This window comes from Micropterus salmoides, unplaced genomic scaffold (genome assembly GCF_014851395.1).
Source record: "Micropterus salmoides isolate LMB-PRFRI ecotype aquatic unplaced genomic scaffold, ASM1485139v1 Ms_hic_scaffold_1, whole genome shotgun sequence".
In the NCBI taxonomy this organism is placed as follows: Eukaryota; Metazoa; Chordata; class Actinopteri; order Centrarchiformes; family Centrarchidae; genus Micropterus; species Micropterus salmoides.
In genome coordinates this window covers 41594893-41821937 of record NW_024040040.1, presented here as the reverse complement: position 1 = coordinate 41821937, position 227045 = coordinate 41594893, and the positions used below count along the sequence as shown (strand labels likewise).

Below are 227045 nucleotides of genomic sequence, written 5' to 3'. Positions count from 1 at the left end.
CCGCCCTGCAATTCATTTTTCTTTCACAAAGGCTACAATATTCAGTTTTTATTGATTTTAGAGTTTTAGAGTAAAGCTGATTGCACTGTGATCATTTTGCAAGATGTGATATTGATATATTTGATCAACTCTATCAATGTAAAAAAATTCTTTACCTACAGGAGAGCCTTCCATCCCTGAACAAGCTGTGAACAACAGACTTCTTGCCAGAAAAGGTCGGTTTAGATAACCAAATGTGAAGCGATGAAAGCGTGTGGTTTGTACTGAGTTACATGATTGGTACACCCCAGAGAATATTTCTTTTTATATGTACTTAAAGATTTAGTCATTTGACATGGATATTTCACTCCTATTCAGACAATGTTTAGTATTTTGTACCTAAAAAGCACACTATCTATTGTTACTATTTCCTATGTTAATGTGTGATTATTTGTAAAACAGCATTCAGCAGATGAGTATTTTCTTTGCGTTCTTCTGTTGTTGGTAAATATACAGTTCTGTATCCCGTCCAGATACTTTGTTCTGCACAGTACTTTCTGCATTGTGTTTTGACAGTAACATTGAATACACTTATAATTAAGGTAAGGTTTATACATGTAATTTAATTTATTATTATTATTATTGTTATTTTAAATGAATTTCTGAAAATAACATTTCTTGTAAAGTGCATTAAGTATGACAAATGTTTAAATAAAGAATTTGAAATTTTATAATTACTCTGTCTGTCTGGGTTAAATCATTAGTACGTGTGTAGGTTTAAAAAATAATGCATGCATGAATGAATAAAAAAATAATATAAATAATCTACAAAAAATGCGATTACAGTAGTGTAACTGTAGTTTTTTTTTTACAGTAACAGTAACTGTACAGTAACTGAATTACATAAAATAAAAGTGAAAAACGGTTATAGTATTGTAAAACAGTTATAGTACTGTAAATCTGAATTACTGTGACTACTGTGACAGTAACTTACTGGCAACACTGTTGCCAGTAAAAACCCTTTGAAATGTGTAACAGTGTACATTGGGTAAATCCTGTTGTGTTAATAAATGCTTCTGGCCAACTGAAGGATTTTGACAAAAACAAAAGAAAAAAGAAATGTGAAGCCACTTCAAAAACTCAATATGTAAAATTCAAACCCCTAAAATTCTCTTAATCAATACTGTATATGTGACATTGGGATCCTCCATGTTAGCTACAGCCCTGCACAACACCTTTAAAAGCAACTCTATCCAACGTGTGTTTTTGTAGGTTTTTTTATATATTTGTGTTGTATATTTGTATAAACACAAGGCCATGACTCAGTTTTGCATTTTCATAACACTGTGGGACTCAGAGACTTGTGCTATCACAAGATTTGTCCTTTTTGCACTTTAATTTATCATTAAGGAGGATTATTGTAAAAACCATTTAGACAATAATTTATAAGAGAATAAGAAACCCACAGGAGCATTTATTAATGAATTACCATCAACCTGGAAGCCCAAAACGTGGCTTCTAACCTACCTATAAAGAATTAGTAAATTTCTGAGTAACCATTAATAAAGCTATTACTTCTTTTTAACAAACCATTTACAAAGGGTACGTTTAGAAAGTGATAACATCTTTTTAAAAACAGAACGATCAAAATCTGTTTCTTCTGAATGCTTGATCCTACATTTCCCATAATGCAATTCTAGAGCTTTTGTCAAAACCTTCCTGATAAATGACCACGTCGTTCAAACTCCATTATTTTTAAGTTAAAAATAAATACTCTCCAAGCCCAAGCTGAGATAACCCTGATGACATCACTATGACATCATCAGGGTTATTTTTATCAGACTTGACAAAGCTCCTCCAGAGCCACAGAAGACTTTACACAGCTGTTTTCACAGGCGGATAGTTTCCCCCCATGATGTATAACCTGACCTTTACAGCATGTGTAAAATCAGGGAATTGCCCCTTCAATCTGTTGTTTGCACCACGTAGTCTATTCCCCATCTCTTGAAATGATATCCACCTGTGCACCAGAGACCTACCACCCTCCACATGCACTGATAAACAAACGTTATTAATGCTATTTCAGCCTCAGTGGACCATAGAATAACAACAAGGGAGATAAAGTGGTTTTCTGGTCCGTTGCCAGCAGTCATGTCTCTAAGTGTTCGTCCCTCTTCACCTTCGCTGTCACTTTAATGGAGATGAGGCTCACACAGCCCTGAATGACCCCACCTGAGAGACAAGTGTATGACGGCATATGGACAGGAGGAAAACCACAGTAAGTGCAGGCTGTCATCTGTTGATGCTGCTCATAATTAGTGTGTAATCTCCCAGCCGACATGATACTCTCAATGTGGGTCAGAGCTTCTGTCCTGATGTTTACAATAATGTATGTGTACAACTGACACCACAGCACAGGTGTCTAAGCCACTTTGCACAATCACAGTCACTTTCCAGCACTTGACAGGACGTTCTCAGGTTACTCTATATGTGAAGACTGCATGGCCACTTGAAATCTGATGACACAGAGCCTGCATGGAAGCTTGGTTACTTTACATAGACAAGATGAATAATTCCTCAGCTATAATCAATATGTTTATGTTAACGATGGCTCACATGACTTTGTATGTAAAGGGTATCTCTCACTTTGACAACCTCAAAGAGAATAATCAGTCAACTCTGCAGTTCCACTGGAGCTTTTTGTAACAGCTTCCAGCTCATTGTTTTGGATTTCGGGCTTGTAGCTTTACTTTACCTCTCGTAGCATTGTTTTTGGCTGCAGCAGGCATATTTTTTTCACCAAAAAGGACTAAAAAACAACTGTATACTACCAGCCGCGTACCAAACAGCATATAAAGCTAGCAACTAGCTGGTGAACACAGTGGAGCATTTAGCAACTGAAGAGCCAGAGTTTTCACTCAGGAGTTGGTGGCGACCAAAACAGAGCTAGAAGTAGAGTGAGTATTGGACTCATCAGGTGGCCTGAAACAGGATTTCAAATAAATGCTAATGTTGCTTCGTGTCTGCTAGATGTGTATGTAGTCAAGTGTTTGCCAACAAGTTTACAACAACAGGTCACATCAACCTAAAAGGTGTTATATCAGTTTAGTGTCCACAGCTTGTTTCAGAGCTAAGTGTCCTTCGGGAGGCTCTTATTAATGGCTTATAACTGATCTGTAAAGTACTGGTAAATGCATTAATGAAGTCATTAGTTACCACACTTTATAAAGCATGACTTATTAGAAAGTGGTACCACAATGCAACCAATCTCTGAGTTTGTTGATCTCTGAAGGCTGGTTATATATTAAGAACATTCACTTTAATGAAACCCTGAAGTAAGAGGCAACAACAATCAGAATGAATGGTTGCCGTCTGCATGTTAGACTGAGCACAGCACTTAAGAGCTTACTGGGGACACAGATAATCGCTCTTAGAAAAATCACAGCTGCAGGGCACAAACATTTCCTCAACATTCCCTCAACCTTGTTGGTAAAGGGAGTGGTGAGTGCCAAAGGGATAAAGAAAGATCCACACATGGTGGACCAACACTACCATAAAACATGAGATTAAACACTGGACAATTCACTTCTTAATCATTGACATCAAACATTGCTGGCCTCTGACATTTCTCACTCCAAGGGAACTGAGTGGCACGGCCCTTGGGCGACGCATTTCTGTGGATGAATAATTAAAATAAGTATGATATTAACTTTGATAAGACTCAGATGATCTTTTTCACTGCCTTCAAATACATCTGGTGTGCTGTCATACTGCGGGGTCCTTGAATGTTTTATGAACGTGGGTGTAGTTCAGTAAGTAACTGGAACCATATAATCCTCTCCCTCTCTCTGCTTGGGCCTCTTTCACGTTGTTTCCTCAAGATGTGGAGACTTCGAGGTTCCACCCCACATAAACAATGACATGGTGAGGCGTGTACAGGGACTCAGTTTAGCACAGGAATGGAAGATTCCAGACGTCTCACAAAGCAAAGCAGTGTGTGTGCGTGCGTGTGTTTTGAGCTTTAGTACCTGGATACATATTAAAGGACAGAAACAATAAAAGATTTTTAAAGGAAAAGAAACATTAAAATAGTGAATGTAGAATTTACTTATGTAGAAACAAAATAATTACTTGGCCTGTGGTGCCACCTTGTGGATTAGGTCTAAAATGGCTAGAACCTATATTCATGTAACCTTTATTTGTTTGATTGTCATGTAGAAAGATTATGCAACATATATTCTGTGTATTTTATTCAGTAGTATATACCTAATATGAACGGTCAAAACGGTTAAAATTCAACATTTAATGTCATCACCATAATGTTGTATGAGACACCCTCATACAGGCATTTTATGTTTGACATTAAAAAAGGAGGAGAAGAGGACTAGCTGCATGCCTTTTTCCTGCTGCTTAGGGTTCCACTGATTTCCCTTTTCCATTCTATGTTATTTTCTATTTGATTGCGGAGCTTGATCAAACAGTGGCTGACTGCTCTGTTTTTACTTTATAGTTAGACAAAGAACATGGTGTTTCTGAATCCAGCCATCTTTACTGTAGAATAAAAGGTCAGAAAAGGTGTAACCCAGATTTTGAATATAATATTTAAGTCGTACAATGAAAAGCACAGGCTTAAATAACTAAATGAATGACGGCTTGATTTCATTTAGGTGCTTCAGATCCAAGGTCCTGCATGCTGGCTCACTGTCATGACTTACTTGAACAGGTGAATAGATCAGAGCCATCATCAGTGTTAACACCTGTGCTTTTCCTGCTATGACCAATAAAAACGTCTGCCGTAAGAAAGGCCCATTCGATGAGTGGAATTTGCCACAGAACAAGTGAAACCGATCAAGTCAACAATCCAAGGTGACCACCTGAGCTTAAGGTTGTTCACTGTCTCGCAGCACACAAGCAAACTCCAACATGCTCACTTTGACAGCGCAACTGACTGAAAAGACATTGAGATGCCAGCCATCGTTGATCGAATGTCAGGAAATCTTTCTATCAGTGAGAGTTATTAAAATGATTGAAACGGTTAAGGTCACATCTTGTCATTCCTCTGCAAAATCAGGACAGATTTTAATAAGGCTGAGATGATGAGATTTGAGCCCTGGGGATACATGAAATGTCTGGGATTTATCTTGTGGGAGATACGATCAACTCTTTACAAAAAGGCAATTCTGGCGAAGGAGTCAGGCAGAGCAGATTTCATAGGAGAAATTAGTATTGGGGATTCAGTGATGTCTGAGGGTTGACGTGAGGTTCGTATTAAATCTGCTTGTGCTCTCTTTTGTTCTCTTAAATTCCATAATCACAAGACTCTGGAGGAACAAAGAGGATCTGACTCCTCATCCTTTATTCCTCGACTACTGAACTGAAGGACAATACTTAGATTTCTGAGCTGTTGCTGCTTTGAAAATGAAATTTCAAACAAAGTGAATATATGCTTATATTAAAAATTATTATTTTTTCACTGATGAATCAAACAGATAAACACTAGGTATAGGTGATGATGGATTTGTCCAAATCACAGAAAAGAACACACCACAATCACCTTGAAACAGAAAGTAACACCACAACAATAACATTAAATGTACCATGTACCTTGTACATCTAAAGAATGTAGGCTAGCTGTATTACTATTGACATTTCAGTTTTGTGATCTTTAAAATCTGCATGTGCATATTCTACCAGCAAAGAAAAACAACTACAAAAAAAAAAAAATAGAAAAATGAAAAATAAGGAGTGATAAAATTAGAAACCGGGTCTAAGTCAAATTATGAAATAATAAGTAAAATTTAGAAGATAGAAAATCATATGGCCAAGTGAAAATCCCTAAGTCATCCTTAATTATTATTTTTTTTTAACAATGGGGCTTTGTATAATTATGAGATAATAATTTTTTTGCCAGAATTACAAGATAGTAAGTCAAAATATGTCAAAATTATGAGATGATAACTTGTAATTTTAAGTGTGTAAATGAAAACTGTTAGATAATAACACGTAAGTTCGAGTGATAAGATGAAAAAGATGGTGAGTCAAACAATGTGCCTTGTTGTGATTAGACCTGCTCTTTTATGAAAAGCGCTATAAGATAACTGTTGCTGTGATTTGGCGCTATATAAATAAAATTGAATTGAATTGATTTTAACCTACATGTACCATTTTGTCATTCATAAACTTGATTTATTATTTCCAAATAAATTGCCTACAGAAATACAATTTTAATATATACAATTGTGTTTGACGAATCTGCCGGTCCATCACCGTGTGCCTGTGCCTGTGCCGTAGCGAAAGTGCTGGCGCGTGTCGGAAGCAGCGTTTACTCGCGGCCAGAGATTTCATCATTCTCCGCTCGCATTTCGGCGGTCCATGCTTCGTAGCGCAGCATCAGCACTGCTGAGGTCCAGCACTGAGGTTTCCCTCTTCTCTCCGGTGTTCGCGGTCCGGTTTGTTCGGCAGTCGCTCCGCTACTCGCCCAGAAAGAGGCCGTTTTCAACGTCGGTCTGCTTGTGTAAGAAGAAGAAGAAAAGCCTGTGGCTGCAGCTGGCGGAAGGACAAACCATGGACGGCAACGTTGAAGAAATCCTCGCCCCTTTGAGGCTTGCAGTCAAAGAGCAGGTACCACATAGTATGTCACAGTCTCAGCTGATATGGAGCAAGTCGACTTGTTTTGGATTAGATGTGTTTCTGTTGCTTCAGACTCGGGCACAGCTCGCGAGGCTAACCGGCTAACATGACCGGCTGCTCACGAAGCTGTCAATAAAAGAGGACAGCCATTGCTTGTTAGCTAGCTGCTAACGCTAGCTGGCAGGCATGTCTGCGCCCTTTGCCACGTTTCATTGTGCTGCAGCAGCAGACATTTGTGAGCAGGGTGGGGTTAAGAGAAGAAGCCAAGTTAATCCAGCTAACAAAAAAAACATTGGTGTTGTAAACGCGCCCAGACTTGAGTTGAGTCGAAGTTGTAGCTGACCCTGGGGTTTTATTGAACATCTCTCTGTTTTAGGGGGAACTTGTGCGTCAGATGAAGCAGGATGGGGCTCCGGATGTGGATGTCACTAAAGCTGTGGCTGAACTGAAAGCGAGGAAGAGAACTCTGGAAGCCAAGGTGAGTGAAGTGTATCTGTGGATTTAAATGCATCTGATGTGTGTTTGGTGACTCAGAAACCTGACAAATCCTCTGCACCCTCTTGCAGTGTTAGCGTTTAGTCACATCCACCCACGTCATCTTAAATAATCCCAAGATGCGGTTTTTATTTAGCTAGTAAATGAACCATTGAGCCTCGATTTTGTTATATAAGACTCTTTCAAGAGATTATAGTATTTCAATGCTGAGATATTCCAAACTTCATCATGGTCATCCAACTCTGCTCAGTTTGTAACTTCACAGCATTGTGGTCAGTAAATATAACTCTCATTGCAGGAACTGTCATTACAACCCAAAGATGACATTGTTGACAGAACCAAGATGGAGGACACCCTCAAGAGGCGATTCTTTTACGACCAGGCCTTTGCCATCTATGGAGGTAAGACTGAAACAGCAAATGTTAAGAAAATAAATGTTTGGGTTGGTGCATGAATCACCGCGCACACAGTCTTTAAGCGCTCTGTTACCATGCAGTAATGCTCCCCAGGTGTGAGCGGCCTGTACGACTTCGGCCCTGTGGGCTGTGCCCTGAAGAACAACATCCTACAGACCTGGAGGCAGCACTTCATCCAGGAGGAGCAGATCCTAGAGATCGACTGCACCATGCTGACCCCCGAGCCCGTCCTCAAGTAAGTGCCCTGTAATGTTTTTCTCTGCTGATTTAAGTTTTTCTTTTTGTCACCATAAGATTTGTAAGGAATATCTTGTCTTCTGTGGGCATTTTTAAACAGTTTTTGTTAATTGTTTACGTGTATTTAATCGATGGTAATTAAAGAAGCTGCTGAAGAAAGTGCCTGGTGGTTCCTAGAGTCGGCTCCGAAGTGCTGAACTGTGGGTTTTTGTTAACAGGCACATATTGATTCTGCAATTCTATGCATGGAAGCTGCCACTATAGCAGCCTTCCATAGCCCGGTTGCAGATACATTGTTTTGATGGAATAAAAACATTAATAACACTTCCTTTTAACGCCTCTTGACAGATGAGATGTTTTGTTTCCTTTTTTTATTACTTAGGACATCAGGACATGTGGACAAATTTGCTGACTACATGGTGAAAGATGTAAAGAACGGTGAATGCTTTAGGGCTGACCACCTCCTCAAAGGTAAGCCTTTTGTACATCTGCCCGTTTGTCTTTGAGGATATTTAGAGACTCGCCTTCCACTGCTGTGTAAACTAAAGATTAGTCATCCTAAAAGCACCTCCAGCAGAGGCCTTCACAAGTTTTTCATCTGTATTATTCATGGGATTCTGCAGAGGAAATGGAGTACACAGTCCAAACTTGTGTTGTCAGTGGCTGCTGCTGCTGGTTGGCCCGGCTCTGAGTATCACTGTTGTGCCTGAGGGAGAATGGAAGTGGCTGGACCAGCAGAAATCACACAGGGCTTTCACAGCAATACAAGCTGCTGGGATGACAGAGGCTGGGGCTGTGCCAGAAAGCTGGGGGGTAATTTGAGCTATAAGGAGAACATGTCAGTTCCTGAAAGACTTGGAGACTAATTGGCTCAGATGCCAATAAAGAAAAATGCCATAATGAAACTTGAAATGTTAAGTCACAACTGAATGTCAAGTAAAATGAGATACCAAGTGACATCTCACGCCTTCTCTAAAACAGTGTGTATGTCATCATGCTGCTTTTGTTTAGAATATTTTCTCTGCAGGTAGAATAAAATGAAATGTCAAAAATTGATAATGTTTTCTCTTTTATTTGACTCTTTGGTCCATCCCGTATTATCACAGCTGTTTTTGTGTTCTTGCAGCCCATCTCCAGAAGCTTATGTCTGATAAGAAGTGTGCAGCTGAAAAAAAGGCTGAGATGGAGGAAGTCATCACTCAGGTCAGTGTTAATTGGGACAGAAACATCTATGGAGGAAGTTTTTAGAAAAGCTGTTACTGACAGGGTTTTAAACGTTTCACTTAGCTTGTTTTTTCTCCTATAATATTTTCAGATGGACAATTACACCCAGCAGGAGCTGACCGATCTCTTTGTGAAATACAACGTCAAATCCCCCACCACAGGAAACGACCTCACACCTCCCATCTCCTTCAACCTTATGTTTCAGACGTCCATTGGCCCAGGGGGGAACATGCCAGGGTAAAATGAAACGTAACACTGAGGAGCCCCATTTATTTATTTATTTTTGACAAATTTGTATCGTTGTTTCATTGCTTTAATCAATCATTTTTCAGCTATCTGAGGCCTGAAACAGCTCAGGGAATCTTCCTCAACTTCAAGCGTCTATTGGAGTTTAACCAGGGAAAACTGCCCTTTGCTGCTGCTCAGATCGGAAACTCCTTCAGGAACGAGATCTCTCCTCGCTCTGGACTCATTCGTGTTAGGTGAGAGATTCCCATTGTGTGTCGAGGATTTGGCGTCTGTACTTGTAGAGGTGTGGCTCCTGACTTTAAACACATTTCCACGCAGGGAGTTCACCATGGCTGAGATTGAGCACTTTGTGGACCCAAAGGAGAAGGTCCATCCTAAATTCTCCAATGTAGCTGACCTGGAGATCATGTTGTACTCCTCCAAGGCCCAGACCAGCGGCCAGTCTGCACATGTCATGAAGCTGGGGGACGCTGTGGAGCAGGTGGGAATCACTACAACAACTTTGATATTTGAACTAAGTCGATTTCATTATGTTTAGCTACAGGAAAAGGGCTGGGTCATTTTGACACTAACATATTTACCAAATTCTTTGCTATCTATACATCAGTACAGTAGTAAAATCTTAAAGACGACTGTGCAGTTTCATTATGAGTAATGTGGATATGTAACCAAGCTCAATCATTTCATTTTGCACAGTAACATAAGCTCAGAAAATTGTTTCTTAACAGTAATTTTGCTTTTGAGAGCAGAAAATTGCACATTTTATACAATATCATGACTTTCAAAAACTGATCTTCCCAGTTGATTCTTACCTTCTGTCTCATTTAGGGAGTGATCAATAACTCCGTCCTGGGATATTTCATCGGGAGGATCTACCTCTACCTTACTAAAGTTGGTGTCGCCAAAGACAAGCTGCGTTTCCGACAGCACATGGACAACGAGATGGCTCACTACGCCTGTGACTGCTGGGACGCTGAAACCAAAACCTCCTATGTATGTTCATTTCTGTTTTTTCCCCTCGCGGCTTATCGAGTAGTCCACATGCTGTTGCTCAAAGTAAATTTATAACCCTTGCAGGGCTGGATCGAAATTGTGGGGTGTGCTGACCGGTCTTGCTACGATCTAAAATGCCACGCACGAGCCACTAAGGTCCCCCTGGTTGCGGAAAAGCCTCTAAAAGAACCCATATCCTTTAAACTGTAGCACCACTCGCTGCAAAAGAAAAATAAAACTCTTTGTTCCATCAAACAACAAAGAAAAGGTTAAGCTCCCAGATGAGTTCCTCAGTTGTTCTCCTTAACTTATCCACACAAAGTTGTAAATGTTGTCCAGTTTGAGCCCAATAAAGGAGCCATTGGGAAGGCCTACAAGAAGGATGCTAAGATTGCCATGGAGTATCTGTCTGTGTGTGACGAATGCTTCATAACAGAACAGGAGCAGCTGCTGAATGAGGCCGGGTGAGCACTGTTAACCCGGTTGTACAGTATGGATGACTGATGAAAGGTTTCCAGCACAGTTGGTGTCTTTATTAATGTATTTTACTCTACAGAGAGTTCACCATCGAGACAGAAGGCAAGTCGTTCAAACTCACAAAGGACATGGTCAGTGTGAAGCGATTCCAGAAGACTCTGCATGGTGAGATTCGCTCATGAGAGATGTGATTTATTTATTTTTATTGTTTCATGTTTCTTTGTTTGCAAATCATAAATAAATCATGACATATGAAGATGACGTGGGGTATTAGGAGTAGAGGTTGCGTTAGATGGAACAGGGTCGAAGAATTCCGTCATCTACTATTACCCGTCTTTTCATTTTTATTTGTTAATGATACTGAGACGGGGCTTTTCCTGCATATAGAATTACGTGGCGGCCTCCTCCTGTCACATTTCGTCCCACCTTCAGCTCCTAACAAGTCTGTCTTCATGGTAAACACAATTTTCTAGCAAGCGTTGCACTTTGTTGACTTGTGTCATTTGTAACTGCAGTTGCACATCACGCTGATGTGGAGACGCTATATTGTAATCCACATAGCGCCCCGGGAAAGATGCTGATGGAACCCATTTAAAACCACTTGATCACAATAACTTTTAATGTACAGAACTTAAAGATTTTGCAGTTTTTTAGTGCACAGAGAGAAAAGATAAATGGACACATTTCATGTCATCACATTAAGCAGATGAATGATTTTTACCTCCTTGCTGCCACCTGCTTCCCCTGCAACATTAAATGCTGCTGGCTGACAAACGTCATCAGTATTACTTACTAATCAAAATTATTGGGCTTTCTAAAGAAACCTCAGACACTCAGCTGCTGTGACATTTTGCAAAAACTAGGCTATGTAGTAATATAGCCTGCCAATGTGATGGCTAAAGCTAAACAGCTAATTAATATTCACACTCGCCAACCATTGGACAGGGAGTCTACATGTGGTTATATGAAAATGTGATTCTATTTTACAAAGTTGACGGGGAATATTTGGTTAACAAGTTTCCCGTGTGTCTCTGTCTTCCACAGTGGAGGAAGTTGTTCCCAATGTTATCGAGCCCTCCTTTGGCATTGGTAGGATCATGTACACCATCTTTGAGCACACATTCCATGTCAGAGAAGGTGACGAGCAAAGAACAGTAAGTCTGGATGCCAAAAACGACCATTTTAATGGTTGTTTTAAATTGTTTTCATTCAAGAGCTTGTTTGCTTCATTACTGTAATATAAAAGCTCTTCCATATCAAACATAATGCATTTAATTCCTTATCATTTGAATACATTGAGACATAACTCAGGTGGAGGATTAGCTTTAAAGAACATTGTGTTGAGACATTGTTCAGATTTGAGCAGAATGTGCTTTGTGTTTACTATGTTCCTTTATAGGTTGGGATGCAATTCTGGAGAAATCTAATACCTTGACAGATATGACAAAGACACAGCTAGTAATGTAACTAGCGTCAGCTAAGTTGTGGGTTAGCAAACTGTTGCTACAGTTGCTGACAGTAGCAGAGCAGCACAGCAGCTCCACACATTGATACTCACAACGCCCCTGCTAGCTAACATCACAACAACAGCATGTCTTGGCAAACTACAAAGTAAGCTGAATGTCTGTGGGCAAGTCATGTAACGTTACCTGACACACATCATGGCTGAAATAGTGTTGTGTGGCTCAGTGTGAGACATTTATTTATTTTTTTTCTTTTCTTCACATTTACAGAGCCAGGGCTGTGTATAAACACTAGGTATTTTTAAACGCACACAGAACGGACTTTTTTTGTGTGAAAAGTCATTAATGTCACCACTATATGCTATTGTTTCATTTTGTAGTGTTTGCTGGTTGCCTGTAATGATTTGTGTTTCTTTTTTCTACAGTACTTTAGCTTCCCTGCTACAGTAGCTCCATACAAATGCTCCGTCCTGCCTCTGAGCCAAAACCAGGAATTCATGCCCTTCGTGAGGGAATTATGTAAGTCCCCACATAATGATAACGTACATCTTCCAGGGAAAACAACATGTTCTCTGTTGTTGCTGTCTTTTTGTTTTTAACAGTCTTTTTTTTTTCTCCCTTTTAGCTGAGGCGATGACCAAAAATGGTGTTTCTCACAAGGTGGATGACTCTGCAGGATCCATCGGCAGGCGCTATGCCAGGACGGATGAGATCGGAGTGGCGTTTGGTATCACCATTGACTTCGATACCGTGAACAAGACGCCTCACACAGCCACTCTGAGAGACCGCGACTCAATGAGGCAGATCAGGGCCGAGGTACAGCACATGTTCCCTTGTTGTTGTTTGGTTTGTTTTCGGGTACATCACATACCCTTACCTAAATCGACCATTCCTCAGTAGCACTTCACTGTATGGACTTCACTTTTGCATGTGAAGCAGGCAAATTATATGAATACAGTGTTTCTCTGAGGACAGAGTTGTAGAAGCAGAGGTTAAGTGACTTTTTTTTTTGTGTGCGCTCGCAAAGTGCACCCTGCTTTATATCTGCATATAAAACTCCATTATAACATCATATGTTGCAAACAAATTTTGGTCTCAGAAATTGTTTCAGCAGCTGTGCTGTTGTGTCTATGAGCATGCGATAGTTTGCATCTACTTTGCTAACCTCAACTCCTACATTGTTACAATCATTCTTTCTTTTCCAACTAACCAACCAACTAGGCTCTTCTGTGTCACGTGCATGCTAGTTGTGTGGGTAGAGAGACAGTACAGTACCAGAAATGGTACACAAAACACAACAAATTGACATAACAAATTCATAAAATAGAAAACCTAAACCACCTAACCCAACTAAAATAATTCAGCACTAAACAACAGTAAAAGCAGTAGCAGCAAAATCAATTTGAAGTTGGCATTCTTCAGCTTGAAACTTCACTGTTGGCTGTTGTATTCGGCTAAGGCAGAAAGGACTGTTTATTGTGGTTGCTGTGTTCTCCAGTGTTTGCTTTTCTAAGCGAAAAATGTTGCTGCTGGTGAGCATCAGGAGGTCGGTGAAATGTGTCATGCCTGCGTAGAAGCCTGTCAATCATTTATTTTTCTACCTGTGATTGGCTGTGAGAGTTAAGAAGGGCCGCAGTTGTTGTTTTCTCTTGCTAGCGCGCGCGTGTGTGTGGGGGCCTCAGGACAGAGAGGGTGAAGAACGAGGGATGTGACCTGGTGTTGCCTGCCTGCGGTTGATGGCGTACAATACATCAGTTAAATACTGAATCTCTGTATCAGTATATTAGAAAGGTTGCATGTTTTGGACTATATGGAAAATCATTTCTATATACCCTGGTATGCTGTAATATTGTAACATTGTTGTCATTGATAATGAATCTGCCGCTGCTAACTGAATATAGGAGAAACACTGAATATGGTAAACTGTTGGATGCTTTCGCAATTGCCACTTTAAGCAGTAAAAATCACCATAGATACCTCGCTTTTTTTCTTGTGTATAAAAAAAACAAACTAACTATATAGCTACAAAATCCTTTTGGGCCATAATAAATGAAGCGAACGGTTTACTGTATGCACATGATCTTTCCTCCATCTGTTGTAATGCAAACCCTCCAAAGGAGGGCACAAACAAAAGTGGAGCGGAAACATCAAGGGGATATTATGAGATTGAGCCTAACATCGGGACACATTTCAGCTGTGTTTTTCAGTAGTCCGTTTCTCTCACATCTGATGGCACAGATACACTTTGATTCAAATCAATATATCTGTGTACACATGCCGCATAACGGCTCACATTTCATGCACACAACCACTAGACATGGATGTGAAATGAAGAAGCACTACACAGTGTAGCAGATGTGTTTTCCCCTTAAGGCCCACCCTAGGTGTTGACCTTATTTGTGTGTTTGTTACTTCTCCTTACAGGATAATTCAGTTTGCTCACACATTTTCCCTTCTTGATGGTTATACTGTTGAAAAATGAATGGCATTCTTTCCTAAGGAGCTTGACACTGCTTCAAAAAATAAATGTTTCAGCTGTGAATACACACCATATAACAATCAAGTAAACATTTTCATCTCTCTTCACAGGTCAGCGAGTTGCCTGTCATTGTTCGGGATTTGGCCAACGGCACTTTAAGCTGGGCAGAAGTGGAGAGCAAGTACCCCATCTTTGAAGGACAAGAGACCAGCAAGAAGGACACAATTGAAGAGTAAAACTCACTCGTCTGCCAGTCACTCCATGAAAATCCACAGACTTGCTGCATATGCATCACCAGGAAGAATATTTGCAACTGTATTGTGATAAGCTATGGTGGTGCACCGAGCCCTCCTTGTGTTCTAAACCACTGCAATCACTAAAATGTCACGTATTCATCATATCTAACAGTTGTGGAAAGCTTGCACAGGACTGTTGTTTCTTTGAGCAACTTTTGATCCATGTATGACCATATGTCGATATGTTTTAAAAGGGAGAAATTGTAATCAGGTTGTTGTCAGTGGAAGGAGGCTTCCACCATTCCAGGTTTCAGGCAGATTGAGATATTTAACAATTTCAATAAAAACAGCCAGCACTTAACTGGACCCAGGCATGCTACTGTAATGTTTTCTATCAAGTTGCCAAAGCTTCACAGACTGAGTGATGTGCAGCCACCAATGTCCGGTGGTCCCTGTCACGGTGGTCACTACAATAATGAGACTAACAGGTCACAAACAGAGGGAACCAGCAGACTCCCATCAGCTTAGGCTCAGAAACAAAAAACAAAAAAACATTCCGGTTTCCAGCACCACCAGGAAAATGAGATTGGATTAGGGGCTTTGAAACATAACTGCTGGCATGAATGGTAATTTAAACATTTAAAGGCAAACTGGAGTCAAATCCTAAATTGTTCATTTAGTCATAACATTTGGGGAATGTCTGCAGCTACATCATATATAAGATGGCATAAATGTCCATGTAGGGTTACAGTATAGCAGCCCCTTTTCTGTTCAGTATTTATTCTGAGCACCAGATGGGTCATCATTACTGGGAAGACCTAAGAGGAACCCCCCCTAGCAAGACAGTAGTAGTACTAGCTGGATAGCCCTCTATCAAAATGTGGGAATTCTGCCTTCAACACCATCTAATGAAATAATATGTGCCTTCAAGTGACTCCTTTCTTTCAATTATTTTGGGCTTTTCAAGCCTTTACTACAGGTTCATTGTTTGATTACGAGAGTCAGAATCAAGGGCGTGTGTTTCCTTTAAACACTTTATTCCCTGTATTCTGGTGAATTTTTTCTGCATCAATGTATGGTGGAAATGTCATTTATATATGAGAAATCAAATTCAGCTGACACGTTACTATAATAGAATATAATGCAGTAAGGCTCTCAGGCATTCTGTGTTACTTTCAAATATATATTGTCCAGTAGATCAACACTTCCCTGCTGAGTCCCTCCTCTTTTGTGCCTGAAGAAAAGTGAGGAGTTGAATCCGGAGCAAATTCAGGAGAAGCGCACGGCGGGGAGCTATTTTTTATTTTCGTGTCAAGATGGAACAAGTACCCGCGCCTTTCAGGAGGCTGTGAGGGAACAGGTGAGATATTCTGTCAGGTTCCACAACTTTTGGACATTGTCGAATTTACAGCATGCAGTATCCGTTGAGAACTTAACGGACAAGTGTTGATTGGAAATCTGGTTACATAGCTTCAAAATAATGGTAAAAAGGGGCAAGATCAAGTCAGATCAGGCCCAGAATATCACCCTATTTCAATTTAAACATAAATCCTACAGAATTAAGACTTTGCCACTGAAATCTCCTCCAGGATAAGTAAATGTTTGTAAGCAAATACCTATTTTTCTGGCCTGTTCTTATCCAAAATCTGACCAGCTCTGTCTTGTTCCATAATATGGGAACACAATTTGCGCTGATTTATAAGATGTTTTGGTTGGAAGATTTCATGGAGGTGTAAAAGAAAAAACCAAGTATTCTTAAAATTTAGAATTTTTAAAAGTAAGTGGGCAAGTTGGATTGTTTTGCTAAGACTCAACACACACACACACACACACACACACACACACTATACACAAGCTATAAATCAGTCTTTTTTTCTTTTTTTTTTAAGGTAGTTTTGGCACAATCTGGTTTATGACTGGATCAGAAAGGCAAGCAGTAGTGGTGGATTTTCAGAGGATCAAGATGAGGATCTTGAAGGAAAGACATGACCTACATAAAAAAACAATTGAGTTTAAGAGAGATCATTCTTAAATTTAATGCAGGATGTGAAATATTGTCTGTGAGCCCAATTGCCTTAAGTAACATTTTAAGGAAAGCAAATAGCTAAACAGAGAAACAAGATGCTTAAACTACAAACAGTGGTAAAAAAAAAAAAAATACTTAAAGGAGGAATGCTAACATGAATTGGACTGGATGAAAGCATTTAGAAACAGTTAAAATTCCATACAAAGAGTCCATTAGTGTTACTGGATTTTCAAAAGTAAAGTTCTTTCGGTACATGAGCTTTAATGTAAGAGCGTGTTCCTCCTCCCTCGCAGGCCACACTGCTAGTGGGTGCAAGGGAAAGCAGAGATGTTGCAGAGGAAATGAAACCGCAGCCTGTGCAGGATGTACAGTGGGTACGGAAAGTATTCAGACCCCTTTAAATTTTTCACTCTTTGTTTCATTGCAGCCATTTTCCAAAAATCTAAAAAGTTCATTTTATTTCTCAGTAATGTACACTCAGCACCCCATCTTGACAGAAAAAAACAGAAATGTAGAAATTTTTGCAAATTTATTAAAAAGAAAAACTGAAATATCACATGGTCATAAGTATTCAGACCCTTTGCCGTGACACTCATATTTAACTCAGGTGCTGTCTATTTCTTCTGATCATCCTTGAGATGGTTCTACACCTTCATTTGAGTCCAGCTGTGTTTGATTATACTGATTGGACTTGATTAGGAAAGCCACACACCTGTCTATATAAGACCTTACAGCTCACAGTGCATGTCAGAGCAAATGAGAATCATGAGGTCAAAGGAACTGCCTGAAGAGCTCAGAGACAGAATTGTGGCAAGGCACAGATCTGGCCAAGGAAGAAAAAAAATTTCTGCTGCACTTAAGGTTCCTAAGAGCACAGTGGCCTCCATAATCCTCAAATGGAAGACGTTTGGGACGACCAGAACCCTTCCTAGAGCTGGCCGTCCGGCCAAACTGAGCTATCGGGGGAGAAGAGCCTTGGTGAGAGAGGTAAAGAAGAACCCAAAGGTCACTGTGGCTGAGCTCCAGAGATGCAGTCGGGAGATGGGAGAAAGTTGTAGTAAGTCAACCATCACTGCAGCAATCCACCAGTCGGGGCTTTATGGCAGAGTGGCCCGACGGAAGCCTCTCCTCAGTGCAAGACACATGAAAGCCCGCATGGAGTTTGCTAAAAAACACCTGAAGGACTCCAAGATGGTGATAAATAAGATCCTCTGGTCTGATGAGACCAAGATAGAACTTTTTGGCCTTAATTCTAAGCGGTATGTGTGGAGAAAACCAGGCACTGCTCATCACCTGTCCAATACAGTCTCAACAGTGAAGCATGGTGGTGGCAGCATCATGCTGTGGGGGTGTTTTTCAGCTGCAGGGACAGGACGACTGGTTGCAATCGAGGGAAAGATGAATGCGGCCAAGTACAGGGATATCCTGGACGAAAACCTTTTCCAGAGTGCTCTGGACCTCAGACTGGGCCGAAGGTTTACCTTCCAACAAGACAATGACCCTAAGCACACCGCTAAAATAACGAAAGGAGTGGCTTCAAAACAACTCCGTGGCTGTTCTTGAATGGCCCAGCCAGAGCCCTGACTTAAACCCAATTGAGCATCTCTGGAGAGACCTGAAAATGGCTGTCCACCAACGTTTACCATCCAACCTGACAGAACTGGAGAGGATCTGCAAGGAGGAATGGCAGAGGATACCCAAATCCAGATGTGAAAAACTTGTTGCATCTTTCCCAAAACGACTCATGGCTGTATTAGATCAAAAGGGTGCTTCTACTAAATACTGAGCAAAGGGTCTGAATACTTATGACCATGTGATATTTCAGTTTTTCTTTTTTAATAAATTTGCAAAAATTTCTGTTTTTTTTCTGTCAAGATGGGGTGCTGAGTGTACATTACTGAGAAATAAAATGAACTTTTTTGATTTTTGGAAAATGGCTGCAATGAAACAAAGAGTGGAAAATTGAAAGGGGTCTGAATACTTTCCGTACCCACTGTACAATGAGGAAACAGGTGGTTGAAGTTCAACAAGTAAGAACAGAACGAAGAGTAACGTATGCAGAGGCAGTAAAAATTGGGAATAATGGAAGAAGAAATGAAAGCGTGAGTCAAAGTAACGAAGCAAGCACAGGGCTAGGATTGTTACATAACAATCAAACATTAAGTGACTCGCAACAGACTGACTGGTCCTGTTTCTAGCCTATGTTACCATCTGCTCAAGGCAAGCAAATACTAAAACTGAAAAAAACTAACAAAGGCAGAATCGATGTTCTTGAACATGAAAGACTTCTTGGAGAAAAATTACATGTAGATCTTAGTCAAGGAGATGTAACCTCAGAGGGAAGTCCTCAAATTATACTATAATGTGTATATGTTCTTATGCAAATGGCCAAGGATTAAAAGGATATATCAATACAATACAAAAAAACCCCACAGGTTATATGCATCAAGAAACATTGTTCAAACCAGCTATAGATTTTCTTATTAAAAGATATTCCATCATACTCAAAAATAAAACCAGTGGAAATGGCGGCGGAGGGTGTACTATATTTATCAGACGAGGAGTAAAATATGGACCCCAACCCTAACTAATAGCAGTACTGTCATAATGAATAGTTATCCATTCATTCATCCATTGTCAACCGCTTATCCTGCGTACAGGGTCGCGGGGGGGCTGGAGCCAATCCCAGCTGACATCGGGCGCAAGGCGGGGTACACCCTGGACAGGTCGCCAGTCCATCGCAGGGCCACACATAGACGAACATAATGAATAGTTAGTAAAGTATAAACCAAAGAAGGAAGTCTGAAAATAATACATATAAAACCCAAGCAAACAATTAGAGAAAAAAAACATTAGAATTAATTTTGGAGCATTGGAGAGGGAAAGTAGTTGGGTGTGGAGACTTTAATGCCTACAGTACAGTATGGAGGAACCAAGAAGATTCAAATAGAGAAGTTCTAAAAGAGATAATTTGAAGAAAGCTTCGATCCTAGGAGACATCAGAGCCGAGAGGAAGAGTATTCATGGGTATTCATCTCCTTTCTATCTACCAGGCCCTGCAATGAATTTGTCTCCTTCACTGACAAAATTCAGAAAATTAGACAGGTAGCCATTGCCTCCATATAAGGTACAGAATATGTCTTGTCCCTGCATCCACTTAAAATCAATTCAAACTGCATGACACAATTCAGTTCTATAAACCATAAAAACCTGGTGGACATAATACAACATCTGAATTCCTCCTCCTGTTGCCTTGATATCCTGCCAATGGATCTTCTACAAATTGTCAACACAGTTCCCACTTAAAATTGCCCTTAAAATCAGCAGTCATCAAGTCACAAGAGCAATCTAGACACGTCACTAATGAACTACTATAGACCCAAACCTCATGTTTTAACTAAAATCATTGGAAAAGCTTTTTTTCAACTTCTTGGATCTACTGTTTTGATGTCTTCGAGTCAGGATTTTGACCTCATCGCATCACAGCACAGAGACTGTTCTTGTTAAGGTCTTCAGTGACATCCACTTCAGAATTTCAGTCTTGATTTATTTGATCTTAAGAGCTGCATTCAACACTTTTCAACCACAAGTTATTATTAGACCAACTGGAAAACTGGTCAGGACTGGCACAGTATTAAACTGTTTTGAATCTTAAAGGACAGTGACCACTTTGTGTCTAAGGAGCTGACAAAAATGACCTGTGGAGTTCCTCAAGGCTCCATTGTGGGAGCTCTTCTGTTTAACGTATACTCGCGTCCACTGGCTCAGATTATGGAAAACCTTTGGCTCTCCTTACGACTACATGGTGAAAGATGCCAAGATCAGAGAACGCTATTCACTGATCACCTCCTCAAAGGTGACTTTGCGATACAACATCATTTAGAGGATTAAAGTGGAACTCAAGTAGTCCAGTATCTCCCTGCAGCTTTCCTTTATTTCCTTATAGTAATTATTTGTAAATGTTTATGGACACCTGTGTCATTTTGGGTTTCTGGCACTTTATACTTTGTTAAATTGACAAAATGAGAAATTGCATTTATAGCTGAGTTTGTGCTGAAATAGAAGCAGGTGGGTTCAGGACAGTTTAAAAGGTGCTTAACAGAGAGATTTTACCTAATTGAACCTGGACTCCAGGGGGTCAAAGTTAAGAATAAGAGTGTTGCAAAAAGTGCTTGCAAAAAATAAAAATATTAAGAAGATTCTACTGCTTCTAATGCCCAAAGCCTCATAAATATGTGAAGTTTTAGCTTTGTGTTGTCTATGTCAGGAACTGTATTTGATGGGGAATCGTTATGGTTTACCTGACATTTTCAGACCATATGACAGTTTCAGGCAAAACAAAACAAGCTTCTGCACAGCAAACTAATGTCATAATAAAGACTTGAGTGATTAAAAGTGTTTGTCTAATCAAGATGTCAAGCTAAACACGTAAACAGACTAAATGAGGTGTTTGTTTCCTCACAGCTCACTTAAAAAGCTGATGTCTGATGAGAAATGCCCCGCTGAGAAGTTGACTGAGATGGAGGACGTAATCATTTAGGTGAGCGCTTGACAACCACATGTTCGACAATCAAAACAATAAGAGGAATATGAATTTACGTACCACTAAAAACTTTTTTTTTCTTTTATCTTATGTAAAGAGAGCAAGGGCGATCTGTAGCAGATGTTTGCTTTGGTATATTGGTGCATAAATAAGAATGATATGAAATAAAAGCAAATAAAAAGCAAGTAGCCTACTGTAATCACAACTGTAACATTACACTAACAATGTAATGTCTATTTATGATAATAATAAAGCTCGCCTTTCAAACTACTTCTGTTGTTTATTTATTTCAAAGTGCTTCTAAGTTATACCAGCCTGTCCATCAGGAGCCAGATGTTTCTTGATTAAAACATCACTCAGAATATAAAGACACTGGTACGACCATTTAAACTGCCTCACAGCTGCGGGTCTATCCTCTCACGTTGTTGCTGGACTCTTCTTCTGCGTTGGCTGCAGCGGTCTGTGTGGCTGTTGAACCAGGGGGCTCGGTGAGCTGACTGGCCTGGCTCATTAGCTAATGCCGCGGGCTGTAAAACAACTTCGGCTGTTGTCTTCTAAAGAGAAGACCGGTTGTTGTTACCATAGACATTGTTACAGTTCTAGCGCATTGCATTATGGGAAACAGGACGCGATTTTTCTATGGATTTTCCCTAATCAGTACGCCATCCGGGTATCGTCTAGGCCAAATCAGCACGTACCTTTTTAAAATTTATAAGTTCTTTATTGCTCAAATGCAAGTATAAAGTGCAAACATAGACTAGGGGTTAACATATAAATAAAATAAATTAAAAATAAAGAAAATAATCAGCAGTTCAAGCAATTAAGAAGTTTACATATATCGAGAGTCTTTAAGGCTTTGGGGTTTGAAGAGTGCTGAATAGTTTGTATGTATTGTTGCAAGTGCAGACATCATAAAAACCAAACAGCACATCTTTGTACAGCAGAGAAAAATGGGCAGAAATGTTACAGCTGATATATTGTGCAAAGTCTCTCCAAAAAATAACAGTACAAGGACAGCTCCAAAGTGTGTCCATAAGTGTATGGTTGTTTCACAATGAAGTCCACAGAAAGAGCAGTTAATGTCAATGTCATTTCTTAGTCTTTACAAATAATGTTTTGTTGGGTAGCATCGATGGAGAAGTTTGAAACAGATTTAAGGTCTGTTAAGGTTTATTTCTGATCAAGTATTTTGAGGGTATGGTCCAAAACTTTTTCCACTTGATATTTGAAAAAAATCTTCCCCAGTAATGGATTACATATGGGATGGTGACAAAATCTTTCAGACATAGAGACCTATTCATTCTGTTCCCGACTGAAGGGCTGGAAAAACAACGTATTTTTCCTATCATAGTGTCATTTAATGACAACATACCGGTAGAAAGAACCGGTTCAGTGTTACCCTTAAATAACATCATCACACCTTTGGGAATGGTGTCCATTACAACAGCAAACTCTTTCGGAGTGACAGTTACAGCAAGACAAAAATTCAGAATAGTTCATTAGAAAACCTAATGAGTTGAATAACTGTTTTACAAAAAGAATATTATTGTTAAACCAATTCTGGAAAAATATAGATTTGTTTTTGAATCAGCATGTACTACTAGTATAATAGGCGGTTTCAAATACAGCCCTAGTGCAGTAAAAAATGCAGTAAAAATCTGCCGCGCTTGCGTACACATCTGTGTGTTCAAGGCACCGCCGTTTCCGTTTAAAGATATATGTTTTGCTCATAGACTGTATATAAAAAGTTTTTGCTATGTTTTGTCGGCGCTTAATTCAGCCTAGATCCAGTCGCGACGTCAAGGTCCTCCAGTCGCGCCCTCGCTCACGCCACGCCCCCTTTATATTTCAGCATTATTTTGGCGCCAAAAAGTAACGTACGAAGCTCGGACGTAATTGTTCACGTGGACTGTCGTTTATAAAAGCGTCAGCTTTGTTAAATTAAAACGAGCGTCGACGCCTCCATGTCAAACATCCAGTCCTTGGACTGTGGTAAGTCTCTACTTATTAGACCATTGTTTTAACAACAGTGTTGTAGAATAACTTTATATTGATGTTCACCATAAAATCCAGCTGACTGGTTTTATCTCTAAACTGAATTCCAAAAGGCTAACGTGACCGAGTTGATTGCTAGCTTAAATGTACCATAAAATTGACAAGCTAACGTTACTAACGTAACTAGTTCATGTCAAAGTAGACGTTTACATTGTAATATTGTTGTATTATTTGTAACGTCCATACATACATTTAAATGTCATAGTCCACGTGTGTGGAGTTGGCTAACGTTAAACTAGCTAACTTTAGCTTGATGTACTGTAGGTATCCTGTCTAACAATTCGCGGGCATGCCTACAAGGAGGTAGCAAATTAGTGTTGCATGAATTAATAACTGAGTTCTTAGTAAGTAGTGTTACATTACTGATTTACCTTCACAGCCCTTTCAAATGTGTTTGGCAGTAATGTTAGCTAATTAAATTAAACTTGCTTTGTTGACGCTTGTAAAGTATGATGATCCTGAAATGTAAGTTGCTTTGGATAAAATCATCTACCAAATGAGTAACGATAACTTAAATTGTCTTCTCTCAATACTGTTAAAGAAATATGGCTGTAGGTGGTGGTCTTGACAAACTGTTATAGATATAGTGTGTTTATAGTGTTATTATTCTTTTCAGGATGGGTATTAAATAAACCCTAGGGGCTTATTAATTATTATAGATTGTTTAATATAATGCACACCAAGCAAAGTTAGTAGACCTTATGCAGCAATCAGACCAAACATGAATTTAATCTTCCCAACGCCAAGTAGGGTTGGACAGATGATGCCATTGTCCATCGGTGATGGCTGACAGATGGTTGAGCCGGCATTGTGAATCAAAATCTTTCACATAATGCCACCATGTGAAAGCAGGTTTTAATCACCACGAACATTATTATAAATTTTAAATATGCTTCGCACCTTCCTCAGAATTCTCTTCTCCCTACACTCAGACACCCAAGAGGCCTAAACCTCAGGTAAACACACCTGTGTGGGTTTTTTTATTTTATAAATATGAAGTGCCAAGAGCTCTGGGTGCCAACCGACACGAACAACAGTGGAACCAGATGTGCATGGAATCTAGCTGCTGTGAAGATGAATCAACGTTGTAATTCCAAAAACTAAAGTAAAAAGCTAATTTAATAAAAGCAACTTTACTCCGTGCTCCTCCCGCGAGTAAACGGCATAGTTGTCAGAGCATAATCCAGTCCGACTACGGGTGTTTTATTTGTCCAAAAGCTGCAGCGCTGTTTCGGCTTCTCCCCCAAGTTTAGCAGTTTTCCACCGGCCAGCGGCATTTCAATCCCCGGCTCTGCCTGGCCCTCTCCTGACATCTGGATAATATCAACACTGATATTATTGACGGCTATCGTGACTCAGCGTAATGCACTTTCTCGTGCAAGTTGAAAATTTTCAACTCGGGCAAAGGCCTTTGCGTTGCCGGCAGTGCCCCCTTCGCACCACCCAGCAAGAAATCATAATAAGTATGCTCATTACTGTAAGTGCAGTAAAATATTCGCAAGTAAAAAGCCATAACTTAATCAAACCTGCTAAACTGCAAGATATTTCCTAGTGGAAAATCATTTTAATTTTTAATTTGCCCTTACGCTAGGACACTTGCATCACCCTACTTCATTATATGCATTCATGAGCCATTAAGAGTCAGGTGGTCCCAAAACAGCTGGCGTGCTGGTATCCTCCGGCAGCCATGACTCCATATTAAGGCTGATTAATTGACCCTTCACTAAGCCACACCCCGAACACATGGCTGGCCAATCACAGCACAGTATAGGTTTCGCTTTAACTGAGGTCCGACACTTTCATGGCTGTGCTCCATTGACTCTAATGTAAAACGAGTCGTTTTCAAGCTTTCTTTTTCCAAGATATGGTCAAACACTGTTCCTGGAGAACTTGTTATAATTACAGTTCCTACCCAGAGAGGTTGAAAGGAGAAGAACGATTTATTACCTTACCAAAACTTAAATCAAATCCAGAAAAATGTAGGCTGTGGATTGTTCCAAATGTAAGGTTAGCTAACGTTAGCTAAACTTACTACTGAATGTAACGATAAAGCCCTACTGTTCTGCTTTTAATGACTGTAATGGTGAACAGAGGCCTACTCAGCCGTACAGGAGCAATGTTGATCCTTAATAGTGTTGTCCTCTTAATAGTCAGGTGATATGGTGGTTCACTTTTACTCTGCGATCAGTAGGCTTTAACTTCTGTAATTTGAATTTTTTTTTTCACGTCAGTTGGACAGCCTGAATATAACCTTCAAATGCACAATTTGCTTCTTTTTGAGATCGTTTCTCCAGGGAGTGCAGTAATAAACAGTGGCAATATAGTTGTGTGCTGTACATAGTCTGTCTTCATATATAGATTATATAATTTACTGTTATAGCCTAACTATAATAAATTAAAGGTACTGCTGGTAAATATGTATCAGATTGGTTTAGCATTTTATTCAAAAAGAGAGAACAAATATTTTGATAACAGGGAGGGATGTGGTTCCACTTAACATGGATAATTAGCATAATCATTTGTTGTAATTAAATGAGATTTTTTTTTTTTTGGACAATTGTCATTATAAAATCTTTGAATCTTCTTTGTGTATGCGATAATTCAGTGTTTGGTTGCTTCATTGGAAGAATCAACCTCAATCTAACTAAAGTGGGGCTGTCCAAAGATGAAGTGCACCTCCGTCAGCACATGGAAAACGAGATGGCGCACTACGTATGCGCTGATTTCCAAAATATTCTTTGTAAATATTTTTCTTTTTTATTCACACAATATATATATAAGTTTGGAACTGTGGACGCAAGTCAAGACAAATCTGTTTTCTCCCTCAGGGCTGGCTAGATATAGTCGCCGTTCTGACTGATCCTGCTATGACCTCCAGTGTCACTCCAGAGCCACCAAGGTCCCTCTAGTGAAGCCCCTGGAGGAACCCATATCCTTCTATTCTCCCAGTCCTACAACCAAACTATGGTCTAATTATAGCCCTCTTTTTGAGTATTATATTTAAGAATATATAAATCCCAATGTAATGTGGTGATGTTGTGTTTATTTCTGTAGGGAGTTCAGCTTTCAAACACACGGCAGGACGGTTAAAATGAAAAAAGATGTGGTTGGTGTGAAGAGTTTCCAGAAAATGTTGCATAGTAAGAGAACTCAAAGCTGCAGAGTAGAACAATGAGTTATTCGTGTGGGAAAACAATCGTCTCTATTTTTCCCACAGTGGAGGAAATTGTTCCTCTAATAATCAAGCCCTCCGTTGACATCAGAATCACGTACTCTTCGAGCACTTGTTCCGCCTCCTTCAAAACAACATGAGTGGGGAATTATGTGCTTGTTAATATTGTGCTGTAATTGTTTCACTGTTTTTTAATTGAAGATTAAATCTTGATTATTTCTTGTCTAGTATTTCAGCTCCATACAAATGTTCCTTCACTGGGGAAACGAAACCAGGGGTTTATGCCATTTGTCCACCAGTTATGTAAGTGTGATGCTAACTTTTAGATTTCAATACAGTACTATTTAGTTTAAGCACAGGGGGCAAATAAAGATTTTACATTTTACACAGTAATTTTTTTTTGAAACAGAAAGCTTCTTAGCCTATTATTAGACAGGAAAGAGCTATTTTCATTGATTGGGAGTTTATGATGGTACACAGGCCTAACAATATGATTGAGAGCATTAATTCCTAGGATTGCATCTTTATCTGTAGGTCTGTCAAGACATAACAGATACAGCAGCATCTGGAGATTCAAGCTTGTTTCATACTGTAGATTGGAGGAAAGCTCGGCCAGTCACAAACATGCTGGTGGGCTCACGTGGTCCTCTGTGGCCTCCCTTGAGCAGTGTTACTGTCACTTGAGCAACTGCCTTAACAACTCCCAGTGGATGTGTAGTGCTGATACTGTGAAAGTAGAAAACCTAGATAAAGTCAAGTGTAGAGTTTTATAAATACTGTCTGTTTTGGTTGACCTTTTCAAAAACACCACATACTGTACGGTTTTCTTTTTGTAAACATGTCCTACAATTTCCCAGCTGTATAGATAACGCTGCATCTCCATTGTATTGTCACTAGACGGCACTACATGTTTTCATAGTTCATTGTAGAATTTGAAGCATGGCGGTTTGGCTACCACTCAAAATTGCAACAGGCTTAGACCCTCCCAAAACAGATCTGGCAAGTGGCAACCAGGAATATAGAAAATAGCAACAAGAGAAGAGACAATAACTACACAGCATTTCTTAAATGTCTCAAACAAGGACAAACCCAATGCAGACAAGCATAAATAACATGTACATTTGATGGTAAATCATGCTTTTTTTTCTTTCTTTTTTTTTTGCATAATGCAGTTTGGTGCTAAATGTGATTAAGCCTAAATTCTATTCTGCACATGAACAGACTATATAGCTGCCAGAAGTAGGTTTACCCTCGCCTTCCGAAATCAGTCGTCTGTAAAAGCAAGATAAAAGTCCTTTAATGGACTCCTAATGTTGTTAATGTTAAACTGATTTAGCAGTCCTCATGGCCCGCCCCCTCTGTGTCAGTGGTCAAAGTATAAATACATCATGTCACCTTTAACCGATGGCAGCTCCCTCTCAGGGAGTCAGAGGGACCCGCAGCCCACCCTGCATTCTGTAGATGCACAGCACATGTAAAAGTTTACAATTCTTTCGTGCCTTTATTTTTTTGATGACACTTTAATCTGTTTTTTCCCTCCTCCTTTTGAACAAATCAAAAAGGTGCTGCTATTTATTTTTTTTCTTTCTCCAGGGGCCCACAACTGCTGCGTTCAAGGTCAGTATCACAACAGGTGCTGAGGAGGACAAACTGACATGCATGACCGGGTGGCATTTCAACAGCAGGCATCTCACTCAGGCATTGTGAAGAGGAAACGGGCACAGATTTTAATACAGCTAGAAAAAAAATAAGTGCGGTGTTGTCTGTGGACCTGAAAGACGATTTAAATTTTAGTTTCTGCATTACAAATCAATATGGCATTGTTTTGGGCTGATAACTTTAGTGGAGAGAAATATGTTAAATAGCAGGCAGCTGCACTTTGTTGTCTGTGTCCATCAGTGGAAACTTGCCCTCCACTGTTCATTTAACTTGATAATCACACGCAGATAAGGTTCCTGATTTATGGTGGCTTTTAGGACTTAAAACAATCATTTGACAGAGACAAGTGAGCCACATGACTTTGCATTATTTGCTCTGGCGTCTCAAATGTAAAAGAGAAAACAGCTAATGTTACAGAAGAGGCATCAAAATAAAGCATGCAGTTGTATGTAGATAAAATGTGGCATGTCTACATGAAGAAGTAGCCGAATTATGAAGTGCATTTACTAAAGTACTGTAGTACAATTTTAACCATTACTGCCATTTGATGCTACTCTTCCACTCCACTACTGATCACAGTGGAAATAATGTAATACTACTACTAATAGTACTTTCACTTTTGATAGCCTACTTTAAATTTCACTACTTGCGTAAATATTTGAATGCAGTGTTTTTCCATTAAAGTATTGCTACTTTTTCTTCCACCACTAAAAGCAATACCCCAGTCTAAAAACACATTTAGTAAAAACAACTACCTACCAAAGCCAGTGTAAATGAAATATTAAGTTTTACTATACAGTAGTCTAGGTAGTACAAGTTTGACCAACTACAATGTTCTGCATTAGCATGAATAAAATGACAATTTTGAGTGTAGGACTTTCAGTATTTTTGCGTTGTGTTACTGCTGCTTTTACTTAAGTAAAGAACCTGGAAACTGCTACAGGGTCTAATTTTCAGTATGCATAATCATTTATGACCACATCTCATTACAGCCATCAGATAAATGGTAAATAAATGCAAAATCTCTCTGAGGTACAGTTGAGTAAAAATAGTGTCTCAGAAAGGAAATGTATACTGCATGAATGTAATTTCAGGTAAAACCTGTTGTAGTTGTACAGAAAAATGGTTCACTGGTCTGATGTCTGTTCAGGAGCCTCCAGAGCGCCCCCTGTCTGTCACCATGGGGATCAAAGCTGCTCTTCCCAAATATGAGATCTATTTCTACAACACAGTGCTGTGTCTGGCCATGTTCTGGGCTGCCAGCTGGATCTTTGAGGTGTCCAGTTGTGAGTATGAGAAAGCGCATGCTCACAAAGTATTAAAATATCATGCTTGTGAAGTACTGGTAAGTGTCTGCTAATAAATAAAACTCTGACATGCTATGAGCACCAAATGTGTCTCAATATGTAGCATAAAATACCCGCCCCAAAATACAGTATTTCCTCCTGTTTGAGTAATTGTTGAAAACCATAGTACTACCTGCTCTATAATTACTGACCCTTATAAGAAAATGATATATTAATATATATTTGACCAATTTTATTAAAAAAGATGTCTTCAATAGGAGCAAATGGCCTTTAGGTCTGTGTCACGAACAGGCTGCAGAAGTTGAAACATTTTTAGTGACGGACTAACACTTTGTTGGTTTGGGCTTTTCGTGAAATTTGTTTAACTGATACTGGATTTTTAAGGCCAATAATCGACACCGCAAATGTTTTAGACAAGTGTGTGTGTGTGTGTGGGGGGGGGGATGCTTCAAAGTAGACATGTTAATAGATTATATTTATCCACAAAACGCAAAGTGAGTGAACGGAAGAAAAATCTAAATCAATATTTGGTGTGACCTTATAGCCTTCAAAACGGCATCAATTCCTCCAGGTAGTTTTTAAAGGAGCTTGGCAGGTAGGTTGGCCCAAACATCTTGGAGAACTACCCACTTTAGGCAGTCTCAGTTGCTTCTTTCTCTTCCTCACCCCAGACAGACTTGATGATATCAGGGCTCTGTGGGGGCCATACCATCACTTCCAAGACTCGTTGTTTTTGCTGAAGATAGCTCTTAATGACTTTCACTGTATGTTTGTGGTCGTTGTCATGTTGAACAATAAATTTGGGGCCAATCAGATGCCTCCCTGACTGTTTTTGTCTGCCTTTACTTCTCAGCATTGAAGTGACCATTAATTCTGACCAAATCCCCAACTAGGTCTGCAGAAACTTGCAAGGAACTTTCACCATGCTTCAATGCTGCTTGCAGATGCTTATTCTTGTACTGCTTTCTAGCCCTCTGGCAACAAGCTGCCTTCTGCTGCAGCCAAATATTTCAGATTTTGACTCATCAGTCCAGAGCACCTGCTGCAATTTTTCTGCTCCCCGGTTCCGGTGTTTCTGTGCATAGTTGAGTCGCTTGGGCTTGTTTCCATGTCGGAGGTATGGCTGCCAAGTTCCTTCAAAAACTACTTAGAACTGCTGCTGTTTTAAAAGTAAAGGGTGGTCGCACCAAATATTGATTTGATGTATAGATTTTTCTTCTGTTCACCCACTTTAATTGTTAAATATAATCTATTAACCGGCCAATCCTTCTTACATTGCAGCTTTTTCCAAACCTGATATTTGTGCAACTCTACACCATAATAAATCTCATTTTACTGCTCATCATGATTGTTTAATATATAGGGAGAATTAAGAGGGAAAGAGCGAGTGATTTCAGACAGCTGTAGTTTGCACACAAGAGATCTAATCAGTTAATTAAAAGTAAAACAAAGTAAAAACATCTGAGTGGGATATTTTACAGTTGAAAAATAAACTTGTTTCTGGTGAACAAACTATTTAATGGTGACATTTCTGTAATTTCTTACTATTATATCCGTGCTGATCTCAAACCAGCTGATATTACCCATGCTGACATATTGAGCCGATTCCACTATGCAACAGAAAAATATAGTTCAAAGCAAACTTCGATCAAATTTCTTCCTGATTGTGCCAACTGTAGGCGACTGCAGAAGTAAGGAACTAAAGCAAATTCTATGATGTAAAAGTACTATAAAAAGGCTGCTCAAAAGCAATAATACTTTCACATTTACACACATACTCTAATGCAGATGTTCAAACACAAAACCATGTATAAACTTAAGTCCAAATATTTTATGTTTTTAAAGAGATCCGTGCATTAGTTTACCCAGAAATGAGGCTAGACTGTGAACCCTATGTGGCACAAGTTATAACTTGTAGTGCAGTCACGTACAGATAACACAATGTGCAGTATACATATAGGGGCAGGATCACTGTGTGAGGGTGAAGAGTGGAAGCTATGCAGCCCACGCAGAGGAGATCAGATGTCAGTATTAATACCACATAGAAAGAAAATAGGTCCTGTGTTGGCCCTGCATATCACTTGTAACAAAAGTTTCACATCTGCAATCAAGGACAATAAAAATATAAAAAAGATAATAATAAAATATATCAAGCAGCTGCAGAAAATGTTAATGTATGTGTGCTGATATGAGATATCCTCTCATGCCATATGTTCTATATTATATGCCATACATTTTGTTTCTTGCTGTGTTGCCATTTTTCATCAACTTTCATTATTTATATATTTTTTTCTCTTTCCCTGTTTCCAGCAAGTGCAAACAGAAAGACGTTCAAAACCAGTGTGAAGCCAGGATGGTACTACTTTGGGAGGAGAATGGTGAGAGAACATTCATAGTTTATCAAGACATTTGTCATTGATGTAAAAGAACCCAAAACATTTTAATATGTCTTTTTCTGCTCATTCACCTACAGGACACGGCCGATATGGAGTGGATGATGTGGTTTTCTACCTTCAGAGAGCACATCTTGTTTGCTCTCTCTGGTCATGTGCTGTTCGCTAAGATCTGCTCCATGCTGGCTCCTCAGGTGCTTCTACTGAGTGATTCATTGATTAATAACTACTTGAGCTGCAGCAGGAGGTAAAGGACTCATGGTTTAATGATCTGAGCAAAACATTGAGCCACTATGAAGAGACAAAAGAAACAACCAGTTTTCATCTCTCATTGCATTGTCATGAGGACTTGGTGACATTTGAAAGCCTCTTTGTCACTATTTATTTTTACAACATTGCACAGTGGCTTTTTATATCGTTAGCTAAACAGCAGCTGATGAATGGGACCAGGTGAAGAGAAAAGGTCTGAGGGATGACTGTAGATGAAGAATGAATGAGACAACAAATAGAAATGGAGCTCTATATTTAGCAAGATCACTTATGGCAGCTAGCACAAAAATAGACCATGTGTCAGCAGGGTCCATGAGTGTAGATCTTTGAATATTTGTCGCTTTGAGTAAACTGTACAAATGTTTTTGTGATAATTAATCAGTATGGCAGAGTGAAGGAGTGTTTCTTTGTCATCAGTTGCCTTTAAACAGATGTTATCTGCAGCATTGGAGGGTAATTTATATTTACAACTGTCAGATAACTGTGGTGGAGGGAAAAGGACAATGTTTCCCTATGAAATGTATTAGTAATTAGATGCCACATTTCTCTCCCACAGTACAGGTCCTTGGTGTATATGGTGTATGGGCTGCTGGCTGTGTGGACCAGTATGGGCTGGACCTACATCACCCTTATCCTGTCCCACTGTATACTGCTCTACAGCATCTCCTTAGTGAAAATCCGCTGGCTTTGCTTTGTCACTGGTCTTTGCACCCTCGCTACATTCAAGTGTGAACCCTTCGTGTCCTGGCAGGTAAGCTGTGTGCACTTTGTAAGTTACATTACAAAAGTTATGAAAATTATTGGGCTTGTCTCCTGAAGCAAGACGAAATCTGTCTTCAAAGTGACCAAATTTCGTTAAACTCTTTCATGTTTTATTTTCCTCGTTTCTATCCCATGTAGGCTGGTTTTGTGGAGGGGGACTTTGATCTGCGGCATGTTCTCTTCTATGGAGGCTGTGGGTTTACTATAATGCGCTGTATGAGCTTTGCTCTGGAGAACTGCGAGAAGAAAGATGGAAACTACAACATCCTGGAGCTGATCAAGTACAACTTCTACCTCCCCTTCTTCTATTTCGGGCCCATCATGACCTTTGATAAGTTTTATATTCAAGTAAGTAAAATCAGGTATTTATTCCCAGTCATTCAGCAGCTCAGGCGTGTGGGACTAATGCAGTACTCTTGATGGTCTTGTATTCTTAAAGCAGTAGCTCTTTCCTCTGTTTTGTTTAAATATGTTTAAAGGTCTGAAGAGGTAAAGAAGTAACAGAAAAAGAGAGAGAGAGAAAAAAATGTTAGATTGACATCTGAAAACATAAATATGGTGGGGGGGGGGCAACTGGGAACAAATGTCACAGAGGAGGAATATTGTCTTTGGGGTCTGGAAATCCTCTAACAGTTGGATGTTTTCTCTTGGAAAGCCATCACAGTACACTAAAGAAGACAAAGTCTACTGCTGCGTTCATGCAAATGATAAGCTCTGTAGCCTGATTACATACCATATGTTTGTTTCTGCAAACCGCAAAATCAGAGTGACGTTTGTCTGCTGCCCCATGCAGGTCAACAGGTTAGACCTGACCAGGAAAGAGGGGGAGATGTGGAATATCAGTCTGCACGGCATGACTCACCTGGGAGTCGTCATTGTAGTGGACGTCCTCTTCCATTTCATGTACATCCTCACCATCCCCACAGACATGAAGCTGATGAAGCACCTCTCGGACTGGGCTCTAGGTTTGTGCCATCTCCCCAAAATATCCTACAGTTATTATTTTGAATGAATGCTGTGGGGTGTTAACCAGAGCATTTGACCTGGTTTCTTTATAGAAACTTTTAGCATGAGAAGAGGAGTGTGATAAAATGTGGATAACATATTATGTGCCTGTATGTATTCCATTTTATACTGTATAACAATACATTGACTGTGTAAATAATGTGACTGTATTGTTTACAGTGGGCCTAGCTTACTTTAACCTGGTGTATGACTGGGTAAAAGCAGCTGTTATGTTTGGAGTCATCAACACAGTGGCCAGACTGGACCATCTTGACCCTCCCAAGCCACCAAAATGCATCACTTTGCTCTACGTGTTTGCTGAAACGTGAGTTTACACAGCTTGATCACATTTGGATTATTACAAATCTGTAAAACTAATCCTGTATTGTTGTATTTTCTTCTTTTATAGCCATTTTGACAGAGGGATCAACGAGTGGCTATGCAAGTGAGTGTCTCAGAAAGATCAGTAAATTCAAGTCTTATTAATGTTTACACATTTATAGGTTCTGATGTCTGATTATCTACAGGTATGTGTACAATTACCTGGGTGGAAAACATGAGAATGTGGTGGAGGAGCTGGTTGCTACGCTGTGCACCTTCGGCGTCACCATCCTCTGGCTAGGACCCTGCAAGGTGGTGCTGGTCTGGGCTTTCTTTAACTGTTTTGGCCTCAACTTTGAGCTGTGGGTCGCCAAGCTCTTCTCCATGGAGCCTTTTGCTTCTTTTGAGGTTTGTTAGTGGAAGATGCATTCACATTTCAGTTAGGAAACTGAAAATTTTTATATTAGTTATGTTACATTTTTCACAGATGGCAATGTCAGAAGCAACGTCCAGACGGATCAGAGCCGTCTTCAATACTTTCAACTTCTGGAGCATTGTGTTGTACAACATCCTGGCCTTGAACAGTTTGGACTTTGCCAAGTTAGTCGCCAAACGGCTGCTTCTCAAAGGTGACGTTGTTATTATTTTTTATTTTGCAGAGGGTTTACTTTTTTCTCTTAACAATTAACAGGTAAGTTTTTCTTATCTTCCCAGGCTTCCCTATAACCACCACCATTGTCATGTTTGTGACCTACTGCCTGATTCAAGTGATTAAGGAGAGAGAGAGGAGGCAGGCCCTCATTGATGATCCTGATCCTCTTCCTCCCGCTCCTCCTCCGAACACCATCACCGGCTCAACCAGCGCTGCAGCTGCGCCTGCTGCTGCTCAGCCTGTCACAGATCCCAGCAAGGAAAAAGCTGAGTAGATATTTCATTCTAATAGTGAATGATATAGAATATAGCCAACAGTATTGTCACCAGTCCAGATTGTCTCACGTGAATTGTGAACAAATGTTTGCTATCTGTTAATGTAGAAAACTGTAAATAAATTAACCATCATATAACTGTGTTTATATCTAAAAGGGGAAAAAATTGAGCTTAATGAAAGACACTCAAACGTCTGAAGATAATGAAAATGACAATACAAAATATTCTGTGTAACAACACTCCAGGGATGCCATTTTTCTGAAACCTTTGTCATTAATGCAAAAAATAAATTGCAAAATTTGTTCAAAGCATCAAGTTTTGTGTCTTTATGGTGAGTTTACTTTCTGATAAAGCTGTATGAATTAGAATTATTAATGAATTAGAGAAGTTTTTTTTACAGTCCATGAGTCAGTGCTAAGTCTTTTCATTAGCTGTGTTTCTGTAGCATACATCAGCATAGCAGCTTAATTCCTGTTTGATGCCTACACTGGAAACCCTTTTAACACTGTCCAGACATGGCTGTGGTCCCACCTGTGGGGAATCACTACCTGGACCTGGAAAGTGTGATCAAAATGGCATGACTACTGTATGCCTATAAAAATTGGTTTTGTTTTGAGAATGCCACATAGGTCTAATGAAACAGGCTTTTTACGTTTCATTAATGTAATAAGTGGTAGAAGAATTACTCATAGTACTCAAGTACAAGTTGCCATACTACAGTGTAGAAATACTTTGTTACAAGTAAAAGTTCAAAGGTGTCAGCATTAAAATATACTATCAAAGTAAGTATCAAAAGTAAAAGTAGTCATTATGAAGAATGCCATATTTCGGAATTATTTTATATATTATTCGATTATCATTATTGATGTATTAATGTGTGCATACATTTTAATTTTTCATTTGATTAAGTTCATTCAGTTTAATTTATTAGCTGATGTAACTAAAAATTGTGTTAATGTATTTGCTTTTTTAAACAACATTTTTTGTTAATTAATGAATTAATGTCATTTAATATAATTAATATCAGTTAATAATTTTTATTAATTTGACATTTTTATCTATTTGTGTTATTAAATTAAATTTCCATCCATCCATCGTCAGTCGCTTATCCTGCGTACAGGGTCGCGGGGGGCTGGGGCCAATCCTGAACAACCAATCCTGAACAACCACTCACGCTCACACCTAAGGACAATTTTAGGGTCACCAATTAACCTAGTCCGCATGTCTGACAGTGGGAGGAAGCCGGAGCACCGGGAGAGAACCCACGCAGACACGAACAAAAAGACCAGACTTAGCCTTAAATTCAGAAAAGCCAGAATGAGAATAGTCGATAGGCGATTTTATAATAACTGTTTAAACGATGCAATTTCATCACATCAGATTGTCGAGGAAGGAGTGAAGAATATCAGCTTAATAAACCAGCCGTAAAAAAAAAAAAATTCTTACAGCAAAATCAACCAACGCCAAGATAATTCTTGTGTTGCATAATTGCACTTGTTGAATAAAATAATGTAATCTGAAACACAGGTGATGTGTATGTAGGGAGGAAACCACAAAAAAGTTACAACGTTTTGTTCTGAGATTGTGTGCGTGTAATAATACAATGTGAATATCATGTAAATGTAATAACAAAGAGACACTGTTGACCCCAGGGGGCAGCCTCTTACACAGTCTTCTCCAGATCCCCCCATGACTCAGGATGGACATATTTCCCATTAGGCAATGTGTCAGCTGTCTGAGAGTGGGTGGATGTTCCTGGGGAGTGGGTAGGGGTGGGGTTTGAAGCGTGGATATTGCATTTCATGTTCCAGAATGAAGCCCATAGCTCCACACCGAGCACCCAAGCTATAAATAACCTGCCAGTTGGAGCTCAGTTGAAGGGTCCGGACAGCTGCGGAAGTGGGCAGTCCCAGGGTTCAGCTGGTGTGGGCAGACTGAGTGTGTGTCTGAATCTTCTTTCCAGGCTGGAAACTAAACTTACTCTGCTATAAAGAAGATCCACTTTTGTTTGATTTGAAGGCCCTGAAAGGCTCCTCAAACTCCCCCTTGCCAGCAACAATGGCTCTACCAATAAACCCCATGGACGAACCCAGGATGTACCAGCAGACATTGCTCCAGGACGGCCTGTACGACCTGCTGGAGAATGAGAAGCTGGTCGACTGTGTGCTGAAGATCAAAGACAAGGAGTTCCCCTGCCACCGGCTGGTCCTGTGTGCCTGCAGCTCGTACTTCCGCTCCATCTTCCTGTCTGACCTGGAGGAGAGCAAAAAGAGAGAGATTGTCTTGGAGGATGTGGAGCCAGGGGTCATGGGGTTGATCCTCAAATACCTGTACACCTCCAAAATCAATGTGACAGAGCAGAACGTCCAGGACATCTTCGCAGTGGCTAATGTGTACCAGATCCCTTCAATTTTCACTGTATGTGTGTCTTTCCTACAAAAGCGCCTGAGCCTCAGCAACTGCCTGGCTATCTTCAGGCTCGGCCTGATGCTGGACTGTCCCAGGTTGGCTATCTCTGCTCGAAACTACGCCTGTGAGCGTTTCCAGCTCATCTCCAGAGATGAGGATTTCCTTCAGCTGCTCCCCAGTGAGCTGGCAGCCATTTTAGCAAATGACAAACTGAACGTAGAGACAGAGGAGGAAGTGTTTGAAGCTTTGATGAAATGGGTGTCCCGGGACACGGAAAGCAGAGAGAAAGAGCTGCCAGGTTTGCTGGATTGCGTTCGTTTGCGTCTGGTCAACGAGGATTACCTGAAGGAAAAAGTGGAGAAACACAAACTGATCTCCTCTAATCCTGAGTTGCAGCAGAAACTCCAGCTGGTCTGGGATGCTCACGCTGGGAAAATGCCAGAGGTTAAAAAAAGCAAGAAGGAGGACGGCGGAGCGGAGAAAGCTGGAGAGAATGAGGATGTAGAGGAAGAAGAGGTTCTTCTCCCAGGTATCTTGAATGACAACATGCGATTTGGCATGTTTGTCAGGGACTTGATCCTAATGGTGAATGATACAGGTGCAGTGGCCTACGATCCGACAGGGAACGACTGCTTTGTGGCATCACTGTCCACACAGATTCCCAAAAATCACATCAGCCTGGTCACCAAGGAGAACCAGATCTTTGTGGCAGGAGGATTATTCTTTGATGAACAGAACAAAGAGGACCCACTGTGCTCTTATTTCCTACAGGTAGGAGGGATGTTAGATAAAGTTGTGAGATAAAAGAAGATGACATTTTGCAATAACAGAAACTGATTCAGCTCAGCCTATTTTTAGATACGATATTATTTGGAGCCCTGCAGCTCTTCTGCCATTAAGGAAGTAATAATAAATATTTACGTGACGCAAAACACAATATCAACCCTCTACTGCTAAATGTCGCTCAATATATATTTTAAACATTTTAAAACCCACAGTCCCACCGGTAGGTCAATCAGTAAAAAAATCATGCTGTGCAGCCCAGTTTTGTTTGGATTAATGGCGTTTTTAAAGAAACCAAAGATGTCAGGGTGAATTTTTGGGACTTCTATAAACGTATCTGTTTGATAATATAGTGCGGCCATACAAATCAGTACAGTATTTATACTTCACGTGGTGTAAATGTAACCCATTCACAAATGTTTGACTCCCGTGACCTCAGTATGACCCGGTCAGCGCTGATTGGCTGGGGATGCCTCCCATCCCGTCTCCCCGCTTCCTTTTTGGGCTGGCTGAGGCCGAGAACTCCATCTTTGTGTTGGGAGGGAAGGAACTGAAGGAGCAGGAGCTCATGCTGGACTCAGTTTTGGTCTATGACAGACAGTGAGTATTTGTTAAAGTTCATGATGAATTTAGTGACATTACTTAATGGACTGTTATTCTCAGGACTGACTCCTAATTAATCTGCACCATTCCTGTGTTTTCTCATTTACAGATCTTTTAAATGGGGTGAATCAGAGCCAATCCCTTATCAAGTCTATGGACATGCAACCATATCACATAATGATGTTGTTTATGTGATTGGAGGAAAGGGAGACAACAAGTGAGCATTAAGTGTGACCAAAATATTAATATCCATCTGTGGCCAGTGTGAAGATGCTTTATTCTTCAGTGAAGCAAAAGACAGAAGGAATATATTTTTTCATAATATAGACAAACAACTATGGATTACATTTGTATACCACTTTATTTTATATATAAAGAGACCACTACAGAATGGTTGACCTCATATGTAATATGTTCTCCATCTCTCTTGTGAAAAGGAGCTGTCTAAAGCAGATGTGTGCATATGACGCCAAGAGATTTGAATGGAAAGAGCTTGCACCCATGAAGGTTGCTCGTTCTTTATTTGGAGCCACCGTTCATAATGACAAAATATATGTGGCGGCAGGAGTCACCGACACTGGGCTGACGGACTCTGTGGAGGTCTACGACATCGCTGCCAACAAGTGAGTTCCAAGAAATCCTAGGAAAGGCAGCATAAATGAATGTGGGTTCTACATACAGGCTTGAGGCACGTGCATACAAAATGGTTGCTTGGACCGGTTTGTGTGTGCACTTTGCAGAATGAAGACACAGGATATTGTTGGGTTTACTGGGTTACTGTATTTTACAATTTGTTTCAGTCAATTTAATTGTAGCTTACTTGTTCTTCATAATTTCACATTACTAACTTAATTGTAAAGCACTTTTTTCTTGTGGGAAAAGAGATTAACATGACAACCTTAATTGAAAGGTCAAATGTTACTTGGTGGCTCCAAAGATTTCCGAATCGAGCTACTTGAGCCCTATTGAAGTCTATTGCACTTTTTTGAGCTGTACCCCTGTGTATGTGTGTGTGTGTGTGTGTGTGTGTGTGTGTGTGTATTTACATTTTTCAGGTGGTCAGACTTTGTAGCGTTTCCCCAGGAGCGTAGCTCTCTGAACCTGGTGTCTTTGACTGGCTTCCTCTATGCTGTAGGAGGTTTTGCCATGATGCCTTTAGAGGACAGCGACGAGATCCTTCCCAAAGAGATGAACGACATCTGGAGGTGGGTCATAATATCACACAGTTCCTTTCCTTCACACATTCATACATTGATATGCTCTTGGTACTTTCTATAATTAGGACTAACATCTATAAAGATAAAGTCACCCTTTGTTGCATTGGACGTCATGTTAATAGAAAGTACAACTGGAAGTTTGGTAGGAATCAGATCAACCATTTGCTCTGTTATTTTAATAACATTGTTATTCACAATATATGCAAAACATCCCAGGTTATGTGCTGCTCACCTGCACTGTTGATTACTATTTTTTAGGTTTGATGAGACAGAGAGGAAGTGGAATGGGATCCTCAGAGAGATCCAGTACGCTTCAGGGGCCACTATTCTGGGGACCCGCCTCAACACCCTGCGTCTCACCAAGATGTAAAACCCCCTCCAGTCCCTGCTTGTTAACAGAAATCTGTGCTTGTTAATAACTACTTCATAGTAGTCCAAACTGGGCTCAGAGTCACAGTGACATCTAACACCAGTAGACGTTAAGAGTCAGCTTAGTATGTTTGGTGTTCAGGTTGTTTTATTTTACACTATGCTACAGCAGCTGTAATGATTAACATCATGGACAATCATTTTTTGATTGAAGGCATTTTTTATATATGTGTGTTTCAGTGATTTTAATTGAAATTGTAAAACTGTAAACAATCTGTAGCCAGCTGACATTTGACATTTTTTTTCACAGTATGGAATAAAACTGAAGTATTTCACATCAAAAACTGTCCTGATAATCATGGAAAATGTGTTGGCAAGAAGTTCTGCATTTCCCAACAGATGGCAGCAAAGCCATAATGGAGGTGCCTCTAAGCACGACTGGCACATGACACAGTTAAAAAACAATTTCAGTTTCTCTGGGCAAAAACAAAAACACAACACACATCTCCATTTGCAATAATATATCTATAATGTTTAATATTGAAATGATTTCATTACGCTCTGCTGTGTTACAGACAGTAAACACTAGTCAATAATACAATAAAAGACAGAAAATACAGTCTAATGTTATTAGCACCTCTAGAAACTAATGTCCTTGTACGGTTTTTAGTATTTTAATATAGCTGAACTGGACAACTACTGCCTACACATGGTCTTTGTACACCAGAGTTAACTAAGACATAGTGTTTACATTATAATGTAGAGAATCAGCAAATAACAGTACACATTATGATTTCTTTAACACAACTGCAGTGTGAGTGAGTATGGAAAATGTAGAGGGTATGTGGATTTACATCTTCATCTGAATTAACTGTGGCATTGGTGCCCCTGGTTAATATCACATGTATCTTTGCTCAAAAAGCTGAAACATCACAATTGAACAAATTCATTAGAACAGCTAACCAAACTTTCACATGCAAAATAACCAACAACACTTGTTTTCCAATTTTATGTTGTAGTTTCTATGGAGCCCAGAAACTGACCAATTGTAGTGAAAGACTGATTTAAAAAATACAACTGAATACACATATTGAATATTACTGCCAGTAAAAACATTTAAATAGAGGTAAAAAGGAATTTTACTTTAACCTCAAAACAGTTGGTAAAAACAGCTAAACATTATAATTTACGTTCTTTTTAGAGGACTGTGTGGCTGGCTATCTTAACTGACAACACTGGTGGCTAAACAAACTGAGCACCTGCATTGTTACCTAGCTACTTCATTAAACTACAGCAGCCAGTACATGTAATGTTAATCATCCATATACTCAACTATACCTCTGTCTTGTCACTTTATAAACTTGTGTAATAGTAGCTAAAGCATTAGCTTGAATATTTGATATGTTTCTGAGTTTTATCATCCCACTCTTGCAATTTTTGTTTTTTTATTGTCTGTCTATAAAATTTTGGCAAAAAAATAAATCAAATAAAAATCCCGGCACCAAAGGTGACATCTTCAATCGTCTTGTTTTGTCTGACCAACAGACCAAAATCTATTACCGCAGAATATTTTTACACTCCATTTTAGTAATTAACTAACATTTATTGACATATTCAGTTATATTTTTGACTCATCTAATAACCTTTTGCTTGTTTTGTGGCTCCATAAAAAACAACAAAAAACTGCTCCTCCAATCTTAAAAAAAGAAATACTTTTCCTTAGATTCTTACATACATATAATACTTTCTCTCCAATACCGTCATGGAACTTCAGTAACTGCTACTAAAATAAGACAGCAATATTCCCAACACTTTTCTTGAAGCGGAAGGCCACACAATCAAATCCTTTTTGATACACACTTCGGCTCTAGAAGCTAAACCCAAAACTACAAGTCCCAGTAGAGACACCAACTTGGCAATTGCGTGAGCACTCTTCTCTGTACCAACTGCCATGCTCAATGCTTCATTATGTGAGAAACATTTGCTTTGGGTGCAGTGCAGAATGCACTGTCACTGTGTCTAGGCACCCACTTAATCACTAACAAACCCTCATTTAAGGACAAGGGCAGGTCCACCTTTGCTTAATCTAATACAAGCCTTTGGCTATTAGCCTTAGTAAAGGAGAATTTACTAAGGCTGCCTTGAATATAAGACTCTAAAACAATGTGCAAAATTTCCCTTCTCAGTATGTAGAATCTCAGTTTACTGCCATTAAATTTAAAAATTAATGTTTAAAAATGTCCTTGTTATTTTCTTTTTTTAGGATTTGAGAGATGTCAGTGCATAAATGTTCGTCTTTGACACATTATTAATGTACAGCTTGATTAAGTGTAATTAAATCACTTTGATGAAGTCACAGATGGGTTTTTTCTTGTTTGCAGCTGGATTTAGGGAAGACTTGTTCACCATTAATCCAAGACAAAGGATTAACATTTAAACCATGCTTTCTAGGGTGGATTTAGACTTTCATAGCCTAATAACTCTCTTCACTTCCTCTGAACTCTGTGTCATGAACTATATATGTAATACAGTGGGCAAAGTGTGGTAAAACAGACAATTTAGGATTATCATTTCATAAATTACAGCCCTTCAAAAATTCTGACCCATCTGCCCAGTGTCATTCACCTCGAAAATAATGTTTGATTTACTATACCAGCAAGTGAATAATACCACACAGGTTTGGAGGCTCGCAATAGATTCTAGTATAATATTTCAATCTGATTTCAAGCAGGTACATACAGTAGGATCAATTTTTGTAGGCTCTGAACAAACCGTTCTGATGTCCCTCTGGTATAAAAAAAATATTGTTTCAGAATACTGAACATCTGCCAAGGAGACTGCATTTTTGTAATTTCTTATCTTATACCATGGAAAAATTAAAAATTAAAAACATACACCTGCCATCAGCACATTTCAATTCAAATAACTGCAACTGTATCAGCCTTCAAACCTTGCTAGCTGAACTGGAGTATAAAGTGCTCACAATAATGAATATCTTTGTCATTACTTAATTTGGCAACTGACACCTTCCTTTACACTTTCTTATGGCCTGAAATAATTATAAACATATTAAGACCTTTCAAAAGGAGCAAACTGGTAGTTTCTCGGGTTTTGTTAGTGATAGGAGAACCAACCAAAAACAGCCACAGCTGCACTATGTGCACCCTCAGGAAGGTGTCACAAACACTTGTTAAAAAGTGCACAGTGCCAAACAGGCAGACTGAAACACCAGTTTAGGTGCGCTGACTCCACACCACAGCGAATAAGTTATTCTAGGTAACAAAACACAGGTCAGGCCGCTTCTGCAACTTACCAACCACAAACTCTGATAACATTTGAACAGTTAACTCAAAGAAATTGACTGCAATTTGTAGAGTATATCAATTAAAGTATCAATATCCACACAGTACTTTTAAATATAACGTATGCCTTTGAATTTTGATTTTCCTGGAAATGTTGGAAATATTTTTTTCCAGTACACATATCTGCTACCTATTTTTTACCTTGTATCTGCATACATGTTCCCCATTATGGGCTAGTGTGGCAATCAAATTCAAAGTGCATAAATCAGTAGTATAACCTACTATCTCTTCTCCTTTACCATTAGCTACTACCATCATCCTTAACACAAAAACATTCAAATCCCTCCAAGTAAGGCGAATACACAAACTATAACCACAGTATCTCAGTATTGTCTCTTGGGCTAGAGCTTCTTAAAACAGTAAAGTGTGAAAATATATCTTAGCCATCTTTAATGAATGATAGTGTACTCTTAAGGGAGGCTTTTCTCTTTCTTAAGTGTACGATTACTAACAGAGTGCAGTTAACAAAGATGCCACAAGAGAGCAACAGTCCATGTTTGTGTGCCACGTTGCCTTTAGTCCTCTTTCTGTCAACAACCAGAAGCCCTATCTACCAATGACCTCATCAAACCTTAGATGAGTAGAAGATGCTGGCAGTTACCTCATCAAACTGCTGAAAATGTCTAAACTGAAGCTTGTTTCTGACCCTGGAGTTCAATTGTCCAGTAAGGCTAAATTGGATTTATCAAAGCCAGAATATATTCAACAATTTAACAGCTCTATACTTTTCATTTAAAGGGCAGTTTCAAACTGGACCCTGTACAAAAGCAGCAAATCAAAGTACAAAACATATGTTAGACACACAAGGAAAGTACCATTATCAAATAACATCTGATGTGGCCCTAGCTTTTTAACAATGGCAGTTTATAAGAAATACATGTAAGTAGGGTGAGCGAAGACTTAAGACTACACTAAGGTGCTTAAATTTGCCTATTAAATAAAAACAAAAAAAACAGCTTATTACATTTACAAAAGCTTATCCACAAATTCCAACTTAGTACCAGCCAAGACACACGTGGGGGCACATTCAACTGACTCTCCAAATGTAAACATGAGGAATTAATCACAAGAAGGAAACATACCTTAACAATATTTACAGGTTAATGCTAAACTACAAGTAGGCTATCTATAGATAAAGTGAGCAGGAGTGCATCGATAGTGCACAGAGTCTTTTTGGATTTAATTGATTGAAATGTCAGATTTTAAAGGACTATTCTGACATTTTGGCAAGTATGCTTTGTTGCTCTCTTGCAGAGTTATATGAGAAGGTTGATGCCACTCTCATATCTGTCCATCCAAGATGAGCAGACGCTTAGCGTAGCATAAAGACAAGAAACAAGGTGTCACATTTAGCCTGGCTCTGCCCATAGGTAAAAAGATCTGCCTATGTACAAAAACCTAAGTGTAAAAACAAACAATTGGGATTTACTGAGTGTTAAAACACAAGCTGTTTCCCCATGTCCTGTCTTTCAATAACTGAACAAAAACCAAAGTAGTAAAACCACAAATTGGTGTTTTTACTCTGTTTTTTGTACAATAAAACAAACAAGATTTAACATTTTAATTAGTTAGCTTTAGAGGGGCTGCTAGGTGATTTCTTTTTTAACCTTCAGACAGAGCTCTGTTTCCATCAGCTGCTAGCCGGAGCTTCAGATTTTCTCATCTAACTCTCGGCAAGACAGCAAATGAGTGTATTTCCCTATTCCTTTAAGAGAAGAACTTTTTACTGACAATGATTTGATTATATTCTTTCAGTTCTACTGCCAGTAGGTTCATGACAAAAATGTCAAAAGTGCACGTTGAGCCACACATTTTTGGGCGGTTTTACATACTGCATGTCCCTAACTTTGCTCACCTTCTACAGATCCCTGTTATAAAAAATTGACTATGGATAATAGTGATGTAATCATAAGGAGCCCTTTTAGTGATGCACTAATCACTATCAGTGCTCTTTGAGAGATTTAGGCATTGGGATATAATGTTTATCATTTCACAATATACATCCTGATGAAATGTGCACACTCAATCAGCTACGTAAGCAGGTTTTTGTGAAGATTTTTACACCTACACTCTTAATATTCTGGAAACTAATTACACAGATTGGGTTTAGTTTGGACATGAGGCGGAAGGTAACACTGACATTTGATTTTAAACCTACAAATATACTGTAGGTCAGTACATTAGGTTTTACAAGTAGTACAGAATAGTGCGATATCGTGTCAAAGCCAGATCTACAGGAGAAGGGTGCGCCTGCTTAATGTAAGCAAAAGATGACAGTCAACAAATTACTCCATCTCCTGAATCAGGGAAGCTCAAGCGTTGATTAGTTGAACGTAGATCATTATCTCCCGTCTCTGCTTCACATCTCTCTCACTCACACACACACACACACACACACACACACACACACAGTCACAAACACCACACGCTGCATTGCACGGCCGACTCTCCACGTGTCACAACTTTTCTTACGTCCTTACAAACTGACGTAACAGGTCACAAATTACACGCTATCACAATTATAAAAATGAAGACAATTAGGAGTATATTTTAAATATCACTAGAGGTAAATGTAAGGTGCAGGATCGATTATAAATGCTGTGTAACATTATCTAACTAAAGCGGGTGAGCTAACAGGATTTGGTTATTGGCAATGCCATATACATGTATATGCTCAAAGACAAATCAGCATTTGGTTATTGCTGGGTTGGACCAGAACCACTCGCTACATCTTGGCAGGGAACGATCAAAAATAAAACATTTTTTTTGTCATCTTAGTGTGGTTCTGACTCGATTGATCACCCCAGTACAAGTTAAGATTTAGGATACTCTTCCTCCCACTTTGAAAAAGATGCTACAATCAATGCATTGTGCAAGGCTCTGGAGAGATGTGTGTGGTAGTGGAAAATCCCAAATGAAACCAGAACAGAGTTGTGAAATTCATGAGGAGAAGCGTTGTGACAACATGTCCTACTGGACTCTGAGGTTATCTATTGTATTTAACAGAGTAAAAAATAACTTTTTCTTATTGTGGTAGGTGTATGTGTGTTTTTTATGAGGCCTCCGTGTAGCCTTCAGTCAGTTTTTCTCCTCAGTGTAAATGTCACTGAGGTGCATCACTCTCCCGCCGCAGGAGTCCTCTTAAATGCTCTAAGAAAAACAAAGTAACAAAAGTGCTTTAGATGCTACAGAGATTTGTTAGTTGTTGGAGTTCATCCTACCGGCAGAGAACAGGGGAGGCGGTGGGGGTAAATGAGGGGTGGGAGGCAGCCCCCCCATGGAGTGCAGCAGGGGGAGGGACAGCTGGGTGCCATGGAGGGGGTGTGGGCTAGAGGCAGCAGTGGGTGTGGTCACAGATGTGGCAGGGAGCGCTGCCCCCAGCTGCACCTGACCAGAAGAGTCCACAGCGGGTGAGGCCAGAGGCTGGTCGAGGCCGAGGGGGTTGTTGCCGTCTGTAACCATGGGGTTGCTGACGTGGAAGCATTTCTCCCTGTGAGCCTTGAGCATGTTAGAGAAACGAAAGCGCTGGCCGCACACCTCGCAGGGGTAGGGCTTCTCCCCGGTGTGGGTGCGGCGGTGGCGCTTCATGTTCGGCCGGCTGGTGAAACTCTTCCCACAGATCTCACAGATGTACGGCTTCTCTCCTGCACAAAGAGGAACACAGCTGAAAAACACACCTTCTTGATAACATTTATCATAACATTTTAAGCTGCTATAATCAATATTTTTCTATCAATCTATTCATATGATTACAATGGTAAATTAGGGTTTGGGGTGTTCTTAAAATGGAGCTTTTCAGCATCTTTAGCTCATTGTTTTTTGGTGCACAACTTTATTGTTTGGTTCAGCCTCATTGCTCTTGTAGCATCGTATTCTGACACAGCAGGCAGCTGTTTTCACCAAAAAAGTTCTAAAAACCAACGCTACGATACGCTACCTGCTCAGGACCAAACAGCAGACAGATACAGTTAGCAACTACTTAAATAATGTTTGATTTAATATACCAGCACCCCGTTTAGTTTTTAACTACCACCTGTGCTATGGCACTTGATTTCACACTATTCTGATGCTCTGACAGCTGGTGGCAGTAAGGTTCAAAGTCCTTACATAGAGAGAGAGGGGCTTCTGGGGCGCTTACGCTATGGTGCAACTTGAGCAGTGTGAATGCTGTTGTAGTTTTTACATTGTATGCTTGTTGTATGTTGGTGTGCACTTTTTAAACGAACTAATTGCCTCTAGTAGGATAAATAGAGTTGTTTGAACCTGAACCAAGCAAGTCCCACCACTCGGCAGCCATCTTGGTAACACCTCTGGGCAGTTATTTCAGACTAACAACATCAGGCACCTGTGTGAATGAATCGAGAGAGCCATAACTGCACTATCAATGGTCACCAGGACAAAAAAACTGCATGTATAGAATCACAAATAAAATCTGATAAAAACAGCTGAAAAAGTTTGTTGACTTTGCCTTAAAGGTTTTTCCTCATGTAGTGTACCAACAATGTGGATTTGTGTATTTTATATTAAATAATTTGGAGACTCAAAATTCCTCCTCTCTCTCTCTCTCTCTCTCTCTCTCTCTCTCTCTCTCTCTCTCTCTGAGAGAAGGGGGGGGGGGGGTATCAACTCTCAACAGACGGCTGAAGAGACCCCAAAGGAAGAGGTGAAAGGTTTCTGGGCAGTCTGATCATAAAACTGGCCACCTTTGGCAGCAGCCGTGATAAGCCTCGTTGCCTGACTGTTAAAATGACAAAGAAACACTGACCAGAGATTAGCATTCTCCTGAACAGCCTATCAAAACTCTTCTTAAGAGAGGGCAGGAAACCCTAAACTGCCCCCCACACACGTAACCATGGCAACTGTCCTTCCTCTTTGTTTGATTACCTCACATCAAAGGATATTCTCCTTTCACAGCCAGATGTAAATTTGTGAGGAACTCCAGGACACCAGAAGGACAGTCCTAAATTCCTTAGTGTAAACAGAGTACTGTCTCCTCAAAACTCAAAGCATTACCTTGTTTAATTAAATAATCTTTAAGTTACTCAACTAGGTCTCCCGACTCCATTTTAGTAGTTATGTTACCATGTTGTTGTTATTTGTTGTTGAAAAGAATCTAAACAAGTTAATTTTGCAGTGTTTAATTTTCAGCAAGGATCCCTGATTTTTATTCATTCTATAATAATCTGTAATTCTGTAATCAATGCTTTGTTCACAACACTTTCTGACACTTCCTTTAGAAATGATGATAAAGAAATGTCATCCTATACTCGAGCAATTTTCCAGCTCGAATTTGAGGTTAAATTGACTAAATAACTAAAGCTCCTGAGCAACAAATTGTTTAGGGTGAATCAAAGCTATCCTCATGTAACCCGAGCTCCCCCAAGTGGACAAAATAAGTATTACATGCTATCGTCTGAAATGCTGTTTAATGTATAAATGTCACTCTGTATTTACCGGTCCATAATCTAATGCCATTCGTGTATCTTGCTTATAATCTCTAAGAACGTGTAACAGCCAATATATCCAGAAAGCTAGTTAAGTTCCTCTCATCTGTGATTCTGAAAGGCTAACCTTAAGATCTAACTACTGACAATTGTTTTCCTTTTTATCAAGTGCTTAAAAATAAGAACGGTACAACCGTTTGACAGAAAAGACAGTCTCAGGAAACCAGAAACAAGCCCTCCCTCAGGGGAACAAAGGACTGCCCTCTGGGAACCACGCCCCAACAGACAAAAGCAGTGACCCACGTTGTCTTGTCCTCTCTTGTCCTCTGCTTGTTCCTGGCTCTCCAACGCCCAGCGTGCCCCCCCTCCCGGCAACGCCCTAAGCAGTCCGACCCGGCGGAGCAAAGGCTTGTTCATTTTCAAGCCACACACACGAAGTGCCGCGACCTCAGCTTTCCCTCGTTTCCAGCAACTGTGCGTTTTATTTTCTTTGGTTTTGTTTTGTTAAAAGTTATCAGACCGTTAAGTTACACTAGTTTAATTCAAGAACGACCAAGTTCTTTTTAAGCTTTATCCTTCGAGCTAAATTACACTGCTCCCACTGAGATCGGACCCTGCTACGTGGTCCCGCCAGCAGTAACAAAGGACAACCAAACCTCTGACCCGAGCCAGGGTTGGAAAGGCCCCCCACTGCGAGTTTCTTCAGGGAGCCGACAAAAGACGGACCTCCGGAGCAATTCCCTGGCAGAGAAAGTGACTGGCCGACGGCTTTAAGCTGTCCTAACCGAGAACGCACGGCATTCTGTGATCAGTGATGTCCCATAGTTGTTAATAGATTATCTTTAACTCTTAAAACTCATAGCTTGCATTCATTAGCTGCCCCTATGAGTCAAATACTCCCCACAATAGAAACCCACATTCTCATTGTTTATTTCTTGGATGTATATTTTAACCGCATTTTCATATTCACCTTAATTAGTTAATAAATTCACTGTAATCAAAGGAATTGTGTGATTTAAGATAATTGAGCGATTATTAACTAACTGATCACTGGTGAATAATTGTATAATTATTAAAACCACACTCAGGGAATCCCGAGACCCTGGGCGAACGGAAACTCAGGTGGTGCCCCGCAAAACGAGAGCTTTATGAATGAATATTCTCTGCATATTAAAATTCATAATTTTGTATTCATTCTTATAAATTTATTAAAACATAGTAGTTATGCAACACTCACCAGGTTATACTTCTACTATGCATGTGCATGGTTTCATGACACAGACATCATTTACTGCTCCCTGAGCACCCTGGTATTTTCTAACATAAGTACTGCTTATAATATCTGGCGTATTTTGCACCTCTCTGCCACCACAACATATGAAACCATTGCAAACCTCAACTGTGCACTTACGTGTAACGACACGGTTGGCTTAATATCATTCCTGGCTCGGCTGTTAAAAAGCAGACGATTTGCTTTCTTGCAGGAGGGATGTCCGAGGTACAAACTACGGGGGAGCCAGGGGGAGCTTGGCTCCCCTTGATAAGACATCAGCTCCCCTAAAAGCATGATTTGTGATATTTTGGGGGGTCTCTAAAATATTGACAGCATGTTTCATTGCCATTCATTTCTATATTTCTCTATCATCATGGATCCATGCATACAATCAGGAGCGTCAAACTTCATCCAGCCAGAAAGAACGATCAGCTGGTTTAAAATCACACATTCTTCTGTCAGCAACACTCCTCCTGAACTCCTCCTGAACACTCCTGAAAATCCTCAGAAGTAATGCAAGAAGTGACTCACCAGTGTGTGTCTTCATGTGTTCGTCAAAGTACTGTTTCATGTTGAAGTCCTTTCCGCACCACTGGCACATGAACTGCTTGTGTCCGATGTGGATGCTCATGTGGGAACGCAGCTGGTATTTGTACTGGAAGCGTTCACTGCAGTTCTGAAATGACACACAGTGAATATTTTTTACACAAAAGTCTTAATGATCATAAATAGTCTGATAATTGGCAGTCACAAAAACAGTACTTGATGGCTATTATTCCAGTGCCTTTCAGAAGGAAAATGCCATGCTAAATGAAACTGATCCATAAAAGTAAAAACCCAAATTTCAGCTGTGAGAAACTTTCTGTAAAACACAGATGGATTAAAAATCCAAACTATTCAATGTGAAATATAAACTGCATTATTGGTATTACACATGTTACGTTATGAGACTTTAAATATGAGAATAGGTCCAATTTTGCAGGAAGCCCAACGCTTCAGAAAATCTGATTATAGTGTTTCAAAAATTAAATTGTTGGAAAACACAAGATATATCAAAGTCTTTACTTTAAAGGAATAGTTCGACATTCAGGTAAATATTTGCTTTTGTGTCGAGAGTTAGATGGAAAGATCGATGCCACTATCATGACTGTACTGTAAGTGTGAAGCCAGCAACAGGTAACTTAACTAGGCCCAGGCTAGTTGTTCCCCCCTGTTTCCAGTCTTAAGCTAAGCTAAGCTAACCCTCTCCTGGCTATACATACTGTACAGACATAAGAGTGGTTTCAATCTTCTCATCTAAAACTCTGCTAGAAAGTGGATAAGCCTGTTTCCCAAAATGTCAAACTATTCCTTTAAGCGGTTAAATAATTCTATCAAATATTCCCACACCACATGAATGCAGCAAAACTTGGAATCACATTCAGAAAGGGAGAGGGGCTATTTATTTAAGAGTGTGGTGTTATATAAGAATGATGCCAGAAAGAAAAACTTATAGACCAAACAACAGTTTAACTTCTTATGGGGTTTCATGTGTCTAAAGATGATTTGATAATGATAATGATTTCTCTTTTATCTGTTTGGATCGGCACATCTGGATCCTTGCCTCATCCGCATTCTTTGACCTCGATTTAACATGCATATGTTTTAGAAGCATAGGCCATAAAGAGATGTAAATTACATTCTAGACACCAATAATTTCAGAAATTACAGGTTTTCAACTGGTGGATATCGCAGTCGGAATATAACTCTTCTTGTGAGTGAAATGGAGAGCAGCAGCAGCGTATAAAAGGAGCTCAAACCTCACACTTGAAGGGTTTCTCTCCTGAGTGCTGCAGAGAGTGAACCTTCAGGGACATGCTGCGCTTGAATGACTTCCCGCATGTCTCACAGGTGAACGGCATGTCCTTCGTATGGGCTAAATACACACACACACACACACACACACACACACGTTAATGGTATAACTTTATAGTATTCAATATTGATACCTTAAAATAGCACTTTAAGAACACTTGCTTTTTCATTTGCTAATTATGATGCTGAGGACAATGGATGTGTCTGATCTATTAAATAATATTTTTCCTCTGAAGTTTCCATTTCAAACTCCTTAAGTAGGAAGGATAAATCCAACTCAATGAAATATGGTACAACCCTTCTTTTACAGCTGAGTCACACATGTAGACAGGAAATGAGGTAAGCCCGTCTGGGGAATATGATGCTTATCTACCAAAAAAGTGGAAGAGGAAAGCAACACCCAAAACAAATCCTACTCAACAATCAGTGTGATGTAGAAAAGAAAGCCTAAAGTAACAAATGGGAACAAAGCGACCAACCAGGATTGTTGATTTCACTGCCACTCACCGACCATATGCTTCCTGACGTGAGCCATGGTGTAAAACTTCTTCTCACAGATCTCGCAGGAGAACTTCTTCTCAGCGTAGCCGTGGACGATCTTGTTATGCTCGTGTAACGACCACAGCTTTTTGAAAGCTTTGCCACATGTCACACACTTGGCCAAACAACAAACAAAAACAGAAGAGCGGGGAAGGCAAAATATAGTTATTACTGGAGCTGTTTGGGTATGAGATATTAAGAAGATTATTATCTGGAACAATCTTTACAAATACAATCCAGGTGTGTGAGCCCACACAGATACTTGAGCATGCACTGTACCACCAAAAGCAATTAGAGTCATTAGATTAAAGCAGCAAATGATCTTCAAAACCACAGCAGGAGTCCAGCTGCTCACTGCAGAGTTGTAGAGGTAGTCAGAATTTATTATTACCGACTACTAGTTGACTGAGTTACTGAGTCTGTTTTAATATATTTACATGGTTGCATTTGTGCAAAAATTATAAAAAAGCTGAAAATACTACAATAAAATCAGATTAAGTTTCACTGGCTTTACTGTTGATAATAGATGATGTTGACTGGCATTTTTAACCAAATATCAATTCTGGTATCAAAAGTACTATTCTGCCCCTGATGTTTAATTTAACCATCTTCTGCTGGAAATTATTATTATTATTATTATTATTCCACCTCTCAAAACATAAATTCAATGATTTTCCTCTAGAACATGCAGAGGAAGGGTGTAATGATTTTCTTCAGCCCAGAGAAGTGTCTGCAGAGCTTTGTATCAAGCTGCACACAGCCCCAACTAGCTCCATTGACCAGGGTCTTGGAGCAGCCTGTATGTAGCCTGGAAGGCGACACCGAGAGCAGAAATTAGGGCCAAATAATTTGCTGCTGCTCATGACGCACATGTTGACAGTAAAAGGTGCCCCAGATGAGTGTGTCAGAATTTTTATGAACTCTTTCTTCTAGCTTGAACACGCTTCTTTCATCCTGCTAATAACAGCTGGCCAGTAGCTGGTGCTGGCCAGCCAGGAACATGCTAACGATAGTCAGTCACAATAGCTCCCCAAGCTTCTTCTTCTGTTTTCTCTGTAATGGACTGTTTACTCTTGACCAGCTGGTATTTTGCCCTCAGGATGGTACATAATATAGGAGTTTTACTGAAGAGGGGGAAAAAATCTCCAAGCTAATTATAAGTTTGCTAATTGGCTAACTAGTTTATTTAGCAAGCTTGGTTGCTAACAAGACAACAAGTTTGTACAGTTTATTCAAAAGACATATAACTGTCTGCAAACCATTCCTCCTTTGTGGAGCAGTTTATATTCTGACAGAGGAGGGTTAAATAAAAGTGCATGGTGCAACACAGCTAATAAAATACAATAGTTCCCTCCATTTTGGAAAATCTGGCACAATGGCTTCCTATTGGTCAACAACGCAAATTTTGCATGTCGAATTTCACCCAAGTTGAACTCAACATGAAAAATGTGCCTGGATTTCCTTTGTCCCCACGCTCCACTGATTTATATACTATTGAAATTAACTACTTTTGCTAAAAGTGAGGGGGATGTCTTTCACCATAATCAGGTAATCATACCTGGATGCTCTTCTCACAGTCAGTCTGCTGGTGCAGCAGCAGCTCGCTCTCCAGCAGGAAGCGTTTCCCACAGTTATTGCAGATCTGCATGCGGTTGTGAGTGACGTTCATGTGTTTTTCCAGGTACCAGCGGTTGTTAAAGACACGGGGGCATTTTTTGCACGGGAAATGTTGCTTCTCCTCCAGCCTCACTTTCTGGCCCAGGCCCTCCGCATCCAGCGTCCTCTTCCCGCCCTGCCGCTGATTGGCCAGCGTGCCCTCTGTCAGTGTCTGCCGCATGGATGCAGTTGTACCCACCATGGCAAAGGCTCTGGTGCCCCTGCGAGGTCGATCCATCAAGACCGGCTGCTCCAAGCCTGGAATGTTTAGGGTGTTCTCCTCCTCTTCCTCATCTTCCTCCTCATCGTCCTCCTCACTGCTCTGCCCAAGGATGTCCGTGCTCTTCAGGTCATCGTCATCTTCTTCTCCAACTGTGTCGTCATTATCCGCCTCATTCTCCTCATCGTCTTCTGAATCTCTCTCGTTGTCATGGCAATGACCAAAGATGGTGGCTGTCTCTGTGGCGGTCGCCGATTTGCCTTCGGATCCCTTTGACACATTAAGGGTCTGGTTGTTAAGGTTAACTTCAACAATGATCTGGTCTCTGTTGAAGGAGATGTGGCCATCTGCTGTCTTTGACTCCTCTCCATTGCTCTCAGCTTTGCACAAAGACTGCTTCTGCTGGGAGGCCGTCTTGCCTGCCTCCTCCACTCTAATAGAGAACGGGCTGCTGCCTTCCCTCTTGTACACCCTCCCAAGCTCTGACTCCTGTTTGATCTCCGGGTACAGTTGGCATGGGGGTATCGCTACAGCAGCTGGATCACCGCCACCCAGGCCTTCCTGACTGGCCATATCTGCGCAGGTGGTTCTCAGCGAGTGGCTACTGATGAGGTCGCGACAGGAGGCCGCAATGTCGCTCATCTGAAGCAGGGTAGCGGCGTTGAGCACGTCGCGGACAGTACGGCTGCTCACCAGGAGTTTGGAGGTGTAAATGAAGTTGAGGATTTGCTGCAGGCCCTGTGAGGTCAGTGCATCCAGTGACAGGTCCACCCGCCGCAGCTGTTTGCTTTGGGCAAAAAGAGAGTGGAAGAAAGGGCTGTAGGCCGCCAGCACGCCCTTGTGGGCCGGGAAGGTGCTGTGCTGACGCACCAGAACGATGTCGACGTCACACAGGTCAGGCTGGAAGAGGCGCTGCTCGTTCAGCCTGTCCATCAAACAGGTGAAGTGCAGAGCCACATCCTCTACCAGAGAGAACTCAGCAGAGGGGAAGTCTGTTGTCTTCTCCACTATGAGCTGGAGATGGTGAAAGAAACGTGATGGGAGGGGAAAAGAGAGAAATAGGTTAGGTTGGAAGGGACCTTATTATCACTTAGTGAAATGTTTCGGGGACAAGAAGCCAATTAATTAATTAATATTGATGACAGTTTTTTGTCATAACGAGACATTTTTCTTGTTAAATCTAGATACCATATTATTCAGTTTTTACATCAAACATTTCCTGTTAACAACATGTGACTTTATCTTTACATTCTCGTTTTCTTTCACAAAAAAACAAGGTATTTTGTTATAACAAACTTGTCTCATAATAACTTGATAAGTTGGTATGTTATTATGTCAAGAAACTTCGACAGGGTGTTAAAACAAGAATAAGATGCATGATTTCCTGCCGAGACACTGTAGCCTATTGAGCAATCATATACCAGAATGATCATCATCACCATCATCATCAATAACCACTTATCCGGGGTCGAGTCACGGGGGCAGGGAATCCCAAACTTCCCTTTCCCGAGCCACATTAGCCAGCTCTGACTGGGGGATCCTGAGACATTCCCAAGCCAGTGTAGAGATAAAATATCTCCACCTAGTCCAGGGTCTTCCCCGAGGCCTCCTCCCAGCTGGACATGCCTGGAACACCTCCCTAGGGAGGCGCCCAGCGGGTATCCTTACCAGCTGCCTGAACCGGGCAATCATATACCATGATTGATAAACATTGGATCTAGACCTGTAGCCAGGTGTATCATTACATGTGTATTTGGTGTCGGTGAGTCGGTGACTGGGCTGTGACTCTGGTCAGCAACTGACATTAGGGATGATGGTGCACTTTAATGTGGTTTCAGAATAGCGCCTCTCCCTCCCTCATCAACACCAATGTGCAAACCCCTATCCAAGACCTGCCTACCCCAATAACACATTTAACTAGTAACCCTCTAAACATTGCCTGTGGATGAGAGTATGATTGTACGTCTGTCCGTGTCAGCACTGTGGTAGATTGGTAATCTGTACAGCGTTTACCCACCCTGTTGCACTGGGACAGGCTCCAGTCACCCTGCTCAGGATAAATAGCAAATAAAACCGAACATTGCAGTCTTCTTCTAGCCGATGTAAGTGACAATCTCTCAATCTTCTCATTTTAACACCATATGGAAGTTTCTTGACACGGGGGCCTACCAACTTATCATGTGTAAAAACTGGATAATTTGGTATCTAGAGAAAATATGTCCTAATAACATGAAAAGGATCTTGTAAAAACAGGAAAAGTAACTTGGGGTGAATCAATGTGGAACCTTTTACTCAGATCAATATGTCCTTACCCACAGAGTTGAGAATTCAAAATGGATCATGAATGGGATCATTAAGGCGAAACGGTGTTTGAAGAGGGATCAGAAGTGTAGCCATGGGTCATTAGGTTTTTATGGCATCTTTTTTGTGTATTTTTGGTGTTGCTGTTGAGCTGTGCAAATGTGCATAAAAGCCCATCTAGGGAGGGATGCAAACTATCTGAGGCTATAAATGCTGTGGTATTTGGCACTGGTAAATGCTATGTATTTGTTCCTTTAAAAATAAACATTAAAATAAACAAAAGTTTGACAAAAAAACAATCCTAATGAGTTCTACTTACAAGCCTTTTTAAGGCTTTTAATTACATCTTCATATGTAGATGGAGCTTGAGAAAAAAGCTAAGTTTCTTTCTTTTTGGTTGGTTCATTTGTTTTTTGTCAAAAGAGGCACAAATAGTGTCGAAATAAATTCAAAATTAATGTCATTAAGTTTGTATAATATATTCATTTTTTAGTGTACTGCACAAAGTCACAGACTGCATGTAGGCTGCACGATACGAGTCAGAGGAAAATCAAAAGGTGTAACACTCAGCGCTCTGTGCAAGGTCCTCAACTTCCCAAGGTGGGTTTATTTTAGCACAGGAAGGGCAGGGTTTCGATCCAGACGGGATGTGAGTGGGGACAGAGCAGCAAACAGAGCAAACACACACCCACACACTCAACACGCATGTGTGTGATGTGCAATGACGCACAGAAAAAATACAAATACGCACGCGTGCGGGGACACACACGCATGCACACACATGCACACATACACGCATGCACACACATGCACACACACACGCACACACAGTGTCTGGTCTCTGTGAGGACTGACTGGTCTGAGCATTGGTATTCAGTGCCATCTCCTTCCCATTAGCTGGCTCTTTCAGCACACCCACTCACTAACACTGTCCCCGAGGAACGGAAAATTATGCACAAGACAAAACATGTCGGGAGAAATAATTAGGGAAACCACGCCGAATAAATACTAACCAACCCTCCAAACAATTAGTGGGACTTATCATTCTAGGCATCAATAGGCAGAATAGGACCAGTATTGATAAGAGCCTTGTTTTGGCTAAGATGTTGATGGAGATGATAGAGCTGTGAGCAATAATTACATCTGTACATCTCTTATTTTTACAGTTACAGGTGCAGAACAAGAGAGGGGACACGTACAATAAAGAAAAATGGCAAGAGATTCAATTATTAATTAATTTTGGGACAATAACCATTATGGCATTTATGTAAAGCTCTGTAATAAACGAGTATGAATCACACTACAAAGACTGTTCATTGTTCTTTACATTAAAAACTGTTCTTTGCCTTTCCCTGCTGCCCAACATATTCTCTCTTTAAGATTAATGAAAATTACTTTTCATTGTTAAGGCTGGAAAATGGATTTGCATTTGGGCCCAACCTTGAAGAATTCAATTATGGAGTGTTAGATTTATTCATAGTTTTGAGCTGCTAAATTGGACTCAGAGCCAGAGAGGAGTGGAGATCGGGTTATCTCTCCCTGTGCAAGGCTACAGACATCGCCCAAGGGCAAAATGCTGCAGCCCTAATCAGATCAAGTATAAGTTGCAGACTGGAAGTTATGCTCCTTTAGCGATAACGATCGGCTACTTTTTCTGGGAGTCAAATAGGACAGTGCAGTCAAAGATTCAATTCAACAGGATGAACATCAACTGATTCAAAACAATCCATAGCTTAGGGTCAAAATAAAGGACCCAACAATATTTTTTAAGGTTTTAGGTGTTTACGGTGTTTTTCCATCCCATGTTGTAAGTTGTAGATTTGGTTCATATTTCTTTAAACAAAACAACTGTGTGATCACATTAACCCCTTATTCTTCTACCTCTTCAGGATTACAATGTCAGGGCCATGATTATTTGGTCTGAACATTTTATCCTAGGGATATGAAATGCAAAATAATGATGTTCGCCACATGCACCTGCAAGACAGGACCCAGAAAAGAGTTCCCAAATAATGTTTTTTAATAATATATTTTTTTTGCATGCACACTTTAAAAAAAAAAAAAAAAAAAAAAAAAGAATCATTTACTTTTGAGGAAACAAAAATCAGTTCTGTGCTCTTGCACGATTTCTATCACCCACATAAGCCCATCATGATAATTTGTCCCACACTGTGTTATTCATTTGCCTGGAAACAATTAAGTAAGTTATTTTCAAGTTTCATACAGGTAAACTATGCCTGCTTACTGTTCTGAAAGTAATCAGCTATGCTACTAGCAATCAGATTGGAGACAAAAGAGGCATTTAGAAATTACCTACTTCATTCTCTGATTGGCTGAAATTGTGGAATATTCAAAAATCAAATATATTTCTGTTATTTTGTTTTCTCTACAAGATATAATCACTGTGCTTACTGCTCATAATGTATAATCGTGTGCTCAGACTGAATATTATTATTAGCAGTAGTATCTTTCTACAGTGAAAACATAGGAATACGCCTATTCTAAAAGTTTGCCTGTAGTCTCCTGAATTAAAGAAGGGTTTTAATTATTTTCATCTAGACTGTCGCTTTTTAACTTTTTAATCCAACAGCAACTGGCTGTAGGAACTATGCAGATGATTTGTCTGTCACAATTTGCAACAAAAGACGAAGCCATCTTGTCACATTTCATCACATACTGTAGCCAAACAAACTGCGTTTAAAGACCGCATCCAACTCCCTCCACCTTTGTCTGTCATTATCTCCCTCACCCCTTTACTCTCCAACTCCCCCCTCTCCTTGGAAATGTCAGGGAGAGAGCTTGTTTGCTGTCATTAGAGGGAGTGCCACCTTTAACCAGCCTCTCAGTCAGATGTCTTCCAATACATTATTCATTTCTGGCCTGACCCGTGACAGACACACAGCGGGGGGATTACTGATGCAGCCCAACAAGTGGTGTCATTTAAATGGGCTTCAATCAAAGCTCTGCACACCCTTTCCACACTCATCTGCAAAACAAAACATGTGAGGGGATCCTCTTGCAATGTAGAGGCCTCAGAGGGCCTATTTCACAAGGCAACCCTCGAGGCTGTACGTTAAATGTTATAGAAAAGGACAGTTCTGCTTATAAGTGCAACAGGAAAAACTGTGTATGTCATGTTAACATAGGAAGGTCAAAATCTGTTTAATCACTTGCAGAGAAAACAATCTCACCATGAGGTCCATTTAGTAGGTGTTCTGGAGCTTTTGCTCACATGACATGATTCTCAACGGCAAATGGAGTTTGCACAGATGTCATGCAGGTGTTCAAATTTCAAACTTTTTCTGAACACTTTAAGGTCTTTAAGGTCCACGTTAGCTTAAAAGCTGATTCTTGACCTTCACAACAAAGTCTATTTAGTTGCTGTTCTGGAGCTTTCAATCAACTGACATGGTCTTCAACAGCAGATTTAATAACGGATTCAAATTTAAAGGGATAATGCACTTTTCCACTGCTTTTTTTCCTACCTGAAACTATACTAATTGGCTGGATGAATGTGCTCTAATCAAACGTCAGAATTACCCACTCTGAAAGGTCACAACTGACACAAAACCAAATCAAGCTTTCCATTGTTTAACTGGTCTAATGGGGTTTCACTCAAGTATGTGTCAGACATCACATTTGCCCAACTTTGGAAGGCTGATGCAGTTTGGGAAGATAATCAGGCTTTTAAAAAACATTTCCGTGATCAGCCTGATCGCAATGCTTTAATTAAAACTGAAAGTTTCAAAGTTTCAAACTACTTTACCACTAATCCAGTTTTGATGAAGCTGTGATGGATGATGCACAGGATTACTGTTTGGCCCAAGAGGTGCCTGCATCATTCATGAGAAGAAAACAGAAGTTTTATTTATCATTGCTGTTGAATAGCTGCTGCTTTGGTTATCTTCAGTTATAGTCAGACTCACTGGTGCAAGAAAAGCTTACAATCAAAGCTTGTGATAAAAAAGGGGATTTTGTGAGTAACTAATGAATCCTCCCACAGCTCAGCCATGTCCGGGTCAGTGGTATGCACTTGGCAGAGGCCTTATTCCTGGACCTGAGCCAGACGGAGTCTGCAAATGAAATCCCTCTTTCTAATTTGACTTTCACTGGTGAGAATGCCCTTTCTCGCCCACACCTTTGCACTTGACGGCCCATGTAGATTTACTACTCTGTAAAGTATGCATCTACCTCACTCTGCACCTCAGCTACAGACTGGGGATGTGCCATTTTAAACGCCCCCTTGTCTGTTCACTGTAATGTAGGTGATGCTTATCTGTAGAAATGACTGTGAGGCCAACTGTAGCATCAGTAACCTGAGTGAAACTGAACAATGGCTTAAAATAAAGCTGTTATTTCTCTAAAATGTTTTACTCGTACTATTTTGCACACACCATGTATGTCAGCAGATGTACGAGCAGGAAACTAAACATCTACCTTGACTGTCTTGTTTGCTTGCTGGCCAGTGAACAGACTGAGCCATTAGCGGGGGCCAATGTCAGAGCACAGCAGAGAGTCATGGACACATCAATAGTGCGAGGGATGGCAGGTTGTATTCAGGCAGGAGGGAGACCCGAGGGAAAAGCACTGAGGGGGGTGAAGCTTTCTCTCTGTCTGCCTACAGACTGCTCAGACTGAACTCAGTGTCCTCATACATCACCATCTTTATCTTTTTAAACTGACATATGTTTGATTTGTCGATATAGACGAAATTAATATCACTATATTGTTGTATAATATTAACACCTTTCAAATTATTTGAACAGTTTTGAACAATTTCGAATTACTCGCTGTTTGAATGCAGTGGCTCATATTAATACAAATATCTAAATATAAAAATACCCGGGAAGACGAGCAAAATCATATGTGGAAATTACAAGAGCTAATTCAAGTAAGACTAAAAATATACATCTCAATTTGGGATAATTCAATATTATCATGGAATTTTCTGTGAAATCATACTGTGATTGGATCCTTTTATTGAGTTATTGTTGTCCAAACTATCGATTCTGACTGATCTGTTTTTAGGTTTTTGTGCTATATGTGGAGTTTGGTCTCATAAGACAACACATGTGCAACACATGTAATAGCTTTGAACACCAGTTTGATTGTTTCATAAGATTTTTTATTTACATATAAATTGGAAAATATTCTTATTAATATATGATCATTGTTCACCATTTTGCCAAGCACTAATCCCTATTATTATTGGGAACATTATTATTATTTGACAAAAACATTAACATTCATATGATAACAAGTAAACCATCATCAAGACTTCTGAGCAAACTCCATCCACTAATTAAGGCCACAAGATGTGGCTAAAAGATCAAAAGAAACCAAGTGAGTGGACCTTATGATAAGAGTTTCTGTCAAACTGTTACTTTCAAGGTCAAAAATGAACATTCAAACTCATCGGTTAGTATTGCCTTATTTATTCAAACCTCATTTTGTTTGATAATTACATTGGAAGTGATTATATTTATGACTGATTAATCTGTTTAATCAATTGATGTTTTGAGGTTTTGTCTACCAGATGAATGAAAAATCACAATTTCCCAGCGCACAAATTTGTTTGGCATTGCCATCAGCCCCAAACCTAAAGATATACAATTTTTGCACTTAAATCAATTGACAATAGCTGATTTTATCATTTATTCAGACTAGAACTGAAATGATTAGTTGACCAACAGAAGTCAGTTCAATAACTGCTTAAATATTTAAGGCATTTTGTTCTAGCTTCTCAAATGCGAGGATTTGCTTTTGTTTCTTTGTCTTACATGATAGTAAATTGAATGTCATTGGGTTTTGGACTCAAACCAAAAATGCAGTTTGAGCTTCCCTAATTCAGAGTTATGTTTTATTACGACATCACAAGACCATTACAATAACTGAATTACACTCTCCCTCCAATCTCAATACAAATCCACACTCTATTGCAAAGCAGTTCTCTCAACTCACTCTGACAAGTCTCATTCAGGCCACAAAATGCTCATTAAATGAATTTACAAACAAGTGCAACTTGGTACCAGCCAAATGTCAAACTGCTCATATGCACAGTGACGTTGCTCTACTTGGAAAAGACCATCGGGAACAAAAAGAGATCACCCATCCGTCCAGAGTCATGAAGACAGCAGTCCCATGAGCTCATGTCCCGACCCTCTTGTCACCCAGCGGGGAGGTGGGTGGAGTGTGAGGGTTGTTTAGGGGATCTGCCACTTCCACCCACCGAGCACTTCAACCTACAGTAAAGAGCACACTCAGCATCCCTCTTCACAGCGCGGCCTCCTGCTGAGGGGCCAGGCGCAGCGCTCGAAGTGACTGACACTCCGAGGAAGGAGAGTGGGCACCGTGTCAGGCCTCATCTCACTCACTGGAACAGAGATGGTAGGAGAGCAGCGCCCTCCCCTACACACACACAAATCCCTGAGTCATCATCAGTGCAGAGGAGAGCAAAGCGTGACAGGCCCGAATACAAACTCTCCACAAAGATATCGCCCCGGTTACCACAGCATGTTTAGCCTCACAGTAACATGAGAGTGCTTTTACGTGGCGGGAAATTGATCAGGTCACGCGTAAACACAACTAAACGGAACGGGACAAGGGCATGTCATTTCTGGCCAATCAGACAGCCATTAAAAAGTCATCAGGGTAATGACTGACACTGTGTCCTCTGTGTGCTCACCAGACCTTCCCTGCTGCTGCTGCTGCCATTCGACAGACAGGTTTAGTCCCAGAGAAGCAGAGCCAGAGAAGTGAATTCTGATTCTCTGGGCGAGGATCATGGCGTGGCTTAAACCTCTGGGTGTTATCTGGTCTAGGATACAGGCTGAGCATGACTGGCATGGACAGGAAGCAGTCTGCCAAGTCTGTCTCCCTCCTTTCAGTGCTTGTGTCTAGTCATGGATGGATTACTGAATGGGCTTACTGGGTACAAGACCAGGGGCCCAAGGTCTCAGGGAAGAGTGACTGTCAACATTCCTTGTTCGAGAGACAAATCAAATGACTACAAAGAGTCAAAACGACCACAATGACGCAAACTGACCACAAAGAGATGCAAAAAAAACAAGCACAGTCAAGCCAAACGGCCACAAAGAGACACATAACTACTACAGAGATGAAAAATTTCTACAAAAGACCACGCAGAAACGCAAAACCACTACACTACATAGATGCAAAACAATCACAGAAAGACCACAAAGAGTCACAAAATAACAACAGAGATTCAAAATGCAAACGACCATAAGGAGATGCAAAATGACTACAAAAAGACACATAACCGCTACGGAGAGATGTAAAATTTCTACAAATAGACAAAAAAAAAGACCACACAGAAATGCAAAACCACGACATAGAGACAAAAAAATCACAAATGGACAAAAAAAGACCAAAAAGAGATGCGGAACCACTACGAAGATGCAAAACAATCACAAAGAGATGCAAAATAACCACAAAGAGACACAATGTCTTGCTCCAGTGTAAGAGGGGTGGGGGGACTCTTACATGTCTGTGGGGTCCCCTCTCTCATAATCTGTCCATGTGTCTAGTGGAAGATTTCTATTCTGTCTGCAGTCTGCACTCCCTCCTCTCCTCTCTAAATCCAATCAGCACAGAGACCCAGCACTGACCTTGAGGTAAAAGAAGCATATACAGTAGCAGATGCACGAGCACATCCACCCACCCGTGTGCAACCTTTAACGCCTATGCATGCATCCCTGCATCATAATCATGCATTTCTGCCCACGTCAGTCGACAGAAAGTAACTGAATTTGACGTCAGTGATGGCATGACATATGTTGATGCATGCAGTGAGATGAAAGGGAAAAAAGAGGACCTAAATGTGCCTTGACATTTAGATCCTGTTATCAAGCATGTTGCTCTTGCATAGATGAGCCAGATTGCTAATAGCACAAGTGACAAGGTCTCACTTTTAACAAACCCCGCGGTGATCATTACAGCACTATGATAAAAATGCTAATAAAAATCAATGTGTAATGACTAAAGGGGGGGGGGGGGGGCACAGCGGTGGGTGGCAGCACGCTCACTGCTGAGGTCAAACACGCCATGGTCGCAGACACAGTCACATTAAAGTGGAGTTAAATGCTCACTGGGGCAGCACTGGTTTTTGGATATCAGTGGTATTAAGGCTGATAGCTGCACTTTGTGATATTAGGCTATGAGATTATATATATATATATATATATATATATATATATATCAGAAAGCTTATGGGGAAATCTGAATTTAAAACTGAGGTATATACATATAAAGTGGCTCTCCACTAGGTTTACACATGAAGGTCATGAGAAGAACTATGTTACTGAAATCATAGTGATGCTCATTTGGAGAACACTTGAAAACGCTTTTTTGTGAAGCTTTCTGCTACAGATTTGTAGCAGAAGGGGAGCTTGAAAGACATTCGTTTACCAAGCAGGGGTGATGAATGAATGAAAGATGGTTTTGGCACAGGAATTCCCCTTTAATAGAGAAAATAATCAATTTTATATTATAATAAATGTATGTAAAGTTATTGATGAATATTTGCAAATGTGAAAAGGAGAATAAGTAAAACATTTCATGTAAAATATACAGCAGGACAATTTCAGATAGAGCAAAAGACAAATCCTAAATTACTTTAAAATTTGCTGCTGGTTATTCAGTTCTCTCTTTCCACTACTTTAGCTAATTATTTTGTTCCCCTCAGTCTATTAAAACATTTAACTTTCTTAACCACAGCATTCACTGCTGGCTGCAATTAATAAAGACAATATTATCAGCATTAGCGCTGCTCTAATCCCAGACATCCAATCTCCCCTCCACACGGTAGGCTTTTCCCTCTCCTGATCTGGTAGTTCGGACTTGCCCCAGCCCTGCCCTGGTGGAGCTCCACCAGCTTTCGCCATTAGATTTAAATACATTTCCATCTATATGTTAATGCAGCCACAGGTGACAAGCCAATCTACAACTGATACGCGTTTACCCGAGCATGAAATTGGGATGCACAAACAAAAATACGGACGAGAACAGCATGAGCAGCATCTTGGTAACGTACAGTACATTAAAATTTGACGGCGTGAGCAGGATTGCCCCAGCTGAATGATTTGCAAAAGTCCTTTTACAGGCTTGTCCTTTAAACAAACTGGACAACAGTGTTTTATCAGTGTGGTAAAGCTGGGGAGAGAGAGAGAGAGAGAGAGAGAGAGAGAGAGAGAGAGTGTGTGTGTGTGTGTGTGTGTGAGTGAGTGAGTGAGTGAGTGAGTGAGTGAGTGAGTGAGTGAGTGTGTGTGTGTGTCGCCCAATCAGAAGTGATGTTGAAAGAAGACATCAACTGGCGGTCGTCTGGAGTTGACATGACTCTGACGAGCGGTTGGATAATCAAAGGAGCTGCCTGGAGGCGGGTGCAGGGGTGTGTGTGGGGGGGGGGGCAGTGATGAGGTTAGAGCGTCCGCACTGAAGCTCTGCCAGGAAGTTTGTGTCTGGGCCAGTGAGCTGGGAGAGGAAGCGCTGAGTCAGGAAGCCTGGCCAAGAGAGAGGCCCGTGGTGCTGGCATCTCCTCCTCACACACACGTTACAACGCTTCACACACCAGCGCTATGCTGGAGTCATAAATACACTGTTCCCAGGCCAGCAACATACACGCATGTGCACTATGTGGGCGTACACCCTCGTCTGCTGTGCATTCATCAGTAAACACAGAGATGTGATGCCAAATACCTGTGGCACAATAAAGTACGGAGGGTTGGACAAACAGCAATGTTTCTATTTGTAAAATGCAAACAACAGTATCAAGTTAGTGAAGGGACTAAATCTGATTTGCTCAAATATATGACACCGAGAGTGAAAAATGTACCTTTTGAAGTGATGTATTAGAGACATAAGATCATTCTGATGTGTAGCAGCGAGCAGACATACCCGAGGGCTATTACACGAGATGAGACTGTGATATCTTCATTACCCCCTTTCATAGCATGACACACAGAGAGGAGGCTAACACAAGACTCTAAAGAGCTCCTTATCAGAGGAATCGCTCTGGTGTGGCAAGACTCTTTCTGTGTGTGTGTGTGTGTGTGTGTGTGTGTGTGTGTGTGTGTGGTGTGTGTGTGTGTGTGTGTGTGGAGGCAGTTGATACGTTTGATGAGAAGGTCAGAGAGGACGGAGAGGAAAAAGAGGTAGAGGAGGAGCACCGGCTTTCAGTAGCGGCAATCAAAGGATGAAATGGTGAACATGAGCTTAAAGGAATAGTACGACATTTGGGGAAATATGTTTATTCGCTTTCTGGTGGAGAGTTAGATAAGAAGATTGACACCACTCTTATAACTATACATTAAAGATGAACCACTGCCAGCAGCCGGTTAGCTGAGCTTAGCACAAAGACTGAAAGCAGGAGCAAACAGCTAGCTTGGTTCTGTCCAACAAAATCCACCTACCAGCACCTCAATTAGCCATTTTATGATGGGGTTTTTTTACAACTATTTCCTGGCAGGGAGCAGTAACTTCCTGGAGTCACTGCTTGATGCCTGGCAACATCACAGGCCCACGAAACTGTCCAATTCTGTCCCAAATAAAACAATTGTTGTTTTTACGCTTTGGTTTTTGTATGAATTAAATAAACCGAATGTAAAGTGATTTATTAGTGAGCTTTTGATATGTTGCCACGCAGATTTTGATACCTTCAAAACGAGTCAGGCTAGGTGTTTCCCCGTTTTCCAGTCTTTATGCTAAGCTAACCAGCTGTTGTTTCATATTTAATGCTGTTATGAGAGTGATTATCAATCTTCTTATGAAAAGGCGAAACATTTAAACTGAACAAATAAGTGATTCGTTTGAGGTGAAATTATTTTTAATACTGTGATGGATGAGGAGTATATCATTCAAACTGATCACTGTTTTTGTGACATTTGTACAAGTTGCAGATACGTAGCTAAAAAATGGATAATGATGTCATCCCATTAATCTGTGTGTTTGACTAAATGTGAAACAAATATTTGTCATTATTATCAGATGAAGGATCCCTACTTTCCAGCTTGGTAAATCTCTGACACTTCCTCCTAAGTCTCTCTCTCTGGTCTGATATCAGATGAAAGCTATAAGAACACTTTAGACTGAGCCCTTAAAAAAAAAAAAAACAACCCTCTCTTAATATGTTTTAAACGCCTGACAATGAAAGGCTAATAGAGATCCTCATACCAAGCTGTACAAAAAGAAAAAGCTGTTTGGCTTTTTTGATAATGGAGTTTTTTTTTTAAGTGCCACAGGGTTAAATTATAGTAACTGTTTTCTTCAGATGAAAAGACACCGATGCTGGCTGGCACTGTGGAGAAACAATAAAAATGTGGATTTATTCAAAGACTAAAAACAAACCTTCTTACTTCAAACAAACTAAAAGTGCCACATTAACCAACAAGAGCAAAAGAAACCTTACATACACCCAGCAACTTTCACCTTGCTCTCTGTAGCCTTGTCCACTGTTCTTAATCTCAGGGGAATAAATTAGCAGCACCTACAGTATGGTCTGAGTTTCCAAGGAGAGCGGCCTCCTACCAGGGGCCAAAGATGTCTGCTGGAGTTTGTTGCCGGGGCTCGGGAATGGCTGCACTTGTCACAAGGACTAAAGACAGTTTCCTCACTCAGCACCCAGAGACAGTGAAGCCTCAAAGTCAAGAGTGGGCAGGAATGCCCTGAATAGGCAGTTACGTAAAACTCACAGCACCCTGTGAGGACAGAGAAGGAGCTACTCACGACCTGACAATGCTCGCTGAAATTAAATAGTATCAGACGGCCCAAAGTGTACAGTATAAACATCTAGCGTGCACAGAACATGAGGCAGGCATACATTTTCACAAATCCACAAAATTAAGAGAATAACAAACAATCTTTTTATTTGGATAAGGGCATGAAGACGATGGGCCTCAAAGCACAGACATGTAAAATGCCCCTAACCTGACCACACTGGAGCAAGATCTGCATATCTAAAGACACACAAAGCAACTACAAACGACATTTTGCATCTCTTTTATGGTTGTTTTGTGCCAGCTTGTACTTATTTTGTATGTCTTTACAGTTATATTTTGTCTCTTTGTAATTGTTGTGACTATCTCTAGTAATTTTACATCTCTTTATAGTTCTTTTGTGTCTATTTTTAGGTTGTTTTGCATCTCGTTGTAGTTAATTGGCGTCCATATTTAGTCGTTTTACATCTCTTTATAGTTGTTTTGTGTCTTTTTAGTCACTTTATATCTTGTTGTAGTTGATTGACATCCATATTTAGTCGTTTTCAATCTCTTTACAGTTATTTTGTGTCCATCTTTAATCGTTTGGCATCTCTTTGTAGTTATTTTGCGTCTCTAGTTTGTCGTTTTGCATTTCTGTGTAGTTCTTTTGCATCTATTTTTACTGGTTTTGTGTTTCTTTATGGTTATTTCCCAAACTTTCCAACATGTAATGTTAACAGTCACTTCATAAAGAGCCTCTGGTCCAGGGGCCCGCTGACCCCTTGGGCCACTGTGCCTGGTAGGCCTGCTCAGTAATCCATCCATAAACAAGGGAGTTTATGGGATATAAAGTGAGCTTATTGATAAAAACAAAATTAGCGGGGAGTAATCAGCTTTTGATGTCAACAAAGTAATTGCAGAAATGATCTAGAGCATGTTTACCAAAACAGTCAAAAGAATCTCTGATGACTGGCACATTGCATTCACCAAGCACACTTTGCACTTTGTTTATCACAGCTCACACTCATGTGTGTTCCAAAAAAAAGCAAATAGAAAAAAGGGAAGAAAAACATAGCAATACCAAAAACCTCCCTCTCCCTCTTTGCTCCCACCAGAAGCCACCCAGCGAGTACCAGCGCTAACCCCGCTGACCTGACCCAGATATTAACCCAAGCCTCCAGATGTGAACGCGCCCTGGGATTACTCCACCACTGCATCAAGCTCCACATGCTTTCCTAATGAGGCATCCTAAAATGACCCTGGAGACAGAGCGGACTGTCTGCCTCTATTCCCATAACTCTATCAGTCTCTGTGCAGGAATCAGCTTCATACCTGCTAATGTAAGTGGGAATAAAAACATCATCGACATCGACGTTGGCATGGCCACAGAGGGATACCGGTCAGTAAAAGTGCATCAGTTTGCCAAAAGAAACTGATCTCATGTCAAGGACAAAAGACATGTTCAAATTAAACATTATCCAAATTAAATTTCCATTTAATTGTAGGACACTTCATCCAAAGCTCAGGGGCCATTTCAGCATTACACCTCTGCTTGAGTGTCACCTGCAACAAAGTGAAGTTATTAAGACATGAGGAGTGACATCTACTCCTCTTTCAGACCACACTAAGGAGATTCTCTAATGAATGCATAAATGTCGAAGCCTAACAAACTTGCCCTGCACTGGCTGTTGGAGAAAAGGAGGGGGGCAGTTCAGTTTCCGTCATCCTGTCTACATTTGCACCAGTCTCGACCTGAGCCTTTTGCAGAAGCGCCCTGATATGAAAGAATTTAACTCCTTCTCTGCATCAATGTAGCTATTGTAGCCATCGCATTCTTTCAGCTGCTTCAATTTCCAACTTGTGCCGTGTGGGCAAGTTACAAACTTCACCGCAAAGGACACAAAGCACTAAATGCGCGTGTGACAGCCAGTGGTCCAAGCACATAATGAGGCAGAAGTGCGGTAAGTTTGGTTGGCCTGCTAAGTAGCTCAAATTTGCAAGAGATCAAACAGGGACAAAAAAAATAAACAAAAATGCAGCGCTCCTCTGTAGCCTACCATTTTGATCCAGCGTTTCGAGGCTCGAAGGAGTCCCAGAATAACTCCTTTCGCACCAGTTTTCCCTTCGCCATGAAACTGACCGTTGAATTGTCACATTTCTTCAGTCTTTGCCTTATCCTCAATCTTTTTACCCCCGTGCTGCTGTAGCATTCAGACAGACAAAAATGCAGAGGCTGCTTTTGCAGAAGGAATTGGTGATTGGAGCACGGGGATCATATGGGCTTTTTTGTCAGACGTTTTTAAAGGGACACGGTACTGTTTAACGTGGAGTTGCGAGACAGGCGCATTTCTTTGTATTGGATTTTTTCTTTTTTGTTTTTGGCGTGAGCAGGAGGAGGACTGGGAAGGACAAACAGCCATATGGCGCAAACCTGGGTGCGCTTCCTCTCACTGTGCGCGCCTGCAACCGCGTGACGTCACGTAGGCAGCCAGATGCGGAGGTCAGGAAGTTCATTAATTTTCCCATGTTGAAGAAGTCATTGTAGCTTAATTTACACAATATTATCATTATTATTTATCTTCCTGGAAAGAAGTGCCATATATCAGCCCTATTGACCCACCCAGTGTCTATTCTGTATGTATTAGTTTGTAATTATTAACCTATATGTTTTGTTTGTTTGTTTTTATTACGAATTTGATTAACAACATGTTTTAGGAATATGCACCATAAGAACACAATATAAACTGGAATAATAAAGATATTACAATTTTAGGTAATAATGAAGGCGTCACTTTAAGGTCCCTATAATTTCAGTTCATATTGTGTTTTAGTGCTAGTTGGTTCTAGTTAGGAACCAATGCTTTGGGCTTCCTGTTACTTTACATGTTAAATTGCATTCTCATGCCTGCCTAAAATCACACACACATACTACAAAAGTCCCACAAACACTAAATATTATAATAAATTAAAAAAACACACATTTCCTCTTTGTCAGCATCAATTCATTGTATCCACGTGTGTAGCACAATCATGATGTACTGCTTATTGGCTCTCTACTCCTCCTGCATGGTGGTGGCGTATTGTAAATCCAGATTTGATTTGTACCAGAGGGCCATCCATAAAAGAACAGGCCCGAACCGTATTAACCGCCTGCACTTGCAGATAAAAATTGGACAGGCACTGTGGCAATTCAGTAGGATGTGTATCTCATGAGTGATTTCTTTGGTTTCTTGCATGCAGCTCACAGAAGTGACAGGAGCTCGCACACGAGCACAGCTTCAAGTGTTCGCAAATATCAGCAAGAAGGGAACCAAATTCATTTCAATTAGTTTTGTGTGATAAAAAAAAAATGAATGGGGTCATCTCCACACTTATTTCTTATTCCAATGAGGTGACCTGATCGGGGAGTGAAATGATACTTGTGCATGAATCCGATTCTTATAATTTCATGACATCTTATAGAAAAAGTGGAGTAAAAATATTTGATCAGCGCATTTAAAGAGTCTGACATAAATATAATACATACCCTTACACACCATAGAAAGTATTTACACGTTGCAGTTCTGAAGTGAAAGGTAGATGGCGCCATAATAGAGGTACAAATTCTCCGAGTCCATTTGAGGACATGAGCTGATCTCTGCCTGATGATCTGCTACACATGGTGAGGAACAACCAAAAAAAGACAGGCTTAAGATGTGGTGGTATTTATTGTGTAGACATTCATAACTGTTTGAATACAATCAAAATCAGATTCTATACTTTGACTAGTTTTAACATTCACGATACAGTAATACACCGCATGGAACAAAGACAAATTACAGCTTGAAACTAAATTAAGGCATAACCTCAACCCTTTAACTCCTCACACACATCAGAACTGAGAGAATTAGACACCAAGTGTGTGTATAATTGTACATTTCATTGTATAAAAAACAGAAGTAGAAAAGAATATACAATAATATAAAATATATACAGCTTATTTCTTATTATTTATCGCACATATTTAGTTTTACCTTTAAGCTGATAGAGTGGCCATGTTGTCAGATTCTCTTAGCTGTGTGTGTGTCAGCTTGTAAAGTGGTTTGTTTATTTATTTACATAACATTCATTTCCTCAAAAACGATTTTGTCCGCTTACGTAGGGGAATAAAAGTACAGTATTAAACTAGTGACAAGGTGGAATACAACTTCTTCCCCTTCAGTGGCTGATCTGTGATGATAACAGTTAGTTGTGTTGCGCAGTGTCCAGACTTTGTGGTTTTGTTCTGCTCTCTGCAGGCTTGAGAGCTCAACTGTAGCGGCTGCTGCGACTGTGACTCCTGCGCCTGGAAGAGCTGCGACTCGAGGAGCGGGACGACCTGCAGAAGACAAAGATTACAATTAAATATTTGACTTTTCAGGCATGATTTAATACATACACTTTGTGTATAACACTGAATGGTTAGTATGTCCTGGGTGTTCAACCCCAATCTAACGTTCGGCCACAGGAAGGAAAAGACAGAAGGTTCAAAGCCCTGTCACCCTTGTTGAGGTCTGTCAGGGTTTACCGGGGGAGCAGAGCGTCTTACCGGGATCGGCGGTCTGAGCTCCTGTAGCTGTCACTTCGCCTGTAACCTCGTCTCCTGCTCACGCTCCGACTGGAATAGCTGTCATAAGAGTCTGACCTGCATTAACATACAGCCGGATGACCACAGAGACATTATTTTAGGAATACTTTTGACTCACACAGACGTGCTTAGTAGAGGTTTCTTATACAAGGAAAAGCAAAGTCCATACTAGATGGTAAAGAAAGATTAGTGATTTTATGACAAATACTCTGCAGAGTCTTTCTTCTAGTCTGTCTGCGTGCATGGTGAGAAAGATTGATTGGTTATTCCTGCATCATGCAATTGCCAATATTATAATTAATGATTAAAGACAGGATGGATCTCTTCTAGGGCTGCAACTAACAATTAGCTTACTTTTATGACAAAACTAAGGAAAAACATCAGAGAAGAAAAAGAAGAGCAGCAAATCTTTCAAAATAGTATTTTTTCTGTCAATGGAATAACTGAATATTCAATCCGTCTAATGTCTCCGCACCAGAATCAGCCCTTGCTCCATACTTCACATTACCGCTTATGAAAACTGACAGGCGTATAAATATCCTTTCAAACTCTCAATTAACACTGCTGCAACCCACCTCTGATTGCTAATTTAATTGTGATTAAAAATCAAATTAGATCAGGGTGTTTTAATCTGAAGGTAGTGTTTGCATAATTGTGTTTGTATGTGAGCTTAAGGCTAACTCAGTGACCCCTCACATAACAATTAAACATTCTGCATTAACAGACCTGGATCTCCGACGCCGATTATATGAGCGACTTCTGGAATGACTTCTACTGTATGTCCGACTGATGGGAGGAAAAACACAGTGAGACACACAGGTTTGAAAGACACAAGACCAATCATACATTTGTGATGATAAAATATACAATGGAAAGTCTTTGGGAGGTTGTGTATACAGTTAAGGTTTCTGACTCTTCTTAAGAGTCTACATGGCCACAATACATTATTAAATCTGTGTTTCAGGTTGTACCTGTGACTCCTGTAACTTCTATATGTGCTGCTACGAGAGCGTGACCGTCCTCTTCCGTGTCTCCTTCGACTCCTGCTACGGCTCCTGAAAGAATTTTGATTATTATAAATCACATCTCACCAAAGCTAGAACAAATGCTTCACATCCCACAAGTTTATTACTTTGCAACAATCATCATCTATGTAAAAAAAAGCCCCTCCAACATTTGGAGATTTACCGATGGCGCCCTAACGCTCCTCATTTATTAAGTGTGTTTTTTTATCTCACCTAGAAGAGTAGCTGGAGCTGCGGGATCTACTCCTGGACCTGCTGTAAGAGTGGGACCAGCCTCGGGAGTGGGACCGGTGACTGGAAACAGAGTGTGACTTCCTGGACGCGGACCTGGACTTCTTCGGGGACCGCGTGCGCGACGTCCCCCTCATCTTTCCCACAGAGGGGGAGCTCTCCTCGCTGGAGCTCTCCTGGTTTCTCGGCCTCTGGTTGAGCCGGGCGGTCTTACGAACCTCATCGAACAGAGATCCTGGGCGTACCCGGCTTTTGCTTTTTATCTCCATTCTCACTCCGCGGGCGTTGGGGGTCTGGCTCTCTTGAAGTTGGATACTTTTTGTGGTGACAGGCGGCACGCTCGCGCTCTGTAAAGCTGACATTCCTTTTAAAGGCCTCCATTTGAAACTACTCACAGTGCCAGTGGTTGCTTCATCTTGCAGTCCAGCAGCTGTTGTTGTGGAGGTAACAGAAGGCTGTTCTTTGCTATGAGGTAAAGCGCTGTCTTTACTTATATCTGAAGACTTAGAGGTAGATTTTATGGTTAATTCAGGGGCGTCACAATGAGAATCCTGTGTAACTGGAGGTTCTACAATTTCAATGTCATGCTCAGGGGTGCAAATGTCCATGTCGTCTAATGACTCTTGCTCGTTGATACTGGGTAAATTGGCACCGTTCCGGTTGGATGACTGAAGATGGGGTTCAGCGTGTTTTGGGTTTTTGCTGATACATTCCTTTGGTCTCTGTTGCCCCTTATCATCTTCTCTAGGAGGATTCTTGGTTAAAGAGGTTAAACATTGGTGCTTTTCATTCGTACTGTCCACACCAGGTCTTTCTTTGACAACTCTCCCAGGACTGTGTCTCTCTCGTTTTGATTCGTCGTCTTCTTCCTCCTCTCCGAACTCTAAAGGTGGCTGCCAGTGAAAAGTCTCTTTGAGCTTCTGATGTTTCCTCTTAGATCTCTTTCTTTTGTCCTTACTGTGGTGGGAACCGCTTTTGTTCTCACTTCTTCGCTTGTGTTTGTGCTTCCGTTTGGCCTTTTTCTTGCTCTTGTGCTTCTCCGGCTCTGCTGCCTTCTCAGGACTTTCCTCTGACTGACCACCAGCTGCAGCAGCGGCAACCTCTGCCTCTGACGTCTTCCCGAAAGTCTCATGCTCTGATTCTGAACTTGCCTCCCCTTCCTCTTTTTCGGATATGGCCAATTTCCTGGCTGTTATATTTTCAGAATCGCTTTCTGAATTCCATCCAGTAACTGCAGACAACTTCTTGTCAAGAATTTCACTGGACGGAGCTGCTCGTTTCTGCTTCTTTGACAGGGTAGCGCTGTTGCTTTGGCTCACTTTATCACTGTCACTATCCCATTCAGACCTGCTATGAAAGTTTTCCGCTGGCATTGAGCTGTAATGCTTCGTCTCTTGATCCTGTGAGCTGACTTTCTCTTTTATTTTCTCCAAAAAGTCAGGACTATGCTCACAGCCTGCCCTGTTCTCCGATCCTGACTGAACATCTTGACTACTGGCGAGAGCAATGTACTTATCTAAATCTTTTATCCTCTTTAAAGAGCTGTAATACTCTTTCCATTCCTTGTCCAGTGAATTCTTCTTGTTGCTTGTTTTGTGGGAGTTTTCAGAGCCTGACCTGCTGTAGGACGATGACCTGCTGTTGTACTGATACGGGGATCTGGACCCAGACCTACTGTAACTTCTGCTCCTTGAGCAGCTATATGAACGGCTGTAAGACATGCTTCTGGAGGACCTGCTTTGTGAGCGCCCTGCAGGTTTGTGTCCTTTGTCGCTTTCAGAGTTGCCTGGCGGACACTTTGGTTTAACTGAAGTCTGAGCTTTTTCTGTAACACTATCGGCTGCTTGTCCTGTGAAGGAAATGTTACTGGGAGCCACTTTGGCTTTTATTTCCTGAATGTGGATGTAGGAGGGCTTCCAGGGCTTCTGACCAGGTTTCCAGCGTGAAGGAGGAGGACTGTCGCTCAGCGGGATCACGGAGACGCTTTCAGGAGGCGGGACGGTAGGGAGTCTGGGGACGGGCGTGACTTTGCTCTCTGGGAGCTTCTCGGGCACGTGGATCATTGCGTCCGCTTTGGGCTTGCTAGCCTTTCTCTTTCTTGGGGATCTGGATGAACTCCTCTTTCTAGATGGAGACCTAGATCTGTACCTGGATCTTGATCTCGACCTGGATCTAGACCGGGATCGAGAATATGACTGAGATCTGGATCTAGACAAAGACCGACTTCTAGACCTAGAAAGGCTTCTGGATCTTGAATAAGACCTGGACCTCCCTCTAGATCTGGACTGACTGGATGTGTAGGACCTAGAGTAGGACCGCGAGTCTCTAAAGGACAGCGAGGACCGCCGTCTCCTCCGAGGAGACGAATGATGCTGATTTGAAGAGGAGCAGGATGGAGAACGGGATCTTTTGGACTTTCTTTCTAAAGACACAGACCTTTCTCCCTCTGACAGGCGAGGCTCTTGAGCTTTGTTCTTTGAGCTCTTCTTCTTGCCACGCTTACGTTTTTTGGCCTTCTTCTTGTGTTTGGCTTTCTTCTTCTCTTTCTTCTGTTGGCGGCGCACACTGGACCCCTCAGAGCTGCGGTCTGAGGAGTGTTCTGCAGACCGGGACCACGTAGAGTTGCTTCTGTCGTCCCATCTGCTTGAGGAACGGTCATTCAATCTGTTAAGTCAAAAGATGTATGAAGGAAGAAAAAAAAAAAAACTAATATTCTAAGTTAGAAAGTAAAATATGAAGTCATACTTGTCTCCTTTGGTCCATCTCTCGACGCTCGGCGGCTGATAAACTTTGGTTCTCTTCATCTCTTCTTTCCAGTGTGGTGGAGTTTCACTGCTACCACGCTCTTCCACAGATGCAGAGCGCGATTTCGATCTTGTGGGGGTGTGATATCTCTGCAAAAAAAGTACAAACATACTGATATTTCAAATTACATTAATTAATAATATGTTAAAACTCTTTATAGAGCGTGTTGCGGCTGTGCTTCAAGATTATTTGCCTCAAGGGACCTGTATGCAGGCATGGAGAAAACATAATAAAAAATAGTTTGGGGTAAATCAAACAGATGGAGTTCGATTCTTTACAGCAACTTCCAATCCTTCCAATCCTTTTTGGCTTGTGACAAGAGACGATTTAAGGGAAAGAGACTCGCCACTTAAATAATCCTGAATAGAATTCTATGGGGGAAAGCCTGCAATGCCAAAGATGGAGGTTGTATGCACATGTCCCGCCCCTCCCACATCTAGTAATCTACAAAAGGCATGTCTGAAAAAACAAGCATAATCTTGGGCTCAGAGTTCAACAAAGTGTAATTTGGATTAACAGAATAGAAATGATATTGTCCGCTTGCCAATATTGGCCCTTGGACTTTGTCAAAGTGGATCAGGTAAAACTACGAGCAGACTACTACAGGAACAAGTAATAAATGAACACCAAATCTGAAGAAACAAATCTCTGGTTGAGGTGAGTATACCATTGTTCCTCTGCCTTTGATCTTCCGTCCGGACTTGGAGACTGCTGGTTTCTGGTCAACTGAAAGGGACGTTTCTTCTTTCTCAACTCTGAAAAGATCAAATCTCAAAGTAAACACCTACAGTAATTAGTTAAGTGTACAATGTTTAAGCTAACATGTATTCCCCCCAAAAAACTACCCCAACTTAACACTGACATCTCTGTTTTATCTTCCTGAGATGGCACGTCCCGTCGCAGCAGGAAGCGGTTCTCTGGCACCGGCGGGATTTCCTCTGGTCGGACGACAGGCTTCTCTCTCTTCCCGCTCTGCTCCTTCTCTCCGTCCACTTCGTTCTCTCCCTCCAGCACATCTCTTTCCACAGGACAGTGAGAGCTTCAACAACATGACAAGATGCAAAACAATATTTTGTTATGCAAAGAACCAGCTTCTTTTTAGGCCGACTCTGAATCATGTCAGTGCTTCTATTTAGACCTAGATATACCGATCAGACTTGATCAAAACTGTGGTCATGTACATCAGAGATACATGTGAGTAAATGTATAAGCATGTAAAAATGTGATCATGAACAAAAAAATAATAAAAAGTACCTTGGGTCTGTAAGAGGGACATCATCGTTCTTCTCTTTCTGTGATTCCCTCCTTTTCTTTTTTGACCGTTTACTCTTTGCGTGTCGCTTGTGCTTGTGATGTTTGTGCTTTTCATCTGATTCACTTTCAGATTCCGCTGAAGAGGAGAACTGCGAGGAGTCGTGGGAATTGAGGGACAAGTCGGCAGACGAGTTGGCTCTTTTCCTCTTGCCTTCAACTACTTAAGTAAGAAACATAACAGCATGAGTCATTTCAACAAAGAATACAACAATATGTAACAGTAAACAGTATAAAGTTCAAATGCCAGGAGTCATTTTCAGGGTGCCACTAGGACAACAAAGGCTTTGTTTCTTCTCAGTACGTTGGGAGCCTGGCAGAGTCAGGTGGGCAGCTGCCAAATGAACTCCACCTCGCTGATCCTCATTAAAAAGAAGATCAGGTTACACGCCCCATTCGAATGCCAGTGGGGGAAAACGCTGGCGTCTAAATGCCGACCTCTTACAGAACGAGCACAAAATGTGACCCAGTTCATATCACAAGCAACAAACGTTATTCCTCACAGGAGAAAAAAACAAACGGCATAAGGTTATGTGTAGATCAATGAAATGATTTGCATTTACATGTTTTATCTTTCCTTATATTTAACTATGTTCATTGTTATGCACCAACATACCAAAGCAAACTCCTTGTATGTGCAAATCTACTTGGCAATAAACCTGATTCTGAAAGATGCATAACATCTATTTAAGCTTTTTGTTAAGAACTAAGGGTGGGTTCACACCCATCTCGTTTAGTTCGGACCTGAACTCTCTGGACCACCTCGAATGGGTGGTCTCGGATGTTTGCAATTGTCGACCACGCACTTCACTGGTCCACTTTATATGGCAAAAGCAAGTCTTGGTATGATCTGTGATAAAATCGTCTGATGCAGAGTTCTTCCTCGAAATGCCTGCGTTAAAAATGATTTAATACCCGCTGTCTTACATATGCGCAGCCCTTTAAAGTCTGCTGATATGCGCTCCAGACCAACGCCAACATGAACCTGCATTGCTCCATGATGTATGATATCCAGGTAGAAATGTGGAGCAATTTGTTGTCTTTTAATCCACCGACAGTATGACTAATAATCAAACGATATTTCCACTCATATACACCAGACATTCAACAACTCTTTCTGCACTGGCTGGGTGGCTACATGTCACATCTACAAAGACTTGAACTGGAGGTTTTCATACAGCAGTAGGTCAAAATTCAAAGGATAAGTCTGACGATATTCTATATTTTTTCAACAAATCCCATGAAAAGACCAACAACAACGCACTGATCCTACTGCTTCTGTATGCAAAGCCTCATGTAGCTTACTCCTCTGTGGTATAAAGCTCCATTGTTGTCTAAAAATGATTAAAAACACAAAAATGAGAAACTAACATGCAGTCTCCAACAAATGCACTGTACATTGCATGTGCTCCTATTTAGTAGCGTTTGCAAAAAAACATAACTGTCACTGTTACTAGAAATTACTGAACCTTTTGGAAAAAGTGAACATGTTTATGTCTTCAGTTTGAGTAATGAGCTTGGGGTCGAGTGCCACAGACAGGGTAGGGAAGTCTGCTTTTGGCCTTTTCATCATTTGTTGACAATAAAGTAAAGCGAACCCTAACCTTACTATTGAACTTACCATCATTAGCGGACTTGGTGATAAGTTGCCCGCAGTCTATCACTCTCACATCAGCGTAGGGCCTGCTGGCTGAATCAGTCTTCAGCCCCTCGATCTTCTTTATCACCTCAAAGCCGGAGATGACTAGACCGAAGACGACATGGACTCTGCATAGAAGCAGGAAAGATTGATGCCTGTTACAACTATATGATATGATATGATTTCAGTATCCTCAAAGGCCCTGAAAACGTATTTTTCCTCAATCGCCTTCTCAGCACACTGTTTTCTGCAAACAGTTTTTTTGACATGAGAAATTTCAGAATGTTTTTCCTCTGTGTTCTTTTCACTGGTTTAAAGTGGACAGGCTCAGTCCTGATGAAGCAGATTAGCTGAGTTTTTGACTGTTTAACTCTTTTTTTAAACTTTTATTGTTTCTTATATAATCATGAATACTGAATATTATAAAGAAAGACACGTTTTCAGGGGCTTTAAGAATTCTGAATTTAGTAAAATGCTGAAAACCAAGACAGAGATGAAAGTTCAGCGTTAACTGTAAACACCATTTGAATGCCTTTTGTACGTGCCAAAGTGAAATTTGATTTTACCCATCAAGATGAGGCGCCGTCTTGGTTGTGCTGTTTGTTGAAAAGCAAGCAAAGAAGCCGGGGAAGGTCGGGGAATGGCAGTAGCGGGGTCATGAGAAAAGGAGAAAGAGGAGGAAAAGAATGAGAATAAACAAATAACTTCAACAAAGTGCGGGCGCTAGAGTACCGCGGGAAAAATCTGACTTAAAAATAGATATTTGATTGCAAATCAATTTGGAAAACACTTGTAATTTTGGCTGCTGCATTAAAAACAGCCACAAAAAGGTGATGAAAACAGCAGTGTGTGGGCATTTATATAACTGTATTAGGATCATACAAAGAAAGACTGTACACATTTCCTCCTGTATGTTTCAGAAGTTTTAATTCATGTAGAGCATTTCTATCTTATGGTGACACCTGTTTTAGTGATAAAAAGTCTACAAAGCTCAAATACCTTCAAGCCATTTGTGAATATTGTTCAAACATATCCAAAATAAAGCACTGTACTCAAATGCAAACTACTGAATGATAAATACAGTCAGGAGAGAGAGAGAGAGAAACACAGCCTTGGAGACACATTACCTTGGAGGAGCAGGATGCTAGAGTTTCTGTAAATTTTACACAAAAACGGCAAGAGAAAAAATGTAACACATTTGTAGGTAAAAAAGAATGAATCCATGTTTCTCTGCACTTTGAAATCTAATTGCACACAGAGAGGGGATGTGTTGACGTTCACACTCAATGACAATTTCTACTCTAACAGAAAAAAGGGACAGAAAGCAAAACACATTAAAAAAAAAAAGAAAAAAGCAAACAAATAACGCTAGTGACCCGTCAGTTAAATGGCACAGGTATTAAAAGGTGCAGAGGGATTTGATTTACTTCATGTTACTCACATGAAAAACTGTGAACCGTTGGTGTCTTTCCCACGATTGGCCATCGACAACAGGAAGGCTCTGTCGTGTTTGAGAGTGAAGTTCTCGTCTGTTGAGAGCAGAGAAAGAGCGATCGCAGTGTCAGAGTGTTTTCTCTGATGCATAATGGCGGAAATATTCAGGGAAGAAGAAGAGGACAACAGGTTTAACTGAACTATTTAAATCCATCAAACCCAATCATTGCCTCACCAACCAGTCCTTCCATTCAGCGCGTTCTAAAAAGGTTTTTGTTGTTTTGTTTGTATTAACTACAAATAACACACATTTAATTTTCATTTTGACCAGGTTGGTTTCCATTCATTTGAACATACTAGGGGAGGCAAATATCCATCCAGTGCCTTTCTTCTTATCAAGGTTACGTTATCATTTAGAAAATTCTCCACGAAGGTGAATTCAAAGAGGGTCAAACTGATTTCAGAGATAACTAATGTTCATGAGCTGTCAAATATGAAAAGGCAGAAGAGAAGCCAATCGAGAAGATAACGCATAAACGGTTGTTAAAAAACAAAAAGTGTCTGACAATGATGCAAACACACACAAAAAAAGGTTCAATTAATGAATCACATATCTAAGGCGAGTTTTAAATCTCCTGAAGATTATTTTCATAGCATATTTAACGAACTTAAACTTAGTGAATGCTTTTGAACATTGGTCCACAGTGCGTAAAAGCAATTTAATCGACTAAAATATCCACTGGAATAACCCTTTAAATATTAGACAGAAACATACTACAGTATATCGGAATAGTTGATTGACTACGTACAGACTAAAAGTTACACTGAACCAATTTGTGTACATACTGTATCCATGTTGGATAAGGATAAAGGATAAATACCTTATTTCCACTGTGGTACTCTTCCTATTGCGGCTATAAATACCACACATGTAACATAAAAAGTAATGTGGGGTGTAACATGGGGGCTGTCTGAAGACAAAATCCTGTCACATCCCTTCAGTACAGATTTGTACCTGCACCATTGCAAACATTTGCACAGTTTTCACTGAGAGAGGGCAGTGGTGGGGACAATGTTGACATGGTGTTACTGAGCTGTGTACATCTCTTACCTTCTCATTTTGCAAAAGACCACTCTATAAATAAAAGAATATGTTGAAAATTTTAGGCAGGAAGATTGTAGCGTTCAATAAAGAGAATGCCTACTCTCCATGCTGACTTGACAAACGTCCACTACTGTTATGAAATATAAGAGACAGCAATATACAACGGAAAAGTGAAGGTCAACGGAGTCATTTATTGGAAAAGTTCTGCAGAAATCCATTATTAAGATAATAATAATAATAATAATAATGATGATAGGCACACATGCAACATTATGCTCATGCAAATGTAGCTAAGTTATATTCAGATAAACATTTTATGCTTATTAGATAATTAGATTTTTCCATTACCTTCAAAGTAGCCACCATATATGGACTCTCCACCTCTTCCATTTCCTGCAGAGATTAACAGTAAGCAGCCTTAAAAATGGTTGTTTTATTAGTTGTTTGCAGAACTCATTGATTTTTTTCCAGCTCTCCGTCTGTGTATACGCATTATTTTTTTGTCTGCTCCGTTTACTTATGTTGTTATGTTTGTAAAACACTTTGGTCAGCTCATGTTGTTTTAAATGTGATACAGAAATATATTTGACTTGACTAAAGTAATCAGTCCAAAACGTCTTTATATTAAAATGAAACTAAACATGTGTAAACATTGTACCACATTACAGAAAAAAAGTGCTCATTAGTTAATACATGTTTATAGAACAAATGTTTGAAGTGGCGGCCACATTCAGGAAACAGTATGGTCTCCTGGATGCCTGCCATAAACACCTACAACAAAGCCACAGTATATTGGCACTTTAATGAGATTAATTGTGTCTGCCAATTTTTTTTTGTCATTGTTAGCTTTGAAACCACGCAAAGCATCGCCATTGTATAAATACATCTTCTACCTAAGAGAGCATCTGATTCTTCATAAAACAAACCAAATTAGATGCAGCATCTTTTTCAAAGCAGCGTTTTTTCGCTCTGTTTGGGTTTTATGTGAAAACGGATCCAGCAGTTTGAAAAAGGTGGAATAGCGTGAACACTTGCTGACTAACTTCATTCAGTCAGTTTGATTAAACACACACTCTCAAAGCCAACGAGGTTATTTATACGTCAGACATTACTACCTTCGGTGAAGTCGCCTCCCTGGATCATAAAGTTCTTTACAACCCTGTGAAACGTGGAGCCTTTGTAGCACAGCTTTTTCCCTGTGACTTTGCCAGTTCCCTTTTCACCTGCAATTGAGATGTATGTTAACTGAGCTCTCATCAAACACAAAACATTCAACAGACCTGCTACTATATGAAGAGCCTTTGTGTATACTAGATGCCTTGAGGTGTACAGAAATGTTACTCTTGAACGCTGCCACATGAGGTTTCTTTTAAACAAGGGAATGAAACCCCAGTATGAGAAGGGAGAGTACAATAAACTTAGATGCCTTTGTTCAGACATCCTGTTGGTAATACTCCTGTGCGGGACTCCAGAATTCATTAAGAAATCTTCCACTGGTGTGATACTGGCATGGGACAGAATATTGGCCCAAAGCTATTGCCCCCTGGATTTCCCTTTCCCTAGGGTGAAATGAGATGTGAAGGCCGAGATTTCATTAGATGTGTTGATGTGCTTAAGGGTGCTTTTCGGAGGACAGAGGGCTGGCTGTTCAAATGTGCAGCTTAGGTTGCTAATCTTTTAGTGTTCTGCTTCACTGGCTTCAGCATTGTTCCAAGGCCTTGGTTTCTAATGGTGTGAGCTGATCCCCTCATAAAAGGACACATAAGATAATTTCAGTGTCTTGAGTATACTTTAAGTGTGTGTGTGTGTGTGTGTGTGTGTGTGTGTGTGTGTGTGTGTGTGTGTGTGTGTGTCCAGGAAAAGAAACAGACTAACCAGCCATCTCCCATATCTGCCCTTGCCAGCATCACATTCCTGTCAGTCAGGTGGAGCGAAAAATGAGAGGGAGGATCGATCTGCAGTCTGTTTGCAGATTTGTGGCTATATCAGGACAGACCACCGCTACTACAGTAAAACTGTGTTCTACTCAGTGGGATGAAATATCTTGGGATATAGACCAGGATCCATCCAGTGACTCCATCTGTCACTGGACAATTTATTCTACAGCCATAGCTCCTTTCTTCAAGATTTCAAACGACCAAAGAGGGGTGGGGAGCACGACACAGTGGCTCTTATTTTCAGTTCATTCAGAGGGGGGTATTTCACTTTGATTAGGCCAAAAACGAAAGTGATTTTCACACATCCTTCATGATGGGACAATGTCAGACCTAAATGCAATTCTTAAATATAATGTTTAAATATGCTGTATCAAGTTAAAGCTGCTCTACAGTGCAGCTGTCATGTTAGAAATAAACAGTAGGCAATGTGAGTGTATAGAGTAGATTAACAGTTTTCCACCAGCATTCCTCTTTTACCTAATTTGTAAAGAAGAAAAGTCAAATCACGCAAATCAAACGTCCCCTTTTATGGGAATGTGCACAGAGATTGATGAAGAAAACCTGGGTTAACAAAGAAAGTTAAAAAGCACTGTCGTGATACCCATTATCTCTCATTGGGGTTTTAGGTTTTGTTAAGCCAGCTAACGCAAAGAAAGCCTGTTGAACATACTTTGTAGTACACCCCTCAGCTTCATGTTATGCTGTCAAACAGGTTTCTTTTGTTTTGCTAATTTGGGTTATACAATGCGGTGAATGTTGCAAAAGAATGACATTACAGTAAAACATGTGCTTGACTGAACATTACTCACCAGTGCACAAAGACAGAAAGTTTTTGCATGTCTTGGGACAAATATCCAAAAAAAGTTGAAAGACTATGCGCCCAACTATAAAACACAAAATAGAAAAATATTAGCTCACTTCATCTTGTAGTTATTACAAATTTTAAATGTTTAAAGAGTATATGAAGCATCATCAACATAAACTTGGTGTTAGAAAATACTATACACAATAGGGGAAATAATAATAGCCTTGCATTTAAGGGTTACAAGTAGCCCAAATGTTACTGCACTGCACTTCTGTACATTTTTAATTGGCCTCCAACAATTACAAAATTCCTGTGGTGAAGCTCACACATTAGAGAAACCCTTTCACAGCTCCCAGCATTGTTTTGTCCCTCCCTGTACACATATGAGTCAATTACATGTATTTATCAACAGGCTGCTAAACTTGTCTGTGCCGCCTTTACATTCACATTAATTATTGCAGACAGCTCCTGCTCATAATGCAAATAGCTTTTTTAGAGCTGGACTTCAATTCAACCATTCAGTAGAGACACAAAAACCAGTCTGCCAAGCCAATATACCAGTGGGTGTTGTACTTTCATTTTGTACAGCCAAATAAATATCAGTCAAAAGCCCCAAGGCTACAAAACATACACACATCCATTTATTTATGATGTCACTTCAAAGTAATTGGCTATGAAAGTGAGCTGAGGCTGCTTACATGTCTCACTAATTCCCATAGCTGTTAACTGATTTTAAATTCTCTTACCTGGCTCACGGTTGAGCTCCACATCAAAGTAACACTGAGGGCGGTCTTTCACCCCCATTGTGATCAAAGTCCAGGTGACCTAAAATGTAGAAGATGTGCGAAAAAAGCTGAGCAGGAAAAGTAATAAGGCTGCCTTCTCTTAATTTCAGAAGCAGTAAGCATGCCATTCAGGTTCCTTTTTTATCTGTCAGTGTACACCTACAAAGTATAGCTCACTTAGAGCAGTGTGGTGGAAAACACTGTAGGGTGACAGCGAGGGAGGATAGAAACAGAAAGGGGAGGAGAGACAACGACGGGAGGGGAGTCTACAGGGAAATGGAGTGGCTATCCAAGAGTAAGTAACTCCTGCAACAGTGTAAGCAAACACCCTGCCTCAACTTGTTCAGTGTCAGTGTTCCTCTACTGTTGCACAAAAAGTCAATAAACTGTTGTGAATTACAACAAAATATTGGGCTCTCAGCAGCTCCTGTGCTCAAGTTGCATATAAGACTAACATGCATTTGTTTGCAGGGAAAGAAAGAGCAAGACTGCAAGAAAACAGAGTGTCCAATAATCTAAGTAATGTCTGGATTTATTAAAAGGTTAATCTTCTCACGATTTGCTTGATATAGGCTGCATATTGTTCAGAAAATCCTGATTATGTGTGTTGGAGGAGGGCAACATACAGGGGGGATGGAGAGCAAACTTTTAGGCTACCGGACATAATTTCAGGCCACTGATACGTGGAGAGAGATATTGCTTTGCTCAGTTAAAACATATGTCAATCAGTGGTAATGTAATACGAAAGAGCAACCTGTGATTTCACAGCTAATGACAGAGCACAAATACACAGTAACGTTACAGCTGGATTATTGAGCACAAATCCGACCAATACAAATGTTGTTATTACTACTAGTCTGTGCAGCCTATGAGACCCATCATTTCAGCTCCCACTGCTCAGCTCAAAGTCAGGAATGCATTGTATTCATAGCACTGATATCATATTATAAGCCTTGCCTGTGCTTGATGTCCTGGAAGGCCCTGTCAGATTGTAAAACGTCCCTGCTAAATATAGACAGCGATAATCTCTCAACTGTAAAGTATTCAGCAGGATAAATGAGAGGTAATGTGAGCTACATGTCCTACAAGCCATGCAGACCACAGTAGGTAAAAAGCCTTTATTTTATTAAGATGCAATCAAAATAAAAATGTAATGGACCACAAATAATGCTAATCCAAACAAGGAAATGCCGCTTACAGAGACGACATTAACTATCTGCCAACGCTCACGACTTGTAACAACGTTAGCTAATACAGCACACATTTTACACATGGTTTTGTCTGAAGGTCAAAACATGTGCAAAGCAACAACAGATCACTAAAAGTATTTATGAACCACAGAGCTAATAACAGCTAGCTAGCTAAACGTTAACACAAACGTTAGCGCTTGTCAACTGGTTGAGCTAACAGCTAACTTACCGTTAGACTTCTTTCAGTCGCATTTACTAGCGTCACTCACATTTAACGTATCGATGAATATCACATTACATTATATTCAAAGTTGCAAATGACATAACTAACCTCTGTGTAGTAGCTAGCCAGGTAATAATTAGCTAGTCACTGACGGTCGACAAGCCGCTAACTCCACTTTCTAGTTATGAAGAGGTTGTTGCGACGCGAATAACTCCGACTGGTCCAGATCAGTTTTGTCCCTCCGAGGTCCCGTAGCAGATTTGTTGTGGTTTTTTTGTATCAGGAAGAAGGTTTCAAGTTAGCTCGTTGGCTAATTTTAATGCAAATCCTTGTGTATTTGTTTTAATAGGTTATTCAGGTTCACAGTATTAATCGCGGGTAATAGAAAGTATGAGATTGCACTCGTAAGGTGCATGTGAAGCTCGGGCTAGCTACCTGCTGTTGGTGTATATCATGTCTTTGATACGGTGCTGTAGTCAGCTAACCTAACGTTACAAGTAACAAAGTGCAGCATGAAACCCATGATAGTGAGGTAAGGTGTTACTACACGTTTATAATTGACCGTAGACTGAATTATCGCTATTGTCCAAATGGTTCTTAACTGAAAAAAAATTAATGTCTAACGTTACGCAGTTAATAATAAACACTTAGATGGCAGTCTGTGCGTTATGTACACCTGTTAAAACTCATGCAGGCTTTTTAGTATTAACTTAGTATTTTAAGTATTTAAAGTTTGAGTGTAGTAATTCAAACTTTATAGAAATTTTGGAGGCTGTAGTTTGTGGTGGTGCTGCTGGTTTGTATTGTAAGGTGTTTCTAATATTTAGGCTACCCTCACTGATAAAAATGGGGTAAACAAAATGTAAGACACGCCTCTCACAATAACGCAATGCAACTGAACAAAGTCTCAACTCCTGGCGAAAACAACTTTGGTTTTAAAATATATCCTTCATGATTGTAAGGTGTATTTCAAGGCTGTTCAGTCATATTGTAATAGTTTTAGTGTACCTATAAAAAAAAGACTGGGAACTGAGTGTATTTTGGTTTAATATAGAGCTGAAATGATTTGATATCTAATTGATAAAGTAAATTATTCTGCAGCTATTTTGATAATCAATTAATCATTTGTAATTTTCAGAAGCCAAAAGTACATCCCCAATTGCAAATACTTGTTGCTTCTCTTTGTCTGTTGCGATATTAAACATAAACTCCTTGGTTTATGCACTGTTGATCGAACCACGACATTTGAAGACAACAGTTTAGTCAGTTAGGTGCTTGTGTTCAACATTTTTGGCTATACATTTTATAGACAGATAAACTGATTATTAGAGAAAATGATTGCCAGATAATGAGAATAATGTAGTTGCGGCCCTAACATAGTAATACTGACAGTCTCACTTTTCTGTTGACCCCATGCAGGCAGTGTGTTCTTCATGGACCCAGTGGATCATGTCTCTGATCCTGTTTGCCTTTGTGGTTCGGGTCAGGGATGGACTCCCCCTGTCAGCCTCCACAGACTTTGAACACAACCGAGAGCTCCAGGAGAGGAAGCAGCAGCTCAGGACCATCAGCAAGGCACTGGCCCGTTTCCCTGACAGAGGGACTGTCAAGGGCCAGAAGCTCAACATATAGTAAGGATTCAGCAGGCTGTTTCTGTTGTGCACCCTGTAACTGCAAAAAAAACGACACAATACACAGACAGACAGGATGTTGTCTGTTTGGTCACAGGGGCCTTCATGTCAAGCTGCGTCAGGCTGTTTGTTTACTAAACACCTTTTCTCCTCTCACCTGTTTAGCTTCGTCTCCTCAGAGGGTGTATCCTACATGACCGTGTGCCACTGCAGCCTCCCTGTTGCTAAGGCCTTCTGCTTCCTGGAAGATCTACGCTGGGAGTTCACAGCATGCTTCAATAGCACTGTTGTTGCCTTGGCAGCCCGGCCATATCCATTTTTGGAATTTGGTGAGTGGGAAGCTTAATATTGTTGTCTAGATTTGCTGTTGATATTTTCAGATTGTGTTGAATATGATGTGTTAAATGTCAGGCAAAGCTCCAGGGCTGTGATACTTTAAACCAAAAATAAACACATTGATTTATCCCGATGTTACCCATCTTGCCAACTGACAGACAGCACCATTCAGAAGCTGAAGCAGCAGTACAACCAGAGCGGTGGTCCAGCCCTGGAGGTGACATTGGCAGAGGTCCAGGAGGATCTGAGGATCCATCCACCACAAGTAATTAACTTGGAGGAAGTGGAGCTCACCAACGGCACTGCAAATGGGCACATGGAGCAAGGTCCTGGATCTGGTAAGACCATATGACTTATACAGTACAGCATATACCATACTGTCATTTTTGTTTCTGTGATGCAGACATGAGGAAAAGTTCTCAAAGTTTACTGTGTTTTATTATTTTACACTATTTATATGGTCACTTTCTTTTGTTTAACAGGTCAGAATGTACGACTGGAGCCAGTGACAGCGCCAGGCATCCTCTCTCTGGTCCTAAATATCATGTGTGCATCTTTAAACATAATCCGTGGTGTTCACCTCATAGAGTTCACATTTCAGGTATGTGCCAGAATCACAAATACTTAAAATGAATCTAAAAAACGTCCAGCAAAGTCCAACATGTGGAATGTTATGTTCAATTTCAGCTTGTGTGTTTCATCAAAATATTAGGTATAGTCAAACAAATGTTTAGTTGGGGATTTTATTTGGAAATGGTCATGTGTAAGCTTACATTAGCTGGCTCAACTGTCTGCTGTGCATTAGCATTTTGCTGTGAAAGCAGGGGTTTGATAATGAAACTTCAAAACTGTCACTCTTGTGTGAATTAGAGAATTATAATCAGAAGTAAATGTGGTACTTTTTAAACTTACATTTCAATGACAAGGTTGTTTAATTTGTTGTCCTTTCTCTATACGCAGGATGATTATGAAGGAATATGGAATGTTGTGGCGTTTCTTTTGGCGTTTGTCTGCTGTGTGTTTCAGGTAAATAAATGTGCTTCATGCAGCCTTCCACTGCAAACTGAAACTCGCCCGTGTCAAACTCTTCCATGCCAATAACCTTTCCGGTGTCCACAGTGCCACCTATACCTGTTCCACTCATCTCTGAAGAAACTCAAGTCCTTTGCTCTGTTGAGTGCAATCGTCCTATGCAACCTCTACCTGCTCGGCCTGAGGAACGCGTGGCAGCTGATCTTCCAAATTTCAGTCGCCTCCCTCTCCACCCTCCTCATCCTCACGCGCAAACTCCAAGACAGAGCTGATGACTGTGGGGTCTGAGGAGAAGAGGACAGCTCATTGCGTTGCACCTCTCACAGCTCTTTGTTTCAGTGAAGGTGAGAACAACAGGGAAGCGGATGGCCTGATACACATTTGTTATGAAGATTTGTGTCGTCATGGAAAATTATAATTACAAGCAAATCTTTTCTTGTAAACAGTATGTACTTGCACTTTGTGTACATTGTTTCCTAGACTGTAAAGAGTACACCGTGAAATGCAGTTTTTTCTAGATCCTTGAAACTATCTTGTTAGCCTAAATAATAACACTGCAAACAGATAGTGACAGAAGGGTTTGGGATGTGGTTAAAGGTGATAAATCTCAGAGTTGTTTTCAGTCAGAGTCGCTGACCAAAGTTTTTCATGTAGAAACAATCTTTTTTTTATCAATGCACTAACTGTTGAAGTTGGGCACGCTTGCAATTCTGTCATTAAGATGCACTTCTGTTCAGCTTAGTATTATTTATGCTATCACAGGCAGTTTACAACCCAAGGTGACCGTTTGTGATTGTAACAGATGTTAGATTTAATTGTACTTTTAAACCAGGCACACATGACTGATTAGCAGACAGTTTGGTCGTCCATCCCGCACTGGTAGCAGTGTGATACTTCAATTATCTTGTGTAGTCTGACTTATGATCAGTGACAGTCAAGTAAAGCAGATAATGCCGCTGTTTGTTTTCCATTATTTGCTCAATAGGCTACAGTAAAAACCTAATGCAACGGTGTAAATTTAAAGCTTTTGGTTTATTCATGCCTTACTGTTTGTTTAATTGTGTTGACTTGTATACAGACACACCGGCAAGTGCTCAGCTAGTCTCTGCAAACATTCAGATGTAAGGGCTCTGTTATTTAATGACTTAATGGGAAATTACATTCTATACTGAGGCACAGTTAGTCTAATAATCATGTAAGGCATGGTGTTAAGGCATGTTATTTTACTATTGAAGAATTGAAGAAGAATTGTGTCGCATCAACTCACATTCTAAACCTGTTTTTTTTTTTTTTTTCACAACAAATTTAGATATTTTATTTTGTCTTTTTCTACTGATCTCTGTATTGTCAAAATGTAAACTGCGGGTAAGAATATGAAAGCACTGATTTGATGGGTAAAAATGTTTGACTGCACTATTAGGATTAGATTTGTTTTGTGTTGGTAATGGTAATTTTTCTTGAATGTGTTTCATATCAGGTTCAGCTAAAATTATATTTATATCCTGATGTGTGTTTACTTGGTTTCATTTTTTTCATTCTTTCTTAGGGAGTGGTGTTATAAACCCCAATCTGTAGTTCTCAGATTGTTAGAAAAATAGTCACATAAATCAATTTTCTAAATCATTTTTTTTTTTGTTAATTTTATTAGCACACCAGTTTAGCATCAAGTTTCTTAGACGTTCAATTTTTAATAGCTAAAGAGAGTTGCACTTTATTGAGTGAGGGAAGTAAATTATCAGTTTGTAGTGTTTGTCAAACAAGTATCATTGTGTCCTTAACACCAGACCACTCCCTTGTTGTATCAAGAAAGTTAGAGGAAGTGTTTAAGAAAAACAAAAAGGTTACGTCTGATGTGACAATTAAGAAGTTCCTTTACTGTAATGTACAAATGGTTTGGAAAAGTCTCTCTTAGCTTGTAGTTTACAAAGATTGAGGAAAGTCAGATGTTTTCGCTGGAAGCCTAAACTGGAAGCAGATAACACAGTTGAGCCTCCTAATACATTTTTAATTTGTTCTAAAGTAGGTTGTACTATCCATATATTGTGGTAAATTGCTGAGAAGTAGACTCGCTCAGTGAACAGCCTTTTCGATGCTGTGTTATATGACAAGAGGAGTGAACTCTTGTTCAAATAAGATTTTCTGTGGAAAATCCGAATACCATAAATACGTGAGATTTTGTTATTATTTGTTACACTGCCGGGTATTTTCTGTGCAGGACGTTGGCGATGCTGTAATATTTTTGATACAAATAGGAGGTTTTACTGACTCACCATTTCCACTGTAGCCTACAAGTTGTTGACCAAATGAATTGTAAAATAATGTCGCCACCGATGTTCTAAAGATGTGGAACCAAATAATGTGGAGGATATTTTAACACTTGAAATGGAAATGAAGGAGAATTATGTTGATCATGAAGGTTTAGAACAAACTGTAGAAATACACAATGTCCAATTTGAAACATGTGGCAGCCTTCTCTTAATATAAATAGTTTTCTTTGATCAACATTTGTCTTAAATGTAATCTGAATAAGTAATGGTTTGGAACTCATTCAGATTCAGAAGGACAACCTGTAGTATGTTTAATAGGGCATTTGTATGTAATTAGACTCACATAAGGTTGGTTCAGTGTTTTTTGTGGCTGCAACCTGTTTGTAAAAATAGGAAGTAATGTAACAGTGTAATTCATTGCACCTGCCAAATTACAGGGTGATTACAGGGCTTTATGTGTTTTTTCCATGGTGGTAAAACTGACATTTCATTAATAAATAGTGTCTTTTTTCCCATTTGTTGATTTGTGTGTCTAATAAATCAGCGTTACCTCTATATTCACCAGAGATAAGACAATACCAACACAAAGAATATTTTATTACCTTGATTATTTGTCCCATTTCCTCTTTGTACTGTCAAGCTTATGATACATCCTGATAAGGACAGAATTTGAAACTGACCTGAGTGTAACATGTATATGACTCATACCTCACCTTTTACCCATAAATAGAAAAATTCCCTCACAATTACACAACCATAAACAAATAAAAACAGCAAATTTGGAACATCAGATGTAAATTTATTGATGTATTTTTCCAATCTTACACCAGATGGAGCTCTTTCACAGCGTACTAATCTTCATTTAAGTTTGTAACAGTGTCACCAGAGATTGTCTGATACATTTAAATAGTTGATAAAAATGTATGAATATAACTTTACTTAATATAAATTTACATTACAGGCCAAAAAAATGTTTTGTTTGAAAGTGCCCTGTTGCCAGAGAGAAAAATGTTTTACAGCAGTGGAAGATCTCCACCCAATGATGTATTTGTGATTATTTACTTTGTGAGATAGACTCAAGCCTGACAGGAAAGGTCACACAAGGTGGGTATAAAGTGTAATAGTTTTGTTATGTGGCACATTTTTTAGCAATTGTGGAAATAGTCCAATTATCTCCAGAGAATCGCTGACCCTGGTTTACATAGGTCACGTTGAAGTTTAAACAGTTGGAACAGTGACTTTAACTCAAATTTGTATACCTTATCCACATCCCAAACTCTTAAGTTTTATGTGTTCACCTAAATTTATTTAAAAACACTTCTAAATAACTTTTACGTTCTCACAGTCAGTGAGAGAAGCCTTGGGAAAATGAGTGCAAGCTTTCTCTACAAGCTTCCAGCACTGAAACGTGATAAATTGTTCATATACTGTAGCTAATATTTCAAAACGGCATATTGAAAAGGGAAAATTTTGTTTAACGTGCCTTTCTTTAGGTAAATGACTTGTGCATGAAAAGATTGACTTTCTGAGCTATGAGGCATGATGTCTGATATAGTCAGTAAGGTGACAAGGAGATGTGGCAGTACTCCCTGTCAGGTGCCATTCATGCCTTCTTCAGATTTTCAGGGGCTTAATTAAATCTTTATTCTGTAATAACAGGTTGATAGAACTCCGTTTAAATCAAACCAAATTAAAGCACTTTGTGTCTGTGCCTTTCTTTCATCCAGGGCTTTTGCAGGTGTCTTAGTCATAACGTTTGCTCTAGTCCACATTAAAGCTCCACTGCATGGAGTCCAGTGATAAGAATGTGCTAATATCAGATAATCCAGTTTTAATCCTCCTCACATCAATGGACTAGGTTTTGTACTGAGATATGCATTGGCCTTTCTTGACCTTTGACCATAACCTTGTATATCACTGCGGTTTCCTGATAACGTCACAAATAAGGTTCTTTTTAATATCTGGAGAAGCTGATAAACCCTTCCATAAATATTCAGTGTCTCTGCTGCCACTGTAATTTTTTTGTCACTGTTTACAGACGTTGACATAGTTGTCTCATTAGCTGTAAAGCATTAGTGTTGGTCAGCATCTTCATGCATACAAAAGGAAGGTAATTGGGCCTGGAAACAAATGGTACATGTCCCTCAGAGCTTGTAGTATCATTATAAATCCACAGTGCCGTCAGTGCTGCTACAGTGCATCTAAATTAGACAATCAACTTCAGTCATCCTCATTTGCAGGGATTAACCTCTTATCCTAATAGGCAGAAGCACCTGCTGTTGAGAGGCTGCCCGCAAATCTCTTAACAAACAGAATGGGTGGTCCTTCTGAAATGTTTATGGCTCACATTTCTCTCACTCAGAGACAAATAAATGTTTGCCTTATCAGCTATGAGTAATAATGGAATACACAGCAAACAACTTTCACAGATGATGATTCTGTTTTGATTGTTTTGTAGTAGTGATATAATCTAATGTTTCTTAATAACCATCAAATGTGATGGTTATCACACACACTGGGCTATTGCTTGTCTATGTGCTATTTATCGTCACTGACTGACAGTTGCTGACAGGCATTAAATCTGCATCCACATCAGTCAATCATTCGACAATAGATGGATACATACCTATGTCTATCTGTTCAGCCACTGTGGAGATATCTGTAAATGTAAGGTGAAGAAAATATTTGCCTGCAAATGTGAGGGTGTGGGTTTCAAGGAGTATAATATCAGTATAGCTATAAGCTGGGCGATTTCAACATCTTGACATACAACATGAAACATACATTGAACATCTGACCTGGGGGAAAAACATTGCTGAGAACATAAAACCCTGAAAGGTGTCCTAAATATTATTAAGAGGATATTGATTGATTGATTGATTGAAAAGTAATAAGTATACGGCTAAAATAGGTAGCTGAAAGTAATGGATAAGTGTTTGAAATAGTTAGTGAGAAGATGGATAAAAGCAATGGGTTAATGAAATGGTCAAATAGCTCAAAGTAATGGTTAAAAAAATCGTTATCTAGCTATTGGTTGAAATTGCTAAATTAATAGATAAACAGCTTAAGTATTTATACATAAAAAATAGGTAATCGATAACTGCCACACGATGGCCAACCTAAACACTGACAGTTCACTTGTATGAAGACATTACCGTAATATCCACTTTTATATAATTAATAACATCCAGTTTGAAATCAATTCAAAATAACACATTTGGAACATAAAGGCGCAGTGATTTTATTCAGATTCATCTATGGGCAGTGGGGACACGTCTGATCTGACTAAAATTTTTCGAAACCACCGGTTACCTGAATGTGAATGGAGACAGCAAATGCCCACCAAAAGAATTATTTAGAAAGGTCAAACCTCTTCTCTGAAATTTTAATGTGATGGCAGGAAGTCTTACTCTCCAAGACTGTATGAAATCACTCTGAGCCATGGCAGAATTAATCAAGGTGAGTCACTCTGGCACCCACTCTTGTCCATTTAATCTTTGTCTAATGTTCAATAGCCGTACCACATACTGGCAGCTTTTTCCATTAATTTCAAATGCATCTCTCTTTCCCGGAGTGAAGCTGTCTCTCAATGGAGGTCTTAAATATCCAAAATATGAGAATTATTACTTAGTTCAGTTCAAAAAGTTTCTCCAGCTAGCTGCTAATTGCTGTTAACAGTTTACGGTGGGTTGAGAGAGCAGCCTGAACCAAAATATTGCTGGAGGTGAAGCCAAAACAATTTAAGTTTAAGTTATAAGATGCTAACTAGCTGACAGGAACTGGGTGGGTAGTAGTACATTTGAACAATTGGTAATATAAAAAAAGATTCTAGCAGCTTTAGTCTTTTTATTACCGTGAACATGTATTGATGACTCTTCTGATGAAGGGAACTTAATCCAGAAACCCTTTTAACTCTGTAATCCAGATCGTGTGCTTTCATAACTGTAGCAGAAATAATGGCTAAGCTTTTCCAGCTGTGATGCGTTGATTCCCAGTTTGGTAATCCAGACGTTCAGGCTATACAGCATGCTTATTATGATGTTCAACAATTCATAAACCCAGAGCCTTTGTCTTTCCCTGCTCACTGGCTATACTGAATTGATGCATGGAACCAAAAACCAAAGACAAATCAAATGATAAACTTTACTTACAAGGCTCTCCTGGCTTTCTTGAGCCAACGGTTAACAGTACAACGTAGAGGCATGAGTTTGTTCTGCCTACAAGTGGAGAGTCTGGCATTTGAGTTTTATCCAAAGAGATCCAGTATGTTTGATAAATCTGAGGTTCAAATTTCATTATTGGTCTTGGAAACATCTCAACACAAAGTACATTTAGTAGCTGTTTTTCTGGAGCTTTTGGTCATATTGATTATACTGAGAATGTTGAGTCAGCATTCACATTATTGTTATTAGGATTAATATCTTTCCTTCATATTATTGACTATCAAAACCCCATAAAGTGAACCCATTGTTGGTTTTGATGATGTTGAATTTTTCTTTAAACAGCCTAGTGGTTATTGATGGATTGGGGATTCTATAAATTTCTTTTGTTTCAGTCAGTCAGTGTTAAACATGGATTTAAATATTACATAGACTATACATTTTATAATGCAAAAATTATGTTGAAAATATGATTTTGAATGTCTTCTCTTCTTTGTCAATCTTTGTTATGTATCTAAAGGAAATGACCTTTGCTAAACATTGATTTGCGCAAATATCTTTTCATCCGTTGAGCTGGGCTGTTTCATTTCCGTTCTCATGTTCACAGTCGACCTCAGCATATCGGTAAAGAAAATGCTTACATAATTAAATTGATTTATTACTTTTCTTTTGATCCAAGTACCCCCCCTTTATGAAATTCAGAGAACACAGATACAGACTGAATGGACTCTGCTATCAGTCAGGCAATCAGATAAGATCAAAGTCAGGGTTATTTTCATAAGTCTGTTCAACGTCATCATTTTAGGACTCAATCCAGTTTTTAAACATAGATTTTTTCCATGAAGTTGAATGGAATTTCTTTTTATTTGAAGTCTAGTGGATTCACTAAATGAGTTGTATCAATTATATTAAAGGGATAGTTTGGGATTTTTTAAGTGGGTCTGTGTGAGGCACTTATCCATATCAGTGTACCTGCAGGACATGGCGGTCAGAGTGTCCTCTGTTTGTTGAAACAGAGTTCTACCAGCACTGAAGCTAAACAATTTACTGCCGTCTCCAGCGGCGCAATACACCGATCATACAAGTTGCACTGAAGCGTAGGAATATGGCGGTTCGAGGGCTGAGAAAATGTTGTTCCAAAGGAAATGGCTGTCTGATGGCAAGGTAAGGTGCTGAAAATATTAAACACTTGAACCGATATTGATTTTCTTTTTTTGGTGGCCCTTCTTTGAGGTGGTTAAAATACATTTTGTAGCACATTGCTTATAGCTTCCGTGCCCCACTTCAAAAATCACAAACTATCCCTTTAATTTTGATAAATTAAATTGGGCACATACACTGTAAAAAGCCTCTGCCATACTCGGCATTAGTCTAGTAAATTCACATTTTGTATTGTATTTGTTACATGTATTATCTTAGCTGGAGCTTTGCTGTCACTTGCATTTGACTGTGATGATGTCCATGCAAAACTATGCAATGTCAGATTTTTAAAATTTATATTATATATGTATATACAGTATTAATGTAAAATGTGCAATGAATTTACTCTGGTAATTTCCAACTTAGTATAATAACTGCTTTTCCATTAAATTAGAATTAGTTACAGTATGCTGGAGTCATGTAAAAGACTTTTGCTGTGGGCAATGATATGGTTTTACACATCGAGCTGCAACAACAGTCAAGTCACAATTTATATGTTAAGGCTCAAAAAATGTCACTAATCTAGTTGCTGCTGTTTGTTAAACACCACCAGTTCCCCAAACTCATGCATCAACTCTCCCAGCCAAACCAGCCCAGAACTGAATACAATGCAATCACTTCACCCAGACGAGGCGGCATGCTTTAAATACTACATGAGTCATATTTTCCCTAACTGAATTATGTATTTATGTCAAAAGTGAGATCAAGCATCCTGTCATTGTATAAAGGTGCTAAATCCCCAAGCTTATTTACACCCTGATTAAACATTAATCAGTGTGTGTAGCTTTACAACAGTTTCTTAGTGTGTGTTGGCAATGACAGTTTACCTTACGTACTGAATGTAAGTGCATATGTTACAAGAATGGCTTTCTAACACACTGTGGCATGCATTAATCATGACTGACTGTACCTTTCAAATCAAGATGAAAGAGTGGCACAACAATGCACCATTAAGACCATTTCCTGTTTTAGTTCATTTGGCAGCAGCAGAACAAGCTAAAGCATACTGAAAACATAACACCTTATTTGTAATGGAGTATGGCATTCATTTGGAGTCGTGGTACTGAATTCCCTCTCTTTTAGCTCTGTTGTTGGTTTCTACCAACTCCTGAGGGAAATATCTGGCTGTTTAGCTGCTAAATGCACAATTTTGTTCACCGGCTAGTCGCTAACCTTGTTTGCAGCTGCCTGCTGTGGCTGGAAACAAGTTTGATGAGAGCAGTGAGACTGAACCAAAACAATAAAGCTGAGGGGGCATAAAACCAAAACAATAAGCTGAAAAGACACTGAAACTGAGTTGGCGAAAAACATCTTTAGTTGAGTCACTACCAGTGACCCCTTTCACATTACAAGTAGTTATTTGACCCACTGCTAAAATTATTGATTAGTACAACTTTAATGTCTTCATTCATTATATGACAATTAAAACTAATGTGGTTACAGTAGACATAAGATGTTACAAAATGCCTCAAATTAATTCCTTAGTTTAGTACAAGAGCAAATATCTACACTCCTCAAGACATTGCTCTGCTTTCAGTCATGAGGTTTGGACTCATTAATATAATTTCTTATGTTAAATGTAAGAGGTGAATTCAACGTTTTCTGTCATCCCCAAATTGTTGAGATGTGAAGTTTAGACCAGTTTTTTTTAGAATATATGTTTTTCTCTTTATGTTTAAGTTCTGTATGTATGATGCTATTTCCTTACATTTAACTAAAACAAACTACAGTATATTTCCAAAAATACCCAATTGTGCTAAATACTTTATGTCCATTAAACATAACTCAGTCTGCTGAGCAGAATATATTTTGGGTAGGTTTTTGGTGGATCAGTCCGATGCCATTTTGTTCTTTCATACCAGCAGGCATTGCTTGGCAAGTTGTTATTGGCGTGCAAATGTGTGAGATGTTAATAAAGTTCAAGGTATTTTTTAACATATTTTTCGCTTAAATGCGAATGAAAAATTCATTCCAAGTATGACATCATCCAATTAAATATTTGTGTAGAAGAAAAAATCAAGCTTTTGGCATCATTCATTTATTCAAGCAGTCACCATTGTGGATTACAATAAACCTCTGACATTCGTCAGCATGACTCCCAGCCACAGATCAGATCAGATCAGGTTTGGCAGCCGACTTCCCTTTTAATCAGGTGTCAGGTTCTCAGAGCCGGTGTGAGGATGGTGGGGGTAATCAAAGCAGCCTCTTAGCATTTGGACAGAGCTCACTTGTTTGCTCAATCACTCGCCTTTCAAACTTTGCCTTATTTGTCACATGAATATTTAACCGGTGTCATAAATATTGAAAGATCCTTAAAGGCAAGACACCTGTGTCACATTTTTAAGAGTGGCCGGGAATCTGAAAATAACTTCATACATATTCTCTCTTGTCTGCATCCCACTGTATGGATTCTGAAAGCACGTACCTATAAGACATATTTCTTTAAAGCTATTTGACACGCTCAGTGTATAAATCCAGACAAAAAATTCTTAAATGCATCGTTTGATGGCAGAATATACAACAACAAAGCATACTGGTATATAATCAGCACATTTCAACACATAGGCTTCAGGGTTGATGTATATGTTTTTAATAATTCATACAGCAACCTTCAACCGTGAAAATCCCTCTATTTACAATTATAACAATTCCTATGAATAGTTAATCGCATTATGTTCTGACTTCCACTTTATGGACAGAGCAAATGAAACATTACACCCAAGAGCAACTGATTTGAGAAGGCAGGCATGGTAGTGTGTGTTTGTTAATCTTTTCAAGGCACAGCGTCTTGCATTGGCTCTTCTTCATTGTGCTGAGCACAGCAAGAGGTCCGCCGCGCTCAAATGCAACGAGTGAACCAATGAACCTGATGGACAACATACGGATTAGCTCAAATAGTGGGAATTTCATTATACCACAGCAAACTCAGCGGGTCAGTCATACCTGTCAAATATTGTAACTGAAGTGCAAATGGCACTGGGAGGAACTGGAGCGAGAGTTTCTTTGATTTTTGACTGGTGGAGGATTGATTCAGGTCCTTTACCCAGTGGACCAAGAAGTACTGAGATCATAGTAAAACTAGAAATACCCCAGTGTAAGATACTCTATTACTTGTAAGTCCTGAATTAAAAATTTTACTTAAGCAAAAGTACATAAATAGGAGAAGCAAAATTCTCATTATAATAATACTCATTATGCATAATGGTCCCAAGTAGAGTTCATTTTATTGTATTATTACCTTTGCAGCATTTTTATGTTATGAGGTGGAGCTGATTTTAACAACTTTATATTCTGTTGTGAAGATTAATCACTAACAATGCATCATATTTTATAAACCGATAAAATCAAATCTAATCTGCAAAGTAAAAACTAAAGCTATCAGATAAATATTGGAGAAAAAAGTACATTTTGTCCTCTAAACTGGGCTCTAGTACAGTACTTAAATGATGGTACTGTTAAACTCTTAACTTGGTTTACAGCAATAACACAAAGTAAAAATACCAAATTCCAAACTAAATTCTTTCATTTTGCTTAATTTGATTGCAGAAAAATTTATTTAGTTATCTGAGGTATGGTCATTCTGTGTTAATGGCCCAATCATTAACTTTAGACATAAATTAGAGATTCACATGTAGGCTATCACTACAGAGTTTAACCTACAGATTTGGGTTAGGGTCAACATTTTCTAGGGTCACAGTTTCTGTGTACTGCGATAATGCGTCAGTGTTTTAACATAGTGTTAACAGTTTTAGATGCAAGTACCGTACAGCCGTCATATATATGAAGAATTAGTCAAACGTACAATATGTCCCTCTGAAATGTAGAGTTAAAGTATAAAGTATTACAATACAGGCACAAAGTACATACAAATTTACTTACCATCATTGATATCTGACTAAATTTATGTAAATTATGATAAATTGGTTATACTGGCTTTGTTGAGCTGAAAATTATTTCTAGGTTTTCAGATGCTAATGTCTTTTAAGGGCACTGTGACCTGTAGCAGCACACGATGAAGTGAAAAAGTAATTTACTGGCATAATTCCTTTCTGAATTGTGTTGAGTGTTTGAACCCTTTGAACTGTCTAATACGAACACATTGTTTCCTAAAGAAACTAATGCGCTGCTTTCTGATGATATTACACTTTCATGTCAGCTGGAACATCAAGCTGTCTGCTTGCATATTGAACACACAGACATTAGATCAAGTCATCTTCAAAATTCTAGTTGAGGAGGCATCAACTGTGAAATATGAATATGTAAGACCTGCATGCAGCTTGTTGAATGTTAATTTTTTCTAAATTATTCACTAATAGAGAATAGTATATTTGCATGAACAACTTGAGTCTGAAGCCTAACATCTCTGGGAATAAAACAGAAAAATGAATCAACATTAGGCCATGTAGCAAAGAGCACTTGTGATAATAAGCTTCAATTAGGCAACAATATGTCACATGTAGCAGTTAGTGAGCACATTACAGCTGTTCATGAGCAGAAAGTCTTACTAAGGATGAGATTATTTCATCTTGACAAAAGGTATAGACACTTAAAATAAATAAACAAAAAAAGAGTAAAGCAAAGCACAACATGGAGTTTGATGTAATCTCCATAGAAAATTTAACTTCCACCATCTTGCATATTTCTAAATGATTTATTTCACACAACTTGAGTGGAACAATGTCAAAAATTTTAGGTCAGATTTCCTGCTAAGACAACACTGTACATTCACTGTACAACAAAATGATTATTAATAATATTAATATTAATAATATGCAAAAAACAATTATTTTAAAACTAAGAAGTGGCCTTATGTGTACACAAATGTGAACTAATAAAAATGTATAGTAACATTTGTAGCTTCATAATGGTATTCATCGCACTAACAACAAACCAAACAAATCAACTCTCGAATCTTAAATGTACACAACACAATATCCAGTTTACAAATAAACAAATCTATTTTACACATACTTACAATACTGAATACTTACAGTAAGTGCACATTAGAATCAAAGTTGATACAATATCACTTTTTAATATTATCTGATATGAAACAACCATGCCAGGTTACCAAAACACTGAAAGATAATATTTATGACTGGATTTGTACAAATCTATTTATATTCACCGTTATGAGAGGTACATTGGCTAATTCACACAATTACATTAAACTTTATTGGCAACAGAAGACAGGCACCAAACAATGTGGGATAATGAGTCTTTAAGGAAATAGTTTAACATTTTGGGTTTGCCTTCTTGCAGAGTTAGATTGATACCACAGTTAGCTTAGCTTAGCACAAAGACTGGGAGTAGTGTGTGCCCAGACGTTTTCCAGAGCTATGCTAGCTGTTTCCCCCTACTTAGCTTATGCTAAGCTAAGCTAACCGGCAGCTGAAACTGACAGATTTGAGAGTGTTATCAATTTTCTCATCTAACGCTCCACCAGACAGTGAATTGTATTTCCCAAAATGCAGTGCTTTTCCTTTACTGTTCCTCATCATTAGCACATGTTGTTCTTTAATTTCACATGGTGCTCTATGGCAGTCGGACTCTTTAAATCAGCAGTGCGTTGAGCTGTGATGATGATGATGATGTTTTTTTTTTCCAGGCAAAGCTGGACCTTCTTGATGCTCCGTCTTGCGTGAACATGCGAGTGACTTTCAAGTCTATCCTTGTAAGCTGAAAAGCACAATGATAGCATTGTTGTGACAGGGCCAGTCATCCTTGTTACCTTGCTTTACTTTACATACCGGCTGCAACAGTCGCTCCTGACTTGTCAGGTTCCAACTCCTCCAATGGAGAAGTTTAAACCTGACAAGTCAATGGGGAATATTTTTCAGCCTACAGTCAAAACCAACCAAGAAAGCTTCTCTGGACATGAGGACTGTTTTTAAGTCAAGTGTTAATGCAGTGCCTTTTAATTAGCTGTTATGTCTAACACTGTTTCACAGACTGTGACAAAAACATGCTTGTACAAGAGAATTTTATGTTACTGGTGAGGCTTTAAATCCCACCATTGCAATAACGTGAACAATTACAGTGATACATTACTGATATTGTAGCCACAATACAATCGCTATGGCACAACAATCCATAGCAATGAGTTGTCTTTACACTGTATACTTGTCTGTACAATGTTAAATGACTCCTTCCATGTAAATGTAAACATTCAAGGACTGAAATGCTTTAAGGCATTTCCTGTCTGGAGTTGCTGTGCAGCCTGACAGCCAGCAAAGATTTGATTGCAAGTGTCACTTCAAAACACTGACACCAGGCACTCGTGACAAAACTTGAGTGCCTCAAATAATAAAAAAACTAAATCAATCCAATCACAAGGCTCAGAATCAAACAAAATAAGAGGGATGGCTGTACTGATAAAAGGGAAGGCAAAGGGCAATCAGTCTCTCATGAGAGTGATAGTGCAGAGAAGGGCATTTGTACTCCAAAGCGATCGTTGTAAATCAGCATCATGCTGGTCACCCGGTCTGAAGCCTCATCCATTTGGCATTTATGAAAATAAAGTTTGTTCGTTCTGTCTCCCCACACAATGAGGGAAACACAATGTTTCACATTCTTTTCTAAAATATGCTTTAAAACACATTGTCCATCATAACTCACATTCAGCGCTTAAACACACTCCAGTAATGCATTCTGGTACGTTTCTTTGCCTGTGATGTCGCTGCAAACACTGTAACAAGTGATTTTTAACCAGAGTATAATTGCATCAGATTGCAGGTCTGCTGGTGCAGTTCACATTTGGATGCCCCAACTAACCCTATTAATATGTGACATTTTGCATTGCCCAGTGTCTGAACACACAGGGAACCAAAAAACGATCGACTAAATGATCCATAATGATGTGACTCACAAATTCACCCGTACATGTGCACTGAATCATGAAATACAACCACAGAAGCTAAGCAATGTACTGCTGAAATCATAAAGACAGAGAGTCAATGGTTCTCATTCAAATGTGCAAAAGCTTGTGAAGCAATGCACTTGTACATATCATTTTTATTTATCATTATTTAAGGAGTAAATAGCTGCTTGGAAGCTGATTAAGGTCACACTATTATCTGTTCTGTTCTGTACACTCATCATTTTCTTCTGTCTACGTCACACTCAAGCAACACATCCTCCAGCAGTGCATGTGCAAATGAGGGAGTGTGTAGTTTTTGCTGTAGAGCTTAAATATACTGTGTCTTTACCTCCTAGTGTGTGGAACAAGTGTAATGTACAGAATGTACATCTGCATCACTACTTGTGTCAGTCATATGCTTGACAGGTCGTCGTGATAGGAGGATGAACCCCGGCGTGTTTTCGGGCTGCATCGTGTCAACATGGTGATCTGGGTGCTGAAGTTATTGCTGCTACCAATAGACGGATGTTGGTATTTGGTGTCCGAGCCCATGTATCTCTGCAGGTGCCACCTCCGCCACTTCCTCTTGATCTCTCCTTGGACCTACAACAGATTATAACAGTAACACTTTAATACAGCCTCCTTTTTTATCATGCCCTGGCTCACCCACTCAATTCTTATACTTATTTTACAGTATGCTGTGGCATACCTCATAACATGAAAATACTCCTTGGGAGGTAAACTGGTGAGGGGTCTACTATTATATTCAATCAGGACGTGTGTACAATAACAACACATAGAGCATACAACACTTGCTAAGGTGAAGAGAGGCCTGGTTAGCTTATATAATAGCTATACTGTTACTATAAACTCCCATGCATTACCTTAGGAACAACTTTGGCCCATTAGTTACCATACATATTACAGTATGAGCAACATGAGGTAATGCTCAACCACAAGGAAATATAAGTGAATATATTACAAAACAGGTGGTTCACACCTTTAAATTACTCTTATGATAATAAACTGAAAACAAAAATAAAGTTTTGAATATCCAGGATTTTGTTTGGCGTGCATGTTGGAGCAGTTTTTTGCATGTTCTTCAAAACTTCTCCATGTGGGTTGTGGGAGATTTTCCCAAAGCCCCTTTCTGCCTTTTTACCTCACTCTACGCCTGCAGTCTTGGTACCATATCATAACTGTGAAATCTGTTATACCATAATTGTTTTATAGGTTCCTCAGAATATTACTGTTGTTAACCAACTTCAATTCTATTTCCCAGTACTTTACCCCATAATTATCTAGTATTTACAAAATTACCTCTAAAATTCCTAATTGGTACTCCCTTTTAGTATTGTTTCCTGTGCAGTGGCAGGAAAAAAAGACTATACAGTGTGAACCTGTAAGTACTTTATTGGTACTTTATTCATATATTGAAACTCATATAAAAAGCTCATATAAACTCATATAAAAACTGTGTAGTGCATAACCCGTGATGCAATTTATATTAAGCTAGGTGGCATGGCCACCAACAGAAACTAAAGCTGAAGAGATAAAGGACAGAGAAGAAACATTAAATGTATCCATAGGAAATCTAAAGAATGACAGGTTTCAGGTGTTTGTAATAATAATCCACTCCATTTATATCAATGAAGGTAGGCTAAATAACAGAAACACCTCAATACAGTTCAACAACACCAAGTTGAATCAACATCTCTCTAAAACAGTTTTTTTTAAAAGGACTGATGTATTAGACTGTATTAGTTTTAGCAACAAAATGTGTACCTGATAAATTGGCAACTGTGTGTATTTTTGACATTGTGAATATTGTTAGGTAGAGGTAATGAATACACCCATTTTGGGCTTTTTCTGTCTCCCAGCAGATAACTGTGTTTATCAGTGTTATTTTCATGATCTATCTATAAATAACTGTAATTTCTATCTTTTGTCTTAATCACGTTTCATGTGTTTTGTTGTAGCCTGATATGCGACTAATGTGACAAACAATGAGCATGATTCCAGGACCATATACCATTCTTGAGGTTGCAGTAATTTAAAAACACTTTACACTTAACAAAGGACTCCTGAAAATTGCTCTAGATTAAAATTCAGGTGGTATAGTGTCTAGCCTTGCCATCCATCCCATCACTGTGATTCAATATGGCCCAGCACTGGGAACATAACTAATGTGCCCACAGAGAGCCTCTGCAGACATCACTGAATCGCTCCCTGCCAAAACGGCTGTGCTTTTTACAGCCCCCCCACCTTGCAGGCAGAGAGCAAATAATGTGCTGCAAGGAGGTCCAAGGCAGGGAGAGATGGCTGGAGCAACTGGTGACTCACAATCAGAGCTGCATTCACCTTTTGGGACTGTGTGTGTGAATGGACACAGTGGACTAGCTCTGCGTGGAAATCCTGAGGTTTAAACAACATGTTTATACAAACAGTGATTACAACACTGTGAGAGGCGTACCTACCTCTCCGTTAAGGAAGCAGTAAAGGACTGCGACCACAAAGCCCTAAATAGAAAGAAAAACACAGATAAGAGAGCAATAACATTGTGTATCATGGTGAAACTTCCAGTTAGTCTATTTATATTGTCTTACAACTATTTGTTAATTTAAACACAACACGTGTGGCATTCATGAGACATCTAAATGGATTACACTGAAAAATGCAGAGTGTTCAATGGGCAGTTTATAGTAACAATGAGAGTGAGGGATGAGATGAATGATTGGAAGAAAGTGCTGGAAAGGTTTCCTTGGTTTCCAAGCAGTCTGTGATGCAGCTGTACTGTCTGGCTGCATTTGCCATCATTCCTCATTATGTGATGCACTGAAATAACACCAGGGTTTAAAACGGCAACACTGCTGCTGAATCAGCCAGCAAAGTGCCTGGAGACCTGCCACAGTTTTCTGCGAGGTTTTCTTCAATAGAAACCCTTGCGGGTCAGGGCTGACAAGATGCCAAATCATTACTTTGGAAATCCAATTTAAAAATTCAAGGAAAATGTGTTTTTTGACCTTCTGGGAAACTCTTCCACATCTGCCACCAAATGCAAATTCTTAAAAAATGAAAAATTGGTTGTTTTTTAAATTTTATTTAATTCCCTTTTCCTAAAAAGTTACCTGAAATGACCCCAGAATCAAGTCAAACACTAGCCGTAGCTCAGTCTTCACTTGCTCTGGGATGAATGCAAACACGATAAAATTGATCCCAAAGAGAGGAATCAAAAGCAGCGTTGATTTCGCCAGTCTCCTGAAACGACAAAGCAAAAACAGATTAAAACGTCTCCCTCCAGTGAAAACCAATTTTCAGTCTGTCTCTATATATGCCAATAATGAAATGCAACTCCAGAGTACTTTTCATTTTACATTTCAGCTCAGCAGACCAGAGGTGGAAAAAAAACACCATTGAAAGTGTCAGTGGGAAAATAGCTCATGCATTATGGCAGGCTTATGAGATGTGCTCCATCACAGGAAATATAATGCACAGAGCTCTATATCTCCGTGTAAAAAAAGCTTCCGGGGGAAGACTACTGTGCTCAGTGCCATGAGTTTCTTTTCTGAAGTCGAAAACAGGATTGGTCATCTTTGCATTGCTCTGAGCATAAAAAGTTAAAAGGAGCCACAGAAAAAAAATCCCCTGTTGTACCCACAGGGAAAAAAATATCTTACTCTGAGCTTTCTGAGTTTATGCAAGATAATCTTTGTTTTCCTCTGTAAATGCAGTTTATTTTCACACAATGTGGATCAAATTTATCCTTTGAAGTGGTGAAGATAACGCCCTTATTGGAATTGATAATCTTTCATCTTATCTTAGCTAATGATAATAGAAATTAACTGCATGAAAAAGACATGAAATTACACTCACGAGTATTGGTTAGACTCATTTCTTCCAATATCTGGGCAGTTGATTTTCTGGCGAAGTATTCGTATGATGCAGATGAATAGAATAAAGTTCATCTGAAAAGAATATTCAAGTTTTACATGAGGACAGTAAAGTTATGGTAGTTAATGACACATTAAGCAAATCAATTAAAATACTACATGTTTCCAACATGAAATTCCTAGATGGAAAAAAGCTTGTTCTAAAGTTGCCTCTTCATGTTTTCAGTGTTTTATCTAATGCATGTGGAGTAATGTTTGAGAAACGCATCTCATAACAGAGGGTTGATGCTCAATTTCGCCTTACTCAATTGGACTGTGGGAAAACCAGCATTTCCAAATTGTTGATTTGTGTTGGACGTCTGAACTGGCAATGCATCACACACATCACAATGCAATCACAAACATCACTCGGCTGCTGCAGAGAGGAAGCGACAGAGGGTTCTGACAGTCAGGCTGCTGACCCTGATCCTAATGTGAAAGAGCACAACTAAACCTGCTGTGCCAGGAACTGCTGCCGAGCAAAGGCCAACAAAGTAGGACATCAGCAGAGGAGGAAGTTGTTATCTCAAAACTTACTGTTTTGTACATCCCATTATTTCTTTTGCAGTCACATGATTTAGACAACGCTTGAAATTTGTAGGAGGCAGGAAGTGAAAAGCAGAATGGACGAGATGAAAGCCCGTACTGTGCTAGTTATTGTTCACTCATTGTGTTGTCCCAGTCAAAATGTGTGTGAAATCTGGATTCGCCAGGTTCCTTCTTAAATTAAGGCTAAAAACCTATATTGAGGTCACGCTGACCTTTGACCTTCCAGTCAGAAGTGTCATTTATTCAGTGTCCGACCAACTGTGAAATAAGGTCTTCAGTTCCTGAGTTTTCCTGAGATATCACGTTCAAGAGAACCAAATTGGGATTGGTTCATCATTGTGTCCAAGTTTGTGCAAATTTGAAGAATTTCCCTTAAGGCGTTCTTAATGTATCGCATTCACGAGGATGGGACGTATGGACGGACAACATATCCACGGACAGAAAACATAATGCATCTGGCCATGACTTTCGTTGGCGCAGGGACGAAAAAATGATGTTACGATTATGACCATTGTCATCAAGAAAACAATTGGTAACACACTACGCCATGAAGGACTGAATAATTCATAGGAGAACTGGGTAAAAGTGTTGCTTTCAGATGAGATCTTTGTTGTTATTCTGCCTCTCACTGTTCAAATAAAAATACCATTAAAATCATAGACTGATCATTCCTTTGTCAGTGGGCAAATGTACAAAATCAGCAGGGCTTCAAAAATTTTTTTTCCTCCTGGAATAATGTAATTTATACAGTGGAAACCGCAAGTCATGACGTCTGCCTGGTCAAATTGATCACCATAAGAAGTTCATTAATATAACAGATATTTTTTCCCTTTCTTTATTTCTCATGCAGATCTAATTGACATTTTAAACTTAAATATAAAGTAATAAAACGGACAGCTTCGCTATTTACTGATTTAAACGTGGCCCTCTCACAATCCAAGCCCTGTCTGGATGGTCAGGATGAAAGCATTACACTCCACTTACATAACATATCTGCTGCTGTGAGAGAGGGCGATAATTACGCACTGTAAAAAGTTCCAAAATGCCATAAGAGCAGGAACGGGAGGGCAAAATGACTCACTGAGCCATGTGAGTACAGTACAGGAAGATATCACATGGCACACACACTTGCACACAGTGAACTTGTGCTGGGAAAGTGAGAAAGAAATGGTCGTTACGCACTGTGGCAGTTCCAAAACCTCACACAATAGATTAGAAGAGAGCCTAAGCATATGACAGCTTGCAAAAAATAAACACTGTAAGCACACTACTTGAATACCATATAATCAAATTCTTTAAACAGCATTTGTATAATGATTCTGTCCCAAGACAGACAGCAAGTCTCCTGTGAGAGGAAGGTGGCAGGGTGTTGAGCTGGCTCTTGATGCTGAAGACCTCTAAGAAGTAAGGTTATCAGAGAATGATTAGAGGCCAGGCCGGGGATACCGGTTAGAAGTTTGATGAAGACTCTATTGCAGCTAAGACATACTTTGATGGTGTGCGTTTTTATAGCCATCACGGAATGGGAATGGCTTAAGATTGAATGACGGGAAATTTATGTTGTACTAGACATCGTGAAAGTGGCAGAAACTCTTCCCAGCTGACCAGTAAGTTGAGGGTGCTGTGCTGTTGATGATGGATTCCCTTGAGCCAACAATTAGGGGTATTAGGGCAGGATTTATGTATTGAACATCACGGTAGAAGATGGTGGAACTAGTGTTGGATGGTGCATGGGGGGCTGAGAGACTCGGAGGATTCATCAGGTGAATATATTGGATGTCGAGGAGAGATGAACCGAATAACCAAATACTTTGTCGTCGGAAATGGACAGCGAGATTGAATCCATTCTCAGATGAGGTGAGTAGATGGATTCAGTCAATGTGGTTAGCTAGTAGCTGGTGTGCTCGATGTAATGTTGCTTGGTCTCTGTTCTTGTGCAGAATGCAAGAGTGAAGAAGAGGGGATGGGTTACTAGGGCATTTATAGAAAGGCCGGAAGTGGCATGGCTGAGGTGTGGTCCTGCTCCTGAAACTCTGCTAAATAGCTCCACATTAGGAATTCCCAGACCTTTAAAATAAAGCATCAGTGAAGCAGTACCCTATTGTTGGGCCGAGATGCAGTTGCAGCAAGTAATTTTTCTTCTCACCACTTAACATACTTGACTGCTGCTTCTCCAGACCTGCTTGTTGAACTCATCTTTACCCTGCTTTTCACACCTCTCTGAAAGTGTCTTTATTTCTCACTCATAGTGAGTCAAAGGTCAGCTTCGCTCATAATGTCCTGGAAAAACACTTTTGGCCAATATTCATCACCATAACTCTGGAACAGATCGGGAACTTGTGATGATCGTATTTCACAGTTGGTCGGACACTGACACTTCTGACTCAGAGGTCAAAAGTCATTGTGACCTCAAAACAGGTTTTTAGCCATTACTGAAGAATTAATTTGGGGATTCCAGATTTCACACACATGTTGACTTGGACAAAACAATATCTAGCACATAGTACAGGCTTTCCTCCATCTCATCCATTCTGCTTTTCATTCTGGTTGTCTATAAGAATCAATCTACATCAAGTACATGAGTACCGGTGTAGCCAATTCATCTATAATAATCCTTCATGAATCAGTCACACAATGCAAATTCACTGGAATCATATCTATGTATAGTGATGACTTCCATTAAGCTAAGATATACACTTATTCACCATACATTTTTATTTGTCCTTTCATATATTCACTACATATATATTACATGAGCCTGGACAGACATGGATGTAAACTTGACTGGTTGGCGGATGCGTACAACTGCAGGGCAGTAACTGTAGTTCATACTGGTGGTCTTAGTGGTCTATGTGTGAGCTGTGGTGTAAGCATTACATCTTAGCTTTATTTTATATATTTGGGGTTTGATCAGCGCCATAGAGGGACACATTATAAAAATAAAAATAATAGTAATAATATTAATATGTAAGCTATAGCCATCAGTTATTAGTTTAGCTTTGCACAAAGATTTGAAACTGGGGCAAGCAGCTATCCTGGTTCTATCCAAATGTTCCGACCAATCATAAACTTGTTTTTACACTTTGGTTTCTGTATGGATTAAATAAACGAGATGTAACGTGTTAATTAATGAGCTTTAGAGGTGCTGGTAGGCAGATTGTTTTCTACCTTCAGACAGAGTTAGGTTAGCTGTTACCCCCTATTTCCAGTCCTTGTGCTAAGCTAAGCTAACTGGATAGTTGCTGTACTGTAGATTCATACTTCCTGTAATTTATATAAATGAGAGTGGTATCAATCTTCTAATAACCCACGGCAAAACTTCTTGGCATCTACAGATGGTGACTATCCTCCAAACATGAAATGAGAACTTTGAGGTCAAGCCAACCTCTTATTCGTACCAACCTGTCAGTCGTGTTGACATACAGTAGGAATACTAAAGAGAATATGGAGTTCAAAAGCCTTCACATAAATTACACTGAGAGATAAGTTTGAATAGGAGTGATGATAACTGAAAAAGACATTTTCTTTCTCAGTGGCAATTAGTTTTACTTTGGAAAAGTCTGACTCGAGAGTGTCGACAGCTTGAGGTGCATAAATGTTGATGTAATGAAATTTGAGTGGTGAAAAAGTGCTCGAAGCTTGTAAACTTACCAGGATTGAGGACAAAATAGGGGTTTTAATGATCCACCAGAATACATCAGTGTTCTCGATTATATCCCAGCACCTGGTGAAGCATGAAACAACATTCACGTCCAAGATGTTGCAAATCAAAGCAAATCAGACCTAGATGTTATACTGGACTCTGGTCTTGCAGTCCCTTGGTGTTTTTCTTACCCCACATCATTATAGTAGGCTTTAGCAATGCTCCATGCTGTGATGAAAACTGTTGGACCTCCTGTGGATATAAAGAATACACTGGCATTGTTCACACAGCCTTTAGTTCGTCTTCAGCAGAGACGTAAAAAGGCATAAAAGGAAGACAATCTCACCCCAGCCAATCAGGATGTAAGCCCAGAAGTACTTCCTCTCCGAGAAGAAAGAGACAGCCAACAATGCATGAAGATAAAGGCCTTCTACCAGCAGCCAGAAGAAACTGGCCATTATACAATATTGGAAGAACACAATCACTACTTTGCAGCCAACCTGGTAATGGACACAAGACACAAAAGCATACATTTCACAAACATCTTCTAAGTAGATATACTATATAGGCTAATGAACACGGATTCAGGAACAAGATTACAATAAAGATATTACAGTGCAGTTTCAGTCCCTATAGTAGCAGAAGTGTGGTTGGAAAATGGAAAAATAATGACAAAAAGGAATCCTTGAACACAATTATTAGAACAGAATATATGAACTGAACCTTGTTTCTTTCAGGTGAAAACCCCAAAGCTTACAACTAGGGTAAATAGCTGGCAGGGAAAATGCACAACAGAAAGACACATATAGTAAGGTTAGCAACTGTATTGTGGCGATTGGCACACGCGCCTATGTCACACACATAACACACATACAGCTCAGGGAATATCGATGGCTCACCAGTGAAGGAGCCACAGTCCGTCCTGAGTGACAGGAGCACCGGCTGGACTATGTGAGGTAACTCTACTGTTGTCGGAGAAACACTAACTTTATCTATTATATGGAAGAGGCATCACTTGGTTTTATATTTGTTGGCCAACCTTTGTACTGAAACTGAGAATCTTTTTTTGTTTGCTTTCTGGAATCCAGAAGAGGAGGTTTTTGTTTATATCAGGACTCTTATGGAGATTTGAACTGAGATAAGGACTCATTTATTGGTGGTTGAAGTGTGGGTTTTGTACTGAGTACTGACTGTAAAATAAACTGTGATAAACTTTGTGTTTCTTGTCATCTGTAAGATACTTTGAAAAACCTGGTTGTCTAGTAAGGTGAAGTGATTGTCATATTAGAAATAATGAGACCTTTTTACATGCAAACATGCATATACTGTTTTTGTGTTAATCTAATGAACATTGACTGACAACATTATTTACACAAAATGATGCCTTAAATGAGCTGAATTCACCGCATACATTTCAAAAGTGGCAGAAAAACATGCTTGCCTGCCACAGTGGCAGGCAGTAAAAAAAGGTTAGCCGTCTACTCCAGGTAATACACTCACTATGGATAAGTACCTCACACAACACCACTTCAAAAATCCCTTTAATCTGAATTATTGTAAAGGGAAGCCGTGTTTAGGTTTTCTGTGTGTTGTTATTTTGGGGTGGGGGCTTAAAAAAAGGCAAACATTTTTTAATCAAAGTCTTGACTTTATGACTGCCAGAGAGATTTACCCATATGCTGCACTTATTAATGGCTTATAAGAAATCTATAAAGTATTAGTAAACCATGTAAAACCATTAGTTACCTCAGAACCTGGGTACCATTTAATAATTTACAAATGCAATTTCTGTTCCTTTACCAAACATATATTTTGCGTTGATTGTAGGCAGCCAAGTCATATAAGTAATACAAGTAGATGGCAACATATAAGCGCCAGCTAAAATGCAGATAGCAGATATTTCAGCAAGCGAGGGACAAGAGAGGATCACGGAAACAACCATGCAGGATAACACAATCAGCTGCATTCTGGTTGGCTGACAGCACAACACTTCCATCAGGATGGGTGAGTTCATTCAAAATTCAGTTTGTTCCTGCTGAATGCCAAGCGGCGAGGCTGCCATTGAACTTGTTACACGAAAATAAAAGGTTCATTTTCCTAATGGTGTGGGTGGGTTGAGCTGATGCGCATAGCGTGAAACTCTTTCACAGCCTCCTCATTTCACCGAAAACACACGTTCACTGTGTGGGTCCAAGGCTGATTCCATGAGCCACATACAAGCTGTTTTGGGATGAGTGTCCAACAGATCCTACAGGGAGGGCATCATACAACATGAGAAAAATCAATACTGTACCCATTTTTAAAAATGACCCGGTGAGAGTGAATGCGTTAAGCACTTTAGCTGATGTACCAGATGTGAGACATGGGATGAATTGGGAGGAGGGTGAAAAGGACAGCGTGTGATTAGGAATGGACTGAAGCACATTATGGACAGAGAAATGTGGTAGCAGGGCAGAGAGGTAAAGACAACACAAATGTGATAAAGAAACAGAACTGAGTGGATATGAATAAACACGAACAACTGCAACATATTCATCAACCCACTTACATAAAGCAGAAACAAGGACAAGTCATGATACAACACTGACAACGCCACACCTTCTGTCTGACCAAAATGATGAAGAATGATGAATGAGCAGAAAAGTGTCACATGAAAAATGAACTACAGCGTAAAGCCTGAGCCCCCTGCTGAGGACTCCAACTCTTCAAGGACACATGAGCATCGTTAATCACCAATGAAGACTAAAGAATTGGATGTCAAACTGCTTCTTATTCATAGTTTAGTCCACTGATGTTTGTTCCAAACAGGCCATTAAACTGATTACAGAACCACCCGAACCGTGACACCTTGGTCTGATATATTATGGAAATATATTAGGAAAATGTAGGTAGTTTATTATTGCATTTATTCAGTAAAGCAAAGTGTTGAGCTATATATGTATGTATATATGTATGCCTTACTTTATTATTTCCATTGTATGCTATTTTACTTTTACTCCACTACATTTATTGACAGCTGTAGTTTTCAGAAGATTTTACACACTAAACCTATGATGAGTTTATAAACTATAATGCATTATTATAAATTAAACTATCCAGCAGTATATAAAGTCACAAAAATAGACAACATTAACAAAAGAAATTAACAGTAAATCTTCAGCAATAATAAAACAGTAACAGAGGGCCTTTTTCTACAATCTGAATACTTATATTTAGCTGTTAATACTTAACAGCACTACTATACTATACTTTACTTTTATTGAACTCAAAGTTTTAATACAGGACTTGAGATTATTTGTTATTACTGTTGGATCAGTATTTTTAAAGTATCTAAACAACAAAAAAAGTGTGTGTGTGTGTGCGCGCGTGCTCTGGACATAAAAATGTTTATCTGAATAAATCTGAATAAGTCTGAGATCAAACATATGGTCCATCCATCCATCGTCAACCGCTTATCCTGCATACAGGGTCGCGGGGGGCTGGAGCCAATCCCAGTGTTCATCGGGAGATAGGCGGGGTACACCCTGGACAGGTCGCCAGTCCATCGCAGGGCTTCACATAGACAAACAACCACTCACACTCACATCCACACCTAAGGACAATTTTGGAGACACCAATTAACCTAGCCTGCATGTCTCTGCATGTGGGAGGAAGCCGGAGCACCCGGAGAGAACCCACGTGGACACGGGGAGAACACGCAAACGCCACACATTGATTTGAGCCACCCAAAGTGAGAGGTTGGGGTGATTTCCACTCTCTGACACTGTCACTGGCAGATCATGAGTGCTGCCTGAATCCATCTGGTGTGATGGGGGGCTACAGTAAGGCTTTGGCGGTATTATTACTTTTACGTAATTGAAAGATCTGCATAATCCTTCTGCTACTGATAATAGGATGGTCTGCCGACCCATTCCTCAACCCCTAAAGAAATCAGCTTGTTTGCTTGCTGAGTTTACGTGTTGAATCAAATACACCTGAGCTACTGGTGGAAATGCACACATGACCGATAAATTCATCATCCTGTGTTAGTTTTCCCAGGATACACTTTTTATGGTAACGTTTTGGACAGCTCATTAAAGTAGGTGGCAGTGAAGCTGACAGGGATTTTGAATCCTATATAAATTAATTCTCACTTGGCATGTTGAGGGGAAGAAAATGGACCCAGATGGGGTGTCAGAACCTTTTTGCTAGTTCTAATGCATGCAAATCAGGACAAATTGTTTGCCGGCGCTCCATTTTAAAAAGCCTGGCATCGGCGGCATGTGGGTGAATGATGCCACACAAACAGACACATACACACACACACACACACACACTGTAACAAACACACAGGTACCTTAAATAATGCATTTGTTACATGCTTCCCTACAGCGATCATATTATGGATTAATTTAATGGGTCAGCAAACATCCAACTGTAGAAGAAGCAACAGTAACTGAGCCAACAGCTGTAATGAAAGTAATGCTGAGCGCTGTAGCACCAAACCTGCCTCTATAATGTCTTTTTCAGCCGACGCATGACAGCAGCTGTCTCATGTCAACCCAGTAGTACCATTAACACGATGCAGCCGTGCAGAGAGCTCAGTAATAAATACACTTTGAGGCTCCTCTTGTCATGAAGCCACATCATGTAGCATAAACCTCATGTTCGCAGGCCTAACCGTAGCCTCAGGGGCCTCTGGTCTGTGGTTCAGCAGTATGTGGTGTGGAAAGCTGTCAGGAAGACATCCAAACATTGTGGTTTGCTATACTCCAAGCATAAATGGCCTGTAGTACTGACATTATTTAAGCGCAGCCTTGTTCTGGGGCCTTATTCTTATTATTCTTATTATTATTAATATATATGTTTATTGCAGTTCATATTTGTAGAATTTAATGTCACTATTTTTTTAGAAATGTATATTTTGTTTCTTGAGAGGTATTGGGGCAGATTTGACTGCCAGTTTTGAAAGTGACTTTTGAAATTCACTGCACTCAACCAAGAAATATTCTGGTACCTAACCTACAGTTTTTGTACGGATTAAACAAATGAAATATATGGGCCGTGGGTGTCCCATGTACAAGGCTCAGTCCTTACTGCTTCGAATCCAGCCTGTGGCCCTTTGTTGCATGTTGCCCCATATCTCTCTCCCTCGTTTCCTCTCTTTATCCACTGTCTTATCAAATAAAGGCAAAAATGCCCCAAAATTATCTTTTAAAATTACAAAAACCCCAATAAACTAATGGAATATTACATTTTAATTAGTGAGCTTCAGAAGTGCATGGTACACAGATTTTGTTATCATTGGACATCATCTGGCAAGTTTAAGGGATCCTTATAAGAAATGTTGATTTTGTGATGTTGTACATATACGTTAGAATAATAATTATTATTTTATAGCACCTTACGTACGTATGATGTAGCTTGTCAACAACGCCTTAAAATACAATAAAACAGAGTACAAAATAAAACATTTCTGTATGATTCAATAAAATAGGCAAGGCAACAAACATTAAAGAAGCTTTAAAAGATAATTACAGAGTCACTAAAGGTCATGCAAGGAATGTTTTTTCTGAATTGCTTTTGCATTAACTCCTATCAAGTTTTGTGTTCCCTTGAAAGATTCATTGCATCTCCCCTGATTGGAAGAGTTAGTGTGTTGGTTCAGTCCAGTTATAATATACTGTGTGGCCGGACTGATTTGGGGAAAAAATCTAATTCTAGTTCTCCTTTTTCTGCCAGATATTGCGATTACGATTCGATTTTGCAATTAAAAAAAAAAGATTAGCTAAAGTTCAATATTCACTGTGTATTAGATAAAATATGACATGGAGCATTACGACATGAAACACCATCAAAACTGTGGCACAATTTTCAAAATAAAACACCCTGTGCAGTCTCCCAATCATATATTAACAATAAACACAGTTAAAGCAGACAATAAATTCACAATTTAACTACATAGCCTACTTAACCATGGTAGAAGCACAAAAATCAAGAGAGCATAACAACACTGGCTCAAAGAGAGCTGTTATCGTAGTAGAAGCACAAGAAAGGACAAACTGGGGCAGGCTAAACACTTCCAGTGTGAGTTGACACCAGGTAGAAGACGGACCAAAACCGCAGCACAGTGCCTGTGTCGGTTCAGCTGATGCCATTATCCCACGTCTTCCTCTAGTTTCGTTTGTTGTTGTAAAATGTACACACCCTGTGCCCGCTCTGATTGGTGAGTAGGACCGTAACAGGAGATGCATGGCGCTTGTGATTGGTGAGCAGATCTTTCACACAAGGATTACAACAGAATGAATTTGGAAATGCATGACTGTTTAAAACTGGTCAGAATCACTGTGTAATTAACCTACATTTTTATTCGTCACGATTAGCTAAAGTGTTCTTTTGATTTGAAAAACAATTAATCGTTTAATCTAAAACACTGTCAGTTTAAGCAAATACTCTTTAGATATTATAGAATAGAGAGATGATATCATGCATTACATTATGCATTTATTGCTCATTACTCATTTCAAAAGCCCGAGCTCCAATGGTATGCTGCTGCTCTGCCCAGCTGTACTAGTTGAAGTAATTACAAATATTTGTGGGCAGGCTGTTCTAGTTTTGGTCCATGATAAGAAAAGGCTGCGTCTCCATAAGTGTTGGTATATTCAATGCTGCTGCAGAAGCTAGGAGTAAAGAGGGAGAGACAGTCGACATGAGGTGCTAAATCATTAAGGGCCTTGTAAAGTAGTAATACAATTTTACAATCAATTCTAAAATAGAGATGGAGCCCATGTAAAGATTCAAAAATGGGTGTGATGCGCTCTATTTTACTTAAGACTCTGGCAGCTGGAAAATGAAGCCAATCGGAATATACTGTTCAGATGATTTAAAATTACAAAATCTGATTAACCTGCCAATTGACCCTGGGAAAAAATTTAAGAACATAATTTTAGAAATATGCATTACACAAGCACAACACTTATAGATTTTGGGAACCTCAAGGTCAGATAATAAATTAGGACCTACCTTCAGACCATTATTGTACTTAGTGCTGCTTACTAAACTAACCAAACTAAAGTAAAACATGGTAATCCAGTCTTGCTGATTGGCCTCAAAAGTCCAGTACTGGCCAGGCTCTAATAAACAATTCCCACAAATAATACGAGGGAATATCTACTAATGCAACAGAGCAATAAAACTGAATCGTACAGTAATTCAATTCACAACTCAGCAAGCAATAAAATTCCTCACTTGACGCCATTATTCATGGTCAAAAAGGATATTGATAACTATTAGATTGTCTTGTACTCATGCTTGAAGCTGATATGAACTAACGTGATCAAATGATACTAATGTACACCATGACGTGAATTTGTCCTTGTAATAATAAAAGTGGTGGTTTGACAGAACCACTTAAGTTCCCTCCTTGTCTGTCTGTCAATCCCCAGCACCACAGAAATCTGTCTTTTCACCCCTATTTGAGCCGAGGAGATATCTCATTATGTGGTTTAACGTGGATAACTAGCCCACCATCTCTGCATCGCCTCTATGCTCCCCGAGTGTCATGTTCACCTGCTGATCTTCTCACAGAGTTTGACTTCTCTGTGGTCCATCTGAAATCACCCACAGCAAACAGCAGTGTCTTGGATAATTAACTCACGGAGCCCGAGGAGCAGTTGTCCACCTCCCCGACCTCGTAGAGGACAACATCCTTGATGAACACCGCGATGGCTTTCAGGATAAACGACACAAACAGATGCATGTGAATGTAGTTCCTTGTGCAGTGGAGCTTCCTAGGACGCACAGAAAGAGATACAAGAACACAGATCAAGACAAAGAGACAAGACACACACACAATTCAATAAAGAGGGCCTTCATGCCTATTATCCAATGTCCTTGGAGTTAATAGCTTAAAATGACAGCAAATCACAGACTGACTTAACTCATAATTAAGCTCATTAGTTTCTTTTATCACTGCGTGGGTGGATCTGCTTTAGAGCGCAATGAACACTTTTTATCACCGATAAAGACAAGAGAGGTGGATTTCAAAATGACTAATCAGAAAAATTTCCTAATACTCAAGCATCAATATTTGAATACTTTTTGACTTCTTGATTACATTGTCATACTTGAGAATATTAAATGATTAGTTGATTTGAGACTCCCATTAGTTCCGATGACGTGTTCATGCGGACGACGCTTGTTCCCATTGCAGGGGGAAAAATTCAGCTGTGATGTAGCACGTGCCCAATCGCTATAGTGTCCCCTCAGGGATCATTAAAGTTTCATCTCACCTCATCTCTCAGTCAGCAGAGCTTGTTAACGTTCTGCTACAGTTGTTTATATGCTATCAACCAAATTTTGTTATTTCATAAAATGCTTGTTTTCTTCAGCTGCTACTGAAAAGTAACTGTGAGCATTCCTAGCCAATATTATACAAGTGGAGCATTTTTGTGGCTAAATGAAATCACAGTCTAACTGGTGGGGCACATACTGAGAGAGGAGAAGGCGCAGCAGAACTAAATTACTGAAATACCACATGTGTAATAATTAGTTCTTTTTGTATTATGGGAGCAAATATGAGATATATTCTCCATCACCATGCTGGTGCTGTAAAGACCACAGGCTGTAATTTGTCATACACCAACAGAGATATTTTTTTTTTATTTTGGCTCAAAATCATACTGCAAGTATCTTTTTCTGTTTTTCAGTTAAAACTCTTTGGTTCATGGCAAGAAAGGGAATTCTTCTAGGCTGCACTGCTGAAATTATTTAAATTTTCGTGTTTGGTCATTTACATGATCCATACCTCATGGGATTATTCAGACAAATATTCAGTATACTGTATATAAAGTATAATGTATCAGGAGATATCCAAACAATGAATATTTAAATAAATATAGGCACGCAGTAAATACAAATATACAAATCAAAATCTGCTTATGCACCACATTAATGTCAGTTAACACATCGTATGACTTGTTCAGTTCATGAATAAATAACATACAGTCTGTAATCCACATAAAGCATGAGGCTTTATCTATCAAAAGTTGTTCTATTTTTCTATTTAGAAAAAAGTGTGACTCTCCGCAGCCCACCAACACTCATTAATATCCCTCACTCTAACCACAGCAGCTACTGTACCTTCTCCTCAAAATACCTCGTCATAACTCTCCTTCTGGCTCAAACCTGTTGACTGCCTTGATTTCACAATTTCACACTTTTTTTTTTTTGTGTGTCTTTTTATTTATCATCCTGACCTTGGCCTGCCTTGTGGCACTGGACGCATACGTGCGAACAAAATTCACATTTGAGGACACATTTGCAGGTCTTTACGGAAAAAATGAAAAGTAGCTCTGAGCAAACTCAGTGTTAACAGTGTAGTGGCAGGGACAGACTATAAAGGAGACACATGAAAAAGCAGTAAGAAAAAAGTGTTCCCCTCCTTCTCCTTGCAACATTCTTGAATTGAAACGTTCATACATCTGAGGTAGAGAAATGGCATACAATAAGAAAATAAGCTTTTTTGGAAGAAGTCTACAGTATTGTGTGAGTCAAGCACGTATATATTGTCTATTCGTTGTCCTCTAGGGTAAAGCATTTTCAATTTAAAGCTGTAATCTCAAAACATCAAAACTGTAATTGTCTTTGAGGATCTTATAATCAATCCCTGACTTGTCAAATAGCAAACACATCTGCCTCTTCAGTCCCACCATACTTCAGATCTATAATCTCCAAACCAGTGCAGATCAAAAGATCAAGCTGCTGAAATGGATGAAAGGATCATCAAGTTTGATTGACAGTTTATTTCATCCCGTAAGTGTTTGCATCTTTCTTCTTGTCTTTCATAGGTTAATTTAAGCCCTCCATTTCTGTCCGGTTGTGAAGCTGCACTGATCAGAGATTTTCAGTCCCAGTTCAAAGTGTTTGATGTGTGACACTGAAATGTATAAACTGCTGTGTTGTCCGCATCATATCGCCCAGCAGGAATAATGCCACTGTCAGTGTGTTTTAAATGGGAAAACGCTCGCACTAATGCTTTCCACAAAGGTCCTGCAGCGTTTAACTGTTGCTTTTCTTCTTTGTTCTATCCTCTTAAACATCTGAGCCCCTGAGACCACGAATTATCATGAAAGTCAATGGTGCAAATTCTTGAGCAACACAGCTGCTGTCAAGAGAAAAAAAGCTCTGAAATTTCTACGTACCTGAAGATGCAGAGGATCACAATAGCTGTGGTAAGAGATATGAGGGACACACTGTGGCCAATGGTGTAGCCAATCTTCACTTGCCAGAAAAACTTTCCCTGAAAAAAAACAACAGCATCAACAGAGGTCACAGTGAAGGGAACTGACAGAAAAATGTAAGAGTTTTTACACACTTAAATTTATACAGTCTATATGATATATACACAATGCTGTCCTTTCATCTTTTCCAAGGAGTTTGAAGAAACGCTCACATTTGGCCTGAGGTGACTCAAACAACCATAACAAATGTCGTTACAACAGCCAGGAGTACTAACGAACTAAGCTGTATCTATAACCTTGATAACGACCCCAAAGAGGTCAAATAGCTGGTATTACCAGCCAGTCATTCAGAACTGAAGAAGCCTCTTGGGTGAGAGGCGAAATGTCTTTGATTATCTTCAACCAAGTCCAGTTGCCCTTGATTTGAACCTTCTTTGGATACTTCAGAGGAACACGGTATACTTTTGACTCCACAATTAGTAAATTGCATATTATTTTACACAAAAAAAGGTGATACATTTGGCTCATAATACTTTTACGTTTACCAGTTAATAAGATGAAGCTAAGATGAATCTAATGTAACAGGGTAGCAAACAAAAATAAACAAAAAAAAACTAAAACTACACCTATACCTGATACTGAAGATCATGTTATATTATCAAAAGCTCCAGAACAGCCACTGTGTGGACGTTGAGGTGTGGTTGTTTTGTCAACAGCTGTTGTGCAAGGTCAAGAATTAACTTTGAACTTAAAGCTGCGGTCGGCAACGTTGGAGATCCAGTAAGAGACAGCTAGATGTACTGATTGCTGTCAGGATGTAAAGAGAAGCAAGAAGGTCATGGGTTTGAACCCCGGTTGCCCCGACCTTTCTGTGTGGAGTTTGCATGTTCTCCCCGTGTCTGCGTGGGTTCTCTCCAGGTGCTCTGGCTTCCTCCCACCATCCAAAGACATGCAGGCTAGGTTGATTGGTGACCATAAATTGTCCTTAGGTTTGAGTGTGAGCATGAGTGGTTGTTTGTCTATGTGAGGCCCTGCGAAGGATTGGCCCGATGGCAGCTGGCTCCAGCCCCTCGCGACCCTGTACGCAGGATAAGCGGTTGACAATGGATGGATGGACTCAAAGCTAAGCTTGCTGTCATCTAATATTCTGCATTAGCATCCTGGAATTTACTGGCTTCAGCACATGAAGCCTTTCAGAGTGGCTTCACAGTGTTGCTGCCATGGCACTGTATGTTTTGTGCTTGATGAAAATGAGATTAAGAGCTCTGCATCCTGTGGCACACGGTGGTATCAAGTATGCAGAAAAAGATAGACATCAAATTCCTTTTAGAGTACTTCACCAGCCGGGTCCCTCCTGACTTCCTATGTGGCATACTAATGAGGCCGCCTCTGTGACTCAGAGAACAGAGTGCCCACCAAGAAAGCTTTTACCACCCTGCAGAGCACATCCACTCTTCACCCAGCTCCGGCTTTGTCAACACAGACAAGACTAACTCTCTCTGCATTAAAACTAAACGGAATGAGATCCAACGTTTGATGTATTTATTCCCTTCTATACCCTGAAGGCAACATGAATAACCTCTGACTCATAATGCCTGATAAAAGAGGCAGGAATTAGGAACTGACCCAGCCATGTCAATGAAAATTAAGTATGATGTGCTTCAAAGACATGTGCCTGCTCCAGCAAACAATCAAGGATACTGACTTTGACTTTGCTTTCACTGTATCCAGAACAATATTTGTGCTTTCTAGGTCATGATTTTTTTTACATAAGAGCCTAAAGGAATGGTTCAACATTTTTGAAAATCACATATTTGCTTTCTTGCCGAGAGTTAAATAACACTTGTCTGTGGGTTTAAGTGGCTATAATCGACGGTGGATCAAGAGTTTGTGTAATGTGAAATAAGTCTTTGTCTTTGAGTTAGTGTCTAACTGGTGAACATGATGAAACGTTTACTGCAGCAGCTAAAGAGCCTGGCATTTCCAATTAGGAGCTGTTTCAATGGTCCCAATTTGCCAAACTGTAAAGAAATTTAGGCTAAAAGAAATGGGGCTCAAGATGTAACACAGAGCTAACTAACTGACTCCGTGGCAACATTATACTTCCTGTTTTAATCCCCCAAAGCATTATGGGAACACTCATCATGATTATCCCCCAAATCAAAGTAAGACAAAGAATAATAATAGGAGCGACAAAATCCATTAATATTAACTTTCTTCATGTTACACTATAGTCTAGGAGGGACTTTGAAAAAACCCTGGTGTAGAGCAAATCAGAGCGAAAAGGAGAGTGAAGACTGGACTTAGATCTGCAGAGTGGCCAGAAACACAACACCTAATAAAAACTAATGTTGCTCTGCATCTGTTGGAAATAGACAACTGTTCACAAGTTCACAATATCAACTCAAAAGGTGATAATAAGTCTAAGTTGTGTTTTCAGCCAGTTTCCGCTCCCTCAAGTGTGAAAAAAACATCAGCTGTTGCAGGTGTTAAGATGGAGCCAGCAGGCGATTAGCTTAGCTAGACTTGGCAGGCTGTCTCCAAAGTTAAATTATGCAGCTACCAACACCTCTTAAGCTCACTAATTAACATGTTGTTAATCATTTGATTAATAAACACAAAGGGGATGTAAAAAAAAAAATAATTCCAAAGCCCTTTAACATATGTGCAGTTTTAGCATGTTATGCTGTACATTCAGTTTTGTTATTTGTAAATAACCACTGTCATCTGAGGCAATTCATACGAAAAACACACAAAAAAGGATTGAATGAAGGAATTGAACAAATATGACTGGAGTCGTGAAACCAACAATCAATACGGCTATTTTCCTCATAGACCCTACAGCACCCACCCACAGAGAAAAGAAAAGATGTTCTCATTTAATTCTTCTGCCCACTGGTTCTCGAGATGATTTTGCACTGTGCTGTTCCTTCACAACGGGATCACTGGGTATCTGTACTGCTGCCTCTTACAGAGTGCGACGGTTTACTCACATCATCGTTAGTGCCGTTGAGATTGTATCCACAGTTCACAGCGATGTCAAACGGATGCATCTCAGTCCAGCCGTCCACCGTGCAGGTTTTGGAGAGGTTACCTGAAGAGGGAGAAGACATAAAGAGGTCAAAGCCACCCAGGCAGCAGATTTCTATTTTCTCTACTCACCAGGTTTCTTTAAAATTGTCACTGCTGTGATAGTAGGGTGACATTGTCAGTGACCTCATCTACTGGCTTGTTGGGTCACTGCACAAAACTAGACAATCTCAAACTTCACAAACTGCTGTATGACTCTCTCCCACTAATGTGAGCCATTACTGACTGGTGCATTATCTGTGCCTGCAGAAAGGCTTTCGGCTGTTACACATATTGACATTCTGATCCCCATCTTGTCACTCATCCAACCACAAATAAAGATTAACGTGCACGGAAGAAATCATATGCATGTCATATGAAGAATATATAATAGGTCATACGAGGAATGTGCCCAGTAACTCCAGTAAATGTATGTTGCATAAACAAACTAAAACAACACCGTTTCATACAGTAGAAATTATGTTACATACAACTAATTAGCAATGGTTTTAGTTAAATGTTAATACAATGGTTCTCGTGCTTTAAGACAACTTGCAACTTTTTCTGTATTAAACCAAGACCAGAATCTTTCCTTAAACTTAACCAAGTGCTGTGAGTGCCTAAACAACTCTGCCTGTGTACTTCTTGTTGCAGACTTGATGGTTTTCTTTTGCTGCCTCTGTAGACTCTGTATGTCACTATCTGGTATGTTAAATTTAATAAAATATTGGTCACAAGATATGATGCATTACAACATCCAGGTTATCACTTCCTTCCCCTGCATTAGAAACATCCTGCTATTTCTCTGCCAAAGACATACTTTTTGTCCTTAATTGCAGGCTCCGTGAGAGGAGCACCAGAAATAGTCTGTAATTTGGTTTATTCATGGGATTTATTCATGGTTTATTCATTTGCGGGGCATCAGAGGTTCATGTCAACAGCTTAACACAAATGGCCTTAACCAAAATGGGAACAACAGCCAAGTTGCTCTGTGCGTGTAAACGTAGTTAATTACGACCAAATGTTATCATACGCAGGCAATGAGATGTGGAGGGAAGCATGTGCAGCAGGAGGTTAGTATCTAGAAACGTCAGGGAAAGGTCATGTGATTGAAGTGTCACGTTTTCTATCGTTGCTGCTATGGCTGTATGTGAGCGTCATGCTGGGGTGACGGGATGAATCCCCTCTTATTTTCTCTTTTATTTAATCCTAACTTCATTCCTCTAGCAACCAAACACCCTTTCACAGATGTGTAAGTTTGTTTCACACACACACACAGTCTCAATACACTAACATCCTCCACATTTCTCGGCTGTCACCCGGTCAGGTATTTGGAAGTGGCACTGTAGGAAGGCATAAGCTGAATCCTACTGACAGATAAACTGTGGATCAAGGGACCCCTGATTACATTTTGGGGGTGATATGCATCTGTACTTTTAGATGTTTTTACGATGTGTTTCGGTAAACTTTTACTTTGGAGCTAATAGCAAAAGAGAGATGCTTGAGTCCATATGTTTTGGTTATCTTGGAAGAGTCAGGAAATCACTTTACCTTTTATTTATAAGCATGGTGCCTTTGGATGCAATAGCAAGTTAGAAAATCAGTCAGAAAACTGGTACAAGATCACTCCTTCTTCTACTGCCCACATACTGTACTTTAGATACAAGCCGTTAAGATTAGTTTTTCTTTGCATAGTCAGGCAGAAACCCACAATATTGGAGCCACAAATGCCAGAGAAGAGGAGAAGCTCACAGACTGCCACCTCTGAACGTGCCTTTACCACCACTAACAGCTTAATCTGTGAATTCTCATGCAGGGCAAACGTCTTCATCAGGATGATGTCCTCGATGATACAGGTCCTGCTTGACGCAAGCAGCTGTCATGACATTTTCTTGTATATGACAGAACAAAGCGTAAGTGGAGAAAATCTGTAAGTATATAGAGATTGATCAGAAATATCCATATGCAGTAATCAATGAGAAATGGCAGCATGTTTTCTGACACGGTATTGCACCTGAATGTCATCAGCTTGCTGGAGTTCTGTTGGATATTGATTTTTGTGTATTGTGTATTTGTCTCTCTCTACCTGGAAACTCAATAGAGTGCTGCAGGGATGACATTTTGTTGTGGGCCAACACATTTTGTTTTAGATTTTGGATTCTTGCAGAAAATAAGCTCTGTGGCAAACAAAAGTTTATGATGCTTTCATGTTTTGCTCAGCAAGATAATCTTAACAAATGAATCAAACTACACCAAGGTCACATGACTTCAAGATCACCACAATTAATATAGCGTTCCAGACAATTCGGAACTTGAACATTTCTGACCTCCTAGAAAAAGTACAATGGTGCGCCATTCAAAGTCGGAGTTCCTACTTGTGAAAAAAGCAAATCCGTCTACCCTGACTTCCTGGACAGGCAGCTGTCTGATGCCACACAACAATGGCAGCACCCATGGAAGTGCATATTGTATATGGTAAACCATCAACTAAAAGGTAACATAAAGCATATTTGTCTTTATTTAATTAAGATAATACATACTATCATATAGTAAAACCTGTTCTGTATGTAAACTAAATGTGAAACATTTGCAGATTATCAACCAATGTAGCTACACAGGATCACAGTTAATGAGTAATTTACATTTATGTCTTGTGACTTGTTTTCATTAAAATGGCCATCTTTTTAATTAATACCAAGAGCAATGCTGAGGGTTCAGTTGTGTGTACGCATGACAAAGAATCAGTTTATCACAGTCAACCCTATTTATCGTTAATGTTTGGAGTCGTGCACCTGGAGCGCTTTGAGGTCGGAAGTCATAAATTTCAACTGGGAAAGCATTCCAACTTGTAATTAGGGCTGGGCGATATGGCCAAAAATGTTATCACAATAAAAACATTTCACACCATTCGATATCAATAATTATCACAATAAAGGTCAAATCCTTATTTCTTTCAAGTTGATTTTTGCTCCTAAGTAAAAATTGAAGAAACCGGATGGTTAATTGTGGTTTTAAACTATTCTTTATAGTCAGAACGTGACAAACCCGTGATGCCAAACAGCGGATCACTTTACAAATTAGTTATTGAGTTATAACATTCAAAACAATTTTCATAAAGTATTTTTAGTAACCTTTTCCTCACGTAATTAAATATCTTAATAGAAAAATTAAGTACTAATTAGTTCGTAATTCAAATTAATTAAATCAAACATTTATTAACGATATATTGAACATTTGTTAAATTGCGATAATTATAATTATTGTTTTATTGCCCTGTCCTACTTGTAATATGATTTTGCCTTGTTTGGCGTGATGACTTTAAATGTCCCTGACAACCTTTTGTAGTGTCCAAGAGCCACAGGTTCACATCTACCTTGTGGGGTATTTCCTGACATTTTTCATGTCGTTGAACAAAACGTAAACAGATCTCTTAAGCTTGTGTTAACCACAGATCTTATTTCAGGCATCTAACCAAAAAACTATTAAAAATACCCACTGACATCGAGACAAGGGAACCGGTAAAAATGCTAACTTCCACATAGAGAGAGATATCCTTCTCCGATTTAATCTCTCATGTACAGTTCTCCCTATTAGGTTTCCTGACAGTTGCAATAGATTTTGATTACTGTAAAATAAGTGTTGGGATTTCTTGATTGTTGTGGAAATGATAAAGGCATCAAACTAGATGTGTGCTTGAACTGGAAAAAAGTACACCCCTTATTTACACAAAATATATACAGTAATATATACAGTACTCAGAGGCTACAGCCATGCTACTGGCTATGTGAGGCTGTACTTAGGCACAGCAGAGCTTTGAGCTAAATGCTAATAGATCAGTCAGGCTTCACGAGTGTTCTCTTAACCTGGAAATGTCGAAACGGTGAAAGCTCAGTGGACACATCAACCTGCCATCAGCGCCGGTGTGTTTGTGGAGATTTTTGAGAAAGTTAGTCAGGAAGAGAGAAGGGAAGCACAAAAGAAGGAACGAGAGAGCTAACCTAGGGGTACTTCATAAGAATAAATTAATTAGTTGGCTATCAATCTTCTTCAAGAGTGGTACTCCGAGGTGATTTTATTAATTATTAATAATAATGATTATTATTCAATTATTTAATGCTGGCCACACTAAAGGGTAATTGGGCTGATATGGGTCCAATTCACCCATCCCGACAGTCACAGGGCTTTCCCAAACCGAGAATAGTTGGAAACTGATTATCGGCATAAATTATCCTGTTTTGTGAGAGGTTTACAGACATAATCTCCAACCGGATGACAGGCACCCTGATTTGAAATTTACGTCCTCCAATCAGAAACCAGCAATAGACAATGAGGGTGAGCTGACCAAGAAGCGTCAGCAAACATGTTGTGTTTTTGCTTGTGCTATAAAATGCATAAACCATGGGGATTCCCTCTTCTCACCCATGTGTTTGTCAGTTCATCCACAGTTTTAGTCTCTTTTTTTTAGGTCCTTTGTCATGACTGAATCGTCTGCTGTGTACGTTCTTAAGATTAAAATATAAAAATAGGTTAATTCTGTCGTTATGTGGGGTCCCACATTTTTCATAATATAAATATTGGTGCCTTTTTTACCCAGTACCTTAAAAAGTGATGCCAAAGGGTCGGGACCAAACGTTCATCTGTGACGAGTTGGTCAGTGAGAACACGTTGGCTGAGTTACTGACAAGAAAAACCTCCACTTTAGTTGTAAGACAGCATATAAATAGTGATAGCTGACTATATTTCTGCAAAAAAAACAAAAACAAACACAAAAAAATCTCATATCTGTTTAACACCATGGTCTTGACCAGTTAATCACCTTGACACTCCATCGAGAGCTAAGAAAGTTTAGAACCATACCACTATGCAAATTATCATATAAATGTTGAAAATGTTTGAATTGCAGTGTAAAGGATCTGTTTAGTGTGTGAGAAATTAACCTTTTGATCAAGCCTTGTTTGCTTGTTTTGTTGTGAAGAGTTGTGATAAGACAGACAGGCAAAGTCTGACCAGTCAATGTCACAGCAAGTAAACAAAACTAGAGCATCTATCTTGGGAGATAGGGAGACAATATCAAAATACATTACTTCTACAATCTACAGCTGGACTGATAGGTGTGTATCCTCCCCGCTGACATTTTTCTCACTTAGTTCTCTTAGTGTGTGTGTGTGTGTGTGTGTGTGTGTGTGTGTGTGTGTGTGTGTGTGTGTGTGTGTGTGTGTGTGTGTGTGTGTGTGTGTGTGTGTGTGTGTCATCAGTGGGTGGATGGCTGGCTAACTTAGTGGTGTGGAACAGGCCTCCTGGGCAGGGCAGCAGGCCAATCCCTGCTCCCACAGAACAGTAGCATTCAGTAAACTGGTTGCATGGCTGTTTAATATTTTATTTATTTAAGTTTCTTTTTTAGATTATGAGTAAGAACATTTCTTGTGGCTTAAGTGCAATAACTGATGACCAATGACCTCTGTGCAATATATTTTATTGTTACTACGGGCCGCTAAGATGAGATTGCTCCAACAATGCAACCCTCACTTGTGGGCTGAAAGATGCTTCTAACTGCTTTTAAGTTGTGGCTATGTTTTACTGGAACAGGTCTGGATTTTGAACCTCATCAATCAAAATAATTTGCTGAAAGTAGAGTAGTGCTAAGTAGTAGTAAAGTTTAGAACACAAAAAGATCTTCTGAATAAAGCTGAACAAACTTAGTTTCACTTACCAGACTGTCAGCCATGAGCATCTTTGCAAATGATAAAATGTAATGAAATCTTTATATAAAATGTATTTTCCCAATGTATAAATAGTGTACAACACACATAATTCACTTCTGTGTGTTGGTAACCCCTAGCTGTGTTAGTGTGCCTAATTCATTTTGTCAACTCCTTGAAGCTGATGTAGTGTCTTTCCCATAAAAGACAATTGCTCATTCCTCAACTGATTATGTGACATAGGCAGGTAAATTCAATAAAGATCGGCTTGTAATTTTCAAATGTTTTGAGTCCTTTTGCAAGAAAATGATGGTTCAGTGGAAACTTATGTTTGGTTAGATTCTACTGACCAGTGTCCGTTGGTAATCAGAAATTGCAATATACATGCAAATTTAAACATTTTGCTTGTCAGTCAGAACGCAAACTCACAGCCAATGTACATAGATAGTTTTAGTTGAAGATATATGACAAACTAGGCATTTGTCATCCGTCTTTCAGCTCTGCCTCTGTGGGATAGAACGGTCTCAGGACTATGAATACTAATTTGTGTATTCATTTTTGGAAGGAAGAGGAGTCAGATAGCAAATGACTTTACAGGAAATGCTGTTTGGTACAATTTCCAGCACAATGTTTTGGAGCGCTCATGGCTCCCAATTACATTAAAAATATGTCTCCACCTCACAAAAAACTTGTTCTTATTAAAGCCCAAATTGCTTATTATACTGAGCTATACCTACAATGTGGTAAATGTGTCTCTGATCTGCTCCAAACCTCACTGATACTGATGTATGTCAAATGCAAATCACTACCCTGATAATCATGATGAAATTCAGCTACAAGAAATAATGAAAAATGTTTAAGGGAGAACTGTTAGGTGCTGCCTATTAGTAACCCAGAAATGCATTTATTGTGCCCATTTTTACCAAATTCTAAGGTATATGCAACAATTACTCTGTTCTTAAAACAATGTCCATTCAAAGCATTACTAGATGTTTCAAATTTTTCCCAACAGCTCTAAACTCAGCCTCTTTCATGCTGCCCTCAGTACATGTGGGGTTTAAAGTGCATCCTCCATCTTTGAAGAGTCACATCACATTTCACCGTGTCTCTAATTTGCTGTTTGACTCCCAAAGGTGAAAATGCTTGCATGAGTGCATCCCAGATGGGGAAAAGGTTCACACGTTAGCATGCACAAATGATTGAGTGGACCCGAGATAGACCATATTTCAAATTTTACTAGCTATTCAAGAGGTGATGGATGAATGGATGGCTTTTTTCACATCCACAGGATATGCAAAAGTATATAGCAGCAGCGTCCGATAAAAAAGAAAAACATTGCATTAAAACCTTGTGACAAATGATCAGCATATAAAAAATGAAATAAACACTGGAGTCAATTGTTTCTCCTCACAGCCATCTATGTAGCCTATCACTTCTGTTGTCACCGAAATAATGGCAGTGATTAGAGGCTGTGCATCTTGATTTACACCTAATTATCCAATAAAAGAAATGTAAAGAAAACATATAAACAACATCTGCATTACTTGCAGAGAGTAAGATGAGAACATTGATCAACCACTCATCGCCCATTACATATGAGGCCAGTTAGGATAGTTTAGTTTAGCTTAGCTTAGCATAACTGGAAACTGAGAGAATCAGCTAGCCTGTCTCTCTTCAAAGATAACCAAATCTGCTTACAAGCACCTCTAAGGCTCACTCTAACCCCCAACGTAAAACCAGTGTTGATTTTCAAGTTAGCAAAAATAAATTTGCTGGTCTGGTTAGCCTTTCAAAATAAAACTAGTGGTTAATATTGTGAAACGTCACAATTTGGTTAGATTTAGGCACCAAAACTACTTGGTTAGGTTTAGGAAAAGATCATGGTTTGGGTTAAAATAACTACGTTACTTTAGTGCCTAAATTACATAAGTTAAGTAACATTACTTACTTAAAGGTTCATGGTAGTCAGAAAACTGGTACAAGATGATTCCTTCTTCTACTGCCCACATACTGTACTTTAGATACAAGCCGTTAAGATTAGTTTTTCTTTGCATAGTCAGGCAGAAACCCTGGTTCAAGTTTTAGTGGCATCTAGTGGTGAGGGTTGCTAATTGCAACCAGCGGTTGGCGGTGCATTCACATGCTCCTCGCATGGTCCCATTTCCGGAGTTGTGAAGTTGTTCTTCTGACTTCAGTGTGTCTTCATATGCTCTTAAGTCAGAATGTGTAGTCAGCTACTACAACGATGAGTTGGATTAGCATTATCAGAGCACATAAAGAACATGCAGACATCTAGGTCAGCAAACTAACTGTTATAGATTACATGTTTGCAAAATATTTATATGCAATATACGATTTTGCACGAATGGTCCTCCATTTGTCCAAATTTCTCTTCTTTTCTTACTTCTAATCAGCGGTGCCACCAGAAACTTTGGGCCCCATGACACAAAATCTAATTGGGCCCCCTCTGTGCAGCTGTTATCACCACATCTCTAGGATCTAACTGTCCCATCAAAAGGCTTGCAACTGTCTTGTTTCTTATATTTCAATACTAGTACTAGCACAATATTTACTGCAGGTGATTTGTACATGCAAGTCTGCATACAGTATACAGTTCACTGTTTGATGCAAGATTAAAAGCCACCATAAATATGTCCTTATGGCAATCTTTTACAGTCTCAATGTATTTTAATAGTAAAATTACTCACCTGTTGTTAGTCTGCTTAAAGGGGCGGGGACAATGATTTAATTTTAATATCTTACTAAACGTTTCCCTGCACTGATTAAATGTTGATGAAATGTAGGCTAACACCAGTCTGCAGCTAGCTAGCTTATTTCACTGTGGACATTAAACCAACAGGTTAACACCACTCACAGACTAAAGGCTGGCCTTCTTGGTGAAAAACTGGGTTCCAGATTGACATCCTTTCCTTTGTCTTTCCTCTCTTTCCTTTCTCTCTTCCCTTTTTTGAAAACCAGATTTTGGTTTAACATTGTGTTCACTGTATTTCTGGTGCATCTACTAACTGCAACTAAACATTGTCACTGATACAGTGCGCTAAGGCAGGACCAAATCATTTCATGCAGATACAAGGGGGAGGTCGGTCAATATGGATGTTTACTTTTTGGTCAATGGGGATATTTAACTTCTATTGCCAAAAACAATGAGATGATTAATTGTATTATTATATTTAAAATACTCAATGATGATGTTTTATATAAATATAATTTGTTATTAGTTTTTACCTATTTTGGGGGGTCCCTGTCAGTCAGGGGCCCTTGGAATTGTCCCCCCTATATGGCGCCCCTGCTTCTAATAAACCTGTTTACTACTAGTACTACTACTACTAACGTTACTTCTTCTTCTTCCTTCTCTTCTGCATATGTATCAAACATAGTGATGAAACGAGCTCTGTAGAGCCATTCGTCCATTTCAGCTTCTGGTGAAACATGGTGAGGCCCATATAGATAGAAATGGCTCATTCTAAGGTAATAAAAACATAAAAGTTCATTATGTAAGTCTTTATAATCCACTGAAAACATAGTTATGTATATTATATTGCATTTCTGTCAACAGACCCTGCTAAATATTACACACTGAGCCTTTAAGTTACGTAATATCACTAAAAAGAATCAATGTTAACTTTTTGTTTCACACGGGAAACAAACACCGGCCTCCTGGGTGAAAGCTCGGTTTCTGACCATCCTGTCCACCCAACCACCTCCTTACTCTGACTTTTCTGTTATTTTTCAGGGAAAAACATTAACAGTTGCTGTTGTGAAAAAGCTCAGAGATGTTGAAAGGGAAATGGCTCAGAGATGTTGAAAAGAAAGAATGGATGTATCCATCAGCAGAGATCTGAAAATGATGAGGTTTGGGTCAGGCAGCATCATAGGAATTATCCAAACTGGTGTTCGTGCTGTTCTGCAGCCGAGTGTGCCCCGCTGTGATGTATTTAATTTAATAAACCAATACTTAATTCTAGTCAAGTTTACAGTAAACCATGTGCACAGCCTGCCAAAAAACTAAAAGCATGGCTGTGATGAACTCTGACTATAGATTTAGCCTCATTAAACTCTAAAAACACAAAAAAACTATAGTTGATTTACACAGTCTCACTATATGTAGAACATCAGAATAGCAGTACTAACAAAAAATATCTAAATACATAACCAGACAGACTGGAGAATAGAAGTTGATACATGATGGAGGTTTGTTTCAGAGTGCAGCAGCCACAAGGTTTAAGTACGGTCCTTGAAAGGAGTTATGATTACTTGTATTGTCTGCCCCCTTCTCATCCCTAAAATTATATTTAAATGCAGGAGAAATAAATCATCCACCTTTCATAAGAAGAAAACAAAGCAATGTGCGTTTGTCAGTAACCCAGCAACCATGTTCTCACAACTTAACACCATAACACCCAAAAACTGAGCGTATATCATTACAATTGTCAAAATCTGCAGCGAGAACGTCATCTGCTGTCTCTTCACTAACTGAAAGTCTCTACCCGCTGCAGAGAGCAGTGCAGCAAAAGAGATTGTGATTTAGTGACGACTCTGGACAAGAAAATGAGTCCCCCGTTTGTTGAATCAGGTAGCTGAAGCGGCAAAACTTTTGATAGTGCAACTAGTGCAAAAGTCTGAATTTGCAGATGGCGGAGGAGTTGAGCGAGAGCAACAAAAAAGGATCCAAGATCTTGAAAGAAAGGGAAGCACATGGCTGAAGTGCATCAAAAAAGAAAGGGCTCCAAATCAGACAGGCAAGACAAGATTGCAAAAAGACATTTTGTGAAGGACCATTAAAAAGGCTGTTCTTGGTAATGGGTCAGGAAGAAAATATAACCCTGTTAATCAAGTAACAGAGAGCAGAGGAGGCTCCTGGTGGAGAGACAAAAGGTATTCAGCAAAACATTAAAATTTGGTAATGTTTCTCTTTCTTATCTTGGGTTAGTGAATCACCACTCTCCCCCCCAACTCTTTGTCTGTGCTTCTTCCAAAATAAACGGATGAGCTGGATTCCTTCTTGTTTTCATAGACCCTGACTGTCATCTGCGACTGAGTTTACATGACCCTTTTAAATCTGGCCTTTAATTTGGCTCTTGTAAACGCTACATACTGTTTACTGTAACCTGGATTAACTCTCATCCTGGGTTTCAGGTGCCTGGAGAACCCCAAATATTCTTCTGAAACAGCTAGTTCACAGGGTCAACACTAGTGTGGATAGAGCATTGTCTGTTAGGTGCTGCTGTTTAACCCATTAAGGTGTCTGTGAGCTGTTCCCTTTAAGACCGGATGGGACGTGGGCATTTTATTAGGCGTCATCTTTTTCAAGACACAATACTGATGAAATGCGTCGCGATCCTCTGAAATATCAGTGGGGTAGGCGAAATGCATTATGGGATATGTATTTTAAAAATGTTTTTAGCCTCTGTTTGGACCACAAAAAAAAAGTTTCCAAAGCTGTGATAACGGCTGACTAGCTGAGTGAGAGCAACATTTATGCCGCCTACAGCAGTTACTCTGAGGACGAAAACAACAATGAATTAGAAGATTCAGACCCAGATTATGATGTGACAGCTGAGCCGCTAGCCAAGGGTCCACTGAAAAGAATCATAGACCCATTTAGTCATGTCAACTTACTTCTTCTTTTTAACTCAAATAGCTCTGACAAGTTTTGGATTTTGAATTCAACTGTATGAGTTTTAGAAAGTTAAACTTGCATTAATTCATTGTGTTGACTATTTGACACTTTTGTCGTGTTGATTGAACTTACGTATGTAAGTTATCAGTTGAAAAAAAAGGCGAAAGTATGAGGATTGCCTAGGTGCTGCGTCTTTTGAGTTTGAGAAAAACATATACATAATCAACTAATTCTTAGGGTTTAGCAAGTACTTGGTTAAAACAAGTATCCGGTATAGATACTTTCTATGAGTATCATCAGAGTAAAATGTGTCAATATCTGTTTTGTTCTAAAATATAAATATATGAATATAAAAAAATCAATTACTATTCTCTGAAGCTCAATTCTGTGGCTGTTCTGTAAATTGTTTTCTAATAAATATAGCAAGTTCTGATTCTGATGAATTTCAGGCTTAAATAATTTCCAGTTAATACCACCCACTTATAGATTAAGCCCCACCAATTCTGAGTACAGATACAGAAATTTTGGTGTTCTTGCTCACCCCTGCTAATTATACACTGCAGATAAGTCATATATTCAAATTCCAACCAAAATATAGACACTTCTGTGGTAAACAAAACTAGTGCCACCGGTGGAAAGGGTTCCAGACAACAGCCTTAAGGCCCTTTCAGAAAGGAGGTGACATCTGCTGCTATTTTGAACTTTGACTGCGGCGTGCACAGGCGCACCAGCAAGCTACCCTGCCCTGTCACAAGTCATTGAAGATAATAGCACAGTGGTGCTGTTGTTGTGGTCTGTCTTCAAGGCCCTTTATAGATTTAAACTGAAACAAATTTGGAATTTAAATCCCTTAACTTGAAATGGAAAGTAGTATTAATTTGGTTAAGTTGCTTTAACTTGAAACTATGAGTTAGAATAATTCAAACTTGTTCATTTAACTAACATTGGGACAACTAGAACACTGTAGTTATATCCACTTTATGAACTTAAATTTATGAGTTGAAACAAAGGCAATCTTAAAAATGTGAGTTGAAGGGGTGTAGAATTGTATCTTTTTTAGACAAGTGAAGGCAAGTTTCCTTGAATGGACAATGTAATATAGATAGTTGTTTTAACTCACAGTATTAAGTTCAAACAACAAATTATCATTAATTAAACAAATTGTATAACGTAACATCATGAGTTGAAACAAAGCTTTTCTTAAAGTTGAGTTTACTCACATTTTTAAGGCAGCAATTGAACTTAAGTTTTAAAGTTGAACCACCTAGATAATTTTTACAGTGTCCGCAGGTGAGAGACGTGTTTGAGGAGCAGGAGGAGGAGGGGGAGGAGAAGGGGGAAAGTGTAACAAAGCACAAGCAACTGTTGGTGAAACAAATAATAACCTGCATTGGGCTGTGTGTCACTATAGGCATTCTTCAGCTGCAACTGAGGAAAGACTAGGCAAAAAAGTAGCTTTTTCAGTCAAATTTACATAATAATAATAATAATAATTATAACAAATTATGTAAAAATGTGTCATATGCTTTAATCCAAAGCAACGTACATACTTACGCGTGTGACTACATTGCCAATTGTAAAGAAATAACTAAAATGTGTACAAATGTATTATTTTTTTCAGTTTTCTTTGTTTATTGATTTTAAAAATGTAAATGAACACAAGGGCACATGCAATCATTTCCAAAGGTGTAAGCTCTCAAATGTTTTTTATTTAATTTTTTCTATCTAGCTGAGAAATAAAGGTTTAGGTTTTTAAGAAAACCCTCAGGTTTTAGGAGGTTGTTTTCAAACAATGCCTCAGGTTTTAAGATGCTTTTGTAGAGGGTTAAAGCACTATAGAGAAGAGTGGGAGGGCAGTCTAATCCTCTCGCTCTTTGAAATGTGAGGAACATTAACAAATGTAAAAAGTTCAGACATTTTAAAGATCGGTTTTGTAAATAAAATGATGTAATGATGAGCTTCATGAGGCTCATGAATCAAAATCCAGTTTCCTGCGAGTTGTTTGCCTTGGGCTTTCTGCAGGGTTTCTAATCATTTTCCCATGTCGTCGAGAGGAGATGATGAAACCACCAATTTGATGACTTTAAATGTCCATTTGCGAGCAAGCAACACATTTCATCCTCACTATCTACCCAAAGGCTTGCCTGTATGCAAATATACTTTTTGAAACACTCACAGCTGGAGAAAATGTGAATAAATGAAAATGTATGAATGTGTCGGCCAGCCCTGAGCTAATATCAAAATGACATCGCAAGCCCCTGTTTGGACACCTTTTTTTGCCCCCCAAAAATGTATTCCAGTAATACAACATGATTTAAGTATGTAAATACATGATTTATAATTAGTTCTAAAGAACATTTCATGTCCTTAAGCTGAGAATCTAAGTTTGAAATGCTTTCACTAGCACATTTATCCATTTTTGATAAATAAATGATGATAGAAATGATAGTTTTGAGGCTAAAGTGTAAACTAAACATGACAAAGAATATATTTTTTATTCTTGTATTTACATTAAATGAAGGAAGATGTGTTTACCTCTGTGCTGGTCACTGAAGTAGCTGAAGTAAGTGGGGCAGGTTATTGTCACCACCTCTCCGAGGCTGGCTGAAGGCCAACAGGCGATGATATCCCACATGCCTTGGCAACCTGCCAGGAGAAGACAATACCATTAACATTGCATTGCTCAAACTGTGACAGACAAACATGGACACACATGACACAATTGAATAATGTGCTAACATGACCCCCATGACACAATCGATGCTTTGCAGTGACAGCAAGGTTTAATAAGACCAATATAAACATAACTGACTTAGCAGCAGCACTTTTCAACTTTAATTCAGAGATTTACATAGATATGTTGGTTTACATTGTAAATTTGGTACAAAATTCTGATCATTCTTCGACATCATCAAACAAAATCGAATTCTTTAAATGCTGCAAACATTTTTATCACGTGAGATAAACAAATGAATACAAGCAAAAATCTCAGGTGATGTTATCTGCTTCGAATCCAAATTGACAGGACATGTCGTATCTGTGGCTGGCTGGAACGATAAGAAAAAATATAATGTATTGATTTATAACAATCAATACACTATCAGGTTTGTCACTGGAGGATGAACTCTCTCCCTATAGTATTTGTCCGGAACATACTGTACCTTTCAGAGCCTGCTGCTGTAGTGTATTTCCATCCTTTTTGAAAAGGTCATTTTAATAGCTCAGAAAACATTTTTTGTGTGTAATTACTGTTTCATGATATGTTGATTAAGCTTAATTCTAAAGATTGCTTCCTTTGGATTCTACTAGCTATATAGAGAAACCTGCACCATCACTATCACTGGTTGTTTGTCTCCTCTGAGCCAAGAACAAACATACGCCGTTTATTAGGAGCAACGCAGTCCGCTGCAGGACCAGTGACTTTTTTTTTCAATCAAATATCAGTTTTTCAGTTTGTTGCTGCACTTTTCTTTGAAATCATTGTTTGAAAAAAAACAACAATTTTCTGTGTTTGAAATGAAAGTGACAACGTTTCCTTCTGAAAGTGTTCTGCAGGTCAACAGCACAGATGTGTGACACCTGAGTGAAGCTTCGGAGAAGTGTGAAATGACAAAAACACAAGAAATGGACCATTTGTAAGACAGATAGATTTTTTGAACTTCAAAAACCATTGGAAGCAAAGTTATAAATGTTATTTAAAGCTTCTTCAGGACCTCTTTAAGTCTGTACAATGAACTCAAAAATGTCCATTTTTTTATGCCTGCTCTGTTTCACTGCTGGACAATCTCTGGACATATTAATGTGTTGCATAACCATGGACTTTGAACGTATGGTTTCTCACAAATGCACACACTGCTAATTCATTTATTAGGGATGTGACATGTGAGAGCAGCTTCCACTAACTTCCTGTTGAGGAAGCAGATAGGGACTTGAGAAATGAGGGTCATTGCAGAGATAAGGAACAAAGTTGTTCTTTCTCACACAGGTTCACAGCTTCTGGACTCTATGGGTACTACCTCCTCCAATCACATGCACGCACTTGCCCACTGAAATTTTTATTGTGCACGTAGCCGACAAATAGGACACTAGTACCGATACGTGCGTGAAGTTTAAATAGCAGTGTCCCTACTGCCACAGAATCCTTTTTTTCTTCAGCATACGGCAAACTGCTCAATGAATTCACCACCTCCACGGAGTGAGCCGCCACTTCTAGAAAGTCATCTTTGCACCCGGGCGAGGGAACCTATGTCCTGCCTGGACGAGTCCAGGCCCCCCCGTGCCAGCCAACCTGCAGCTGGGGAAGGGAGCGACTGACCAAGTGTTACGGAGAGTTAGAGGCAAGTGGACGCTGCCACATCTCCCCGTCTCGTGTTCAAGAAGCTATTGTTCTACATGTGCTGCTTGAGTACACTACGATAAGGTTTTTGAGAATGTGGAAACCATTTTTGAGTAAAGCATGTTAATTTACATTCCTCAAAGAGCTAACTCCTTGGGTGAGGCTAAGGGCTCGCCCTGCGTGTTCAGGAAGCTACTGTTCTAAAACATGTGCTACTTGTGTACACTGTGGTGATGCTTTGTGAAGTGAATGTTAAACTGTTTATTATAACACATTACATTCTTAAAAGTGCTAATTCCCCATCACCAACCCCATCCCATCGAGCTAGCTGTGTTGAAGGCGCCGCTGCGTCCTTGCACGTTCAAACGCATAGCTAGCGGCTTGCCCCGCGGGCCGCACTGTTGGAAGAGCGGTGTGGGCCGCAGGGCGAGCGCTTTGTCAGCGGCAGTTTGACAGTGGACAGAGGCTCATCCGCCTATTTCATGTTGAGGTGACACAGTAAGAGGGAATTTCTACACTTCGCCTCTCAGGGAGTAGCCTACGAATACAATAGGCTCCCCGTCTATTAACTACTCGCTAGCCCCCCGAACGCTCAGCAGATGCATGGACACTGCATGGCAATTGTTGCTTGAGCAGGGCATGGGGGTTCTTTTCTACTTAGACGAACTCATGGCAATGGAGAGATTGAAGCCTTTGGCGAAATCCACACAGCCCAGTTGATTTTGCACCTCAACAGCCTGGGGTTTGCGATCAACTGGGAAGAGAGCTCCCCCAAGCCGCTGCAGCGAGCAAAGTATCTGGGGACGGTGCTCAACGCCACCACCCTGAGAGTGTAACTGTTGGGACAGGCGATGCTTCTCCTGGAGGTCCATATGCTGCAGCAGGGGGCAGCAGGGATGCTGCTGTTGGGCCTCAGGGCAGCAGTCCATCAGGTGGTCCCTCTGGGCTTGCTGCAATGTTGGTTTGCCAGTCTGCATCTGAACTCCAAGAGGCAAAAGCAATGCATTGTGATTCAGCCACAGGACAGCCCACCCCGGGGGATGGACGCGTTTGCACATGCGCCATGGCCAGAAGGGCTGCTGTATGCATTCCCCACACCCCATCTCATCCATCCAGTAAGGTGAGATTGGAACGGCTGTTCGTCATTCTGGTAGGAGTGACGCAGCTGACACTGCCAGAGCCCTGGCCTGTACCTCTGGTCTGGGGGGCTCTGTCACAAGGGTGAGGCATCAAATGCGCAATGATGGCGTTGGACCAGCCACTCAAGGGAGAGTCAGACTCAGGCTGGTCTATCCGCTGAGGTCGTACAGACCATCCAAGCGGCGGGCCGTCTCAACCACATCTTGCTGTAAAGCTAAGTGGTTGGGCTTTCAGCACTGATGAATTGAGAGGGAGACGGATCCGTTTTCTCTTTCCTGCAAGGTCTGAAGGAGAAGGGGCTGTCGCACTCAACCATCAAGTTGTACACAACAGCTATCTCTCCTGTCACGAGGGGTTTGGTGACGGAACAGTCTTCCCCCACCCCCTCGTGATGCATTTTCTGCAGGGCGTGAGAAGACAGCAACCGGTATCGTGTCTTTCTGCGCCTCAATAGGACTTGCTGCTTGTGCTGGAGGCTTTAAGGTCAGCACCTTATGAGCCCCTGGAGCAGCCCTCATTGAAAATGCTATCTCTCAAACAGCCTTGCTGCTAGCTCTCACCTCTGCTAAGAAGGTGAGGGAGCTGTGTGCCCTGTCGGTTCACCCCAGCTGTTTGCTGCTCCGTGGTGACCACAGTGCAGCCGGATTGAGACAAATCCCTCCTTTGTTCTAAGGAGACCATAAGGAGTATGTTCAGGTCCAGGATAATAAATCTGGATGCCTTCTACCCACGCTAAACCATTTAGGGGAGGTGAGATTGCATCTGTTGTGTCCAGTGTGTGCTCTAACGTCCTTTGTAGAGCGCACACAGCCCCCACTTGATGCACTGGTCAGCTGTTCGTCTGTTTCATTGATAGTGCCCATATACTGTCCAAGAAGAGCCTGGCCGACTGGCTTGGGGAGTGAATCTCCCAAGCCTGTACAGGGGCTGGAACAGACCCACCCTCAGCGGTGTGCGCACATTCCACTCAAAGTGGGGTGTGTGTCCTTACTGTGCACTTTTGGGCGTTTTTATCTCTTGGATATGTCAGACTCCTTCTCGGGATCCTGCTCGCAAAGTGCGACCTGGGATCTGTGAAGTAAGGATCCGGTGACTACCGGATGTAGAGGGGGAACATATACTGGCGGTGCCAGACGTTCCAGTGAGAAGTCAGGGCAGTCCAGGTGTTAATGTTCAGGCCAAGACCCTATCGTTCCAGTGAACTTCTCAGGGCTGGCCTGTGGCCGACCGGGTTGGTGTGGTAGACTTTGGCTTGTCGCGGCAAGGGCGGACAATCATCAGGCTCCCCCCACTGTACACACAGAGTCCAGTAGAGGGCGGAGTACGTGTGAGATAGAACGAAGGTTAAGATATGGTAACCCTAGTTCTATAAGCACAGGCGGAGCCCTCTACCGATGAGCCCTGCCACTCCTACACCGCCTGCTGAAGAGGCAATTGGATGCTGAAGCAGTAAGGAGAGTGCTATTTACACGTCACTCAGGTATATTGGTCGGCTATGTGCACAATAAAAATTTTAGTGGGCAAATGCGTGCGTGTGATTGGAGGAGGTAGGACCCATAGAGTCCAGTAGAGGGCGGAGCCTGTGTGAGATAGAACTAGGGTTACCATATCGTAACCTTCGTTTCCATGCACGCAGTTCATGTTTATTCACTTAATGCACAATGCTGCATGTACATTATGTGCAATGAATGAGGCCCAAATGGAGATAGCACGGACACATTTAATATAAATAAATGTTTCACTGTGTTCTTAAAGTAATGGGAAGGAGGACAAACCAGATACTTCAGTGATTAGAAACTTAAATAGAAAATTTAGTCCTGTTTGATGCACATAGTGATGGGTATGGACGTTTTTAACCCAGCTCAATATTCTATCTAACACTGTTGACTGTATTACTGTGGCTTGTTCATTTAGTGTAGAGGTCAGACTCTATATATACATTATATATTTACTTACTCCCGAAGACACAGGGTGTTCTCTCTCTCTATTGTGTCAGACAACAATATATTTTGTATATTGTTTTTAATGACTTCAGGGCAGCGTTGTGTAAAAATCCCATCAAAACTTCATTCATGGTGATTGTTATGCCTTTTCCTTATAATGTCATGTCCTTGGTGAACAAATCCCACCCTTGTCAGGGTGGTGATGGGGCAGTGGATTTGGAGTGACAGACCGGGGTTCAATCCCCCACTGTGAAACATCTACCAATGTGTCCCTGAGCAAGACACTTAGTTGCTAATTGCTAACATAATTAGCAGTTGTAAGTCGCTTTGAACAAAAGCGTCAGCTAAATGAATAAATGTAAATCTTTAATGGCCCTGCACACTCACACAGGTCTCTTTAACCACTGTTCAGGCTGAGGTTGAGTAGAGCTTTTGGAGAGATTTACATAAGGTGCAAGAAAACTAAGATAGTTGAAAGATGTCAATCAAGCATAAAGTAATAAGATAAGGTCTTAGTAGGTACAAAAGGTGAAAACGTCTGATATCAAACGTGTGTAGGGCCTGCATTTATCATTCACATAATAAATAATAGAATAAATGTTAAAACTGGGGTTAAACACTGTTTCCTTGTTTGGAAATGTACCTGCAGCTACAGAGCGGCTGACTGGGGGTTAGACTTAACGTAATCTGGTGGGGAAAATTAACAGGCCTGAAACCCTCCCACCCCACTTTGGTTGATTTTCAAATGTATGGATCACTCTTTCCAGGCTGCTACAACGCTGAGTTCAATATGGTTTATTTACCTTGAACTGAGACGTGATTGAAAGAGTTATCTGAGTTAAGGTCAGAATTATTCAACTATGTCTCTGGAAGGACTGTGGTCTGTATTTCTGCCTGGTATAATAGTGCTATATCTATGGACCCCCACACTGTATTGCCTTATTTATTTACTCACACTGTTTCTCATTTCCTCTAAATAGCCGCCTGCACTCCCTAAACAGAGAGAGGAAAATATGTTTTCGTGAATGACCTGAAGTGACGTTCCCAAAGGTGCTATTCTCACAGCGCTCTCTCTCCAGCTCGATCTCGTTCGCCACATCACACATTTGCACCGATAACACCTGTGGGAAAGGCAGAAAGCACATTTAGGGATCAAGAATCGAATATGCTTCCATCACACCACAATTAGGCACTGAAAGAATTCATATTCACTGAGATTGGGGCCAGTGGACAGGTTACATTTAGTTAACATCTCCCTTCATCACATTCCTGCAGATGTGGCCTTTCATGCAATGTTTTCCTATTACAATGAACCCCCGGCTAATAATACAGTAAATACACAGAAATGTTCTCTATGTCTGAAATCCAAACAGAGCTCCCTCTTGCCTGGCAAACAGATGCTATCATGCAAATGGATTAGGAAGTGGAGAAGGGAGCCACTGAGTAATCTACTGTGATTGTTCATCTGTGTCAACAAAGGCTGAAAAATGCGGGCTGACAGCCGCCGGCGAAGAGCCGGTGGGTCAGTGAAAATGTGTAAGTCGAGCAGCGAGGAGCTTGAGAAGGTCAGTGGAGATGAAGAGAGAGAGAAGAAGTCAGCACGAGGTGGAGTGCATTCATGAATCCCCCAGGGAAGACTTCACCCTGCACCCAAAGCTATTATGCTCAAAGACTCAAGGCAGTAAAGGTCAGGAGGAGTGATGCAGTACAGCGCACATAATGTATCTGCAATCTGCATACCCATATTCTCTAATTGTTCCCTTATAGATGTTAGTATATTCATTTTAAAAGCCCTGACCACCCTGGGGCTGTCAAACATGATCAATCATCCTCAAATTCTCTGTTAAGTCTAGAGCTGAGCTCCCAGCTCACCTGACACTGTTGTAAACAGGAGTATGCAGTACACTGCTCACCTCAGATGAGACAGCTTGTAAAGAAAAGGACACCTCTCAGAGCAACAGCAACCCCTTTATTCTTAATGTTTGTCACGGCGTCATATGCATAGTAGTGTAATGACTCAATGTAATGAGGCAGAATAAAATCAGAGGTAAGCTTCATTTAAACAAGGAGTAAGTGCTCACTATATACTATGCCTGCTGTGATATCTAATTGTGCAGGGATATTTAACAGCACACAAACACATTAACACAAAATGTGATATCTGAAAACAGGAATTTATGTCAGACAGCTTCAGACACAAATCCAACTTTGTCACACATCACCCGAGGTGTGTGGGAATTAATGTGATTATACAAAAAAAAAGATAATAAAAAAGATGATAAAAAAAAATTGCTTGAATGCTTTCAGGTCAAATTTGATAAAAGCTGTTGTAAAAGATGAAGCAAACAAAACACAAAATAATGTGGCTAAATGTATGTAGCTACAGTATTATTCAAATTATTCTGATTTCACAAGATGTTGTTTGTAGAAAATGACGCAGTCTATGATCTGCTTTAAAATCACAAATGGTGATCTACACAACAAAATAATGTTTGCCTTTTCCCTCCAAGACAACACATTTAAAATAAGCAGAAAGTCATTGCTTCCCAAAGCCATCACGTGTGACCATTACAAAAAGTCCCCCTCCATTCAAGAAATGTGTTTTGCGAATTAACTGTACTTGTCGTGGATGTTTGAACTTTACTGTGTTGAATGACGTGTGTGCAGAGTTTGACACTAGGAGGCTGTTTTCACATTAATTGGCTGAAGTTTCTCTGTGCTCACCTTAAACGTGTATGTACCAGCACAATTTTGTAACATCACAACAAGTTGCAGAATCATGGTCCAATATACAAATGACACTCACTGTGTAAACTTAAAACCTCCACACAGATTGAGGATGGACATCTCAGTGAAGACGATTTCTTTTGTCCAGTAGTTAAACTTCTGAAATGAACAATATTTGCATATGCATCCATTCTGGATTTGTTTAGATGTTATTTAAAAAAGTTAACATTTTTGTGTAAAACCACACAAGTTTACAATTTCAAGCAGAGCATGTTTCTAAAATGTGTCTGAAGGGAACCTTTAAATTCTACAAATAGGGGCTTTAAAGATTTGGCTCAAGGTGAAGGTGACAGATTTCCTAAAATACTACTGTGCTGCTGTAGCTAAGTTGATTAATCATCCAAATGAGCTTGTGTCTTGTAAACATTACATCACAACGACACTGCATCAAGGGCAACAGCTACCTCTAAGTAATAAATAGTCATGGAAAAAATGAAAAAAAAATGCAGTACATACAGTACAAACGATGTAATATCTCCACTATCAGCTCTCCACACAGCCTACTCTGAGCACTCAGTCATTGCCTCACTCACTCTGTCTCTCCCCCCATGGATGAGGTCGTACTGACACTATCACAATACACAGAACTTTGCTCACAGTTTTTTGCCTGCAACAGATTACGGCTGAAAATCTAACATATCCTGAAGTAATAGCAGCAGCACTGGCCGGGAGGCAGGAGATTAAACCGCTGCACAGCAACATGGGCGAAGGAGAAAATCTCATGTTGGTCAGACCCTTATTTAACCTTATTTTTGATTAGCATGAAACTGATAGTCGGGCAATGGAGCACTTAAGCGAGGATATGAACCCAAAGGCCCCTCAGAGCGGAAGATTATACTTTATTGTCACAGTCAACTTAAAGCATAATGTTATATTATACAACCTGGCCTATCAGTGAGTGATGTCTGTGTGCCTGCACTGCAAACGGTAGAGTTAACAACTAGCTGGTGAACATATCGGAGCATTTAGAGGCTGAAGAGAGATATCTCTCTCAGGAGTCAGTGTGGAGACCAAAACAGAGCCAGAAGGAGAGTGACTGTTGGACTGACATTTGTCAAGTGGCCAGAAACACAACGCCAAATAAATACTAATGTTTCTCTGTGTTTACTGGATGTGAAAATAAGCAATTGTTTGCTAACATATTAGCCATATCAACTTTATAAGGCAATAAAATGTCAGTATTGTACTGCTGCCCCCCCCTAGTGGCCAAAAATTAAAAAACAACAACCAAAACAGACCTTCTTTACTCAAGAGATTTTGTCACAGAACATAAAGCACAGGTCTAAATAATAACATGAATAATAGCTCAATTCCATTTAGCTGCTTTAGTTTAAGGTTTCTGCTATTGTGCATGGTGCTTCATTGTCACACTGCCATGGCTTACAAGGACACCTGACTAGAAAGGAGGCATAGTTAATATTTTTAGTGGTCGTCTGTGGTTTTCCTATGACAGTCAAAATGTTTTCTGTGCCCTTTTTTTTCTACTTTAAGAAGAAGTGCTTCTAGTGGAACATTTCAATAAAGAAATCTTAAAATTACAGGCTGGGTTTTTTTCTAAACTAAAAAAAAGCAAACAACTTTTCAGTTTAATTTTATATGTAAGTGCTGCATTGTTTTTGTTTCTTCTGGCTTTTGGGAAGGGATGATACCGGACACTGGAATGTGCGCATGGTCTTGAACTGTGGGCTGCTGGGATCAAGCTCTCTTAATTGTGTGGGGGTATTTTATTAGTTCATGTATAACCCTGTATATTGTGAATAGAGCCAGAAAACACAAAGAGGGAGAGAAATGATAACACAATAATCATCCTAGTTCAGAGTATGTGAGTTATGGGAGTGGCTGAATTTGGGGTACATTACCTATTCTAACAAGATACAAGAGATGAGGGGAAGGGTCCTCGTGATTTATGCTTGTGCTCAAAATGCTGATGACAAATATAAAGTGTCTGTCAGATAGAGAAGCTGATACCCAATCTATAATACCTACACTTTTGACAGCCATAGAGATGCTGTAGCTGGGCAATTAATCAAAATGTCAATTCCAAACTATGCAGATGATAAGTGGACCTCTGCAAAACCTTAGGGACCCAAACATACACGCAGTGTCTCCGTGAGCAAAATATCACATAAATACCTGCCAGCTTTGATAGCTTGTTAGCACAGAGCTCATCACGAGGGCTGTCAGGCTGCTCTGTCAAGTTTTTAGTGATTGCTGTCATTTGAAATGGATGTCGGCCGTGCCTTGCATGAGTACAACACAACGATAAAATAAAAAATGAGATGAGCTGACAGGAAAATGAAAGGAGAAGCTTAAGTGTCTGTTGGTGGGTTCACAATGCAGAGTAATGTGTTTATCCCCATCCTACATTTCTTTGGAGAGCAACATCTACATCATGCGTAGGCCTATACCTCTTCAAACTGAGATGTTAAAATCTGTGTACCAAGAAACAGGGAGTTATTTTTTTATTTCTCTCCAGGAACCGAAACATTTCAAACATTAGTTGCACAGCCTTGTGAGTCGAAACCTACAGCTGTGTTATAACGTAAGTGTACTTTACAAAATGGAGATTTACACATTAAACTAAAACACAAACTACTTCTTAACAAGAGAGTTGCTTCTAAATATTTACATTGAGTTATTTAAAGCTGACTGAACCAACTGACAAAACTACCATTGGCTTGCTAATAGCCTCATCAACAAGGCCCCCTCACCGACACTCCCCACTTTCAAATAATACAAATGTCTCTGCACAGGTAAATATTATTTCATTTCATTTCATATCATGCACAAACCTGGCACATCGCAAATATTTGTTGTTAATTGTTCATCTTTGTGGTTACATATTTTTATATTGTCAATTTATATGTACACAATATTCTCTTCCGTTGCAATACATCTGCACAACACAAACCCGGAATAATTTCTCTGCAAATAGTTGTATTATTTTTATCTGTTCTTTTATTATCCTTATATAACTTGCATCGTTTATTCTATATTTATATATTTCTAGATTTATTTATGTCAACTGTATGTTTGTTTATGAGTAGCGCCTTATGTAAATGCTCTGTATTTGCCTTTCTAGTCTTTTCGACCACTCAAAGCGCTTTTACACTACATTTACCAGTCATACACATTCATACACTGAGCCTAAGTGCTCAAACGGAAACTAACATTCACACACATTCATACACTGGCGGAACAGCCGCCAGAGGCAATTCGGGGTTCAGTATCTTGCCCAAGGACACTTCGACATGCAACCAGGGGGAGCCAGGGATTGAACCACCGACCCTCCTGAGCCAACCCGCTCTACCTCCTGAGCCACAGCCGCCCCTTCTGATTCGGATATATGACCAGATTAGAGTGAAGAGAAAAAGAGTTTACAAGGAATATAGACACCACATCAGACCCAACTAATACATTTATTTTTATTGATGTTGTAAACCAAGAATGAATTTAAATTTCAAAAAAGAATACAACATACATCAAATTACAAAACCTAATGGCAGTAGCGTTTTGCTAAATTACGTAATAACGTTAGCTAGGTTATTAGATATCCGAAGTAAAACTACATGAATATATGCAACTCTGAAACACATATTTCTCCATGTATTCATAAATAAATAAAACAAAGTAACACCTTTATGTTAAGTTACAACTTATGATGCTATGTTAACTTTCTGTTTACGTAGCCTAATTGATTTCTTTTGCTACCAATGTTTTGTAGCAACTACTTTACATGTTATTAAAATGTTTACCAGCTGAGACCATATCTTAAGTTTTATGTTTTTATATTTCTATTTAAACAAACAAGATACAATGTTTTAGTGAAGAAGTATATAGGCTTACCTTTAAGCCGTTTCCCCCTTCTTCCAGTCTTTCCTAAACTATGAAGCTAAGCTAATCAGTAAGGTAATCATGCAGCACTAGCTTCATATTTTATGTACAGACATGAGAGTGGCATTGATCTTCTTATCTTATACGTTAACTATGATTATGAGTTTTAAATTTTTATTTTATGATGTGGTTTCATGTTTGGAAAGAAGGAGAAGTCACTATAGGGTGGGCTATAGTGACTTCATACTTCTTTTTAATCTCCTCTCCTCCCATCTGCATTGTGGTAAACCGATAACTTTGACATCCAGCCACTAGCATGCACTTTTTAACCACTTAAGGGATTTTCTGCGCTGCCCCTCAACACCACATTTCCTTACTAGATATATTGATGAAACATGTCAGGGTATGTTATTGTAAAGCAGCTGTCTGGGACTGTGGGAAGGACACCAATTTAGCACACCAGGAGCACAATGGCAAACTATCAAACTTTTTCCACAGTGGTACCTATAAGAGCCACTAAACTATGTCAACAAATGATGTAGGCTATCTGCTTGATCATTTATATTGCCTCGGTGTGGGCCAGACATCTGAGAGTTGTCAGTGGTGAGGAGGAAGACATTTTCACACAGTCACTTGGGTGTTCACTGTGTATTCTACCAGGAAAGAGCTTCACTGACAGACATTAAAGAAAGCCATGCTGAGTGTCTAAAATGACTAAAATCTTAAGCTACATGGAATCAGTTTCCTTTTTGATCTTCTTCCACATATTTCTGAAATTGTACCCAAAAAGCATTGTCATTCATGATCACTTTAAATACACGGAGACCTGTCAGAGATAAGATGCACACGTAAATCCCTGTTAGGAGTTGTGTGCAGTGAGAGGAACATTAGCAGAGCACTGCTGGCATTTCTTAATAGAGATAAAACATATCTGAAAAATGAGACATAACTGTAGATGACAGTTAGTCCTAACAAGCCTAATGAAAAGACCCAACTCCCAAGGCAACTTGGGAACCGGCCAACAGATTTTCTTAGTATGCTACCAGGTGGAGGGTTTCAGTTTCAGGCTCATGCAGATTATCTTAAACTCAAAGTCCCTTAAAGATGGTTGATTTATGTCCCAAGTTAAAAACATTGATGCAGGAAAGCCTATACATCTAGCTCCCTCCTGTGCACAATGTCAAATTTTCCTGTAGCAAAGCACTATGGTACTGAAACAATGCTCAAAGGATTTCCCTCCAATAGGCTAATCTTTACACCAGAGAGAATGTATGTTGAAAAATCATGAATTTAGTCCAGTTGAATTACTGCACATGTCATTATGGGAGAAAATTATTCAAAATAGTGGCATACCTTGTATGAGATTTAGTGGATGGTAAATGTGCTTCACCAGATATTAACTTAAAGTAGTGTGTTTATAAAATGTAATAATTACCTATATATTAAATATATATAGCCTACTTTCAGAATTAATATAATATCATAGTACACAGACAGCTGTACAGCCAGCTGAATCATGATGTCCAAACTCACTAAATATGGCTGTAAGATCGCGCTAGTGAAGTGGTTTTAATGCAGCCAATATAAAAACAAATTTTAAAGAGTAAAACATTGCTGAAGTAGGTAAAGGATGGTCTATTTACTTTTTGCAGATATCCGTGGAACAGCAGTAGGAAGAACAGCTGTGAAGCATCCATTGTGTCTTCAGTTTTCTTATTCAGGACTCCTCGATATTGGCAAAACTCCGTTAATCACTCAAAGTGTGTGTGAGGAACGCGAGGCTGTGTGCGTTTGTGATGCGTGAGAGCTACACTACACCGCTGCTGCCGCCCCATCGGACTGCGCTTCTCCGTGCGCTCCTCCAACAGGAGAGCTGCCTCTGCCCCCTCCCACCCGCTCCACACCGCGTGTCCCAGGAGGCAGCGTGTTAACAATGTCTGGCTGTTGGAGGTGGACTAATGTGGTTTAAGGAGGATGCTGTAAGTTAGAGGACCACAAATTGCCTAATGTTACTTGTTGTGTAACTCCATGACTCCTGTTTTGTGGTGTCAGTAACCAGGTTTTCAAAAAATGCGAAATTGTGAGATAACTATTAGGTGGCTCTAATTATCAAAGCTTATACAAATTAGTCAAAGTTCAAATGTTTGAAAAAGAATGTAAACAAATATATTTTTGCTATTTTTTTTATTCCCTGGCATTTCTACTGAAGTGTTTTTCATGCGCAAATTGAAAATGTGCATGAAAACACGTGGATGGAAATGCACCTATGATCACAAAAGGATACAAGCCAGGGATCCATATAAATGGAAAAGCAGATTTTCAAGAAATCAGCAAAAGAAAATGCTAATTTATGCTGTTCTGTGCATTACTGTTACACTCAAAGCCTTAAACTTGCATTCTTGCTTATGGTCAGCAGGGGGCGACTCCACTGGTTTGCTAAAAGAAGTCCGATTGTATAGAAGTCTGTGACAGAATCTCACTTGATTTAAAGGGGCTATATGTAAGTTTTTGATTTTAATAAATCACATATCTATTGACTTTTTGTCAATGGGCTCAAAACTCACTTAGAAATGAAGCACACGCCTGTTTTCTCCGTTGCTTGCATCAGCCACTATTCTGCTTTTAATGTGAGGTCTCCGGGTCGGATTCAGCCCTGTGTGCGCTCCCAAGCCTCTCTCAGACTACAGCGACAACACGGCAGCTAACGACATGCAGTCCACTAACACCATAAAACAACCGACTCACAGCAAAACACAAGCTCCACGTAAGGATACAAAACAACAATTAAGGTGGGGCGGCTGTGCCGTTAATCGGAAGGTCGGTGGTTCGATCCCTGGCTCCCCCTGGTTGCGTGTCGAAGTGTCCTTGGGCAAGATACTGAACCCCGAATTGCCCCTGGCGGCTGTTCCGCCAGTGTATGAATGTGTGTGTGAATGTTAGTTTCCGTTTGAGCACTTAGGCTCAGTGTATGACTGGTGAATGCAGTGATGTAGTGTAAAAGCGCTTTGAGTGGTCGAAAAGACTAGAAAGGCGCTATACAAGTACGGAGCATTTACATTTGTTTATGTGCTGAAGCCCATCAGACCAAACAGGTTCAGATGATGTCGAGTAAGAACAATGCGAGCATTAGTAAAGCTGGGGAAACAGAGAAAGTCACATTAGCTCGCCGTCTAACAGTCTAGCAGTTGCTAATGTTATCCGGTGCAAAGTTATGTTCCCATGTTACTATCCTGTGGACCTCTGTTGATTTAGCCTGCAAGAAAGGATGTAAGTTAACGGCAAAAAGCAAATGTGGAGCGATTTGTTTACTAACGTTAGTCTATAGTGATGCAGCCAGCTAACGCTACAGTAGCGCAGACCTGCCGCTGTTTTCTTTGTAACGTTCAGTTTATGTTTATTGTGGTTTTGCCAATACTCAAGTACACAGCTTCTCCACTTCTGACCACTAACGTGATCAACATAATATAAAACACTGCAACAAAACGGTCATAACAACACAGAGGAAGAGCCATCCTATCACTAGTAACAGTAAAGTTACTTACTGCGGTCTAACTGTTATAAAGTGTGACATAATGTCATTATAATATCCGTTCCAGCTAACTAACCGTTGCTTTATCATCCAATACATATAGCTGTGCTGACATTGCTGAGCCTCCCAGTGAGAGATTCACAGATAGTAAAGATGGTTAACGTTGCTAACGATGTAGCACGTCGGCTAAATGCAGTAAATGTAACCTTATCATGTAACGAGCATGGATTAGTTCAACCTATAGTTGATGAAACTATTACTGTAATGTTGCAGTGGGAGTTTACCTGAGTTTCCAGCTCTGTCTGTTCTCCCTGTCTGTCTATAGCCGCTGTCACTCTGCCTTTTTTCGGGAGTATTGAGCTGATATACGCTGGCTGCGCTGAATGAAAGGTACGGCGCAGCTGCTTCTGAGACAGGAACTTTGAAGTAACAGAGCCTGAACATGGCTGGAGAAAAGCCACAGCCAGCATGCTGGTGTTCCTGTGTTTAGTGTGGTATTTCTGTATGAAAGTGGTAGTGTTTCAGATTATGCTAGCTCATAAGTTCAAGCGAGCACGTCTACGAGCACACACCTGGTTGCAATCTTAGAACTTCACCACTAGTGGCCGCTGGAAACTACATAATGCCCCTTTAATACCATAGTAAACACTTTTTCTAATTACTTTGTTGCCTTTTGCTTTTATTGATACGACAGGGTTTTTTAAAATTTAATTTTCTGAGATTCCACTACAGTTTTTTATGCGCAAATTGAAAATTAAAACAAGTGGGTGGAAACGCGGGTGGTGCAGTGGTTAGCGCTTATGCCTCACAGCAAGAAGGTTGTGGGAGTTTGCATGTTCTCCCCGTCTGTGTGGGTTCTCTCCAGGTGCTCCGGCTTCCTCCCACCCTCCAAAGACATGCAGGCTAGCTTAATTGGTGTCTCCCAAATTGTCCTTAGGTGTGGATGTGAGTGTGAGTGGTTGTCTGTCTATGTGTGGCCCTGCGATGGACTGGCGAGCTGTCCAGGGTGTACCCTGCCTTTCACCTTTTGTCAGCTGGGATTGGCTCCAGCCCCCCGCAACTCTGTACGCAGGATAAGCGGCTGACTATGGATGGATGGATGGATAGATGGATGGGTGGAAACGCACCTACAAACTAAATTGAGACCTACTCATAAAAGCATTGCTCAATAGTGCTACTAGTGGCCAAAAACTCCACAGCGTGCCCACTTAAACTCCTCTCATATTTTTATGAGGCCCCCAAATTCCCTGAAATATACTCAGTGCCTTCAGTGACAGCTACAGTACTGTCTTCTGCCACATGAAATAATAACAGAGTTTCCACACGATGAGCATCACTGCTATTGTGAGCGTTCACAATCACTGCATAAACCTTACAATGCTTTAAGACACGCTGTCCAAAAATAAAATAATCATGGAAATCAAACTACATTTTCCCCAAAAAAATCTTTCTTAAAAACAACAGTTTAGAGGTATGATGCTCGAGATATGGACAACAATAACAATCAGAGGCAGAGAGGTGGAAGGAATAAAGCTGCAGGATTTGTGATGCAAGGGTAAGAAGAACTATAAAGAGGAATCCACTAAACAGCTGCTTGCTTTGCATGATAAAAAGTTCATTACCCAAATTGCACTGGTGCATCATCTTGTAATAGCTAATGCATAAAGATGAGAAAGGTGTAATCAGGAATAAGATGTCCATATCATCAACAACATTTGAATGTACACCTCTTTGTTCAACTGTGAATTTGAATTTAGGCCTATGTGACTTTGACTGGAAGAAAAGTAGAGAAAGGTGGTGACACAGGGGACAGAGGGAGGGATACAAAATGATTTATAGGCCCTTACAACACTTCTACAACGCCTCTCTCCCCTGTACTACAAACCCACAGTCACACAAATACACTCATCATCTATCCTGGATTAGTGGCTGCAATATCAGACGTCCGTCTTCCTCCATCTTCTCCAGCCACAGTCACGCTTCATGCTGTCAGTCTCACAGCTGATCGATCTCTGCTCACAGCTCACTGGACCTCACAGGACCTCACATAGCGTCATTTTCAGTCTCTGTGACGGGTTCAGGGTTCACCCTGCGAGGCATTTCTCTGCATGAGCCCAACCCATTAATGTTGATGAAAAATATTTCCTGCCAGCACAACACAACAAAAGCACAAGTAAACGCAGAACATAGACTCATTTCATTGGTTTGTCAGTCACATAATACACCGCAGAGTCATGGCAAAAAATGTTGTTGATGATGTTAATAAGTTGGTAGATGACGTGCTGTACTTACATTATCACAGTAAAAGAACATTTAAAACCTGCCAAAGCTGTTACAGCTGTCTTAAGATGTCCATCAGCCCTATACCATCAATTATGTTTTTTATTTTTTGAGCGTATGTGATTAAAAGGTTTATATATTTATCAGAAATGTATTTGCCTGCATCTTTGTGCATTTATCTGTGTCATTGCTGTAAACCAATATTATGTTGCTCTTTTAGTGTTTAAAATGATCTGTATTACTTAAAGAGGTCGTATTATGCTTTTTGACTTATTCTCCTTTATTGAGTTATATATCTTTTTTGTGCATGTAATAGGTTTGCAAAGTGAAAAAGCCCAAAGTCCAGCCCAAAGGGAGTTCCCATCTCCCACAGAAAACTCTGCTCTGAACTGCCTGAAAACAGCTCGTTTATAGTCCAGCCGTTTCCCTTTCATCCGTGTGACGTCACAGCAAAACACGCGCCATAATGCTTGACAAGCGGCTAGTCCGACAAGCCCTCAAAAACACCGGTGGAAAAACACTCAGCTGCTGCCGCACACACTGACAAGATGTCAGCCTGCTGCCTCTCCTCTCCCTTCCAAACAAGTTGTTCCTGTGATATAGAGACAGAGCTCAGTTAAAACTTTATGGATGAAAGATACATTTGTTACAGATTAATAACTCACCACTCTGAAACTCTTGCTCCAGTCCATGTCGCTAAGCTGGTAAGGGGAACATATACAGCTGATCCAAAGCCATGTGCACCGACTTCTCACTGACCCGCCCTTTTCTGCTTCTAATTGGCTAGTAGTCCTTAACTAGGAACTGCACTTGTGCAACTCCCAACAAAGATCATGTAGAGGCAAGATGTATCACTCCATAGCTAAAACGAATCTTTCAACACAGGGTGAAAAGAGGAGCTGCAGCAAAGTGCAGTATGACAAAAATATGGTGTTTTTTAAAAATGAAACCATGTAAACCTGTTCTGGTACAACCCCTAAATAAGATTTTGAACCTGAAAATGAGCATAATATGACCTCTTTAATTAATCTATTTTTATCATTGTTTGATCATTATATTAATTATTATTATTTAATCCAATGGAAACTTTTTCTGTAATCTAAAATAACATTATGATGTTTATAAAGGAGCCCAAATGTTGCAATACAGTTTTATATTTAACCATTTTGGGGTGCTATGTATGTACTACATACAGTAGGAATTCTTCGGGTTAAAGCCCCCCTCCTAGCCAACTTTCTGCAATAACTATGCTAGCTAACTACAACTTAGTTAACTTAGCTAACGTTAACTAAACCACAAAGACAAACCAACAATCAGACACAGAGATACACACCTACTGTAAGTTCTAAGTAAATTATATGATAAATTGGTTAGCTAGCTCACAACAATATTTATCAGTTTGATACTCTGACTTAACGAGGCGTGACGGCGTGACAGTTTTTTAACGAGGCATGACAGCGCGCCTGGGCAAGCTTGGAGAATAACGTTTGACTTGACCCCGTTTTAACAACTAAGCAACTTATGCATTTTTGAGCACAAAATTAAGCTATTTGTCAAAAAAAAATTGGCGAACTCTGTGGGTAATCAACATTGTAAGGAAATGACTCAAAAAATATGAAATATTATAGAAATGTCAAAATACACTGGAGGGGGGCTTTAAATATAGAACCACTTTTTTAACGAGTACTCTGTAGAAAGTGGAATGAGTGGGATTTATGTAAATCATTTGCATGCTAATCTTGGTTCTATCTTTTTCCATTTTTATGATTATCAGTAACCTTCTTATCAAATATTAAAATTCCTTCTTGTTATTCTCATTGCATCTCTGTCTGGCAGTTATTATCTGAGCGACTCAGCCATGTTAATGTGTGACAGTGGTTTTGTAGGCATGATATTATGAACCAAATGTGATATAAAATATTAATGAATGTGTTTAGGGTTTTGCTCTCCACGTGGATCCACATTTCAGTCATCTGTATGCCCTAAACAATGGAGCAGGACAAGTGGCAGTGAGTAAAACTGAGGTTGCAATATTACTGTCATTATTATAACCTCTGTTATTATGTCCTCACAATGCCTTTCCAGTAATCCTCCCACCACTGTGGCTGTTGTTTATGAAGGTGCCAAGCAACATCTCTTTTCTGCCTCCAATTTAAAAAAAATACAAACCCAAGGTGAAGGTGAGAGCATTAGTGTGTTGTGTGTGTGTGTCACATTTTATGATTCAAATTTGCCAACTGAACCTGGAAAAAGTGAATAGAGCAGGAGGAAATTGGAAATGAGTTTGCACACCTGTGTTTTTGGGTCAACACAAATATATTTTATATTAGAAACTTCCCTTTGTTGTCTGTGAACAACGGGAAATAATGAGTATGGCATTGTTGATTCAGATCAAGTACATAATAGCTAAAATTTAAGTGAGAACAGTTGGGAAGTCTGCAGCCAGAGTTTTTTATTGCATGTTCAGCTACACAGGAGACACTCAAAAGAGCGCAGTGACAGCAGCGACAACACAACATAGACCGAGACGTTGGATATCATGACTGCTTTTCAGGACTTTCCGTCCAATATTTATCTGGCTTGATGCTTTGCCATGTTGTGACCGAGATTGTAAATATTGTAAAGATAACTATTGCTGTCACTTCTCAGCTGTCTAATTTGGACCACAGGCACTTTGGCTTGCTGGGAATCTGAAAGCGAGAAAAAGCAGGAAGAAGAAGAATCAAGTGGTGCTCGCAGCCCTCAGGCTTTTTTTCCATGGCATCAATGCATCGATGCCACTTCCTTACGCTATTCAAGCCATTGCTCCAGTGACCAGGCTGCCCCCTGGGTGATGCACACAACCAAAAAAACAGCCAAGTGATGCACTAAGTAGCTAAATATGCTAACATTTCTGGAAGAAAAACACATTAGATAAAAGCCTGTTCTCCCTGCTGTATATGGACTTTATAGCTCAGCTTTTGTTTGATTTACAAAATATATTCCCATACACATGGCCCAAGGCAGTCGGCATTGTGGCGTGTGCAGCAAACGGTTGGTAGGAGTTATTTACTAAAGGAGGCTTTTTGGACCTCAGTAATGGAGGGATGCGTTTATGTCTGTGTGCCAAACCTCAGTTTTTCCAGCGTTCAGCGGGGTCTGGAGGATTAGGATAAGCTCTCTTTGCTTAAAGGCTCCTCATGTCTTAAAAGGTAGTTTGCACTTTGACTTGGCTTCGGTGCAATGCAGATATATAAAACCTTGCTGCAAGCTACTGGAAGAACAGAAAGGTGGACACACGACATACTGTACATGGGGCATCATAATGGAGATACAAAGTGGTGGCAGCAATCACATTGACAGCCAACTTGATTTTCTCTGTGGTGAGGTATGGAAGAGGAGCCTTCCAGCTGTGGTACAGCCACTCAACTGTCATCTTTGTTATTCTAGCGATACATTCTCATCTGTCTGTCTCTGCATGCATGTGTCTCTGCTGCCGGACCAAAAACAATGCCAAAATCAGCAGTGGAAAGTAAGTACATTTACTTAAGTACTGTACTGAGGTAATTGTACTAATACTTTGTAACTCTGCTCAACTGCATTTTAGAGTGAAAAGCACTTCTTACTCCACTACATCAGCTGTAGTTACTATTTACAGATCATTTAAAAAAGCTATACTGTAATGAGCATGATTGATATACTATGAAATATGATTGTTATTCTATAAATTACTACCCGGCATTATGAAATAGCTAGAACAAGCCCCACCTTGGCCAACTACAGCCTTAAAATGCTGTTTACAAGTTAGGTAAGTTAGACTTTAGCAGAACAGCAGCTACTGTGGCCACAAGTGGCAAAAAACAGCACAGTGACACTGAATTTCACTACATTTCCCAAGATACTCAGGAGTCAGTTGCTTTAAAGGCTAAATTCTCACGTGTGAAAGTGAATTCTTAAGCTTGGAAATTAATTTCACAAAAAAAGTCTTCAGGAGCTTTCCACCCCCTTTCAGTCTCACAGTCTTCATTGGCAGATGGATGAAGTTATATGAAACTAGCTTTAGTCGATGTGGTTGAGAGCTCAGTGAAAAGCTAGTAAGTGGACCACTGAAATGTTTATCTGGTGGTGCTACGGGCTTTGTAAAATGATGTCAAATGACACACTGTACTTAACAGTAGAGAAAGTCAGCAAAATGACCCAGTGATGTCAGTTACACAGCCGTGTCTGTGTAAGGCTGTAGTGGCAAAATCCCTGTGTGCAGTTAATTGAAGAAAGGGTGTGTTTTTATGCTTAGAAATGACCCTTTTCATCTGAGACTGTCCACCAAGAAAGAACAACAGCATCAGTCATTTCATCAAGTAGCCTTTCAAGTGTCGAAGCCCTCAGCGTACTAATTACGACTGGAGCAAAGGAGGAAGTCAGGTGACATTTTTACAGAGCAATACATAGGGAGGAGGTCGAGCAGGATGGATTTGTCAACAAAACATTCGACCTTAACCCAACTGTTGATTGTTTCCCGTTTCCTACTGACAGTCAAAGTTGTTGCACTGACAACGAAGGTCCCCTAGTAATAACAAATAGTAATTTTAAACAAAACCACAATGTTTACCATACCTCAACCAATGATTTACAGTATTTCAGCCCAAACCATGATCTTTCCCGAACTAAACCTTAACCATAGAGTTGTAATGCAACGTTATAAAAAAAGTTCAACGTTGATATGTAACATAAGTCGGATCGAGAAAAGGACATGGACAAAACATATATTTTGTTGTTAAATTTGGGGGATTGTTTCATTTAGAGATAAATACTGTGATGTTTTGTCTTTTAAAAGTTATAATCTTGTTTTAATGCATTAGTATAATATATAGCAATATAACTCTGACAGAGACTATTTTGTCTTTATAGCAGCCAGTGAATAGTATTTTAATGCTTTAAGTAAAAGTTACTGATAAAACTTAAATACTTTTACTAGTATTTTACTGAATACTACCACCACCACAGGTCAAAACCTTTTTTTCCCCCAGAGGTGACTCCAGTGTGAGGTGCAGTCAAGTGGAACAACACACAAACACAACCAGCGGTGGCTTCATAAGCGATCTGTGTGAATGGCTGAAGCAGCTCTTCAAAGACAGAGAGCCTCTTCTCACCTTTTAAATTCACTCTCAGGGTGCACAGTTTTGTACTTGGCAGTCAAGAAACTACTATGACTGTTGATACTGACGAGAAGAAAGTACAAACTTTTTTTTTTTATATCACTGAGGTATGGCTGCCATCAGTAGTAAATGACCCAGTAGAAAGACAACACGAGATTGATCTACAATCAGCAAAATATGCCTAACCACTGCCCTGATAAGTAGCTGTCACGAGTGAAGGATTTGAAAATGATGCCTACATAGTGGGGGCGAAGTGACTGTACCAAAGTCAGTGTCACTGTATCCTCCTCCACCAAAACTCATCAGTACCTCCAGGTACCAATGAGACCATCTTTGACAGAGAGCTGCTCCTTACTCACACCTTCCAGAGTGGAAATTAGCTCAGCAGAGTGCTATTTCACACTGAGACCCTTACCTTTTGCCCCAATGTAATCATTGTGTTTCTGGAGTGTAAAATGGTTATAGCCTTCAAACGTAATTGTAGGACCTGAGGTTTCACAATGTCCGGAGAAAGAAAAGTGATGTGGGGCAGAAAAAAATAACGCTCATAAATCCTTGCAGCTAAGCATATATGTGTTTTATATGTGAACAGATTGTACATTACACACGATGCAGGTTATATTGTCAAATCTGACTAGTGGTGGTACAGTTATAGACCATGAATAATAGGATACAGATGTCCATTCATACAACTGTTTCTAGTGCTGATTCGGGGCTTGGTCTCGTCTGATCCATGTCCTCCTGTCCCATGGTAAACATAATCCCTCCAGTGTGTTTTGTTTTTTCTCCCAGGTGAGTAGAGACGATCGGTCCAGCACTTTGATCCTGATATCTTAAAGGTGTCATATTATGCTTTTTGGCTTTCCCCCCTCGCCTTTATTGTGTTATATCTTTTTTGTGCATGTAATAGGTTTACAAAGTGAAAAAGCCCAAAGTCCACCCCAAACGGAGTTACCATCTCCCAACCACTGCTCCTGAACTGCCTGAAAACAGCGTGATTGTAGTTCAGCCTTTACTTCCGTAACCTATGTGCATCACTTTGTAACACGCGTCATAATGCACGCCTAGCGGCTAGTGTAGTGTGCCCTCAAACCAAGCTAGTTAAATATGAAATTACTCTAGCTACCCTCCAGGCCGGTCTGGGTTGTTCTGCCTGTGTTTCGGGATCAGACTCGGGCCCGAACATGTACAGCTAAACTAAAGCCATGGTAACTGGCAGAAGTGGCTTTGTTTTGGATCACACTAATTTGCTTTTCAGGACCCACCCTACTCTGCTTCTGATTGGCTAGTAGTCCTCCCAACAAAATCAAAAAGAAGTGAGATGCTTCACTCGGTAGCTAAAATCAAGCGGTAGAAAATATGGTGTTTTTTAAAAAATTAAACCATGTAAACCTGTTCTGGGACAAGCCCTAAAAAAAATTATGAACCTAAAAATGAGCATAATATGACCTGTTTAACAACTACTGGAAGGATTGCCATGAAATTGTGTGAAGACATTTAAAGCCCTTTTGTCTAACCCTATTTGTTGTTGTTTTGAATGAAATAATTATAATAGCAAAACTAATCACAACATGTGGCAAACATTATGCTAACACACAAAAATTGAGATGGTTCACATAGTAATTATCAGACCTGCTAGACATCAGCTAAACAATACTGTTAGTATGCTAACGTTAGCATTTAGCTCAAAGCACTGCTGTGCCCGCAGCTTTACAGAAATGCTAACACAGAGTCTTAGTTTTGTTACAACAGTGTCAACAGTTTTGACATTTAAGATGAAAATATTAAATTGTAATTATAGCTGTTCCAAAATCCTGCTATACAGACCAGAGGGTTTTGTTTTACATTTCTTCTGCTCTGTGTTGACCTTCTCTTTCAATTAAATAATAATCAGATACAGTTCAATGTGTATTTGTGTTAGCAGGAGGATTTGTACTGAACACGCTTTGCAAGGACACCTACCTTGGAAATGAAATTGGTCCATTTGTAAACCTTGGCGCTGCTGAATTAGAGTGATTTTGCTGAACCTCTTTGTGCAACAGCTTTCATTTGACAGAGACAGTTAAAATGGTAAGATTATTATTTCCCACTGACTAGGTATGTCACATATGTGTGAGCAGCTTGTGATTCTCCCAATCAAATCAAAGCCAAAGATAAAAACCCTACTAATCATTTACTACATTATAAAATACTGTCAGGATAACTACAGTACAGTGTGATGTTTATGTGTAGAGGTCTTTAAACTCAGGATGTTGCCCAGGTTAAAAAAAACTTGCAATATTCATACTCTTAAGTATTGATATGAAACCTGTTTGCAGTGGGTTAGCTCCACTGGTGAATGACATTTTAAACTGCAGCGAGTCAACAGAGTTGTCTCGGAGCAGCAGGCCTGCAGAGAACTGAGACGATAAGAAAAATGACTCGAGAGAGAGAGAGGCTTCGTAAAATAGAAAGTTAAAGGATTTGTGAACTGAAATAATAAATATGGATTTGGCCTCACTCTGAACGCTTGGCCTGACACGTACAATCCTTGAAGATGAACAACCGACTTAAGAGCAGCTTTGAGACACATGTATTGGCATTTTGAGACCAACTCTTGAGTCAGTCATTGTTGGTCTATTTTAGTTCACCTAAAATTGGGCCTTTGTTTTAGACTGACAACTAGCTGAACTTTGACCAGAAATCAATGCCGCAAAATAAAATATAAAATATTTGAGAAATAAATTTCTGCCATCCAAAGTGAAACTTTTACTTTCATTTTTCATATGCTTAGATGGTCACACATTTACTGTGATTTCATTTAATTCTGATCTTATTCGACCAGTGCTGGTCTCTTTGTGGTCCACTCTTTGGTCCAGACATATCTCAACAACTTCAAGAGGGACTGCTGTGAAATTTGGAACAGCCATGTTATGTCCTCCTCCGGATTAATTGTAATCACTCTGGTGAACCTTTAGCTCTCAAATAGAAAGCATGACGGTACAGTAGCAGGAGAAGTGGAAATATTGCAGTGTATGTAAGCTTCAAAGTGGAACACAGGACTTATAACAGCTTGTTTACTGCCCCTTTACAGCCTCTTCAGTGTCAAACTAGCAGAGCGAACCACCTCCATCGACATATATCTGCATCCATAAATGCAGACATGAGTAGCATGATATGTTCTGTTGTACCGCATGATGTCCCATAATCCAAAAGTCAAGTGTTCTGCAGTTTTGAGCAGCGATGACACAATATGCTTATGGGTTTGTCGGGTATAATTACATCACTGATGGGAGTACTGGGTCATTGCAGGCTGTCAGGGGAAACAAACAAAAAAATTAACAGAAAAAGATTCACAGTTTCGACTGGAGGCATGTTGAGCCTCAGCCACAGACAGCTTTGCCTGTAGCTTAAATTTTGACCATGAGAATTACTACTGTTCACAGGCAGTAGCTTGTTAATTCCAAAATTGTATCTATTTACACTCAGTTACTTTACAGAATACAATTAAAGCAGAGCTGTTATAAACTAGCAACATGTCCAGGGTTTTCCCGGGCTAGTGCATGCTGGGAGAAGCCTCGCAATGATGGATTGGCATACTTATCTCCAAGGCTACAGTGAAACGTTAGTGACAGTCAGTAATGGCAGAGATGCTCACAAGTCTTTGAGCTACAGCCCAATTCAAGTCTCAAGTCTTTGAGCTACAGCCCAATTCAAGTCTCTGAGCTAGAGTCCAAGTCAAGTCTCAAGTCTCTGAGCTAGAGTCCAAGTCAAGTCTCAAGTCACTGAGCTAGAGTCCAAGTCAAGAGTCAAAACGTTAATAATTAACGAGACGGCAGCCAGCGGGACGTAAATGATTACATCTACCACGACAAGTTTGGCAAGAAAACAAATGTTCATTCATCTTTTCATAACGAACAGCAGTCAGAGTAAACCTCCTGTAGGTCGTAGCTAAAGCAAGAAGCTAACGTTAGATGGCCAATGCTGAGCTAAACATGTTGACTAACCTCAGGTTACTAACCTATTTTGCGTTCAGCGCTTCTTTGTTTGGGCCTTGTTGTTTGAAGTTTTAAAGCTAAAGTTTATGATGAATGGCACAGCAGCTGCTGGTGTTTTGTCATCCCGAACCTCGAGTCTGAGTCAAGTCTGAAGTCACCGTGTGCGCGACTTAAGTCGCACTCGAGTCTGAATCTCAAACTCGAGTCCCCATCTCTGAGTAATGGTTTTAACTGTTTAGTCACAATGCTGAGAGATCCACCTACATGAAATATGGCCGAGCCCCTTGAAGCCCTACGGAGTTTTGTTATACATTAAGGATGATCACCAAACAATGAAGAAGGGATACAATAATAAGAATGAAATAAAAACTCTGTTTCCAACTCAGACAGTTTGCACCTCTTGCGACAACGATAGTTGCCTCAAAAGCTACAGCCGATACTTGAATACAGCATCCCTTATTATATCCTGTCCAACCCATTGCAGCGCCTGTGTGACCTATGCTAACGGTTATACTATGCAGGTCAAACATAAGAAACCACATGGGAAGCAGCAATTTTTCATGTAATGGTCATACATGAAAAATTCACAAATCACAAATTCACACACGATCCACAGGCACAGTATATTCACCTTATTGCCACATGTGATTTTTTTGATATTTCAATTGTCATATGGAACATATCACTGCGAATATCACAATTTCACATGTAATAGCGCTTGTAAAATGAGATTCATATTTCAAATTGGCTAACAGTTAATTTCATTATCAATTCAACTGCAGATAATTCTTTCATTGCTCTTTTAATTGTTTTGTCTATAAAATGTCCTTATAATTTCCTAAAGTCCAACGTGATGTTGTCACATGTCTTGTTTTGTCTGACCAGCATTCTCACAACCACACAACTATCATACTTGACAAAGAAAAGCAACATTTGGTATTTTTGTTGAAAAATCATAAAAATAATAAGTCAGCTATCGAAACCGTTGACTAATTGACTAATCAATTAATATACTAACTGTTTCGGCTCTAAATAGGCCGTTGACACTTAACAAAAGATAAATATAGTTAATTAGGTATTACCCCCAAACAAACTGAACAAAGTCAACGACCATCTGCACCTCTCTAATCTAAAATCTGCATCTAAAAGTCAACTAATTAAGTGAATTTTCCATAATGCCAAGGATTCCCGAAATTCATGAATTAGTGTCTGCAAGGTTGGTGACTGAGGCCTCGGCCGCATGTCAGCTTAATAAGAAAAACAGGATTAAAGGGTTCATCTGATCCAGCGAATAAACTCACCTCTAAATTACTCCGACACAGCCTGAGAACAGCAAGCCTCACGCCATCTCTCTAACTCCAGCAGAGAAAATCAATGGTTAAAGAAAATCAATTTCATGATTAAAGCATTCGCCATTACTTAACTGAGGTTTTGACATTTATGTGCATTTAGCAGTTCAGTTTGTAAAGACAGCTCAGATAAAGACGAGTAAAGCAAAAGCATTAAAATCATACATGTATAAATGTAATTATAGTGAATGTCGAGCTGTTTGGTAAATAAGGCAGTGACTTTCTGATACCCGTGTCCTCCCTTCTGCAAATACATTGTTTGGTGCTGCACAGCCCCACTGATCACACATACTGGTCTTTCATCTTCAGACCAATTGGATTAGACTCATTACATCATAGATCAATATTGTTTTGGTGCCAGAGAATGGATTCTGGACACAGCACACTGCTTAAATATTTTAACATCCTTCTGGGCCTCCTCCAGACAAACACTGTGCTAGTTCCTGGTGTTTTCCTCTCCACGTGTGTCACACTCTTTATTCATTATCCTCAGTTGGGTTTTTAAAAAATAATTTTGCCAAAAATAAAACTCTATTAAAATGCCTCTGAAGCACATCTTCTGCACATGGAAGATGTTTGCCCACAGGGTTTTCTGCCAGAAAGGTTTAGTGCCTAGTGCACCAAAACTTCCTGCACTAAAACTACTTGGTTAGGTTCAGGGGGAAAAAAGCCCTTTTGCCAGAAAGCCCCGAAGGTAAACTTCTCCCATGTGCACATCCTCTATTTGGTTTCAATCCAACGGACCTTTAACTTTCCAAAACCCTCCGCTAGCCAGATTAATTTAATTGAAATTCAGAGGTGTCCATCCATCAGGCTCTGCCTTTCTTTCAAAAGGCACCAACACCACAGCCCTGAGCAGCAGCTGGATAAAAACCATCGATCTGCCATGACACACATGTACAGCCAAAGCTACGTAAGGAATATAGATGCAAGTTTAGGATGCTATGTAAATAAATTCACCATGTAATGCGTATTGTTGACTTGCATATATATTTCTTTACAATTTCTTTTCCTTCATCCTTCATATTGTCACCTCACAGTACATGTCAGAGCTTAGAAAGTGGCAGAACTTGCACAGCCTTCGATGCAGACTCCGAATAAAACTGCAAGTTATTAACACAACCAGAACTCATATACACCTTTGCTCAGAACCGTGTGTGAAATATATTTCACCAACTTCATTCTCACAGCCTATTCCTAGGTGTCCAGCAAGATCCAGTTTACCAATGCTTACCAAGAAAGTATTATTAAGGACATTTCTCATTGTGCACGGCTATGGACCCGGATGTTGAATTAGCACACGCCACTCTTCACCCATCATCACCATCAGTTAAACCCCTCCCAGCTTAACCTGAGGGCTGGAAGATTGCTTGAGCTACCTGTCACTTCAAATGTGATCACTCAAGAAGCACAAGCACTTACTGACTTTACAGCTCCCTGTTTCTGGACAACTGCTTATGTTGGCACTCATCAATGACGCTTCTCTTTACAAGGTGTAAATGATGATCACATTTGATGAAAATGTACAGGGAGTTGGAAATACCCAAAATCGTTCAATATTTTATCTTGCTTTACCCCAGCTACCCAGAATGATCAGCATTTACAAGAGCCGATGCCACTATGAGACTGAAGAATTGGCAGGCACCCCTGTTTAATCATTTTTAGTGTTAACCTGATATTGACAGAGTGTATCAAAAAATAGAAAATAGAGTAAGTGTTTAAGAAGTGGTTCATATTCCGTTCTCTACAACAGGAACCATTGGTTTCTTTTAACCACATGACTACAATCTTTCCTTAGCTGTTATTTTGGCTGCCTAAACATTCACCCTGGACCCAAGTTTTTGTGTCTATGTGATTAGTCGGGACAATGTTTTTTGAAATTTGTTGAGGGTGCTGCATTCAGCAGCAACAGAACAGGGCTGCAATGTAATCCCTGTGAAATATTGCGCCCCTGTCAAAGTCCACTAAAGTGCTAGTTTTTGCCACTGACAGGTTCAGATGGTTATTACAAGTGTCTGACACCATTGTGGAAATGATCCGTATAGGTAAGATAATTTGTGTTTAAACAGAAACAGCTGCAGTTTCACTCCCCCTTGACAAAAATAGTGATTTACTTCTCTGGTATAATGCTGCCTCGATCAGTTAGTTTGTGTTATTGTGTAACTTCAGTGATTTTAATCCTTTAAAACAAGTCACACAATAAACTTACCAACAGAGGCAGCGATAGACCATCAACTCTGCTCACTCAATACAGGACCAATTTCAGAAAGTGTTGTCCCAATTAGTCACAAAGACACAAAACAGGGGGGAAAAAGGTTGAAAAATATCAAAGTTACCCTTTAAAGCTGCACTAATCAATAATTCTTTATCAACAGTGGGTGCAATTACCACATGTCATATTAATGAGGTCATTCATGGGGACAAACCCACAGGGAGCTATTATCAGGCCCTGTTTCCCCTAACTGTGTGAAACGTTTTAAGATCTTTTAGCTCAGTGTTTTGTAGCAAAAAAATCTACCCGCCCCAAACTGCGACCAGCTAGTGAAAAGAGTGGAGTAATTAGCTGCTAAAAATCATCAAAAGCAACATATTACCCCAGGAGTTGGTGGAGACCAAAAGCAGAGCTAAAAGAGAGTGAATAGTGGACAAACAGATGCAACATGGCCAGAAACAGGACTAATGTCGCTCTGCATCTGCTGGATGTGAATATGGGCATCTGTTTGCTAATATGTGTGCCATATCCACTTTATACGCTAATAAGATGTCTGCGTTGTCTTTACAGTTAGTAGCACTGCTCCCTGTAAAAGTAGTTTAACCAAACTGGGACTTGAAGAAAATAAAGATAATTTTCCACAGTATGTTAATGTAACTTGGCCAAACCTCAGCTGGCAGCTTCAGCCACAGCATTGATTTCCTATAATACAACAAACGGCACAGTTGTGTACATTTAATCTGGGCTGTGCTTACAATATACTTAAAATAAGGATAACAGGCTCATTCCTATGTTACTCCTGTTAAAGCACCCAGGGGGAAAACTCCTATTTAATTATTGCTAAGAGTGTAATTTACCCTTCACACCACGTACTGCATACACAGGGGTCGGCTAGGGGCCTAAAGATTACACAAGGTTCAGTCAGTTCCACTCAAGAAATTTGAATAACTCTCTAAATCAAAACCGCACACGTGCCTTCAAGATGCTAAATATATTTTGTGACTTCACCACTGATGACGCTCACCAGGAAATTATAAATCCAGCTGCTGTTGATCAGCAAAGTCTTGTTTTTAGTCACGAGTCACACAAACAATACAATTTCCTGCCGAATTATCTGGAACTGTTACCTGCTTTTTTTATTGGAAAAACTGTCCACAACAGGAAGCAGAACGAATGATGCGAGTATCTGAAGCCAGAAACAAGCTTTAATATAAATTTAAAGGTTAAATCCATGTTGTTCTACCCTGAAACGCTGTCAAAAAGCAGCTACTGGCAATGTGTTATTTTGATTAACTTGCCAAGCACGGACAACATCATATCAGTGTTTTAAAAAATATCAACAGTTGAAAGTCAGGTATTGTTGAAACAGTAAAATCAATCTCTCTGTCAGAAGACATGGTGCATTCATGAATAAGAACTCTAAAGTGGAAAACTTCACTCTTTTGCTCGTGCCTATCGAGCTAAAACCTGTAAGATACAGCTGAAGCCAACAAGTTATGCTTAATTGGAGGTTGTCAAAAGTCATTTTGGGAAATTAAGGAAATCGTTACCTGAAGAAGACAAAGGCAAGGCTGGCCGAGAGAAAGTGGGAAAGCACTAAATTACAATATAACTGAAGGCACTAACAGATTGATGATGGAGGACAGTGTGTACAACTCCTAAGGTGTGTTTTTCCTTTACATGTAACTATTTTTCTTTCAAACTTTGTCTCCTTCACAAACCATTAAGTCGGTCCCTCCATGAAGTGGAGTTTCTTGCTCTTAAGTCTTTATAAAATTTATTGTTTGTCATCTCAGGCTCTCACGCAGGAACGTCGAGGTACCTGAGAGGGATGAGTCAGTCTCTGCTGTAGATTAATTTACTCTGTCAGATGACAGATGGATTTCAGGGCTACTGGCTGCTTTTCAACACCATTATATCCGGCTCCAAATGTCACATTCACAAGGTGAAAGAGGGAAGATCCACAGAGCTTTTACACTAATTGGTGGCTTTATGAGTGCGGCAGAGAGAGTGGACAGTCCTCCTTTAACAGCCCCCGATGAGCCTCCTGACAACATCCCTCCACAGGGAGCCAGCTGCTCAACTTTGATTGTAGCCAGAAATAAACCAGACCGTGACTGTCCTGTCCTCACTTTCCTACTGTGAACATCCTGTCTAGAAACACGGGTTGGATGTCTGTAAAAAAAAAAAAAAAGTATTCCAGAAATCATAATCTCTATTTTTCATAAAAAGACCTAAAACAACAAATTGTTCCTACTGAAGTATATATATATATATATTCATTCACAACAGCAAGATGCTGTATGTGGGATTAATTCAAAATGAATAGTAAAGAAGGAGCTAATAAAAACTAAACTGAATTGTGTTTAACCTTGGATGTGGTTTGCACTGATAATTAAAATGTGGGCTGTTTGTCCATGGAAACGTTTGTTTTGCATAAATAGGAACTTCAACACAAAGGCCTTTTATTCATTTATTCCTGTGGATGAATTGAGCTCAGAGAATGTACATTTATTTCCAATCACAGATTTTTGATGTGTCATTGTGAAGATTATTAGCATTAGCGTCATATTCCACATTAGTATTTCTCAGTAAAATAGCCATTAGCACTTACACTGGACCTAGCATGAAGAATGTATTTTCTGGGATTTACAGCCAAACATGTCAGAGACAGTCCCTCACTCTTTCGTGATTCTCCACGCCCTCTCTGTGAATTTACTGATGTTATTTTTCAGGCCTGTCTCAGTAAAAGATAGAGAGTAGGCTGCAGGAGGCACACGGGGATCATACACACATAGCTAACATGATTATTCACTAAATCACAGTGCAACGACATTGTCAGTTTTCAAGTTACCATACATGTAAAGAGGGAACTTCACAGAAATGAGTTTGCAACAGGATGATATGTCTGCAAGAGGAACGGACCAGAATTGAAAATAAATTAGGGGCGCAAACTATGCCAGCAAAATGCCCACCACAGCATAACAGAGCCATCGGACCCCCTCAGTGTAGGGGACAAGCATTCAGACCTGTTTGTTGAGAATATGGTGAAGGATGACTAATCTGACCATATCACTTTTTCCCACATCTCTGTAGACCAGTTCCTATGGTGTTTTGCACCACTAAACTCTCGAATGTGCATTCATCTTTGTAATGAGGGGTTTATGCACTGAAACCCTGCTGTATATCCCTCTCTGTGTAATTGTTAAAGGACTGTTCTTGCTGACAGTCTGATCAAGTCCGAAGAGAAGAGTTGCTCTTCTGTTTTCCTTACATAATTGCACAAGCATCACGGTCATCAAATGTTAGCTGTCAACCACAACTTCTGATCATATTTACTGATGTCTTTCCCATAGATCTATGTGCAGATGTCCCTTTAGTCACTGATCCCATTGAAACACGAGCCAGTTCACAGTGTCACTTAGATCCTTTCCTCTTGGCATCTTGATACAAAATCAGAATCAACTAAGCCAGCACTTTTATACCTGCCAGCATTATTGGATGTCAGTTGTTTAATTGTACCATGTAGTGCACCTGTTTGGAAGGATCTACATTTGTTATGTTTCTCCACGTCTATAGACATCACAATTTTCTCAAGTTAATATGCAAGTGAGGAGCCCTTGAGCAATGATGAAATAAAAGGTCAGAAGTTGGAAACAACGTGAGCTGAAATGGGTGAAATAACAGCAGCACATGTATAATGCAACACAGCACCACAGCCCTGAAATAAACACCTCCTCATAAGGTGTGACTTAATTTTTTATTGGGGCTGTGAAAGAGGTGGTGATTCAACTCTGTAGACATTTTTGGAAACTTGAGTTTGTGGTTTTGACCTGGATTAGATTACAAGAAATGTGTTCCTGATATTTTCTCTATCCTGAAGCCTTTAGTTTTCAGGAGCCAGTTTCATTTCCTTAACATGCAACAGACAGGGACAAAAGAAGGGACTGTGTGAGACGTGTTAAAGTGGTTAAATGTGTTAAATAGAAAATAAAAACAGGATCAAATAGGACAGTAAAAGTGTAAATTATTAATCTACAGCCTTAAATTTGATTTAAGTAAAGGCAGAGGCACCTTAGCCTCTGCTCATCAGTGTGTGAATGGGATGAATGAGATAGTGTAAAGCGTTTCGAGTGGCCGAAAAGACTAGAAAAGCTCTACAATAATACAGACCATTTTACCATTTATAAAATGACAGTGATTGGAAAATTACAGGATTCGGAGTACTTCCTTGCTGCTGAAACTCATATGGTCAATAGATTAACTTTTTATGATACACTCTCTGTGGAGAAATAAAGTTTAATCACTAGTAACTAAAGATTTGCATCTATTTTGTTTCTCAAAACTGGCATATTGATCATAATTATTATTATTATATATATATTATTATTGTTTTGATGGGGAAAATTAAGCTAAAGATACCGAGAAAGGATTGTTGTCAATTGCATGTGGCCAAGCACAGTTTTATGAGTCATGGTACATCCAGAGGCAATCTGATCAATAATTATTTGATCTGTTTTTATTTTGTAAAAAAAGACTACAGTCCCTTAAGTATAAAGAAATAATACATAAGCCACCCACTTTTTCCCTAATAATTTTCATACAGTCCCAGACACTTACACTGCAGTGTAATGTAATGCAAATCAACACCGAAACCTTTATTACAATATCTTCTGTGATACATTGATGGTTATTACTGAATGGTGGAAGGTGACGTTGGGATATTTCTGCTTTACTGGATCGTGATAGCAGAGGGGAACAAAGCACTAAACGCGAGTAAGGCGATGACATGCAGCAATGCTTCGAGGCTAAGCTGAACCTGGCATGTCATGGCTACATGTCACCAGAACAGTCCACTTTAATTGGTTTAAATAGTTTAAATGTAAGAAATGACACTCCAGACCCACTTCAACCATTAGACAACAAATCAGCTGGTACATGATTGGACTTAAATCCCATATCTTAGTAGCCCATGGCTGAGAACTGCTGTAGCAGAAAACACCAATTAATCTGTTCTTTTTTTCTTCCCCATCTCCCTCAAGTGTAGCTTTAAAGACTTTTTGAGAGTTTTTTCTCTTGGCACCCCTAAAGAGGTGCAGACAGAGTGAGAAATAAAGTTTGTTCTGGTGGTCAGCTGCGGTTAACACATCCAAAAAGACAAACACAATCTGATTGCAAGGTTATAAGGTCAGTGGGCAAATAGACACGACACTGCTGATGGAGAGCAATTGGAAATCAACAACCAATTCTTATTTATCTGAGAAGGCAGGGTAAAAAGTCCACGCTTGTGTCACATCTTCTGTTAGGTCACAGTGGAAGGATGCAAATACTGTGAAATCGGCTGCTGCCATGAACATACGTGATATTTTGAAAATGATTTATCTCCAAAGACCTTATGTTGATTGGTTATATTAGCAACAGGAGAAAATCTATTCTATTATACTGAGAGGACATGACCATGTCTTATTTCAGCCACCTGTTATTTTCCAAATGTTCATTTGAACTGATTTTAAACCAACTCTATGTTTATTTACCGCTATTAATTCATGTTTTCATGCAGCCAGTGTTTATGTGCAACTACAACTTGGAGTAGCAGGAAACATTTTAAAAATGTATCTGTTACTTTTAGCTATTTTAACTGTCCATCCAAAACTTAGCAGATAGTTTCAACCATGTATCTATTACTTTTATCAAACTATTCCAGTCAATTACCCTCTATTTTTTTGCTGTTTCAAGTTTTAGCTATTTCACCTAGCAATTTATTTAAACCTTTTTTCACTTTCAGCTAACTGTTTACATATCTCTGCTCATTAGCTACATTCTACAATTAAAAACTTTATATATGATGTGTATTTTAATTAGCTGATTCCAGTAGACTTAGCAGGCTATGCAAAAGAAAGGCTTGGCATTTCTCCTACAGAATTGTATTCCCAGCTGTGTTGAAACCATAGGTTGAAACAGAATTGACACCTTCATGTAGGGAAATGAAATCAAGAGAAAGGAAAATGAACTGCTTGAGACTTCAAGCAGAGTAAATGATAGGTATATTTCCTTGTAATGTGATTTACAATTTAGACTGGGTGTCATTTTTTGAGTTTGGGTGACTTGGATTTAGTATTTCATATTTTTTATATATTTATTTTTCTATTTTTATTTGTTTTTAATTCATTTTTACTTATTTATTTGTTATTTTTGTATTTGTATTTTATATCTGTTTGATTTATCATTATTATCATTAAATATATCAAATTATTTTTAATGGTATTATATTTTCACGTGTCTTAATTATTTATTTATTCAGCAATATAATTTGACCCCGGCATTCCTAAAACTTGTGTTTGTTTATGTGTAGGATATTCAGGAAAGCCCAAAGCAGCAGCATTAGAAAAATTCTACTTTTCTTTGAAGTTTTAATATAAGGCACATACTGTTTCATGCCTGTATCATTATTTCCCCCTCTTGGAGCCTCCTCTAGCATCATATCTCGGATCCCAGGATGCCCACAGGCAGTTCGGTGCATCTGGCTGAAGTTGCTGCTGGCATTATCCATTTGCAGATTTTAAAGCGTTCAGTGTGAGCAGATTGAATTCAAGGTTAGAGAGTACTGAGCAAGCCGTCCAAAGAGGATACTTGTGTAACGTTACTGCACTCTGATGGGAAATTACTTTGCCCTAAATCAACCCTTTGCAACAATTCTTAACAAACCTATTATGTTGACAAAGGAACATGCTAGGTTGAAGGTACCAACCCAGCTGTCAGAAGTTAATTAGGACTTTAGATTCAAAAGCTGTTTTTGCTCCCAGAAGCCTCATCAAGACGCAACCCCGAACATGTACTGTATAATTCATTTTGTTACATTCTCAAGAGAAATTTGGGTCCAACATTAATCAAACCTGTACGCTTTTCTTTTGAGAGTCTTTCCTCTGTGTAATCACAAGTGCAACTGAGGATCAGAGGAACAGGACTAAATTAACGGGGGGAGAAAAAAAGAGCTACACTTGCATCCTGCAGTGAGACAAATCATTAAGGTGAAATGTCAACATGGATTTAAATTAATGTGGTCCAGGGAGGGAGATAATTGTATCACAATCATCTTTCTTTTTACAGAGTAACTTGATGGCTATTATTATTAACATCAGCATATTGCATTTAATAGAGAATGGGCACTGAATAACACAAGCACATCTGAAAAGAAGATTTTTCTTGTAAATTTGTGTTTTTCTCAAGATTTTCCCACTTCAATCTCAGAGAAAATCCATTTTTTTCTCGTAAAGTTACGGCTTTATTCTTGGAAATTATTTTATTTTATTTTTGACCTACAATGGCCCTAAAACGCGTTGTATATTGCTGTTTGTCATTTGCGTGTAAAGGTTGCACAAATGCCTCTAAAAATATTTAAGGCCTTTAATTTTCCTGATATATCAATTGCGTCTTTGTGTAAACATTCTGAAATAAACATTAAAAAACAATTTCCTGGTATTTGCCTAACCTGAAAGAATTCCTAAATAGTTTGGAGGTGATTCATGGAGCGACACACAACGTTGTCATTGATAAGGGCTCAAGTGCAGCCCCAAAGGAATATTCAGAGCCAACCTGAACAAAGGAAGGATATCACACTCAAAGCTTGAAGTCTGCTCCAAGAACCCAGACTCAATACTAATCACACAAAACCTGTACAGCCTTTGTGTGGACAAATGAATTCATGGCATGCAAAGCTCAGCAAAGCAAATACTGTGTAAATAATGCACTCTGATTATTAAATGTGTTCCCTGGCTGTCAGGTTTTAGTGTGACATTGTTTCTTCCTGCTACTTCTTTAGTCGGATTTGTTTTTCAGAAATGTAAACATTGCTGAGGTTAAAGGCTACATTCAGACTGCAGGCCTTTACTGCAGGCCTTTGCTCCACCCCTAGGCCCACTTAGTCAAAAAAATAAATTCTTATTACCTCTTGGCCTCAAGATAAGTGTATATAAAAGGAGCCTGCACAATGGAGCTGCTTTTCTCCCCAAAGCAGAGAGTGCACAGTGCCTGCTCCAGCTACAACCTACTTAAAGCACTCCTTGGGAGATAACGATGGATAGAGACTATTTGATTAACTTTTATATTAACGAAGGGGTGAGTTATGCTATGACAATTGCAGCGCCAATAGCGGTAGCTGTGATCGCCCAGAGGAGAGGAAAGAGAGCGGGATCAGAGCTATGTTGGCCCAGCTTGGACCTAAGGCTGCTCCTAAACCTCTGGTCTGGACAAAATGGGACTAAGGTTGGCCAAGAAACAAAAATCCGAGACTGCTGTGCCCAAATCTATACAGAGATCTGCTTATCAACATCCTGGATCAAGCAGTCCATGCCCACCGTTTTCGAGCTGTCAGCACTGGACTCCAGGGGAGGGATTCTGTTTTACATTTACAGCTGGAGTAGGCACTGCACACTCTGTGCTTTGGGGAGAAAACCTGCTCCTTTGTGCAGGCTCTTTTTATATACACTTACCTTAAGGCCACGAGATAGTATCTTGAGGCCATGAGGTAATTTTCCCAGATCCGATTTTTTTGTTTGAAAGTTCACATTATTGTTTAAATGTGGCCCATATCAGACTTCAGTGTGAACTGTACACAGCCTGAAAGTGACCTGCATGCGCAAAAGCTAACACATCACATGCAGCACGCTGTCATGCAGAAGCAAACAGAATCACAGAGGTTAGTTCCAGTTAGCTCATACTTGCTAACCCTCCCAATTTTCATGGGAGACTCCGGTTTTTCATTGTCGTCTCACGGGTAACATTTCTCCCGAATTATGACGAGTGTTCACAACTTTCTGTCCTTTTCATTATGGTTTCTGGCGCTATACAATGCAAATGTCACACAACTCAATACCTCTCTCTCTAGCAGTAGCTGAAGAGAGCTGGATTTCAGGTGTAAGAAAGGGAATTTGTACATGGCTGGTAGCAACTTGCCCACTTGAAACACATTTCTGAGGACTTCTCTCCATTTTTCTAAGATCAATGGTCCTCAGGTCAATGTGACTGATATTGTTTCTGGTTTAGAACCTATATGGGTTGTTTATTACAGCCATGTGTAACATCAACTACTGATGTAACTACGCTTGCTGTAGCCTGGTTTATTCGCTCCAAACCAGCTGATGGAAACGCACCTATTTCGCATTGACTTTTTTTCGTTTTTGCAACATTTCAAAAGTCTGCTTAAAATTCGTGTCACAATTAGATGGAAACATGGCTAGTGATGTCAAAGTTGCATCAATTCTGACCTGAGTGTCCAGACCACACAGGTCGCATTTAAAAAGATCCGATCTGTATCGGATTTGGACCACATATGAAAGTGGCCCATACCCGAACTGGAAAAGATCAGATTCCATGTGACCTGGCCTGTTCACACTGTTAATAAAAAGATCAGATCTGAGTCACATATGAGTAAAAAAATCAGATTTGGGTCATTTTGGCCTGCAGTCTGAACATAGCTGTGACTTATGTTAGCCCCTGAGAATCAGTGGTTGAAATATAGTAAGAAATATGCGCACTCTAGTTTAATTTCCTCTGTAGGAGGAAAATGACGATTATTGAGCTATATGTCTGGAGATTAAAACAAAAAACATTTTGTCATTGTCACAAATTGACATAATAAATGCCAGCAGGGTAAATGTAGTTTATCTGGTGATTATATTAGTCATTACTGTTTTAAATTCATAAATCAGATGCGTTAAGGGATCATGAGTAAGAAAGTGCATTTTGTTGGTGAGGGTTGAGATCTGTGTGAGGCAGACTCTCAGGAATATATTATTCAGTGGCTGTCTCACCACTTAAACAAACTTAGGGTGGGATTCTGTATTTGCACTTCACCTCAAGTTAAGGCAGAGAACACAAATACACAGACTACTTCTTTTACTTTCTCTGAGTTTTTTACCCACGGCATGGTAGGTCAGTCTGTCCTCCACTTTGATCCAGACTGAAATATCTCAACAACTGTTGGATGGTTTGCTATGAAATTTGTTACAGATATCGATGTTCCCCAGAGGACGATCCCTTCTGACTTTTTCCTGATTTTTTCTTTAGCGCCAACAGCAGGTCAAAGTTTTCACTTATCCTGTGAAATATCTCAACATAGACACAGACTGGCACAAAATTTGGTACAAACATTCATAGTTCCCACACTATGTATCCTAATGAATTTGATGATCCCCTGACTTTTCCTCTAGCGCTACCATGAGGTTGACGTCAACAAGGAGTGGATGGATTGCCATGAAATATCCACACATTCAAGTGTGCGCCATCATCAGGTTAAACTTCCCATTTGTCCAATACTTTGGTTTGTGACCTCTGTTAAATGTTATTTAGTGTCTGTTAGCAAATATTTGCATGCTAACACGCTAAACTAAGGTGTGAACATGGTAAACATAAACATCGGCATGCTAGCATTGTCATTTCACTCACAAAAGAACGTAGCACTGGCAGAGGACTAAATAGTTTTTGAGTTTATGAATGATTCTTTCAAAATCAGCAGGAGAAGGTGAAAAAGTTAAACACACGCACTCTATGACACGCCATCCCTCTGAAGTCAGTGAAATTAGCAAGATCAGTAAAGGATAAGGCTAACGTTAGCTTAAATTTTTCTTCTTGTGAAAAAAGCCTAGCCTACCATGAAATAAAAAAACAGAAATCTGTCAGTCAAAGACACAAATTGTTCAATAAACCACAAGAGACTTTTTTAAAAAACTTTATTGCCATTGACAACAAAACAGGCAATTAACATTGTAAGAAAAGAAGAAAAACAACAACAAAGAAAACAGAAAACAAAATACAAAATCACCTTGAAGTTGGGCCCTCCTAAACCTTACAGTAGAGTGATATAGCACCTAGAAAGTGTCCGGTTATCTGTATGTGACATCGCGTGGAGAGACACACAGTGTCCATAGATTTACATGAACAGTATCCATGTTTCCACAATCCTATGGGCTAGTTACCCTTTACTCCTAGCCAGGCACATCAAATCATCTCATACTGTATACCTCAGGGTGGTGTGCTAGGGAGTTCCTGTCCAAGGTATGAAGATATTTGCCTCCATTTCAACTTATAAGTGGGCAGTTTAAATTGTAGCTGGGCAGTCATGTGTTCCATCAAATATACATGTTTGATTTTCTGCAACTACTGGTCGATTCCAAGGGGGTCAGTCTTCATCCAATTAATAGTAATAATTTTCTTTGCCGCCATCAGTAGAATATGTATTATATAATATTGATCAGTAGTAAACATTTGTTTAGGTAGTATTTCCAATAGTAAAAGTAGGGGATCCAAAGCAATGTTCAAATCAAGGATTTTCCCCATTTCCTCCCTAACATTTTCCCAAAATGTTCATATTTTCGGGCAGTCCCAGAAAATGTGTGTGTGGTCACCGACCATGCCACAGCATTTGTTGTGTAAAGTGTTATTGAAGGCATGTGTTCTCAGGGGAGTCCTAAAGAACCTGATCTTCGTCTTCCAGTCAAACTCTTTCCATAACTGGCCTTTATGACATCTAGAGCATGCATCCTCCCAGGCCTCATCGCGTATAATTGCATTCAGCTCAAGTTCCCATTGACCTTTGTGCAGGATGTTGCATGCTATGACTAGCAATAACATTTTGTAGATACGAGAAATGTGTTTTTTTAATGATATTTGATCCTCAGCCACGTTTATGTAATAAGTTTCTATGTTAGTAGGTTCCCTTTTAACATAATTCCAATCCGTGTGTTTTGTGATATAGTGTCTTATCTGTAGATATCTGTATAGGTCACTTGTGGGCAGGGCAAATTTGTCCTGCAATTGGGAAAAATATTTTAATATATTAATTAATTATTTTCAGTCCTCTTTCATTCCATCTTTTATATGCAATATCAGACATGGACGGGAGGAGCTCAATATTTCCTAGGATGGGCATGGCTTTTGACAGAGCCGCTGCTCCCCTTGTACGCTTTTGGATTAGAGTCCAGACCCTCAGTGTATGTTTGATCCATATATTACTGATTTTAATTTTTTTCCGGGAGTGATGGCTAAGAAATGGAAGAGTCAATAGTGGTACTCTTGGTAGGGAGTGTTCTGTTCAATAGACACCCATCCTGTTGCCGTATCCCCAACAATCCTTACCACCGTTGCTCTGAGCCGCCCAGTAGTAGAGTCTTAGATTAGGCAAACTCAGACCACCTTTCTCTTTTGTTGTCGATATTAGATTTTAGCATCATGGCCTCAGATTTACCCGTGTTTACTTTGTATCCCCACATGGCACTATATTTGTCTAGGTTATGTAGGAAGGCAGGGACGGAGGTAGCAGGGTTTTCCAGGAATAGTAATATATCATCTGCAAATAATGCCAATTTGTGCTTGTCTGTAAAGTACACCACGACCTTGGTGGGTCACCCCGTGTTAGAACGTAGTTATATACCCTTCCCAAGATTTGGACTAGTTCATTTATGTATGTTTTGTAGTATTCTCCTACCTCTTCTATTCCTGGAGATTTGTTGTTTTTAAGTTTGAGTATAGTTTCTTTAATTTCCTCATAAAAGATACATTTTAATACTTCCATTAAACACAAATTCATCCGGTCAGTAAAGAGTGAGAAACAGAAGAGGCTAAAAATAGTACAACTTGAGGATGAGCAAACCCCCTTTCTTTCCATCCAGCGTGTGTGGGCGCTGTTTTGACTACTAACTCAGCCTATGTATGTGATCTGAAGGTTTCACTGATCAGCATGCTGTGTAAACTTCGCTAAAGTTAAAAGGACATGTCACTAAAGCACACTAAACTAAATCCAACACATTGATCTTATATGTTCATCCTGAACACAAAATCATTCACAAATAATTCACTCATCTTTTCTTATCACAGGAACAGGAGTAGATGTATCTAAGCCACTTCACAGCACAGATGTGTTACAGGCAGCATTTTGGTCATAGACATGGTTTATAATTAAAGACCTGGGAGGTCGGCCCAAAATACTCTGGTGGTGGAGGCAGCATCCAGTTCTCTTAAGGAGATCCTGCTCAGAGGCACGTCAGTCTGCTTGTGCACCATGCACTGCTAAAACTAGACATTCAAAAGTGACAAATGATCAAACTGGCAGGACACTATTCCTTTGATATGTTATTAAGGAACAGTAAAATCACTGTGTAAAGGGTCATGGCGTATTAAAATATCAGAGAGCAATCCCCAGGTTCTTGTTTAAGAAAAATGTTGGTGTCACTGTATCATCAACTATACAGTGGTATAGGTGGGAAGAAAATATAACCGATTCATGTACAGAAACGTAATTCAGCCATCATGAAGTAGGTCAGTAAATGTTTCATGAGAGAAAAGTGGGTATGAGTTAATGTCCACCAGAGAATGTGTTGTGTCGGTGTGGGAACGCCAGCATTTCTGGTGTGTGAGCCATGGTCTTTGTCTTGAAATATTACTGACAAACCCATTTACCATAGAGCGACTTTTTTTTTTTTTTCAGTTTTGTGCTGACTGAAGCATATGATACCACCAAGAATGTCCTGTACCTTGACCACAAGAGTTAACTATAGCCCCAGTTTGTGCATCTTGTGTATTAGCCTTTGTGTCGCAGAGGAAAACAGTTAAGATAATTAATCGGCATCTTTGAAAAGAACAGGTCGTTTAAAAAGACTTACCGCTGCTCTGTTTTAAGAAAAAATATTCCAGCCACGGCATGATAAAAAAGATTTTTAATGCATTTCCCAAGTGGGCAGCCACCTTTGCTTTATATACAAACATGGGAAAAAGGTTAGAAATATTTTTCAAACATTTAGTGGCCAGAGTTTTTCAGAGATACTATATCTTATCTGAAAAGTCTTAAGTTAGCAAATATCATGAGTATTTGCAAAAGATGACGTTACCAGTCGAAAGCAGAAAGCAAGAGAAGAATGACTGCACACTTTTTAAATGCCTCTTCCATGACCTCTCAAGGGCAGAGTTGTTTTTCTGATGACTGTCTGTGGATCAGCAACCGTCAGTGTCTCCACAAAACCAGGTACCATTAATGCTTCTAAACCTGCAGTTTTAGTGAAAAGCTTCAGGGAGACGACAATAATAATGGTCATTTTTAAAAAATGTATTTGCAAAAGAAAGTTAGTACATTTATTCAATTACTGTACTTGACTTCACATGTTCTGCTACTTCATACTCCCACATTTCTGTACTTTTTACTCCACTGCGTTTATTTGGTAACTTTGGTTACCAGTAACTTTGCAGATGAAAACTTTACCCAAACACATGACCATCTTGTAAAAGATTATGCGTAGTTACAGATTAAGAGTTCTTGGTGGTGCATTTGTAGTTACTTTTAAAAAACATAATCTAGAATCAATAGAAATCCTGTTCGAGCTATAGACTTACACTCTGTAAAAGACAGATTAGCCTAAACTGTAAAACCGACATCAAAATTAACAGCAAATAAAGACCTCGTTTGAATGCTGACTGAAACCATATATGTTAAATACGAGTTTCAGACTACTGCTGTACACTGCCCTCTAGAGGTTGGAAACAAACAATTATAAGAAAAGGCTAAATTCAACTCAAGTTTAAAAAAACAAAAAAAACAAAACTTTATTTACAAATTGTTTTCTGTTTTACCTGAACCATTACAAGCATACAAGCTTGTATACATAAGAGTCAAATAAGTTCATTAAAACTTTACAGCCAAACATTTTCTATTTACAGCTCGGAGTCCAATACAGAAAGTCAATTTAAATCCAGACATCTAATCTTTTTTATAACATTAAGCATTTGGTCATTTCTGAGGAACATGTGGTTTCATTCAGCTGACAATTTCAGTCTAAACCTTCTGCTAATATCCTGGTGAAGTACAGAACTGCAGGCTGTGCAGTGACGTTCTGGAGGCTGTAAGCATGTCCTGTGTGAACAAAACAGTATCGTATCAGTAAAAAAACAAGAGAATTCATTTTCGTGGGTATACATCTATAACATTACAGCTTTAAAAAGTCTTACACAACTGATTAAGTGATCATTTGGTAAACAGTATTTCCCCAACTCCCTTACAGAGAAGAAGCAATTCACTAAAATACAATTAAACCTTATTATATGTAATGATATGTAATTCTTACCACATGGCACCATGAAGGATTGTCCTGGACCGAAGCGGGACTTGCTGCCGTTGATGAGTACACTCACAGAACTCGTTAACAAGTTAAAAACCTTAATAAAAAACATGACAATGAAAAAAATAAATAAATAAATATACTGCATTTCAAGATCGCCAGTGTACAAGAGGACAGAGAGGGAGACAAAAAGATGACACCAACACAATCATAAAAGAAGAGTAAGAAGTGTACTTACTGTTGCGGCACTGTGATCCACCCAGAGAGGCTTCTTCATGTAGGATCCCAGCAGGATTTTCCCGCTACAGATGGAGCCACAGTTCAGGTCCACCAGGATGCCGATAGCTCTGCCTTGATAGAAGTACCAATCAAACTGGTCCGGCGTGATCTCAGGACCATCTGCCACAATATTAAACATTGATAATTATTCAGTGACCATTCTGGCCAATAATTACTTACGTTTTATACCATTTGATAAGAAACTTAAAAATGTTGATAAATAAAAAACAAAAATGCTTTAAAGTCTCTGAAATTGAGAAATGAAACAATGTATTGTGTGATAATATTTTGATATAATGGGACGTCGGTGTGATTCTACTTCTGCTATACAGGACTCCCTTTTAAGAGTCTCTCTCTCTGGGCTGAATGATTAATCATTTGCAAATCAAAATGGCGATCTGAAAGAACGCGATTAGCTAATCGTGAAGACAGCAATTAAAATGTGGGTTAATTACACAGCGCATCCGACCCCTTTTTAAACAGTCATGCAGTTAGAAATTCATTCCTTTGTCATCCTTGTGTGACAGACCTGCTGGCCAATCACAAGCTCCATGCGCCTCCTGTTGTGGTCCTACTCACCAATCAGAGTGAGCACAGGGCGTGTACATTTTACAACAACAAACGAAACTAAAGGAGAACGTGGGACAACGGTGCCGCAGTTTTGTCCAGCGTCAACTCACAGTGAAGCGTTTTAGCCTTCACCTTGTTAGCCCATTCCGCTCTCTGCAGGCTAACATTACATATTCACAGGGAGCATTTCAGATTAAGAGCGTTTTGCCCATCTGATTTTGCTTATTTCTTCAGTCGTCCTTGATTTTTGGGCTTCTACTATAGTTAAGTAGCTACATAGTTTCTTTTTTTTTTTGGCTGTTTTATCCGTGTTTATTGTTGCCCTTGCCTTACTTCCTGCGTTGTGAGATTTCACTTACACTACATTAAGTATGCAAATGAGACAAAGGAAATACTGAACAAAAAAGGACAATACCCCACATTCACACAACTTAATCATCCGTGTAGCCATAAAGTCCCTACAGGTACATCGATAAATTTTAAATAGTGCCTTTTTAAAATCAAACTTTATATCTTCTTACTGTCCACAGTGGATGACCAGAGGCACTTAAACCACTCCGTCAGGTTGGCCTTGTCCTTCGGTTGTAAGACCAGCGGTTTGAGAGGAGGAGCACACAGATCTGATACAGAGAGGACAGCGTGGACTCTGGATGACGGCAGAACTGGAACAAAGTGAAGATAAAAGGAGAAGTTAATCACTTAAAATAAGAGGGATTGAATCAAATACAAAACCCGCTGTTTAACATTTAGAACGCACACAATCAAGGTTGTTTCAAGTCGATTGAGGTTAATGAAACCACCAGTGGGAGCTGTTTAGCCTGGTGGTGTGAACTACATATCTAGGCGTCAAAGGGCCAGCTGCTGCATTTTAAAAAATTCAGCACAGAAGGTGAAAGGGCACAGTGTAAATATTGCAGTGTGGCTGCCCACATTTCAGGCCAGAGAAAACAACTGTCAAACGTGGCATTTTCATCTTATCTATTCAAGAGTGAGCTCACACTGGCTTCTCTCCGCTGTGCATTATATTTCTGAGTTACAACTCAGTTTTTTTATTGGGGGTGATGTCAAAGTTTTGTAACTGCAACAAGTAGTATTTAATGCATCACTATATGTACACATAGTATACATCCATTTTTATAGCCATGTAACTTTACAGGTACTGTTTTCCAAACAGCCACATGACTCTTCAAGCCTCTTTGTTATGCTGCTTTTTCATTTACATTTAACAACCACCTAATTAATACTGCTTGTGCTCTCACACTAGATGCTTTGGTTTGATGGTTTGTCTCAGTATCATTGCTTGCGTTTTCATTCTTTATCTACTGAAGTATATTTGCATTATACTGATTACTATTTATTCCTTATTAACAATAACTGATCAAAGGAAATGTGCGCACAAAATGTGTATTTTCAGGGGGATAAGCAATGGTGTTAAGAGTCGTTTTAAATTACTTTAAAGATGTTTTTATATGAAAACATGAAAATGTGTGGAAAAACAAACAATGGAAGACATGAGTGTAGTAAATGTATAAATCGACAGAGTCTGACTGAATTATAATGCACATTTCGATATTGATGTGTTTAATTTATAAAAACATACTCAAGTCGTCATTCTCCTCGTGCTGTTCCAGCTCAATCATGGAGGACGGCCCACTTTGGAGGGCTTTAAACCTGCCAAACACAAAGTCAAATAATAAAAACATAACTTATACAGACAAACAGAGGGGAAGAGGAACATTTAGACTTTTCCTTACATGTTATCTGACTGACTGTTCTGCGTGTTCTCCTGGTTGGGAGAGCTGTTGAATTCACCAGCATCCATACTGAGAACCTCTTCATCAGTCTTACTGAGTGTTGAACAGCCGGTGATGATATGTCTGTTATTCTGACCTGCTTCTCTGCTGCTGACCACCCTCGGGGTCTCTGTGACTGAAGTGAAAATGTCTTCAAAGGTAGCCATAGAGCGCTTGACAGTCTTTGGAGCGGACAATGTCTTCACTTTCAGAGGCACAGGAGTTCCCCCTAGCGGTTTTGATGAGACTGCCATGTTGCCATTTTTGGGAGTCCCAAGTCCAGGAGATCTGCTCATTTTAGACTGCTTTTTTCTTTCCTTATGAGGTTTGGGCTGTGAGGGGATGCTCTCCACGTCCTTGGACATGCCATCGACCGTCCACCACTTACTGGGAGGTTTCCTCTGCCGTTTCTCTGGTTCTGCAGCCCTAAGCTGCTCCCTAGGTCTTCTGGGAGAGACGGGATCTGGCTTGCTGGACAATTTTTCATTAGAGACGTGACGGTATACTCTTTGAAACACATGATCCCCTGTAAAACATCACATGTTAGTAAGAAACAGTTTTTTTGTTGGGCTTTATGGCAACAAAACTCAAATACACATTTTTCCACCCTATTAAGAACTAAAACTAACTAAAATATTTGATCATGAGGCAGATGTTTTTATTGACATAAGCTTGGGCCTGTGTAAATAAACCCCTAACCTAACATTGAAAAGGCGATTTTCCTCCAGAATGAATACTTTCACTGTTCTAAGTACATTTTTCTGATAATAAGTATGTACTTTTACTTAAGTAGGGTTTTGAATGTCGCACTTTTACTGGTAATATGAGTATTTTTAAATTGTGGTATAGGTACTTTTCCTTAAGCAAAGGAATGCTTCCTCCATCACTGACCTTACCTGAGCTTAGGCTGTGGTCTCTGTGTGTAAGGTCCAAAGGGCTACTATCTACAGGAACCGGGTCCTGGTCCACGATCTCCTGCTGCTGCTCCTCGATCTGCTCTGCCTCAAATCCGTTAAGTACCTTGTCTGTTACTTTCTTCTTGTCTGGTGTGTCTTCTCTTGTATTTCTGTTTTTGTTCCGCTTGGTTTTCTTTTCTTTAGTTTTATTTGTGTTCTGAATGGATGACGGTGCCTTGTGTGTCTGATTCCTTCTCTTCAAAACTCTTTCCTTCTTAGTCTTTGCAGGTGAAGGTCCTGCTGCGCTGGGCTCTTTGTTGTTCGGCTTCGACTTCTTGAGTGTAGGCTGGTGGTCTGTAACCTTTGTTTCCTCTGTGCTCTGAGGGCAGCTCAACCACCACTGTCCAGTCTGCCTCCTTTTCCTTTTCCCAAGCATCTGACTGTCTTCCGATGAACTCCCTTCAGACACAACCGGCAGTTTGTTTTGTTTATCATTTCCATCTGCTAAATCATTTTCTGTTTGTGCTTCAGAATTCTTGATTTCTTTGTCTGTAGGGGAGGAAGAGGGATAATAAAAACAGTTATATGTAGGGCTGAAACAATTCGAGTAATTTGAATACCTTGATTGCGAATTCTTTTTTTTGATGCTACGTTTAATCCATAACAACTATATACACCGCACACTGTTTTACACAGATAATTATTTCTGTCACATAAGCGCTTAAGCTGTGGACAAGTGAAGATGACGTGATTTGATGGCGCGGATTGTAAAGTGGAGGAACAGAACGAGTTGACTGGTTTTAACCTGAGCAAGACTAGCAACTACTTTGTGGACACTAATGCGGCTCAATAATAAATAAATAAATCATAGGCAAACTGTGATAAACTGGTGATATCTTATCCAAGAGAATTTCTGGTTGGATATTTTGGTTCAACAAAAATCAAAGCTCTTAAATTATAATAATAATTAAAATTTTGAAACCAAATATTCAGAGAATACCAAGGTAGTACCGAGTGTCAGTCAAGCTCAAAGTCAGACATCAAACTGTTCTATTTACAAATAGCAGCACATACATTTAAAAACATACGTTGATTAACCTATGACAATGACTAACAGAAATATAGCCACGAGCAGCAAAGATCGGGATCAAAGCAAGTCGCGAAAAACGCAACATTTGACATTTTCAGAGAACAGATGCAGACGACTTGAGAGATTAAAGTGATCAAAGAATTTGGACTTAATGGGGAAACACAAACTTGATTTTTACAGCATCACCTTGAGATCAGAGTGTGTCATTATATGTACCTGACTACTGGGTGAAATGTTCAACCCACCTGCGACATTTTTTGTTTCCAAGATTAAAAGGTTTAAGCTGCACACACTTTTAAGCAGAGAAAAATAAGAAGAAGGTGTCATGGGATACAAATAAAATAGAGAACTTCGACTCACTATGATCTGAACACTCCCATTGTCAGCAAGTCTGACTTGGTCACCTGTCGATTTGAACCCTGGAACTTCAGTTCTGCAGAGTAGGTGACTTACTGACTGAGCTACTGGTGAGAGGCTGTTTCCACACACCTTCTCACAAGTTGAGGTAGTGATGTCACATGTGCCATACCCAGATAGTTAAACAGAGTAAAAAAGAAAATGTTGTGCATACTGTACAAGTTACGGCAAGATACTGAATATCATGAGGTAATGAAACCACCAGAGGGAGCTGTTTAACCTGGTGGGGTGAACTACATATCTAGGCGTCAAAGGGCCAGCTGCTGCATTTATAAAAAATTCAGCACAGAAGGTGAAAGGGCACAGTGTAAATATTGCAGTGTGGCTGCCCACATTTCAGGCCAGAGAGAACAACTATCAAACGTGGCATTTTCATCTTATCTATTCAAGAGTGAGCACACACTGGCTTTTCTCTCCGCTGTGCTGTATGTAAAATTGTACGTAAATACACAAAAGTAAAAATTTATAATAATTAATAAAAAAAACAAACAAAAAACAGATTGACGTATCAAAATTCTTTTGATAACCTTTCATCAGCGACACCCTTTGATGATCCTGCCAAACTTTCAGGTCGATTGGCGAAACCGTCTGGGACGAGTTCGCTAAAATAGGTTTTAGAGAGAAGTGATAAAAAGTTGTATAATTTCACATTTTTCGGAGCAGAAGACCACTGGAGCAAAGATGCAGATGAATCCAGAGATTAAAATGATGCAAGAAGTTTGACTTTAAACGAAGCAGTTAGAGATAATTGCAAAAATGTGACGTTTGTTGTTATGGCGCCACCATGAGGTCTTTTTTTTGTCTGAATAGTGGGTGGAATTTGCAACCCACCCACCAATTTTGGTGAGTTTTTGTCCAGTAGTTTTTGCTGCTGACACAGAATAATCTGAACAAAACCAATAGAGCTCCAGCAGCTTTGCTGCTTAGATACCTAAAGATTCAATGTCAACACATGAAGAGATTTAAATCACTGGATAGGAGGTTTTTACCTGAAAGAGAACCCAGGTCTTCAGCATCAGCATGCTCCTGACTTGGTTCCTTCACCGTCTCAGTTACTGCATCAGATCCCTGCATCGCTTTTCTGGCCCCCTTCAATGACTTAGCCCTGCTTGTTTTGGCATTTTCATCCCCATCTTTTAAAGACTTTGATCTCTTCGTGACAGAGGACTTCTGGGCTTTCTTTTCCATTTTCAGAGTGGGTCTTTCTTCGTCTGTCTGCCTGCTAGCTGTGTCTTTAGGTTGCTCCTCGTCACTTTCTTTAGATGGTACCTTCTTGAGACGTTTCTTTTTGTTTGGTTTTTCTTGTTCCATCAAGTCACCTGCAGGGAGATCCTCAGGACTGCACAATTCATTCTTATCTTTTCCAGGCTCAGTCACCTCATTGTTCTTCTCTTTCCCTTTTGTCTTCTTCGTTTTCGGATTGACAGTCTGACTTCCCAGTTTTCTGTGGTCCTGTTCAGATTCCTGCTGTTTTTGTGCATTCTCTAGCGAGCTATCCTTCACCCCTTTGTCTGTTGAGCTGTCTTTGTCGGTACTGGAAGTTCTGCTCTGTTTATGCTTCTTACTGGAGGCAGTTTTACTTGGAATGGAAATCCAAAGAGGTGTTTCGTCCTCCAGGATCAGGAAATCATCCTCTGGCTCAGGAGGAGTGGGTACTTTTACCGGTGACAGTGACTTCCTGGAACTTATACAAAAATTATACAGTTATTAATTTTGTTTCATGTTTCTATGTTGAAGTACAGCTACATTTTGGTTGTTTCCATTTTTCAGTAAGACGACTTTATAGCAACAAATTCTTAAAGGCGTCCTCTTATCTCAACTCACCATGCAGGTTTGGGCTGTCCAGCATCTCTAAGCTTTTGTAGAAAAGCTGTCATGTCTTTTGCCACACGGGCGGACACCGCCGCCGATGGCTGCCTGGGAGCACTTCCTGAGTTCTTCTTAGGAGCTGCATCTTCACGCTCCTGACGCACTGCTGACACTGGCAGGTCTGTGTTTTCTTGCCTGAGAATAAACAAACAAACATTTATGTCATAATTATCAGCAGGCTGATTTTATCAGCTGATATTGTCTCATCACAAATATGTCAATATCTGTATGTGCAGATATGAAGAAAGCATTTCAGGACAACGCTGTTTTATGGGTTGTATTCATGTATATTTGACCCTTATTTTTTATGACTCAATTCACCACATTTTTGTTGTATATATATAGTTATTTTTAACAATGTAATTTCCAGTTTAGTTAGTGTTATATTATAAATACACTCTTACTGTTGTATTTATAGGGTAGTTTATTGTGCCACTGTAAAATATTCTACCACGGTGTATATCTTTGTAACAACTCCAAACTAAAAGTGATGCCAAACTTGAAGATCAGCCAGTACATTATAGGCAAATAGTAAATCTTAATATATTCTCCAATGTCAATATTGTTATTGGTTTCAAATATCCAGCACTGTTAGGTCACTAGACCCAAAATGAGAGCACAAGGCAAACTTCTTACAGTGGTGCTTTTCTTTTGCCCTCCAAAACATCTGTTTGAGGTTTCTTGGCTGCTTTTTCTTTGACTGGGTGGCTCTCTTTGCTGCAGAAAAAAATAAATATAAACCACGTGCACATAAGTATAAAATCTAAATGGCAAACGTCCAAGTAATGAACACAGGTAGCACAAAAATTAAAGGTCAGACATACAAACACGAAATGGACCCTGCATAATGCAATGGTCACTTTTGTATTGTGTATTACCATCCATCAGATACTGGTTGAGTATTTTGGGTGCTTGCAGCAAACTAATCATTAAGGTGAGAATTTAAAGGACCCTTACTGTGATCCCTCAACCTCGTTTTTCTGACTGGACATCTTGGGTTTGGTTAAAGCAACCTTGCTTGGAGGAGACTCCAAGTCATCACTTCTAGAGGAAAGTACAATTATCAAAACAAACGTGCAGTAGATTTTACATTATACAAACATCCACACAAAGACTAATCATTATTTGAATTAATTAATGACTGACTTCTCTGTGACAGGCTCATTGCAATGGAGTTTCTGGGTGAGTAAAGGTTCCGTCTTTGCCTCTTCTTTACGGTCATCTTCACAGGCAAAGAGTATTGGAGACACATCCTGGTCTTTTTCATTGTCTAGTTCTTCTACATCTTTCACAACCATATTCAGTTCAATAGGGCTGGATGTCTTCACTGGCCCATATGCTTTGAATGGGAAGTCCACCTCTGCAACAAGAAAAAGCAGCACCCTTTAACAAGGGAAAAAAAAAATCTACACAACACAAAAAAAAGACAAGTGCCTTAACATTTAATGTAAAAAAGCATTTTCTCAGTAAAATACAGGTTTGAGTCTCTTACCCATGTCTAGTTTAGGACTGGGTGACCTTGTGACAGGAAGCAGAACATCTCCTTCAAGACCCTGAAGAGTTACAAAAAATACTCAACACTAAAATACATATTAAAATATTGTCTAATTCAAAAAAAAAAAAAAAAGGGTACACAAAGCTGCTATAGTCTATAAACAATCAGAAAGTGGAAGACACCTGTTTTACTAACCGTGACTTTGCATTTAGGCATGTGGCGGCTATTTTGTCCAAGTGGCACACATTATGTTATTAAGCTTGGTGAAATTTTGGCACTGCCTGGCAAAGAAAGTAAATTAAATTTCAAGAGTAATTGTATAACTACGTTCTCATCAGCTCTTTCCCAAGTAAGGACAAAACAGCGGTGAACATGTGCTTCACAGTGACAAAAATAACAACAACCTTTGCATGTTGAATCAACCATCAGGCGTGTCTGCAACATTCAAAGGGGCATCAAACTGCCTCTCAGATATTTTGCCTTTATTATCCAACAGAGCATCAAGAAACCTTCTGACTATTTTGTAACATCAGCAGAAGACACAGTAGTGACTGACACTTTACCATTTGGCCTCTTGGATGTTCTTCAGTCCGGTGGCCAGCCTGTAGGACTGGTGAAGCCTCTCTCTCACACTGGTTTGTCTCATTATCAAAGGTCTGGAGCAGAGGAGATGGAGGAAGTAAGTCCTCATCATCATGTGAGGATGGACCTGAAAAGAATAGTTAAGTATGGCTTAACATAACAAAAATGCAAAACAAACTGCAAAACATTAAAGCAAAAGAATCCCACGCTGAACTCACCCAAGTCGTCAAACATCCTATCAATGTCCCCCAGTGTCAGTGGTGGTGCCCATTCTTTAGGTGGACTGAAAACACAAATGTCAGGTTAATATGACATCTGAAAGACCTGTGTTATATAATTCCCATTCAACTGCTGAGGCAGTCTGTACCATTAAATCTGGATTAAACATCTACAAAAAAGCCAGTGTCAGAGAAAGACATACAACATTTACAAACTATCTGTGACAATTACACCCAGGAAATGTATTGAATGTAAGAACAACACACCTAGGTTCTTTGAGGATTAAAAATAAGACATTTATTGACACTACAATCTCCAGTACATAATTAGTCCCCAAGTTTCAGGTTGTAGAAAATTGCTCACTCACAGAGCACATAAATATTGAAAATATGATACGTTTTAAAGTCGCAAGGCATTTCCTCCTGAAACATTTTGAAAACAGTATCAAACATAACTTACCTTTCCTTGTTTGTAAGGTAGCAGAGTTTCCTTTTTGGTCTCCTCTGTGAATAGACAAAGCTTGAAATATTTTAACTGCGTTTAGTGTCATGTCTTAGTTTGTAAATTAGAGAGGGGGAAATATTAGCAGCTAACGTCTCTACAATACAGTTGTCAGTTTATTAAGTAGACAAAGCTAAAACTTAAAGTAGCATAATATTTAATGCATCTCTCCTTGATCGTGTAGATAAGATGGACAAATAATTAGATAACGTTACACACCACCGTAAGTTGAAGACTCAACAAAAACATTAACTAAGTTATAACACTCACGAAGCTTTGAGTTGTTCCATGGCTGTAGTATTGACTTTAGCTAAGTTAGCATACGTGTTACTTACAATCAGGCAACCGAGAACAACGTTAGCCATGTTTTAGCATAACGTTGTAGTTGTACACGTTTGTTCAGCACTCTTTCGTCGGAAGCACATCAGAACATAGAAACACAAAGTGTAATGAAGACATTAACTTACCAAGGTAGGGTACTTGGTCTCCATTTGTGTTAGCTAACGTTAGCTATTTCTGTCTTGTAACATTAGACGACTCTTTAGGAGACCCGAAGTTAACTGTTCGCTAGTTTCATCATTTTGTAGTCAGTAACGGCTTGGTTGTCCCCCGGAATGCATCTATTAGAATCCCCTCTCTAAAACTCAGGTGACGAATAAATATATTATCGTATGAAAGCTGGTGAGACAGCTATTTCGACCACTTGTTAACCTACGTTAGCGTTAGCAAAACAACGGCGCTGTTGACAATTTGTAATTAACCCGCGCAGTTTGTGAGAGGCTGAGAAGCCCTGAGTTCAGCCTCTCAGGTAGAAGTGGTGCTGACATATGCTTTAAAACTACTAACATACACGGAGTATAATAAAAGTACAACATAAACGTAACCATCTGACTGATGGAGCTTCTTGCTGGAGGGCATAGCATTGGATCCGATTGATTGCTAGGGACTTGCTGCTGCCTGAAAGATTAGTTTCAGGGAAGTACTTTCGAAGAGTTTCGCATGTTCTTCTTCGTCTACGTTTTATTTTCCGACAGAGACAGAGGGCCTGAAGTTGGCGCCTTGCGTTGCTGCCCTCTACAGGTTACTGTACTTTAGGAGATGATATACATTTACATGATGTAAAAAAAAAAAAAAGAATTGGCATAATTTTGATTATCACGATTGCGGAAATGATATTTTTTGCATCAAAATTTTCATTTTCATTAAAATTATGATGATGGGACTTTTACGACAAACATGTTTTCTTATATCCAGAGAATTAGATCTGTAGACCAGGGCACACACAAAATACTGGTATAGCCACTGAGTTTACAGAAAAGTCAGAACTGAAAACCTACTTGTTCTCACGTCACTACAGCCTCTCCAGGATTCATGTTTGGTGGAGCACCTTTTGATGTCCTCCTAATCTGAAGTTTTTTAATGTAGCTGTTTTATCTTTTTTTATTTATTCATTTTTGCTGGATTTTTTTTTACCATTATATGTTCTATCTTGTGTATTGTATCATGTGTCTTCACTTTTGTACTTTTTTGTATTTGATCCTGTGTGTTGTTTTTGGAAAGTGTGTTGGAACCATGCTGCGTGGTGATTTTGCACTGTAAATAAATCTGATTGGATTTGACTTGAATATTAATAAGATACTTTAATTCAAATAATCTTTGTTTTGTTTTTGACACTTGTGTTGCATGATCAACTTTTAGCTTTCTCACCCAAAATTTATGACTGTGTAAATTCTAATAATATTTGATAATGTCCCTGATGTTTAAATTGTTGGAGAAGCTACATGTCGCTACTTGAATTGTGTTATTCCCATTCATCCGCCACATAATTATAAAAAGAGCCCACACTACTGAACTGTTAAAACAGTTGGCATCATCCATGATAAACTTCAGGAATGCTTTATTCCAAATAAATATGTCAAGATGAGAAAACTGCATTTAGCATTGGAATATAAGTTAGCATTTGATACAAAACAAACATACTGTAAACTCCGGGGAAAGGTTTACCACATACAGTCTATACTGTTAAGTGTGATCAGTGTTGAACCTCTGTGTAGTGTTGAAAATAGTCTCCTTATCAGATTCTAATGAGTTGTGTTAGCATTTAATGTATGGAAAAGAGCCATAAAAGGTTCATAGATCAGTCAGCCAAAGTTGAAAACAGTATTGCAAATTACATGACTTAACTATGCAAATTATGCCAGAGGGCATTTTAAATCATACTGTGTGTGATCAGAACATTTACTAAAAGTTACAAAATGAAAAAATGTCCCCATAATCATCAACAAAGCAATGCCAAACAAGTGCAGAACTGTTTTGTATAATACATTACATCAAGTGTTGGTGTGTTAAAAGTGTTTAACGAAATATCTTTTTCTGCTTCTTGGCAATCTCTGTCGGTTCCATGGCTTCAGGACTGACGTCTGTGTAGAGTGGCTGTTTGACATGTCTCCAAACCACCAAAACAATCCGAATGACAAACAGCACCAACGCTAAGGCCAGCAGCACAACTACGAGAAGAAAGTCTAGTTAGCACAACTTTTAAACAGATATCTTTGGTCACCTGGACTTATTCTGCATGGCTCCCAGATGCATTTTTGTACAGGAGTTATAATATTTCAAAAGGTGACATTATACTTAAGTGGGAGTACTATTTCAAATGTGCTCGGATGGATATAGTTTATTTAAAAGTAGTAAGTAAATACGTGAAGTGTTTCTTATTACTTGTTTCAGGAGATCAGCCTAATGAAATTTTGTTGATGTGATGTTTACAAGCTGATTGTAGAGATGAGCATACATTTGATACATATTAATAGGGAGATCTCTTCAGTGTCTTACCGATGAAGATGCCGCTGCGGCTGGGTGATTGAGCATCAAAGTTTTTGTCCAGGTTCCCACACAGCGCAAAGATCAGAACAGGGTAGGTGATGAGGATGTACCGCATGTGTTTGTCAAGGATGAAGTTTTCCAAAACAAACCTGCGATAAACAGGCAGCACAAACACATTGCTTCAGGATCTCACTGGTGACTTTGCATATTACTTCTCTAATAACTATTTAGATGTGCATTTACCACACGAGCAACACAACAGCCAGAATAGAGTATGAGATGGTGGCAGCATCTGTTGGGGACACTTTTGCATCATAAGTCAGGACAATGGTCAGGTTGATTAGTGTTGCAATGGTTGTCCATGTTGTGTATATCATCACACCATTCTGAACCTGCACATAAGGTATAAAAGAGGTTTTTTTTAGTTTAATACATGCTTTAAACATTGTACACTTAAACCACATTATATTAAGTACATGAAACAAACTAGACTCATAACGTGGGACATGCAAGATTAGAACCTAAGCGTATGCACTTGATAATGCAAATACTGTACATTTGTCATACTAACCAGCACACGGTGGAGCCAAAGCTCTTTTCTGTGATATTTCTGGAGCCAGGCTCCATAAATATGAAGTCCGTGGCAGGTAAAGCATATCATGGAGTAGTTTGTGCAGATGACAAGGAAGAGAAAAACCAGTGCGGCAATCATCACTCTGTAGTACGGCACAAAACAGCAGAAAAACACACATTTAATGTGTAAATTAGGTTGCTGTAAAATGTGAAGTGAGACAGAAACTGATGCCAGAATAATTACAGGAGCCATTTAAAAGCTCCCATTGGAGACTCTTACCTTTTGTCCCAAACAAGCAGCCAACCGATGTTGAAACACAGATTGAGGCACCAGCTAATGAAGAACCCATAAGGCAACACTGCAGGGCTGCAGTAAACGTAGCCATAACCATTCCTACAGGAAGGAAGAGCCACAGTTCTTTCAGTCTGTGAGTTGGTGAACGTCCACAGAACAGTAATTGTCAGTTTAGCTACGAACACTTGTCTCACATGTGGCATCCCAAAAAGGGATTTCAAATGCATAAATTCCTATGTGCACTTGATATTCAGCATTTTGAAAATGGTTTACAATATTTTATGGTTTCAAACAAGAAAATATAAAAAGTTAGCCGCTACTTTCACCCCCAACCGGTCGAGGCAGATGGCCGCCCACCCTGAGCCATGGTTCTGCTCGAGGTTTCTGCCTCTTAAAAGGAAGTTTTTCCTTGCCTCTGTCGCCTAGTGCTTGCTCTTGGTGGGAACTGTTGGGCTTCTGTAAATATCATCACAGAGTACGGTCTAGACCTGCTCTTTTATGAAAAGCGCTGTGAGATAACTGTTGTTGTGATTTGGCGCTATATAAATAAAATTGAAATTGAAATTGAAATTGAAATTACTTTCTGCAAAGTCCTGTGAGGATGTAGATAATCATTGCTGTCAGCCAGATGTAGATGACACTCCAGATGTTAAAAGTCCATCCTGAAGGCGTGAGCTGGGTGTCAAACACAGCAGACACATTGGCTGTAGTAGTATCATAAGGACCTAGGGACAGAATAAATGCAAATAAAGAGTGAAAATGGAGAGGAATGTAACATGTTAAAATTATATTTGGGATTTCTCAACAATCTCACAGTGCCCATTCACAGGGTTACTTAACATCCTCTACAAGTTAAATGAGAAAAAACATTGACTTACCAATTCCAACTACAGACAGCCCATTGAACACCAAGCTTATCACAAAACTGACAACAGACACCACTATCGCAGCAAGACGTCCAGGATTATGTTTTCCCATTGCACTGTGAAAAATAATTCCAAAATACAAAATATTCTTTTGTTAAAACAACATGCACATAACCACTTAAAGCACATTTGGTACATTGTAGTATTATACACTGAATGAGCAAATAAAGTTTTGCTGAAAGAAACAAAGTGATAATAACAGCCTTATTTATGCAGCACACACAGAACCCATTCATAACACCAAGTTATATCTTTTTAATAAATTCCCAGCTTTCTTGTAACCTTTGTTGGAGATTGTCACCATAAAAAACAACAAAAAAAGTCAAATTCGAATTTCAAGGACACACAAGGAAAACTACTTGTGTAACATGTCCACGTGCCACTACTGCATGCTGAGTTTCCTCCAAGATTATAAAACAAAACAGAAAGAGTGTCCGCACGATAAAGACTCCATAAAGTTAAACAAGACGTACCTTCCTTTGTCCGATGCTGTGTGAGCTTAGTCATAAGTGTGAAGAACCAGAGTAACTGGGCTGTTTTATAGAATGGCTTAGTTGTATAAGAGGAAGATTTACGACCACCCAAAGCATCACGTGCACCTCTTATCTATACATTTCTGCCACAGTGCTGTGAATAATAAAACCAACTGTCAACATTTTCCCTGGGAATGGACATTTGAGTCTACTATATGGCAATGCATAAAATTAGGCAAAGAGCAGTAGTGGATTTTGATGATTCTTTTTTAAATTTAGTTTTAAGCAAGATCTAGGAGCAAAATTCATACAGAGTATGGTTGTCCATGTTGTATATATGGCAACACATTTCTGCACCTGTTACAGAGACAACAGAAAAGACTCAGACACAGACATGTGCAAAGGTTTATATCAAAAGAAAAACATTATTTATGAGAATAGAGTTGGCACAGAAGATGTTGCTGGAAGGCAGCAGGCAAACTTGCATATAAAAGCTGCCATGCTAGACAACACACTGTGGAGCCACAGGTCTACTTTGTGGTATTTTCAGCCAGGCTCCATTGGTGTGGAGATGCTGGCATGAGAAGAATATCAAGATGTAGTCAAAGCAATTAGGATGAGGAAAGCCAGTGCAGCAGGTATCAACCTGTCGATACAGTAGAAAAATAGAACAATGTATGTTTTATTGCAGCACAAATCTAAGCATTTGAGAGTTGGTGCTATCCATTAACGTACAGAAACTCTTGTGTGGATTTTTACTCCTGGTTTTTACTTCACACTAAAGCCAGAAAGATGTAACTGATTGGGTTAAAAACTCCCAAAAATGTATCTGCAGGAACACAAATTTTAAAAATCGATAAACACAGAGCTGAACAGAAACAACGTGGATCCAACATGATTGTAAAAAGTGACTTTAATCTCAAAGGATGTAACATTATTCCTACAGTTTTATATGAAATAACATTTTATTTTGCAATATAATGAGTGGAAACCACTGGTGGCTCACCCTGGCGGCTGTGGCTCAGGAGGTAGAGCGGGTTAGCCGTTAATCGGAAGGTGTCCTTGGGCAACCCCTGGCAGCTGTTCCGCCAGTGTATGAATGAGTGTGAATGCTAGTTTTCGTTTGAGCACTTAGGCTCAGTGTGTGAATGCAGATGTAGTGTAAAAGCGCTTTGAGTGGTCGAAAAGACTATAAAGGCGCTATACAAGTACGGAGCATTTACATCATTAAAACTTACATATTCATGGCCATAGTGATGATGAAGAAAAGCAGCGCCATCACTATGGCAAACACAAGGCTAATGGTGTGTTTTAACATTGTGGATAAGTCAACTTGTCTACAAACACAAATATTATAAGTTAAAACACACATTTTTAAGTAAAAAACAAAGCAGCTCTGGACATACCATGTTGATCATTTATTCTTAAGATCAGTTGGCACCAATATAAGCATGAATAAAGAAGCTTTGACACACCGTTACTGTGCGTTCTTGAAAACAGGGGCAGCACAAAAAACTGCTGTTGTGGAGCGTTTTTTTTCTTTCAAAAGAGCTGCTTGTGTAACTGAGGTTTTTATGGCCCTTCAGCACGTGTAGGTTTGAAACTTATATCATCAACAGACTTCCTCCATGTGTCTTTTGTTTTCAAATGAAAGACTGTGAATCTGTGTGTAAGTGAAAAGAAACAAACTACTGTGGCATAAGGTAAATGAGTATCTGCTTCATAACGGAGGTTCATAATTATAAACATTTTTAAAAGCTACCTTTGCCCTAGTAGTCATGTTTGGTAACAGGTCCTTATCGCCCAATCACATCAGTTTGTGGCCTCACAGGCGTGACCTGAATTTGCTCTATATGAATGGTCAATGAATCACCAACAACTTAATTTGCAGTCTTTATTTTGCTTCTCTTTGTTTTTGTGTTTTTCTTTGTTTGTTTTGCATCTCTGAGTGATCGTTTTTGCGTCTCTTTGTACTCATTTGATTGACTTTCCAACAGCAGTCACTTCAAACAGATGCTCTGGCCCAGGGGCCAAATAGTTCAGTAATCCATCAAAGCATAAGATTTCATTTCAGTAATTTGTTGTAATATACAGGTAGGAATATTTCAAGCAGTTTTCATTGCAGTTTAATTTGTTTTAAAAATGCACTGCCAAATAAGATTCTTTAGACTCTATTATTGACTTCTAGGTGTGACATTATGGCAGATTTGAAAGACCAACACTTTTTAAAGTAACCTAGTTGAAATTCGCTCCACATTGACAGAGAAATGTATAAATGATAAAAATCTTATACTGTAATAAGGTAATATAATATTATATGAAATCATTTAGCTGATTCTGTATGTTTAAGTAAGATTCTATATGCTGCACCTTTACCTGTAATTGAGCACTTGCATCCCATTCTCTCTCTCCATCAGTTACTCTGACTTAATAGCAGTCAAGATATGAACTGGTCTCTTGGTTGGTGTCCTTGTGGGTGCCAGGGCTGATAAGCTGCAATCAGACAACCGAATCATATAAATCTGATCATGGCTAACATACTACACTGGGGACACTTTTTATAACATACATATATATATATATATATATTATATATATTATTACATATATTATATTTAATACATTTACTGACACCTCCCATTCCTCCTTTAGATTCACCCCTGCCTGCTGCTTTCGCAATTTTCGATTAGTCATAACGCAGCTGTATTAATTACATCTTACCTTAATTACTCAAGTTTACTTCATGTTATTAAATTGTGCTACATTATATATAGTGGTGGAAAGTAACTCAAAACATTTACTCAAGTGTTGGATCTAAATTCAGTTTTGAGGTATTTTACTTTACTTTTCCATATTTCTATACTCCTACACTTCATTTCAGAAGGAAATATTGTACTTTTTCCTCAGGTTTACTTCTGTTTATGTCACAGATTACAGTTTTTACATACAAAACATCACACTCATTCACTCATCATCAACCGCTTATCCTGGGTACAAAACATATGACAACCAAATGGAATATGATACCTGATAATGTTAATTAACAGTGTCTGAAGAAGGTGAAATAACGTCCTCCTCTGCAACATTAAAATGCATCTTACACATTAAAGCATCAGTTATAACAATGCAATGATATAAGAGTTGTAATGTAACAAGGGTCATCATTCATACACCTGTTTAGTAACAGCAATTTATCACCTTATCAAAGCAGTTTGTGGCCCGCAGCAGGTAGGACCAGAGTCTGCTTCTTTTATGAGTTTGAGTCATGAGTTATAAATGTTGATTACAACACTAACTGTACAATTACATCTTCCTTTAATAACTTTAGTTTACTTTACAAATTTTTGTGTAATAAAGCTGTAGGATAGTACATTTGAATGTTTAGGTCGGTGGTAAATTGACTCAAGCCTTTTACTTAAACACAATTTTGAGTTTTTTAATCACACGCTACTTTATGTCGTGCTCCACCGCATTTCAAAGAAAGGTTTTGAGCTTTCTTTCATTTATTTGAGATTTAAAGAAATACAGCAGAAATCTCAGCAGAAGCCAACTATTTGAAATTGTAACATGATCAATGAATCTATAACTAATAATGTACAGCATTAATATCATTAATCGTCTATATTTAGTCACATTCACTGATTTTTAAAAAATATATATGTATTAGTTTCTTATCCATATATTACAACAACCTGTCAACAAAAACTTTTAGCTAAAGTGATTCAGAGTTTCCTCCAAACTCTTTTCAACCTCAAAGTAAATACTGTTAAAACAAAAACAACCAAACAGAAATAACTTTTTTCCATATTTATTTTTGATAATGCATACAAAAGCACTTTTAGTTTTGTAGTTTCCAAAATGTTAATGTTAATGCTATTGACAGAAGTTTTTACAGGTTTGATTACATGTTGTTGTTTTTTTTATAACGCTGGACAGGTCGGTGATGAAACTCTGCAGACCAGGCTGCAGCAGAATGACAGTAACGCATTTGAATGCAAAAACAACACTAAACATGAAACATTTCACATTAAACTGCACATTTCTGTACAACTTGGGAACTTACAACCGTCTACGTAAACATGAACACATGGCCAAAACAATTTTGGGTAATTATGTACAGTCTTTTCAGCGCCATCAATATTTCAGTGTTCACTGTCAAGTTACCAGAACCTCGGCAGCATCCCCGCAGCATCCTGGCGCTGCGCCTGCGGGCAGTACCGGCGCGTGTGGGCGCGGTCTCCGGTGGCTTCACAGATGGGACAGGTGTAGTTCCAGAGGATGGGGCAGAGGACTTTCCCGTCGTCTGATTTCAGCTTGTGTGACCGGTACACCCTTGCAGACTCCCCGTTCTGCTTACAGAAGCGGCAGAAGTCCGGAGAAGTCCCGTAACAGCTGTTGTCCGACAGGCTGCTGACGGAACTACTCTCTGAGGAGTTTCTGCTGAGCTCCCGTCGAGAGGTTTGGATGTGGTTCCACCGCGCCGGTGCTTCTTTCTTGGGCCCTTTGGTGTCTCTGTGGTCCCCCTCACGCCTGTCGCACAGCCTCACCAGCATTCTGCCCAGGTTCATGTAGTCATGCCACATGTCGAAGCAGTCCCCGTCAGAGAGGAGGGAGCTCTGGACGCCGACTTGTCTTTGCGTTGTTGTCATTTTTGGAGTAGAAATGCGCAGAGTTTGCACGCTTGCTGGAGCGCCTCATATTTATAGACGTCTGAAAAATGCTCTAATGTTAACACTTGCAACAATGTTTGGAACATTTAGGCTATAGGCAAATGGGGGGCAGGTGTCTGGGGAGAAAAAAATAGTCCTGGTGTGCAGTTTGGAGTCTCCTTTCATCTGGAAAACAACAACCTGGAATTTGGATTTGTATGCTTGTGGATAAATTGATAATTGTGACCCAGCCTGAAAACGATCAGAAAGAGCCACCGCATATTTTATTCATTTTAACAGACACAAACTCATAAGTGAACAAAAAAATATTGCATTGAATTTTGAATATGAAGGACAGCCAGCAGCCAAGACAAATTCTTTTGAAATTGTGATTGTGGTTAGAGTGTGTGTGTGTGTGTGTGTGTGTGTGTGTGTGTGTGTGTGTGTGTGTGTGTGTGTGTGTGTATGCATTGCTCTTTTACCATCTCCATATAACCATCATCTGTTTGCTGTGGAAATGTTTTTGACAATTGTTTTTTAAGAATATCAATGATTATGATGATAGGAAAAAGGAGACGCTGATATGATGTTGATCATTGCGATTAATATTGTTGCGTTTCTTTCCAGTTAAAATTTAAAGCATATCGAGAAGAAACATTGACATGTGCTAGATAAAGCTTGCCTTGTTTTTATGCTGCTCTGTCTGTTGTGAATCTGTTTGTAAATTGTTTTAAATATTTTCTGATGATGATAATGAAAAATATATTATTGTGACGAGACTGCTGGGCCGGGCTGTCTCGTGGAATGTTTCGTTATTTCTTACAGCTACACACACGTCCAGACGAGCTGGCGACAGACCGTGTCCTGTCCACTTTAAAAAAGTATCATTGTTACAGTTCATACACCCTTCTCGCGCACACCTGCACCTTAGCCTGCCATAGAACTGAGGCGCCGACGGATGAATTCAGTCCTCCTTGAAGTTGTCCATTTGGGGTCTCTCTCGAATGCATGGCCCCAACTTCGTGTTGTCCCCCCGCACAAGTAATTTATGTTGCTGCGTGCTGTGCGTAGCCTGCTTCCACTGCGGTTGTGGCTTCTGCACCCGGCGCAGTGTTGCCGCACAGTGTGTTAGTCAGGTATTGTGTGTGTTGACTGCGCATTACACATTTACAAGTGTACAGTATGTTTTTACACGGACGGTGAAAGCTGCTGTTGTGGTTTTTTTACAAAGCAGAAGCGTCGCGTGGGTGGGGCGGTGTGTAAACAAGTGCGGGGGAGTTGTGAGGGGGTTAATATCACGCATGCGTAGTAACATACCGGCGACGGCTGTACAAACGGTGGCCTAGCGACTAAAGGGGATTACAGAGCCCGATTTGACAGGTCAGTTAATAATAATTACATGTTTTAAGAGTCTATGTATGCTAACGCCTTATAATCAGAAGCTAATTTAAATGTTATTGTCGGCGACATTTCGAAAAATATTGGTATGTCGCATGAGCTAACGTAACGTTGCATTTCAGAGCTAACCTTGGCTAATTCAGCTAGCCACTGTTAGCTAGCCAGCTAGCTTTCGGCAGTACAGTATATGTTATGCTAACAACGGCTATGACATTAGCTAGCTGACAAAGTGTAACCTTCCCGTGGACTTGTGCTTCATTAAGTTAATGTTGTTTTGTGCTTTGCTGATTTGTGAATTGATAAGGGGAAACGGCACACTGGATCATTAGATAATTAATCCCGTACCGTTATTAATCACGCAGTTGTTAAGACACTTTAAGCTAACCAGCTAGCTGGTATCCTTAGATGCCCCCATTTGTTGGAACTGTGATCGCTGAAATTAATGATGACTTATTTGGTTATTATGTGCATGTTGCAGTTAAAGTTTCGTTTTGAAAGTACAGTTAGCGACCTTAGTCAGTGATTATCTTGGTGATCCTTATACACACATGCCTGGAGTTGGTGAAGGGCGCCCTACTCACAGTTTAGTTAGTCCACACTATAGCCAAGTCTGCCTACATGACATATATTTCTGTATCTTTCTAGGCTACACAATGAGTCAGGGTAAGGACAATGCACGACTCAAGAGCTACAAGAACAAGTCCCTCAATACAGATGAAATGAGAAGAAGGAGGGAAGAGGAAGGTCTACAGCTCCGCAAACAGAAGAAGGATGAACAGGTGAGCAAAGTGTGGAGGAAGCAATTTAGACGAGTTTTAGTTAGCATTACTGTGGAGGTAGAATTGTTCTCAAGGAAAATTGAAGGCATTGTGACTACTCATTACAGATCTCCATCGAACATAAACAGCGTTGATCATGAAGTTATGTCCTGTTGCTATTGTCAGGGTATAATCATGACCCCATTCTGTGTTCCAAGCAATGTAATGGCAAAGAGGAAATATTCTTATAAAGGCCTAAATTATTTATTTAAATATTATTCTGTTACAGCTCTTTAAGAGGAGGAATGTTGCCACAGTGGAGGATGACGGCATCCTGGAGGACGATGGGATGGCCGATAGCGGCTACCTGGAGTCCCAGGCTAACAACATGGACCCACTCATGGTAAGAAGATAAACAAGGTACAAGGTAGATTTATTTATCACAATTGTAGAATGAATTATTATTTGTAGAATGAAATTGAGTTTGTAACTCCCCTCTGCTACTTAGCAGACAATATAAATTATTTTAAAAGCAATTATAAAAAAAGTAAACAAACATTCATTAAACCAGCCGCTGATACTGATAGAAATAATCCTGCTATCCCTGTACATCATTTACTACACGTATGGTGTCAGATGTGACAGCATTTCGTCTGTGTTTTATCACATCTCCATCTCTGTGCTGTACAGGGTGGGGTGATCTCTGAAGATATGACTCAAATGATCTTCTCCAGTTCTCCTGAGCAGCAGCTAATAGGCACTCAGCGCTTTAGGAAGCTCCTTTCTAAAGGTAAGGGTGCTGTCGATGGCTATATTCCTATCTTTCTCCTCTGTTCATGGGAGTGGCACCTGCCTGTGCCTTTGGTTTTTACTTAGGCTAAGTAAAATTCAGTTTTACTATGAAACATTTCATCATAACATTTAAAATACTAAATGCATTGATATCAAAATAATGCTGTGATAAGTATTGTTGTTTTCATTTTTGTCATATTGTCTCTCACAGAGCCCAACCCACCCATCGATGAAGTCATTGCCACTGCAGGGGTGGTGGAGCGCTTTGTTGAGTTCCTGAAGAGGAGAGAAAACTGCACGTTGCAGGTACACTTCCTCAGGGTGTCTTAGTAACGGTGCAGGTGTGCACAAGCTGGAGAGGCTTGAAGCGGCTTCTCTTCTCTTTGCTCTTGTTTGTCATGAACTCTTCCTGCACCAACTGTGAATATCATACTGCAGTTTAAATCTAACCTGAGGGATGAATATATTTTGACTATTGTTGTAGTTTGAAGCTGCATGGGTGTTGACCAACATTGCATCAGGTACATCCCACCAGACTCGGGTGGTGATCCAGGCGGGAGCGGTGCCCATTTTCATAGAGATGCTCAGCTCAGATTTCGAAGACGTACAGGAACAGGTAGGGGGGATTCAGACGTACTGGTGGTTTTTCTGGTCATCACTTTCCACTAACATTCAATTTAAACCTCTCTTATTATGTTTCCCCATTGTAACTTTGATGTAAGTAATATTTAGTCAGCCTGCCTGGTTGAATAAAACTATCATCGAATACATTGTAATGCTTTTTATTGACTCAACTGTATCATCTCTTTGCCCCTTAGGCAGTGTGGGCCTTGGGAAACATAGCAGGAGATAGCACAGAATGCAGAGACTTTGTCATAGACTGCAACATTCTGCCTTCCCTGGTTCAGTATGTAGCAACTCTCCTTCCTAAATCTTCTTATTACCATGAAAATAACGAGTGACTTTGATCCTGTTTCTCTGGTAAAACGGGTTTGGTGAAACTCCTTTTGCAGGTTATTGGCCAAACAGAATCGCCTAACAATGATGAGGAATGCAGTGTGGGCGCTCTCAAACCTGTGTAGAGGAAAGAACCCACCTCCAGACTTCTCTAAGGTAATTTGCCAAGATAAACATATCTCTATGGCAACAGCACACCTCTCACTAAAGTACCTCATATCTCACTTTTCAAGGTCACAAGCTGTATGAAGTAGCTTATATCTAAACTGGAAAACAATCGAACAGACCTTAACACCAACATGCTCCCTCCAATTGCTCTCTCCCAGGTGTCCCCGTGCCTCAGTGTGCTGTCTTGGCTGCTGTTCGTCAATGACACAGACATCCTGGCCGATGCATGCTGGGCACTCAGCTACCTATCTGATGGCCCCAATGACAAAATCCAGGCTGTTATTGACTCAGGAGTCTGTCGCAGGCTGGTGGAGTTACTGATGTAAGGCTTTAAACACACACTGTATACTAAGAGCTGTGTTTTCACTCTGACAGCAACAGACTGTCCCATGTGTACCATTCGTCACCGCTACATTGGGTGTGACAGTCCAGATGTGGGTGTGTAATTCAAGTTTGACTAATGCATCACCAAACTGCTTTGTTCCAGGCACTCTGATTATAAGGTGGTATCCCCTGCACTGCGAGCTGTGGGGAACATAGTCACTGGAGATGATCTGCAGACGCAGGTAATGGCAGGATGTGCACACGTACAGTATGAAGTTATACTACTTTTGCAGGACGTAATTTATTACTTATAGATGAATATATTTCTGACTTTATGTTACTACCTAGGTGATTTTGAACTGTTCAGCGCTGCAGTCCCTACTTCACCTCCTGAGCAGCCCCAAGGAGTCCATCAAGAAGGAAGCCTGCTGGACGATCTCCAACATCACCGCAGGGAACCGAGCACAAATACAGGTGTGTGTGTGCGCGTGGCATCCCACAGAATAACCTGTAAAGTTCAAGGTTCATTACACAATAACATTAAATCATGTTAACATTGTATGATTCTCATTAGTCACTAGTGGAACCAGCTCGTTTCCTAAAGTGTTGAAAGTGATGATCATCATTTAATCGAGTCTTCCCCCCCCCCCCCCCCCCTTTTCTTTGTAGATGGTGATAGATGCAAACCTGCTGCCTCCTCTCATCACTATCCTGCAGGTAGCAGAGTTTCGCACAAGGAAGGAGGCCGCCTGGGCCATTACCAATGCCACCTCGGGGGGCTCTGCAGAGCAAATTAGGTAAGACCACTGATGCAGTTTAACACACAGTATATACAACCAGTGTGTACAGTACTGTTCATATTTTTCAGTCACTTGACATGCGCGGTGGCCTGGAGGGCATAACAACATACCAACATAGCGGCTCACACTGCGACTCCCCCATAGAGATGCTGCAAAATCAGTCACATTTTATTTGTATCACCTTTCAACTTAAGAAAAAGAAAGATACGGACACAAACTGCCGCATTTCTACCGTTAAAAACCGGTATGTTTATGTTTACCTTTTTAGGAATCACTCACCTAACACAGCCCAGGCTTGTCTCCTCCTGGATTAGTGCAACTCAAAGTAACAGTGTATCTCTTGCTTATTGGTTTGCAGGCAGCGGAAAAGAGTCTTTTTTGCCCTCCAAGGGATCATTTTCCTTGGAATGTGACGTCACATAAAAACTATGAATATCCAAGTTCTCATCCATAGAACTTGTTTACCACAGATCAGAAATGATACAATGAAACAATACTATGCACTGTAAAGGGTTAGGGTTAAACTGAAGTTCAATTGCTGCCTTAAAAATGTGAGTAAACCCAACTTTAAGAAAAGCTTTGTTTCAACTCATGATGTTACATTATACAATTTGTTTAATTAATGATCATTTATTGTTTGAACTGTCAGTTAAAACAACTATCTACACTCACCTAAAGGATTATTAGGAACACCTGTTCAATTTCTCATTAATGCAATTATCTAATCAACCAATCACATGGCAGTTGCTTCAATGCATTTAGGGGTGTGGTCCTGGTCAAGACAATCTCCTGAACTCCAAACTGAATGTCAGAATGGGAAAGAAAGGTGATTTAAGCAATTTTGAGCGTGGCATGGTTGTTGGTGCCAGACGGGCTGGTCTGAGTATTTCACAATCTGCTCAGTTACTGGGATGGGCCGACTGATTCAAGCTGATAGAAGAGCAACTTTGACTGAAATAACCACTCGTTACAACCGAGGTATGCAGCAAAGCATTTGTGAAGCCACAACACGCACAACCTTGAGGCGGATGGGCTACAACAGCAGAAGACCCCACCGGGTACCACTCATCTCCACTACAAATAGGAAAAAGAGGCTACAATTTGCAAGAGCTCACCAAAATTGGACAGTTGAAGACTGGAAAAATGTTGCCTGGTCTGATGAGTCTCGATTTCTGTTGAGACATTCAGATGGTAGAGTCAGAATTTGGCGTAAACAGAATGAGAACATGGATCCATCATGCCTTGTTACCACTGTGCAGGCTGGTGGTGGTGGTGTAATGGTGTGGGGGATGTTTTCTTGGCACACTTTAGGCCCCTTAGTGCCAATTGGGCATCGTTTAAATGCCACGGCCTACCTGAGCATTGTTTCTGACCATGTCCATCCCTTTGTGGCCACCATGTACCCATCCTCTGATGGCTACTTCCAGCAGGATAACGCACCATGTCACAAAGCTCGAATCATTTCAAATTGGTTTCTTGAACATGACAATGAGTTCTCTGTACTAAAATGGCCCCTACAGTCACCAGATCTCAACCCAATAGAGCATCTTTGGGATGTGGTGGAATGGGAGCTTCGTGCCCTGGATGTGAATCCCACAAATCTCCATCAACTGCAAGATGCTATCCTATCAATATGGGCCAACATTTCTAAAGAATGCTTTCAGCACCTTGTTGAATCAATGCCACGTAGAATTAAGGCAGTTCTGAAGGCGAAAGGGGGTCAAACACAGTATTAGTACGGTGTTCCTAATAATCCTTTAGGTGAGTGTATATTACATTGTCCATTCAAGGAAACTTGCTTTCTCTTGTCAAACATACAATTCTACACCCTTTCAACTCACATTTTTAATTTCAGATAACTAAATTTAAGACATTTCAAGTTAACTCAACTTGAAGATTGCCTTGGTTTCAACTCATAAATTCAACTTTATAAAGTTGATATACAGTGAGGAAAATAAGTATTTGAACACCCTGCTATTTTGCAAGTTCTCCCACTTAGAAATCATGGAGGGGTCTGAAATTGTCATCGTAGGTGCATGTCCACTGTGAGAGACATAATCTAAAAAAAAAAATCCAGAATTCACAATGTATGATTTTTTAACTAGACCTAAACCCAATAGAGAATCTTTGGAGGGAGCTCAAACTCCGTGTTTCTCAGCGACAGCCCAGAAACCTGACTGATCTAGAGAAGATCTGTGTGGAGGAGTGGGCCAAAATCCCTCCTGCAGTGTGTGCAAACCTGGTGAAAAACTACAGGAAACGTTTGACCTCTGTAATTGCAAACAAAGGCTACTGTGCCAAATATTAACATTGATTTTCTCAGGTGTTCAAATACTTATTTGCAGCTGTATCATACAAATAAATAGTAAAAAAATCATACATTGTGATTTCTGGATTTATTTCTTTAGATTCTGTCTCTCACAGTGGACATGCACCTACGATGACAATTTCAGACACCTCCATGATTTCTAAGTGGGAGAACTTGCAAAATAGCAGGGTGTTCAAATACTTATTTTCCTCACTGTAACTACAGTGTTCTAGTTATGTCAATGTTGTTTTTTTTAGTTAAATGAACTTTTTACAAGTTAGGTTATTTTAACTCATAGTTAGAATAGACCCTAACACAACAGCACCACTGTACTATTACGCCGCGGTCAAAGATCAAAATAGCAGCAGTTGTCACCTCCTTTCTGAAAGGGCCTTAAGACCGTTGTAGGAACCCTTTCCACTGGTGCCACTAGTCTTGTTTACCACAGAAGTGTCTATATTTTGGTTTGAATTTGAATATATGACTTATCTGCAGTGTATAATTAGCAGGGGTGAGCAAGAACACCACTATCTCTATCTGTATCTGTTAAACAAATTAAATTTTCTGTATCTGTACTCAGAATGGGTGGGATTAACTGGAAGTTATTTAAGCCTGAAATTTGTATCAGAACTTGCTGTATTAGAAAACTATTTACAGAACAGCCCCAGAATTGAGCTTCAGCGCAAAGTTTTTGATAAAAAAAAAAGAAGTTATATTTATAGTTTATAACAAAACAGATATTGACACATTTTACTCTGATGATACTCATAAAAAGTATCTGTACCAGATACTCGTTTTAACCGAGTACACGCTAAACCCTAATAACTGGTTGATTATGTCTTTGTTTTTCTCAAAAGATGCAGTACCTAGGCTTTTTTTTCCTCTAGCTCCAATCCTCACATCTCGCCTTTTTCGAAATCCAAAACTTGCCAGAGCTATTTTGAGTTGAAAAGAAGAAGTAAGTTCACATAACTAAATGGGTCTACGATTTTTTTTCAGTATACAATTACTATACTATTACTCTTAATCAGTCAAGGCAATAGAGAGACCTTCCTTCAGCTGAAATATTTACTGTGTTGTAGTTTTATTTTCAGATAGGTGGTTCTACTGCTCCTACTGTGTATCCATTGTTAGGCCAAAGACAATTATTTGCTGTGAACCAGAAATAAAAGTTCTCTTCTGTATCTGTGTACGTACTGCCACCTGCAGGCACCTGGTGGACCTCGGCTGTATAAAACCTCTGTGTGACCTGCTCACAATTATGGACTCCAAAATAGTCCAGGTGGCTCTAAATGGCCTGGAGAACATCCTGCGACTGGGAGAACTGGAGGCCAAGAGGGGAGGAGGCATCAACCCTTACTGTGCACTCATTGAGGAGGCCTATGGTAGGTGGACATAAAGACACAATTAAAATGATTACAGTCATGCCGCTTACATTTAAACAATTGTAAATGGCAAATAATGCAAATGCAGCATTTAGGAGACACATGGTTTTACAACTTTATGACATTGTTGACTAAGTAGATCTTATTAGAATGGACACATATTTTTGTAGGTGAAAATCTAGCAAAAATGTTTATAAGATGATGGGCCTAGTCAGTGTTTCTGAACGGCATGTTCTCCTCAACTAACAATTATTTTCATATTAATTTATGTGACAATTATATTTTCAATTAACACATTAATCCTTAATTCTAGAAAATGTCAGAAAATCTTTTTTTTTAAAAGCCCATTACAGTTTCGAAGAGGTGACATCACTGGCCCCAAATCCAAAGATGTTCAATTCACAGTGATAGAACATCAGTGAAAACAGCAAATCCTCATTTGAGACGCTGGAAACAGATGTTTAGACCGTTTAACTTGATAAATGACCATTAAACCATTAATTGCCGGCAGTTAATTATCTGTCAATAGACTAATCATTCCAGCACTTCCATCCTCCTTTCTTCTCAGGTCTGGACAAACTGGAGTTCCTGCAGGGCCACGAGAACCAGGAAATCTACCAGAAAGCCTTCGACCTGATCGAGCGCTACTTCAACACTGAAGACGAGGACCCATCTCTGGCTCCAGCCGTCGATCTGCAGCAGCAGCAGTTCCTCTTCCAGCAGTGCGAAGCCCCGATGGAAGGCTTCCAGCTATAATGCTAAACTCTCCCTCCCTCCGTGCTCCACCTTCATCCTCACCTTTGCTCATTTCTCTCACTCCGCCCGCTGCCATGATCAAGGGCGACGACAAGCCTCGGCTCCCCTCTTCCTCCTCCTTCCCTTCTCATGGTCAGAGAGATCGATTTTAATCATTACCATGATTATGAAAGATGTTAACATTACGGGAGCACGTGTGTGTGCGCGTATGTCCAACGTGGGTCGAGTTCTGCAGTCTTGTCAGCCAGTTTGTGAAGGTTTCACTCATCATCTGTCTTGCGCTGAGCTCACCTCTGCGCCTGAACCCCACCTACCTGTCAGGCCCCAGCGTCTCCTACTAGAAGATTGTCCCTGTAACACCAGCCCCCCCGTCTTACTTTTTGGATTTCCTCCTCCACTCATCCCAAATAATAAGCACCTCTCCGTGTTTCCGCGGGATTAGCGATCCCTATCTCTGATTAGGCAGGAGTTTGTAGGACTGCACTGCTTGTCTGGTTGAAGCATTAATGACTCGCAAGACAGACAAACATGGACGTGATTTTTTTTTTTTTTTTAAATCCCCCTCCTCCACACACACACACACACACACACACACACACACACACACACACACACACACAGAGAAGAATGATCAAACCTTAACACTGGACTGACCATGAGACGCTGACCACATGTTTGACTGTGGTCTATGGACTGAACTGCCCACATCGGGACCATGTGGCCAGTCCCAACCCAAGGACTCAACTGACCTCTACGAAAGGCACTTAATCGACTCAAAAATGGAGGTTGCATTCCCTCACCTCCTCTGTCCGGCCATTGGATAAGTGACCACACATGGACAAATTAGGAACTTGACTGTGTCGCAGAGGGGCGGAGCTTGTCAGTGACAAACTTGGCTGCTTGTGTTCCCTCCTGGATCCTCATATCATGCATTCCTTTATCCAGTAACGGGACTTTCCGCCTGCACAGGCTCCATGCTGAAGAGTTTAGACTGCCTCCCGCCTCTGGTGTGATGTGAATAACCCCATGGAGCCATGGGAATTGGAGTCTTCCTTCGCACTGAGACAATTGGACTGACTTGGACAAGACAAAACAGACTATTTAACCCTGGAATCTGTCCAGCAGCCGACCAGCGGGAATTTTTATTATCTTACCATAATTTCATTTCATTTGCAGCACTTTAGTTCAGGACTGACGCCTCCTCTTTGAGAAAATACCGTAGTTTTTACATTAACTATTTAATTGGTTGATGGCACGGCTCTTGCCTCCTCAGGAAGCGAGGTATAAAGAGATGTGGTCTGAATCCTCGGTCCCCTTCTGGTATGACAATGATGACAATGTACTTCGCTGTTTACCCTTTTCCCACAAAGGGACTCAAGCAGGTTGTGGACTGAAACTGTTAGCACACTAATTACAGCCGGTAGATCACGCTGCCTCAGCAAAGCTAGAAGTAGTTTATTGTGACAAAGTAAATCAGAGTCTTTTGGAAAATCTGGCTGTGAGCAGTCTTAAAAAAAATTTGTGTGTGTTTCCAACACATGTTCAGGTAGTATTTTCCAATTTGATCATGCCAAATCATCGACACATAAATCAGCTATTGGGTCTAAAGTTGGTCTTTTTTTTTTTTAAAGCATAATGTTTTTTAGTTGGGGTTCGCATCTGTCATGTTGCTGATGGTGCCATAATCCTTCTTCTACAGGAATCCTTCCAGATCATTTCAACAAAAATCAAGATTAAAACTTGAATATACTGGTGACCACCTTAGTTAGAAAAACTGAATGTTTGTCCTTTTACATTGCTTACTTTTGTCAAAATCTCTGCAGGAGATGACCAGCTCTACATGTTAATTACTGTTTGTTGTATTGAGTTTGTGCAGCTGTCCCCTGTTACTTCATTTGCATAAAAGCTGTTTCATGAATCACAGTGTAAGTGAATCAGTTTCATTGTAGTTAAGTGTTCAGGGTGAATCTTTTTGGGAAGTATTTCCTTTAACTGAATGCCGTACGACTAAAGAAGTGAGTACTTCGGTGTAAAGCAGCAACTAATGCTTATTTTCATTATCAATGAATCTGCAAGTAATTGCTTGATCTATAAATGATTTGACTTAGAGCTTTGGCGTCAGACTTGCAGTTTATATGAAATCTGATCATTAAATCAGACGGATTCTCTAGAAGCATTACTTTATTGATGATTATATGATTTTGCTCACTATATACAAACATGTCACATCAGCCATAAACACACCAGTCAAATTACATTGGTATCAGGGCTGACTATTGTGCAAAAGGATTGTGCCTAATCCACTTGTTCTCCGAAGAACATGGTAGGTATTTTGAAACTGTCTTCACAAGACGGATAAATGCAAAAGACTGTTGCCACAGGCAAATATAAAAACAGGACTCTAAGGGTTTGCTCTGGTTCAGTTGCTTTCTAGTATGGGAGTGGAAGTTGTGAGATATTGTTGAGAAGGGGGACACTGCTGGTCCAATATCTGGGGAAATTGACATGGTTGTTTAGGAACTAGTTGACTTCATTCACTGAGCCTTCTCAGCCAGGGCAACAGCAGCATCTTTCTCTTTCTGTAGTTCCTCCCTCCATTTAGCTTTCTTCTCCAAGTTTTGACCCGTCAGGGACTCGTGCCTGCCTACAGCCTGCGACAAAATGAGACAAATTACAGGTCTGAAAAATGTCTGCTGCTCCAGATGATATTTATATTTAGCCTGGAAAACGTCAAAAAACTAACATTTAGATTTTTTTTGTGTGTAGAACAAAATAGTTTATTCATAAGACAACTGAGACACGGCTACAAGCAAAAATGCAGAGACAAAAAAACTCTGCCATTCAACTAAAGATTTCCCTCCTGGTTATAAAACACTGCATGCAAACAACATGCAGTCATCCACTGTCACTCACCCGTTTGCCCAAGAAGATCATGAACAGACAGGCCCCGACCGTGGCCCCTATCATCACATAACAGGCTTTCACTCGGACTTTGTTTCTGGCAGCATCAATCATCTCAAACCTGTTGCACAAACAAAGTCAGTGTAGCCAGATACCGAGATGCTTTAAAAAAACAACAATATTCTAACACACTTGGTAGAGACGAGGTCATCAGAAACAATGTGGAACATATTGATGTGCAGGCTCTTTGTTGATATTTTGTGCTGTTTTTAAGCTCAGCACACTTAAAAGGGATGTGCATGTTCCTTTTAAAGCATAAAGGAACATGACCACATATTTGTGCCTCTCTCAGTCTCCTATTCAGTCATCTGAGATTCATTCTCGAGGTATCACAGTTTCTTTATACTGAGCCTCGGTTCTTTGTGAGTACAGGAGGTGGGAGGTCTGCAGTTTGTATGCGTGACAATCAGGACTTTTATCACTGCAGCAGATTAATGATCTCCACCCTGATGTCAGGGACCACGGTAATTGGCCCCATCCACAAATAAGACGCCTTGTTTTAACTGCAGCCGTCTTGGTACATCAGCTACCCGCAGCAGCACTACCGCTCATCCACTTAGTCAGCTCTGTTCCTGTGATGTATCTTAACTAAATCAAGTAGAGAACCAATCAGATGCACGTGTGCTGGGAGGTCTGGCGTAAACAGGAAGAGGCTACTTACGACACAAACTCCGGTATCTGGTCTGCTGTCTTAAAGCGTCCCGACCAGACCAGGAACTTCTTGTCCAGCTCTGAGGGTCTGTAGCCTGGCATTTTGAACCCCGCACGAGGGGCTGCATAAAAGAAGAAAGCACACATCAAGAAGAAAAACAAACAGTTTGGGCCAGTGAACGCAGAGAAGTTCAGTTTCACAAGCCCCAGTCATTAGCTCCATCACCCCCTGACTGTGACCCCACTTCCTGTGTCTCCTCCCTTTAGGACTAAAGAAAACACAAATACTTCACTTAAAGAAAAACAAATCATCAGTTTAGATTATTAATTTCACACCAGATTGGTGTAAGCTGTCAATTTTCCTTTTGAAAGTTACTATTTTTTGTAATTTCCAAGTCGATCAGACATACAACAGTATTCTGGATTAGAGGTGAGAAGAGCAAATGAGCGGTACATTTCTGTGGTTGAACTGTACTCTACCTTGTGCCGGGGCTGCAGGCAGAGGCTCTGCTTTGGCCTGCTGTGGTTTACTGCACATCCCTCTGTGACTCCATGTTTCAGTGACCTGTCTGCATCTCTGACCTGTTGAGATATAAAGCAAGCAAGTACATGTATACCAGGAGGAATCACAACTTGGGCTGCAACAACAAAAGCATAAAATGTCCAAATTAGGATCTTTCAAAACTAAATACTTCATTTTTTTATTGTTATGACTGCATTACCCCCCAAATAGCCCATGAAATAAGCAATCTTCATCCAACATTAAAAAAGGATGACAGCAACCAGTGTTTTGCTTTGGGGGTCTAATGTGCTGTTGAGGGGGCTCCGTGCCTGTGTGTACCACAGTGACCATGTATAAAAAGGGTGTGTACTCAGGGAGTGGAGCAGAGCAGGTAACAGAACTACAACTACATAACGCTGTTGTTATTTACCCAGTGTAACCTAATTATGATGACTTGCAAGTTATAGCAGTTGCCCCTGTCATATTGGCTCCAGCTGAACTAAAGAAGAACATCATTGCGAAACGGCATGCAGCACAATAATCGTTTTACACGTCCCTGCTACACATCAACTACAAATCCCTGCTACACATCTCAATGTCCTAAAGCCCAGTCTAACTTCCTGAAGTTGCATGTTTTGTCCAACCAACAGTTCAAAAACCCAAACAAACATGACAAATCAAAGAAGAAATGCTCCCAACTGCGAAATATTGTGCTGATAAATTTTTCTGTCCCAATCATTTCAGCTCTAATCACAACAAACTTAAATCATGCCACAATCTCACAGCAACCAATGTTACACAAACGAACAAGCGTTCAAGACTTATGAAGAGCCAGCGTGATGCCCACTTTTATAATGAGACGGCAGGTGTGTCAGGTTAACAAAGCCTAGAGATATCGTATAATAATAAAACAAACACGTTCACCAGGCCAAAGTATTTTAGTGAGGCTTTTTTATGGGATGACTGCAAGTGAACAAACACAGAACCTCACGTTATGTTACGCACCCTTCATAGCCACGTAAAGAACATTTAAAATTATGGTAATATCAAAGGTAGTAGCCTACCGTTATGTCAGATTAATGCTGCAGCTGCTAATTTAAAGACAAAGTTACGAATACAAAGTGGGAGAAGAGGAGAGGGTGCCAGCAAGTTATCAATCGACAGAGCGTCACAGAAATTCAAGTTAACAATACGAACCTATAATGTTGCCGATGGAAAGGCGAGATCTGACAAAATTCATGTTGTTGTTTTTTGGCAAAGTAAATAAGGTACAACGTGTCTATCAGGTCATTAAAGCCTGCTCCGCAGTCAGCTGTTGAAAGTCAACTAACTGCGCTTTCACCAAGTATCCAATAGGACCCCTTCACATAAGCATAGGAGCCTGTGCCGTATGCCTGATCCAATACAGTCTATGATTCTTTTCAGGCAGCCTTGTAATAATGTTAATTAGTTAAATGTTTTCTTCTCCTTAAATCTTTATTGTTAAAAGAGGAATAAAGTTTACATGGGGCATAGAGAGGTATACAGAACAGATATATAAGACAGACAGAAATAATAAAAACTTTGCCAGTGATAGTCTATATTAAATGAAAATTTTAAAAGACCATATGTTGACCGTTTTCACAGCCTTTTTGTTTGACTGTGGAATTTTGCCAGTAGAAGTAATAATATCTACTGTAAAGTACTTCTTTTCTTTGACTTTTATAAAAAGCAAAATACCACATTCTCCTTTCTAATAATGTTTACCTCCCCCTCCCCACGGATGGGGTTATAGTTTACGTGGGGTTATGGTTTGTTTATGCTCAACAAAGATGACTGACTGGAGTTAAATATTATGAATGTGGGAAATATAATATAATGTGCTTTTATATTTAGCTTGACATGGTGGTTTTAATTCAGGCACAGTCTGAACCCGTCAGGCCCCAGCGTCGTGTCTAGAGAGGACCCCACAGTCCACTATGGCGTCGCCCGGTGGAACTTTAAACTGTGAGGACTTTTCAATGTTTCAGGTAATTATAACGAAGGGTTAATCGATCTGTGCTAGCTTGTCACGGAGTGGCCGCGGCACGAGTCATTACGCTGTGGAAGTTCACGTGTTGTGTTGTTTATTTCCTTTGTGAGCCGCTGAATGAGTGACCCTGCGGATCTCTGCTGCTCACACGGTGTGCTCTGCAAGAGTTCAAGGAGCCAGACTGAAGACACATGAACAAACCCGACCAGCATGTGATACCTAACATGTTCTGCATTTATAGGCAGCGACACTATAGATGCATCAATCCTGCTTAAAAAACTCAACAGGTCTACTTTTATTTCTAGATGCAAAGAGGATCAGGCTTCCAAAAAATCCCAGTTCAACTACTCACAAGTCCTGTTATTTACATTACATTTTACATTTACTCATTTGACAGATGCTTTTATCCAAAGCGACTTACATTTTGAGGAACAACCTACAAGCATCAATACAGTAAGAGATTTAAAAGTGGCTACATACTAGTAACAGCAGCAATAAATACTCGTAAGAGCTAATAACACATACGGCATCAGTGGAGTAAATACTAGGGGTCTGCATCTTCACTGGTCTCACGGTTCGATTACGATTGTCAGGTCAACGATTCGATTCAATTCCTCGATGCATCACCTCAAGGGAGGGACTTTCTAGGCACCTCATTATGATTATGAGTGCTAAGATGCGATTGTAAAAAGAATAGGTGTATTTTTCTCACTGTGTGACTACTTGGTACTTTTAAAGCAAAGTATTTAACAACAATCCAAACAAGTAGGTAGTAATGAAATGTAGATATTTAATGTTACTTCATATAAATGTAGCTAACATTGCATAGCATTATTACATTATTACAGCGTTATTACTGACCTCTGCTGCTGCTATATTTATTTCTGATGCTGCTGTTATTAGTATTGAGTCAGATGGGGGTTGAACTACGCACTTAAACCATGTTCACTCCACCTTAATATATCTGTTCCTTTTTTGTCTCGTCGTGTAGTTACATGTTTGTTTCTTGTCTTGTTGATTATTGTTATCTTGTATTGAGCACCATGGGCCTTGAGAAACGGCATTTGGTTCATTGTGTACTCGATATGTGGATGAATGACAACAAACAAACTTGAACTAGCAGCCAAAACGCATCCTGCTCAGCTTCCAGACCGTAGTCTGAAGAGATGTTAGCTAATGCTAACTGCCTTAACTTATCCAGCAGCTGGAAAACAAGAGAAAGACTTTAATTGACGGACACACTGTGACCTACACTGTACATTTACTGCCAGACTGAAGCGTAGCACTCATCTTTTCCTCTGGTCCGCTGCTTTCACCGTCACTGCCGCCTCTCACGTAGCTGTCCTTTGAAGAAGGAGCAGAGGATGCTAGCTAAGCGCTACCGTGCTGCACCATGTGCTGGTTAAAATCATTAACATTAGTTGCGCATTGATTTCATTGATCATGTGTAAAGTTTAGTTGTGGCAGTCACTCAATCAACAGCTGTCTGTCTGTGCCAAACAGGGAGAACCACACGTCTCCGTTGTCCGCATTTCCGAGTTCCGCCTTTTTCGTTCAATCAACATAAGGTTATCAATTAACCTCTAGATTATCGATTATTAACATTTGTGAATCGATTCATAATCGTCCAAGACCGCATCGCGATGCATCTAAAAAATCTATTATTTTCCACACCCCTAGAAAATACCTAGGCAAGAAGTAGGAGTTAACGAAATAGTGCAATCAATACAAGATAATTGTAGAAGAGCACAGGAAGTGCATGTTAGAGGTGTTATAAGAGAAAGTGTTTTTGGAAGAGATGAGTTTTCAAGAGCTTCTTGAAGTTAGAGAGGGACGCCCCTGCTCTTATGGTATGTACGTGGGAGCTTGTTCCACCATTGTGGTGTCACAGTTGAGAACAGCCGGGACTGAGATTGCTTTGTGTGTAGGGATGGTCAGAGCCAGGAGGCGTTCGTTGAAGGAGCATGTAAGCTTGTATTATGGAGTTTAGGTAGATGGGTACAGACCCAGTAGTCACTCTATATGCGTGGATTAGTGACTTGAATTTGATTCGGGAGGCCATGGGTAGCGAGTGGAGGTCGCTGAATAAAGGAGTGGCATGAGTTCTTTTGAGTTGATCAAAAACCAGATGCACTGCTGCGTTCTGAACGATTTGTAGGGGATTCACCACTCAAGCTGGAAAACCCACTAGGAGGGCATTGCAGCAGTTGAGGCGAGAGATAATATTGGCCTGAACTGGAAGCTGGGTGGTGTACTGAGTAAGGTAGGGCCTGATTTCTCTTATGTTGTATAGAGCAAAGCGCCACGACTAAGAGACAGCAGCAACATGGTCTGAAAAGGACAACTGGTCATCAATCATGACTCCCAAGTTTCTCACCATCCTGGTTGGAGTGGTCAATTTGTAGTTATGGTGGATAGATTGCTTGGCTGAAATGACCAAGAGCAGTCTTAGAGAGGTTTAGTTGAAGCTGGCAAGCCTTCATCCATGCAAATATGCCCGAGAGATGGTCTGTGAATCGCGCCAAGACGGTGGGGTCTTCTGGCCAGAATGATGGGTAGAGTTGTGTATCATCTGCGTAGCAGTGGTAAGAGAAGTCGAGCAAATGATCGGCCCCAGTGAGGTGGTGTAAATTGAGAAGAGAAGGGGCCCTAGCCACTAGCGGTGGGGCACCACTGTGGAGAGGCAGTGAGAGGAGGACAATTGAGGTAGGATTGTGCTTTGCCAGAGATGCCCATTGCTAAGAGTGCAGATAGCAGAATCCTGTAACTGACTGTGTCAAAGGCATCTGATAGGTCAAGAAGGAGAAGAACCGAGGACTGGTCAGCAACCTTAGCTGACCTACTTTTATCTACTACTACACTTAAGTAACATTTTCAATGCAGTACTTTTACTTGTAACAGAGAATTTTTACAGTGTGGTATTAGACCTTTAACTAAAATAAAGGATCTGAATACTTGATCCACCACTGCCAATATGTGGAGGCGTGTAGTATGCAATTTATAGAGATTAATTAAAAAAATGTTAGGTATTGCAGCATAACATACCTTCAAGTCATTGCTTTGATGGTTTTCATTGAGCTGAAGCGGCTTTTTTGCTCCACTGTGTTTTTCTCAGGAGGTGCTGAAGGTGATGCGCAACATAGATGACCGCATCGTCCATGCCCTGAACACGACCGTGCCCACAGTCTCCTTCTCAGGCAAAGTGGATGCCACACAAACATGCAAACAGCTCTATGAATCGGTGAGTGTGACAGTAATGACTACAGTAACATATCTCTGTGCATTTTGGGCTGTGGTTAATGGTTAAACTCTTCTTGTCATACTGTAGCTGTTGCTTTCTTGTCATAACCTCTTGCTTTCCACAGATGATGGAGGCCCATCTGAGCAGAGACAAAGCTATCAAGTCATGTATAGTCAAAACATCTGAGGTGGTGGGACAACTTCGTGAAGAAAGGGCAAAAGACAGCGAAAACCTTGCACTCATCAAACAGCTCAGAAAGGAGCAGACCAAAGTAAGTCCTGTTTCTAACACTAGAGGGTTCCAAACACCACCAAGCTGTAAGATGTGAGCCAGCAATGTAGGCTCATCTGCAGCTGAAGGTATAACTGAAAGGTGCCAGAGAGGATAAGGATCACAAAACATTTTGTCACATAGTTCTGACACATCCACTCCTGCACATCTTCTGCCATATCAGCCAATGAGGGCAAATCAATTTTTACTTGTGGTGCTAAAAACATTTAGTGACATTTGAAACTTTACAGCACTATAGATTTACAGAAACGATGTTCAAGTTACCTGCTGAACTTTTCATTAGGACTATATCTGCAGTAGAACATAGTTGAATGAAAACTATTTGCAGCCACAAGAGGTATGTGGATCATCCAGAGGAGCCAGGACATTGTTTCCTGAATGACACACTCTCTCATTAAACTTGTTTTTTTGTTTTTTTTTCAAGAAGCTCTCCAACAATCTTACACACCAAGTCCTGTTGAAATTATTTTCTCCTGGATTGTACTAGTGTGGTGACAGAAATCTCAGACATGTGTATCTCAAAACTTATATGAATTATCTGAACCTCGTCTGTACATCTGCATGGCTAAATAGCGGTCAAATTAGGTTGGCTGACCCTTTAAGTGGAGATATAAATACAATATTGTAAAAGACAAATGTTGATGTCAGTGAAAAAAATCATTTAGTAAAGCTTTTTTTTCTTCCTTGTCTCCAGTTAAAGCTTATGAAATCAGAGCTGAATGTTGAGGAAGTTGTCAATGACAGAAGTCTGAAGGTATGCTTTCTGTTATCAGTAATGTCCTGTAAACAAACATAAATGAGCCGTCATTATCTTACATGTTACTTATTCCTGCTTTACTTAAGATTTTCCATGAAAGGTGCAGAATCCACTACACGCCTCCGAAGGTGAAGTGAAGCTTCGTCTGATGAGAGGAGCTGTTTCACTCAAGGCTCTAATCCAGACTGGAGCTAAAACTGTGATCGGACCCGAGTCCTGACTGCAGGCTGGCAACCATTCAGACCACTGTGACCTCTTCTCCGACACACTTGTATTCCATTGTGATTATCGTATTGCATCGCCACAGCAGTAAAACAGTCTTCCGTGTGCTTCTATAATGAGAAACACTGTACAGAGTTTTTTAAAAAGACAATGAAATGTTTTCAAGTGACGTTGTCTGTGATTGAAATCATTTGTGAGTCTCTTGAGGAGTGGGGCAGTTTAATTCACTCTGTCTTCTGGAACAGATTCAATGCAAATTCAGGGAGGCAATGTTGGTCAAGTGGTCCACCACTTTGACTGAAATGTTTCAACAACTGTCAACATTCATGGTTCCCAGACAACAAATCCTAATGGTCATCCTCTGACTTCCTCGAGCGTCATTGACCAGTAGCCTGCCCTGGAGGGATTGTCACTACATTTGGGACAGATGTTCATGCCTCCTTACGTTTAATTGCTTTGATGATCATTAATCTTTCATCTGGCACCATCATCACGTTGAAAACCCCATTTATGATCAAATACCTGCAAAACGAATGTTATACCCATCAGCCTCAGCTGTACTTTTTAAGCTAATTATCAAATGTTAGTGTGCTAACACGCCAAGCTAAGATGGTGAACATGGTAAACATTATACCTACTTAACAACAGCATGTTAGCTTTGCCAATGTAAGCATGCTGTACAAAGCAGTACATTCAACTTACTCCTTCCCAACACAAAATATCTTCATCGCTCTGTGTAATTGCATTCAAAATCAAAAAGTATGTGTAGTAAAGCAGGATTGTAGTATAGAATCCTTTCAGAATAAAGAAGAGTATTTTAATACGTGACTGCAGCCTGAACGTATTTAACTGTTGAAGCAGGTTGTGTGATCACTTTAAAGAGGCGGTCATCTTTGGTTTTGTGCTTTTGCACACCAGACAGCAGTGTTGTTGAGCAGTGAGGATCTTCTACTATCAGGGACCTGCTTAACGACTCAACAGTTTTCCCCCCTGCTCCCAGTCTTTATGGAAAGCTAAGCTAAGAGTCTTCTGGCTGTAGCAATGAAGTTATGACAGACATGAGAGTGGTATAATTCTTCTCATCTAACGTTTGGCTGGAAAGCATATGCATATTTCCCATGACAAAGCTGGCACAAAATCTCACAGTAATGAATACATTTCTGTTTGTCTTTGAGCAACCCTTTTTCACCACACTGTGCCAGCTGAAGACGCCCTGGCCTGCAGCTATTGCACAAACAGATAACACAGAAAGAAAGGAAACAGATTTTTAAGAGTTGGTATCATTTCTCTATACCA

The 227045-nt window shown here is 39.8% G+C and overlaps 13 protein-coding genes and 1 non-coding gene across 26 annotated transcripts; 7 read left to right on the top strand and 7 right to left on the bottom strand.

Annotated features, from left to right (window-relative positions):
• The first annotated feature begins 6320 nt into the window (after nt 1-6320).
• gars1 (glycyl-tRNA synthetase 1) lies at nt 6321-15252 on the top strand. 2 transcript variants are annotated; one of them, XM_038728661.1, is made up of 17 exons: nt 6322-6600; nt 6986-7087; nt 7403-7505; nt 7614-7755; nt 8140-8228; nt 8884-8960; nt 9073-9218; nt 9314-9463; nt 9549-9711; nt 10059-10223; nt 10308-10415; nt 10542-10687; nt 10780-10865; nt 11745-11854; nt 12589-12682; nt 12789-12979; nt 14753-15252. In XM_038728661.1, exons 1-17 carry the CDS (start codon nt 6352-6354, stop codon nt 14876-14878), a joined length of 2247 nt encoding a protein of 748 aa, XP_038584589.1. In that variant the 5' UTR covers nt 6322-6351; the 3' UTR covers nt 14879-15252. The 2 variants fall into 2 exon arrangements, with proteins under 2 accessions (XP_038584596.1, XP_038584589.1); XM_038728668.1 differs by lacking the exons at nt 12589-12682; nt 12789-12979; nt 14753-15252 and adding an exon at nt 12100-12319 and having other exon boundaries at nt 6321-6600.
• On the top strand, nt 7919-8053 carry LOC119915898. Its single transcript, XR_005447030.1, has one exon. It is a non-coding gene; the product is annotated as a small nucleolar RNA SNORA84 (small nucleolar RNA).
• Nucleotides 15253-26119: 10867 nt separating the features above from the next.
• Nucleotides 26120-35621, top strand: hhatlb (hedgehog acyltransferase like, b). 2 transcript variants are annotated; one of them, XM_038728638.1, is made up of 16 exons: nt 26120-26242; nt 26331-26469; nt 26557-26642; nt 26903-26977; nt 28268-28291; nt 29484-29619; nt 31951-32018; nt 32114-32227; nt 32860-33054; nt 33204-33413; nt 33859-34030; nt 34251-34395; nt 34480-34515; nt 34598-34799; nt 34879-35020; nt 35106-35621. In XM_038728638.1, the coding sequence occupies exons 4-16, from the start codon at nt 26921-26923 to the stop codon at nt 35315-35317; spliced, it is 1713 nt and encodes a 570-aa protein (XP_038584566.1). In that variant the 5' UTR covers nt 26120-26242; nt 26331-26469; nt 26557-26642; nt 26903-26920; the 3' UTR covers nt 35318-35621. The 2 variants fall into 2 exon arrangements, with proteins under 2 accessions (XP_038584566.1, XP_038584576.1); XM_038728648.1 differs by lacking the exons at nt 26120-26242; nt 26331-26469; nt 26557-26642; nt 26903-26977 and adding an exon at nt 28089-28148.
• Nucleotides 35622-37217: 1596 nt separating this feature from the next.
• klhl40b (kelch-like family member 40b) lies at nt 37218-41194 on the top strand. Its single transcript, XM_038728625.1, has 6 exons — nt 37218-38498; nt 38950-39110; nt 39223-39330; nt 39551-39736; nt 40169-40318; nt 40589-41194. The coding sequence occupies exons 1-6, from the start codon at nt 37377-37379 to the stop codon at nt 40698-40700; spliced, it is 1839 nt and encodes a 612-aa protein (XP_038584553.1). The 5' UTR covers nt 37218-37376; the 3' UTR covers nt 40701-41194.
• A 14-nt stretch (nt 41195-41208) lies between these two features.
• zbtb47b (zinc finger and BTB domain containing 47b) lies at nt 41209-71530 on the bottom strand. Its single transcript, XM_038728614.1, has 6 exons — nt 71118-71530; nt 54731-56062; nt 53140-53287; nt 52578-52693; nt 51310-51454; nt 41209-47705 (listed from the first exon to the last, which is right to left on the bottom strand). The coding sequence occupies exons 1-6, from the start codon at nt 71118-71120 to the stop codon at nt 47260-47262; spliced, it is 2190 nt and encodes a 729-aa protein (XP_038584542.1). The 5' UTR covers nt 71121-71530; the 3' UTR covers nt 41209-47259.
• A 1218-nt stretch (nt 71531-72748) lies between these two features.
• nktr (natural killer cell triggering receptor) lies at nt 72749-88401 on the bottom strand. 8 transcript variants are annotated; one of them, XM_038728533.1, is made up of 17 exons: nt 88265-88401; nt 86705-86783; nt 85963-86037; nt 84332-84439; nt 83565-83609; nt 82119-82206; nt 81244-81273; nt 80660-80805; nt 78982-79201; nt 78590-78766; nt 78395-78482; nt 77668-77816; nt 74905-77586; nt 74638-74721; nt 74393-74452; nt 73628-73723; nt 72749-73417 (listed from the first exon to the last, which is right to left on the bottom strand). In XM_038728533.1, exons 2-17 carry the CDS (start codon nt 86760-86762, stop codon nt 73348-73350), a joined length of 4176 nt encoding a protein of 1391 aa, XP_038584461.1. In that variant the 5' UTR covers nt 86763-86783; nt 88265-88401; the 3' UTR covers nt 72749-73347. The 8 variants fall into 8 exon arrangements, with proteins under 8 accessions (XP_038584461.1, XP_038584485.1, XP_038584499.1 ...); XM_038728557.1 differs by having other exon boundaries at nt 74905-77565; XM_038728571.1 differs by having other exon boundaries at nt 74905-77562.
• Nucleotides 88402-88437: 36 nt separating this feature from the next.
• Nucleotides 88438-93937, top strand: sec22c (SEC22 homolog C, vesicle trafficking protein). Its single transcript, XM_038728602.1, has 7 exons — nt 88438-88688; nt 89576-89787; nt 89953-90116; nt 90282-90461; nt 90606-90724; nt 91084-91149; nt 91243-93937. The coding sequence occupies exons 2-7, from the start codon at nt 89606-89608 to the stop codon at nt 91441-91443; spliced, it is 912 nt and encodes a 303-aa protein (XP_038584530.1). The 5' UTR covers nt 88438-88688; nt 89576-89605; the 3' UTR covers nt 91444-93937.
• A 9480-nt stretch (nt 93938-103417) lies between these two features.
• vipr1b (vasoactive intestinal peptide receptor 1b) lies at nt 103418-154252 on the bottom strand. Its single transcript, XM_038728520.1, has 13 exons — nt 154075-154252; nt 146841-146931; nt 140927-141037; nt 126976-127076; nt 123944-124041; nt 121399-121531; nt 114109-114262; nt 113954-114014; nt 113771-113843; nt 109515-109606; nt 108770-108899; nt 108119-108160; nt 103418-106244 (listed from the first exon to the last, which is right to left on the bottom strand). Exons 1-13 carry the CDS (start codon nt 154126-154128, stop codon nt 106053-106055), a joined length of 1332 nt encoding a protein of 443 aa, XP_038584448.1. The 5' UTR covers nt 154129-154252; the 3' UTR covers nt 103418-106052.
• A 30741-nt stretch (nt 154253-184993) lies between these two features.
• si:ch211-161h7.4 (titin homolog) lies at nt 184994-196666 on the bottom strand. 4 transcript variants are annotated; one of them, XM_038728482.1, is made up of 17 exons: nt 196193-196665; nt 195684-195727; nt 195224-195288; nt 194987-195132; nt 194421-194481; nt 194075-194288; nt 193886-193972; nt 193565-193645; nt 192884-193063; nt 192049-192743; nt 189553-190101; nt 188618-189182; nt 188464-188534; nt 187385-187525; nt 186253-186413; nt 186021-186111; nt 184994-185809 (listed from the first exon to the last, which is right to left on the bottom strand). In XM_038728482.1, the coding sequence occupies exons 1-17, from the start codon at nt 196214-196216 to the stop codon at nt 185727-185729; spliced, it is 3258 nt and encodes a 1085-aa protein (XP_038584410.1). In that variant the 5' UTR covers nt 196217-196665; the 3' UTR covers nt 184994-185726. The 4 variants fall into 4 exon arrangements, with proteins under 4 accessions (XP_038584410.1, XP_038584420.1, XP_038584436.1 ...); XM_038728492.1 differs by having other exon boundaries at nt 193886-193969; XM_038728508.1 differs by lacking the exon at nt 193565-193645 and having other exon boundaries at nt 193886-193969; nt 196193-196666.
• Nucleotides 196667-197605: 939 nt separating this feature from the next.
• On the bottom strand, nt 197606-200397 carry si:ch211-161h7.5. The gene is made up of 7 exons (XM_038714552.1): nt 200298-200397; nt 200000-200144; nt 199405-199518; nt 199123-199267; nt 198795-198943; nt 198561-198700; nt 197606-198232 (listed from the first exon to the last, which is right to left on the bottom strand). Exons 1-7 carry the CDS (start codon nt 200395-200397, stop codon nt 198081-198083), a joined length of 945 nt encoding a protein of 314 aa, XP_038570480.1. The 3' UTR covers nt 197606-198080.
• Nucleotides 200398-204610: 4213 nt separating this feature from the next.
• On the bottom strand, nt 204611-205891 carry nanos2 (nanos homolog 2). Its single transcript, XM_038728460.1, has one exon. It carries the CDS (start codon nt 205465-205467, stop codon nt 204979-204981), a length of 489 nt encoding a protein of 162 aa, XP_038584388.1. The 5' UTR covers nt 205468-205891; the 3' UTR covers nt 204611-204978.
• Nucleotides 205892-206696: 805 nt separating this feature from the next.
• Nucleotides 206697-217036, top strand: kpna1 (karyopherin alpha 1 (importin alpha 5)). Its single transcript, XM_038728447.1, has 14 exons — nt 206697-206847; nt 207511-207644; nt 207913-208026; nt 208314-208413; nt 208627-208721; nt 208900-209031; nt 209234-209322; nt 209429-209528; nt 209699-209862; nt 210028-210106; nt 210213-210338; nt 210534-210661; nt 214182-214357; nt 214926-217036. Exons 2-14 carry the CDS (start codon nt 207519-207521, stop codon nt 215111-215113), a joined length of 1617 nt encoding a protein of 538 aa, XP_038584375.1. The 5' UTR covers nt 206697-206847; nt 207511-207518; the 3' UTR covers nt 215114-217036.
• A 240-nt stretch (nt 217037-217276) lies between these two features.
• fam162a (family with sequence similarity 162 member A) lies at nt 217277-220583 on the bottom strand. Its single transcript, XM_038728470.1, has 5 exons — nt 220425-220583; nt 219206-219307; nt 218736-218847; nt 218027-218135; nt 217277-217764 (listed from the first exon to the last, which is right to left on the bottom strand). The coding sequence occupies exons 1-5, from the start codon at nt 220465-220467 to the stop codon at nt 217648-217650; spliced, it is 483 nt and encodes a 160-aa protein (XP_038584398.1). The 5' UTR covers nt 220468-220583; the 3' UTR covers nt 217277-217647.
• Nucleotides 220584-221132: 549 nt separating this feature from the next.
• On the top strand, nt 221133-225918 carry mix23 (mitochondrial matrix import factor 23). The gene is made up of 5 exons (XM_038728422.1): nt 221133-221236; nt 224354-224479; nt 224604-224750; nt 225465-225524; nt 225614-225918. Exons 1-5 carry the CDS (start codon nt 221186-221188, stop codon nt 225662-225664), a joined length of 435 nt encoding a protein of 144 aa, XP_038584350.1. The 5' UTR covers nt 221133-221185; the 3' UTR covers nt 225665-225918.
• Nucleotides 225919-227045: the final 1127 nt, after the last annotated feature.

Coding starts and splice junctions, on each gene's coding strand:
- gars1 (XM_038728661.1), top strand. CDS start 6,352: ATGCTTCGTAGCGCAGCATCAGCACTGCTGAGGTCCAGCACTGAGGTT. Junction 9,464..9,548: donor TCTGGACTCATTCGTGTTAG/GTGAGAGATTCC, acceptor ATTTCCACGCAG/GGAGTTCACCATGGCTGAGA. Junction 10,416..10,541: donor AAAAGCCTCTAAAAGAACCC/ATATCCTTTAAA, acceptor ACTTATCCACAC/AAAGTTGTAAATGTTGTCCA.
- hhatlb (XM_038728638.1), top strand. CDS start 26,921: ATGTTCCTTCACTGGGGAAACGAAACCAGGGGTTTATGCCATTTGTCC. Junction 34,031..34,250: donor CCTCTCGGACTGGGCTCTAG/GTTTGTGCCATC, acceptor TATTGTTTACAG/TGGGCCTAGCTTACTTTAAC. Junction 35,021..35,105: donor CAAACGGCTGCTTCTCAAAG/GTGACGTTGTTA, acceptor TTATCTTCCCAG/GCTTCCCTATAACCACCACC.
- klhl40b (XM_038728625.1), top strand. CDS start 37,377: ATGGCTCTACCAATAAACCCCATGGACGAACCCAGGATGTACCAGCAG. Junction 39,737..40,168: donor TACGACATCGCTGCCAACAA/GTGAGTTCCAAG, acceptor TACATTTTTCAG/GTGGTCAGACTTTGTAGCGT. Junction 40,319..40,588: donor GAGATGAACGACATCTGGAG/GTGGGTCATAAT, acceptor ACTATTTTTTAG/GTTTGATGAGACAGAGAGGA.
- zbtb47b (XM_038728614.1), bottom strand. Junction 53,288..54,730: donor ACTGTGAGAAGAGCATCCAG/GTATGATTACCT, acceptor TGTTTGGCCAAG/TGTGTGACATGTGGCAAAGC. Junction 47,706..51,309: donor ACACATGAAGACACACACTG/GTGAGTCACTTC, acceptor CTCTTTGTGCAG/GAGAGAAGCCGTACATCTGT.
- nktr (XM_038728533.1), bottom strand. CDS start 86,762: ATGGGGGTGAAAGACCGCCCTCAGTGTTACTTTGATGTGGAGCTCAAC. Junction 73,724..74,392: donor AATCGGCGTCGGAGATCCAG/GTCTGTTAATGC, acceptor ATGTTAATGCAG/GTCAGACTCTTATGACAGCT. Junction 73,418..73,627: donor AGCTCAGACCGCCGATCCCG/GTAAGACGCTCT, acceptor TGTCTTCTGCAG/GTCGTCCCGCTCCTCGAGTC.
- sec22c (XM_038728602.1), top strand. CDS start 89,606: ATGTCTCTGATCCTGTTTGCCTTTGTGGTTCGGGTCAGGGATGGACTC. Junction 89,788..89,952: donor GGCCAGAAGCTCAACATATA/GTAAGGATTCAG, acceptor TCACCTGTTTAG/CTTCGTCTCCTCAGAGGGTG. Junction 90,725..91,083: donor TCATAGAGTTCACATTTCAG/GTATGTGCCAGA, acceptor CTCTATACGCAG/GATGATTATGAAGGAATATG.
- vipr1b (XM_038728520.1), bottom strand. CDS start 154,128: ATGGATGCTTCACAGCTGTTCTTCCTACTGCTGTTCCACGGATATCTG. Junction 127,077..140,926: donor CTTCAGTGACCAGCACAGAG/GTAAACACATCT, acceptor CTCCCTCTTCAG/GTAACCTCTCCAAAACCTGC. Junction 113,844..113,953: donor GCCTACTATAATGATGTGGG/GTAAGAAAAACA, acceptor ATGCTTCACCAG/GTGCTGGGATATAATCGAGA.
- si:ch211-161h7.4 (XM_038728482.1), bottom strand. CDS start 196,216: ATGGAGACCAAGTACCCTACCTTG. Junction 194,289..194,420: donor CAGTCCTAAACTAGACATGG/GTAAGAGACTCA, acceptor TTCTTGTTGCAG/AGGTGGACTTCCCATTCAAA. Junction 192,744..192,883: donor GGACAGCCCAAACCTGCATG/GTGAGTTGAGAT, acceptor TTTTTGTATAAG/TTCCAGGAAGTCACTGTCAC.
- si:ch211-161h7.5 (XM_038714552.1), bottom strand. CDS start 200,397: ATGGGAAAACATAATCCTGGACGTCTTGCTGCGATAGTGGTGTCTGTT. Junction 198,944..199,122: donor TTTGGCTCCACCGTGTGCTG/GTTAGTATGACA, acceptor CCTTATGTGCAG/GTTCAGAATGGTGTGATGAT. Junction 198,701..198,794: donor GCTGTTGTGTTGCTCGTGTG/GTAAATGCACAT, acceptor TGTTTATCGCAG/GTTTGTTTTGGAAAACTTCA.
- nanos2 (XM_038728460.1), bottom strand. CDS start 205,467: ATGACAACAACGCAAAGACAAGTCGGCGTCCAGAGCTCCCTCCTCTCT.
- kpna1 (XM_038728447.1), top strand. CDS start 207,519: ATGAGTCAGGGTAAGGACAATGCACGACTCAAGAGCTACAAGAACAAG. Junction 210,662..214,181: donor GGCTCTGCAGAGCAAATTAG/GTAAGACCACTG, acceptor TGCCACCTGCAG/GCACCTGGTGGACCTCGGCT. Junction 214,358..214,925: donor ACTCATTGAGGAGGCCTATG/GTAGGTGGACAT, acceptor CTTTCTTCTCAG/GTCTGGACAAACTGGAGTTC.
- fam162a (XM_038728470.1), bottom strand. CDS start 220,467: ATGAATTTTGTCAGATCTCGCCTTTCCATCGGCAACATTATAG. Junction 219,308..220,424: donor TTCCATCGGCAACATTATAG/GTTCGTATTGTT, acceptor ATATCTCAACAG/GTCAGAGATGCAGACAGGTC. Junction 218,136..218,735: donor CAGATACCGGAGTTTGTGTC/GTAAGTAGCCTC, acceptor TTTGTGCAACAG/GTTTGAGATGATTGATGCTG.
- mix23 (XM_038728422.1), top strand. CDS start 221,186: ATGGCGTCGCCCGGTGGAACTTTAAACTGTGAGGACTTTTCAATGTTT. Junction 221,237..224,353: donor AGGACTTTTCAATGTTTCAG/GTAATTATAACG, acceptor TGTTTTTCTCAG/GAGGTGCTGAAGGTGATGCG. Junction 225,525..225,613: donor TCAATGACAGAAGTCTGAAG/GTATGCTTTCTG, acceptor GCTTTACTTAAG/ATTTTCCATGAAAGGTGCAG.